The sequence below is a fragment of the Eumetopias jubatus genome, unplaced genomic scaffold, assembly GCF_037043125.1.
Source record: "Eumetopias jubatus isolate StellerSeaLion01/CBP00866 unplaced genomic scaffold, mEumJub1_p1.0 scaffold_8, whole genome shotgun sequence".
In the NCBI taxonomy this organism is placed as follows: Eukaryota; Metazoa; Chordata; class Mammalia; order Carnivora; family Otariidae; genus Eumetopias; species Eumetopias jubatus.
Genome location: NW_028274814.1, coordinates 79283559 through 79518471, shown reverse-complemented (window position 1 = coordinate 79518471; position 234913 = coordinate 79283559). Strand labels below are relative to the sequence as shown.

Below are 234913 nucleotides of genomic sequence, written 5' to 3'. Positions count from 1 at the left end.
TTTAGGAAAATTTTAGTAAGTTTACATTTGGAAACTTTGAAGAGTATTGACTATTACTCCACAATTTAACAGATGAGTAAACAAGCAGGGAATTAAAAGATTTGCCTAAATATACCAAGATTTAGTAGCACAGATGGCTACATAGCTATGAGAAGCCTTTAATTTAATTAAAGGGGAAAGTTTGATAGGTATTTAAATTCTACAACCTTCAAGCCATGTTTATGGCTATTACGATTTCTAGGGCACAAATGGTTTTCCTGAAGCAGACATGAATTATGTCTTTTAGGAATCTACACATAGAATGGTACACTGATTGTGAAGAAAATGTTTAGCGGTACAGTTATGACAAGCTTAATGCTTTTTATTCCTCTTCAATACAGGACAGACCTTATTGGTGGGGAGAGAGAACATCAAGTCTTGAATGAAATCATATATTAAGTGGTTAGCACGATAGTTGGTAGCCTGAAAACTGTCCAGGTGGGACAAGGGATGATTGGGATTAAGATACCAATAATTAAGACCAAACATTTTTTATTTAGCCTTGTCCCTAATGGTCACATTTTAAATTAGCTGAAAGAGGAGTGGAGGTGGGGCAGGTTGCGGGGAAAAAAAAATTAGCTAAAAGAAAATGTAATCTAATGAAAACCACTTTATAAAGGCTGGAAACGAACTATTGTCTTTTGGACTTAAAAGGGATGATTTTAGTTTAGTATTAGTTTTGTTCCCCCATCTCTCCATTATCAGAAATTCTGCAAAATGAACAAGCCTATTTCAAAACTGTACTCATAATTATATTTCCCACCCCACAAAATGTTCTTTGACAATGTATCCCTCCAATCATGGTGAATGGCACAAACTTCCATCCAGTTCCACAAATTCATGAGTCATTTTTGATGCCTTCTTCACTTTTCCTCCCTCCATTTATCTCATCAAGTCCTGTTCCCAGAAGTTCCTCAAATCTTCCACTTTGTTCCAACCTATCACCATGAGGTATAATCTAATCAGTCTCCCATCTATTCTCCATAGTGCACAAATTTCAAATCCCAGGAGTCTGGCTCTTCCCTTCTTCAGCCTCAGCTTGAAAGATGAAATAATGTCGCCCATGCTGTATGTGCAGGACTCTCTAATTCTTCAATGCATGGTAAAGTGCTAAATGCACAAGTTGTTCCTCATCTGAACACCCTTCTGCTCACCTAATTAACTTTTACTCCTTCAGATACGTCCCCTTTCTCAGAGAAAGATCTCTCTATCCCCGCACCATCCCTCACTCCCAATCACAGATTCTGATTCCTGCTTTCATATTTACTACTGGTCTCATTTTGCAATTACTTAGGACTATTTCATGCTAGGCACAGTAAGGGCAGGAATCCTATTTTTGCTGCCTAGTACACTGTCTGGAACATAGCATGCAATAAATACCGGCTGACATAATATATATTAATAAATACTCTACCCAATACCTTAGTTGTGATAAATCAATGTCAGTTACTTGTACAGGCAGAATTGGGAATGCAAAACTACAACTTTAGATGCATCATTCGAAACACAAGGGTGTAAGGATAAAAGCAGCATACATATTATAGGGAGGTTGGAATCCTACTATGGTTCATTAAGTCTGATACAGTAAACATACAAAAGAAACGGTAAAGAACAGACTTTCAAAGATCTGCAGAGCAGCTACCAAAAACGAATTTTAAAAAATGTTTAGCGGTGCCTGGCTGGCTCAGTGAGAAGAGCATGCGACTTTTTTTTTTTTTTAGATTTTATTTACTTGAGAGAGAGAATGAGAGAGCGAGCACATGAAGGGGTAGGGTCAGAGGGAGAACAGACTCCCTGCTGAGCAGGGAGCCCGATGCAGGACTCGATCCCGGGACTCCAGGATCATGACCTGAGCCGAAGGCAGTGGCTTAACCAACTGAGCCACCCAGGCACCCAGAGCATGCGACTCTTGATCTCAGTCATGAGTTTGAGTCCCACATTGGGTGTAGAAATTAAACAAACACATAAAAAAAAAAAAAAGATAATGTTTAGGTAGCTTGTTCTTTTGTTTCCTACAACACCAGAAGAAAATGAAGGTCCGTATGTGGGAGCATTATGAAGAAAGTGAAAACATCCCAGTTCCTTTAAACCCTCACACAAACTAAGAACACCCTTGATAGTTTTGTCAGACTTTTAAAGAAATTCACCATCCTTTAGCAGTAACTGTTAAACTTTACAAAAAACTTCCAGGAATATAAAACTGAAACTTAAACTTGGGAGACATATATTTAAGTTAGTATTTTCTAAAAGGCATAGTAGGAAAATAAAATAAAGGGCATAAATGTTACCTTTCATAAGACTCTTGACAAATCCATTCATTTTAAATACAACTCAAAGCCTACATAACTAAGTTTGCCAAGTTGGTTATTAGACCACTAAAAAGAATACACAATTACACTGTGTCCTGATATGATAAAAAAGAAATTTAGGTTGCACAACCCCCTCTCTTGGCCAAATAAACTTTATTAGTATACTGATTTAAGGCCTTAAGCCTTTGTTAATTTACAACTCTGTAAACCTGTTATTACTGGGACCATTAATGAAGATATTAACTATCTTCATTAAAGTATTCATTATCAAATTAAAGGTTTTAGCTGTTTAAAGGGCAATGCTACTAATTATCAAAGTGAATGTTCACATTCAGTGCTACCTTCATGTATATTTTTTACAAACATACTCCTATCACATAAATTGGTAGAATAGTAGACATTTCTGAGTATTTTTGATTAACTAGTGAATCTAATTTGAAATTAGTCCACCACATTTGAAAGACCTAGATTTCTACTATAAAAAAGTTCACCTTAACTGGGCAACTGAAGAATAAACTGTGGTATAATAGCTATGAAACACTTCATTTTCCCCTTTTACCCATTTATGCCTTAACACAGTTTTAAAAAGAGAAAGATTAAAAGATTCATTTAAATTTCCCAGTAAACTTTCCCTTTAAAAAGCTCCCCAAACCCTTTAGCTTTAGATATAACAAAACAAAGATGTGGTAAAAGCTAAAAATAACCTAATGGTTTTCTCTTGGAAATAAAAGTTTAAAAGCTTAGAATTTACATACCCAGGTCAGGCCATAATCTGCCCCAGAAAAGCAAAATCCTTAAGTTACACATTGCCCTATGGTTTTTTTCCCCACATCACCATTGCTTCCAACACTAAAAGAATTTAAGACAACCCTAAGACCATAAAGCTGAAACTTCTGGCTCTCTTCCCTCACTTTACAGATGAAATATCACACATCCTGTACCCCACTCCCCCAAACCAAACCAAAAAAAGAGCTGAGACCATAATAATGATAGAACTCAGAGACTAGGCAACATAAAAGATTGTGGAAAAATAAATACAAGTAGTCATTAGACATAAGCCACCTGGAGAAAAGGAAACCAGTTCTGCTTTTAAATAACTTTATTTTTTCTAATTTTGTGTTACTTTAATTTCCCATAGCACCTTGGTAATGTTGAAAACAGAAATACAAATACAAGATGTACTCATTTTAACATAATATGCATGAGCATGTGTCACACCATCTTTTTTTGGGGGGAGGGGGCGGTTTGGACAACAGGAACAAACCTAAGCAATGGACAAAATAGAAGCTGGGTAACTGGTTCTGATCCCTGACCCTGAACATTTAACAGGGGTCACTCAAAAGACATGTAAATCAGGCAAAAAAAAAAAAAAAAAATCAACATTGATGTAGATGTTTCTTTATCTGTACTAATCAGTGTTTTGTGCTACAAAACTGAAAATAAAGCCATTTTATTTTACACACAACCTGTTGACATCTGAGTTGTACTTTTAGGAACTGTCTACTCAACAATTCATAAAAAGTTGTTAGTTTTAAAAAATAAATTATTTAATAATCAGGTGATTTTGAAAGAGAGTTTACTTTCAACTTGAACACAAATTCTCTTTCAACTTCTTAAAATGTCTCATTCAGTTAATAAAAACTGAAATGTCTATGTATCTTCTTGGAAGCTCAGACTAGCTAAGTTAGGATATACCAGAAAAGCCTAAAGTTAAATTAATGGCCACAAAATTGTAAGGAAATATAAAAAATTAGGAAAAAACCTCACCATATAGTTAATAATTTATAAAAACCCTCAAAAGGAATACAATGTCCTCTTGCATTTTATCTTTTCTGTAAAAACAAACAAAATGGGTACTTTTAAAATATGGTTAATATACATGCCCAACACAAATATCAAGAGACAACCCCAGTGCTGTTCAACTGTGTCAAAGTAAAACCAGGGGACATTTAAGCCAAAAGACTAAATATTAAGGCCATAACTAATAAAGCTAAAGAAAGCGTTCAGTAACTTTTCAATACTGTTTTCTGCTCCAGCAGATGCAAATACTCCATCATTAAGCCTTTTGCAAAGCCAACCTGGTTATTTAAAAAGGAATGTGAAACAATATTCAAGCTACCTTAATTTTAGGAACCAAAAATAAATTAAAAATCACATGTAATTTGAGATCACATGCAAATGGAGCACAAAAGATGACAACAATAAATCCTGATTAAAGATCCTCTCTTGCAAAATCCAAGTGAATAAAATTTAGATGGATCACTCTTTTGAATGCCAATGTCTATATTTGTAAAAAAATGAAATCACTGAGTAGAGACAGGCCCTAGATATTATGAAAACCTCAATTATCAGGATAGAAAATGGAGACAGGTTTTGCAGTATCTCCAAATACCTTCTCTATGAAGTGCTAAGTGATGAACTTGTGTGACTCTTGTTCTCTTCATGAAGTAAGAACTATGACAGAAAACCACCATACTATACACTCACTATCACTTGTATCTACTTTGAGCCTCCAATAACCCAAGGAAATGTTAAGTCATAAGGATGAAGAGAAAAATTTGACATTTAAATTCCTCCCTCTACAGAACCAAATAAATAGCTGAACTACAATAAACGCCTAACCTGCATCAGTTACAGAGAACTGCTGGAAAAAGAAATCCACTTTCACACAACTCACAGGCATCATTTAGATACAAACCTTAAATCTGCTGTAATAAAATAAATGCTAAATACATACTGTGAATATATATAATTACACACACACACACTCCTTCTTCCCTATACATCCCACCAAACTGGGAACTATTAGCTGTAATGAGGCAAATTAAATTAAAAACACGATATATAAGAAATTAAAAAATGATGTCTTCAAATTTCTACTTTCAGTAACATTTTGGGTAAAAAAGCAAGAACACAGTTGCTTTCTTCAAAAGAAGACTCTTTTCTTGTGTTTCAATTAGAACATATAGCTTTTAGAAGTTGGGTGAACTAACAGTAAGTCACACAAGCATACAACACAATGTGACACACATTGTAAAAAAGTAATGTTTCATTTTAAGTGCAATAATTAAGTTTATAATCCTTACCAAGTGATTTTTATAAAATGTTTATTCTCTTAAATCCAATGCATTCACAGAGTGTTAACACTTTAAATGTTTATCATTTCCACCAACTGCAGCATTATCTAAGTAAACCAAAATAAGCACTTTTATCATAGATGTAGTCAATGATTATTAATACCTTTTTTTTAAAGGACCTAAACTTCCCCCAAATTTCAGCACAGGTAGTTTTATTGTATGTTTCATCTAGCAGATGATTTTTAAAAATAGTGTGTAGAAATGAATAGTTTCAAACTGTTTAAATATATTATACCATGTTATCAATCCACCAAATCAAAAGCAATTGCCAAGCTGAATAATAAGTTACAAAGAAAGGATAATCCTGGCTTGTACAGAAATGTGCAGTGTTTAGTTAGCTACTAATACAAATCTCTAAAGCTTAACTTAGAGTTGGAAGATGAGTTTCACAGTAATGTAATTTTAACCTCCATTTACATTCATTTTAATATATTACTAAGATGTTTACTCTATGTCACAATGGTGCTTTCCAGTGTTCACAATTTACAGTTTCAATTTGTACATATGTAATTCACTAACATAAGGGACAGTTATGACTATTACAAACTATCCCTAAAAAGAAAACAAAACCCCACCTTACATGGAACTCTGAAAATGGTATGACTTAACACAGATTAATGCAACATGGTTTTTAATATTTTAGCCATTTTCTCAACACCAGCATGTAAACTTGCCTACTTAATATGACAGCTACAACTTTATTCACTGAGAAAGTATGTATTAATTTTCTTCAACTATCTTTCTCACCTTAAGTAAAAAAATCTCATGACTTGCTGGTTCTGTTTCTGTGAATTCCAAACTGTTATTTTTGGGGGGGGTGGGTGGAGAAAAGGAAGGAAGATGATAAAACACATTGTAAACAGAAAAAGTCACCCCCAAATTAAGCCTTTAATTTTTTTTTTAACTTCTACACTATTTAACACTTTAAGAAATCAGTTACAATGTTTCATCTTTAACACGAATACAAATAAATTACTGTAGGGTCAGTCTGACCTACCATTCTGGGATCTAAAGTTTTAAATACATGAACAGAAGAGTAAACTACTTCAATGTTCAATCAGAGATTTAGAACAGTTATATGATTTGACTAGACTGGTCAAGGCAATTAGAAACATACAATTCTGTAGGATGTTGGTTATTTTGCTTTTGGGGGGTGGGTAGTCAACAGAGAATAATGAAGTAACAAAAAAACCTGTCTCCTATTTGGGGGGGAGGGCAGGAAATCACAAAGCAGTTTAAACCTCTGAAGTCCATTTGACCTATCCACTCAGATCTAAGACAAATTTTTGATTTTTTGAATAACCCCCTTTCTTTCCTTGAGTAGCAAACTGATTGATAGTCACATCTCTAAGTACAATCAGAGCTTAACAGTTTGTTGAATGAAATATTAAGGTCAAAAAGACAGACAATTTCAAAATGGAAAAAAAAATCTACTCAAGTATTACATTCAGTTTTCAAATCATTTTCTAACATGACAACAGATTTGGCTTCAATCACTCTTGCACACACTCACACAACAGGCACCCCAGCCACTGATCTGCTTTGCAACACAAGGCCATATAGGCAGAAATGGCATTCTCCAAGCCAAACTTTAAATAGATTAAAAAAAGTAATTTCTAATTTTACAGAAATGCTTCTTCAAAAAATATTTTCTCTCACTCCCTCATCTCCTGTACTGAAGGATGTGTAATATGTTTTTTTCTCAAGCTAAATCTGAACCCTCAAAATTGATTCTAGGCAGAAGATCTCTGCAAATTAAAATCAAAAACAAAAATAGAAAAATTATATTTTTATATATGTATACATATATATATATATATATTTATACTGATTGGAATCCTCCAGCATTTTAAAATCACTTTAGAGATGAATTTTGGGATTCTACTGCTCACAACTCCAAAATCCATAATGATTTAAGGACATACACTTTTCTCCTGTTTCCTTCCTGGCTACCCCCTCCCCTCCAGAACAGTTCAATATAGCCACGGCTCAAGTTTAATGGGAAGAGAGAGAAGTTTTTGAATAGTTTGTTTTACTTTGGTGATCTGGGTGGCACATATTGCTCTTTGCCATTACGTCGAGTCACTCCCTGAGGTATAGCCCTATGGCCAAACTGGCGTCTCTGTTCCCTGATTTTTCCAGCTGCTCCCCTGGGAATGGTATTGCCTCGGAAGCTAGAATACTCCTTACTAGCCCTTGCTTCTGGCTTCTCATGCGATTTCTCAATGGACTTCTCAGGAGCTCCATTCTCTTCATTTTTGGTGGGAGACACTACATTGGAACGAAGTTCTCGTAGTGGCTGCACAAGAACCGGAGCTGGCTCTTTAGGGGGCTTCTGGCACACTTCAGCATAACTTAGCTTTCGGGGTTCCTTTGAAGTGAAGATAAGAAAACAAATTTATGGAACATTCTCTAAGTAAAGTACAAAAAGGATAGTGTGACCCACAAGAAAATCAGGAAGCTATCTTCTAGGAGAGTGCAACAGGTATTCTCCTATACACTGCTATTAAAGTGTATTGGTACAATCTTAAAAATAAAAAATTTTGTTGAAATAATAAAAAGCCTTGGCAATTTATAAATGATACAGTATTTTCACTTGAGGAATTTATGTGAAAGATGTTCATGTCAGCATGGTTTATGGTGATGAAAAAAACTGGAAATAACCTCAATGTCTAACAAGGAAAGACAGATGAAGTTAATAATGTACTTTCAGGTTAAGTTAATAATGTACATTCGTATGATGAATGTACATCTGTTCTCTCTTCCATGGCTACAAAGAACCCTGAAATGGATTCCACAAGAATCTCAACAGAGCAGCTGGGAACCAATAATATATTAATAGAAGACTAATTAAAGGTCTTAATTACCTCATCTGGAAAAAAAAGGACAACAGGGGTGTTATGAGAATGGGATAAAGCATGTAAGAAGTACTTAGCACTGGTCTTAGCATACAGCAGGCATTCAGTAATCGGTAGCTGCTATTGTACTATTAAGTAACAAAATAAAATGCCCTTAACCTAGGAAAAAGGAACTAAACCAAAATGCAACTAGTTATATTAATGAATGAAAAGATTAAATTTTGTGTTTTTGCTCAGCTTTCCTGTATTTCCCTAATTATAAAAATGATTTCTGGAAACTGAATAAAAATGGAAGTAGCCCTCATAAGACTTGTTAAACATTACAAAAAAAAAGAAAAAAAAGAATTTCAAGGGGGCTCAAAGCCTCTTTAGCCCCAAAATACATTCATCATAACTTGAATAAAAAAGAAGCTTCGGGGCGCCTGGGTGGCTCAGTCGGTTAAGCCACTGCCTTCAGCTCAGGTCATGATCCTGGGAGTCCCAGGATCGAGTCCCACATCGGACTCCCTGTTCGGTGGAGAATCTGCTTCTCCCTCTGACCCTCCCCCCTCTCATGCTCTCTCTCTCTCAAATAAATAAATAAAAATCTTTAAAAAAAAAAAAAAAAGAAGCTTCATTTAAACTAGAAGGTGATCAGAAAAAAAGCCATTAAAAAACAAAAAACAAACAAACAAAAAATCCAAAACCCAGAATGGGGGCAACCTGGGTGGCTCAGATGGTTGAGCATCTGCCTCTGGCTCAGGTTGTGATCCCAGAGTCCTGGGATCAAGCCCCGTGTGGGCTCTCCCTCTCCCCTATTCATGCTCTCTCTCTTGCTCAAATAAATCTTAAAACAAAAACAAAAAAACCCAACAAAAACCAAAACTTCTCAGAATGAATAATTATTCTTCACTATCTCAACATGGCTAAAATTTCCCATTTCTTTGCAGTGACTTTAAACTCCTTGAGCTTCATTTGAGGCAGGCAGCCTCAGTTTGGGCTATTTCCAAATGACTCTGCTCTAGCAAAGACTTATGTGAAAAAAAAATCTCATTATTTAACCTATTATTTTTTTTCCCCCCACATACTAAATTTATCAAGTTACCTGTAGGGCCACAGCTACAGCTGTATTTATGTTATTATTACATGGTGAAGCACTATTTGTCCTTGATGGCTTTGCACTACTTGGGGAAGAAACTGGTATAGCTGTTTGGTTGAGAACATCCTTCTGAACAGAGGAATCCTCTACTAGATCCTTTTCTTGCTGAGTTGTGCTAAGGAAAAGAGAGCTTGACATTAGACTTAGCACAGCACACAGAAACAGCTGAGCGAATGATCAGAAGAGAAAGTAATCTTAATGTGGAAGACCTTCTATACTGAAACTGTACCTTAATGCAGGAAGCTCAGCTGTACATGGAGGACTGGTACTCATACTGAGTTGCTGGGCAGAGGTGCAGTCTGTCTGTTCATCCTCTGCAGGCACTGGGCAGCTAACTCTTAACTCCTCATTATCCTTAAAGTAAAAACATATTTCAAAATTAACTCATATAGACACTTGGTCTCCAAAGAAGATATCCAAATTGCCAATAAGCACTTATAAAGAGGCTCAATCATCATCAGTCATTAGGGAAATGCAAATCAAAACCACAATGAGAAATCACTTTCCACTCACCAGGGTGGCTATAATCAGTAAGTAACAAATGTTTGTGATGATAATGGAGACACTGGAACTCTCATACACTAAGTGGTAATGCAAAATGGTGCATTTTGGAAAATAGTCTGGCAGTTCCTCAAAAAGTTAAACACAGTTACTATATGACCCAGCAAGTATATACCCAAGAGAAAATATGTCTACACACAAATGTTCATAGCAGCATTATTCATAGCAGCCAAAAAACTGTGAACAACCTAAATACTCATCAACTGGTAAATGGATAAACAAACTGTGGTATATCCATATAATGTAATATTACTGGGCAATAAAAGGAATGAAGTACTGGTACACACTACCACAATGGATGAACCTTGAGAAAATCATGCTAAGTGAAATAAGCCAGTCACAAAAAGGCAAATATTATATGATTCCACTTACACGAGACACCCAGAGTACTCACATTTATATAGATAAAGTAGAACGGTGGCTGCCAGGGGCTGAGGGAAGGGGGAATGGGTAATGGGAGTCACTGTGTAATGGGTATAGCATTTTATTATTACTTTTAAAAGATTTTGTGTTTTAAGGAATCTCTACACCCAAGGTGGTTCTTTACTCACAACCCAGAGACCAAGAGTTGCATGCTCTACCAACTGAGCCAGCCAGGTCCCCTACAGCATTTTATATTTACAAGATTGAGAGTTCTGGAGATTAGATGCACAAGAATGTGAATGTATTTAACACAAATGAACTGGATACACTGAACAATGCTTAAGATGGTAAATGTTTTAGAGGGGCAGAGGGAGAGAATCTCAAGCAGACACCACGCTGAGCGTGGAGCCTATGTGGGGCTTGATTTCACCACCCTGAGATCAGGACCAAAGCTGAAATCAAGAGTCAGATGCTTAATTGACTAAACCACCCAGGCACCCCTTAAGATGGTAAAATTTATATTATGTGCAATTTACCACAATTTTTTTTTTTAGAGATTTTTATTTATTTGAGATAGAGTGAGAGAGAGAGCATAAGGGCGGGAGAGCAGCAGAGGGGAGAGGGAGAAGCAGGCTCACCACTGAGCAGGGAGTCCGATGTGGGGCTTGATCCTAGGACCCCAGGATCATAACCTGAGTTGAAAACAGATGCTTAGGGCGCCTGGGTGGCTCAGTTGGTTAAGCGACTGCCTTCGGCTCAGGTCATGATCCTGGAGTCCCGGGATTGAGTCCCGCATCGGGCTCCCTGCTCGGCAGGGAGTCTGCTTCTCCCTCTGACCCTCTCCCTTCTCATGCTCTCTCTCTCATTCTCTCTCTCAAATAAATAAATTAAAAAAAAAAAAAGAAAACAGATGCTTAACTGCCTGAGCCACCCAGGCGCCCCTTACCACAATTTTTTTTTTTTTTAAGATTTATTTGACAGAGAGAGACACAGCGAGAGAGGGAACATAAGCAGGGGGAGTGGGAGAGGGAGAAGCAGGCCTCCTCCTGAGCAGGGAGCCTGATGCGGGGCTTGATCCCAGGACCCTGGGATCATGACCTGAGCTGAAGGCAGACACTCAATGACTGAGCCACCCAGGCGCCCCACCACAATTTTAAAAAGTAAAATAAAAACAATAGCAAGGGATGCCTGGGTGGCTCAGTTAAGCATCTGCCTTCGGCTCGGGTCATGATCCCAGGGTCCTGGGACTGAGTCCTGCATTGGGATCCTTGCTCAGTGGGAGGCTGCTTCTCCCTCTGCCCCTCCCCCTGCTTGTGCTCTCTAAAATAAATAAATCTTAAAAACAAACAAACAAAAAAACCCACAAAAAAAATCTAATAGCGAGCCCTGGATATTAAAATCGATTGATAAAGTACAAATTTCAGTGGGTTTATTTATTTTTTTAAAGATTTTATTTATTTGAGAGTGAGCAAGCGAGCATGAGTTGGGGGGGTTGTGCAGAAGGGCAGTAGGAGAGGGAGCAGCAGATGCCCCACTGAGCAGGCAGCCTGATGTGGGGCTTGATCCCAAGACCCCGGGATCATGACCTGGGCCAAAGGCAGATGCTTAACCAATAAGCCACCAGGCACCTCCAAATTTCAGTCGGTTCAAAGGTAACATTTAGAAAACCTTTGTAGAAACCATAGACAAGTACAAAAATAAAAATTAGGAAAGCCAAAACAAAATCTGAGGTTCGACCTACAAGATGTAATATCAATTAAGAGTTAAAGAGAAGAAAAGAGAAGTGAAGAATGTATCAAAGAGATAATACAGGAAAATTTTCTAGCATGTAAGGACGAGTTTCCAGACTGAAAAGGTCTACCAAGTATCCGGTGCAATGAATTAAAAAGGAGTCATAGCAAGATACACCTTCATAACTTCATAGAATACCATGGATAAATAAAAGATCCTAAAGGCCTCCCGAAGGGGGGGAAAGGTCACAGGAGGATCAGAATGATAGGTTTCCGAAAAGGATCTCGGGAAGCCAGATCATTTCCTAAGCAAGATATAAAAAAGAACAAACCATAAAAGAATGACTGATAAATATGACCATACTAAAATAAGAGCCTGTTTTCACTCACAAATACTAAACTCTGAAAACAAACCACAATTAGTAATATCCATTACTGACAAAGGATTAGTATCCAAAATAAATTTAAAAATTCCATGGATCTGTAAGATAAAGAGATAACCCAATAGAAAAAAAAAAGTGCCAAATACTTGGCACTCTAGGGCACTTGGGTGGCTCAGTCGTTAGGCGTCTGCTTTCAGCTCAGGTCATGATCCCAGGGTCCTGGGATCGAGTCCCACATCGGGCTCCCCGCTCAGCGGGAAGCCTGCTTCTCCCTCTCCCACTCCCCCTGCTTGTGTTCCCTTTCTCGCTGTGTCTCTCTTTGTCAAATAAATAAATAAAATCTTAAAAAAAAAAAAATACTTGGCACTCTATAAAGAGAAACTCAAATGGCCAATAAAAACATGAAAAAGTAACTTAACCTTAACAGTAAATTTTAAAAGATGCCCTATCACTCAGCAATTCCACTATGTATATACCCTAAAAACAGGGTGTGTGTGTAGTTTGAACATTCACAGAATTGCTTATGTCAAACAGACAAAAAAAAACAGCTCAAGTGTCCATCAACAGTTGAATAATATTCTTAAAAAGAATACAACAGTGCAAAATGAACTAGTTATCAACACCAATGAATTTTACACAATATAGAATGAAAGAAATAACAGAAGAATACACATTCCATTTGTGTTGTGTTCAAAAACAGGCACACTGAACAGTATACTCTCTAGGTTAGGGGTTGACAAACCAAGGCCTGCTGGCCAAATCCAGCCTCTGAGTTTGATTGGTATGGCCTATGAGCTAAAAGTGGTTTTTACGTTTTTATAGCATGTGGCCCACAAGCCTAAAATATTTACTTTCTGGCCCTATTCTACAGAAAAAGTTTCCCAACCTGGAATGGTAAAATTATAGAAAAAGCAACAAAATTGTTACTGCAGTCAGGATGTTTCCTCTGAAGGGGAGGAATAAGAGGAATCTTAAAAAGTGAGGGGAGACACATGGCACTGCTAAGATGTTGGTGATGTTCATTGTCCACAACTGTGGGTTGGGATTACAAGGGGAAATACACTTTATTCTTCTTCTTTAAAAACGCATGTATGTGTGAATCACACCTCACCAAATGGGAGAAGTCATAAACTGTAAAACGCACCATTATTTTATGTATTACTAAGAAAAACACTACTACTTAAACTAGGTAACGTTTAATTATAGATTTTCAAAGGTGGAAAAAATGTCTATCTTAAGGCTGATGAAATAACTAAAATATTGCACAATTTTTTAAACAAGGGAAGACAAATACCTTCAAAATTCCATGGGAAAATGATTTCTAAAACAGAACTCTACAGAGATAAGCTATTATCCTATGTGAAAACAAAAACATTTTTGGAACACAAGATCTCAAGAAATTTATACTAAAAACCACTAATTCAGGAAGCTCAGGAAGATGTGACCCACCATAATAAAGGAAAGGAAAGTAAGAGTGAGGATCCAACAAAAGAAAGTAAGGAAAATTCTCAGGATGATGGTAAAGTCAAGTCCCAGCTACACAATTGTGCAGTAGGCCACTGAGAGTATAAGAAAGGAGAAATAATGGCAGTATACTATGAGGTTTGGTTATGGAAAAAAATGGTAATATCAAGATGTGACTTACAAATGATGGCATATCCGAATCTAACTGGCAGTGCTTTTTACTTTCTTTTTTTTAAGACTTTATTTATTTGAGAGAGAGAGTACAAGCAAGGAGGAGGGACAGAGGGACAAGTAGACTCCCTGTTAAGCAGGGAGCTGGACATGGGGGAGGGGTGTGTGGCTGGATCTCAGGATTCTGAGATCATGACCTGAGCTGAAGGCTTAACCAACTGAGCCACCCAGCTGCCCCTGCTTTTTACTTTTTTAGTGATACTAAATCAATAGGGCATCTTATAATGGATGGCATCCTAGATATGATGCAGTACAATATACAGGGAGAGATAAGAAAATTATGTTGGCTTAAGAGAGCTAAATCCTTAGGTTCTAAATGGAAAGGTAATAGACAACATCAAAAATTGGAAAGCCAAGAAATAAAGTATATTGGGAGCACACAACTCTTGATCTTGGGGTCCTGAGTTCAACCCCACATTGGGTGTAGAGATGAAAGAAAAGAAAAGAGAAGAGAAAAGAAAAGTAGCAGCATAACCATGCTAGTTAGAAATATAGGGTTTGGAAAACAGGAGAAAAAGCTAGTTGAAATGGTTGCACAGGGATACTATTTTTCACTATAAGCCTAGATGTACTATGTGTATATACTATAAAAATAAAAATTGAATTAAGAAAAAAAGGGAAGAAAATGAGAAAAAATGTGGGTGTAAAGATTTAGCACAGGAAGAGGTCTACACTCAAAAATATTTTAGGAGGGGCGCCTGGGTGGCTCAGTCATTAAGCATCTGCCTTCGGCTCAGGTCATGATCCCAGGGTCCTGGGATCGAGCCCTGCACGGGCTCCCTGCTCCGCGGGAAGCCTGCTTCTCCCTCTCCCACTCCCTCTGCTTGTGTTCCCTCTCTGGCTGTGTCTCTCTGTGAAATAAATAAATAAAATCTTAAAAAAAAATTTTTTTTTTAGGATGGGGTACCTATCCTAAAGGTTGATGCCCTAACTCTTTGATATCAACTCTCCATTATTTGAAAGCCTGAATTTACCAAACTAACTTAGAATTCATTTACATCATTGACTAATTACAGGCAAACAACACTTTCCACCAGCTTGCATTAATTGGTTCTACCAAACTGAGCTGGCTGACACCAAAGACATGCAAACGTGAAGAAACATTTTATTTTTTTAATTGGTTAAATTTTTATTTTATTTATTTTTAATTAACATATGATGTATTATTTGTTTCAAGGGTACAGGTCTGTGATTCATTAGTCTTACAGAACACCCAGCACTTTATTGGCCTGTGTAGCTTTATCATAAATCTTTTTATAATACTCAAAGCAAGCTGACAATCCCATGAGTAAAAACTATGACAGAAATACATATTAAGTGCAAATAAAATTGCAAATTATAACCCTGCAAACAAAGGCTAACTATGGTCCCATAAGTAAAAGATTGATGCCTCAGTGTTTACCTTTTCTTTGTAGACACCTTTAACAACATCAGACATCCTACTCTCCAAAACAAGTTCACCTGGAGTTCTTGATGAACTTCCGGGTAAAGGAGGAAAATTTGAGGCTAGTAAGTCAAACTTTGGTGTTGGAGCCTTTGCTTCAGCTGATGAAGACTGAGGTCTCTAAAAGACACAAATCATAAAACAGGTCACATGCCTATCTCATTCCCTAATCCTGTACCACAGAAGCTGAAAGCTGTAAGGAAACAAAACTCTACACTAATGCAAGAATTGTTTGTTCTCCTATAAATTCCTGGCTTCTCATCTCAGTTGAGCTCTATTTTTTTATCAATCCTTCTTACCTTTCGTCAACTTCCTCACCTGTTTCTTTTGCAAACTTTGCCACACTCCTTAAGCCTGCTAACCAAATCTCCACTATTTGCTAAGTTTGTGATACTCCCTTCCAGAACCAAAATAACCCCTATGTGACCTAATTTGCCATCAGCTTTTCTCCTTTCATATAGTCTCAAGAGAACAGTACCTTTCCTTGAAAAATCTCCTGATTTGCCTTTCTGCCCACCATCCTATACCCTCTACAAGCCTCACCTCTGTATTCATCACCACTAAAATTGCTTTGACAAGTCACCAATGCCTTCCACAATGCAAAATCTGACAGACTTTTTTCCCTAACCTCGTATAGCACCTGGCATGGTAAACATTCTTTCCTTTGGGAGCTCATTCCTCCCTTAGCTTCTGTGATACCTCTTTCTCTTGGATTTTCAGATCTCACAATCAGGTGCTTGTGTCTCTCTACCTACTCCCTTTGACAGTTTTATAATTTCTATGTGGTTACTACTCTTTTCACTTCCATACTCTCCCTGTGTGATAGCCACTATTCATGGCTTCAACTACTACCTATATGCAAACAACCTTTACAACAATCTTTTTCACTTTTGGTGACTGGCTACACACCACTGGAAATTTACCAAAACTCACTGAATTGTACACTTTCAATATTCTCAGCCCAGACCTTTACCTGAAAACCCAGACATCCATTTGTCTATCAGCCTTCTCTGCTCAGATTTTGCTTGGAAACTTCAAACAATAAGTAATCTCATTCTTCAGCTCAAAGCTACTATTTCCCAAAGTTCCATTCCTGACCACTCTAAATCACTTACAGAGTCCCCTGAATGATTTCATCTACTTTTATGATTTCAATTACTTTGTGTAAGCTGACAAATCCCAAATTTTATCTCTAGCTAATATCTTCTTCCTGCACAAAGGCACTTCCACTCTGCCTTTCCTACTGGAAAGCATGTTTGTCTCCTTTTTCTTCACCCCTTCAGTCCTCAATCCTCAATATATTTTCAACATATTAAATGGACTTCAAAACTAATCTCTTCTCTCAATTGTTCAGGGCATTTGAGGATTCATATGGACTGTTGCAATGGTATCCTTCTAAAAAAGTTGTTGCTATGTCATGATGGCTACCCATGGTACAGAAAGCTATAAATGAAAAAACAATACTATTTTAAAAGGTTCACAGTTTGCCGTAAGGACCATTCTGTGTGTTATAATGCAATATGTTTTCTTCTTTGGAAATGCTTATCTTTTCACTACTTATGTATGTAGTATTTGTATATTACATTAGATGTAGCCTACATGCTATATGTATAGTACACTTATATGTGTATACAATTCACTACTACTTATACACATAAAGTAAGTATTATACTATAATTTATGATTTATCTGTAAATTCTACGCAGGGTTTTCTTGAGACCTCTGTGGGTTCCTACATCATTCTGATTTCTCAACTCCTTTTGCTCTCAGTTAAGACATGGCAAACATTCACCATGAACTAACCACAAAAAAATAAAAACATGATTAATTTGAAGCTTAAGTCAAAATTCAAATAAAAACATGTCTAGAACTATAAAATTTTTTTAATTTATAAGCAATTTTATAAGATTAGCGGATAGAAGAGTAAGTAGTAGGTAGAAAATTGCCCGCCCCTGCCAAGTAATAAGTTTCCAACACCATCCAGAGAGCTTTTTAAGTGAATGATAAACTTTATCAAGTTGGCAAAAAGTCCTATCTTTATTGGGCTATTGATAAATAGGAACTTTTGTTCAATGTCTGTCAGAGTGTAAACTGGCACAACCCCTACAGAAAGCTGTAAGCTGGCAGCAACTTACTGAACTGTGACCCAGAAATCTCATTTCTAAGGATTCTCCTTCAGGTGTTATTACACACATAGGAAAGAAGTTACCATAGCTACAAGACTGAAAGACTGAAACTACTTAAATGTCCATTAACAACGTAATAAACTTTTCATTGAATATTTTCATTTTTTGATTTTTAAACCATGTGAATATATTAGGTATTCAAGTAATTTTTAAAAAACACAAGCAACACAGATCAAATTCCTAACTATACATGTGCTTTAAGGGTGGGCCATAGTGGTAGCAGTGGATATTTTAGGGTCAAAGCACAAGTTCTATCTACCTTTGTCTAATACTATAATCAATAAGACAAAAACCTGGAAAGACCGACCACAAGCCAATGCCATACTAAATCACAAAAGAAAAAAACAAATGAATAGATGTAATAAAGGTAAAAAATACTTACCTGGACTCTCTCATCTTCTCGTCGTCTTCGACCTCTGAAAAGAGTTCTCCTTTTAACAACAATAAAAAAGGTGGGGATGATGTGAGGGACAACTCATAAGTTTCTTCAAATATATAATACACTCTATCAAAGATGGGTGAATTTCTAGTTTAATTAACTATATTTTCTATATCTCCACTATTAAGAGATGAATATATATTCTTCTGAAGGGATCCTAAACTAATCTACCAAAAACTTCATCTACTACCACCACCACCACTAAATAAGTTGGGCCATTTTTATTAAGTAGTGTTCCTTCCACACCAGAAGTATATCAGGGTTTTTTGTTTCATTCGAGCAGAGTAGGCAATAAGGTATAACCCCATTTCCATAGTTAAGAAGTTGTAAGAAATTAAACTAGAATGCAGATAACATCTTATCTTCCTAAGCTATTCTTTCCTCAGTGACCCATAAAGAACTTCAGAGTAACTTTATGAACCTCTGACTCAGAGCTATATTCTATATGGGCACTATAAATTTCTAAATAATTATGAAAACTATTAACCCATATTATGTGAACACTGTATTCAATTAGTACAACCATACACCAATAGTTAAGTTAAAACAAAAAATAATCACTAGGTCTTCAAATATTCACATTACGAGCAAAGAGTTGTCATATACCTTATCCATATTTATTACCCTATTTCCTTACCTGCCCCTACCATAGTCCCCATTCTGTTCCATCTGTACAGCAGGAGTTTCTTTTGGAAGGTAGCTTTGCTCCTGATGCCCTGTTACTGTAGGATTATGCCGTTCAGTTGGAAAGTTCCTTGAACCAGATCTGTTTAATGGTCCATCCCCCAATGACACAGAGCCCTCTGTCGAGTGTTCTGAACCACTCGATGACCTAAAATGAGGCTTCACACTATAAGAAATATAAGATCACATACATGAGAGGATAAATCCAGACAGACAAAATCTTTCCCCTTAATGGTAAAAACTCTGTATTTAATGGGACAAGTTAAAAATTGCCTTCTAACTGTATTCTGATTTTCCACAAATTAAGTTACACATAAAAGTGTCACATTATAAAAATGTTAACCCTTCTATGTCTCAGATTTTTACATTTAAAAAAGTTGTTTGGGGGCGCCTGGGTGGCTCAGTTGTTAAGCGTCTGCCTTCGGCTCAGGTCATGATCCCAGGGTCCTGGGATTGAGCCCCGCATCAGGCTCCCTGCCCTGCGGGAAGCCTGCTTCTCCCTCTCACACTCTCCCTGCTTGTGTTCCCTCTCTGGCTGTGTCTCTCTGTCAAAAAAATAAATAAAATCTTTAAAAAAATAAAAAAATTGTTTGGAGAGATTTGGGGTAAAATCCAAAGTTCTTCAAGATAAAGCTACTTCTATTTCAACACTCAAAATACAACTAGGATTTTAGATAATTTAACACCAGTTGCAGTCTTGACATACCTGAATCAGCCAGGCTTTAAGCTTATTAATGAATTTATGCCATACATTCTCAATGGGGCAACATCACCCCTAGTGGGAGTAAAAAAGGTTCAAGGTGGGGGTGGGGCCGAGAAGGAACAAAAAAAAATCCCAACTTACTCCTTTTATGCACAGAGCACGGATATACATACATTACATAAATACATATACAGTATCTCCAGTACTAAATTTTCATAGGGAAAAACTGGGGGGGATGTCTAAAAAGGCTCTCTACGGGAATGACAATGAAAACCAGAGAAACAGTGCAATATACTAAATCCCAGCTTTTTTTTTTTTAAAGATTTTATTTATTTATTTGAGAGAGAGAATGAGAGAGAGAGAGCACGTGAGAGGGGGGAGGGTCAGAGGGAGAAGCAGACTCCCTGCTGAGCAGGGAGCCCGACGGGGGACTCGATCCCAGGACTCCAGGATCATGACCCGAGCCGAAGGCAGTCGCTTAACCAACTGAGCCACCCAGGTGCCCTAAAATCCCAGCTTTTTAAATTAATTGTTCAAAGATCCTATGTGAAAAAAAAGCTAGGAAAATATAATGCAACTAATAACCTGGCATGGCTTCATGAATTAGGTATAGAATCTAGTAAAAACAAACAAAAAACAAAGTAAGCCCAACCAACTAAGGATCTTGGTTCTATAACAGATTATACAAGAAAGTATGAGATTTATATTTGGCCCCTTATTTGTAGTTTAAAAATTCCATTTTTACAGTCTATTTTCATGGTTACAAATTTATATCAATAAACACACTGCCAATTCCTGGTTCTCTGAATTTGGATTTAAAACTTCAAAATAATTATAAAGCCCAACAATTTAACACTAATTCCAACAACATCTCCAGCTACCCTACTCTTTACAGAAAATAAAAAAAAGAGGTTACTGCCATTAAACCTTAAATAAAAAACCAGGTGAAAAAGTTGGGTTGAGTTTCATTAAGATTACATGAAATAATTACGTCACAAAGTAGTTTGTTTTTTTTTTTTGCTTGTTTGTTTTAAGATTTTTATTTATTTATTTGACAGAAAGATAGAGCCAGAGAGCTCAAGCAGGTGGTGGTGGGGGAATGGCAGAGGGAGAGGGAGAAGCAGGCACCCCATGAGCAGGGAGCCTGACGTGAGGCTCGATCCCAGGATCCCGGGCTCACGACCTGAGCTGAAGGCAGACACTTAACTGAGCCACCTAGGCGCCCCACAAAATAGATTTTTAATAGCAATGAAAATTATAGAATGTCAACACAAAGCATTTTCAAAATATTTTTATTATCCATCATATCTGAAAATGACCTCATGAGGTAGATACGCTGTTTGTTATCTGTTCAGAAACTATCATTCGCCTAAATTTTCTCATTGCATTTCAATATACCTAACAGATAAGTTACTAGGTTTAAACAGCCCTCAGATCTCATAATCTTACCCTTCACTGAGAGGGACTTACAATCTCAGTCCAGGCAAAAGAAAAAAAAAAGAGAGATAAGTGATAAAAGATGGAAAGGAAGAAGTGACAGAAAGAGAAAGTATGAAAGGTAGAAAAATGCCCAGACTTCTGAAAGTTAGTCCTAGTCTCTCTAAGTAGGTCTAGTGATCATCACTGGGCTGTTACAAGGTTCATATAGTAAACTACAAAAGTACTTCCTAAAAGTTACTTTCTCCTTGACTAATAACTTCAAATAAATAAACAAACAAATAAAAATAAAGGTCTGGAAGTGGTCACTTTTTAGACGAAAAGAAACAAGGATTAAGGTCTGTCAAAAAGCTCCCAGTTTTATCTGTAATATTTGCATTTTTTAAGAAGAAAATACTCATGTATAGTTTTTGTACCTAAAATTAAAAACCTGTACTGGTCAAACATATGAAAAAGGATTGTACATGAATGGTTTTGAGTAACAAGCAAAATTATACTAAACCTTAGCCTTGTGCCTTCAAAAGCATAGGCACACCTCCTTATAAGTAAGGATGATTGGACTGTCATTCTTGGCTTTCTTATCGTGATTTCAACCTTTTCACCAAGGAAGCACAGCAAACAAAAACAAGTGACAATAAAGGAACACCATGAACCATTTAATACATTTTTTAGTCAAGAATCTGCAAACCACCAGTACTTTTTACTTATTAAAAATTGCTTTTAGTCTACCTTATAAGAAAGATGTATATTCTACTTAACTGTTTAAAGCAAAATTCACTCTTTAAAAAAAAAGGGTGAAATCAATACATATTATACATATTTCTACAAAGCCACTATTTCTAATCAGGGAAATCTGTATTTTCTAACAAGGGAAGTTGCAAGCTGTCATTTACTCTAATTAAATTATTTTTAAGAGAAAACTTCACCAGCTATGGTTAGAGGAAAGGAAACGTTCTAATCTCAGGTCTGCTGATAATAACTAGCCATGTAACCCTAGCAAGATTTTTGTCCTCTTCGGCTTTCACTTTCTTCAGCTGTAAAATGAGTTAAAACTACACCATAATAAAGGTCTTTCCAGATTTAAACACCATTCTATGTGCTCATGGAAAGTAATCTTTTGAACAACAGGACTGGGATTAAAGGACAATGTGTGAGGCTCCCTGTAACTTCTACTCATATGTCCTGGCAATACTTGAATTGTGCAATTGTTACTTTATTACCAAACTAAGAATCATCTACAAGAGTAAAATAATCCTTTCATTTATGAAGAATCCTTCATCCTTGTAATATGAAGAGATCAGATTTGAAACTTCATAAAGCAGTAAGAATGGGTATATGTAGTAAAATGTTTGCAAAAATGATCTTCAAATGCTTTAACCAATTTTGTCAGTTAAATGAGTACAAAAAATTGTGACAACAGAGGATGGTACACAAGAATGCTTCCAGAATCCACTGAGAAGAATATTTAATACCGAGAGGCTTCTTTCTCCAGTGAAGCATGTTTCAGGTAAACCTTATAAAAAAGAATTAAGTTCCTAGAAGTCATTTTAGAAGAACATACCCCATGTGGTCTTCTTGCCAAAAAAGAACCAACTGGGAGAATGAACTATGGCAAGGGAAAATCACTGAAGAAATCATTTAAAAAGCCAAAAACCCAAACCTAGGAGACTCACAAAATAAGCAAACAAAAAACAATAAATGTGAAACAAATAAATCTAAGCCACTATATAAGCCCTTTTTTCTTTGGATACTCATACTTTCAAAAGCCATAATATATACCAAATTACTGAGATTATCAATTAATGTTTACATAAAAAGAGTAACACTTAAGAGACTTACCTTTTATATGATAGCAAATAGTTTCCAGAATTCTCAATAATTTATTTAGAACACCGTTTTTTAAGTATAGGCTTTTAAGTCAAACTGGGCTCAAATTTTGGCTCTCCCAGTTACTAGCTACATGCTTCTAGACATGATATTTAACCTTTTATGTTTCAATTTCCTCATCTTAAATAGATATAACTATCTTACAGGGTTATGAAAACTGTGATAAAATATTTAAAGCCCTTAAAACAAAGCTTTGGATATTAATGTTCAATAAATGGTAGCCATTGTCTAAACACTATAGTTCACAGAAATCATTTCAAAAGTCAATTTTCAAAAATCCTAAGTAACTCATTTTTCCAGCATTCAATACTCAAATCAGCTAACATTTTCTATCCTCAAAAAAACTCTCATTCTCTAAAATATTACCTATTTAACACACTAAATGGTATTTAAACACCAGATCTTATGTTACTATCATAAAATAATTTTCTATTATCTCTGTTATTAAAAAATCAGTATGTACAATCTTAGTTCTAAATCTTTTTTATACAAATTATCCACTATGAGGTCAAAGTGTGCTTATTAATTCTAGAGTAAATCGTTTAAGCTTTTTACTAAGCTTTATAAATAAGCATTGTGATTACCACAGTAATTCTTTAAGAACTACTGGGAACTGTGTACAATAAATTCCACTATGTTTTGTTTTTTGTTTTTGTTTTTATGTAGGCTCCATGCTGGGCATGGAGCCCAATGCCTGGGCTTGAATTCATGACCCTGAGGATCAAGACCTGAGCTGAAATCAAGAGGTTGATGCTTAACTGACTGAGCCACCCTGGCACCCCTATTCCACTATGATTGTTATCTTACCGATTTTTTTGGAATGGTCGAGGCATATTCACAGCAGCAGCATTTGTTTTATAAGATCCTGGTGCATTAAAGCCATTCACAAAACTACCATTGGGAAAGGGAGCCTAAAAGAAAATGTAATGTTTAAAAACAATTAACGAAAAGGGCAAAACCTAGTGTGAAAGCTGTAAGAAACTCCTGATGAACTAACCTAGCATCAAATTTTTTTAAAGATTTTTTATTTTTAAGTAATCTCTACACTCAACATGAGGCTTGAACTCACGACCCCGAGCTCAAGAGTCACATGCTCCACTCAGGATCCCCCTCAATTTCTTTTACAAGGCAAAAATAATTTTAAGCATTTTACTCAATTTTGTAATACTCACTTCAAATATCACTTGATTTACAGAAGGAATCATTAGGTCATTACTTAATAAAGTACATTTCTCTCTGAAAAAGTTGAACTGAAAACATTTTAAACTAATCAGGATTTACCCACTCTCTTATTTTTAATTCATTCAGCAAAATCTAAAGAATAAAATTATAGGAACCAATAGCTCAAGTCTTAGTCACATGGGGATTAGGTATCTTTATCACTACTTAAAAGCCAGAAAGAAACCAATATGAACACAAAACAAAATAAAAAAATAAACTACTCTAGCTGATTTCTTCAAATTTCAGCTTGAGTGAAAAATTTTATAATTCTGTAAGGATCTCACTTACCAGTGGTGTTTCAAAGTAAGGTGCAGGATTTGGTGACCAAGACTGAGGCACAATACTATAAACCGAGTACTGTTGGTGAGGATTATATACAGGCTGCATAAAAACTGGTGAGGCATACTGTGCTTGAGTTTGAATGGGCTGACTATACATACTAGAATCCATTAATCGATAACCATTCTTAGCAAAAAATGTATTGATGGCTTTTATCCTTGCCTAGAAGAAAGAGGAACAAATTATAATGAAGGACTGTGTATCTTCACAAATATATTTAATTTACATTTTAAACATATTTTACATGACTATGTTATTTCTGCCTACTATACAGTCAGTAGAGCAAAAGGAAATGATTGATAGCTTTAAATTATTTAAAAAACTTTTGCATGGCTAATACAACAATGAACAAAGTAAAACCACAAAAGTCAAAATAGTAAAACTAACTGCAACTTACAAATTCTAAAAAAAAGATCAAAAAATGTGTTAGAGAAATGAACAGAGTTCACAGAGAAAAGAAAGGCAAATGGCTCTTAAACATATGAAAAGATGCTAAACCTTGCTTATAAGAGAAATGCGATTAAAAATGGAATTAACATTTCTTACTTACAGAATTGGCAAAAAATCCCAAAATTTGACAGCATACTTTGTTGATAAGGTTGTGGCAAAATACACTGATGATGGGAATGTAAAACAGCACAACCCTTATAAACAAAAACTTAGCAATATGTTCCAAAAATCATATATGCATTTATCACATTCTCATCAATTCCAGTTCAAGGAATCTTTTCCAAATACACACTGAACAAAAAGAAGTTTTAAAAAAAGGATGCACATGGCTGTTCACTGACACTAACTGTAACAGGAAGGGGAAAAAACTATCCCCAACACACACACACACACACACACACACACACACACACACACACACACACACACACACACACACTGAACAGTCCATCAATGATTGAATACACTATATTACAGCCACACAATTGAGTATCACGCAGATGTAAACTGAGGAACTGCTCTAAGTACTATTATGGAGTGATTTCCAGAATACATTATTGTTTAAAAAAAAAAGGCAAAGCAAGGAGGGTAAGAATAGGTATAAGTAAGCTACTGTTTAGCTAAGTCAGGTAACGATCTAAGATACACTTGCATTCACACATAAATATGTGTATGTATTTAATATACTGTATTTTTTTTCAAAGATTTTATTTATTTATTTGACAGAGACACAGTGAGAGAGGGAACACAAGCAGGGGGAGTGGGAGCGGGAGAGGGAGCAGCAGGCTTCCCGTGGAGCAGGGAGCCCAACATGGGACTAGATCCCAGGACTCTGGGATCATGACCTGATCCGAAGGCAAACGCTTAACCGACTGAACCACCTAGGCGCCCCTCATATACTGTTTTACTTTTAAACCATACACACATTGAAAATAAAATTTAAAAAATCAATTGTAAAAGTTAAAAGCAAAATTAACCTAAATGTGCATCTGCGTTATATTAGTAATATAACAGAGAAATCCTAAGTGATTTTGAGCCATAATAAAATCAACTGTTATGAATGTTCCTTAGGAATAAACCACAAGGCAAAGTATAGCAAAAAAATTTCTTAGTTTCCAGAATTATATTCCTATTGGTATTGTTATTCTGATACTTTGCATGTGATTATGGGATACAGCAAATCAATAATTATATTGGGGTCACTGAGATCTGAGATTTTCACATGGGAGAAAGAAGACAGATGTGAGATCGAAGAAGTGAAAAGCATGTAGCCTCAGTATAAACTCATGATATATTTTTGTTAAAAACAAACAGGGGCGCCTAGGTGGCTCAGTCGTTAAGTGTCTGCCTTCGGCTCAGGTCATGATCCCAGGGTCCTGGGATCGAGCCCCACGTCGTCGGGCTTCCTGCTCTGCGGGAAGCCTGCTTCTCCCTCTCTTGCTCCCCCTGCTTGTGTTCCCTCTCCGTGTCCCTCTCTGTCAAATAAATAAAATCTTTAAAAACAAATAAACAAACAAACACACACATATTTCATAGCTCTGACCAATGAATGGCTTTTAGACAATGACCACACACAAGAACTCCTTGTGCCTAGCCAGTGGGCTGCAAAATATCATCTCCCCATAAAAGTAAAATGGGAACCCTGGAGACTTGACTGACCCCAGGCCTAAGACACAAAATGTACAAGACATTGGAACATCTTGTCACACGAGGGAGCAAGCAAACCACTGAAAATTACTAAGGCCATGAGAAAAGGCCTCATAAGTTAACTCAAAAGAGCCCACAATGCATCAATAAGGACAACAGACACATCAATATGTTTAAATACCCAACAATAAAAAATACCGAAATGGTCATTTTTGAAGGTTCCTAGGGAACCAACACATCATTTTCAAAAACTGGTAATAAAAGCTAGAACCAAGCATTTATCATGCACTCCAAATATGAGCTGTACCTCAGGGTAATAAAGATGATGGCAAGCTTCCCTTTATAGAAGTCCTTCAACTAATAAATGGAAAAAAAAGAAAGCCTGAAAATAGCACCTCTTTGCAGCCTTTAATTAATAGATTTAGTCAATGATCAGTAGCACCTAGCATAAAAGAGACAGACACAAAAACATACAGGCCTTTTGTTCTCTCTCTGCTGCTCCCAAATCAAACCAAATTTTGATCAAGCCTCTAAATCTAGCTACCAATTTGCATGAAGTACAGGAGACAGAGGATGATGCTAAACTACACTAAAAAATATAATTAGCCAATTCAAAAATGGGCAAAGGACTTGAATAGACATTTCTCCAAAGACAATATATAAGACAGGAAATTCTGCAATATGCTACATGGATAAACTCTGAAGACATTGTTAAGTGACATAAACCAGTCACAAAGAAATACTGTATGGTTTCATTTATATGAAGTAATGACAGTAGTCAAAAATCATAGACTAAAAGAATAATGGTGGTTGCCAGGGGCTAGAAGGAGGGGAGAATGGGGAAGTTATTGTTTAATAGGTACAGAATTTCAGTTTTACAAGATGAAGAAAGTTAACGTGAATGGATGGTGGTGAATGTGTTTAGTACGACGGCATTATATACTTAAAAGATGGTAAATTTTATATATATGTATTTTAACACAATAAAAAATATAGCTAGAAAATGAGAAACTCTGTAAAACAAATAACTTAGTTATTTCAACATATTTTCAAAAGAAAAAATAAATAAGTAAAGGATGAAACTACAGATATAAAGAAAAAACACAAAAAAATGAGAATCAGGAAAATGTGATATTATAGCTATGATTTTTTAAAAAATCCCTCTTTCAGAGCTACTAAAACTAGTTTATTTACAGATAAAATTAAGTTTCAAATTTGCTTCAAAATAATTGGGGGCATGGAGAAATGGGTGGGAATATGGATGAAGCAAGACCGGCCATGCTCTACAAACTGTTAAAACTGGCTGATGGGATTCTCAGTGATTGATACTATTTTCTCCACTTTTATATATGTTTGAAATTTCCTATACTAAGTTTAAGGAAAAAAAAAAAGGAAAGAAAGCAATGCTCTAAAACTAAAAGTCAGACCATTTGTTTACATATTACCTGTGGCTGCTTTTGTGCCATAATGGCAGAATTGAGTAGTTACAACAGATTTCATGATTGGCAAAATCTACAATGTTAACTTTCTGGTCCTTTAAAGAAAAAGTTTACTGACCTTTGTAAAAGAACTAAATAAAACAGCAGCTCTTTCTGCTCATGGGTCCTGTCCCTATGCTATAATAAAACCACCTATTTGCATCAAACGAACAAAAAACCCTAAAACAGGTATTAAGAGGGTTAGATTAGGAATCATCAGCCTCACTAACTTGTTAGGAATATCAAGTGAAATAATGCATTTTAAAGCATAAAAACATGACTTTAACAAATGAACGAAGGGTATGTTTTATGATCCTTATAAGCCAGGAATTCTCCTTCCCTCAAATTGTAACCAATCAAACAATAAGAAATCCATAATGGCCAATCTTGAAAAATCCTAAAAATATCAAACTGACTTTAATATGACCTAAAAAATTTTCAGCTGTTGCTTTTACTAAAGTAATGTCATACACTGTAGTCTACTTAAATTTTAATATATCCCATAAGAAACTAAAACCAAGTAACATTATTTTTTGAATGTGGTCCATTATCAAGAAAATAGTAGCCCAAAGAAAACAACTCCAAGATAACCAGGTACTGGAAACAGCAGACTAAGATTTTAATCCGGCCATTATGAATATATATGGATTAAGAGGAAACTGTGTTCTTAAGGAGCTGAACAAGAAGGGGAATCTCAGCAGAGGGGAAATATTTTTAAACCTGGAAGTTCCAGAACACAACTCGAAGATGAATAGAAATTATCCAATCCAAAGAAGAAAAAGAGATTGAAGAAAAACAAAATCTCAGTGACACCAAGCAGTAATTATGGAGTCTCAAAAGGAGGTTGGAGAAATCAGGCAGAAATTCTTTTTGAAAAACTGGTAGTTGAAAATCCCCCCAATCCAGCAGACAAACATCAATGTGCAAAGCCAAGAAGTTCAGCACATACCAAGCAGGATATAAAAAAACCCGTACCTTGAAACACAATAGTCAATCTACTGAAAACCAAACATAAAACAAAAAAATATCTTGATAGCAGGCAAAAAAGACCACATTATATAAAGAGAGTAACAATAATGCCTCACCAGAAACAAGAGAGGCCAGGAGACAACAGAATATCTTAAAAGGAAAGAAAAAATTAGAACTATCAATCTAAAATTCTGTATCCATGGAAAATACCCATCAAAAATGAGCATGAAATATAGAACAGTTTTAAGATAAGTAGAAACTAAGAAAATTCATTACTGGTAGGCACTATAAGAAACATCAAATGAAGTTCTTTAGGCTGAAGGAACTAATACGAGACAGACCTCATCTACAGGAAGAACAGCAATAAAAAAAGCTTCCCTGCTTAATTACAAGAGAAAAAAGATGAAATGGAAGCAGTTTACTTGAGCTCATATAATAAAAGCTCTATGGGACTCTTCCAGAAGCCTGTCTTTAGGCCAAAGTCTGCAAGTACTCTTGACCTTGGATATCCATTGCACAATAGTCTGAATTCTCCCAAATTATCATGGGTAATTTTAGAATCATGGCCATTATAAATAATTTGCCAATTAATTGTGCACAAAGATATTTTAATAAAATGTAGCATTATGGTTTCCTATAAGTTTTATAAGTATTTAAAATTTTTGTGAAAAATTTAGATAACTGATTCAGAAGAAAACAGTAACACAGCAGATTCTTTATATACAATAGACAAAACCTAAGAGAGAAAAGTTTAAGGTCTAAATAGGAGTTTATTATTTAAAGGCATTTAAAAAAATCAATTTAATTTCACATATTTTAAACTTTAAAATAAAAGTAACTCTCCATTAAAAGATCACTTTTCTTAGGTTAAGAACAGAATTACTAATATTTCCATTTTGTATTTGTATATACTGTACCTATAAAGCAGAAATCAATATATAGTAAATTAATTTACCCCATCAAAGAATAATAAGTAGTAAATAAGTCATGTTAACATGCTGCAAGAAGTGTTTTGTTTTGTTTTGTTTTACTTTTAATACATTATGCTTTATAGATTCAGGAAAAGAATTACAAACAGATCCTGTATTAGATAAAGTAGACTAAATTAATGCAACAAATACACAAAAATTTAAAAGGCCCAAACATACAAAAATGGTATTTCTCTTACTTAATAATAAATTTGACAAAATAGGCAAAGACTTATACACTGAAAACTAGAAGGCAATGCTCAGAAACCAAAGCCTAAATAAATGACGAGAGATACCACGTTAGAAGATTAAATATTATGAAGGTGGCAATTCTCCCAAACTAGAGTTGATGAAATCCCAATCAAAATCCCAACAAGCGTTGCTGTAAAACCAACATACTCATTTGAAAATTTATATGGAAATGTTAAGGACCTGGAATACCTAATTTTGGAAAGTCAAAAATTTGAGAACTTAGACATTACCCAATCTTACAATTTTTTATAAAGCTACAGTAATCAAGACATTAGGGAACTGATTTAAAGATAAACATACAGATCAATGGAACAGAACAGCGTCCACAAATTGACCAAAGCATATATGATCAACAAATAGTCAACAAAGTAACCAAGAGTCTTTTCAACAGGTAACATTGGAACAAATGTACATACATTTTAAAAAAGAACCCTGACTCTTCACAACACACAAAAGAAACGTGAAATAGATCATAAAATCTAAATGCGAGTATAATCTTAATGTTAAAGTATAATACTTCTAGAAGAAATCATAAAAGAAAATATTCAAGAACCTAGAAGACATTGACTTCAGATAAGACAAAAAATAATGAACCCTAAAAGAAAAGTGAGATAAAACAGACTTTATTAGGGGCACCTGGGTGGCTCAGTCAGTTAAGCGTCTGCCTTTGGCTCAGATCATGATCTCAGGGTCCTAGGATTGAGCCCCGCATCGAAGCCCTGCATCAGGTCCCCTGCTCGTGCTTGCTAAGTAAATAAATAAAATCCTAAAAACAGACTTTATTAAAATTAAACTTCTAAAATTTTTTTAAAAACTTCTGCTCTTTGGTCAATTAATTTTTGACAAAGGAGGCAAGAATATACAATGGGGAAAAGACAGTCTCTTCAATAAACAGTGTTGGAAAAATTAACTACATGCAAAACCATGAAACTGGACCACTTTTTAATTTTTTAATTTTAATTTTTTTTTAAAGATTTTATTTATTTGACAGAGTGAGACACAGGGAGAGAGGGAACACAAGCAGGAAGAGTGGGAGGGGGAGAAGCAGGCTTCCCGCGGAGCGGGGAGCCTGATGTGGGGTTCGATCCCAGGACCCTGGGATCATGACTTGAGCCGAAGGCAGACGTTTAACGACTAAGCCACCCAGGCGCCCCTGGACTGCTTTTTTATACCCTATACAAAAATAAACTCAAAATGGATTAAAGACTCAAATATTAAGACCAGAAACCATAAAACTCCTGGAAGAAAACCAAGGCAATTAGCTCTTTAACATCAGTATTAGCGGTATTTTTTTGGATGTGTCTCCTCAGGAAACACAAGCAAAAATAAACAAATGGGACTATTTCAAACTACAAAGCTTTTGCACAGTAAAGGAAACCATCAACCAAATGGAAAGGCAACCTACTGAATGGGAGAAGGTATCTGCAAATGATAAAAATGATAAGGGATTAATATCCAAATTATATAAATAACTCACACAACTCAAAACCCAAACAATCCAATTTAAAACATTGGCAGAGGACCTGAAGAGACATTTCTCCAAAGAAGACATACAGATGGCCAAAAGACACGTGAAAAGATCTCAACATCACTAACCATCAGGGAAATGCAAATCAAAATCACAATGAGGTATCTCCTCACACTTGTCACCAGGCTTTATTTAAAAAAAAAAAAAAAAAAAAAGGAAGTAACAAATGTTGGTGAGAATATGGGAAAAAGGGCACCCTCTGTGTACTGCTGGTGGGAATGCAAAATGATGCAGCCACTATGGAAAAAATATGAAGGTTTCTCGGGACACCTGGGTGGCTCAGTCAGTTAAGCAACTGCTTTCGGCTGAGGTCATGATCCCAGGGTCCTGGGATTGAGTTTCGCATCAGGCTCCCTGCTCAGTGGAGAGCCTGCTTCTCCCTCTGCCTGCGACTCCCCCTGCTTGTGCTTTCTCTGACAAATAAATAAATAAAATCTAAAAAAAGTATGAAAAAAAGTATCAAAAAATTAAAAATACATCTACCATGATCCAGCAATTCCATTTCTGGGTACTTATTCAAAGAAAACAAAAATGCTAACTTGAAAAAACACACACATCCCTATGTCCACTGTAGCCTTACTTAGAACAGCCAAGATATGAAAGCAACTTAAGTGTCCATCGATAGATGAATGGATAAAGATGATGTGGTGTACACACACACACACACACACACAGAGACACGAGTATCAGCTATAAAAAAGAACAAAATCTTGCCATTTGCCACAACGTCGATATTATGCTAAGTGAAATAAGTCAGACAGGAAAAAACAAACACTGGTTGATTTCACTTACATGCGGAATCTAAAAAACAATACAAACGAAACAGAAACAAACTCATGTAGTCAGAGAAAAATCTGGTGGTTGCCAAGGGGTGGGGAGGACTGGGTGGAAGGATGGACAAAATGGGAAAATTAAAAGGTTCAAATTTCCAGTTACAAAATAAGTGGTGGGGATGTAATGTATCCATAGAGAATATAGTTAATAATATTGTAACAACTTTGTATGGTGATGTAAGGTAGCTAGATTTATGATGGCAATCAATTCCTATGTATATAAATGTTGAATCACTATGTAGGACACCTGAAACTAATATAATATTGTACATCAGCTACATTTCCTTTAAAAACAACAATAACAAAAACCTCTAAAACTTCTGCTCTTCAAATATGCACTGTTAAGAAAATAAGACGGCAAATCACCGGCTAGGGGGAAATAGATTTGAAATACAAACATACCTGACAAAGAACTTTTACCCAGAATATATAAAGAACTCTTATAATTCAATAATAAGACCAACAGGTTTTTTTTAAATAGAAAGAAGATTCACAAAGTGACTAGATAATCGAACTAAGTACATTTCTACTATTTGGTAATAAAAAAGAATGTACTACCAAAAAATTACAAAACACACAGAGAAATAGAGAACTATGGCCCATTCACAGGAAGAACAGAATTTGATAGAAACCATCCTAAGTAAGCCCAGACATTGGAATTACTGGTCAAAGATGTTAAATCAACTATCTTAAATATGCTTAATGAGCTAATGGAAACCATGGACAAACCTAAGAGTAATCAAGAAAAAGACATATGAACAAAACAATGTAAAGGAAATCAATAGGCCTATCCTATGAGAAATATTACTGGGAGTTATTCAGGGTGAAATAAAGATAGCAGAGAGTAACTAAAAGCCTTAAGAAGAAATAAAGAACACTGATAAGGATAATTACATAGGTAAATACAAAAGAAAATATTATTATACGTTTGGTATACAATTCCTCTTTTTTCTTATCAGATTTAAAAGAGAAATTAATAAAACAGAGAAGTACAGAAGCAGAGTATTTGTATACTATTGAAACTAAGCTGGTATTATTCACATGAGGTTGTTATAAATTTAATCCTCACCAAGACAACTATACACACACACACAGTTTATATATTTAAAAACATATGGAACAGGAAAGAAGGAAATCAAAAATTGGAAATCAAAAAGGCAACAAAAGAAAAAATTGGGGGGGGGGCACTTGGGTGGCACAGTCTTTAAGTGTCTGCCTTCAGCTCAGGTCTTCATCTCAGGTCATGATCCCTGCGTTGTGCTCCCTACTCAGCAGAGAGTCTGCTTCTCCCTCTCCCTCTGCCTCCCCTCCCCCTGCTCGTGCTCTCTCTCTCTCTCTCTCAAATAATCTTAAAGAAAAAAAAAAAAGAAAAATTGAGGGGAAGAAAGAAAACCCATGAAAGACATACAGAAAATACCAAAAGTGGAAGAAGTATCTTTCCTTATCAGTAATTATTTTAATGTAAATGAATTAAACTCTCCTATTCAAAGGCAGAGACTAGCAGATTGAATTAAAAAAACAGGATCCATCTATATGCTATCTATAACAGATTCATTTTAAATTCAAAGACACTGAAAGTAACAGGATGGAAAAGGACATTCCAAGCAAATAGCAACCAAAATACATCTAAGACGGCTATACAGTTGACCCTTTCAACACAGGTTTGAACAGCATGTGTCTACTTATAGGCAGATGTTTTCAATAAATACAGTACAGTACTGTAAATGTATTTTCTTTTCCTTTATTTTTTAAAGATTTTTATTTATGTATTTTTTGAAGACTTTTTTTGAAGATTTTATTTATTTATATGACAGAGAGAAAGAAAGCACAAGCAGGGGGAACAGCAGGCAGAGGGAGAGGGAGAAGCAGACTCCCCATGGAGAAGGGAGTACGATGCAGGGCTCAATCCCAGGACCCTGGGATTAGGACCTGAGCCGAAGGCAGATACTTACCCAAATGAGCCACCCAGGCGCCCCAAGATTTTTGTTCATTTATTTTAGAGAGCGTAAATCCATGCCTGCACATGAATTGGGGGAGGGGTAGAGGGAGAAAGAGAATCTCAAGCGGACTCCTTGCTGAGCACAGAGCCTGACCTGAAGTGAAATCAAGAGGTGGATGCTTAACCAACTGAGACTCTAAGGCATCTTCCTTTATTTTAATAACACTTTCTTTTCTTTAGTTTACTTTATTCTAAGAATGCAGTATACAATACACACAATATGTAACATACATTTGTTAATCGACTGTTTCTGTTATTGGTAAGGCTTCCCATCAAGACTAGGCTATTAGGGGCGCCTGGGTGGCTCAGTTGGTTAAGCGACTGCCTTCGGCTCAGGTCATGATCCTGGAGTCCCGCAATCGAGTCCCGCCTTGGGCTCCCTGCTCAGCGGGGAGTCTGCTTCTCCCTCTGACCCTCCCCCCTCTTGCGCTCTCTTTCATTCTCTCTCTCAAATAAATAAATAAAATCTTAAAAAAAAAAAGAAAAAAAAAGAAAAAAAGAGTAGGCTATTAGTTCTAAATTTTGGGGAGTCAAAAGTTTATGTGGAGGTGCCTGAGTGGGTCAGTTGGTTAAACTGTCTGCCTTTGGCTCAGGTCACGATCCCAGGGTCCTGGGTTTGGGCCTCACCTCAGGCTCCCTGCTCAGCAGACAGCCTGCTTCTTCTCCCTCTGCTGCTCCCTGCTTGAGCTCGCTCTCTAATACATAAATAAAATCTTAAAAGGAAAAAGTTATACATGGATTTTCAACTGCCTGGGAAAGGACAGGTCAGCACTGCCACGCCTCTTGCTGTTCAAGAGTCAACTGACTTTTTATTATTAGGCAAAACAGACTTTAAGTTACAAAAGGTTACAAGAAACAAAGGACATTATACACTAATAAAAGGTTCAATCCAGCAAAAAGATAGAATATAAATATATGTATCTGCCATCAGAGTCTGAAGACACATAAAGCAAACACTGACAAGAGCTGGATGCTTAAAACAACTGAGCCACCCAGGTACCCTAGGATTCTATTTTAGATGGTAGCTCTGGTAGCAACTGGAGAATGAAAAGTGGGGGGAAAGCTGAAGGCATAACAATTAAAAGGTTACTCTAATTGTTCAAGCCTAAACAATAGCAGTAATAATTGAAACAAGTTTTAAAGGTAGATTCCATGGGATCTGAGAAAAGATAAGACCTGTAAAGATAGTGAGCAAGTGTCATCAATGATAATTCCCAGATGCCCAAACAGGTGAACATAAATGTGGTAATGCAATTAATTTTGAGATGAGGATGACAGTATTGAGAATGTTTTCCACCTTTGTTACTAAAAAATTATTCCCGGGCGCCTGGGTGGCTCAGTTGGTTGAGCGACTGCCTTCGGCTCAGGTCATGATCCTGGAGTCCCAGGATCGAGTCCCACATCGGGCTCCCTGCTCAGCAGGAAGTCTGCTTCTCCCTCTGACCCTCTTCCCTCTCGTGCTCTCTGTCTCTCATTCTCTCTCTCTCAAATAAATAAATAAATAAATAAAATCTTAAAAAAAATAAAAATAAAAAATTATTCCCGCTCCTCATTTTGAGTATCTTACAAGTTGTCAATCAGCATCTAACTAAAACTTCATGCTGTCTAAAGGTAGGCCTTTAAAAAGAATTGCTACCTTAACTAATTTTCTAGCACATTATATGAAATTTCTTTAAAATCATTACAGGTTTTATAAAATATTATCCAGACGTGTTTTAAATTCTCAAATAGACAAGCAACAAAAATTTTCTGGTTCACACTAGCTCACTTACAAACATTTTCTTACCATGATTGGCTTGCCCTGAAATGTTTTAACTTCTTCTCTTAAGTATTTAAAAGCCTGTTAACAAAGCAGAAAGGAACTTTTATTAGCATTCAAACATTTCACTAAAGTAATCGTTATTCTATCAAGAGTTTGGTATTAGCAACCATCTCCAAGCTAAACAATAAAAAATTCTGAAGTCAACTCCATTATGCAGGTGATAAGGAATAAAAAAGTAAAAACACTCCAGTTGAAGTTCACATTTACTATAGATTAATGCAGGAAAAAAAAATGCACAAAAAACAGAGCCCAAATTTCTCTACATATTTACAGTCTTCTAAGATGAAGAATTAAAAAAAAAAATCAGTGGGGTGCCTGGCTGGCTCAGTTGATGGGACTATGCAACTCTTGATCTCAGGGTCGTAACTTCGAGCTCCACACTGGGGGTAGAGTTTACTTTAAAAATTAATCAATCGGGGCTCCTGGGTGGCTCAGTCATTACGTGTCTGCCTTTGGCTCAAGTTATGATCCCAGGGTCCTGGGATCGAGCCCCACATCAGGCTCCCTGCTCAGCGGGAAGCCTGCTTCTCCCTCTCCCATTCCCCCTGCTTGTGTTCCTGCTCTCGCTATCTCTCTCTGTCAAATAAATAAATAAAATCTTAAAAAAAAAAATCAGTGAGTGGTTTTAAAATGCTGTATTTTTTGTTATGTTTCAATGGATTATTTCTCTTTAAGTTGGACATGACAACAAGAGTAAAATCATTAATGTCAAAATTCCAAGAATCAGAAAGGAAGTTATATATTTATTGTGGGCCTAGTATGTATATACTAGAAATACCAACTACTGAGTATGTGGTTTCCAATCTTTAAATTAATTCTAAAATTGTGTGTTAATTTTTTTATTGATAGGAAACAAACTTCTTAAATTGAAATTGAAAAAGCTTTAGGAAAATGATCAAAAAGGAAACCAATTAAGAAGCACAACCAAAAAGGTGAACTAGGTGCTCAATAGCTCAACAGTTTTTACAAATATTGCTGTGAGCACATATTTTCTCCTACTTCTTTTAACACCAGGACTTCAAATCAGAAGAAAAGTTTTTCTCACCTGTTGTGCATCTGTGTCTGACTGGAAAGTGATATACCAGTTGCTATTGTGTGCAAACTCACAGCTTATCACCTTGGGGCAGTTTTCATTCTTGAACAAAGCTTTAACTTCCTAAAAAAGAAAAACTTTAGTGTAAATTTCGAATATGATTTATAGATAGAATCTTATTTTAATATCAGCAAAACTGAAGCATTTCACTCTTAGTGGCAAGCTAAATTTTCCTTAACAGTAAAATCTCTCTAGACCTGCCATTATCCAAAAAAGGAAAAGTATGTCCTCCATTAACATTTTCTAGTGCTTAGTATTTATTTTCATGCATTCTCATTCAATCCAGATGCTCTGTCTACATCAGAGTCACAGATATGAACTCTGTGCAAAGATAGTTTCGCTTTTCCATAATCGAAACTGAAATTTCAGTAACTGAAACCTAAAACAAATATATGCATTTCAAAAAAGATGATTACCAAAACTCAGAACTGTGTAGAAATTTATAAAAAGAAAAGAAAGAAAACAACTAGAAGTCAACATTAAGTATCTCTAAACGGTTACAGAGAGAAAGGAAACATTTATTGTAATCCCATGCAGGGTGAGACACAGATTTAACCTGAAAACAACCCTGTTTTAAAGATTTTATCATATCCATTTTACAGCTGAGGAAATGGTAGCTCAAACTGTTTAACCTACTCACGCTATCACAAAGAACTCAAATCCAGATTTGTATGCCTCCAAACTCCATTTTGTCTAATACCTACCTGAGTTCAAGGAGAAATTCAATAATAACCATTAATTCCTAAATACTGAAGAATCTTATTAGGTTAAAGTGCCCACAAAATACCAAAATATCACAAGGTATCCATTTTTAAAAAGGCAATTACTAAGCTGATGGGACAATCAACATGGTAACAGTGAAGTCTAACCTGTATTCTAATTCCCTCAAATTTTTGCTACACTGAATTAAAAAAAATTACATCTCTACTTATGATGAAATTTGCTTGGGTCAAATACTACTCAAAATAAATAGTGTGCAACCAGCTGAGTTTTGTGACATTTGTGAAAGTGGTGAAATATCACCAAGTTCAGTTAATAAAATTCTCATCCAGTCCAGAATTACATTTCCATAATCATAGAACTATCTGTGGAACTGTTAGACTGCCACCCACTGATCTCTACCTTCAAAAATCCATATATTCTCCAGATATTTCTAATTCTCTTAAATGTATAATGAATTGATTCATTTATTTAAATCTTTTTATTTTCAGCCTTTATTATTCTTTAGGAAGAATTAAGTTCATAGATTTACTTTCCCAAGTATAAAAAAAGAAGTCTGGATCTAAAGTAATTTGTTCCACTTGACAGGCACCTTTAAAGTCACCAGCCCAAATCCCTTATGTTAATTTGAATTTCAGTGATTACTGCCTAGGCTGACTTTCTCTGGCTATCTTAGTCATCTGCACTTTACTTTTTTTTTAATGAACAGTATGTTGCTGCCTTGTTCCTTTTTATTTATTGCTTTTCGTGTGTGACCTATGTATTCAGAATATAAATTACAATAATTATAAAAATGATAATATTGGCTAATATTAGATTTGTTTTACATGCCAAGTACTGCTCTAAGTTCTTTATATACTAACTCATTTATTTTTCACAATTTTATGAGTTACTTATTACTATTACCCCATTTAACAGATGAAAAAAAAACAAAGCAAAAGAGGTTAAGTAACTTATGCAAGGTCATAGAGCTATGAAGTAAAAAGTTGGAATTTAAATCCAGGCAGCTTGGTTCTAGACTGCAGGCTCATATATTCTACACTGTTTATTAATAATGCAAATATTCTTCCCATTCTGCAATTTTCCTTTCAATTTGTTAGTTTTGACATATAGTTCATAATTTTTAAAAAGATCTATCTAGTGACAGTTTCTTTTCTAATTTCTCTGTTTCTAAGTTTAGGAAATCTTCATTCTGGAGAGTTAATACTGAATGAATCTGGGCAAAAAGATTAACTACTAATGTGCTACATTTGTTAGGTGGCAAGAGTCTAAAAATTCTTTTTTAAATGGCTAACCAATTACCATATATCAGTTACTAATTAATCCTCCCCATCTTTAACTTATTATCATTAACATGGCAACTTAGTGTGAAGTCCTGTGGTTTACTGTTTAAGAAACATGGGCTTTGGAATCAGAGAGAGCGAGTTCAAATCAGATTCGGTCATTTAAACAGCCCATGTGTCTTTAGGCAAGTTATTTAACCATACTAAGGCTCAGTTACTTATCTGTAAAACAGAGATAACAAAACCTTAGGCTTTAAATTACCATAAAGTACACAGCACAATACTTGGTAGAACCTAATTACTAAATAAATGTTATCATAGATACATTACTATATAAAAGGGTCTATTCCAGGATTATATTGTTTCATTCAAATACTATTTTATTCCTTTACCTGTACCAAACCATCTTTATGACTGCAACTCTGCTTTATATTTGCTAGAGAGTAGAATTAGTCTCGAATCTTATTTTTCTTCCTCATTCCTAAGTTTATTCTTTCAGATTAATCCTCAAGTTCCCAAAAGAGCCTATTTATATTTTAATTGCCAGTCAAATCAATAAATTGAGAACTAGTAACACTGCAATACTCAGTCTACCATTCTAAGAACATGGAATTACATCTTCCTCCTCCCTCTGTACCATTCTTCCAGTGTTTCAGAATTTACAAAATTTAACCTATTCACATAATTGATATGAGGGCACTGACTTATACTTTGTTTACCTTCAATTTAAACAGTTAAAGAACACTTAGCTTAATGAGATACCACCTCACACCAGTGAGAATGGCTAAAACAGAAAGGGGAACCCTCCTACATTGTTGGTGGGAATGCAAGCTGGTGCAGCCACTCTGGAAAACAGTATGGAGGTTCCTCAAAAAGTTGAAAATAGAGCTACCATACGACCCAGCAATTGCACTACTGGGTATTTACCCCAAAGATACAAATGTAGGGATCTGAAGGGGTACGTGAACCCTGATGTTTATACCAGCTATGTCCACAATAGCCAAACTATGGAAAGAGCCAAGATGTCCATTGACAGATGAATGGATAAAGAAGATGTGGTATATATATACAATGGAATATTATGCAGCCATCAAAAGGAATGAAATCTTGCCATTTGCAATGACGTGGATGGAACTGGAGGGTATTATGATGAGCGAAATAAGTCAATCAGAGAAAGACATGTATCATATGACCTCACTGATATGAGGAATTCTTAATCTCAGGAAACAAACTGAGGGCTGCTGGAGTGGTGGGAGGGATGAGGTGGCTGGGTGATAGACATTGGGTAGGGTATGTGCTATGGTGAGTGCTGTGAATTGTGTAAGACTGTTGAACCACAGACCTGTACCTCTGAAACAAATAATACATTATATGTTAAAAAAAAAAAAAAAAGCAGGAAGGGAAAAATGAGGGGGGTGAAATTGGAGGGGGAGACGATTGGACTATGAGACTATGGACTCTGAGAAACAAACTGAGGGCTCTAGAGGGGAGGGGGTGGGGGGATGGGTTAGCCTGGTGATGGGTGTTAAAGAGGGCACGTACTGAATGGAGCACTGGATGATATACGCCAACAATGAATCATGGAACACTACATCAAAAACTAATGATGTAATGTATGGTGATTAACATAATAAAGTAAAATAAAAAAAAAAACACTTAGCTTTAACAATGCTTAATAATTTACCTCTATAGGTGTCGTTTCAGGAATCTCTCTAAGAATCACAATACAACGCTTATGACTTGGTCTCACTTTCTCACCCTTCTCATCAACTTGTACCATAGGAGACGCTGAAATTTAAAAAAGTGTTTCATTCAAAAGTGACAAGGAGAGATATTAATATTGCCATTAAAAACTATTCATTTCTATTTCCAAATGAATAAATTAGCAGAGAAATTAAATTGTAGAACGAAAGATTACAGTTGTAACAAAATATTTTGAGATTAATCTACAAGAAACATTGTCAAGTGTTATTCTTTGAACAAATATACAGAGTACCTACTTTGTATCTTGGCACTGTGTTGGAGTTGAAAAACTTTCAAGAGTATACGTTATCTAACAAGGTAAAATTATCCTGTGTATAATTACTGAATTCTGGATTTCTGGAGATAATAAAAATCAGTGTACTTGCATTCCACTCTTGTAACTGGATGACAGTATTGCATTCTGACATGCGAAGAAATTCTTAAAATTCAAGTCTAAGCACTTAAACCAAGAATTAAACTCAAATGATTATAACTTTCCCTTGATTTTAACATATTTATTCTTCCATACTATTTACAGACACTGAGAGGCCATCTTCTAGATGCTGATTTTGAGGAAATATTTAATGAAGATAGTACCATCTAACCAAAACTTTTATTCCTAGTCCCTTCAGAGAAATAATATGCCACACCTCTCTGAACAGGTTAAGTAGTGAGAATAAAAGAAACAGGGAAGAAGAGTTGGGTTTAAGTACTAGGTTCTAGCCCTCAGTGGAGGATTCTGCTGGTGTCTTGGCTGATTTTTTTTCTGATTACAAGACTGGGTTGTTTTAAGAAACCACTGCACAAACCAGAGATTTCATAAATGTTTTTAGCCCTCTGAGAATGGAAATCTACTCTCATATAAGCCTATTATTGTACTTGGTATATTTAACTTTTAAACATTTTCAACAACACATTTCATATAAAAATGAAGAGCTGCCTTTATTCAGTCAAGTAGTTAAAAACTTGGTAAGGTTTTGCTAAGAAAGGTTAGCAAGAAATACTGATATAAGACATAAAGACCATTAAAAATGCTTAGAACCTCAAATTCTTTACTAAACTTTAGAGTAGTATTTGTCAAACTACAGACTGCAATTCTTTAACAGGTTGTGAAATCAATTTAGGGGGGAAAAAAGAGTTAATTCCAAGCATTTAGTATTAATCTGAGTAATAACATTTCAGTTGTGTGTGGGTATGTGGTGTATGTACTGGGCCATAACGTAAAATGTACTTCATACTTGGTTCAAAAGTTTGAAACAATGCTTTAGAAGATGTGATAATGATACATACAACTTTCTAATAGCCTAGAAAACAAAAAATTGCTTATACTTGAAGTAAGTGGGTGATGAACAACCAAGGTACAGAAGTGATATAGAAGCTATATACCAAGTCAGTAAAAACAAAGATAAATTATTGGAACAGAATAACAAAAAATAGGGAGTTAACAATTCCCTGCCTGATGAGCACAGCTTAATGTAGAGAATGGTGGAATCACTATGTTGTATACTTGAAAAAATACATTATATGTCAACTACAATTTAAAAAAAATAAAATAAAATGGCCAACAAAACCAAAAAATTCCCTGTATGATCAGAAATCAAAAGAATATTTAGCTTTTTGACTTAAAAAAATAGCTAAAAGGTATGATTTACATACATCTCAACACTTCAAGAATTAGATCAGGGTCTGTGGTCAGCTTTTTTATTTCTTCCATGTTGGCAACTGTCCAAATTGGGATGAACTGATCACTGTCCATTTGAGATATCAGGTAAAGATCCTTTGACAAATTTTCTCTGAAAGGAATAAACAAGAGTCCCATAAAACAAAGAATTCTTAAAAAGCACCTAAACAAGTGTCTTATTCACTTGTCACTTAAAATTATGCTACCAGAAATAACACAGTGAACTATGAAAATACGTAATACACAACAAATATACTCTTAACAACTTTCAAAAAGTTTCTGAATCCCCAAATACATCATCATGCCCAAAATTCTGAACAAGGGAACTTTATGGAATTATGTTGATATGGAAAGAGGCTTAATAAAATATTACATACAGTGTAGTTCCATCTTATAAACACTTTATCACTGATGTTAGAATATGCATATGTGGAAAATTGTAGCTTCAAGCATGAGTTTAACTGTAAAGGATTTAAAATTCCTAAATGTTAAAAAAATAAAAAAAATAAAATTCCTAAATGTTTGTGGGATGCCTGGGTGGCTCAGTCGTTAAGCGCCTGCCTTCAGCTTGGGTCATGATCCCGGGGTCCTAGGATCAAGCCCTGCATCGGGCTCCCTGCTCAGTGGGAAGCCTGCTTCTCCCTCTCCTGCCACCCTTGCTTGTGTTCCCTCTCTTGCTGTGTCTCTGTCAAATAAATAAATAAAATCTTTAAAATAAATAAATAAATAAAATTTCTAAATGTATTTTTAAAGTATGTTTGACTTTTTAAATTTAATAAATTTAAAACTAAATTTAAAACATTTAAAATTAAAAGATTCTTAAAGATACATTTCTTAAAAAGATAGAAACGCTTCTTACATATAAAATCTTATGTAACAAATTGAAGTAAAATCATACTCATGTTGTCTTATTCACATCAGATCTTTGAAGCAGTCTAGTTATAAATAGCTGGAAGTCTGCTTAAAAGCCCCTTTTTCTCAATGACCCTATTTAAAACTGAAACCACACAAGCACTCTTGATTCCCCTTCTCTTGATTAGTGTTCTAAATTTTTTTCCAGTGCTTATCACTTAGCACACTTCTAAGTTTATTATGCTTTTTAAAAAAATTATTTTTGTCTCCTCCAGCCAGAAAACAGGTTCCATGAAGAATCTTTGTTGTTCAAAATGTATTTCAAGGCCCTAGTGCCTGGCAAAGGGTAGGGCCAAAGGCCTCTCTACATTCAAGTTTTATTAAAATAAAGTAGTAATTACTTTTTAAAAATTAAAATTGCCAACAGGTTGTTTTGGGGGGAAAAAATAATAGAGAAGATACCAGCAAAGGTTAAACTCACTTTAGCATAAATGGAGGAACATAGTAATAACATATTCATCAAGATATTCTTTTTTTGCTATTTATTAGAGAGGGAGGGATAGAGGGAGAGGAAAAGACAGAATCCTAGGCAGACTCTATGCCCAGAGCAGACCCCAACATGGGCTCAATCTCACAACCCTGAGATCATGACCTGAGCTGAAATCGAGTCGGACGCTAAATTGACTAAGCCACCCAGGCACCCCTGTACATATAATATTTACACAACTAAAAAGTTGTAGCCTAAATCAACTCTGACTTGCAGCATGTCTGTTCTTATAAAACCTTAGTCAAACTTTTTTTTTTTCCCTTAAAGATTTTATTTATCTGCGGGGCACCTGGGTGGCTCAGTTGTTAAGCGTCTGCCTTCGGCTTGGGTCGTGATCCCAGGGTCCTGGGATCAAGTCCCACGTCGGGCTCCCTGCTCTGGGGGAAGTCTGCTTCTCCCTCTCCCACTCCCCCTGCTTGTGTTCCCTCTCTCACTGTCTCCTCTCTGTCAAATAAATAAATATTAAAAAAAAAGATTTTATTTATCTGGGACAGAGAGAGAGCATGAGAGAGAGAGAGAGAGAGATATCACGAGTACGGGGGAGGAGTAGAGGGAGAAGCAGACTCCCCACTGAGCAGGAAGCCTGACGTGGGACTCAATCCCAGGACCCTGGGATCATGACCTGAGCCGAAGGCAGGTGCTTAACAACTGAACCATCCAGGCGCCCCAAACCTTTTTTTTAAAGATTTTATTTATTTATTTGAGAGGGAGTGAGAGAGCGTGCATGTGTGTGATCATGCATGAGCAGGGGTAGGGTCAGAGAGAGAGGGAGAAGCAGACTCCATGCTCAGCATGGAGCCCAACATGGGACTTGATCCCATGATTCTGAGGTCATGACCTGAGCTGAAGTCAGATGCTTAACCAACTGACACACCCAGGTGCCCCAACCTTCTTTAAATTCTTAAAGAAACCGTATCTCATCAGAAGTCAAATTAATGGATATAAATCACATCTATTCACATCTATGATTTGACTATTCATGATTAATACCTTATATGTGCTAATAACAATTTCGCTGAGCCACAAGCATCAATCACATAGTTTGTTTAAACTGTATCAGAGTTCTGAGTAGGATGTGGTAGATCATGACAAACCAGTGCTCCTATTCCAACAACTAAAAAAGCGTGGCTAAATTACAAAAATCACGTTCTGGAGATGAAGGAAAGAAGCTACAAGAACAAAATGGAATTCCAGAAAGATGATCTTTCTTTCCTGAGGGGGTCCATAGATATGGGACCAGGGGGAAACCAGCAGAGTTTTAGGCAATTGCACAGGACTGGCACTGTGAATTGGAAACTAAAGGAGCTCCTAACATACAGCAGATTTTCCCCCAAATAACATTTCCTGAGTTCTAAGGAGGAAGGTGGGATACTGGGAGCCAGGCTAAAAAGGCAGAGTAACATCTCTGTGGTTTTGTTGAAGTTCCAGTGGAAGGAAGAAACTCTCATCAAACACAAGACAGGTGTCCCCCACAAGACATTTGCCAGATTTTGAAGCTTACAGGGTAAGAGACTAAAGAGCTAATCTCAAACCTCTCAAGAAAAGGACTAAATCTCCCTTGGTGTTTCAGAACTGAAGTAACAGAAAACAGACAACTTCCAAATCAAGACTGAAAAGGTCACGCCTAAGGAACAGAGATAAATCAGAGGTAGACTGAGTCTAATTAAAGTGGCTGCTCAGTCCTAACCCAGCTCAATTCCTGACTGGACTGAAGCAATCAATCTGCTTCCGCCCACCAGAAGAAAGTTTAAATCTTGTCTAGAGGGAAAGATCTTATCACTTGCAGCTCCTAGGTGCTTTTACATGTAATGTCCAGCATATAATCAAAATTTGTAAGACATTCAAAAAAGGCAGGAAATTATGAGAGAGCCGAGAGAAAAAAACTCAAATATAAGCAGACACACAAATGATCCAGTTAGTAGGCAAAGATTTTTAAATAACTATTACAAATATATTACAGAAAATGAATTGTATTGCAGGAACAAATGACTAAAGACAGACAGAAAGTCCCGCTTTTATCATTTTATCCTGTACTAGACTATAAAGGCAAAGAATAAAAAGGAGGGAAAAAAGGAGGAACTATTTAGGATAAAGAATCAATTAAACCTGAGTCAAGAATATATTATGTGTAAAGTAATAAAGACGTCTAGGGGCACCTGGTTGGCTCAGTCAGTAGAATACATGATTCCTGATTTCAGGGTCATGAGTTCAAGTCCTATGCTAGGCATGGACCTTACTTAAAAAGTAAATAAATTAAAAAAAGAAAAAAAGAGGGGCATCTGGGTGGCTCAGTTGTTAAGTGTCTGCCTTCGGGCTCAGGTCATGGTTCCGGGGTCCTGGGATCGAGCCCCGCATCGGGCTTCCTGCTCGGCAGGAGGCCTGCTTCTCCCTCTCCCACCCATCCCACTTGCGTTCCCTCTCTCGCTGTGTATCTGTCAAATAAATAAATAAAATCTTTAAAAAAAATAAAATAAAATAAAAAAGAAATAAGTCTAATAAAATCCAGGTTTCTAGCTTGAAAAATCAGTTTACTGGTCCTACCTCTCACCACGTATAAGAAAAATAGAAGGCATTACCTTTGCATGCGTATCCAAACTTCTGTTTATTTTGGAAGGGGCAGTTTTACAATAGTGAAGTTTTATGACATCTAAACTATAAATGTACCTACATAATTGTTATCTGTAAATAAGACATCTTGAGAGGCACCTGGGTGCCTCAGCTGGTTAAGTGTCTGACTCCTAGTTTTAGCTCAGGTCATAATCTGAGTTGGGAGATTGAGGCCCATGTCAGGCTTGTGCTCAGCACAGAGTTGGCTTGAGATTTCCTCCCTCCGCCTCTGTCCTTCCCCTTGCCCCACGCATGTACTCTCTCCCTAAAATAAATAAATTAAATAAAATCTTAAAAAAAAAAAAAAAAAGGGACACCTGGGTGGCTCAATCAGTTAAGCATCTGCCTTCAGCTCAGGTCATGATCCCAGGGTCCTGGGACTGAGTCCTGCATCAGGCTCCCTGCTCAGCAGGGCGTTGCTTCTCCCTCTACCTGCCACTCCCCCTGCTTGTGCACGTGCTCTCTCTCTGACAAATAAATAAAACCTTAAAAAAAAAAAAGACATCTTGAAACATTTGCCTGAAACAACTCCTTATTTAATAGAAGACACTAGTAACATAAATTCTATGCCTATAACTCCATGATCAAAGCTTACACAAGCTAGCTACTAAAAAGATATATTAAGAGATAACCACTGTTTTGAGAACCCTAAACTTGAATATGTTTATAGGAAAAGTATCCAATATCCAATCCAGTATTTCATTATCTTTCTACTAAGACTAGATCCTTTGCATATCCAATTAGAGGCTACATCTTTAAATTTAGTTCACTGAAGGAAATTAAAACCACCATTCTTCCACTCTATTTCACAGGTATTTCACATCTACTAACCAAACAATTCAAAAAATGAGAAATCTCAATAAAAAAATATGAATAACATACCTGGAGAAACAGAATTCCAATTGTTTCTTCAGACATTCTTTTAGGTCTTCTGTAGAAATTGCTGAATTGCTTTCCCCTGAAGGTAGAAAACAGAGGGAAAAAGTTAATACCAAATTACCAGAGGTAGTAAACATTACATATAGTTGTACTCAGAATACATCACAAAGTATGCACAAATTAAAATTCACAACAAAACTATTTTTAGAGTTCAACTGAATTCTAACAAAGTCTAATTTCAAACTATTCTTTCTTTAGAGTTCAGACAGTTTAAAAAAATTTTTTTTAAAGATTTTATTTATTCGTGAGAGATAGAGAGGCAGAGGGAGAAGCAGGCTCCCCACTGAGCAGGGAGCCCAATGCAGGACTCGATCCCAGAACCCTGGGATCATGACCTGAGCTGAAGGCAGACACTTAACCATCTGAGCCACCCAGGTGCCCAGTTTGAAATTACTTTATCAAGTAATGAACAAAGCACCATTAATACTAAAGGTACCTGGCTACCCTATGTAAAACACTACCCTAAAATCTTTAAAATTGTGATAACTACTGGGGTGCCTGGGTGGCTCAGTCGTTAAGTGTCTGCCTTCGGCTCAGGTCATGATCCCAGGGTTCTGGGATCAAGCCCCGCATCGGGCTCCCTGCTCTGAGGGAAGTCTGCTTCTTCCTCTCCCACTCCCCCTGCTTGTGTTCCTTCTCTCGCTGTGTCTCTCTCGCTGTGTCTCTATTTATAAAATAAAAAAAAAAATTGTGATAACTACTTATTCCTTTAATGAAAGCTCAAAGAACAAAAGTAATAGTTAATCTAAATTTGAAGGAACTAAACAAATTGGGATTATATATATCTTTATAATTGGTACTAAATCTGATGTTAGTCATACTTCTTCAACTGTTATCTCTTAATACTGTTTTCTTTTCATTCCTTGATTATAGAGCTCTTTATCTTCCTAGGAATATTTAAAACACTCAAACATCCAAAGGATCAAATCAACTCTAACAACCCTCTATGCCTTCAATTATTTAAACCCAAAACACGAGACTTTTTTTCGGAACTCAAGCCTGGAAAACCATCACCCTTTTATTAGAATCTTACACAAAACATTACAGACTCAAAGCATGAAATTTGTCCTCTTCTTAAAAAAAGCATTAGTGATTAAGTAGGCTAATTTCCTTTAAATACAGACGACAGAACGTATATAAAGATAAATAAATTTTGTGCATGATTTTAACGCTACCTTGTCTGAGTACTCAAGATTCAAAGTGATAGCAGATATTAACTTCATTAAAAATGAATGTAAGAAGCATTCTATTTCTATGTATATGCAATCATTCTAATACAAAATCCAACCACCCAAATGTGCTACCTAAAAATGAACAATAACTTCATTTAACTTTTCAATGTCATTACAGGAAACTTATTAAAATACCAAGTGGTTGCTACATTACTAAAACCAACTCTGTGTTTAAAGTACCCAGTGGTTAGGTATATTATGACCATAATAGGGAGAAGAACCTGCCACCTTAAATTATTATATGGAAATATCACCCATGCCACTTCAGAAATCAACTTACAAGCTGACAAAACTTAGAAATCTAGTCCAAATATTTATAATAAATAAGGAAATTGAGGACAAAGGTTTATGTATCTTGACTGAAAGTCACAGAACAGAACTAAGCAGCAACAGAAAAGAGTATTCCCTATTACATTTATTTTCCAAAGAGATCCTTTAAATCAGAAAAATTAAGTTAGGTGGTTGGGGTCTTTGGTCCATTTTTAGTTTCTTTTAAATCTCATCCATTTTAAATCCAAGCCAACTACTAACTGATGCTACTGAAATAAATGTGAAAAAAAATATTTCACAAGTTGAACTGTAGTAGAACCATGTTTTTAATACAGCCATTTTCTCAAAATTAATCCCTGCAACTTCACATTTATAAATGCATTTCACACTAACAAAAAAAAAGGGAAATCGACAGAACTTGCATTGATCCCAACTAAAAGACCAAGAAATTTGGGCTCTCTGAAAAATTATAATTTAGGTCTCTTTTAACTATATTGACTACTTTTTTTATATTTAATTTCATACTCTCTTTTAATAGGATCTTTAAACATTCTTTTTAAATCACAAGTTTCATGTTTGTCCACCTGAAAACAGTATTTATAAAAACATAGCATTTCATTAACATACAGTTCTTTTCAAATAAGAAAACAGATTGATCAATGCCAAAGGTTTATTAGAACAATGATAGAATGTAAGGGGAGAAACATTAGTGTACAATATGCTCGTTTTACCAATAAAAGCATAAAGTTTACCAGAAACATCATATATGTGGTAACTCAGATCTTCTGGCCCTAAAATCATTCCATCGGTTGATTCTTCAATGCCTATAGTATTTCTGGTGGTTTCACAAGATGAATACATTACTTCATATTCCTTACACATATCATCTGAAAGCTCTGTATTACCTGTATTAAAGAAAACATACTGAAAGTAAACAGGAATTCTTTAAATCCTATCTTTAGGAACTCTGGGCACTAGGTCTTCTATAATAAGATTTTAAGGAATTCTACCAATTGGAATAATGTCCACATGGTTGTAATAAGAGTTCTCTTCCTGAGGAAGGTAAGTTTACCATTATGGACAAGCTAAAATGATTATCAATAGTTTAAACTCATATAGCACTATCTATGTACTACCTATGTGCAGCTTCTTTATTCACTTGATTCTCAGAAAATCCTATGCCAAAAGTAATTATTATTGTTTTACAGATGAAAGAAACAAGCACAGAGAAGTTAGGTCATTTACCCAAAGTCAAACAGTGAGTAAACAGCACTGCCAATGATGCTAGACCCAGAGATACAGCTACTATTTGAAATTAGTGACAATCCATTCATACTAAAAGAACTGTGTACAAACTACATGTTAAACATTTATAAATGTATTTAATCAAATAATCAAAAGATATACCCCAAAGTTCTATAAATGAATTTGGCCATATGTTTAACCAAAATATGATTTGTACTGATGAAGTATTTAGGACATACCCTCAGGATGAGACCCTGATGTGGCTGCTGTTTCATGCCAAGAGCTTTCAGTTCCATGAGTTACTTGAGTGGCTTCAGTATTTCCAGGAGGAATTTCTTGCCATACTTTGGCATTAGGATTTAAACCAGTTCCTTTAGATGTTACCTGCTAAATAACCAAACGATCTATTTGTAAATTTTAAAAGTCAGTGCATTAAAATTACAAATTTAGATAACAGACTTTTATTTTAAACATGAAGAAAACCCCAAAATATTAAGTAATTTAATAACAAATATTAAATAATATTTTAAAGTTTTGGGCTCATCTTGAAAACCTTTTTAAGGAGATAGACTTGAAATGTACATGTATAAAATTTAGCTACCTATACAATAAGAAACACATTTCTATAAACAATTAACACAGAAATGCTGCTTTACCCCAATATACTTGCAAATGTCATAAAATGTATTCAAACTATTCACTGATGTTTGGCATTATTTTTTTGTGTATTTACAGCAAATTGAGTTATCTAGAATGATTTTCCAGGGAATATTTTTATTGCCATCTATGCTGTGACAGACCTTTGAGTCTGAATGATTCTATCACTGGAAATTTTTCCCAAGTCAAAAACAGCAATCTGGGGTGTCTTGCTGACTCAGTTGGTAGATAGAGCATGCAACTCTTGATCTTGGGGTCACGAGTTCAAGCCTCATGTTAGGTGTATAGATTACTTAAAAATAAAATCTTAAAAAAACCCCAACAAAACAGCAATATGCCTTATATTAGATTGTGCTTTTCCATTTGTCCTGAAAGTGTATATTCTTAATGTCCACAACATAACTAATTGACATTTAAAGTAATCTTCTGCATACATCATTTAATCACAAACATGTAGAGGTGAAAAGCAGAAACAGATCATGGTGTGGGGAGTGGAGAAGAGTATTCAAAAGGTAAAAGGAGAGGAAGAAAGCAGGGCACAAATACACTTCTTTTACCTCATTCTACCAAACAACCGGACTTGATCCTTCTCAAGTACATTAATGACCTTTCAGAAAGTTTACACCGTGTCTAGAACATTACTTTTAACTGTCCTCTCAGCCTTAGGCCTCTCCCCTGGATGGCAGGCACCAGAAGGTAGATTCAAAGGGCAAAGAAGTAATTATTCAAGTTTATGACCTGCAGATACTGGGAATTCAGCTTTCATGAAAAATAACTGGCACACACTGAATTTATCATTTAAATTTGTCAGAAATTCTGTCTACCTGGAGGGCTCATGGGGTGGTTTAAAAAAAAAAAAGCCTTTAAGGTATCACCAACACTAAAGATGGCAACCAGAGCAGGACTCTGGGTAGGCAGAACCGCAGAGCTCCCAGGCAGAATTGCTGAGAAGAGGGTTTTTGGGAGGCCTGACTGTACTTCTGCAATTAATTATGTCCACGAAATTCCCCTGCAATCTTTTAATCTAATAAACCATTATTTTACATGAGTTTTGAGTTTCCATACTGTGCAATTAATAGGACCAACATGACTTACATGTATGAACCAATGAAACATTGTTTCCTTGTTACAACTTGCCATATATTTTTTGATTGCTTCCTTTTATCAACTGAAACATAATCTGGGAAAAAGGAGAAAGCTCAAACACAGTGTCCTTTTCCTTTTTTTTTCTTTAAAGATTTTATTTATTTATTTGACAGAGAGAGACCGTGAGAGAGGCAACACAAGCAGGGAGAGTGTGAGAGGGAGAAGCAGTCTTCCCAGTGAGCAGGGAGCCCGATGTGAGGATCAATCCCAGGACCCTGGGATCATGACCTGAGCCAAAGGCAGACACTTAACGACTGAGCCACCCAGGCGCCCCCACAGTGTCCCTTTCCATGTCAAGGTTCATTCATCTCTTGGGAGCAACGGCTGAGCCTTAAAATGGTGGGGGCAGTGGGCAGTATTTTACTGTTGACGCTGTTTAGAATTGTCAGCTATAGGATAATAACAAGCATAGCCCTTTTAGTCAATTTCATTATTGTTCTAAAAATTCTCTACAGATAATATACCCCCTTTCTGCCCTTACTACGGCAATACCCTCCCAGAACCTTGCCTCTGGAGCTAAGCTGATTTTGATTTAGTAATTTAAGTATATAGCTTAATGGCAGGAAAGAACTGTGAAGAGCTTGTGACAGCCTAGCCTTCCTGTTAGTGAACAGCATTTAACTGTATATTAAGAACTTCAATAGAATAAAATGTATTTACAAACTTACCCTGCATCACTTTCCTCAATTCTGAGAATACCAGTTATGTCTCTACCCAAGGAAATGGCAATTAACAAAGACTACAGTTTTCAGAAAGAGAAATCAAATTTCTGAATCTTGATAAATTCAATGAAAGAATAAAAAAATTCATTTAGTAAGATTTGTACATGAAGAAGATAAAGCAAATGAGGCAAATACTAGAAATACCCCTCATTTATAGAACTGTTATGCAGAGTAGCATGTGGCTTTAATAAAGCAAGAGAGAATTATTTCAAGGTAGTTAATAATTATTACCTAAACATACAATGGTTGAGGCTCTACAATCACACCTGAATTCAAAACCCAGCTCTGACATTAACAATTTTTAAAAAATATTTTATTTATTAATTTGACAGAAAGAGAGAGAGAGCGAGAGAGCACAAGCAGAAGGAACAGCAGAGGGATAGGGAGAAGCAGGCTCCCCACTGAGCAGGGAGCCCGATGCGGGGCTCGATCCCAGGACCCTGGGATCATGACCTGAGCTGAAGGCAGACGTGTAACTGACTGAGCCACTCAGGTGCCCCTGATATTAACAATTGTATGATTGTGGGAAAACCTAACTCCTATCTCTCGATTTTTCACAACTATAAATTGTGGTAAGAACAAAAAAAATTTTTTTTAATTTTTATTTATTTTTTTTAAAGATTTTATTTTTTTATTAGACAGGGAGAGAGTACAAGCAGGTGGAGCAGCAGGCAGAGGGAGAGGGACAATAAGGCTCCTTGCTCAGCAGGGAGCCCTATGTGGGGTCGATCCCAGGACCCCAGGATCACGACCCGAGCCGAAGGCAGACGCTTAACTGTCTGAGCCACCCAGGCGCCCAAAAAAATTTTTTTTCAAAGATTTATGAGAGAATGCGTGCGTGCAAGAGAGAGAGAGAAAGAGAGCGAGCATGAGCGGGGGGAGGGAGAGGGAAAAGCAGCCTCTCCCCGCTGACCAGGGAGCTCACACAAGGCTTGATCCCAGGACCCCAAGATCATGACCTGAGCCGAAGGCAGATGCTCAACCGATTGAGCCACCCAGGCGCCCCAAGAACTAAATTATATTAATAACGGAAAAGCAATTAATACTCAGTATAATACTCCAAAATCCTTTTATATGTTGGTTTTGAACAGAATGTAATCAACTGTCTCAGTCTCAAAAGAATACTAATACAAACACTAATGCATTATATCAAAATAATTACAAGGTGAAATTAAAAGTTAAATGTAAACTATTATTTCATAGAAAGTTGGCTATGAAGAAACAGGTACTAATCACAAAGGATAAACTGATGACTACAGAATAACATAAAACTGCAACAAAAAAAACCCAAAACATAAAGACTAGGAAAATAAAATTCTAGAAAAAAATACATATATGCATGCAAGTAGGAAAATAAAGTACCACTTAACAATTATTAGATTAGCAAAGCACTTAAAAATAATGCCCACATCAGCATAAAATTTGCAAATTCATTGTTTTAAAAAGTTTATTTGAGAGAGAGAGGGAGAGCACAAGCAGGGGTAGGAGGGAGGAGCAGATGAAGAAACAGGCACCCCACTGAGCAGGGAGCCCAATGTGGGGCTTGATTCCAGGACCCCAGGATCATGAGTTGAGCTCAAGGTAGATGCTTAACTGACTGAACCACCCAGGCAGCCTGCAAACTCATTCTTTAACAGAGACTGTATAACATGGTGCATCTCATATTCTCACATAGTAGCATTATTTATAAGAGCCAACAAATGGAAATAACCCAAACAAATAAGGAATAAGGGAAATCATGACACTCACTAGGTAAAGTATGACATAGTCATTCAAAATTATAAAGATACATCACCATATTTTATAAAATCTAAAGGGGTACTACTATATCAAAGAAAAAATTGCTGTTTATTAAACTATGACATCAAATATTGTATTGATGTATGTATCCCAGTTTCCAGAGAAATTACAATGTGCAACAACGTGCATGGTAGGGCTGATGAAATATGAAAACATCAAAATGGAAAATGCTTTCACAAAATGAAGTGAAAAAAACCATAACCACCACAATAACAAAAGCAAGTATGTTAAGCAATTCTGTGGGTTGGGAATTAGTACTTATATTACTCTCTCCCTTTTCCAGATTATCCTGTATGTGAAATAATATACCCAACTAAAGACATACAGAAATTAAGTATGTACTATTAACCACAAATGATTACAGCTCACAGATTATTACAACTGCAAAAAAATACATAAGCATGGATATGGGCTAGAGGGGAACATGATCTGCTGCAATACTCAGATCAGGGATTTTTTTTTCTCTAATAAAGCATTCCATTGAAATATTACCTTAAATCCTGAGTCATAAAAAAATATAAAACTTAAACCTTTTTTTCAAATTACAGCATGAATATTACACTGAGTAGTACATTATCAAAGATTACTTTATGTATTTTGTGCCTGTATATATATAATATATACTGTTTTAGTTTTATACCAGTCAATATTTTATTAAATTTATATAAATGTTTATGATTTTCTTTGAACATCATTCTTTTTCACATTTCACGCCTTTCTTCTGGAATCATGTTCCTTCTTCCGCAAGGACATCATTCACATTTTTTTTAGTCAATTCTTAAGTTGTGGCTTCTCTGAAAATGCCTTTATTTTTACCTTCTACCTCTGCTGTATAAAGACTTTTTTTTTGTATAAAGAATTATGAGGCACATATTCCCTTTCAGCATATTAAAGATATCCCCACTGCCTTCTGTTTTGTACAAAAGTTGCTGATCACTCTTGTGGTCATTCTTAATCTCTTTCCTTAAATTTTGTCAACGGTGATTTGCAGTTCTCCAATCACCAGTTTAAGTGTGAAATTCTTCTTTAATCCACTTGGGATTCACTGAGCTCTGAAATCTGATGCATCAATTCTGTAAAATTCTCAGCCATTAAGCTCTTCAAACTCTGCCTTTTAATCAACTAACTGCACTATGGTTTCCTTCTGGAATGCCAACAAAATACTCATACCTTCTCATACTATGTTCCACCTCTCTTTGTATCAATCTCTCCTGTTTTCCATTTGTCTAGGAAATTACATCCCGAGCGATTTCTTAAGTTCTTTCTTCCAGTTCATCAATTCTCTCTTCATCTGTTTCTAAGATGAATTTAATTTGTCCACTAAGTTTCGAAGTTCTTTTTAAATAATTTTCATTTCTTAAAATTCTTTTTGGTTCTTTTATCAAATCTATCTGACCAGTGCTTTGTTTCTTTTCTTTTTTTTTTTTTTTTTAAGAGAGGGAGAGAGAGAATCTTAAGCAGGCTCCACACCCAACATGGAGCCTGATGTGGGGCTGAATCTCATGACTTTGAGATCATGACCTGAGCTGAAATCAAGAGTCAGATACTTAACCTACTGAGCCACCCAGGCACCCCTGTTTTTTTTTTTTAAAGATTTTATTTATTTATTTGACAGAGAGACACAGCAAGAAAGGGAACACAAGCAGGGGGAGTGGGAGAGGGAGAAGCAGGCTTCCCGCGGAGCAGAGCCCGATGCGGGGCTCAATTCCAGGACCCTGGGATCACGACCTGAGCCGAAGGCAGACGCTTAACGACTGAGCCACCCACACACCCCCGTTTTGTTTCTTGATCTCTTCAGTATCTTCCTTCAAGCATATTAAATATTCTTATTTTATAGTCTGTATTTGATAATTACAGTATCTGCAATCTTTGAGGGTTTGCTTTTGTGATCTGTTGTTTCTGCTAAACCATGCTCATGATGACTTACTGGCTTTAAGATTTTATATTGTAATCCCGTTTTCCTTGGAACTTTATTTGTGGGAATTCTGAAGACTATATTTAAAATAAGCTCTTCAGGAGAGGATTTGTTTTCCCTCTGCTAGATGACTGCATACTAAAACTACCAATCTGGTATTCCAGATTCCTTTAATTTTCAACATTTTTTTTTTTTTTGTAACAACACATAGTGTGAATTCTCACTCTACTTTGGCAAGAAGAGCATCTGTGGTTAGAATTATTAGGGAAGATCTCTGTCACACCAATCCAGACCCAAAGCAAAAACTGAGAAGTTGCCTTTTCTTTGGGAAAGTTTGCTTTTTTCCCCCGAGTTTAAATAAAAACCGTCACTTAAAGCTGCCACTCCTTCCTGCAAAATCAAAAGTTATGAATAGAACCCTCATTTCCTTACATTGTGTATTTTCAAGCAAAAGTGATCTGTGGGTGTGTATGACTTAGTGGCTCTTAATGTTATTTAAGATGCATCCATCTAGGTACAAGAGCATCTGGGAATTTGAGTTTTGACTAGTACATACACTGGAGAGGCCTGACTCACAATATGGGCATTTCTGCAAATATAGAAAGCTACTCAAAAATTGGGGGCTCCAAATATGCCAAATATTCACTATAAGAGATTAAGGTTAATATTTAAGATACAAAATGTATTATATCGTATATAATTTATAAATAATTACCCAAATATTGTGGGATTATGATGAAAAATTTACCTTTTACTGATGGGATGCACTATTTCTTTTTTTTTTTAATTTTTAATTTTTAAATTTTATTATTATTTTTTAAAGATTTTGAGAGAGAGCGTGTGCAAGCGAAGTGCACACGAATGGGGCAGGTGGAGAATCTTGAGCACAATCCATGCTGAGTGTGAGCCCAACACAGGGCTCAATCTCATGACCCTGAGATCATGACCTGAGCTGAAACCAAGAGTCAGCCACTTAACCAACTGAGCCACCCAGGCGCCCTGAGTTTTTATTTTCATTCTAGTTTAGTTAATATACAGTGTTGTATTAGTTTCAGGTGTACAATATAGTATATAGTGATTCAATAATCCTATATTCTCAGTGCTCATCATGATAAATATCTCCATCACCTATTTCACCCAACCTCCCCCACCCCCCATCTTTGTTAACTTATCAGTTTGTTCTCTATATTTATTTTCCTGTTCTCTACATTTAGATTAAATAATGAGAACAGAATTTGTGACCGTGAAGTTTCAATGTTTCGTTACATTTTTATAATCAGAAGTGTTTAAAAATATTCAAACTCCTCATTCCTAGGTGAGAGCAGAACGACAAAATCAAGGAATAAAAAATGACAGACTGTCTTATAAGTGATTTTAGATGTTGCTATATTTTGTGTCAGAAATCAGTTACTCCTTTGGAGATCACACATAATTACTCAAAGCTCAACCTCTGGTAGGCTTCCCAATTTAGTCAAACAAATTATTATAATCTCCATATAGCTAAAGATATAAAGAGTGATGTTCCTATGTATTTAATGCAATTCAAAGAAATATGCTCCAAAGAATCGGGTTAGATTTTAAACACAGTAGAGAATATAAAAACCAAATGTGTCTCAGTGCAGGTGGTGATGGGAAAGAGCCCACCTCACTTCAGGGGCGAGAAGAGACTGAGATCAGGGGCCAGTCAGGAGTGAAGGGGCTGTTGCTCAGGCAGTGCCAAGAAATTCCTGGTAAGCTCAGGTGTTATCCTACCACATAGCAAAATTAATTTGTGATATTGAGAAAGAAAGCTTGTCCTTCTTTTACTGAGAACTAAGTGCTTGGCAGGACTGTGCTGGCACAATGGCTGTTATGTGCTTTCCACCCACCTCCTGGAATGCCTGAGCTTCCTACCTTCTGAGGCACTAATGGTTTGCCCATGTGAAGTCCATACCTTAAGCATGTGAGGATAGAAAAAAATCAGCTCAATAACTGAAGGACAAGAGCCCATTTCTGCAAACTTGGGGAGTCAGCCAGGAGTCAGACAAGAGCCCCCAAATCACCACTGCCTCTACCACTGAAGTAAAGATATAGAAAATTTGTGACAGCCTGATGCCTTTCCACAATGTCTGAAGTCAGGATCAGTGCTCCCAAGTATTGCTAGTGGATGTTCCCCTTTGACCCAGCCCATTGGTATTTCTTACTCCAAGACTACCAAGCTTGCCCAAGGAAAAGGGGATACCCTATTTCATTAAGTATTTAATAATAAATCAAAATAATTAATTAGATACCTTTCAGCAGCATACTATCCATAAATCTGATGTGTCCCTTGCTAATGGTATCAAGAATAATCAAAGTGTAAAGTCTATAGCATATAGACAAGCAGTACTACTGCTGGGAATATTTGTATTTTTCACCAGACTAGTTAAGAACATACACTTTAAAAGCCACTAATGTACACAAAAACACACATATAAGGATGTATACTGCAGCACTGATTCCTTAAGTGAAAGGCTAAAAACAAATATAAATCTCTATAGGAAATGGTTAAATAAAATGTAGTATACTTTGTAACAGGAATACTATAAAAGTTAAGGGGAAAAAAAAGGATAGGCCTATATATACTAACAGTGAAAAAAATCAAGTTGCAAAACAAGCACTTTATCATTTATGTTAACAAACATAAAATCACTGTACAGATATACACATAAGTACGTAAAAACAGAAAAGGTCTAAAAGGTTACAACACCAACCTTATTAACAACAGAGCTATAAATTACTAAGATATTTACCAAAGAGGGAAAATGTACAAAGAACAAGCAGGAATAGTTAACTACTAAATATCATTTTTACCTATTGAACTACTTAATGTCATTTTGACAAGTATAAAAGAAAGCTATCAGTTCACTGCTGTAATTCATACAATTTTTCTAAGAGTTAACAATGTTTATCAATAGCCTTAAAAAGATGCATTCTTTTGGGCGCCTGGGTGGCTCAGATGGTTAAGCGTCTGCCTTCGGCTCAGGTCATGATCCCAGGACCCTGGGATCAAGTCCCACATCGGGCTCCCTGCTCCTTGGGAGCCTGCTTCTCCCTCTGCTTCTCTCTCTCTCTCTCTCTCTCTCCTCCTCTGTCTCTCATGAATAAATAAATAAAATCTTAAAAAAAAAAAAAGATGCATTCTTTTAAAAACAGAATTACCAGGGGTGCCTGGGTGGCTCAGTCAAGTGTCTGCCTTTGGCTCAGGTCCTGTTCCCTGGGATTACTGCACATCTCAGCAGGGAGTCTGCTTCTGCCTCTGCCCCTCCCCCAGCTCGTGCACACGTGCTAGCGCGCGTACTCTCTCTCTCAAATAAATAAAATCTTAAAAAAATAAATAAATAAAAATAGAATTACCGTATGATCCAGTAATTCCACTACTGGGTATCCACCCAAAGAAAAAACACTAATTTGAAAGATGTACTCCTATGTTTATTGCAGCATTACTTGCGATAGCCAAGATATGGAAGCAACCCAAGTGTCCACCCATAAACAAATGTATAAAGAAGATGTGATATATATACACAACGAAATATTACTCGGCCATAAAAAAGAGTAAGATCTTGCCATCTGTGACAACATGATGGATCTAGAGAATTGCTAAGTGAAATAAGCCAGACAGAGAAAGACAAATACCATATAATTTCACTTATATGTGGAACTGAAGAAACAAAACAATCAAACAGACAAAAAACCAGATTCTTAAATACAGAGAACTAGTAGTTACCAGAGGGGAGGTAGGTGGGAGGATAGGTGAAATAAAGGGGACTAAGAGTACATTTAATGTGATAAGCACTAAGCAATGTTAGAATCGCTACATCATATCATACACCTGAAACTAAAAGAACACTGTATGTTAATAATACTTCAATCAAAAAACAGAAAAAATAAACACTCTTTATCTAGAAATGTACTTGTGAGATCTACTCAAAAGAGATATGCAAAACTATGTAAGTACAAGGATGTTCACCACACTGATTTCATAACAGTGAAAAATTAGGAACATCTAATTGCTATCTACAGTCTAAATGTCTGTGTGCCCCCCAAATTCATCTGTTGAAATCCTAATGCCCAATGTGATGGACTTGGAAGGTAGGGCTTTGGGGAAGTGCTAAGTCAAGACCAAAGCCCTCATGAATGGATCAGTGCTTTTTTTTTTTTTAAGATTTTATTTATTCATTCAAGACACAGAGATAGAGAGAGAGCACGAGCAGGGGGAGAGGCAGGGGGAGAAGCAGGCTCCCTGCTGAACCAGGAGCCTGATGTGGGGCTCGATCCCAGGACCCTGGGACCCGAGCCAAAGGCAGACGCTTAACCATCTGAGCCACCCAGGAACCCCGGGTCAGTGCTCTTCTAAAAGAGATCCCAGACCCTAGCCCTTTCCACCATGTGAAGACATTGGCAAAAAGGCACTATGAACCAGAAAGCCCTTACCAAGTACAAATCTGCTGACTCCACGATCCTGGACTTCCCAGAATTAAATTTCTGAGTTTACAAGCTACCCAGTCTGTGCGGACTAAGGCACCGACCACAGGATTTGTTCAGTAACTATAGTCCAGCCATATAAAGAATATCTCAGAGCCTTAAAATCAGATTGTATATAAAACTGGTGAAATCTGAGTAAGTTCTGTGGATTGCACCAATATCAATCTGCTAGTTTTATACCCCATACTATAGTTATGGCAAGGTGTTACTACTGGGGGAAACTGGGCATAAAAGTACATGACACCACCCTGTGTTTTTTTGGCAACTTGTGAATCCGTAATTATTCCAAAATAAAATTTTTATAAATGGGGGAACATATTGTAGAAGCATTGAAAGCGTTCATTGAAACTTGAGAAAAAAGCAAGATGCTACCTTAATATAGAAATTTTGAATTTGTGAAATAATGCACAAGGCACAGAAGAGACTGTAGAGACAAAATCAGTGTTATGACTGGTTATCTCTGAGCATTTTTTATTTTCATTTTTGTACGTTTCTGTATTTTCATATAATTAACATCAATTGTTTTCACAATCAGTAAATATATAATGAAACATTTAAGATCCAAATTAAGAGACACATCAACTGGGAAAATCATTCCAGGCAAGTGATATAAGACTATTGCCTTCAAAGATAAGAAAAGCACAAACAAAAAGCCAATTCACAGTTAATAAACATGGAAAAACATTCAATCACACTAGTCACTGAAGAAATGCAAAAAAGATCAATTGTTTCATTTTAACCTATATGGTGAACTTTTATAAATTAGAATGCCGGCTGATGACAAAGATGCAGTAAACTGGGCAACAATACTGTCCTAAACACTTTTGAAAGCAATCTGTCAATATTGACATGTTGGTATGAAAAACTTTTAAAATGTTCACTCTTTGACCTACTGCAGTAAATTTTAACCTAAAAGCTTTATACAAGAGTGTCCTGTATCGAATTACTTCCACATAAAGAAAAATTGGAAACCAAAACATCCAACAAAAAAGTTGTGTTTTTCTATGATAAATAGTCTTTAAAATGACACAATAATGAATCTGACAAGACAGTTTAACTACAACAAAGGCTTATTTTTCTCATTTAAATTCTCAATAACCATGTTCGATTAATTTTGTTTAGGATTATAATAATGAATTCCATCAAAATCCTTATCTCTTCCACAGAACTAGAAGTAAGCCCAAGGCTACACAGTTACATAAAACACCTGTTAAAGGATGTAAACTGTCCAAGTGCACTCTGAAACTATCTGCCAAAACCACCACAAAAATATCCAAATTGTCAGTCCATAAAACAGATCAATCACCACCTCTATATATAGGCAATATATGTCATCACCAAATAAGCCAAAAGCAGTCTTCATTATTGGTCCATTTTATGCCAGTTCCTATGTGGGGAGTGATCTAAATGAAAGGAAGAGAGATATCAAGTTCCTGGCAAAATGATACCCTCTGGTCACAAAAGACAGCAGTTTTAAGGTAAAAGAACCAAGTCAGGAAAAAGTCATCATGAATATGGTGAAACTATCTCTTTGGTCACATCTAACCATTTGTTTTACTTACCTATTTACTATCAGAAACAGAAATCCCAAGCCACTTAACCCTACAAATGCTGAAAAACAAAGTGTATAAATTAATGAAAGTTATTTGCCTCATGGCAAATCAATCATCCAGGTTTAATTTTTACATCTCCAATATTGAGAGGAACACCAAATGACAAGTACTTATATTAAAAAAAAAAAAAAAAGACACAAAACAAACACCTGTCATTTCATCTAGGATAAAACTCCAGGGTTCTACTAGAAGATGCTTAGGGGTATTTCATGAAAACAAAAATGAAAATTAAACTGGGAATTTCTCACCCATTCTGACAGAGAAGAACAACAACTAACATTTATGGAACACTTAATTCACCTTCATAACAACTTCAGTTAAATACTACTATCATCCACATTTTGCAGATACGAAAAATGTTACTGGTGGAGTGTGTGCCTCTTGATCTTGGGATTGTGGAGTTCCAGCCCCACAATGGGTGTAGAGATTACTTAAAAATAAAATCTTAAAAAAAATTTAAAAAGTTACTTTACCCGAAGGTAATGTGCCCAATATTGCAAAGCTAATAAGGCAGAGGCAGGATCTGAATCTAGGCAGTTGGGAGTCTGCCAATACATTTTTACAGTGGTTCTTAACCATACACTACAGTTACCTTAGAGAAAAGTTTTAAGACAACCAGTTATTAAAAAAAAAAAAAGATAACCAGTTACATACCATTTAAGGAATATTACAAATCCCCTCACCAAGGCAAATGGTCCCTGGCTCAGTTCTGCCTAGAGTGGTTAATAATCCAGAAAAAACAGGGTATGCCACCAGATAACTAGGGTCCTCAGAGCAGAAGTCAATTCAGCTCTGCACTGATTTCTATCTCAGGGCCAAGGTATTTTTCTATCCTAGGGCCACAGCTAATTTTTAATTAAATAAAAAAGATAATATTCATGGCAGTTTATGCAATAAAATTACCCTCTATCACAAGCACTTATCTTTATCTGAATTATTTTGTCAGCAAGCTCCACAATGGCAATGACCTTATGTATGGTTTACTGCTCTCTAAGCACCCTGAACAGTGACTAGCACACAGGAGGCCAACAAATAACATTTTTTAAATGAATCAGTGGATGAACAAATGCTATATGAGTGTTTCTCAAACTTTACTGTGCGTCGGAAGAAAAAAAAAAGAATCATCTAGGGATCTTGCTAAAAAGCAGATTCTGATTCAGCAGTTCAGGGACAGAGGCTAAGAGTGTTCTAAGAAGCCCCTGGGTAACTAAGTTTGCTGCTGGTCTATGGCTCACACTGAATAGCAAGGTAACTGGACCACCCGAGGTCATTTCTCCCAAACTCTTCAAGTAGTCAAGAATCAGGATTCACTTACTCTCCACTGTGGAAGAAAATCTGAAGTTTATTCATCAATAAAGCTATTACTGCTGATCCTCTGGTATCAGAAGGAAAGACTTACATCCCCAAATTCCCACTATACCTTAGTTAGATGGCATCTGTTGACTGTTTAGAAACAAAAAAACAAAACAAAATAGGCTTCCATAGATTAATGGCTTAGCTTTTGGGGGGGAGGCATCAACGATTATCTGAAAATATAATCAGAACTACAGACTTCTCCCTAGAAAGTTCTATAGGATATTCATGAACCCTCTTATTAAAATTAAGAACTCTATATTGATATTTAGCATTCAAGTAATTTAAATAGTCCTCAACATACTGAGTCATTTTACTCCAAACTGTCATCTGATAAAGCCAATGGCTAATTATACAAATGAAATTTTAAAAAATTCCAACTTCAAATCAATATTAAATATGAAAATAATCCTTTTCAGAAATGTGTATAGTCAAGTCAGCAAACTGTTATTTTTTTTAATGATTTTATTTATTTATTTGACAGAGAGAGACACAATGAGAGAGGGAACACAAGCAGGGGGAATGGGAGAAGCTGGCTTCCCACAGAGCGGGGAGCCCAATGCGGGGCTCAATCCCAGGACCCTGGGATCATGATCTGAGCCAAAGGCAGATGCTTAATGACTGAGCCACCCAGGCGCCCCAGCAAACTCTTATTTTTAAATAAAAAGGACCAGAAAACTAAGATGAGACTTATCTAAGTGTATATGAAAGCAGCAGCTCACATGTAGTATTATGCACCAGATACTATTCAAAGCACTTTACGTTAACTATCTTAACAATCTTATGTGAGACAAATTAATATTATCCTCATATGTTATTAGTATTATCCTCAATTTATACATAAAACTGAGAAGCATATGTTAAACAACTTGCTCAAGGTCATACAAATAGAAAGGGGCTGAGCCTGCCCCCAGTTCTTAACCACTCTTTTTTTTTTTAAAGATTTTATTTATTATATTTATTTTATTTGAGAGAGAGAGAGAATGAGATAGAGAGAGAGCATGAGAGGGGGTTGGGTTAGAGGGAGAAGCAGACTCCCCGCTGAGCAGGGAGCCCGAATGCGGGACTCGATCCCAGGACTCCAGGATCATGACCCGAGCCGAACCAAAGGCAACCGCTGAAACAACTGAGCCACCCAGGCGCCCCTTAACCACTCTTTTGTGCAACCCTGTATATAAATGTATCTTATCATTATTACTCAATCACTGCCCCATTTTTTCCCTTTACCTAACTCAAAAGGCTAGAATAATCCTATATTTCTCTTACCTTGCTTAACTGCAAATTTTTGTAAATTCCAGAAATTTAATTTCTAATAGCTAATTCAACAAATATTTTAGCACCAACTTATGTGCACTGTTAGTGATATGTGGAAAAATACTGCCAATAAGCATACAGTCTCTTCTGAAAAATTAAAAGTTATACAAATCAGGACATTTTTGAGCATGAAACAAGATGGGACATCTGTTCCAGAAAATAGGTGTACACTATAACTATCTGGGACAAAATGGGACGTATGATCACACTAACCTATTTCATAGTTTGCAATATCTAATGGTATGAAGTACTGGCCACCTATGTACAACACAAACCCTGGCTTACTCCTGACTTTCTGTTTTGAAATACAAAATGCTTTTCTCGTCCCTCAATAATACATAAACCAAACAAAACTTAACTCCTCATCCTTGGAGTCTGGCTTTAAGTCTACACTTCATATTCTACCCCTAGCAATATTCATCTAAAGTACTCCTCTGAAAAAAAGAAAGAAAAACAAACAAACAAACAAACAAACTCCGCTGTCTTTGGTTTAGAGTCAGTCATTTATAAATACAGATATTTTCTGAACCAAAGTTTGGCTCAAAAGTTTGGCTCTATTACAAGAAACAGACAAGAGAAGACACATGAGTGATATTCAAAAGTTTCTTTTTCTTACATTTACCTATAGTTGCACATTAGGAAAAATTTTCTTCGTAAAAGAGGAAATCATCTATTTGCATTTTATCATTTGTATTCCTTTAAATCTTGCATATAAATGAGTCTGTATTTTAACATATTAAAATCTTCTCTCTTGTTTTATAAGTTTTATTTGCCCAATTAAAAGTATACTCTTAAGCTATAAAAAATTTAAGATAAGGTAATTACCCCGTTTGGCTTACCCAGAATCAGGGTAAATTAGTAACAAGGCTCAGATTAGAACTCAAAAAGGTACACTTCTCTCTCTCTCTTTTTTAAAGGTATATATCTCTTAAATCAGTGCTATCTCACAGCTTTTGCAATTACCAGTGCCATTATGATGTAGTTTTAATAAATTTTCCAAAATTGTTCAACAAATCAGGCACAAATTACAGTCATTTTGGAAGGCTACTATTTATATACTGGACAATTTACACAATAGAGTTGCCATGATGATCAAATGATAGTTGTCGGTTAAGCTCTTCTCTAGACTGTGTTACAAGGCTTAATACATAAACATCATAAACAGCATAAACATCAAGAACACAAACTAACTTTGTCAGAAGAAATTATTATTCCCAAATTACAGATAGGAACTTGATGTTCCAAAAAGCTGTCACTTGTCTAAAGTCATACAACTAACATTTGAACCCAGGATTCCAAAATCCTTACAGAAAATCACAGTGCATAATGCAAAAGTTTATAATGTTTTCAAGACTGGAAACCTTCCTCAAGAACTAAACATTAAAGAAAACAAAATTTAAGCAAAATACAGAATATAGAAAAAATAAAAGAAAATGCTATGAATACCATCAGAGCTAAAGAGTCATTTTCCATTTTCACTTAAGGATCTTCAAAGAGGTTAAAAATCTTTTTAATGACTTCACAATGATAGCTGTATTATAGTTTCTCAACTTCCTCTGCTTTCTGCTCCTCTGCAATATAGACTCAGACCCCATTTCAACTACAGGGTCAAAATCTTTTCTTAAGCTCCTAGGTAGTGGGCGCCTGGATGGCTCAGCCGTTAAGCGTCTGCCTTCAGCTCAGGTCATGATCTCAGGGTCCTGGGATCGAGCCCCGCATCAGGCTCCCTGCTCAGTGGGAAGCCTGCTTCTCCCTCTCTCCCACTCCCCCTGCTTGTGTTCCCTCTCTCACTGTGTCTCTCTCTGTCAAATAAATAAAATCTTAAAAAAAAAAAAAACAACTCCTAGGTAGAAAATCAAAATTACAGATTTGAAATGTTCATGACTACTATCAAGGATCATTTCCATTACCTGGGAAGTAATACGGAGCTGCCTGATAGCCCAAACCCGAATTGATACAAAATAGTTAAACATCAATATTCCTAGCTTCTGGTTTTTCAGAAAACTGTAAACCAGTTCACTGTAATTTGAAGCACCAAAAGGTACTTTTACAGCTTTATGTTCATTTCTAAGCATTTTATTCTACTTTTCACATTTCAAAGATAATTCCTACTTCATTCTCAATCCATTGTATCTGAAAATATTTCTACTTGAAAATATTCTTATTCATTTTTAAATTCTGCATCTACCTCCAATAAATATTCCAGAATCAAATTGTTCAGAAACCACTATTCACTTATTTATAATTTCTCTTGGCAATCATTTCACAATTTGTTTAGGCACTTTTTTTTTTTAAAGATTTTATTTATTTATTTGACAGAAAGGCAGCGAGAGAGGGAACACAAACAAGGGGAGAGGGAGAAGCCAGGCTTCCCGCCGAGCAGGGAGCCTGATGTGGGGCTCCATCCCATCATGACCTGAGCCGAAGGCAGAGGCTTACCGACTGAGCCACCCAGGTGTCCCAGGCACTTTCTTCTTCTAAGTCATTTTTTATTTTCTTAATTTATTTTTTAAAGATTTTATTTATTTGACAGAGAGAGCACAAGAGAGGGAGAGAGAATAAACAGGCTCCCTCCTGAGCAAGGAACCCGATGTGGGACTAGATCCTAGGATCTTGGGATCATGACCTGGGCCGAAGGCAGCCGCTTAACCAAATGAGCCACCCAGGCGTCCCTCTAAATCATTTTTTTTAAAAAATCATTTTCACTTAGTGACATCTATTAACATTTTACAAATAAATTATTTAAAGGGAAAAACCAGTACTATATTTGGGGTGAAAGGCACAATGTTATGATTATCATAATATAAATGATTTCAGATTCTAAGGCTAATCCAAAATTTGAAATGTTATTACCTAAAAAAAGCAGAAAACTTTAGAAGTCAAATAAATTATTTTAAAAATTATGTAAGAGCTGGGGGAAGAAGGGAATGGGCAGTTATTGTTTAATGCATAGTTTCAGTTTTGCAAGATGAAGAGTTCTGGATGTGGATAGTGGTGATGTTGCACAACAATGTAAAAATACTTAATAACCCTGAACTATACACTTAAAAATGTTTAAGATCATTAAGTTTTATGTTATCTGTATTTTTAAATAAGAATTTTAAAAGTTATCTAAGAATTATTAAAGCATCCTAGAGTGCATAAAAGTCATTATTACCTAAATAAGTGGTTATAAGTATTCACTTTCAGGGAAAAACTCAAATTGAGACAGAAACCCAATTAAAACATGGCCAAACAACTAAAGCAGACGTAACCGCTAAAAATATTGGGGGGGGGGAAATGATCTGAAAAACAAAAATGTTAGCAACCATAAAAATCATTAAAAAAAGGTGTAACCTGTCATTTAAGTAATTTGATAGAAGGTAGCATGATGCTGTTTTGAACTTACAGAATGTGTTTTAAGGGAATTTATGTCGGTACATGTCTGAAAATTCTGTGAATTATCCAAACATTTTTACCTCTTCTCAGAGAGCCAGACATTGTATATGTTTCCTTCAGAACAGAGTGAGAAAAAAAACCAATAAACTACTAAAATCAATATAGCCCTTTGTCGGCAAGACTAAGTTAAAAAAAAGTTACCTCTAAGTAGTTTATTTATTTATTTATTTGAGAGAGAGCATGAGAGAGAGAGAGAGCACATGAGGGGGGAGGGTCAGAGGGAGAAGCAGACTCCCCGCTGAGCAGGGAGCCCGATGTGGGACTCAATCCCAGGACTCCAGGATCATGACCTGAGCCAAAGGCAGTTGCTTAACCAACTGAGCCACCCAGGCGCCCCAAAGTTACCTCTAAGTATTACTTAAAACAGGATTCCCTGTCTGCCTGTAGATTTCTATTGCAGTATAGCTAGACAGCAGAGTTCTAATTCCAGCTTCAATATTCACTAGCTGTATAATCTTGGGCAAGTTTCTTAAATTCTGTGGCGTAGTTTATCTCTAAACTGGAGATAATAATTCTGCCTACCTCGTCTACCTCGTAGGTAGGACTGGGTAGATGTATATATATGTTCACATGCAAAAACACTTAATAGGCCTCATGCACAGGTAAGTACAATATATGTGTATATCACAATTATTATAGTATCATTATCATTACTATTATCTATCCCACTGATTCCAGTTATAAACTAAAAGCTGGGGTCTTTCCAGAAAAATGCACACAAGAAAAAGATTTTGAACACAACTGCAAAGGGCCCAGATTCCATATTAGAGAAGTCCTACCAAAGATGATTCACAATCAACTCGGTTTACAGCAAAGTGGTTCTTAACCTCTCTTGTGCCATGGACCGCTTTAGCAGTCTAACTAATCTATAGATCTCTTCTCAGAATGTTTTTTTTTTTAATTTTTTATTTAGATTTTTTTAATTTATTTGACAGAGAGAGAGACAGCAAGACAGGGGGAGTGGAAGAGGGAGAAGCAGGCTTCCGGCTGAGCAGGGAGCCTGAGGCGGGGCTTGATCCCAGGACCCCGGGATCATGACCTGAGCCAAAGGTCTTAGGTGGCTTAACAACTGAGCCACCCAGGCGCCCCTCAGAATGTTTTTAAATTTTGAAATGCACAGGATCACAAAATAAACCAATTATAGTTATCAAAATATTTTTAAATTTCTACTTTAGTAATAAATGTGCTTTTCTAATGCATTAAATAACAAGATTTTTAAACATATAACAAGGTATAATGAACATTAACAGTATTTCAAGATAACTGCAAAAACTGTAATATATGAAAATATTTCTCTTGTTGAATCCATTGCAATTTCAAGAATTTCCAATTCTCTTCAATTCTAGATTTTAATTAGAAGCTAGTCAGAATAAAGAGGCAATTTTTTTTTCCCTCAATGAAGTTCACAGACTTCATCAATTCTAACCAGAGACCCAGATTAAGAATTCTTAGCTTAGGGGAAAGTGCAAAAATAAGTTCTGGAGCCAGAGACTTGTGTTCTACACGCCAGACTTCAGTCCCCACATTATTTGCACCTGAATGACCTCAGGCATCAAACCATGAGCTTTGGTTCACTCATTTAGAATAATTTCTAAATCCTATAGGTTAGAGGCGCCTGGGTGGCTCAGTTGTTAAGCGTCTGCCTTCGGCTCAGGTCATGGTCCCAGGGTCCTGGGATCCAGCCCCACACTGGGCTCTCTGCTAGGCGGTAAGCCTGCTTCTCCCTCTCCCACTCCCCGTTTGTGTTCCCTCTCTTGCCGTGTCTCTGTCAAATAAATAAAATCTTAAAAAAATTAAATAAATCCTATAGGTTATTCCTATAGTTCTAAGGATCAAATATTAGCTAACAAAATGCCACATAACCAGTGTGTTACTTTTTTTTTTAACTGATTTTAATACCATATATTCAGCCCCAAATGTTTAGTGACATTGTTAATTTTCAGTAACTCATTATAGGAGAAAAGTTAAAAACCACATACTGATTCACAAAGAAAATGATTAGTGGAAATATTAACAGTTTAATAAAAGCCATGATTTGGCACTAGAATGACCTATATCTAAATACCAATTCCACTACTTTACTTCTAAGTTAACCTCTCCACCTCAGTTTTTCTCATCTGTAAAACACTGCAATGTTGTTTTAGAAACAAGAGAGGATCTAGCTTAAACACTCAATAAACGGAGCGATTATTAAAGTTCACATTTTAACAAAGCCAAAGGAATAAATTTGGAACTCAAAAGTATATTTTGGAATTCATGTTAATATGAATAAAACTTCACATTCTCTTGCCCAGCAAAACACATCACACTTAAAATATGAAGCACGTGCATGGCATAACGTTCCTAATACAAACTGGCACTGTTTAAAATCATATCTGATTTCTTATCCTGCCGAAAAAAACCTACAATGAGGATAAAAAACGGTAAACAGAATGGGGTCAGTCATCTCAAATCTTTTCATGATTCACTTGGCAGTGTTCCAATGAATATTTATTACCAATGTCGGACATACTCTAAGGTAGCTAGGTTTCTTTAAAACCCAATTTAAAGATCTCAAATTTATCAGCTACACATTGTCGGTTAGATTAAAAAAAAATTAAAGCAGTATTTACTTTATGCCGGAGTATTACGGAGTAAAATCCATCCCTCCCTCCTAGAGAGAGGGGGTAAAAAAAAACCTGCCATAGACTGGTCCTGGCTTCTCGATCCATTATACAACCTGTAAATTCCTTCCCTCATTGAAAAGATTCTTTTTATGGGCATAGTTAACAAGTGCCAAGTTGCGAAGTTGCAGCTTTGCTGGTTTGACGTTTTCACAATTCAAGAACAATATGATCTGGAATCTACTCAAAGCATTAGCCAGGCAGTCAGCTGATGCTCACTGCACACAAGAGAAACAAATAAGAGAAACTAAACCTCGTATTTGTGTAAGGTAGGTATCCACTACCTTTAAAACTAAAATAGGCCAGCAGCACACGTTCCAGTTAAAATAAAAGTACTTCTACTGTTAAGTAATATTAAAAAAACAAAAAACAACCCGGCTTTCCTCGGACTAGGTTTCTCTCATTCTTGGAATTTTCCTCGTATAAGGGCTTTTATCCGTCCATAAAGCCAAACCCTCATCACGGAGCCACTGCCTGAGTAACTTTTACAAAAGGTCAAAGTGGTGCCTTTCAAGGCTTCCAAAGCCTATTGGCGTCTCCTCCGTTCACAGTAATTCGCTTTCCACCCACAGAACGTTCCAGAGACTTAGGGACGGGGACCAAACAAAATTTGGTGGGGGTTGCTAAAAAGCAGCTTTCAACTTTCTCTTCAACACACTTATACAGAATTTCACCTTCCTTCCTCCGCGGCCCCACATGTTGCTTGCTTCCCAGAGGGCCCCGCGAGACCTCGCTCCTCCACCAGCCCCCCCGCCCAACGCGCCCACCTGATTACCCTTTTCTCTGCAGACTCCGCCCCCGCTCTGCTCCCCCCGCCCCCGCCCGGTCCCCCCCCCCCCGCCTGTGTGCCTCCTCTAGGATGTCCATATGGGACACTTTCCCCTTCCTCAGATTCGCACCTCACACCAGACAAGCCTGGATTCTCCACCTTCAATTCTCCCCCACTACGGCCCTCACTTCCCACAGGTTCCTAAAGTATTGTGAGAGCGCACAGTGGAGCCGCGGGCCTGCACGGCCCAGGTGCTGTGTCAGCCTATCTGCCGGTTCCGCGGCGTGTACGGCCTGGAAAGTCACATGGCGGTGGGACCGGCCGGCGCCTCCACTCCTGCTCTTCTCACAGCAGGACGACATTACCAAGTCCACTCACCTCCACGAAGAGCAACATGTCTTCCTCCGCTCAGCCCAATCGTTCTCGCCGCCGCGACTCCAACGGGCTTACAGGCCCGAGCCCCAATTGCTAGGATAAGGACACTCGCCTGGCCCCTCCACCCGGCAGTGGACCCGGCTCCTCCCCCGCCGTCAGCCGCTGCGGCCTGACCCGCCCAGTCCCACCTCCCTTGAAAGAGCAACTGCTTCCGGTTCTAGAGAACAATTGCTTCCGGGGAGAAGAGAAACCTCTCGGCGCGCTCAACTTTTGCGCTACCTTTTCCAGCGGCAGCATGGAAGGTACTATCATCGGTCCTGGGGGGAGGAGGGAACCTATCAGAGGAAAGCACCATTCTGTACTACGGGGGTGTGTAAAAATCTTATTGACGCATTTTATCCCTCGACAAACGGCGGGCTACCACTGCTATAATTACGCAGTTTTCATAGTTCAAAATCTAGATCTGATGAAAAGCCGAGCTTGTGTGAAGTGTACTGGACAGACGCCCAATCCTTCCGAAAATTTGGCGGCTCGGAGAAGAAAAGTAGAGAAGAAAAAAAGCGAGTAGCAGTTATAGTAAATATATTAATAGCAGCTGCTGTATATTGAATGCTTACTATGTGCCTGGCATTATTCTAAGTATTTTATGAGAATTAATCTTTTAAAAACCGCATGCAATACTTATTATCCTCATTTTACAGTTGAAGGAGCTCTCTAGAAGTGCGGGTTTCCCTTTAAAACGCCTTTAAAGAACTTTGCCCTGTGTTCACTTAAATCCGGGACCCACATCTAAGCTACTTAATATGGATAGCCTCATCGTTGATGTTGTCACTGTCACTTCAAATGAAGTACAATAAAAACAAAATTTTAAAAATGGTCTTTATACTTTTCTGTTAGATGATCCAAATTCCTTATTATCTTCAGCAATACCTAGTAAGCTTTATCCTTCCCTATCAGTCCCACTGCTATATCCTAGTTCAGACACTTATCTTTTGAAATAATTATGTCTTGATCTTTTCCACTGATTTTTCCCATTCTAGTATTTCAAAAATCTTTCTAAATTAAAGGTTTCATTTTCACCAAACTGTTTCTTGCTTTCAAGACCTTACCATTCTGATCCCATGTAATCTCCCTTACTTTATCTCTAATGAATCTACTCATTTTACTTGAATATCAAATTAATTTCTCCATCAAATTCCTGATATTTGTGTTCCATCCTCTCCCTAATCTGATCTACAGTAGACAACATTACTTCATCTCAGTTAAACCAGTCTCCTCACCTTTCCCCTGAAAGACAAAACTCAACACTCACCTCCAAAGCCATGGTTCAAGGTCTCTTCACTATCTGGAATGCCTTCATTTGTCAATCAACCTTCTCTCTCCATAGGGTTTTCCCAAAGACACTGCTCCCCACAGATTTCTTCTTCATGTCCCTTATTAGCACTTGAATAGTCTATCTTAAATTATTTTCTTTTTTTTTCGTTTTTTAGTTTCTTCACTGGTGCCCTATAGTATATTCTTCACATTCTAAGATAATGGTGGCCACATAGTTGTAGTATCACTTGACAAATGCTTGCCAAATTGAAAGGTAAGGAGGGAGCTTTTAAATTTTGCTTTAAAAAGCCTTCATTTCCAGTTGCTGATGAATCCCATGCTGCATAAAAAATATGAGAGAGGGAGAGAGCACAATAATGCTAAATTAGTTTATTTGACAAGCATGCAGGCTGCTTTGTGAATGCCTACTGGGATAAGCAATGTAAAAAAAAATCAAGAGAAAGTGATTTAAGGATCTCACAATCTAATATCAACAAAGTGCTTAAACAGATTAATTGATAAGTTCAAGAAATGCCGGATAATGATGGATATTTTAATCAAACTTAACATTTACCAAAATAATTCTTAATTGTGGTCCTTTCAGAAAACATTTTTAACTTCCTTGAATGGACTTAATTATGATTTGTAGAAAAGGAGGGAGTAATTTTTATGACTGGGTGTGAGGGGACGCAATTAACAATAAAAGAAAGTATTCTGGGGCTTAGAACTAAGTTTCCATAGGAATTGAGTCTGAAACGATAATGAATATCCAAATTTTAGAAAATTTCTGAGGAGGAACTGAGGAAGAATATGTCAAAGGTTTAAAACAAACAAAACCCCTAAAACACAGCCTCTGGTTTTGAGAAGTTCACCAACTAATGGACAGAGACAAATAATAGTTACATTCCAATGAGATAAGTACTATAATAGAAAGTTTACAAAGTGTTTTGGGAACATAGAGGAGGGGTTAATTTAGACAATGGGATATTAGAAGGGCGAATATTTAATTTGCTCTCTCTATATTGATTCATTTCTTAAAAGACAACTACTTTATGTTCCCCTGTCTCCCATTCTCTGAAGGACTCAAATACATAAATTGTTTAACTTCACAAGTGTACAGCAAGGACTCAACATAGGACTAAGTTTACAATAAGAACTCAACATAGGAAGTTGTATAAAGTCAAAAACCTAAAAGATATTATGTAGTTTGTGAATACATGCACCTGTAGTAAAACTGTATAAACAGAGACTAGACATAAATACATCAAATTCATGACTGTCATTGTCTCTGTAAAGGGACAGAGGAGAAGGAAGGAGTCTAGGGAGAACACCAAAAGGGACTCCAACTTTATCTCTAATGCTTTATTTTATTTAAAAATTTCTGAAGCAGGGGCGCCTGGATGGCTCAGTCAGTTAAGCCGCTGCCTTTGGCTCAGGTCATCATCTCGGGGTCCTGAGATTGAGCCCTGCATGGGGCTTCCCTGCTCAGTAGGGAGTCTGTTCCTCCCTCTCCCTCTGACCCTTCCCTCTGCTCGTGCTCATGCTCTCGCGCATGCTCTCTCTCAAATGAATAAATTTTTTAAAAAATCTTAAAAATTTCTGAAGCAAATATGACAAAATGTTAATATTTGTTCATTCTATGTAATAGGCACATGGCTATCTGTTATATTACTTTCTGTACTGTTTCATATTTTTTAATAAATAAAAATGCTACACAGCTAACAAAACTACCCTGTCCTTTAATTGCTCCAGTGTCTTAAATCCTTTCACCTCCTCTGCAATCAAAGGAGCTGCCCAGAGTACTCCTCTCAGTAACAAAGCAGCGTCCAGTTTTCCCTTCAATTTCTCCAGCCAGCTATGGAATTTCAAAACCTTCTTCAGTCACGTTCCTTAGAAAAATGAATAACTAGGCAGTACAAAGAGTGTGATCTTCATCCAAATAATAGTTTCCAAATTATTGCATGTCTAGGACAAGTTGAGGGGCAGCTGAGGACCTTGTAACACAACTAGTCAATTACAGGTTTAAAAATTCTTAAGCAAAACCTCAGGAAGAGAGAAGAATCAGGAGTTACATTTGATATACTGGATCTTGAATTCTAACACCTAGATTATAAGCTTATTTAAGCAAGGCTATATCTTCTATTTCTTTTAGCGTTCCTGTTGTCTATTTCCTACCCTCCCTCCCCCCTACCATCACAGCATATAGATAGAATGCCTGGGTTCTCTGCATATAGTAAGCACTCTAGAGATGTTTGAGTCACTGATGTCACAATGGATCTACTATGACATCACCAGGACTGCAATACCATGGTTAGCAACAAATTAGGGTAAACCACAACCTCTGGGAGCAGAAAGACCTCTTCTAGCTTGCTTGTGGACACCTTTATTAGCATTTGCCTATATTCCATAAAAAAAGAAGAAATAAAAGAAAATCACTCAACTTTTCAAAGTATTTATCAAAATGCCAAGTGGGATAGACAGCGAATCTGAATCAGAAAAAGAAGTTGAAGATTCCACCCTCATGTCCAGAAAAGCCCTTTATAAATCAGGGGTCCCTCAGCTGGAGATCCCATTTGCAGTACAGAATGTCATCTCTAGGATTGAGCAAGCACAGCTTTATCGAGCCAGAGAGGTAGGTCGTCAATGAGAAGTTTACAGATTACAACTGTTTTTTAACCTTCAATGATAAGCTACATTTTTTGAACTCATTTTATTTTCATGATTTTTGACTGTGTTTGAGGTAACTTTAATTTCAAATGACAATTTCACCTGACTCTGTGGATAACATCCTCCAATTTAGTCCCTTTTACTTTCCTATCAGAATTAAATAAGCCTTTTAAGAAATAAATCACATGTGCTATTGAGTGATTGGGATAGAAAGAAAAATAAAAATCTATAGCTAATATTGATATCTAATGTCAGTCAATAGTTTTCATTTGTTCTCAACTAAACTTTTATCAAATAGCTTTAACATGAAGAAATATAGTTTGGTTTGAATTCCAGCTCCGGAAGGGGGATTTATTGGCCAATAGAAACCTGAGGACAATGAACAGAAGCTTGAATAATACAACAATCCAATAAACTCCAAACAATTAAGGGTATACTGCGTTCTGTTCTCTCAGAATACAACAAAATCAGTCAGGTTAAAAGAAATTAATTCAAGTAAGTTTTTTCCTATGTTTAAGGAGTGCTAAATATTTGTACTTTCTCATTCTCCAAATAAACTTACTCCTGTTCCAATTCCCCACAACTAACAACAATAACCTGGTGTTTGCTTTTAACACCTTTAATGAGGTATAACTGACACATAATAAGCTGTATATGTTTTTAAGCATACAAGTTTTGATATATATAAACACCTGTGAAAACCTCATCGCAATCAACATAATGAACTTACCCATCACCCCAAAAAGTTTCCTTATGCTTAGTTACAATTCCTCCCACATGCCCTTCCCTACCCCCCACCCCAATCTCTAGGCAACTGCCAATCTGCTTTTTCTGTCTCTATAGATTATTTTGCATTTTAAAATAATTCTATATAAGTGGAATCATACAGCATCTACTTTCAAATAAATAAAATCTTTAAAAAAAGATTCTTACTCCCTCACCCTCTGCCCCCCAAAATTAAATTGGCTATGAATATTTGTATATTTATTCATGACTTATTTTATAGACGTATTTATATAAACACTTCTTTGGGATAAATACTTAGGTTGGAATGGCTGGGTCACATGGTATATAAATGTTCAATTTTTAAAAAACTACCAAACTTTTGGGGCGCCTGCGTGGCTCAGTCGTTAAGCATCTACCTTCGGCTCAGGTCATGATCCCAGGGTCCTGGGATTGAGCCCCACATCGGGCTCCCTGCTCAGCGGAAAGCCTGCTTCTCTCTCTCCCACTCCCCCTGCTTGTGTTCCCTCTCTCACTGTGTCTCTCTCTGTCAAATAAATAAAATCTTTAAAAAAAAACAAAACTACCAAACTTTTTAAATCTTTAAAAAAAAACAAAACTACCAAACTTTTAAAATGTCTGTTGGCCATCTGGATGTCTTCTTTGGAAAAATGTATATTCAGGTCTTCTGCCCATTTTTAAACTGGATTATTTTTTGGAGGGTGTTGAGTTTTATAAGTTATTTATATATTTTGGATACTAATCTTTTATCAGATGTCATTTGCAAAGATCTTCTCCCATTCTGTAGGTTGCCTTTTAGTTTTTTTGATTGTTTCCTTTGCTGTGCAGAGCTTTTTATTTTGGGGCGCCTAGGTGGCTCAGTCCTTAAGTGTCTGCCTTCGGCTCAGGTCATGATCCCGGGGTCCTGGGATCAAGCCCCGCATCGGGCTCCCTGCTCGGCGGAAAGCCTGCTTCTCCCTCTCCCACTCCCCCTGCTTGTGTTCCCTCTCTTGCTGTCTCTCTGTCAAATGAATAAATAAAGTCTTTAAAAAAAGCTTTTTATTTTGATAAAGTCCCAATACCTTATTTTTGCTTTTGTTTCCCTTAGCTCAGGAGACTTATGTCAAAGAGGTTACTACCTGTGTTCTCCTCTAGGATTTTAATGGATTCCTGTCTCACATTGAGGTCTTTCATCCATTTTTAATTTATTTTTGTATATGGTATATGAAAGGGGTCCAGTTTCATTCTTTTGCATGTTGCTGTCCAGTTTTCCCATTTATTTGAAGAGACTATCTTTTCTCTATTGGATATTCTTTCCTGCTTTGTCGAAGATTAATTGACCATATAGTTGTGGGTTCATTTCTGGGTTTTCTATTTTGTTCCATTGAACTATGTGTCTATTTTTGTGCCAATACCATTATCAGGGAAATACAAATCAAAACTACAATGAGATATCACCTCACACCTGTCAGAATGGCTAAAATTAAGAAGGAACACAGGAAATAACAGGTGTTGGCAAGGTTGCTGAGAAAGAGGAAAACTCTTACACTGTTGGTGGGAATGCAAACTGGTGCAGCCACTCTGGAAAATAGTATGGAGGTTCCTCAAAAAGTTAAAAATTGAACTATCCTATAACCCAGCAACTGCACTACTAGGTATTTATCCAAAGGATACAAAAATACTGATTTGAAGGGATACATGCACCCCTATATTTATAGCAGCATTATCAACAATAGCCAAATTGTTGGAATTTATGGAAAGAGTCCAAATGTCCATCAACTGATGAATGGATAAAGAAGATGTGTTATACACATACAATGGAATATTACTCAGCCATTAAAAAGAATGAAATCTTGCATTTGTAACAATGTGGCTGGAGCTAGAGAGTAGTGTGCTAAGGGATATAAATCAGTCAGAGAAAGGCAAATACCATTTGATTTCACTCATACGTGGAATTTAAGAAACAAAACAAATGAACATGGTTGGGAGTGGGGAAGAGAGGCAAACAAGTAACTGACTCTTAACTATAGAGAACAAACTGATGGTTACCAGAGGGGAGGTGGGTGGGAGGATGGGTTAAATAGAGAAAGGGAATAAGGAGTGCACTTGTGAGGAGCACCGGGTGTTTTGTGGAAGTGTGGAATGACAATATTGTACACCTGAAAATAATATTATACTGTATGTTAACTAACTGGAATTTAGTTAAATTAAACTTTTTAAAAAGTGGTTATACTATTTTATATTCCCACAAGCCATATATGAGATTTGCAATTGCTCCATATCTTTATCAACACTTGATGTTGTCGGTCTTTTTAATTTTAACCATTCCAAAAGGTATACAATAGTATCTCATTGTGGTTTTAATTTGCAGTTTCATAATGACTAATGATTTTGAACAACTTTCCACAAGTTTATTTGCACTCGGTATGTCTTCTTTGGAGTTCAAATATTTTGACCATATTTTAAAAGCTTATTAGTCTAGGTTCTTATTATTGAGTTTTGAGTATTTTTATGTATTTTGATTGCAACTTTTATCAGATAAGCAATTTGCAAATATTTTTTCCCATTCTATGGCTTGTCTTTTTCTACTAATTGTGTCTTTCAAAGAACAAAACTCCTTAGTCCAATTTATCAATGTTTTCTTTCTTTCAAAGCAAACTTTCACTAACCCAAGGTCACAAACATTTTCTCCTATGTATTTTTCTAGGAATTTTACATTTAGGTCTATGGTTCATTTTGTCTTAATCTTTGTATATTATATCAGATATTGATTGAGATATTGTGGGTTTTTTTTAGACAATTATTCTAAATCCATTTGTTGAAAAGACTATCCCTTCTCCATCGCATTGCATTGTACCATTATTGAAAATTAATTAACCATATATGTATGAATTTATGGACTCTCTAGTCTGTTCTCTTGATCTATTTATCTATGTTTATGCTAATACTACAATGTCTTGATTACTGAGGGTTTTTGGTCTTTTTTTTTTATTACTGAGGTTTTATGATAATTCTTGAAATCATAAACTTTTAGTTCTCCAACTTTGTTCCTTTTCAACTATGCCCAACTTCTCTCACATCTTCCTTTTTCCCTCATTTCCTCTTCTTGGGCTTCTTTCTCTGGTGTGACACACTCAAACACTCATAACCTAAAAACTGTCTATATCCACACTGCTTTCTCCCTTTGCATTTCCATATAAAACTTAGAATCAGTCTGTCAAATTCTACTGGGGGAAAAAGCCTGCTGGTATAGATCAATTTGGGGAGAATTGAGAACTTAATTTTGAGTCTTCTGACCTGTGAAAACAGCATATGTCTGTTTTTATTTAGGTCTAATTCTTTCTCAGAAATGCTAGGCCTTGCATATCTTTTATTAGATCTGTCCCTAAATATTTCATATTTTTTTACTATTATGAATAGTATTGCTTTTAATTTCCATTCTCAATTGTTCACAATATATAGAAATACAATAGATTTTTGTGTGTTCATCTTATATAATAAAATCTATTATTAGTCCTCATAGATTTTCTTCATACTTTCTTTGGGATTTTCTATATAGACAGCAATCTATCTAATCACTTCTATTCAACTTTATACTGGAGTTCCTTGACTACTCAATAAATTAAAAAGGAAGTTTATTTATTTTCCTCCCTCCCCCCAAAAATTAATTTGAAATGCACACAGATATGAAAAGGGGAATCAAACTGCCTCTTTTATCAGTTTTATTGTTATTTTCAAAGAACCAACTTTTTTTTTAAGATTTTACTTTTGGGGGCCAACTGGGTGGCTCAGTTGGTACATGTCTGCCTCTTAGGGTCCTGGGATCGAGCCTGGTATCAGGCTACCTGCTCACCGGGGGTCTGCTTCTCCCTCTGCCTCTGCCCTCAACTCATGCTCGCTCTCCCTTTCTCTTAAATAAATAAGTAAAATCTTAAAAAAAAAAAAAAATTTACTTTTTTTAAGATTTATTTATTTATTTTAGAGAGCAAGCAAGCAAGGGGAGGGGCAGAGGGAGAAAGAATCTTCAAGCAGACTCCCAGCTGAGCGCAGAGCCTGATGCAGGGCTTGATCCCACCAGGACCCTGAGATCATGACTTGAGCCAAAATCAAGAGTCAGCCGCTCAACTGACTAAGCCACCCAGGTGCCCCTAAAGATTTTATTAAGTAATCTCTACAGCTAAGATGGGGCTTGACCTCACAGCCCCCAAATCAAGAGTCACATGCTCTACTGACTGAGCCCCAAAGAACTAACTTTTGATTTCACAGATTTTCTTTAATTCTGTTTTCTATTTTACTGATTTCCACACTGACCTTTATTATTTCATTTACACTATTTACTTTGGATATAATTTACTCTTTTTTCCCTCAGTTTCTTAAGGTAGAAGCTGAGGTCATTGATTTGAGAACTTTTTTCTTTTGTAAGAAGTGGTTTTTTTCAATATATATCTCCCTTGTCAAATGAAAATGCTATGTTTTCATTTTCATTCAGTTTTATATACTTTCTCTTTTTTTAAGATTTTTATTTATTTATTAGAGAGAGAGAGAGAGAGACAGCAAGAGAGAACAGAAGCAGGGGGAGTGGGAGAGGGAGAAGCAGGCTTCCCGCAGAGCAGGGAGCCCCAGGCGGGGCTCGATCCCAGGACCCTGGGACCATGACCTGAGCGGAAGGCAGACACGTAATGACTGAGCCACCTAGGCGCCCCAGTTTTATATACTTTCTAATTTCTCTTTTGACTTTTTTCTTTGACCCATGGATTATTTATTTATTTATTTTAATATATATATATTTTTACTTGACAGAGAGAGACACAGCAAGAGAGGGAACACAAGCAGGGGGAGTGGGAAAGGGAGAAGCAGGCTTCCCGCCGAGCAGGGAGCCCGATGCGGGGCTCGATCCCAAGACCCTGGAATCATGACCTGAGACAAAAGCAGACACTTAACGACTGAGCCACCCAGGCGCCCCGACCCATGGATTATTTAGAGTGGTGTTTATTTTCCAAATATTTGGAGATTTTTTTCTATATTGGTCTATATTAATAATTGTCATGTATGCATTGAATACAATTTGTATTCTGTTCTTGAGTGGTGTACTCTATAAGTAATGATTACATCAAGTTGGTTGATAGTATTGTGCAAGTCTTCCATTTTTTTTCTCAACTTTATCAATTATCAAAAGAGGGGTATAGCAATATTTAACTATAATTGCAAATTTGTCTAGTCCTTCTGATAGTTCTGTCAGAGTTTTTTCATGTAATTTGAAGCTCTATTTTAAAGATTTTGTTTATTCATTTGAGAGAGAGAGACAGAGAGAACACACAAGCAGGGGGAGAGGCAGAGGGAGAGGGAGAAGCAGGCTCTCCACTGAGCCAGCTGGGAGCCCAATGTCAGGCTGGATCCCAGGACCTGGAGATCATGATCTGAGCCAAAGGCAGACACCCAACCATCTGAACCACCCAGGCGCCCGTGAAGCTCTGTTTTAGATGCCAAAACATAGGGAATTGCTATGCCTTCTCAATGAATTGTCCACGTTACCATTATGAAATGACCTTATTTATCTCTAGTAATATTCTTTTCTCTGTAATCTACTTTTGTTTGTTACTAATATAGCCACTCTAGCTTTCTTTTGATGAGTGTTACCAACTTTGTACTTTCTCTGTTCTTTTACTTTAAACATATTTGGGTTATTATATTTAAAGTGGGTTTCTTATAGAAAAGTATTTAATTGGGTTTCTTTTTTAATCCAAACTGACAATCTCTTCCTTTTAATAGAATGTTTAGACCATTTATTTTTAATATAATTATTGATATGGTTAAGTTTAAATTTGCCACCTTGCTATTTGTTTTCTGTTTGTTCCATGTGTTTTTTTGTTGCCTTTTTATTTTTTCTGACTTTTTTAGATTGAATGTATTATTACGATTCCATTTTATTTCTTATATCAGCTTCTATTTTTAAATTTTTTTTAAAGATTTTATTTATTTATTTGACAGAGAGAGACACAACAAGAGAGGGAACACAAGCAGGGGGAGTGGGAGAGGGAGAAGCAGGCTTCCCTCGGAGCAGGGAGCCCGATGTGGGGCTTGATCCCAGGACCCTGGGATCATGACCTGAGCCGAAGGCAGATGCTTAACCACTGAGCCACCCAGGTACCCTCTTATATCAGCTTCTTAGCTATAACACTGTTTCACCTTTTTAGTGGTTGCTTTAGGGTTTATAGTATACATATTTATCACCATTTACCTTCAAGTGGTATCCTACCACTTTTGAATAGTGTATGTGCCTTACAGCAATATTCTACCTTTTTCCCTTTCCTGGCCTTTGTGGTATTCATATCATACTTCATATAATACATATGTTATAAATATTTATTACATTTCAATTATTGTTTTTTTTTAAAGATTTTCTTTATTTATTTGAGAGAAAGAATGAGAGAGAAAGAGCACATGAGAGGGGGGAGGGTCAGAGGGAGAAGCAGACTCCCTGCCGAGCAGGGAGACTGAAGCGGGACTCGATCCCGGGACTCCAGGATCATGACCTGAGCCGAAGGCAGTCGCTTAACCAACTGAGCCACCCAGGCACCCTCAATTATTGTTTTAAATAGGGAGTTACCTATTTTTCAATTTTTTATTGTGGTAAAATATACATAACATAAAAGTTATGATTTTTAACTATTTTGAATTATACAATTCAGTGGCATTAAGTATATTTACAATGCTGTGTAAACATTAACACTATATATTTTCAGAAATTTTCATCAACCCAAACAGAAACTCTGACCCATTAAACAATAACCACTCATTTCCCCCAAACTTTGGAAACTACCCTCCTATTTTCTGTCTCTATGAATTTGCCTATTCTAGATACCTTATATAAGTGGGATCATAAAGTATTTGTTCTTTTGTGCCTGATGTATTTCACTTAACATGTCTTCAAAGCTCATTTATGTTGTAGTATGTATCAGAATTTCCTTTCTTTTGAAGGCTAAATAATATTCCATTGTATATCAATCATATTTTGTTTATCCATTCATTCATCAGTGGACATTTTGGCTACTTTCACCTCTGCTGTTGTGAGTAATGCTGCTGTAAACATAGGAGTACAATATATCTGTTCAAGTCCCTGCTTTAAATTCTTTGTATACTTAGAGGAGTAGAATTTCTGGCTCACATAGTAATTCTATTTTTAATTTTTTGAGAAACTGCCTTACTTTTTTTGTAGTGGCTACAGTATTTTACGTTCCCATCAGCAGTGCACAAGGGTTCCAATTTCTCCACATCCTCACCAACACTTGTTATTTTTTTTTTCCTTTCTGATAACAGCCATCTTAATGGGTGTGAAGTATCTCATTGTGGCTTTGATTTGCATTTCCCTAATGACTAGTGATGTTGAGCATCTTTTCATGTGTTGTTGGCCATGTATATATACTCTTTGGAGAAATGTCTATTCAAATCCTTTGCCCATTTGGGGACTGGGTTTGTTCTTGTTGGGTTCTAGGAAGTCTTTATATATTCTGGATATTAACCATTTATCAGACATATGATTTCCAAATATTTTCCTCCATTCTGTGTATTGGCTTGTTGCTGTGTTGATAGTTGTGATAGTTAATTTTGTGTGTCAACTTGAGTGGGCTACAGTGTGCCCAGACATTTAGTCAAAATTCTGAGTAAGTCTGTGAAGATGTCTCTGGATGACATTAACACTTGAATCAGACTAAGTAAAGCAGAATGTCTTCTCTAATGTGGGTGGGTCTCATCCAATCAATTAAAAACCTGAATAGAACAAAAAGGGAGCTCTACCTCCCTGTCTTCCTTGAGCTGGGACGTCAGTCTTTTCCTGCCTTCAAATTTGAACTGAAACATTAGCATTTTTTGAGTCTTGAGCCTGCTGACTTTTGGACTGGACCCATACCATAGGCTCTACTGAGTCTCCAGCTTGGCAACTGAAAATCGTGAGACTGCTTAGCCTCCATAATCATCTGAACCAATTCTTTATAATAAATCTCTATACATATATGTGTATATATATACATAAGTATAGAGATATATATGTGTGTGTATATGTGTGTATATACATATATATACACATATATATGTATTTTTTAAATATATCTTCATATATATTTATCTACCTGTGTACGTATATATCCCATTGTTTCTGTTTCTCTGGAGAAACCTGACTAATGCTACTAACACAGATTCTGGTATAGAGAGAGTGGTTCTGGAGAAACAGAATCTTAAGGATAAGTTTTCTGAATTGGGTTTAGGATTTCTAGAATTGGCTTTCTAATTTGATTAGACTTAAAGATATGAATGACTCCATTTCCAGTATTAAAGAGAGCATTGATAGTCCTTGGCATGGTCTGTCAATTAAGATATGTAAAATATCACTACTGGATACTCCTAATCAACTGCTTAAAAGAAGCAGGAATCTGGGAACTGTGTATATGATACTTTCAAACATTTTTGGCAAACTAATAAATATAATGAGACTGGTTGGTTGCCCCTAATGTCACTGGATGCAGGAATAAAAGGATGAGCTCAGGGATTTGACTTTCTAGCTCAAGCACCACATGAATGACCTGAAAGCTCCTGTGTGTGTTCTGAAGGAGACCCTTATTTCACCAGATCTGAAATGCATAGATGGAATAGACATAGTCAGCAGCTGGCAGAATCCCCACATTGATTCCTTGACCTGTGGAGTAAAGGTTATTATGGTGGGAAATGCCAAGTGTATACACTAGAACTTCCTTTACTTAAGAAAATAGTAAACCAATAGCAATACTGCATCTCTAGAGAGATTGCAGAGATAAGTCCCACCATCAAGGAAAGATGCAAGAGTATAGATTCCTATCATCTCTTCATTCAACTTGCCTATTTGGCCTGTGCAGAAGACAGATGGATCTTGGATACTAAAAGTGGATTATTGTAAAATTAACTAACCAAGTGGTAACTCCAATTGCAGCTGTATCCCAGATGTTTCATTGCTTGAGTAAATCCTCTGGTATCTGGTATGTAGCTACTGATCTGACAAATGGTTTTACTTCATACCTGTCAATAAGACCACTAGAAGCAGTTTCAATACACTTTCACTGGCCTATCAGGGACATATCTACTCTCCAGTTTGGTAGAATCCACTAGTGAAGTCATCTGGCATAGAGTTTTTCTTTACTGAAAGGTTTTTTGTTACTGATTTGTTTTCCTTTATAGTTAGAAGTCTTTTCAGATATTATATTTCTTTGTATTTCAGTCTTCATATGTTTTGTGCTTCTAGGAATCTTTCCATTTCATCTAGGCTATCCAATTGGGTGGCATGTGACATACAACTATTCATATCACCCTCTAATAATCCTGTTTATTTCTGTAGAATCAGTAGTAATGTCCCCATGTTGGTTTCTAATTTTAGTAATTTAAGTCTTCCCTCTTTTTTTTTTTAGTTAATCTAGCTAAAGGTTTGTCAGTGTTGTTTTTTTTTAGAAGAAGCAACTTTTGTTTCATTGTTTTTCTCTACTCTTTTATTATGTCTGCTCTAATGTTTACTAATTCCTTCCTTCTGCTAGCTTTGGGTTTTTAATTTTTTCTAGTTCCTTACCATGTAAAGTTAGGTTATTGACTTGAGATATTTTTTCATGTAAACTTCCTAGAAATTTTTTTCCTACAAATTTCCCTTTTAGCACTGCTTTTGATACATCCCATAAATTTTGGTAGGTTATGTTTTCATTTTCATCCATATGTATTTTCTGTTCCTTGTGATTTTCTTTGACCCACTTACTGCTTAAGAATGTGTCCATTTCCACACATGTGAATTTTCTAGTTTTTTTTTTCCTCTGTGACTGGATTCTAACTTTTTCTCATTGTGGTTGGAAAAAACTGCTTTGTATGATATATTTTTTAATATATTGAGATTTGTTTTGTGGCCTAACATATGGTCTCTCCTGGAGAATGTCCCACATGCACTTGAGAAAATTGTGTATTCTGTTGTTTGATGAAGTGTTCTGTATACATCTGTTATATCTAGATGGTTTACTGTGTTGTTTTAGTCCTTTATTTCCTAACTTATGTTCTGTCTAGTTGTTCTATTATTGAAAGTGAAGTACTGAAGGCTCCCACCATTGTAGAACTGCTTCTCCCATCAATTCTGTCAGTTTTCACTTCTTAAATTTTGACAGTCTGTTATTTAGGTGCATAAATGTTTTTAACTGTTTCTTCTTGCTGTATTGAACTTATTATTACTATCTCTTGTAATTGAACCTATTATTACTATCTCTTGTAATATTTTTTTAGATGAGGGAGGGTCAGAGGGAGAGGGAGAAAGAATCTTAAGCAGGTTCCATGCCTAGCACAGAGCTTGATCTCACGACCCTGAGATCATGACCTAAGCCAAAGTCAAGAGTCAGACGCTTAACTGACTGAACCACCAGGTGACCCTCTTGTGATCTTTTTTGATTTAAAGTCTGTTTGGTCTGATATATTTAATATAGACACTCAGATCTCTTTTTGTTATTATTTGTACGGAATATCTTTTCCCATTCTTTCATTTTCAACCCCTTTGGACCTTTGGATTTAAAGCAAGTCTCTTAGGGGCGCCTGGGTGGCTCAGTCATTAAGCGTCTGCCTTCGGCTCAGGTAATGATTCCAGGGTCCTGGGATCGAGCCCCACATTGGGTTCCCTGCTCAGTGGGGAGCCTGCTTCTCTCTCTCTCATTCTCCCTGCTTGTGTTCCCTCTCTGTGTCTCTCTGTGTCAAATAAATAAAAATATTTAAAATGAGTCTCTTATAAACAGCATATAGTTGAATCATAGCTTTTAAAAATCGATTCTGCCAATTGTTATGTTTTGATAAGATGGTTTAATCCATAAAATTTAAAGTTATTACTAATAACGAGGGACTCAATTTTTGCCATTTTGTTATTTGTTTTCTCTTTGCATTATATCTTTTCCCCACGTATTTTTTGCATTATTGTCATCTTTTGTGTTTAGATGATTTTTTTTAGTGAAATGTTTTTATTTTATTTTATTTATTTATTTTAACTAATCTCTACATGGGGCTTGAACTCACGACCACAAGACCAAGAGTCACACACTCTTGTGACTGAGCCAGACATGTGCCCCTTTAGTGAAATGTTTTGATTTCCTTCTCATTTCCTTTTGTGTATATTCTATACATATTTTCTTTGTGGTTACAAATAATATTGTAAAGTTATACACTCTTAGTTTGAATTTATACTAGCTTAACTTTAATCACATAAAAGAACTTTGCCCCATACTGTTCTGTCCCCACTCCTTTCAGTTACTGATGTCACAAATTACATCTGTACATTGTGTGCCCCCAAACAGACTAATAATTGTTTTTTATGCATTTGTATTTTATAATTTTTTAAAAGATTTTATTTATTTATTTGACAGAGACACAGTGAGGGAGGGAACACAAGCAGGGGAAGTGGGAGAGGGAGAAGCAAACTTCCCACTGAGCAGGGGGATGTGGGGCTCGATCCCAGGACCCTGGGATCACTACCCAGGCCAAAGGCAGACGCTTAACGACTGAGCCACCCAGGCGCCCCTGCATTTGTATTTTAAATAATGTAGAAAATAAGAAATGGAGTTATAAATCAAAATTACAATACTACTAGCTTTTGTAATTGCCTGTGTATTTGCCTTTATCAGAGATCTTTATTTCTCCACAGAATTTTGAATACTTTCATTTCAACATGAAGGACTCTTTTTAGCATATTTTATAGGACAGGTCTAGTGGTGATGTACTTTCTCAACTTTTGTTTGTCTGGTAATGTCTTAATTCCTTATTTTTGAAAGACAGTTTTGCCAGATATAGAATTCTTGGTTGACATTTTTTTCCTCTCAGCACTTTGAAAACATCAACCCACTGACTTCTGGTCTCCAAAGTTTCTGATGAAAATTCTACTAATAATAATCTTAATGGGAATCCTTTGTATGTGATGTGTTGTGTCTCTATTGCTATTTTCAACATTTTCTCTTTGGCTTTCAACAGTTTATTATTTGTCTCAGCATGGGTCTCTTTGAGTTTAGCCCACGTGGATTCATTGAGCTTCTTAGATTTATAGATTCATGTATTTCCTTAAGTTTGGGAAGTTTTCAGCCATTAATTCTTTACATAATCTATCTGTCGCTTTCTCTTGTCTTCTTTATGGACTCCCACAATGTGTATATTGATATCTTAATGGTGTCCCACAGATCCCTCAGGTTCTGTTCACTTTTTTCTTTCTGTTCCTCAGATTTTATCATTTCAATTGTCTTATCTTCAAGTTTGCTGATTCTTTCTTCTGCATGCTTAAAAATGCTTTTGAATCCTTCTAGTGGAGATTTCTTTTTCTTTCTTTCTTTCTTTCTTTCTTTCTTTCTTTCTTTCTTTCTTTCTTTCTTTCTTTCTCTTTCTTTCTTTCTCTTTCTTTCTTTCTTTCTTTCTTTCTTTCTTTCTTTCTTTCAAGTTTCAGATATACTTCTCAACTCCAGAATTTCCTCTTGTATCCTTTTTATGTTTTTTATCTCTTTACTGATATTTCTGTTGTGTTCATACATAATTTTCCTGACCTTGTCCATGTCTTCCTTTAACTCTTTAAGTATCTTTAAGACAGTTGTTTTATTTTATTTAAAAATTTATTTTATTTTATAATTTTATTTATTTTATTAAAGTTTTTGTCTAGGAAGACTGCAATCTGTTCTTCCTTGGTGATGGTTTTCATAATTTTTTTCCCTTTGAATAGAACATACTTTCCTATTTCTCTGTATCTCTTGTGATTTTTTTTTTGTTGTTATTGAAAATTGAACTTTTGAATCTTATAATTTGGTAAGTCTGAAAATCAGATTCTCCTTCTCCCCCACCCCCAGGATTGTTTTTTGTTTGTTTGGTTGGTTTTTGGCTTTTGTTTGGTTTTTCTTTTCTTTTCTTTTCTTCTCTTTTCCTTTCTTTTCTTTTCTGTTTTGTTTTTGTTTATCTCTATGTGCCAGGAGTCAGTCTGCATCTTTTTCTGGGCATGCATAATGACTTTCTAAATTCCTCTGAATATACAATTGCTTTTGGAGAAATTTATTTCTCACAGTTCTGGAGCTGTGAAGTCCAAGATCAGGGTGCCAGAACTGTCAAGTTCTTGTGACAGCCCTCTCCCAGGTTGCAGACTGTTGATGTTCTACTGTGTCCTCACATGGTGGAAAGAAGAGAGTTCTCTATAATCTTTTTTATAATCCCATTCATTAGGGCTCCACTCTCAAGACCTAATCACCTACCAAAGGCCCCACATCCTAGTACCTTCACATTGGGGGTTATGATTTCAATAGATGAATTTTGAGGGTATACAAACATTTAGGAAACTAGAAATAGCAAAAAATAATGTGCAAGATATTTATGTAGAAATTATAAAACTGACAAAAAATTACAAAACCTTATTGAAAGACTAATGTTGTACATATGAAGCTAATATAACACTGTGTGTCAACTATACTTAAAAAAAAACAGAAGAAAAAATAATGAAAGACTATAAATTGTGAGACAAACCATGTTCACGGGTAGGAAGACTCAAGTATGTCAATGATCCCCAAACCAAAGTAGAGATTTAAAGCAAATCCAATCAGAATCCCAGAAAGGTAACTCATGAGGCATGACAAGGTGATTCTAAAATTTAATAGAGGAGCTAAATTCCAAGAATAGCCAAGACAATGCTAAAGAAGTACAACAAGGTATGGTACTATTCTTAAGGGAGATAAAGATTTATTCTAAAGCTATTCTAGTTAAAACATTAAAACATTGGCACAGGGTTAGATAAATAAGGACATGAAACAGAGAGCTCGGAAACAGACTGTCAAGCAATGTAATAAATGACAGAGCTGGCACTGAGTATCTGAGAGGGAAGTGGATAATACTTAATATATGATGTTGGGACAACTGGTTAAGTTTATTGAAAAAATAGTTCCTTATCTCACACTTAAATGTGAGGGAGAGTATTTTTATGACTCTAGAGTAGAGAAAGACCGATGACTTCCTCTACATTAAAAAGGAGATCTTCGGGGTGCCTGGGTGGCTCAGTCGTTAAGCATCTGCCTTCGGCTCAGGTCATGAACCCAGGGTCCTGGGATGGAGCCCCTCATCGGGCTCCCTGCTCAGCGGGAAGCCTGCTTCTCCCTCTCCCACGCTGCTTGTATTCCCTCTCTCGCTGTCTCTCTCTGTCAAATAAATAAATATCTTTAAAAAAAATCTTTAAAATAAAAATAAATAAATAAAAAGAAGATCTTCTATTGATCAAAACACTATAGACAGGAAGAAACAAACCACAAACTGAGAGAAGATATTTAACACCATATAACAAATTAAAAAATAGTGTTCAGAATATATAAAGAATTCCTATGAATCAATAAGAAAAAATAACCCAACAGAAAAATTAACAAAAGACATAAAGTCATTTCATAGAATAGGAATTAGTCATTTCATAAACACTTAAAAAGATAATCAAGTTCATTGATTATCATGGAAATTCAAATGAAACCCATAATTGATACCATTTCACACCCACCAGATTGGCAAAAATATTTTAAAGTTTAATAATACTACATGTTGGGCGCCTGGGTGGCTCAGTTGGTTAGGCGACTGCCTTCGGCTCAGGTCATGGTCCTGGAGTCCCGGGATCGAGTCCCACATCGGGCTCCCTGCTCAGCGGGGAGTCTGCTTCTCCCTCTGACCCTCTTCCCTCTCGTGCTCTCTATCTCTCATTCTCTCTCTCTCAAATAAATAAATAAAATCTTTAAAAAAAAATAATACTACATGTTGGCAGGTATGTGAAGCAATAGATATATCTTGCCATAGAAGAATAAATTGGTATGATTATTTTGTAAAACCACTCTGGCATAATCTAGGAAAGTTGAAGATGCACACATTTATAACCCTACCTTTTTTTTTATAATCCTACTTTTTAAATATTAGTTGTATATCCTGATGGCACTATTGAGTAGAAATTTATTTTATTTTTATTTTTATTGATTTATTTTTTAAAGTAAGCTCTACACCCTATGTGGGGCTTGAACTCACAACCCCAAGATCAAGAGTTACATGCTCTACCCACTGAGCCAGCCAGGCACCCCTTAAAGTGAACTACATATGTAGCTTTAAATTTCCTAAAAACGGGGAGGCAAGGGAAAGATTTCAGAGTATGAGGACCCTAAGCTTACCCTGTCACATGTTTACAACTAGTTATCACTCACATCCAAGTCATTAAACTGGAGAGTGATCTGAAGACTGGCAGAACAAACTTCATAACTAAACATAGAGAAGAAGCTGCATCAGGAGAGTTTAGGAAGGACTGCCTACAAGGGGAGGGAGCTGTGTTCATGGAGAGGGGAAAGCACCAGAGAGCCCACACAGAAAAAATGAATCCCTGTAATGTCTGGCCTTGAAAATCAGAGGGGTTGAATTCCAACAGTTTGTATAACCAGGGGGACTTGGAGCCTGGAACTTTAAAAGTCAGCTGAGTCAGCACTGAGTGAGCCAGGAGGGCCAGTAATGGCTACGTCCCCACCCTTAAAGAAACAATAGCCTGAGGAGAGGCAACATAGAAACTACAGCTTGCACAACAGGAGGGAGATCTGTTTATACTGATTTTGGAGCTTGTTGGGGGGGGCTTCTCTGGGAACAAGGAGCTGGCAGGCACCATTCCTCCACCCCCCAGCATAAATACAAAGTCACCTGCAGGATGCAGCACAGCACAGATGCTTGCAACCTAGCCTGCTAGCAGTGCACCCCACCCATGAGTTCTCCTGAGGCCCACCCACTAGAAGTCCACTGGCCTGGGCAGTGGCCTCAGCACAATTTTTGTTAATGCGGCATGTGCCTTGCCCAGCTCTCTCGTGCACAGACATCACCCACCCCAACACAGATGCTGCTGTACTTGGCGGAAGCCAGTCCAGGACTAGCGGCTCAGTGCAAATTTCATAATGCTGTGCACACGCCCTGCCCAGCCACTGCCCACACAGACGCCTGTCACCCCAGGCTGCCACAACTATCCCTGTGCACTGTGCCCCAAGCAACCAACCAACTGTGGGGGATCCAGCTTAGGACTAGCCTCAGTGCAAATTTTGCTAACACCACTGCCCCACCCTCAAGGCTTTTTGCTGTCACATCCCCTCAGAGCCAGCCTGCCTGGATCTCACTAACATCACAGAGAGCAAGCACAGCCCACAACAAAGAGTCAGTGCAGTCACGTGGACTGCAAGGAAAAGTGACTCAGACACAATAGCAGGACACAAACAACACACATAGGAGACTCTGCTTAGGTGCCAGATTCTGGTGAACAGGGCACTGCACTGCAGGGCACTCCAGGAACACCTCTTCATAAAAATCACTACCTTCAAGAGCAGAAGACATAGCTGACTTTCTTAACAGAGAGAAACAGAGAGGAAACAGAGACATATGTCCCAAATGAAAGAACAAGACAAAAATCACAGCAAGTGATCTAAGTGAAAGAGAAATAAGTACTATACCTGATATAGAATTTGAAGTAATGATCATAAAGATACTCACTGGACTTTAGGAAAGGGTGAGGGACATCAGTGAGACCCTTGACAAAGAGATAAAAACATCTCAGAGAAGAAGAAATCAGTAAATGAAATTAAAAATACAATAGATGGAATAAATAGTAGGCTACAGGAAGCAGAGGAGCAAATCAGTGACCTGGATTATAGAATAATGGAAAGCAATAGAACTGAGCAGGTGAAAGACGAACAAATACTACATAGAGATAGACTTAGAGAACTCAGTGACTCCATCAAACTAATAACATTTGCATTGTAAGGACCCCATAAGGAGGAGAGAGAGAAAGGGAGACAGAAAATATATTTGAAGACATAATATCTGAAAACTTCTTGAATCTGAGGAGGGAAACAGATCCAGATTTAGGAAGCACAGAGATCCCCCCAAAAATTCAACTCAAGGAGGTCCTACCAAGACACAGTATTACAATGGCAAAAAAATGTGAAAAAGAATTTTAGAGGTTGCAAGAGGAAAGAAGACAGTTACATAAAAAGGGAAACCCCATAAGACTAACAGCTGATTTTTTCCCAGAATCTTTGCAGACCAGAAGGGAGTGGCATGATGTGTTCAAAGTCCTGGAAGGGACTACACCCAACAAGGCTATCATTCAGAATAGGAGAGAGTTTCCCAGACGAATAAACGTTAAAAGAATTCATGACCACTAGGGGCACCTGGGTGCCTCAGTCAATTAAGCAGCTGCCTTCAGCTCAGGTCATGATCCCAGGGTTCTGGGATAGAGCCCCAGGTTGGGCTCCAGGGAGCCTGCTTCTCTCTCTCCCCCTGCCGCTCCCTCTGCTTGTGTGTTCTCTCTCTCTCTCTCTCCGTGTGTCAAATAAATAAATAAAATCTAAAAAAAAAAAAAAAGCCTAACACCAGCAGATGGAATAAAGATTTTAGCAGAAATAAATGATACAGAAACTAAAAAAACCCCACAAAAACAACAACAACAAAGAACAGCTCAATGAAATCAGGAGCTGGTTCTTGAAAAAGATCAACAAAAATGATAAACCTCTAGACAGGCTCCTCTAAAAAAAAAAAAAAGGACCCCAAATCACCAGTGAAATAGGGGAAATAACAACCAACACCAGAGAAATACAAACAATTGTAAGAGAATATTATTAAAAACTATATGCCAACAAATTAAACAAGCTAGAGGAAATGGATAAATTCCTATAAACATATAACCTCCCAAAACTGAAGCAGGAAGAAATAGAAAATGTGAACAGACCAATTACCAGCAAGGAGATTGAATCAGTAATTCAAAAAACTCCCAACAAACAAAAGTCCAGGACTAGACATTTTCACAGGCAAATTCTATCAAACATTTAAAGAAAAGGTAATACCTATTCTTCTCAAATGACTCCAAAAAATAGGGAAAGGAAAACTTCCAAATTCATTCTATGAGGGAAGTATCACCCTGATACCAAAACCAGATAAGACACCATAAAAAAGGAGAACTATAGGCCAATATCTCTGATGAATATAGATGCAAAAATCCTCAACAAAATACTAGCCAACAGAATCCAAGAATATGTTAAAAAAAATCATTCATCACAATCAAGTGGGATTTATTCCCAGGATGCAAGGGTGGTCAATATTTGCAAATCAATCAATATAATATATCACATTAATAAGAGAAAGGATAAAAACCATATGATCACCTCAATAAATGCAGAAAAAGCATTTGACAAAGTACAACACCCATTCATGATAAAAGCCCTCAACAAAGTAGGGCTACAGGCGATATCTCTCACCATAATAAAGCCCATATATGAAAAACCCACAGCTAACATCATACTCAATGGTGAAAAACTGAGAGCTTTTCCCCTAAGGTCAGGAACAAGACAAGGATGTCCACTCTCACCACTTTTATTCAACATAGTATTGGAAGTCTTAGATACAGCAACCAGACAAGAAAAAGAAATGAGGCATTCATATTGGTAAGGAAGAAATTAGACTGTCACTATTTGTAGATGACATGATACTCTATATAGAAAACCTTAAAGAGGGATGCCTGGGTGGCTCAGTCAGTTGAGCATCTGCCTTTGGCTCAGGTCATGATCCCAGGGTCCTGGGATCAAGCCCTGCATCAGGCTCCCTGCTTAGCAGGGAGTCTGGCTCTCCCTCTCCCTCTGCCAGCTCCTCCCCCTGCTTGTGCTCTCTCTCTGTCAAATAAGTAAAATCTTAAAAAAAAAAAAAAAGAAAAGAAAACCTTAAAGACTCCACCAAAAAACTGCTAGAACTGATAATTTATCAGAATTCAGTAAGGTTGCAGGATACAAAATCAATGTGTGGAAATCTGTTGCATTTCTATACACAAATAATGAAGTAGCAGAAAGAGAAATTAAGACAATGATTCCATTTACAATTGCACCAAAAATAATAAGATACCTAGGAATAAACCTAACCAAAGAGGTGAAAGACCTGTACTCTGAAAACTATAAAACACTGATGAAAGAAATGGAAGATGACACAAAGAAATGGAAAGACATTCCTTGCTCATGGGTTGGAAGAACAAATACTGTTAAAATGTTTGTATTACTCAAAGCAATCCACACATTTAATGCAATCCCTGTCAAAATACCAAGGGCATTTTTCATAGAACTAGAAGGAAAAATTCTAAAATTCATATAGAACCACAAAAAACCCTGAATAGACAAAGCAATCATGGGAAGAAAAAAAAAAAAGCAAAGCTGGAGGTATCCAATTCCAGATTTCAAGTTATACTACAAAGCTGTAGTAATCAAAAGAGCATGGTACTGGCACAAAAAGACACATAGATCAATGGAACAGTATAGAAAGCTGAGAAACAAACCCACAATTATATGGTCAATTAATCTTGACAAAAGAGGCAAGAATATGTAATGGGAAGAAAGATAGTCTCTTCAACAAATGGTATTAGGAAAACTGGACAGCTACAGGCAACAGAATGATCCTGGACTACTTTCTTACACCATACACAAAAATAAACTCAAAATGGATTAAAGACCTAAATGTGAAACCTGAAACCATAAACATTTTAGAAGAGAGCACAGGCAGTAATTTCTCTGACATCAGCTGTAGCAACATTTTTCTAGATATATGGCAAAAGAAATAAAATAAAAAATAAGCCACTGGGATTACATTAAAGTAAAGAGTGTACAGTGAAGGAAACAATCAACAAAACTAGAGGACAACCTACAGAACGGGAGAAGATATTTGCAAATGACATATCCAAAAAAGGGTTTGAATAAAAAATATAGAAAGAACTGATACAACTCAATTCCCAAAAACCAAATAATCCAATTACCAAATAGGCAGAAGACATGAACAGACATTTCTCCAAAGACATCCACATGGCCACCAGACACAAGAAAAGATGATCAATCTCACCCATCATCAGGGAAATACAAATCAGAACTACAATAAGCTATCACCTCACACCTGTCAGAATGGCTAAAATCAAAAACACAGGAAATAACAAATGTTGGTGAGGTTGTGGAGAAAAGGGAATCCTCCTGCACTACTGATGGGAATGCAAACTGGTGCAGCCACTGTGGAAAACAGTATGGAGGTTCCTCAAAAAACTAAAAATAGAACTACCCTAGGATCCAGGAATTGCACTGCTGGGTATTTGCCCCCCAGTACAAAACACTAATTCAAAGGGATACAAGCACCCCTATTTTTATAGCAGCATTATTTACAATAGCCAAACTATGGAAGCAGCCCAAGTGTCCATCAGCCGATGAATGGATAAAAAGATGTGATACACACACACACACACACACACACACACACACACACACACACAGGAATGTTATTCAGCCATAAAAAATGAAAACTTGCCATTTGCAACAACATGGAGCTAGAGAGTATAATGCTAAGTGAAATAAGTCAGTCAGAGAAAGACAAATACCATATGATTTCACTCATACATGGAATTTAAGAAACAAAAAAACAAGCAAAGGAAAAAAAAGGAGAGAGAGATATGAACCAAGAAACAGACTCATAGCTATAGAGAACAAACTGATGGTTACCAGAGGGGGAGGGGGGTTGGTAAAATAGGCTATGGGGATTAAGGAGTGTACTTGTCATGATGAGCAGTGGGTGATGTATGGAATTGTTGAATCACTATATTGTACACCTGAAACTAACATAACAGTGTATGTTATTTATACTGGAATTTAAAACAAAATATTTTAAACATTTCCTAGAAACCACAATATAAAAACTAAGGAGATAAAAGTGAAATTAATAATTTATTTTATCCCAAATACTATCATTTCAACATTTAATTAATGTAAAAATTAGTAATGAGATATACATTGTTTTCATTACTAAGTCTTTGAAATCTAGCATGTATTTTGTACTTATAAGTACATCTCAAATTGCATGGTAAATTTTCATTAGAAATAGTTGGTCTATATTTAGATTTCATAAAATTTATAGTTGAAAAAGTAGATCCACATATCAAGTTCTTCCAAACCTAAAATTTTTCCAATAAATGTATAACATGTTAGTTTTTAAATTTAAATTAGTTTAATTTAATTTAAAATGTATTTCCTGTCACACTTGCCTTGTTACAGTTGCTCTGTAGCTCCATGTAGCACAGCTCTAGAAAAACTCTTGCATATATGCACCAGGAGGAATGTTCAAAAATGTTTGTATCATCATTTATAAAAGCAAAATACTGGTAACAAACCAATACAGGAATGGATAAGTAAATAAGTGTATTTGCACAATAAAAAACAGAATCAGTGAGGGGCGCCTGGGGGGCTCAGTCGTTAAGTGTCTGCCTTCGGCTCAGGTCATGGTCCCAGGATCCTGGGATCGAGCCCCGCATCGAGCCCCGCATCGGGCTCCCTGCTCAGCTGGAAGCCCGCTTCTCCCTCTCCCACTCCCCCTGCTTGTGTCCCCTCTCTTGCTCTCTCTGTCAAATAAATAAATAAAATATTTAAAAAACCCAGAATCAGTGAAAATGGATGAACTATAGATATACACTTCAACATAAACTTGAAAACACAATGTTGAGGGAAAAAAGCAAGTTACAGAAATATATAGAGAATGATTCAAAAGAACAGGCAAAACTACACTCTAGAGATATGTGCGTGTGTGTCTGCTGTAGGAGAGGCAAAACTTTATCCATTTTAGGTTTTTCAGCTAGGACTCTTGAAAAGACAGATTAACAAAAGAATAACAGTTTATTAACGAGTGTAGTACACAGCATATAGAAGAAACCTAAATCTTTGTTTAGGTTTACTCTTTGGTAACTCAAAGTGGCTTATAATGGCATCTTCAACAAAGAATAATAAATTTGTGGAGAAATGACAAGACAAAGGAAAGCAATGGCAGTGAACTATGGGAAGGTATGGGAGAAAACTAATGGAGTCAGGCTTATTTGCAGATTCCTTTGGTGTTGATAAATCTGTCTTCAATACAAAGAGTTTTATCCTGCCATTAGGCAGAAAAGAAGTAGGGTAGGGCACCTGGGTGGCTCAGTTGGTTGGGCGACTGCCTTCGGCTCAGGTCATGATCCTGGAGTCCCAGGATCGAGTCCCACATTGGGCTCCCCGCTCAGCGGCGGGTCTGCTTCTCCCTCTGACCCTCTTCCCTCTCGTGCTCTCTATCTCTCATTCTCTCTCTCTCAAATAAATGAATAAAATCTTAAAAAAAAAAAAAAGAAAAGAAGTAGGGTAGAGGGAGGTTTTCCTGCATTTGCTGTTTCTTATTTGCCTTCAGTTCAACAGTTTTTATGTCAAAGAGGTATATTTTGGGGTAACAAAGTCTGGTTTCTCTCTGCTAAAACAAATTTCTACAACCAGGGTGGTATAAAACAACAGACCTTCATTCTCTCACTGTACTAGAGATCAGATGTCTGAAATGTGGGTCACTGGGCTGAAATCAAGATGTCAGCAGGGTTGCATTCTCTATGGATTCTCCCTCAGACAGAATCCATTCCTTGCTTCTTTTAGCTTCTGGTGGCTGCCAGCATTCCCTGGCTGTGGCTGCATCACTCCAGTCCTCAAGGCCAGCAGCTTCACATCTTTCTCTGCCCCATCTTCACATTGAGCCTTCTCTGTATGTGTCTGTATGATCTCAACTTCTGCCTCCCTCTTAGAAGGACACTCGTGATTGCAATAGAGCTCCCTGAAACAATTAAAAAACAATCTCTCCACATCAAGATCATTAACTTAATCACATCTGCAGCGACTGTTTTTCCATATGAAGTAACATTTTGCACATTCCAGGGACTATGACCTGATACCTTTAGGGGAGGGTCATCACTAAGTCTATTACAGTATTAAAAGTATAGATAAAATTCAGGATAGTAGTTATCTCTGGGCATTAGGAAAGGGATACTGTTGATACCGGGGACACAGGAGCCTTTAAAAACATTGTTTCTTCAGCTGGACAATGGATACACAAATGTTCATTTGGCTTTCACCTGCATCTCAGGTTCTATCCTGCTTTAGATAAGATGCTCAAATTATGGTGATTCCTCTGCCCACTCTCTTACTTTGACTTTTTGACCCCTGTGACACATAGTAAGTACTTAATAACCAGTAATATTTATAGTGTTTACCATGTTACCTATGGTAAAATTTTATCTATAGATCATCTCATTTAATCCCTATGATAATCCAATATGAATAGGTATTATTCTTAATCCTATTTCACAGATGAGAAAAATGAGATTTTTGAGGCTTGCCTTAAAGTCATAGTTGTTATATGGTGTGTACTGGAATCAAATCCAGATAGTCTGATTTTACTTCCCATACATTTTTTTAATTGGATAATTTTTTTTAAATTAAGGTAAAATTCATGTACAATAAAATTCACCTTTTGGTGTCTTGTTCTGGGAGTTTTGACAAAGGCATACAGATGTGCAGCCACCAAAATCCATATTTAAAATCTCCTCAAAAAATTCTCCTGTGCCCTTTTGTTGTCAACCCCTCCCCTACCCCCGACAGCCATTAGTTTTCTGGCCTATAGTTTTCCCTTTCTTGAATGCCTTATAAATCGAATCACCCTATGTAGTCATTTGAATCTGTTTTAGCATAAAATATTCATTTAGCAGTTGAAGGATATTTGGGTTGTTTCCAGTTTGGAGCAATTACGAATAAAGTCACTACAAACATTCATGCGTTAATTCTTGTATAAACATAAGTTTTCATTTCTTTTGAGTGAATACCTAGCAATGGTATTGCTAGGTCATATGGAACCATACATTTACAAGAAATTGCTAAACTGTTATCTTAAGTGGCTTAACTATTATTTTGTTAGATTTATACCTACATATTTCATGTTTTTAGTGTAATTGCAAATGGTAGTTTTACTAAATTTCAATTTCCAATTTATTGCTAGCTTATAGAAATACAGTTTCGATTTTTTTTTTAAAGACTTATTTGTTTTAGAGAGAGAGAGCACCAGCAGGAGAGGCAGAGGAAGAGGGACAGAGAGAATCTCAAGCAGACTCCCTGCTGAGTACAGAGCCCAACTCAGTCAGGGCTTGATCCCACAGCCCATGAGATCACGACCTGAGAGAAAACCAAGAGTCAGATTCTCAACCAACTGCACCACCCAGGTGCCCCTACAGTTTTGGTTTTTGTATACTGATCTCCTATCCTGTGAACATGTTAATGATGGCTTTTTTGTAGATTCTTTGGGAGTTTTTACATAAACAATATTTTTGTCTGTAAATAAAAACCATTTTATTTCTCCCTTTCCAATCTTTATTCTTTTATTTACTTTTCTTTCCTTACTGCAATAGGTAGGACCTTTTATAAAAATGTTGAACATAAGTGATTAGAGCAGAATCCTTAGAGCACTTTAGATTTTCACCATTAAGTATGATGCTAACTATACATTTTTTGTAAATTCTCTTCATCGTGTGTATATATCATATTTTGTTTATCCATTCATTAATTACTGGGCCCTTGGGTTGCTTCCACATCTATGCTATTGTGAGTAATGTTGCTATGAACATAGGAGGACAAACATTTGTTCAAATCCCTGCTTTAAATTCTTTATACACCTAGAGTGGAATTGTTGGATCATATGGTAATTTAATTTTTAATTTTTTGAGGAACCACCATACTGTTTTCCACAGTAGCTGCACCATTTTATATTCCCACCAAGAGTACACAAGAGTTCCAATTTTCTACATCCTCATCAACCTTTATTATTTTCTGGTTTTTTTTAATAGTAGCCATCCTAATGGGTATGATGTGATATCTCATTGTAGTTTTGATTTGCATTTCCTTAAAGATATGATGTTAAGCTTCTTTTCATGTGCTCGTCAGCCATTTGTATATTGTTTTTGAATGTTTATTTACATCCTTTGCCCATTTTTGGGACGCCTGGGTGCACAGTTGGTTAAACATCCAACACTTGGTTTCAGCTCAGGTCGTGATTTCAGGATTGAGCCCTGTGTCAGGCTCTGGACTCAGTAGAGTCTGCTTGAGACTCTTTCTGACCATTCCCCCCTCTCTAAAATAAATTGTTAAATCCTTTGCCCATTTTCAAATTGAGTCATTATTTTTTTTAATGTTGAGTTGTAGGAGTTCCTTATGTATTATGGATATTAACCCCTTATCAGAGATATGATTTGCAAATATTTTCTTCCATTCCATAGGTTGCCTTTTCAATCTGTTGATTGTGTCCTTTGATGCACAAAAGCTTTTATATTTGATTTAGCCCAATTTATTTTTAATTTTGCTGCCTGTAGTTTTGGTGTCAAATCCAAGAAGCCATTGCCAAATCCAATATCATGAAGATTTTCCCTCTACGTTTTCTTCTGCTTTATAACTTTAGGTCTTATGCTTAGTTTTTTTACCCGCTCTGAGTTAATTTTTGTATATGCTGTAAGGTAATGGCCCAACTTCATCCTTTTGCATGGATCTCCAGTTTTCCTGACACTATTTGTTGAAAGACTGCTTTTTCCCCATTGAATGGTCTTGGCACCCTTATCAAAAATCATTTGAGGGGCATGTGGTGGCTCAGTCAGTTGAGCATCCAACTCTTGATTTTGGCTCAGGTCATGATCTTGGGGTGGTGGGATCGAGCTCTGTGTCAGGCTCTGAGCTCAGCAGGGAGTCTGCTTGGGATTCTCTCTCTCCATTTCCCTCTGCCACTCCCCCTGCTCTCTTTCTCTCTCTCTCAAATGGATAAATAAATCTTTTTAAAAAAAACATTTGACCATATATTGCAGAAGTTTATTTCTGGGCACTCTACTCTATTCCTTTGGTCTATATATGTCTTTATGTCAGTATTCTGTTTTAATTACCATTGCTTTTGTACTGGATTTAAAAATGAGAAGTGTGTGCTTTCCAATTTTATTCTTCTTTCTCAAGACTGTTTTGGGTATTCAGGGTACCTTGAGACTCCATATGAATTTTAGAATGGATTTTTCTACTTATGCAAAAAATACTATTGGAATTTTAATAGGGATTGCATTAAATCTGTAGGTCAGTCTTGGTAGTATTGATGTCTTAACAATATTAAGTCTTCCAATCCATGAACATGGAATGTCTTTCCATTTATTTGTGTTTAATTTCTTCTGAACATTTTGTAGTGAAAATTACAAGTGTACAAGTCATCCACCTCCTTGGTTAAGTTTATTCCTGGTATTTTATTCTTTTGATACTATTGTAAATGGATTTGTTTTCTTAATTTCCTTTTTCTTTCTTTTTTTTTATTTATTTGACAGAGAGAGAGACAGCAAGAGAAGGAACACAAGTAGGGGGAGTGGGAGAGGGAGAGGCAGGCTTCCCGCCGAGCAGGGAGCCCAATGCGGGGCTCAATCCCAGGACCTCAGGATCATGACCTGAGCCGAAGGCAGATGCTCAATGACTGAGCCACCCAGGTGCCCCTGTTTTCTTAATTTCCTTTTCAGATTGTTCACTTCTGGTGTATAACAACACAATTGATTTTTGGGTGTGATTTCATATCCCACAACTTTAGCTGAATTCATTTACTAGTTCTAACAGTTTTTTTCCCCTCTAGATAATTTGAATTTTATTTATTTTTTAATTTTACTTTACTTAAATTCAATTAATTAACATATAGTGTATTATTGGTTTCAGAAGTAGAGTTCAGTGATTAATCATTTGCATATAACACCCAGTGCTCATTACTTCACGTTTCTTCCTTAATGCCCATCACCCAGTTACCCCATACCCCATACCCCACCTCCCCTCCAGCAACCCTCAGTTTGTTTCCTATAGTTAAGAGCCTCTTATGGTTTGTCTCCCTCCCTGATTTCATCTTATTTTATTTTTCCCTCCCTTCCTCTGTGATTCTGTTTTGTTTCTTAAATTCCACATATGAGTGAAATCATATAATTGTCTTTCTCTGATTAACTTATTTCACTTAGCATAATACCCTCTAGTTCCATCCACATCATTGCAAATGGTAAGATTTCATTTTTTCTTTTTTTTTCAAGATTTTATTTATTTATTTGCAGAGAGAGAGAGAGCACAAGCAGGGAGAAGCAGGCTCCCCGCTGAGCAGGGAGCCCGATGCGGGACTCAATCCCAGGACCCTGGGATCATGACCTGAGCCAAAGGCAGATGCTTAATTGACTGAGCCATCCAGGTGTCCCAAGATTTCATTTCTTCTGATGACTAATATTCCATTATATATATATATATATATATATATATATCACATCTTTATCCATTCATCTGTTGATGGACATTTGACAAAATACAGCATTTTTTCTCTATTGAAACTCTCTGCAGTGTAGGGATAGAGGGAACATACCTCAATATCATAAAAGCCATATACAGGGGCACCTGGGTGGCTCAGACGGTTAGGTGTCTGCCTTCGGCTCAGGTCATGATCCTAGGGTCCGGGGATTGAGTCCCGCATCGGGCTCCCTGCTCAGTGGGAAGCCTGTTTCTCCCTCTCCCACTCCCCCTGCTTGTGTTCCTGCTCTTGCTATCTGTCAAATAAATAAATAAAACCTTAAAATAAAATAAAAGCCATATGCAAAAGCCCACAGCAAAAATCATTCTCAATGGGGAAAAACTGAGAGCTTTTCTGTTGTCAGGAACATGACAGGGATGTCCAGTCTCACCACTGCTGTTCAACATAGTACTCAGCAGTCAGACAACGAAAAGAAATAAAAGGCATCCAAATTGGCAAAGAAGTAGTCAAACTCTCAATCTTCACAGATGACATGATACTCTATGTGGAAAACCCAAAAGACTCCACCCCAAAATTGCTAGATCTCATACAGGAATTCAGCAAAGTGGCAGGATATAAAATCAATGCATAGAAATCAGTTGCATTTCTATACACTGAGACAGAAGAAAGAGAAATTAAGGAATCAATTCCATTTACGATTGCACCAAAAACCATAAGCTACCTAGGACTAAACCTAACCAAAGAGGTAAGGGATCTGTACTCTGAAAACTATAGAACATTTATGAAAGAAGTTGAGAGTGACACAAAGAAATGGAAAAACATTCTATGCTTCATGGATTGGAAGAACAAATATTGTTAAAATGTCTATGTTACCCAGAGCAACCTACACATTCAATGCACTCCCTAACAGTTTTTTCATGTGTGTAATCTTTAGGGTTTTCTACATATAAGATTATATCATCTGAAAACAGATACAATTTTATTTCCTCCTTTCCAATTTGGATGTTTTTTATTATTTCTTTTTCTTGCCTAATTGTTCTTCGCTAAAAATCAGAGTAACATGTTGACTAGAAGTAGTGAAAGTGGGTATCCTTGCCTTGTTCCTGACTTTAGAGGAAAACCTTTCAGTCTTTCACTATTGAGAATATTACCTCTGGATTTTTCTTTGGCTTTTAAAAAATATATATTTATTTATTTGAGTAGGGGGAGGGGCAGAGAGAGAGGGAGACAAGCAGACTCCCCACTGAGCAGGGAGCCCAACATGGGGCTCAATCCTAGGACCCTGAGATCATGACCCGAGCCAAAACCAAGAGTCAGGCACTTAACCGACTGAGCCACCCAGGTGCCCCTCTGGATTTTTCATATATATTTTTTATCATGTTCAGGAAGTTTCTATCTATTCCATGTTTTTTGTATGTTTTTATCACGACAAGGTGTTGAATTTTGTCAAATGCTTTTTCTGCATCAATTGAAATGATCATGTGGTGTTTTTCCTAGGATTCTGTTAATTTGGTATATTTCATTGGTTGGTTTTCATATGTTGAACGAGTCTTACATTCCGGGAAAAAATTCCACTTACCCATAATGTATGTAAGGATGTAAGACACATCCTTTTAATGTGCTGTTGAATTCTGTTTGAGAGTATTTTGTTGAGGATTTTTGTGTCAATATTCATCAGGGATATTGGTCTATAGTTTACTTTCTTCCTCTCTCTTTCTTCCTTTTCTCTCTCCCTTTCTCTCTCCCTTTCTTTCTTTCTTTCTTTCTTTCTTTCTTTCTCTTTCTTTCTTTCTTTCTCTCTCTCTCTCTCTTTCTTTCTTTCTTTCTCTCTCTCTCTCTCTTTCTTTTTTCTTTCCTTTCATTCATTTGTTCATTCTTTTTGTAGTGTCTTTATCTGGCCTTGGTATCAGGGTAATGGCCTCAAAGAATGAGTTAGGAACTGCTACTGCCTCTTTAGTTTTCTGGAAGAATTTATGAGGACTTGGTATTGTTTTTTTCCTTCACCACTGTGCTATGGGTTAGCTTGTAGTGTTATTTTTTCATCACTTGGCTTATCAAACTTTGTCTCCACTCTCCTGTGTTCCTGACTCAAATTATTTGCTGCAATTGCATCTCCCTCCCTCCCTCCCTTCCTTTCTTTTGCATCATCTCTGTTTCCAATTGCAATATTTCCAGCACCTAAATATCTGATTATTCCTTTTCCATGATTGGTTTGCAAAAATCCAAATCTTACCCTTATTGTAAGGAGTATAGAAAGAGCTGTTTGTCTGAAACCAAATTGAAAGAGTAATAAAGTTGGAAAAGGTGGAGTGGTGGTTCATTATCCTTCATATTCACCGTGCCCTTTTAAAATATTTTAACATCCCTTTCATTCCTGGGATGAAATTCATAGATAAAATATCTATACTCATACTTTAAATAATTAATATAAGTGTGAGGGTAAAGAAAGGGAAAGTAATTTCTTTTTTTTAGGAAAGTAATTTCTAATAACAAGTATTTCAATTTGTAAATTCTAGGTCAAACTTCACTAGAAGACATAATAAAGAAGTAGACAGGCTTACACCTACATGTAGAATTAAAGTAAGCGTGAAAGCTACAAATGTAGGTTGATACAAATCCATTTGTTGAAGAGACTGTCTTTTCTCATTGCATATTCTTTTTCACTGTGTCAAAGATAATTGACCATATATTTGTGGGTTTATTTCTGGGCTCTCTATACTGTCCCACTGACCCATGTGTCTATTTTTGTTCCAGCACCATACCATTTTGATTACTACAGCTTTATTTTTTTTAATATTTATTTATTTGAGGGGCGCCTGGGTGGCTCAGTCATTAGGCATCTGCCGTCAGTTCAGGTCATGATCCCAGGGTCCTGGGATCCAGTTCCACATCGGGCTCCCTGCTCGGCGGGAAGCCTGCTTCTCCCTCTCCCACTCCCCGTGCTTGTGTTCCTGCTCTCGCAATCTCTCTCTCTCTGTCATATAAGTAAATAAATAAAATATTTTAAAATTTTTTATTTATTTGAGACAGAGAGACAGCGAGAGAGCACAAGCAGGGGGAGCAGCAGAGGGAGAGGGAGAAGCGGGCTCCATGTTCAGTGGGGAGCCCAAAGCGGGGCTCAATCCCAGGACCCTGGGATCATGACCTGAGCCAAAGGCAGACACTTAACTGACTGAGCCACCCAGGTACCCCACTACAGCTTTATAGTATAACTTAAAATCTGAAATTTTACCCCCTGCTTTGTTCTTCCTTCTCAAGATTGCTTTGGTTATGTAGGGTCTTTTGTGGTTGCATACAAATTTTAGTATTATTTGTTCTGGTTCTGTGAAAAATGCTATTGGTATTTTGATAGGGATTGAATTGAATCTGTAGATTGCTTGTGTAGTATGGACATTTTAACAATATTAATTCTTCCCATACATGAACATGGAATATCTTTCCATTTATTTGTGCCATCAATTTATTTCATGAATGTTTTAAAGTTTTCAGAGTACAGGTCTTTCACCTCTTTGGTTAAGTTTATTCATAGGTGTTTTATTCTTTTTGGTACAATTGTTAAATGGGATTATTTTCTTAATCTCTCTGCTACTTCATTATTAGTCTATAGAAATGCTACCATTTTCTGGGTATTAATTTTGTATCCTGTAACTTTACTCAATTCATTTAGTACTTCTAATAGTTTTTTTTTGGTGGAGTCTTTAAGGTTTTCTATATATAGTATCATGTCATCTGCAAATACTGATGGTCTAATTTCTTCCTGACCAATATAGATGCCTCATTTCTTTTTCTTGTTTGACTGCTGTGGCTAGGACTTCCAGTACTTTGTTAAATAAAAGTGGTGAGAGTGGACATCTTTGTCTTATTCCTGATCTTAAAGGAAAAGCTCTCAGTTTTTCACTATGGAGTATAATGTTAGCTGTGGGATTTTTTTTCAAGATTTTATTTATTTATTTGAGACAGAGAATGAGAGACAGAGAGCATGAGAGGGAAGAGGGTCAGAGGGAGAAGCAGACTCCCCGCTGAGCAGGGAGCCCGATGTGGGACTCGATCCCAGGACTCCAGGATCATGACCTGAGCTGAAGGCAGTCGCCTAACCAACTGAGCCACCCAGGCGCCCCAGCTGTGGGTTTTTCATATATGGCCTTTATTATGTTGAGATATGTTCCCTCTAAACCCACTTTGTTGAGAGTTTTTATGAACAGATGTTCAATTATGTGAGCAAACTGAGAATTTATTAATATATCCCCCTTCTTATTCTTATAGGACATTAACATGCAGCTGACTGACATAATGCTCAATGTGCAGCGGATAATAAATCGCTACACTCTTGATGAGAACGTGCACTCTGGAAGAAAAATCTCCCTTACAGAATATAAGAAACGGAGAGGAAATTTCCTGGAGAAAATAGTTACTTATGCTAAGAATGCTGAAATTAGAGAAAAGACTCTTGTGTACATCCTGGCCTGGTTGGAAGAATGGAGTGAGTTTCCAGAGGTGGTTCAAAGGAAAACCATTAAGTTAATGAAAAAGCTAGAGAACAGGATCTATAAATTTTAAAGGATTAATCAGACTAAAGAAGACTAATGAGGTTATTGAGAAAACAGTTATCCACTGTTTCAGTAAGAATAAAATAAGAAAAATATAGTCCTGCTCACTTAATGCCAGCTATTCTGGGCTCCTTGCTTTTCTTCAAAGAAGCCCGCATGCCCCTACCCAGTGTCTTCGTGCTTGCTATCCCTTTGCCTGGAACATTGTCCACAAGTAGCCATGTGGCTCATTCTCTGTTTATATCTCACTTTAAAATGATGTGTTCTCTGACCATCTCCATTCCCTACTCCTGGGCACTGTCCATTACTCCTTACTCTTTATTTTTGTCTGTAACATTTCTTACCATCTAACATACTACATAACTAATTTTTGTCTGTCTCCTTTCACTAGAATGCAAGCAGTATGAAGTCAGGGAATTTGTTTTATTTAGTGCTGTATCCTCAGTATCTAGAACAATACATGACAAAGGAGACATTGGTTAAATGAAAGAACGAATAAGCTTAGAATACAAAAAGGGGATGTCATTAAGTTGCAAGAAATAACATGTAATGAGGGTTTTAAAATACTAAATAACTTATGAAAGGAGTTAATTGGGTTTAGTTCCTCAATATTAAAACACATGCTCACATTTTTAGATACCAGAGTATTTTCATGTCCAAGATTTATTGTTCAGCTTTCTATTCCAAGTCTCTTCCTTTTTCATTTCTTCATAGAGAAAAGCTTCAGAATAGCAATAAGTGTGAGATATCTACATTCCCCAATACTACAATATGGAGTAGTTAGCCAATATTATAAGCCTATATGGTTATAATTATTTTTCTGCACAAAAGTATTTTTTTACTCTCTTCAAGATGCCATTTTGTCTGAGATGACTGCAGTGGATATTGAGGACCACCACCACTGGATAGCACAAATGGAGTTTTTACCAGAAAAGTTCAAAGCTATTGAGAACAATGTCAAGATACTGAGTAGAATTAGTGTATCTTTGCTTGAAGAAAAGAAGAGACAAAAGAAAAAAATAAGTAAGGGTGCTTTAAGACATTGGAAACAGATTTGACTTTTTCTAAAAAATGGCTTTATTAAGGTACAATTTACATACCATAAAACTCATATATGTTAAGTGTACAATTCAATGACTTTTAATAAATTTAGAGTTGTGTAACTCACCACAATTCAATTTTAGAACATTTCCTTCATCCCAAAAAGATCCCTCATGCCCATTTGCAGTCAATCCTCTTTCCCACCCCAGTCCCAGACATGTACCAATCTATTTTCTGTTTCAATAGGTTTGCCTTTTTTGGATGTTTCATAAGATGGAATCATATTATATGTGTTTATTTTTTTTTATTTTTTTTTAAAGATTTTATTTATTTATTTGAGAGAGAGGAGAATGAGAGACAGAGAGCACGAGAGGGAAGAGGGTCAGAGGGAGAAGCAGACTCCCCGCTGAGCAGGGAGCCCGATGCGGGACTCGATCCCGGGACTCCAGGATCATGACCTGAGCCGAAGGCAGTCGCTCAACCAACTGAGCCACCCAGGCGCCCCAATATGTGTTTATTTTTTAAAATATCTGGTTTCTTTTATTTAACATAATGGTTTTGAGATTCAGCCATGTTATAGGATGTATTAGTAGTTTCTTTCTATTACCAATTCTATCTCACTGTTTGCATATACCGCATTTTGTTTACCTACTCACCAGTTCATGGACATTGGAATGTTTCTACATTTGACTTTTATGAATAATGCTGATATGAACACACATGTATAAGTCTTTGTGTGGACATATGTTTTCATTTCTTTTGGGTAGATACCCAGGAGTAGAATTTCTGGGTCATTTATCAATTGCTGGTAAGTTTATGCTTAACTTTTTAAGAAACTGTTAACTTATTGCCCAAGTGACCGCACTATTTTACATTCCCATCAGCAATGTATTAAGGTTCCGGTTTCTCCACATTCTCAACAACACTTGTTACAGTCTTTTTTAATATAACCTTACTAAGATGTGTGAAGTGGTATCCCACTGTGGTTTTAAATTGCATTTCCCTAAAGACTAATGATGTCGAGCATCTTTTCAGGTGCTTATTAGCCATTCTTATATTTATTTTGATGTAATGATTATTCAAATATTTACCCATTTTATTATTTGAGTTTTAAGAGTCCATTATGTATTCTGGATACAAGCCCTTTATCAGAAATGTGATTTTCAGGGTGCCTGGGTAGCTCAGTTTGTTAAGCATCTGCCTTAGGCTTGGGTCGTGATCCCAGGATCCTGGGATTGGGCCCTGCATCTGGCTCCCTGCTCAATGGGTAGCCTGTTTCTCCCTCCCCCTCTGCTTCTCCCACTGCTTGTGTTCTCACTCTCTTGCTCATTCTCCCTCTTGCTCAAATAAATAAATAAAATCTTAAAAAAAAAGATTTTATCTATTTATTTGACAGAGAGACACAGTGAGAGAAGGAACACAAGCAGAGGGAGGCACCCCAAATAGATAAAAATCTTAAAAAAAGAAAAAGAAATGTGATTTTCAAATATTTTCTCTCAATCTGTGGTTTGCCTTTTCACTTTCTTAATGGGGTCTTTGAAGCCTAATGGTGTTGGATTTTCATGAAGTCAAATCAATTTATCAATGTTTTCTTTTATGGATCATGGTTTTAGTGTTGTATTAAAAACTTGTATCAGTCAGTGTTGAACCAGAGAAGCAGAATCACTAGGAAATTATATATTATCTAACTACCCATTACAAAGTATTTTGGGGAATGTACTTTGTATTCTTTCAATCCTTTTAAATTCATTGTGATTTGCTTTATAGCTTACCATATGGTCTATCCTGGAGAATGTTCCGTGTGTGCTTGAAAAGAATATATATTTAGCTGTTGTTGGGTGGAGTGTTCTATAATTGATTTATGTTGTTGTTTTAGTCTTCTATATATATATATATATCCTTACTGATTTTCTGCTGGTTGTTCTATTATTGAGAGTGGGATATTGAACTTTCCAACTATTATTATTGAGTTGTTGATTTCTCTCTTTAATTCTTTCAATTTTTGCTTCCAATATTTTAAGTCTCTGTTATTAGGTGCATATATGTTTATAATTGTGATAGCTTCCTGATGAACTGACCTTCTTATTATAAAATGTCCCTCATTGTCTCTAGAAACATTTTTCTGTCCTAAAGTCTATTATGTTTGATATAAGTATATTATCTCCAGCTCCCCTGCAGTTACTGTTTGCAAGGTTGAATCAAAGATGTGTTGCTTATTAGTTGGATCTTGTCAGCTTTTAAATACACACACACACACACACACAAACACCTACACACACATAAATTTTGGCAATCTTTGACTTATGATTGGAGTGCTTGATTCATTGATATTTAATGTAATTATTAATATGGTTGGATTTTCACCTGCCACGTTTTATTTGTTTCTCATGTCTCATCTCTTTTGTTCCCCTGTTCTTCTTTTACTACCTTCTGGGTTAAACAAATATTTTTTAGTGACCCATTTCAATTACATTTTCCCCCTATATTTTTGGAGTAATTTCCTTAGTAGCTGCTCTAAGGGATTGCAGTATACATCATAAATTATCATAATCTATTTAAGATTAGTACTAACTTAATACCAGCAAAATATAGAATTTTTGCTTCAATAGCTCCATTCTCTTCCCCTCCTTTGTGCTTTCTCATATATATTACATTTTTATGTATCATAAGCCCAACAATATAGTTTCATAATTATTGTTTTATAGATTGTCTTTTTAATCAGTTAAGAGAGGAAAAAGAAAATTATTTTTACTTTCTTTTATTTTTACCTATATATACTGGTGTTCTTTATTTCTTTGTGTGAATTTGAGTTATCCTCTGGTATCATTTCCTTTCAGTATGAAGGACTTCTTTATATTCCTTGTAAGGTAGGTCTACTAGAAGCAAATTCTTTCCCTCTTAGCTTATCTGGGAATGTCTTTATTTCACTTTCATTTTTTTAAAGGCAGTTTTAGATTTAGAGAAAAATTGAGAAAATAATACAGAGAATTCCATGTATCTCTTCAGAGTTTCCCTTATTATTAATATATTACATTAGTATGATTCATTTGTGACAATCAACAAACCAGTATTGAAACATTATTAACTAAAGTCCATAATTTTGGACTGAAGTCATAATTCCTTGTTTTTACCTAACGTCCTTGTGTTGTTTCAGGATCCCATCCGGGTACCTGATTACACAGTTGTCATGTCTCCTTAGGCTTTCTTGACTGTGACAGTTTCTCAGACTTTGCCTTCTGTTTGATGTTCCTGACAGGCCTGAGAAGTACCAGTCAGATATATTATAAGATGCTCCCCTGTTGGAATTTGTCTGATGTTTTTCTCATGCTTACCCTAGGGTTATGGGTTCTGAGAGGAAAGATCACAGAGGTAAAGTACCATTGTCATCATATAATTTCAAGGCCACATACTATCAAATGATTGATGTTGACCTTGATTACCCGGCTAAAGTAGTGCTTGTCAGGTTTCTCCACTGTAAAGTTACTCTTTTTCCTCATTTTCCATGCTGTGCTTTTTAAAAGTAAGTCTGTATGTGAAGCCCACACTTAGGAATGGGGAGTTATGCTCCCTTTCTTTTAGGATGAATATCTACATAAATTATTTGGAGTTTTTATGCACTAGAGTTTATCTCTTCTTCCTTGTTTATTAATTTACTCAATTATTTATATCAAAATGAACTCAACAGATATTTATTTTGTACTTTGAGTTATAATCCAATTCTACTATTTTCTTGCTCCAGTTGTTCTAGTTTTGGCCATTGGGACCTCTTCACTTGGTTCCTGTGCCCCTTTAACATAACCCCCATCAATGTGGTTTTTATTTTTTTATTTTTTTGGCCCTTCCCTACTTTCTGGCACTACAAGATGCTTCAGGTTCATCTCAAATATGTCCTGCCCCAATCCTAGAATCTGCCATTTCTCCAAGGATTTCTGGTTCCTTTTAGTGGAGAATAGTATTAAAAAGCAAAGTCTGGTTGCTAGGAGAGCTCATTGCTACTGGGGTATCATTTCTGTTCAGTTCTTTCATCTGACAGAGCAAAAAAAAATGTTTGTGTATAGAACCAATGTGTATACACTTACCTATAAATCAATCAATCAAATCTAATACTTTAAACATAAGTTCATACTGATTTCTCTAACTCTAATTCATTATCACGCACATGGATCATTTTAGTTTCTTCCCCTTGCTTATCTATAAATTATAACTCAATGAGAAACTTCCTCCTACCATCTGTTTTACTTAATTGTTCAATTCCAGTATACATGCATAGTAGTATCAGAATTATTAACCCATACCCCAGTGAGGAATAACTTATCAACTAGGGTACAATACTTACATGCAGTTCCCTTTGCCTGCAGTCTTACAAACTCCATTTCCAGTTACTTAGGTCAGCACTCTGCCCTCCCCCTTCATTCCTTTCAGTGAGGTTGTGTCATACATTTCTTATACAGTTAGACTCTCTTATCACAATCAACATTCTTTCCTGGGATCCCCTGACCTCCTAAATGGGTATTTAAAAATTTTTGCATTCAGGGTGCCTGGGTGGCTGAGTCGGTTAAGCATCTGCCTTCAGCTCAGGTCATGATCCCGGGGGTCCTCAGATTGAGTCCCACATCAGGCTCCTTGCTCTGCGGGGAGCCTGCTTCTCCCTCTCCTCCCCACTTGTGCTCTCTCTCACTATCTCTGTCTCTCTCTCTCAAATAAATAAATTAAAATCTAAAAAAAAAATTAAAAAAAATTTTTGCATTCATGAAGTTTCACTCTTTGAGCTATAGAGTTCTATGGGATTTGACAAATGTATCTTTTCATGTATCCACCATTACGGCATCATATGGAATAGTTTCTCCATCCTAAAAATCCCCTGTGTTTCACCTATTAATCCTTCCCCTTTCTCCTCAAACTCCTGATAACTACTGATTTTTTTAATGTCTCCATAGTTTTGACTTTTCAAGAATGCCATATAATTGGAATCATGCAGTATGTAGCTTTTTCACACTGGCTTCTATCACTTAGCAATACACATTTAAGGTTCCTCCCTATCTTTTTGTGGCTTAACAGCTTATTTCTTTTTACTGCTGAATAATATTCCATTGTATAGATTCACCAGTTTGTTTATTTACCTACTGAAGGACACTTGATTGCTTCCAGGTTTTGGTGATTAAGAATAAAGTTGCTATATATAAACATTCTCATGGACATAAGTTTTCAAATTAATTAGGTAAATGCCTAGAAGCATGATTGCTAGATATACGGTAAGACTATATTACTTCATAAGTAACTTTGTAAAAAACTGCCAAACTCTCTTCCCAAGTAGCTGTGCCATTTTTCATTCCCACCAGCAACAAACAAGATTTCCTGTCACTCCATGTCCTTGTTAGCATTTGGCATTATCAGTTTTTTGGATTCTAGCCATTTTCATATATGCATAACAGTATCTCATAATTTGCAATTCTCTCTCTTTTTTTTTTTGTTTCAAGTTTTTAATTAAATTCTAGTTAGTTAACCCACAGTGTAATACTGGTTTCAGAAGTAGAATTTAGTGATTCACCACTAAATATAACATACAGCACCCAAGTGCTCATCACAAAAAGTGCCCTCCTTAATAATCTCCATCTCCTGTTTAGCCCATTCCCTGCCCACCCCCCCTCCAGCAACTCTGTTTGTTCTCCATAGTTAATAGTCTCTTATGGGTTTGCCTCCCTCTTTTTTTCTTCCTTTCCCTATGTTCATCTGTTTTGTTTCCTAAATTCCACATATAAGTGAAATCATATGGTACTTTTCTTTCTCTGACTGACTTATTTCGCTTAGCATAATGCACTTCGGTTCCAGCCACGTCATTGCAAATGGCAATATTTCATTCTTTTTGATGGCTGAGTAATATTCCATTGCACACACACACACACACACACACACACACACACACACACACACACATATATATATATACCACATCTTCTTTATCCATTCATCAGTTGATGGATATTTGGACTCTTTCCATAATTTGGCTATTGCTGATAATGCTGTGATAAACATCATAGTGCATGTACCCCTTCAAATGGCTATTTTTTGTATCCTTTGAGTAAGTGCCTAGTAGTGCAATTGCTGGGTTGTAGGGTAGTTCTATTTTTAACTTTTTGAGGAACTTCTATACTGTTTTCCAGAGTGGCTGCACCAGTTTGCAATTCTCTAATGACAGACAATACTGAGCATCTTTTCATATCCTTAGTTGTCATCTGTATGTCTTATTTCTTACCTTCATTTTAAAAAATAATTGTACATGTATGGTACTTTGAAAAGAGTTATTTCAGGGAATGGATGTAATAGACATTCTGTACCACATTTAGAGAAGTTGTGAAAACACATGCATTAACTATGGATATATGAGTGTTCACTTCAAGTTCCTTTGCAGGAGTGTTATTTCAGTGAATACTGAAATATATTTAGAGAACTTTAAAAACACATGTAATAAGGATGGTTACAAGAGCTGTATGTGCATACTACTTTGAGAAGAGTGTTATTTCAGGGAATGGATGTAATAGAAATTCTGTAATGCATTTAGAGAAATGTTAAAAGATACATGTAATGAGGATGGTTATGAGAATTGCATGTGCATGCTACTTTGGGAAGAGTGTTATTTCAGGGAATGGATGTCTTACCTTCATTTTTTGAAGAGTAGTTTCCCTGGATATAGAATTCTTGGTTAGCAGAATTATTCTTTCAGCACTTTGAATTTGTCATCTCTCTGTCTTCTGGCCTCTATTGTTTTTAATAAGTAGTAAGCTGTTAAATTTACTATGGTTCCCCTGTACTTTGAGTTTTGAGTCTCCTTTGATTGTGATAAGTCATTTTTTTCTTTTTGCTTTAAAGACTCTTTGTGTAGCTTTCAACAGTTTTACTATGATGTATCTAGGTATGGATCTTTTTATGTTTATCTTACTTAGAGTTCACTGAGCTTCTTGAATGTGTAGATTAATGTTTTTCATCAAGTTTGAGATGATTTGGCCATTATTATTTCCTCAATATATTTTTTAAGATTTTATTTATATATTTGAGAGAGAGAGCATGAGTGGGGTGGGAGGGTAGAGGGAGAGGGAGAAGCAAATGGCCCCCCTGAGCTGGGAATCTGACACAGGGCTCAATCCCAGGATTCTGAGATCATGGCCTGAGCTGAAGGCAGACGCTCAACTGACTGAGCCACCCAGAAGCCCCTACTCCTCAATATTTTTAATGTTCCTCTCTGTCTCCTCTTCTTCTGGGACTTCTATCACTTGTACAATGGCATATTTGATGGTGTCCCACAGGTCTCTGAGGCTTTGTTCATTTTTTTTTAAATTCTTTTTCCTCCCTGTTCTTCAGATTAGACAATCTCTACTAATCTAGTGTCAAATTTGCTGGTTATTTTCTTCTGTCATTTAAAATCTACTGTTGGGCCCTTTTGGTAAATTTTTCATTTCAGTTATTGTACTTTGCAAGTCTATATTTTCCACTTGGTTTTTCTAATTTCCGTCTCTTTATTGATAGGCTCTATTTAATGATAATTGTCATTCTATTTTTCCTTTATTTTAAAATTTGGCTTCTTTTAGTTCTTTGAACATAGTTATAATTCTTCTTTCAAAGTCTTTTTCTGATAAGTGCAACATCTCCTCCCCTCCCAATCCCTGAGACAATTTCTATTGACTGATTTTATCCCGTGTATAGGTTATACTTCTCTGTTTCTCTGCATGCTCCTTTTATGTTAAAAACTGCACATTTTATGGGCACCTGGGTGGCTCAGTCAATCAAGCACCTGACTCTTGATTTCAACTCAGGTCATGATCTCAGGGTTGTGAGATCAAGCCCCACATTGGGCTCCACGCTGGACAGGGAGCCTGCTTGAGATTCTCTCTCCCTCTCCCTCTGCCCCTCCCCCGCCTAAAAAAACCTGGACATTTTAAATAACGTATTATAGCAACTTTATTTTTTTAATTTTTTTTAGATTTTATTTATTTATTTGAGAGAGACAGCATGGGGGGGCGGGGCAGAGGGAGAAGCAGGCTCCCTGCTGAGCAGGGAGCCCAACGCGGGGCTCAATCTCAGGACCCTGAGATCACAATTGGGGCCAAAGGCAGATGCTCAACCAACTGAGCCACCCAGGTGCCCCCTATAGCAACTTTAGACTCTGATTTTCCCTATAACCTCCAGGGCTTTTTTTGGTCCCTTTTTTGGTTTGCTTTTTAGTGACTTCCCTGGACTAATTCAGTAGAGTCTGTCTCCCCAACAATGTGCAGTCACTGATATTTCTGCTCAGTTATTCTTTTATTCTTTTTTCATTTTTGTTTTTATTTTGAGGCCTGAATTCCTAGGGGTCACCTTTGGGTCAGCATAGCTTAGTGGTCAATAATTGGCCAATCATTAAGTGATCCAGATTGATTCAGTAAGTCTTCTATTCTTTGCTAATGGGTCTGTGTATGGGTTAAGGAAGTATTGTTTTAGACAATGCCCCTAAGCATGTTTTTTTCCCTGCTTTATTCCAAATCAAGTTAGCCCGTTAGGCAGTAGAGCTGTTAAACTTCACAGCCTGCCTCACTTTAGTAGAACACCCAGGCCACTGGGTGGGAGAGTTAGAGACAGAAGAATCTCCAGGCTAAAACATCACAGACTTCCACTGTTCTTACTGAAGTTTAGTAATTTTTCTTGAATAAATGCTTACCAAATTGTTGTATGCCTTTGGTCAATTTCCAAAGTCCTAAAATGGTTGGTTTTGGCAGCTTTGTCAAGCTCTATCATTGCTTTTTTGGGGGGAAAAATGTGCTTAGTTTCTCATTCAGCCATTCTAGAAATCCCTTCAAATGTTTGACTTTGTCTGCTCTTTTTTGACTCTTCTGAAGGAACCAAGATTAAGTGTGATTCAGAAAAGTGAGAAAAGAAAGGCAGAAAGCCAAGAAAGAAAATGGAAAGCACCAAGTATAATCAAAGCCAAAGGAAAGTTTATATCTAATCCCAAGCTTGTAACTGAAGGTAAATTGAGATTACAAATAAAGAATAAAGACTAGTTTGGAAGCAAAAGTTCTAAGTGATTGTGGGAAGAGTTATTCTTTTAAAAATAATACTACTTAATTTTGAGGCAAAGGTTTTTTTTTTTATGATCTTATTTTTAAGTAGTTTCTACACCCAATGTGCGGTCAAACTCACAGCTCCGAGATCAAGTCACATGCTCTACAGACTGACCCAGTCAGGTGACCAATGGGAGCCAAGGCTTTCTGATGAATCTTTATCCTATAGCTATCTATAAATTTTGGCTAAATTCCTTAGGCTTTAGCATAGATAGAGCACAACACAGAACAAGAAATGCAATCTCATTATTTTATGTTTTATGGGTTTTTTTTCCTTTAGCATCTAGAGGTACTCTATGGAAATCTTGGAAAGAAAGAGTTATAAAGCGACCGGCAACTGCTCATGCTTTAAGACCAGATCAGATAATTAGTGATGAATTTGCAACAAATACAAAGGTTTCAGAAATCCAAGATATGCTACAGGAACTCATAAACACTACGATGTTCAATAAATTGGAAAACAGTGCTATTAAATATATATCATCAACGATAATAAACCTTTCCAAAGCTTTGAGTACACTAAATGATGAACTAAAAGTTTTTAATCTCCAGAGTGCCAATATGTATATAAGTGAGACAAGTGAAAAAGAAAAAGAGCTCTCCCTGAAGATAATGCGAGAGCTCAGTGAAAAAAATGAAATGCTTCAGCAGAAACTTCAAGATGCAGAAGAAAAATATGAACAATTTATTTGGTCCAAAGGTGTTGTAGAACCCCAAGTAGGTACAGCATTACCCACATCAACCTTGAAAGTGTTGCCCGAGCTTTCTTCACAATCATCCACTAGCAAAGCTGACACAGAAAACAGTATGGATGATATTTTGGTTAAAGAATTGGAAAATATTATAGATGAGACCCAAACAAAAGAGACCAAAGGCTTGGGGATCAAGTGGGACTCAGCTATTTCATATATAGTCCCAGCTGAAATGACTCCAGGTTTAATTGAAGAGCGATATCCTTTACTTGAAAAAAAACCAAAAGAGTCTTCTGAAGATATCACTGAAGATAAGATATCACTGAAGAAAGGTGATATCTATCAGAAAGATGGGACTGACCAGTATCAATCACAGAATAAACAGCGAACTAAAGGCCCATATATGCATGAGACCTCTGGATTAAATGTGAGTGATGATAAAGGTAAAGAGAGAGACTCAGAGACCAAACTTGATTACCATTTGGAGCTACAGTCACTGGAAAAGAAGAGAAAAGAAATAAAATCCATTTCTGAAGACAAATCAAAGTCATCCACTGAATCAAGAAGTCCACATGTCCCTGCTGATTACCCTTCTACTGACACAAAAAGCCAAGGTAGCAGAAGTGGAACAAGCAGTTTATGGGAACAATTCAGGAAGCTCAAGCCTGAGTATCCACGTGACAAAAGCCAGATTTCTTCAGAGAATAAAGAGGAACCCACCACTGAGTCAATGGACAAAGAGACCAAAAGCGAGATGAGCAGCCAAGCAGAGCAATTCGGGTTAACCCAACTTGGTTATTCCTCTGAGAAAGTGAAAATAAAAGGAAAGAAACACCACGTCACTTCAGAAACCACCACAAGCAAACAGAGAAAAACTGAAGAGGACATATTAGTCCTCACCAAGAAAGTCAAGTCTCATGGACTTGTGAAGCCAAAATCTAGGGTAACAGAAGAGACTTCAGAATCTACCAGAGTTCTGGGAAGTCCAGATGGCAAAAGTGAAGAGAGTAACCTAGAAGAATTTCAAAAAGCCATAATGGCTTTCCTAAAAGAGAAAATTGATAACATAGGAAAGCCTTTGGATAAAAAGACTGTGCCAAAAGAGGAGTTATTATTAAAAATGGCAGAGGTTGAAAAATTAGGAATCATAAAGGCAAAAATAGAGGAATATTTCCAAAATGTGGCTGAAACTGTGACAAAAACCTTGAGGAAATACAAAAATATAAAAAGTGCAGGACAAGTGGGAGAGAAACCTATGAAACGAAAAAAAGAAGTCTCATTTATGCCAGGATTGCATTTTCAGAAGCCCATTAGTGCAAAGACTGAAATTAGCACATTACTGTCATCTAAGAGCATGGACCCACTAACTGACAATTTAATACAAATGATCTTGACTGAGATAGAAGGGGAAAGAGATGCTCCAGTAGCCTCAACAGTAGGGAGAGACCACAAGGAAGAGGAAAAACAAAGGCGGGAGGAACATTTGCAAGAAGGTCAAGAAAAAATATTTGGTAAGGGTCTCAAACACCAGTTGCAAGAAGGGAGTTTCTGGAAGAAGGGCTATGAGATGATAAATAAAAAACTGCTGGAGGAAGAGTCATGGCTCCAGATGAAGGAAGGAAAGCAAGGACAACAGAAGCAGAAACAGAGGCAGGAAGAGGAAATGCGGAAGGAACAGCAGAAACAGAGGATGCAAAAGCAGACTGAGCAAGATGAGGAGCAAACACAAAGAGAAGAGGAAGAAGATTATCAGAAGTTAAAACAGCAGCAGCTGGAAGCATGGAATCGAAAAATGGAAAAACAAGCACTGCCCCTGGAGAAGGAGAAGGGACAGCAGAAGAGGCATGTTCAAAAGGAAATGAGACATCAAGAGCTGGAAATAAATTGGGAGAAAGAGGAGAAGCAAAGGCCAAGGAGAAATGTAGAGGACCATGAAAGGCAGAGGCAGAAAAAAACAAAGGATCAGATGAAGATAAATGAGAAAAACTCCGAAGAACAAGAAAAGATGTTCAGCCAAACTTCAATGACATTGTCTCCCCGGTGGAAGACCATACCAAAAGTAGCATCCCAGTTACACCAAAGAAAAGAGTTCCATGGGCATCTTAAGGCATTAGACATTCTTGCTGATGGAAAGCAGCCTATACCAACCACTCCTCCCTCTACACAATCACCCTCACCTGAGGCCCTTCCAGTTTCTGGACGGAATCCCACAAAGTTCCTCACTCTAACTCCTCAGCAGGCTCAGGCACAAGGGATCACTCTAACCCCACAGCAGGCCCAGGCACTGGGGATGACTCTCAGCCCTCAGCAGGCTCAGGCACTGGGGATCACTCTCACCCCTCAACAGGCTGAGGCACAGGGGATCACACTCACCCCTCAACAGGCTCAGGCACAGGGGATCACTCTCACCCCTCAGCAGGCCCAGGCACTGGGGATCACTCTTACCCCTCAACAGGCTGAGGCACAGGGGATCACTCTCACCCCTCAGCAGGCTCAGGCACAAGGGATCACTCTCACCCCACAGCAGGCCCAGGCACTGGGGATGACTCTCACCCCTCAGCAGGCTCAAGCACTAGGGATCACTCTCACCCCTGAGCAGGCCAAGGCACTGGGGATGACTCTCAGCCCTCAGCAGGTTGAGGCACAGGGAATGACTCTCACCCCTCAGCAAGCTCAGGTACAGGGGATCACTCTCACCCCTCAGCAGGTTCAGGTACAGGGGATCACTCTCACCCCACAGCAGGCCCAGGCACAAGGGATCACTCTCACCACTGAGCAGGCGCAGGCACTGGGGATCACTCTCACCCCTGAGCAGGCCCAGGCACTGGGGATCACTCTCACTCCTCAGCAGGCTCAGGCACAAGGGATCACTCTCACCCCTCAGCAGGCTCAGGCACAGGGGATCACTCTCACCCCTGAGCTGGCCCAGGCACCTGGGATCACTCTCACCCCTCAGCAGGCCCAGGCACTGGGGATGACTCTCAGCCCTCAGCAGGCTCAGGCACAGGGGATCACTCTCACCCCTCAGCAGGCTCAGGCACTGGGGATGACTCTCAGCCCTCAGCAGGCTCAGGCACAGGGGATCACTCTCACCCCTGAGCTGGCCGAGGCACCTGGGATCACTCTCACCCCTCAGCAGGCTCAGAAACAAGGGATCACTCTCACCCCACAGCAGGCTCAGGCACAGGGGATTACTCTCACCCCTCAGCAGGCTCAGGCACTGGGGATGACTCTCAGCCCTCAGCAGGCTCAGGCACAGGGGATCACTCTCACCCCTGAGCTGGCCCAGGCACCTGGGATCACTCTCACCCCTCAGCAGGCTCAGGCACAAGGGATCACTCTCACCCCACAGCAGGCCCAGGCACTGGGGATGACTCTCACCCCTCAGCAGGCTCAGGTACAGGGGATCACTCTCACCCCACAGCAGGCTCAGGCACAAGGGATCACTCTCACCACTGAGCAGGCCCAGGCACTGGGGATCACTCTCACCCCTGAGCAGGCCCAGGCACCTGGGATCACTCTCACCCCTGAGCAGGCTCAGGCACAAGGGATCACTCTCACCCCTCAGCAGGCTCAGGCACAAGGGATCACTCTCACCCCTCAGCAGGCTCAGGCACAGGGGATCACTCTCACCCCTCAGCAGGCTCAGGCACTGGGGATGACTCTCAGCCCTCAGCAGGCTCAGGCACAGGGGATCACTCTCACCCCTGAGCTGGCCCAGGCACCTGGGATCACTCTCACCCCTCAGCAGGCTCAGGCACAAGGGATCACTCTCACCACTGAGCAGGCCCAGGCACTGGGGATCACTCTCACCCCTGAGCAGGCCCAGGCACTGGGGATCACTCTCACCCCTGAGCAGGCCCAGGCACTGGGGATCACTCTCACCCCTCAGCAGGCTCAGGCACAGGGGATCACTCTCACCCCTCAGCAGGCCGAGGCACAGGGGATCACTCTCACTCCTCAGCAGGCTCAGGCACAAGGGATCACTCTCACCCCTCAGCAGGCCCAGGCACTGGGGTTCACTCTCACCCCCGAGCTGGCCCAGGCACCTGGGATCACTCTCACCCCTCAGCAGGCTCAGGCACAAGGGATCACTCTCACCCCACAGCAGGCCCAGGCACTGGGGATGACTCTCTCCCCTCAGCAGGCTCAGGCACAAGGGATCACTCTCACCCCACAGCAGGCCCAGGCACTGGGGATGACTCTCACCCCTCAGCAGGCCCAGGCACTGGGGATCACCCTCACCCCTGAGCAGGCTCAGACACTGGGGATGACTCTCTCCCCTCAGCAGGCTCAGGCACTAGGGATCACTCTCACCACTGAGCAGGCCCAGGCACTGGGGATCACTCTCACCCCTGAGGAGGCCCAGGCACTGGGGATCACTCTCACCCCTGAGCAGGCCCAGGCACTGGGGATCACTCTCACCCCTCAGCAGGCTCAGGCACAACGGATCACTCTCACCCCTCAGCAGGCCGAGGCACAGGGGATCACTCTCACTCCTCAGCAGGCTCAGGCACAAGGGATCACTCTCACCCCTCAGCAGGCCCAGGCACTGGGGTTCACTCTCACCCCTGAGCTGGCCCAGGCACCTGGGATCACTCTCACCCCTCAGCAGGCTCAGGCACAAGGGATCACTCTCACCCCACAGCAGGCCCAGGCACTGGGGATGACTCTCTCCCCTCAGCAGGCTCAGGCACAGGGGATCACTCTCACCCCTGAGCTGGCCCAGGCACCTGGGATCACTCTCACCCCTCAGCAGGCTCAGGCACAAGGGATCACTCTCACCCCACTGCAGGTCCAGGCACCTGGGATCACTCTCACCCCACAGCAGGCCCAGGCACTGGGGATGACTCTCACCCCTCAGCAGGCCCAGGCACTGGGGATCACCCTCACCCCTGAGCAGGCTCAGACACTGGGGATGACTCTCTCCCCTGAGCAGGCTCAGGCACTAGGGATCACTCTCACCCCTGAGCAGGCCCAGGCACTGGGGATGACTCTCACCCCTCAGCAGGCTCAGGCACAGGGGATCACTCTCACCCCTCAGCAGGCTCAGGCACAAGGGATCACTCTCACCCCACAGCAGGCCCAGGCACTGGGGATCACTCTCACCCCTCAGCAGGCTCAGGCACAAGGGATCACTCTCACCCCTGAGCAGGCCGAGGCACTGGGGATCACTCTCACCCCTCAGCAGGCTAAGGCACAGGGGATCACTCTCACCCCTGAGCTGGCCCAGGCACCTGGGATCACTCTCACCCCTCAGCAGGCTCAGGCACTAGGGATCACTCTTACCCCTGAGCAGGCCCAGGCACTGGGGACGACTCTCAGCCCTCAGCAGGTCGAGGCACAGGCGATGACTCTCACCCCTCAGCAGGCTCAGGCACTGGGGATCACTCCCACCCCTCAGCAAGCTCAGGTACAGGGGATGACTCTCACCCCTCAGCAACCCCAGGCACTGGGGATCACTCTCACCCCTCAGCAGGCTCAGGCACAAGGGATCACTCTCACCCCTCAGCAGACCCAGGCACATGGCATCACTCTTACCCCTGAGCAGTTCAAAGCATTGGTGGTTACCCTCACACCTGAGAAATGCCAGAGCTTGGGTTTCACACTCACCCCTGGGAAAGTTGAGGCACAGGGGTCTCCTCTCACTGTTGCACAGGCCTGGGAATTGGGGGTTCCTATTACTCTAGAAAGTGCCTGGTTGTCAGCTGTCACTCTTACCCCTGAACAGACCCAAGCTTTAGGTGCCCCTCTCTCCTTAGAACAGGCTCAAGCATTAGGGGTTTCTTTCTTTCCAGAACACTTCTGGAAATTTGGAGTCCCTCTCACCTCAGATAAATTCCATTCTATAGAATCTCCCCTTGAACAAGTAGAAACTTTGGGAGCCCCCTTCATCCCAGGACAATCCCATCCCATGGGTATTACTCTCATGTCTGAGGAGGACCAACAATCAAGTGAACAGACCTCACCACTTGGGGCCCATCCTCCTCTAGAACATACCCTGAAAGTTGGGATCATTCCTGTTACTGATAAATCCATTATAGGTGCTCCTCACATTTCTAAACAGTTCCCCACATTGGCCCCTTCCAGTCTTAGATCATTTCAAAGATTGAAGGCTTCTGTCCTCCCTGGGAAATCCATTACATCAAGCCCTAGGCAAGCCCCAGCATCTGTTCCTATTGCTGAGAAGTCCTCTGTATTGGAGGTCTCTTCTACTCCTTTGCAGATATCAGGGTCTCCTCTTTCCCAAGACCCTGGGAAATTGCTAGGAATGAGAATTCTTTCTGACCCTGGGAAGCTCCTGGCACCACAGACTTTTCCTTCCTCTAAACAGACCCTGGTTTCTGAAGGTCAATCCACCTCTGTTCAGTTTGTAGCACCAGAGGTCCCTCTGTCCCCTGGGAAGTTTGCACTGGAGACCCTTCTTAGTTCTAGAAAGTTCTTAAGAGACTCTTGGACCCCTCAGCTACCTCTGATATCAGAGGCCCCTCTGGCCCCCAGGCAGCCTCTTATATCTGGAGTCCCACTCTCCTCTGCACAGATTCCCAGTCTCTTGGCTCCTCTTTCCCCTAGGAAGCCCTTGGTTTCTGGGACCTCTTCTATCCTGGAATCTAGACCCTTAACACTCTCTGAGCAGCCCCAGGCATTCCAGCCCCCTCCTACCTATGAGCAATCTCTCTATCTACAAGTTCCTTCTACTCTTGGGCAGCATCATGCTTCCCCACTGTGGATCCCTCCCACCCCTGGGCATCCTCCAACACTATGGACCTCCCCAACCCCTGGGAAGCCCCAGAAAGATGTGTCTTCTTCTATATCTAAGAAAAGTAAGGAAAGATTGGCAATTATTTCTTCTCTGAAGTCTAAATCAGTCCCTTTTACTGCTAAGGACTTCCAAATATCAGAGGTCTCTGACACTTCTGAAGAAATCCAGACATGCCATGATCCTATTGCCGTGGAACAATTTAGAACATTTCAGTCCTATCTCACCGATTACAGGACACCAGTATCACAAACCCCTTACATTGGTGGGAGGGCCCTTCCCCCTCTCATGAAGCCTCTTACTATGAAACTACCCAAAACGTCACAAATTTCATCTTCCGAATGGGATCAGAAAACCCAGTTCCCCCCTATAGACAAGTCCTGGATACTGACTTCAGATTCAGTTACCAAGAAACCTAAGATGATGGTGTCCCCTTCCTCTCCCCAAGAGCTCAAAGAACAGAGGTATTTTGTTGATGTGGAAGCTCAGAGAAAGAACCTGATACTCTTGAATCAGGCCACAAAATCTTCTAGACTGCCTTCACAGCTACACGCAACAGCTAGGAATCTCATAATTGAAACACTTCATATGGACACAGTTCGGCTGGGATACCTATTTCGCAAGTACATTGCTTACAGGCTGATCCAGCGAGCAAGGTAGATGTAAATATTGAATGTCCAGTTTTCTGGTTTAGTCCTGATTTCAAATATCCTCTCTTCATTGTCCTATAAGTATATACATCTCTGTCATATTAGATGTTCTAAAATATTATCTTATAGAAGGTCTGTGGTATGAAGCCTATTTAAGATACCAAAAGGAGATAAACTTTTTCAGAAATAAAAAATGTCATATAACATGATCTATTTCATCAATTTATATCTCTAGCTAAGATGTATTTTGTGGATCATGGTTGATCTCCAAAATACCAACTTTAAAAGCTTGCTTCCAATTATTCTAAACTTTTTTTTTTAAGATTTTATTTATTTATTTGAGAGAGAATGAGATAGAGAGAGAGAGCATGAGAGGGGGGAGGGTCAGAGGGAGAAGCAGACTCCCCGCTGAGCAGGGAGCCCGATGTGGAACTCGATCCCGGGACTCCAGGATCATGACCTGAGCCGAAGGCAGTCACTTAACCAACTGAGCCACCCAGGCGCCCTCCAATTATTCTAAACTTCTAAGTATTCTTTTTTTTAGCTGTTTCTTTTTTTTATTATGTTCAGTTAGTCACTGTATAGTACATAATTAGTTTTTGAAAAATTTCTAAGTATTCTAAATTTCTTTAATCTTCTTGGATTCGCCACAAGATGTATGATTCTTAAAATGGGACGACAGGTTATATACAAGGTGTTGCCATGGCAACTCCGTTGCTGAACTGACATGGAGGATATAGGTCCTGGTCTTGATTTTTAAAAATTGCAGAAATAGGGAAAGTGACAATTGTCCTGCTACCCTTAGCACTTATGTTTGAGGTTACCAACCTATTATTTGGGGGCTATCTTTTACCTAAAATTGTAAGATGCCAAACAAAAACCTATACTAGAAAAGGTTATCATTAATATTATTTATTATTATTTATAGATCATTAATTATAGGAACAACTTATATCATTTATTCAACAAACATTTATTGAATGTGGCAAGTATTGTATTAGAGTGCTCATGAAATTTACATTTTTGAGGACTGAATTAATTTGGGAACTAAGGTCTAGAACAAGGTACAAAACAGACTTATTCAAGATATAATCAAAACATTTATTTATTAATTATTCATTCTTTCAAAATTTTATTTGAATTCAAGTTAGTTCACATATAGCATAGTATTAGTTTAAAGGTAGAATTTAGTCATTCATCAGTTACATACAACACCCAGGGCTCATTATATCAAGTGCTCTCATTAATGCCCATCACCCAATTACTCCATGCTCCCCACCCACCTCCCCTCAGTTTATTCCCTATATTTAAGTATCTCTTATGGTTTGCCTCCCTCTCTGTATCTTATTTTTCCTTCCCTTCCCCTATGTTCATCTGTTTTGTTTCTTAAATTCCGCATATAAGTAAAATCTTATGGTATTTTTCTTTCTCTGACTGACTTACTTTGCTTAGCATAACACACTCTAGTTCCATCCACATAGTTGCAAATGGCTAGATTTCATTCTTTTTGATGGCTGGGTAATATTCCATGACACACACACACACACACACACACACACACACACACACACACACACACACACACACCCCACATCTTCTTTATCCATTCATCAGTTGATGGACATTTGGGCTTTTTCCGTAATTTGGCTATTGTGATAATGTGGCAATAAACATGGCATCTGACCCTTTGAATCACTATTTTTTATCCTTTGGGTAAGTGCCTAGTAGTGCAATTGCTGGGTTGTAGGGTAGTTCTATTCTTAACTTTTTGAGAAACTTCTATACTGTTTTCCAGAGTGGCTGCACCAGTTTGCAATTCCCACCAAGAGTGCAAGAGGGTTTCCCTTTCTCCGTATCCTCACCAACATCTATTGTTTCCTGAATTGTTCATTTTAGCCATTCTGACAGGTGAAGATGATATCTAATTGTAGTTTTGATTTGCATTTCCCTGATGATGAGTGACGTTGAGCATCTTGTCCTATGTCTGTTAGCCATTTGGATGTCTTCTTTGGAAAAATGTCTATTCATGTCTTCTGCCCATTTTTTAATGAGATTATTTGTTTTGGGGTTTATTATTTTTTTTAAGTGGGCTCCATGCCCAAAGTGGGGCTTAAACTCACAGTCCTGAGATTGAGAGTCACATGCTCTACCAACGAGCCAGCTAGACACCCCAGGTTCATTATTTTTAATAATATTTTGTACCTTATTTAGAAAGGCCCTCTCCACTCTGAGAAATATAAAAAAAATTCTAGGTTTCTTTTGGTACTTTTATGGTTGGTTATTAGTTTTTTTGTTTTACATTTAAGTCTCTGATTCACAACTTCCTGTTGAGAGATATGGATGTGGCTTTTTTCCACATGGCTACCCAGTTGCCCCATCACTACTTACAAAATAATCTACCTTTTCCCCTACGGTTTGAATGTACCTTCATCACAGATTCTTGTATCATTTAGGTCCATATATAGACTTTCCATTATTTTTTGTTGATTGCATAGAGATGAGTCATTTCTATTTTTTATTATTCATTGTAGTTTTATTATTATGATGCGGAATCTTTGTGATAGTCATTAGTGCTATTTGCCAGGACTTTTCAATGAAATTTAAGCAGAATTGATATATGTCATTTCTGTGTTGAGCTTTTCATTGTTAGTTTGAGACCCTCCAGAGTCTCCTTTTCCTCTGACATAACCCACATTGTTCAAGGTGATGTCTGTTAAGATAGACTGTGTCCTTGAGAGTATACAATGAAGCTCACTCCCTAATGAACCATGATGGATTTGTAGTATGAGCAACAAGTAAAATTTTGTTGTTAGCCACTGAGATTTATATTCTTCTTTCTGAGAAAGTTGTACTTTCACTGGAATCCGCATTTTCAGTAAGCACCATCACCACCCCATCACCCCTGCCCAGATGATTCAGTCCAGGTGATCAGGGTCCACATTTTGAGAAATGCTGGTATTGTAGAAATAGAGAAGATTTAGGTTTGCTTCAAAATCTGATATTTATTAATTATGTAACTTCAGAAAATTACTTACCTTTGCTCAGATTCCTTTTCCTCTCCTGTAGAACAAAGATGGCAAAACACTATCTGTTCAGAAGGCTTAAACATGGTGGTATATATTATTGTGAAGAGAGAGAGTATATTTTTATGATTGTTCCTCAAGATCCTATGCAACATCTTCCTATGAGGCCTTCTTTATTCTTCTTGTTAGTATGAATTATGCTCTTTTTGCTCCAACAGCATGTTTATATTTCTATTTAGCATTTATTTCATTCTCTTTGACATAGTTAATGTATTAGTCTCCTTTTCTGGCTTGTAAGTGCTTTGAAGGCAAGGACAATACCTTTTTCACAATTGTATTAAGTGCTTTCTATATGTCTTATACATATCAATACCAAAATTTTAATATTAAAGTATATATTAAATAGATTTATATTAATAAATATATTAAAATATAAAACTATTAAAATAATAAGCAACACTATTATAACACTAAAAAACTCTAACATTAATGAAAACTTTACAGTCATAAAGATTTTTGAAAGTTTAGTCATATAAGAAACTAGATTAAGGCCTCATTAAGCAAGCCTCCCACCCCTATCACATCCCACTCTACTTACTAAGGATGAGAACTGAAAGTAACTAGGCCCAGGTTTGCTGAGTTAGGGTCAGTCGTTATATCAATCTCTTTCTTGTTAATTTTTTTCAAGAAACAACATAATCAGACGATTACAAGCCATCCAAAACACTGGGAAAGGTTATGAGACCCAGAAACTCTTCATAATGCTGAGCAGAATTGATGACTACCAGAAAAAGATGATGCAGGTCTGGACCAACAAGCAGAAGTCTTTAGAGCAGAAACGGAATCAGTGCCTGGGGAAAATGATGTTCTTATTTAGCCAGGTAACTTGTTTTCTATTGCCCCTCCCTTGTAAGAAAAATGAAAGTGGTAAGCTTGGAAAATAACATTTACCTGGAGCTACCATTTTTATTAGTCTCCTAGGGCTGCTGTAACAAATTACCACAAACCTGATGGCTTAAGACAACACAAATATATTCTCTTGCAGTTCTGGAGGCCTGTTCATGAAATCAAGGTGTTGGCAGGGTTGTTTCCTCCTGGAAGCTCTGAAGGAGAAATTTGTTTCATGCCTCTCTCCTGGACTCTGGTAGCTGCCGACAATCCTTGGCATTCCTTGGCTTGTAGCTGCATGACTCCAGCCTTTGCCTCTGTCCTTCCCCTGGCCTTCTTCCCTATGTGTCTTATGTCTTCTCTTCTGTCTCTTATAAAGCCATGTGTCATTGGATATAGGACCCACCTGTTTAATCCAGGATGATCTCATCTTGAGATCCTTAATTACATCTATAAAGACCCTTTCCCCAAATGAGATCACATTCATAGATTCTGGGAAACATATCTTTAGAGGAGTTCACCAAGTAGGGTACCTGGCTGTCTCAGTCAGTGGAGGATGCGACTCTTGATCTTAGGGTTTTGGGTTCAAGCCCCACATTGGGTCTGGCGATCACTAAGAAATAAAATCTTAAAAAAACAAAACAAAACAAAACAAAAAACCCAGGGCGCCTGGGTGGCTCAGTCGTTAAGCGTCTGCCTTTGGCTCAGGTCATGATCCCAGGGTCCTGGGATCGAGCCCCACATCAGGCTCACTGCTCAGTAGGAAGCCTGCTTCTCCCTCTCACCCTCTCCCTGCTTGTGTTCCCTCTCTTGCTGTCTCTCTCTCTGTCAAATAAATAAATAAAAATCTTAAAAAAACAAACCATCAGAAAGCAAAATTTAATAGAATGAGTTTACAATAAAGGAGTTAAAAGTTTATTTAACTTGCTTACATAGCACCAGGCATGGAAGATCCTGTTAAACTCTGACATCCACTCATTATGTCCCAGAGCTCGTCTGAGATAACCATTAGTATGCTTTTGGGAGTGACAGTGACCTTCTAAAAACTTATAAAGCTGAGATTAGAGTTCTTTGCTATGGGATTACATGCTCCCATTACATTCTCCAGCATGGAGTTCTAGAACATTCTTGGTGTTCTAGGAATATTTTATATCTATATATCCTTTTCTTTCACTAAATTAATTTATAAAATTACTTGAAGCTTTAGAAGGTACAAAGAGATTTCTTATCGTAGCTGATCCAAATCAGACATACTCTGAATTTTCCACAATAGTTATATTTCAAATATTAAAGCTCTTTGACCAAAAAAAGGATATTTTTGAGGTTTTGGTTTGGAAAATATGGCCAATGTATGTGGAATAAAGTAAGCTGAATTGGCAGTGTCATGAACTAACAGGAATCACATATCTAGGACATTTCAGAGGATGAATAAGGGTCTGGGGTCAGGGGATCCACAATCTAGATGATGAAGTGGTTATCAAGGCATAAGAAGGGAGAGGAAAAAGCAAAAGGGAGAAGAGGGTAGAAATAAATAAATACCTTACACTGGTCAAGAGGTTGGTTCTCCTACCAGATTGTGTGGGTTCAAATCAGCTTTGCCACATATTAGCTAAGAGACCTTGGGGAAGGTCTAAATTTTTTCTGAGCTTCAGATCTCCAAATGTAAGATGAGGATAATAACAGTACCCACCTCATAAGATTGCTGTAAATACCAAATGAATTAATATATAAAAAGCATGTAACATTCAGCATGTATTCAGTAAGTGTTAGCTATCATTAGATTTGCATAGTGCTTCACAATTTATGAGGTGCTTCCATATATATTATCTTATCCAACACTCACAACAACCCTGTGTTATTATCCTTGTTTTAGAAATGAGGAGAGGGGCGCCTGGGTGGCTCAGTCGTTGGGCATCTGCCTTTGGCTCGGGTCATGATCCCAGGGTTCTGGGATCGAGCCCCGCATCGGGCTCTCTGCTCAGCGGGAAGCCTGCTTCTCTCTCTCCCACTCCTCCCCCTGCTTGTGTTCCCTCTCTCGCTGTCTCTCTCTGTTAAATAAATAAAATCTTAAAAAAAAAAGAAAAGAAAAGAAATGAGGAGAAAGGTGCAGATAAAATTAGCAACTACCGCAAAGTCACAGGAAATGAGAGGACTAGAACTACAGCTTATGCAAGACCAATGGGTTTTTCTGTTTGTTTGTTTTTTGAAGATTTATTTATTTATTTGAGAGAGAGAGAGCAAGTAGGAGAGTGTGGGGGAGAGGGGCAGAGGGAGAGGGCATCTTAAGCAGACTCTATGCTGAGTGCAGGGCCCTACCCAGGGCTTGATCCCACAACACTGAGATCATGACCTGAGCCAAAACCAAGAGTCAGATGCTTAACCGACTGTGCCACCGAGGCTCCCCAGGACCAGTGTTTTTATATAACATAGTGGCACCTCTGAAATTGTGTGTTGGAAGTGGAAGTATGATTGGAGGAAGAGAGAAAGAGGATGGAGAAAAAGGATTTGCAAGTCCATGGAAAATAAAGAGTCATAGTTTAGCTAGCGCCAGCTCAGATCTTCCTAAAGACTCTGACCTTTTTCTCCCCATGGTTTCCTTTTCTGATTTATTTATTTTTAGCTTCAAGGGATGTATAAATTGAATCTTAGTCAACCTATCCCTTTGATCATCGATAATAAGCAGATACCTGCCTCTACCAAATTTGTCCAACAGCCATTCCTAGAGCTGCTAATAGAAGATGAGAGAAAGTCTGACACATTCAAGAAATTTCGGTATGTGCTTGAAAAAGACTGATACTAAACCTTCTTTGGAGGATATGTTGCACCTAATACTGGTTTTTTCCTGCCCAAGAGTTTCCCCTTCCCCACAATTATGATATGGTGCAGTAGAGAGTCTAAAGTAGCATAGATTTTCTTAGCCAATTTAACAAGAAGCTTATTTATGTATATTTCTACTTTAACATCTAATTTTGAGTTCCTTTAAAAAAAAATGATGCTGGTCTGCTCCTTGTCTGCTCTTTTCCAGGAATGATGTAAGTCCAGTTTTCCCTTTAGTGGCTAGCTCCTCTTTGTAACATTCCCAAGACAGGGGCTCTCTTGTTCCTACAGGTGACATGACAATTATGGTCCTGGAGGGAGATAAGCTGATGACATCCCTTCCTTATAATGTGTCTTGGGTGCTTCATCTCACATGCAGGGGCTTACCCCAAAGATTCACCTAGGTATCTGTTTTTCCATGTCATTAATCGTGAATGCTAAAGACTTCAAATAAACGGTTCGACCAGGCAGAACTTTTTGAATAAAGTATTAGAATTCTTTTATCACACTTTTGAACTTATATCTAACTGAATCATAACTAGTGTCAATAGATTTTTTCCAGATGAAAGATTAATTTCATTAATCATATGAGGACATACATTTATAGATTTGTGGAACATTTATTAATATGTTATATTCTATTTGAATTTGAATTGTTTTACTTTTGCTCAATTAATAAATTAGTTCAACTTCAAAAAAATTAAATAAATTAAAAAATAAACCTGGTCTTGTAAAAAAAAAATTAAACTGATTTTCCCTACCATGAAACAAATTATTTTAACTGAATGAAGAAACTTAGAAACATTACTTTTTTCCTGTTTTAAAAAACAGAAGGTAGGAGCTTTGGGAAGGAAGGGGAAAAGAACATTTCTGGGAAAAAAAACAGTCTAGATATGGTCTATAAAGCTAAGAAGATAGTTTAAAATAGATTACTAGGTGAAGTCATGAAAATGCAGCTTTCAGGGAAGAAAAAAACCTTTTTCAGCAAATTCTGCTATTTTAATCCATCTCTCAGTCAAAGGGGGCATAGCTAATGTTCTTCAGTGCCAGAGAGGACATTATAGGACAAGACAGTGGGGAAGAGAAAAGGGGAAAATAAGATTCATACATTTTAATTGGATATGGAGTTCAGGAGAGTTTGGCACTTTCAATTAGTGTCTCTGATTCTCTAGACAAGAAGACCAAATAGGAGCTATCTGGAATGCTGATCTGTCAACTTCAAGCTACCCAATAACAGAGAAGATATCAATAAATTCACTCTGGGCCCAGCTGGGTGGGTACCCAGATATTCCTATGCTACTCCAGTTAGATGTTCAGTCTACCTTCAGAAAATCTCTTGCATCCATTAAATCACAGTAAGTAAAGGGATGGGAGCACTTTGGTAATGGGGCCTTTGGTCATATACCTTCTGTTTCCCTAACTTGACCTTACCTTACAGCACCAGGGAGTGACCAAAAGCAGGTGCTTGGTATGAAGTTAGACATTACCTTTTCCAGATGCCATATAAATAGAAGTATACAGTATGTAACCTTTCGAATCTGGTTTTTTTCACTTAGCGTAACTCCTGTGAGATTCAGCTATATATGTATCACTAATTCATTCCTTTTTATTTACTGACTGATACTATTCCATTGTATGGCTGTACCACATATTTTCATCCATTTACCGAGTGAAAGACATTTAAGTTGTTTTCAGGGTTGGGCAATTATAAATAAAACTGCTATAAAAATTCCAGGTGTTTTTTTTTTAAGATTTTATTTATTTATTTGAGAGAGAGAGCAAGCGAGGGAGAGAGCACAAGCAGGGGGAGCAGCAGGCACAGGGAGAGGGAGAAGCAGGCTCCCTGCTGAGCAGGGAGCCCAATGTGGGGCTTGATCCCAGGACTCTGAGATCATGACCTGAGCCGAAGGCAGATGCTTAACTGACTGAGCCACCCAGGCACCATATAAACAGGTTTTGGGATGAATGTAAGTTTTCACTTCTCTTCGATAAACACCCAGGAGTGAGACTGATGGGTTAGATAAGTGTTATGTTTAACTTTTATAAGAAATTGCCAAGCTATTTTCCAAAGTGACGTTTCATCTCTACATTTATTCAGCAGGGCTAGTTCTTGCCCTGCCTCTGAATGAAAACTTAGTTGGTTCTGTGACATTTCTGACAACTTCACAGTAATATGTTTATCTGGTTAGTAAAATGTCCAGAACCATGTGTAAGTAAACCTTTGTTTTGTTTTAAAGTTGAGGCTTCTAGGGCGCCTGGGTGGCTCAGTTGGTTAAGCGACTGCCTTCGGCTCAAGTCATGATCCTGGAGTCCCGGAATCGAGTCCCACATCGGGCTCCCTGCTCAGCAGGGAGTCTGCTTCTCCCTCTGACCCTCTTCCTTCTCGTGCTCTCTATCTCTCATTCTCTCTCTCTCAAATAAATAAATAAAATCTTTAAAAAAATAAATAAATAAAGTTGAGGCTTCTATCTTCCAGCTAAGACTATTAAAACTTATAGTCAGAGAAGGAGGATATGAACACCTTCTTTTTTCTGGCCTACTGCTTCTGTTCCTACTTTTCTAGCTTGCTACTATGGGACCCTTTAGGGATTAGAGCTCTGGAGAAGAGAGAGAAATGGAAAGTTCTTATTGACTATTACTGTTGTGTTTTCTAACACCATTTTTTCCTGGATGTGGCAGATTTCTAAAGCTGACTCTTTCATGAGGTACTTTGGTCAGTTCCTTGGAGATTGCCATCACTGGAGATCTCTTATCTGCAAATTTCTTGATATTGTCAAATATATTTCTATTCTGGGGCGTCTAGGTGGCTCAGTCAAGCATCCAACTCTTGATTTCAGTTCAGGTCATGATCTCAGAGTTGTGAGATCGAGCCCCACATCAGGCTCCATGCTTCTCTCTCCGTTCCCTCTCCTCCTCCCGCAGTTGCACTCACTCTCTAATATATATATATATAATTACATATATATATATATATAATTTCTATTCCAACTGGTTGTTGACATTTGTGATACCTCCAGCTTTTCTCTGCTGAGTCTGCTGAGATGTGTTTGCATATTTATACAGCCTTCCTGGACAGAATCCATGACAACCCTATGCCATCTTTCTTGGGTAGATGTATATCTATGGCCCACATCTAGTCTACAGGAAACAGTGGAGCTTACTTTGTCCCGGTAAACTCTGAGGTCGAAAGCTTATCCCAATGCAGCAGCAGCCTCTTCTTTGCTTCTACTGTTAGTGCAGCTAGCCAATCAATCACTGCGTTAGCCTTTTTTAGGGATTGAATCAGGCCCCATTCTATGGGCCTCCAAAATGCAGGGGCCTGTGGTAAATTCTTAGGGTAGAGAAAGGATAGGAGTGCTCTTAAAATCTTCTCCTTGACCATTTCATACTCTGAGAATGAGTTAAAAGATTAAGAGTCAATTACTTTGTGGGCACCTGGGTGGATCAGTCCGTTAAGCAATTGCCTTCAACTCTGGTCATGATCCCAGGGTCCTGGGATCGAGCTCCGCATTGGGCTCCCTGCTTGCAGGTAGCCTGCTTCTCCCACTCTTTCCCACTTGTACTTTCTCTCACTATCTCTCCCTCTGTCAAATAAATAAATAAAATCTTTTAAAAAAAGAGTCAATTACTTTGTAAATCCCAGTTTAGCACTCCTCTTTGAAATCTGGTATCTATTGTTAGGGTTTCCAGATTTAGCAAATAAAAATATAGGACACCCAGGTAAATCTGAATTGCAGATAAACAAAAATGATTTAGGGGCACCTGGGTGGCTCAGTCAGTTAGGCATCTAACTTCAGCTCAGGTCATGATTTCAGGGTCCTGGGACCAAGCCCCGTGTTGGGGTCCCCACTTGGCAGGGAGTCTGCTTGTCCCTCGGCCCCTCCCCCAACTCATGCACATGTGCACGTGCTCTCTCTCTCACTCAAATAAAGTATTTTTTTTTAAAAAACAGAAGTGATTTAGCATAACTATGGTCCATGCAATTTTATACTTATACTAAAAACTTATTTGTTGTTTATCTAACATTCAAATTTAACCAGGCATCCTGTATTTAATCTGGCAACCTTTCCATTGTGCTTGTCAAAACGTTTTCATGTGCTACTACATACAAAATATGTATTAGGAGTTTCCAACTTGTATAGTTAGATGCCTGAAAACTTTCAGAGTAGGAGATGGTAAAAACAGTGAAAAAATTAAGACATTATAGAAAATAGGAGACCTGAAGTCTTGGATTTTTGCTATTTTTTCACTAAAAATAGAAACAGAAAATACGCAGTCTTAAGACATCTTAAATTAGTAATAATGGGCACTATATGATCAATTACTATTTGCCATCCTCCCCTTTTTTTTCCCCACTAGAATCTCTTCAAGGTCTTCCTCCCTCAAAAAGGATTATATTTGTTTTACTTTATGGAAGTTAAAGTATAAACCAAGAGACTTTCTTTCCTTCTGGGTTTAGTTATTTCTACCATCCTTTAGATCTCAGTTATTCTGAGCTAACTCCTCCCTATATGCTCCCACAGTATCTTGTAATTAACAGTATCCTAGCACTTACCATTCTATATTGTGATTGCCTCATTACTTACCTGCCCTGATTTTAGACAATATGTTTTAGAGATTAGTTTTGTTGAACTGACTCTACTTTTGCTCTGCCTGCTTTCCTTTCAAAAATATTTACTGACTACTTAGTATGTACCAGGTACTACAACTAGGCACTGAGATACAATATGTGGGAAGGGTTTAGGAGATCATAGATGCCAGGCAGAAGGAAAAAATATATGTAAAGATCCAGGGCCAATAGCATATTGCTTCGTTTATCTCCTAAAACAAAAACAAAAACAAAACTAAAATAAACAATACCTCCCCCTATTGCTCAGTTCCCCTTCTTCCTATTTCCAACAGAGGTGACTGGAACTAAAATTTCTCTTCCGGCCTGGAATTACTGCTTGGAGCTACTGCAATCTTTGGTAATCCTGAGGTGATAACCACAGGATAATAAGACAATACACCAGGAATACAGAGAAGGAAAATAAATAAAACCCTGCCCTTGATCCACATCAAATTGCTAGAACAACCCTGAGTATACCTGCCTCTAGGCTTTTGTTAAGTGAGCAATAAACGGCCTTATTTGCAACCATTCTTAGTCAGGGATTACAGTGATTAGCAGGTGATTACAATACACCAGGGCTACCTATAGTCATGTGAGCTTGGAAAGAATGTGTAACCTGCTATTTTTTTAAAGATTTTATTTATTCACTTGAGAGAGAAAGAGACAGGGACAGAGAGGGAGAGCACGAGCAGGGGGAGCAGCAGGCAGAGGGAGAAGCAGGCTCCCTGCTAAGCAAGGAGCACAATGCAGGACTCAATCCCAGGACCCTGGGATCATGACCTGAGCCAAAGGCACACGCTTAACTGACTGAGCCACCCAGGCACCCCTGTAACCTGCTATTGTTGGATAAAGTAGTCCAGAGATGTCAATTATATCCAGTTGATTGATGGTGCTGTTGAATTTAACTATATCCTTAATAATTTTCTGCCTGCTGTATCTGTCCACTTCCTATTGAGTGTTAAAGTCTCCAACTATAACAGAGGATTCACCTGTTTCTCCTTGCAGGTCTATCAGTTTTTGCCTCCTGTAGTTTGATGATCTATCGTTAGACAAAACATTAAGGATTATTATGTCATCTTGGAGTATTGACCCCTTTATCATTATTAGATACCCTTCTTTATCCCTGATAACTTTCCCTGCTCTGAAGCCTACTCTGTCTGAAATTAATATAACTACTCCTTTCTTTTGATTAGTGTTATCATGGTATTTTTTTCCTATCCATTTATTCTACGTGTCTCTATATTTATTTATTTTTAAGATTTTATTTATTTATGAGAGAGAGAGAGAGAAAGAGCACATAGATGGAGGGTGGGGCAGAGGAGAGAATCTTTAAGTAGACTCTGCACTGAGCATGGAGCCTGCTTCGGGGCTCCATCCCACAACTCACAAGACCATGACCTGAGTCAAAAACAAAAGTCAGACACTTAAATGACTGAGCCACCCAGACACCCCTCTTTATATATAAAGTCAGTTTCTTGTAGACAACATATATTTAGGTCTTGGTTTTGGATACACTCCGATAATCACTTTTAATTGGTGTACTTAGATCATTATCGTTTAAGGTGATTATTGATATATTTGGATTAATATCTACCATATTTGTTATTGTTTTCTATTTACTGCCCTTGTTCTTTTGTCTTTCACACTTTTTCTGTATTTTGTAGTTTTAATTGAGATTTTATAATTCCATTTTCTGCAGTTCTTGGATATTTGTTTTCTTCAGCCTTTTTTTTTTCTTTGCTTTTCAGTTTTGGAAGTTTCTATTACCATATCCTCAAGCTCAGAGATTCTTTCTTAGCCATAGCCAGTCTAATAATGAGGCCATCAAAGGCATTCTTCATTTGTTAGTGTTCTTGATCTCTAGCATTTCTTTTTGTTTGTTTCTTAGAATATCCATCTCTCCACTTACATTATTTATCTATTCCTTTATGTTGTCCACTTTTTCCATCAAAGTCCTAAGCCTATTAATCATAGTCATTTTAAATTCCCAGTATGATAATTCCAACATCCCTACCATATCTGACTCTGGTTCTGATGCTTGTTCAGTCTCCTCAAACTATGTTTTCTGCCTTTTGGTATGCTTGTAATTCTTGTTAAAATCCAGACATGATGTACTAGGTGAAAGGAACTCTGGCAAATAAGCCTTTAATGGTGTGGTGTAAGGTATGGGAGAAGGGGAAACATTGTATAGTCCTATGATAAGGTCTCAAGTCTTTTGAAGAGCATATGCATCTAGTCTGTGAACTTCACCAGTGCTTCTCAATATCCCCCACTCCCACCTTTGGTGGCACAAGATGGCTAGAGGAAGCTGGAATCGGGTATTTCTCTTCTGTCACATAGAAGGCTAGAGTTGAGGTATTTACCTTCTTTCAAATAAGTCAGGCCCTAATGAAACCCCCATAGGTTAGACTTTGGTAAAACAGTTTCTCTTGAGGGCAGAACTTAAGAAGAACAGTATGGTCTGGTATTTTTCAAAATGGTTACTTTCCCCTTTCTCCTGAGAGAAACATGAGGGAATTTTTCTCCAGTCTTCACTATGAGGACCTGATCTAGAGATCCCTTTGACTGGGACCCCTGGAGTTTTGAACTCTCAGACTTGTTCATACTGAGCCTCCTGCAATTCATCAATTAAAGTGTAAGTTTTCAGGGCACTTGGGTGGCTCATTTGGTTGAGCATCTGCCTTTGGCTCAGGTCATGATCCCAGAGTCCTGGGATCGAGCCCCCATTGGGTTCCCTGCTCAGCAGGGGGCCTCCTTCTCCCTCTCTCTCCCCCCTGCTTGTGCTCTCTCTCAAATAAATAAAATTAAAAAAAAAAAAAAGTGTAAGTTTTCTACCAGGCACTGGTTCCTGCAGAAGTGTCTGCTCCTGGGTTTCTGTTCCAGGAAGCTGTGATTCTCTGTATCGCCTGTCTATCTCTCCAATCTGGGGAGCAATGGTTTGTCCTGTGGCCTCCCTTCTCTGAAGGATCTAAGAAGTTGCTAGTTTTCAGTTTGTTCAACTTTTTACATGTTGTTAGGATGGAGTAGCAACTTCTTGCATGTATTTTTCAAAAGATTTCTGTGCACTTGCTTTTTGGTTGCAAAACTGTGCTCCTATGGAACATGTTTTTTAACCTGCTTAAGTATTTCACTTGACAGTACATCTTTAAAATTTTTCTATGGTAATATAGACTTACATCATCATTTTTATTGACGGCATGATATTCATTGTATAGTTCTATCACAATTTATTGAACTGTCCTACTGATAGAAGTTTCACATTTTTCAATATTACAAACAATGCTGCAGCAAATATCCTTGCATAAGTTTGTATACTTATATGGTGATTTCCCCATGAAAATTCCATTAAAATAATATTAATTTTTTTCCAATTACAAAAGTAAGGCATGTTCATCATAGAAAATTTGAAAAATACAGAGAAGTCCATGACCAGAAATAACCATTGTCAATATTTGGTCATGTTCTAACATTAGGTTTAAGAAGACTGTCTAATAAATAATAAGCTATTGCCAAGCCCTGCTCTTCCTGGGAGACATTCTGCCTTAATAAGGTGATTTTTATAAATAGAGATTACACATCAATTTTACTAGTTTAACTTTGTGAGTTCTGGAGGCACTCTTATTTTCCATATGAATCATTTATATTCCTACAAATGTGTTTAAGCGCAATTTGTAATAAGATTAATTTTCTTGTCTTGTTTCCAGGTTTAAGAAGATTCCCAAGTGACTGTAAAATTAAACACAAGCATGTTGAAAGTAAATTTCAGTGTTGCAGTAAAATTCCTATTTTGCTCTTTCATGTATATGCATTGCTTTGCCTATTTTTTTTTAAGATTCTATTTATTTATTTGAGAGAGAGAGGGCATGAGCAGGAAGAGAGGCAGAGGGAGAGGAAGACTCCCCACTGAGCAGGGAGCCTGATACAGGACTCTATCCCAGGACCCCAAGACCAAGACCCCAGCCAAAGCCAAAAGCCAGATGCTTAACCAACTGAGTCACCCAGGCACCCCCAACTGCTTTGCCTATGCTGTGCTTTTACATTCTGCCTATTGTTCTCTAGGTTAAACATCTTCATTTCCAGACTATTAATATGAGCACTCAAGAAAGAATATTGTTTGCTCTAGATTATTAGAAACACAAAACAACAAACACTGTGGTAGGCTGTCATAAAAGGGACATAATATGGCCACTGACATGATGGCAAAGTGGCACAGTCTACCTACCAGAACCTAAACCCAAAGATGCCTCAGAAATAAGAAATGAATGGATATTAAAAAAAAGAGAGAGAGAGGGGTGCCTGGGTGGTTCAGTCAGCTAAGTGGCTGCCTTTGACTCAGGTCGTGATCCCAGGGTCCTGGGATCAAGCCCCATGTCTCTCTCCCTGCTCAGCAGAGAGCCTGCTTCTCCCTCTCCCTACCACTCTGCCTACTTGTGCTCTCTTTCTGTCAAATAAATAAATAAAATCTTTAAAAAAAAAAAGAGGGGCGCCTGGGTGGCTCAGTCGTTAAGCGTCTGCCTTCGGCTCAGGCCATGATCCCAGGGTCCTGGGATCGAGCCCCGCATTGGGCTCCCTGCTCCGCGGGAAGCCTGCTTCTCCCTCTCCCACTCCCCCTGCTTGTGTTCCTTCTCTCACTGTGTCTCTCTCTGTCAAATAAATGGATAAAATCTTTTTAAAAAAATTAAAAAAAAAAAGAGAGAGAGAAGAAAACCAGCAGAAACCCCTGCAGGGTCAGAAGGTGATTGTGATTTGGTAAAGAAGGGAAATAGTAGCCCTGTACAGAGGAAAGCCAGGCTCCAAACAGGGGGAGTGAATTTGCAGAGAAATTTTGAGTTGGGCTCTACCCCTCAACATTGCCCAGACTCAGATCACCGCCTTCCCTATCAGCCCTACCACAAGAGTGGAAAGCAGATTCATAGGGGAACAGTATTGGGATGTAGAGTAAAACAAGCACAGTAAACGCTGACTTAACCAATAAGCATCAAAGGACTTCCTCCTACCTCACCCAACCCACAGACCTTCTTTTCATCCAGAGGACTAGATGATACATTCTTAGAAAAGAAAAAGCCTAGGGTAAGATACAGGGAGGTTCGCTAAAGGGCAAAGCCTCCTGATGAGAATGAGGATGTTCAAAGTCGGAACACTGCTCACCAGGGGTGGCACAGCTAAGGCTTAGGTTTTGATTCCTCCCACTCCTTTCTCCATCCATTACCTACCAAGATGACTGATAATTGATACCCATGAGGGAAAATGACTTCACAGGGAAAAATAACTAGAAAATTAGAAAGGCAATAAACTAAATAACCTACTCTAGATGACAAGAATTAATAGAATACATGCCAAATAAATGTCCCTAAAGAGGATACTGATAATGAAGCAGACACAATTATAAAGAAACAGGTAGGATTACTGAATATTCAAAACACTGTTGAAATAAACTCATTAGATGACATAAACAGCAAAATGGACAGAGCCCAAGATCAGGTCAAGAAATGTTTCCAGAAGGGACACCTGGGTGGCTAAGTCGGTTAAGCGGCTGCCTTCAGCCCAGGTCATGATCCCAGGGTCCTGGGATTGAGTCCCACATCAGGCTCCTTGCCCAGCAGGGAACCTGCTTCTCCCTCTCTCTCCCTCTGCTTGTGCTCTCTCTGTCAAATAAATAAAATCTTAAAAAAAAAAGTTTCCAGAAGACATTGAGAAGGAATTAGAGATGAAAAATATAAAAATTAAGAAATATAGAGGCTAGACATAGAAATATCAGCATTTCTATAATAGGAGTGCTAACAGGAGAGAAAAAAGTAAATGGAGGGAAGATGATACATGAAAAAAAGTGAGGACTTCCAAAGAAAGATTGATACTGAAAGGGTATACGGGGTGATAAATAGGGTTGATATGGGAAAATGAATACTTACTGATATTTTAATGAAATTTAAGAACTCCAAAGGCAAAGAGAAAATTGTAAAACCTTTCTAAGAAGAGCAGCTCACCAATAAAGAAAATCAATCAGAATGTGTCAGACTTCTCAAGAGCAACATTAGGAACAAGAAAGCAATGAAGAAATATTTTCAAAATATTAAAAACGGAAACTTTTTAAAGATTTTATTTATTTATTTGTCCGAGAGAGAGAGAGAGAGAGAGAGAGAGAGAGAGAGAGACTGAGAGCACAAGCAGGGGGAGTGGCAGGCAGAGGGAGAAGCAGGCTCCCTGCTGAGCAAGGAGCCTGATGTAGGACTCAATCCCAGGACTCTGGGATCATGACCTGAGCCAAAGGCAGACACTTAACCAACTGAGCCACCCAGGCATCCCTAAAAACAGAAACTTTGACTCTAAAATTTTATATTCAGCTGAACTATCAATTAAATGTGAAGGTACAATAAATATATTCTCAGACCTTCAAGGTCTCAGCAGATCATCATAAAGACCCTATGAAAATATTCCTGGAGGAAGTAATCTATCAAAAATTTTAGGAAATGCTATAAAATATAAGATGAGAAAATAACTTCCTGAAGTTTATTGTCTAAAAATAAAAAAAATATTGTCTGGGTGGCTCAGTCAGTTAACTGTCAGACTCTTGTTTTCAGCTCAGGTTGTGATCTCGGGCTATGGGATTGAGCCCTGCATTGGGCTCCATGCTCAGCAGGGAGTCTGCTTGAAATTTTCTCTCTCCCTTTCTCTCTGCCCCTCCTCCGACTTGTGCTCTCTCTTCCTCTCTCTCTGGAATGGATGAATAAATCTTAAAAAAAAAAAAAAAAGCAGGGGGCTCCTGGGTGGCTCAGTCGGTTAACCTGCTGACTCTTGATTTCAGCTCAGGTCATGATCTCAGGTCCTGGGATTGAGTCCCACATAAGGCTCTACCCTCAGTGGGGAGTTGGCTTGGGGTTTTCTCTCTCCCACACCCTCTGCCCGTCTTCCTGCTGGTGCTCTCTCTCTCTCAAATAAATAAATATTTTTTTAAAAAGTCATTTTAGGGGCACCTGGGTGACTCAGTCTGTTAAGCATCCACCTTCAGCTCAGGTCATGATCCCAGGGCCCTGGGATCGAGCCCCACATTGGGCTTCCAGCTCAGTGGGAAGGCTGCTTCTCCCTCTGCCCCTCCCCCATCCATGCGCTCTCGAGCTCTCAAGCTCTCGAGCTCTCTCACTCACTCTCGAGCTCTCAATAAATAAAATCTTTTAAAAAAAAAAGGCATTTTATACACATACATACACACCCCAGATATAACAAAGTAGGGCACAGAATGCAATATCCAGAGATAGGGAAGAGTCCATGTGTTAACGTATTTATCCTACTAAGGAGGAAGATACAGATAGGTATTGATAAATTTCATAAATTAGGGGAAAAAATACAAGTAAATCCCTTAACAAGTTAGGGATAACCAATGAAAAACAAATATAAAATGCATGCCTTTCAAACCCATAGATAAAACTGATTTATCCAAGGAAATGAACAAGAAGCAAAAGAGAGAAAATTTAAACAGTTCTAACATAGAAGTAATTTAATATATTAGTTAAACACACCAAAGAAAAGATAAAATTCTCAGATTGAATTAAAAAACAAAATCTAGCAGTATAATGTCTATATGAGACACATTTAAAAGAAAGGTTGGACAAGTTAGAACAAAAAGATGGGAAAAGGCAACTATGAACCAAAAGAAAGCCAAGCAGATGTCTAATATCAGACCAAAAATAGAATTCAAGGCAAAAAGCATCATTAAGGGCAAGGAGAGACAATAGATAAAGAACATGTAATATACAGAAAATATAATGCATCTATATTAACGTAGATGCTTATTACAATATAACTTCAAAATATACAAAATAGTAACTGACCCCTGGCTCTCCCTGCAGCCCTCTAAAATGATGTTTATTTTTTTAGAGCAGGAGGAGGGGCCAAGGGAGAGGAAGAAAGAATCTTAAGCAGACTCCATGCCCAACACAGAGCCCAATGCACGGCTCAATCTCACAACCCTGAGATCATGACCTGAGCAGAAACCAAGACTTGGATGCTTAACCGAGTGAACCACCCAGGCGGACATCCTTAAAATGATGTCTATCTTAACTCCTATACCCCCCTCATCAGTTGGCCTGGAAATGAGGTGGGGGTCTTCCTCACTCCTCAATTCTACTTCTAGATCATTCTTCCCTACTCTCTAATAATACTCAACTTTAAATCTCCTGTCATAACACTGTATACCGCCCATTGCCTTCTCTGTTGTAGTCTCTTGCCTGCTCCTTGCTTACTGTCACCCTATCCAGTACTTCTGTCATAATCCCTAGCAATTTCAATATTCATTTAGTTCTTTCCAACACCAGGCCTTGCAATGTTTTGATCTGTTCTCCTTCGGTGACTTAATCCTCTAGCCATTTAGTAATACCCTTGACTTTGTCATTGTAAAAACAAAAAAAAACCCCTGCAACCATTCCATAATCCAGTTTCAAATAACTCATTCTCCAAATATCACCTCTTTACAGATCACCCCAGCTAGTACCCCAACTCTAACAATCCTTTGATCTCTACAGAGACCTTGTACTTCATTGATGCTACCACCTTCATAGTGCCCCTCACCCTTTCATGTCCTCAATTCCTTTGTAATCTACTTTAAATGATAGATAATCTGTCCCCTGCATATGCGCTCAACTCAAACTCACTTGCTCCTCTTCTTGCTCCAGAGTACTCCTTGGTTGACCACAGCCCAGCTTAAATCCAAATTTTCTCAGCCTACTCCATTCCTGTACCCTGGAAGCTGAATGTATCTTCAGAAAAACATTCAAACTTGCTGACTAGTCTTACATTAAATAATCATTAACCTCAACTGGCCCCATAATGCTGCCTGGCAAACATACTGTATTTCCCTAATCCATTTACTCTGACTTTCCTGGACAGCAATTTTATATTTTCTCCTATCTCCTCAAATTTCTGAGGTCTTCTCTTTCATCTTTTCTTGGCTGATGACTACATTCCTTTTTACAATGAGAAAATGGAAGCAATGATTATTAACTCCACATACTTCTACCACCACATCTCCCTAACTCTCATATCTACTTTCTTTCTTGTTACCTGTAGATAAAGTATCTGACTCTTATCTAATGCCAGCCCCTCCCTTGAACACTAGATCCTATCTCTTCTCTTCTATTCAAGGACATTGCTTCAGCAATTCTCCCATCTCCTTCTGTATCATCATTTTTTCCCTCTCTATAACATGATGTTGTTTTTCTCAACTTTGAAAAAAAACCCCACAAAACCAAACAATTCTCTTAGGCCCACTTCCTCCACCACTTACTGCCCCATTTCTCCCCCTTCCTTTCATGCCAAAGTTCCTTTTAAAAATTATGTAAACTAATAAATAGAGTCTTTACCAAAAAAAGGGGGGGGCGCCTGGGTGGCTCAGTCGTTAAGCGTCTGCCTTCAGCTCAGGTCATGATCCCAGGGTCCTGGGATCAGGCCCCATATCGGGCTCCCTGCTCCGCGGGAAGCCTGCTTCTCCCTCTCCCACTCCCCCTGCTTGTGTTCCCTCTCTCGCTGTCTCTCTCTCTCTGTCAAATAAAATCTTTAAAAAAAAAAAAAGTTATGTAAACTGTCTCTAATTTCTCTCCTCTCCTGAACCCACTCTAATTAGGTCTTTGTTCCTACTCCATCATCAAACTTGCTGCTGGCAAGGTCACCAACAACCTTCAGGCTGTTAAATCCAATGGTCAATTTTCAGTCCTCTTACTTGACCTATCAGCCAACATTTTAAACTACCGATCACTCTGTTTCTTTGAAATAATTGTTTCACATGGGTTCCAGGACATTATACTCTCCTGGTTTGCCTCCTAACTTTCTGGCCACCTCTACATCTTTTTTGCTGGTTCCTTTTCATCTCTCTGACCCCAAAATGTTGGAGTAATTCAGAGTTTACTTCTTGGACCTCTTGTCTTGTCTATACTCCGTTGATGGTCTCACTCAGTCTTATGGCTTTAAATACTATATATATGCTGATGATTCCAAATTTATATCTCAGCTTCGACTTTCCTCCAAACTTTGCCCCTGAATTTTCGTCCTATATACACAACTATCCACTTGATATCTTCACTCAGCTGAGCTCCTGACAGCACTAGCCCAGTCCCTGATGATACTTTTTGCCTTGAATTTGCAGCTTCAATTTATCTTATATAAAATAGCTATCTGTTTTTCATTTTGTTTTGTTTTTGGTGTTTCTGTTCATATTAGCCTGGAATACCTACTTATATCTCTTTCATAGCTTGTCCACAATCTTTTAAGTGTGTCTTATAATAGATAATATATTGCTAGACTTTAATTTTGAAATCCAGTCTGAGATCCAACCTGAGTTTCTGCCTTCTCATTGATGGAGTTAACTGATTAACATTTATTGTAATTCGTTATATTGGGACTTATTTTTGCCATCTTATAAAGATGAATAGGATGGACAACTCTCTAAGAGCTAATTAGGAAAAGAAGATTCAAATAATCAAATCATATAATGAAATTATGAGAACTAGCTACAGATACAACAGAGATAGAAAACTATCTCTGGGGTGCCTGGGTGGCTCAGTTGGTTAAGCATCTGCCTTCAGCTCAAGTCATGATCTTGAGGTCTTGGTATATGTGCTGCCGAAGCGAGCATTTGATCTTGGGGTCTTGGGATAGAGCCCCGTATTAGGCTCCCTGCTTCAGTGGGGAGTCTGCCTCTCTCTCTCCCTCTGCCCCTCCCCCTGCTCATGCTCTCTCTCTCTCAAATAAATAAATAAAATCTTTAAAAAAAGAAGAAAAGAATATGACGGTCAATTATAAGCTAATACACTAAATAACTTAGATGAAATAGATGATTTTTGGAAAACTATAAAATTTAAAAACTGGCAGAAGAAATTAAAAATATGAACAGACCAAATACCTATAAATATATTGAATAGCAATTGAAGACCTTTCCCCCAGAAAAAAAAAGCCTTAGGCTTTATGGTTTTACAGTGAGTTTTACCAAGCTTTCAAGGGACAAAATAATACCTTTATCAATTAAATTGCTCCAGAAAACAGGAAAAGGGAAAAAGCTGCCTGATGATTTTTCCAAAATCAGATAGTACAAGAAGAGAGAATCATAAACCATGTCACTGATGAAAATAGATTTTAAAAAATAAATGCAAAGAGAGCACCTGGGTGGCTCAGTCAGTCAAGCAACTGCCTTCGGCTCAGGTCATGATCCTAGAGTCCTGGGATCAAGTCCTGCATAGGGCTCCCTGCTCAGTGGGGAGTCTGCTTCTCCCTCTGACTCTACCCCCTCTTGTGCTCTCTCTTTCATTTTCTCTCTCTCTCTCTCAAATAAATAAAATCTTTAAATAAATAAAAAAATAAATGAATGAAAAGAAATATTATCCAACTGAATTCAACAGCCAAGGTATTCTTCCAGGAACACAAGAATAGCTTAACATGAGAAAACTGTCAATGTTATTGACTATATTTATAGATTAAAGGAGAAAAATCGCATAATCATTCCAAGAGTTGCAGTAGAAAGCACTTGATAAAGTTACACATTTATATTTACAATGTCTTCAGAAACACAGGAATATTAATTCTCTATACTAGCAATAATAAACCAGAAATGGCAATACCATTCACAATAGCACCAAAAATTATAAGATATTTAACAATTAATTCACAAACATGGCACAACACCTTTACCCTGAAATTTTTAAATTCTATTAAAGGACATAAAAGAAGATCTGAGAAAATTGATAAAGTACGTTCTTAGATAAGACAGCTTAGCTTAGTAAGGATGTCAGCTCTTCAAAAATTAATCTATAAGTTCAAATCTTATTTTATTTTATTTTTTTAAAGATTTTATTTATTTATTTGACAGAGTGAGAGACAGTGAGAGCAGGAACACAAGCAGGGGGAGTGGGAGAGGGAGAAGCAGGCTTCCCGCAGAGCAGGGAGCCCGATGTGGGGCTCGATCCCAGGACCCTGGGATCATGACCTGAGCCGAAGGCAGACGCTTAACGACTGAGCCACCCAGGCGCCCTCAAATCTTATTTTAAAACGTTAGCAGGAACTTTTTTAGAAACTTGAGAAACTCATTCTAAAATGTATATGGAATAGTAGCCCATGAAAAGATGAATCAATTCTGAAAAAGAAAATGAAAAAGGGCATGATAATACAACTATTAAGAGCTGGCATACTATAGAAATTTTAAAAAACAACAGCAGCAAGATAGAGACATGAGAACAAATAAACCAATAAACAGAACAAACAGAAAGCTCATAAATAGACCCATGATACACAGAACCTGACATATGAAAAAGGTGGCATCACAAAGGTGGCAAAGCCATCTTCATGAGGAAAGAACAGATTGCTTAGAAATTATGTTGATATGTGAAGAAAAATTAAGTTAGATCCCTACCTTACGCTGAATACAAAGAACGTCAGATGGCTTAAAGATATAATAAAAAAATAAAACTATCAAGCTAATGGAAGAAAATGTAGGAAAATATCTTTTTAACTTATCCCTCAATTATATCTCAATAAAGCTGAAATTAAAACAAAAACAAAATGAAACTTAAGGCCAAAACTTGATGGATTATTTGCCAGGATGGCAAAATTTAATAAGAATACCAAATCTTGGCAAAATGTGTGGGGAGACTGACCTCTTGTGCATAGGATGTGGAAGTGTAAGCTGCCTTAGCCATTCTGGGAAGCAACATGAAAATATTTATTGAAGTGTGTGTGTGCCTTGGAATCCCAAGATCCCATCTCTTGGTATATGTCCTAGAAGAAAATGTCATGTGGGTTATCATGGGAACATATACAAAAGTTCATCCAACTTTTTTCAAGATAGTAGGAGGTAAAAGCAATCCAGGCATTTTAACCAGAGGAACAGTTACATGAAAGAGGGTGGATGCAGACTATGGAAGAAATGCAGCAACTAAAAGCAACAAACTAGGTGTACATATAGTGCACAGGTAGATTTTAAACCCATAAGTTAAAAGAGAAAAAAATAGAAGGATATTTAAAGCATAAAATTATTCATACATATTAAAAACAAATACACACCTTTGTACGTATTATTCCCACACCTCTTCCCATAGCTCTTACTAAGAAGTACACACAGGAAAAAAGAAAGCAAATAAAAATTCCTACAACTGATACTAAAATGCGGGGAAAAAATCCTAGTCTCTAATTTATTTTTTTTAAAGATTTTATTTATTTATTTGAAAGAGACAGAGAGAGAGCACAGAGGGAGAGTGAGAGGGAGAAGCTGACTCCACACTGAGCAGAGAGCCTGACATGGGGCCGGATCCCAGGACCCTGAGGTCATGACCTAAGCTGAAGGCAGACACTTAACGTACTGAGCCTCCCCTACAATGCCTAATTTAAATGCAAGTTGGGAAAGATAAAGTAGAGACCATCCAGAACCCCCCAAGTGTGTCAAGGTCACAGAATCTGCTTGAAAAGAGTGGAGAATATGTAGTCTTAGTGTTCATAACATCAACAAGGGTTTGCTGGTAACATCAAAAACGGTTTGCTCCCAGAAGGAAATTACCCAGCCATTAGTGGGAACAGCTGAGAGCTGGCCTGAAATCTGGCAGACTGGCCCTGGCAACAGGAGTAAAAATATATGGGCTTGGAAAAGTCAATAGGAACAAGGGTACAGTTTTGGGAAAGTGCCACCTTCAGGAGAAACAGGCACTTTGGAAAGTAGTCATTGTTCCTTGAAGACAGCAGCCAGTGGTAAACAAAAGAAAGAAAAGAAGTAACTGGTAATAAGTACCCCACTGAAAAAACAAATAGAATCCGAAATCTGACCACAAAAAAAGCCACTTAAGAAAACTGCTTTTCACTATAGCAACAGAAGAGGGAGCCCTTGAGCTGAAAAAAAAACCAGGGAGGCCCTTGAAATCCTGTCCATTCTCCTTTGAAAGATCCATCTGTTAAAAACTAACTCAGAAAAATCCAGCATGTTCAAGGATGAATAACAATAACAACGAAAATTCAGTATCCACACAAAGTTACTATAAGAAGACGCACACAATCACGAGTTTTGACAGATGAAAGCATACCAGAAAAAATGCTGTCTCAAAGCAGAAACCAAGACTAAACTAGGAGATACATAAGTGTAGAAGGTCCTGTGGAATCCTCTCCCGATACCCTCTTCAGGACTGAAGCACGCATACTCCAAGTTGCTTGAATGTTGGTGGCTGAGTTCTTCTCTGGGAATTTCCTTTAGCCAAAAAAAATTCCTTCACCCAAGGTCAAACCCTCTTCCCAATGTCTACCTGTATCCCATGACTTGTTCATGCCAAGATATCTGAGGGCCTTGCCTCAAGGCGGGACAATTCTTTTTTTTTTTTTTAGGGTAGGAACGGCCTTTATTAATAGTTTGCAATAGGAAGCGAAAGAGGAGGGGACGCGACAGCTCTGGCTTGGGGGGGGGATGCAGCTCCAAAGACTTTTTCCATTGTTGTCCCCCAAAAGCAAGTGGGACGATTCTAAAGGGCCATCCCAATTTCAAAATTCATGGGATGAGCTGAGACTTTTGATCTTTGTTGTGATTGATCACAGTCAATGGTATCTGGAGTTGGCTCCTACTGGCCCATGAGAGCCAACTGTTAACATTTTTAAAAATTTTGCAAGCAGGGTGCACCTGGGTGGCTTAGTCAGTTAAGCATCCAACTCTTGGTTTTGGCTCAGATCATGATCTCAGAGTTGTGGGATGGAGCCCATGTCAGCCTCCATGCTCAGCGGGAAGTCTGAGATTTTCTCTCATTCTCTCCTGCTGCCCCTCCCCCTGCTTGTGCTCTCTCTCCCTTTCTCATAAATGAATAAATCTTTAAAGAATTTTTGCAAGCAGGTTGTTAAACATAGCTACTACTAGAATTTAAATTATATAAACTCAAAATTAAATAAATTCTACTCAAAACCAAGGTAACAAATACTCATCACTTCCTAATTATTTTACTACATTTATTATTATCTATGCCCTTGAGGTAACGTCTATTGTTTCTGTATGGGTGTTACTATGCATTTCTTTCCAGATCCATGTTCAGTGATGTCATGTTTGTAGCTTAAAATTGGCTAGGATGGAAGTATTTATATGCTGGAAAATGTTACAAATTAGAGCTTTTTATCCCTCTGAGAATTGGTTATTAAAAATTTAGCAGCATAACGCTAATTACAGTTCAGCATCTCCTTTTATCCAATCCTCCTTCCTTCGCATCATAAGTGTTGATCCCAAGATAATCTCTAATAAACCTCATGCACACAATTATCTGTCTCAGACTGTGTCCCAGAGAATGCAACCTAAAATGACAAAGAATAGCTAGGATCAATGTATCATATAGGACACAGAGGATGGATATAAGAAAAGCCAAGAAAAATGAAATAAAGAGATGAAAACAATCGAGGAGAAAATAATATAAAAATCAGACACCCAACATCCAACATACATACTTCTGGATGCACTGAGAAAGGCAATCAAAATAATAAAATAGAATTAATATTTACAACTATAATTCAATAACATTTCTTTTGTAAGGGTGGAGGGAAAGAAGACATGAATGTACATACTGAAAGAGCACATGATGTACTAAGAGCCAGATTAGTCAACACAGATTTATCTTAGAAAATTACACTTTAATATAAAGGAAAAAAATTACCTGTGCTTTCTGTCAAAAAGATCAAGTCTCAGTTTACATCAGAGTTCCCAGCTATTTTCAAAGCCAGAAAACAGTAAAGCAACATTTATAATATAATCAAAGGAAAAGACTTCTAAAGGCAGACAAACCATCCTGTAAGTAGCAATTTTTCAGTATGATAAACACCTGGGATTATTATACTCATGAGTCTTTCCTGAGGACAAACTGTACCCAATTAAGAGAGGACCTAGAAAACTTCACCAAAGATACTGGTGGTATGCACTGAATACACCTAGCTACACATCTAAGACTAAAACAAAAGCGGGAGTAAGAATAGCATATAAATTTTCTATGCTCTGACAGTGTAGTAATAACAAAAAAAAATGAGTGAAGTGGGGAGAGAGAAACAGGTGGAACAGCTCACTAACAGGTAAAAAGTGAGAGTTAAAGTCGGTCATTTAAAGCCAACAGACTGTAATCCAAAACATATTCAGGACAAGAATCAACATTAAGAAAAAGAGTACTGTTAACTAAAATTGAATGGTAGAGGGCACAGAAGAGAGAGAGAAGGAAGTGTTGTCAAGTTCTTTCATTATTACAATGAGTAGGAAATCAATAGTCAATGTATAAAGAAAAAGAGGACCAAGGTATTATGTGAATATTGCTATAAAGGAAATTTAGAACAAAAATATAAATTTCTGTAATCACTAAGAAAAATACACACACATACAAAGAAAAATACACACAAATAAAATAACAAAGAGCAAAGGAAACCGAACACATAGTCAGTGGAAGACCATGCATTGTTTTGGATATATAAAGATGACATAATTGAGATCAAACAGCAGTTCTATAAATATATACATATAAGTGGTCTTAAGTCACTTATTAAAAGATTTTCACACTCACTCACAAAATGAAACCCAACTCTGGACTCTACATAAGAGAGCCTAAAATAAAAGAATGAACAAGGGGTGCCTGGGTGGCTCAGTCAGTAAAGCATCTGCCTTTGGCTCAGGTCATGATCCCAGGGTTCTGGGATCAAGCCCCACCTCAGGCTCCCTGCTCAGCGGGAAGGTCTGCTTCTCCCTCTTCCTCTCCCTCTGCTCATGTGCTCTCTCACTCGCTCTCTCTCAAATAAATAAATAAAATCTTTAAAAAAAGAATGAATAAAGATGTATTGGGCAAATGCAAATTTTAAAAAGAGCAATATCAGGCAAGGTAACATTCAAGCAAAAAAGTATTAAATGAGACAAAGAAGGACACTTTATAGTACTAAAAGCTACAATTCACTATGAAGATATGAGTCATGAATATCTGTGCAATAAATAATATAGCAACAACTTTTGTAAAGTAGTAACTACAGAAGATTAGAGAAATAGAAAATGCATGACTTTCATACATCTCTCTCAGTCCAAGACAATCCAAGAAATAATAGCAACAAAAAAAGTAAGAATTAGGAAAACTAAACAATGTTGGTCTGTAAGACAGACAGTCTTATAAGACAAGTCTTATAAGACAGATAAAAGTTTATCAGTTTTACTATAAAATATTACATGATGGTATATCAGTCATCTATTGCTGCATAACAAATTACCTCCAAAATTTAGTGGCTTAAAACAACACACATATATGATCTCACAATTTCTGTGGGTCAGGAGTTCAGTACTGGCTTGACTGGATGGTTCTGGCTTAAGGTCTCTCATGAGGTCGCAGTCAAGAGGTTGGATGGGGTTGCAGTCATCTGAGGGCTTGACTGTGGCTGGAGGATCTGCTTCCAAATTGGCTCAGGCACATAGTTTTTGGCTAAAGGCCATACAGACATCTCCAAAGAGCTTCTAGATATGTGATACTCAAGGGAGTATCACAAATGATCCAAGAGAGACAGAAAGGATGAAGCCACAATGCCTTTTTATGACCTAGTCTCAAAAGTGCCACACTGTCATTTTTGCCACATTCTGTTCATTAGAAGCAAGTCCCTAAGTACTATCCATGTTCAAGGGGAGGAGCTCCACCTTTTGAAGGGAGGAATACCAAAGAATTCATCAATTATGTTTTAAAACCACCACAGATGATGTACCTACCAAAAGTATTTGGATTGTTTTTCTAACGAAATAAAAAAATTGATTTTTGGATATATAGTCTACTGTCAATACCGAGATAACAGAAGTTTCTTAAATCACAAAAATACTCTACCACAGGGCCTGTTAACTTTTTTTTTTAAGAACCTGTTAACTTTTGAGTCGTGCATTCACAGTAGTCATTCAACAGGTGTAAGAAAGGAAGAGTGGGAAGATAAAAAGTTACAGCAAGAAATACACAGAAACTATGTTTGGTCAGCATGACTCACTAATGGGAATGCTCCAACATTATCTGACTTGTTTGGAAGACAAAGACCTTTTAAGAACAGTGCAATTTAAGGATTTGGACCTGGTCCTGCTTGAGTTTAAAGGACTTTGCCTTGATCAAGAGCCTCAAGCAGAGGACAGCATAAGAGGATATATATAAAATATTAAGTCTTTTTTGTATGTATGTGGTGATCATTTCCAACTAGGATAAAAGCTACTTATGAAAGACCTTATCATTCTTTTCTATCTAGTTTACCTGTTCAATAAATGAACTACCTAATAGATACCAAGATAAAGAAACATGGTCAACCTTCATTTCAAGTACCAATTTATAATTACAAGTGTTGAACTAAAGCCCTGGCTTCCAATTCTGCTAGGTAAATAGCTACTGGAGTTCATAGTTCTAATTCTATTGACCTTCTATTAAAAAACTCAGGTTTACGGGCACCTGGATCGCTCAGTCGGTTAAGCATTTGACTCTTGATTTTGGCTCAGATCATTATCTCAGGGCCCTGGGATTGAGACCTGCATTGGGCTCCTTATTCAGCAGGTAATCTGCTTCTCTCCCTCTGCCCCTTCCTTGCTCACACACTCTCTGAAATAAATAAATCTTAAAAAAAAAAGCAAACAAACAAACTAAAGTTTACCAGATCCTGGCATTCTCTAATACTTAAAGAGCAAAATCAATCAAGCAACCCTAAAACAATTCTATACTTCTCTAATAAATCAAATGAAAAAATCTCCCAGAGAGAGGAGATTGAGCACATCTGGGACTACTTTCAGGGTAAAGATTCTGTGGATTACCATTTAGAACCAGAGCACAATTACTACAAGCTTCTTATCACATTTAAATGATTTGAATAAACAGTTTGCTTTGGAGATGAGGTCACTCCCATATGGTTATAGACTGGATGAGCTTGTTGACCTTTTCTCACTCCTTGGGAAAGCATTATACATATTTTGTTTTTTAAAGATTTATTTATGTATTTATTTGACAGAGATAACGAGAGCAGGAACACAAGCAGGGGGAGTGGGAGAGGGAGAAGCAGGCTTCCCGCGGAGCAGGGAGCCCAATATGGGGCTGGATCCCAGGACCCTGGGATCATGACCTGAGCCAAAGGCAGACGCTTAACGACTGAGCCACCCAGGAACCCCTAGTTTTTACATTTTAAAGAATGCTACAGGTAAGAAAAAGAGGAAGGAGAAGCAACAAAAACGGAATGCAGCCCACAGAGCCAAAAATATTTACTGTAAATTGGCCCTTTACATAAATAGCTTGCTGACACCTATGTTCTACTGGACTCGGCTATCATGAAAACATTTCTAGAAATAATATTTTTTCAATAAATATAATTATAAGACAAATACCATATGATTTCATTCATACGTGGAATTTAAGAAACAAAACAGATTAACATGAGAAGGAAGAAGAAAAAATAAAAGGGGTGCCTCAGTGGCTCAGTTGGTTGAGCGACCGCTTTTGCCTCAGGTCATGATCCTGGAGTCCCGGGATCGAGTCCCTTATTGGGCTCCCTGCTCAGCAGGGAGTCTGCTTCTGCCTCTGACCCTCCCACATCTCATGATCTCTCTCATTCTCTCTCTCAAATAAATGAATAAAATCTTAAAAGAAAGAAAAGAGAAGGAAACAAACCATAAGAGACTATTAACTATAGAGAACAAACTGAGGGGGGAAGTGGGTGGGGGATGACCTAAATGGGTGATAGCTATTAAGGAGAGCACTGGTTGTGATGAGCACTGGGTGTTATACATAAGTGATGAATCAATGAATTCTCCTGAAACCAATATTACACTATATGTTACTAGAATTTAAATAAAAACTTGAAACATAAAAATGTGTGTGTGTGCGTGTGTGTGTATATAATAATTAAGATGTATATACTTCAAAGCCATACTATGGGCAGTTAAAGGGGAAAAAGAATGAGGAAATTGTATTTGAGATAATTCATTCAATAAATATTTGAATATCTACACATGTGCTAAGCACTGGTGATATAATAGTGAACAATCAGATAATCCCTGCTGTCATGGATTGGAAGAAAGTAGTAAGGGAGATAAATAAGAAATTACCATATTTTTAAAAATTTTTATTTAAATTCTAGTTAATATACAGTACAATATTGGTTTCAGGAGAGAATTAAGTGATTCATCACTTACATACAATACCCAGTGCTTATCATAACAAGCGCCCTCCTTAATAATATTTTTTTTATTTATTTGAAAGAGAGACAGCAAGAGTGAGAGAGGGGACACAAGCAGGGGGAGTGGGAGAGGGAGAAGCAGACTCCCAGCTGAGCAGGGAGCCTGATGCGGGGCTCGATCCCAGAACCCTGGGATCACGACCTGAGCTGAAGGCAGACGCTTAACGACTGAGCCACCCAGGCACCCCACAAGTGCCCTCCTTAATACCCAACACCCATCTAGCCCATCCCCCACCCACCTCAGTTTGTTCTCTGTCATTAAAAGTCTCTTAGGGTTTGTTTCCTTCTCTCTCACTTCCTCCTCCCATAATCTCATCTGTCTTGTTTCTTAAATTCCACATATGAGTGAAATCATATGGTATTTGTCTCTTTTACTTTGCAATTATAGTATTTTTTGATAAATTCAATAATAATGGGTACATATACAGGGTAATGAGAGATTATAGAAGGGGTGTGAAAGGAAGATTTCCAAAGGAATGACCACCAGGATGGTGAATGAGGAAAAGGAATTAATCAAATGAAATAAGGGAAGAAAAAATTATTACAGTTTAAGAGACTTTCATGCAAAGATTCAGAGGCCATATAGAGCATTGTGTACTTGCAAATCTAAAGGTCAGGGTGCCTGGGTGGCTCAGTCGTTAAGCGTCTGCCTTCGGCTCAGATCATGATCCCAGAATCCTGGGATCAAGTCCCGCATTGGGCTCCCCGCTCTGCAGGTAGTCTGCTTCTCCCTCTGCCTGCCGCTCCCCCTGCTTGTGTTCCCTCTCTCGCTGTATCTCTCTCTCTCTCTGTCAAATGAATAAATAAAATCTTAAAAAAAAAAAGAAAAGAAAAAATCTAAAGGTCAAGTGCTGAGACCTACCTCGTAGGGAAGTGGGAGTGAAGGTAGAGAACTAAGAAATGAGGCTAGAGATGTATACAGGCATCAGGTCATATTAAGGGTTTTAAATTTTATACTGAGAATGAGAAGCTGTGGATAGATTTTAAGTTGAGGAATAAGAATAGAATTTTCATCTTAGAGCACATACTCTAGTGGTATAGAGAATGGATTGGAGGGGACAAGACAGAAAAACTAACAAATGAAGTTGGGCATGCCTAACCCATGTGAGAATGGAATGTACTGGTACCAGCTGGTACCAAGTAGAGCATACTATACCAACTACTGAGTTATTCTCTCTCAGCTCCAAATCCTCCCCCCCCGCCGCCAAATCCTTCTATAGTTAGCTTTGTGGTGCTGTCTGCAGGAGAACTTTACTAAATCTGGAATTTATTTGATATGAGATAGGGATGGTATTTCCTATTTTTCCATTTGAACAGCCAGTTGTCCCAACACTCCTTACTGAATAACTCATCAGCCAGTGATCTGAAATGTCATCTATAATCTTATATCAAATGAATCCTTAAAGGTAGAAAAGGACCTATTTTCTGTTTCATTGATTTACCCACATTAGTACCAATAATACCATATTGTGTATTACTATGACTTTTATTTATTTTATGCCCGAATCCTTTATTGATTATTTTTTCCTGATATTTAAAATTTAAATCCAATTAATTACCATACAATGTATTATTTGTTTCAGGGGTACAGGTCCGTGATTCATCAGTCTTATATAATACCCAGTGCTCATTACAACACATACCCTCCACAATGTCCATCACCTATTTACCCCATCCCTCCACCACCCTCCCCTCCAGCAACCCTGTTTGTTTCCTATGATTAAGAGTCTCTTATGGTTTGTCCCCATCTCTGGTTTTGTTTTGTTTTTAAGATTTTATTTATTTATTTGACAGAGAGAGACACAGCAAGAGAGGGAACACAAGCAGGTGGAGTGGGAGAGGGAGAAGCAGGCTTCCCGCCGAGCAGGGAGCCCGATGCGGGGCTCAATACTAGGACCCCGGGATCATGACCTGAGCCGAAGGCAGACGCTTAATGACTGAGCCACCCAGGCGCCCTTCCCTCTCTGGTTTTGTCTTGTTTCATTTTTTCCTCTCTTCCCCTATGATCCTCTGCTTTGTTTCTTAAGTTCCACATATCAGTGAGATCATATGATAATTGTCTTTCTCTGATTGACTTACTGCACTTAGCATAATACTCTCTAGTTCCATCCACATCATTGCAAATGGCAAAATTGCATTTTTTATGGCTGCATAATATTCCATTGTCTATATATACCACATCTTCTTTATCCATTCATCTGTCGATGGACATCTAGGCTCTTTCCACAGTTTGGCTATTGTGGACATTGTTGCTATAAACATTGGGGTGCACGTACCTCTCAGATCACTACATTTGTATCTTTGGGGTAAATCCCTAGCAGGGCAGTTGCTGGGTTGTAGGGTAGCTCTATTTTCAACTTTTTGAGAAACCTCCATACTGTTTTCCAGAGTGGCTGCACCAGCTTGCATTCCCACCAACAGTGTAGGAGGGTTCCCCTTTCTCCACATCATTGCCAACATCTGTTGTTTCCTGATTTGTTAATTTTAGCCATTCTGACTGGTGTGAGGTGGTATCTCATTGTGGTTTTGATTTGTATTTCCCTAATGCCAAGTGATGTTGGGCACTTTTTCATGTGTCTGTTGGCCATTTGGATGTCTTCTTTGGAGAAATATCTGTTCGTGTCTTTTGCCCATTTCTTGATTGGATTATTTGTTCTTTGTGTGTTGAGTTTGATAAGTTCTTTATAAACTTTGCATACTAGCCCTTTATCTGATAAGACATTTGCAAATATCTTTTCCCATTCTGGGGGTTGCCTTTTAGTTTTGTTGACTGTTTCCTTTGCTGTGCAAAACCTTTTTATCTTGAGGAAGTCCCAATGGTTCATTTTTACCTTTGTTTCCCTTGCATTTGGAGACCTGTCTAGCAAGAAGTTGCTGCAGCTGAGGTCGAAGAGGTTGCTGCCTGTGTTCTCCTCTGGGATTTTGATGGATTCCTGTCTCACATTGAGGTCTTTCATCCATTTTGAGTCTATTTTTGTGTATGGTGTGAGGAAATGGTCCAGTTTTATTCTTCTGCATGTGGCTGTCTAATTTTCCCAACACCATTTGTTGAAGAGACTGTCTTTTTTCCATTGGATATTCTTTCCTGATTTGTTGAAGATTAGTTGACCATAGAGTTGAGGGTCCGTTTCTGGGTTCTCTATTCTGTTCCATTGATCTCTGTGTCTTTTTTTTGCCAGTACCATACTGTCTTGATGATTACAGCTTTGTAATAGAACTAAAGTCTGGAATTGTGATGCCACCAGTTTTGGTTTTCTTTTTCAACATTCCTTTGGCTATTTGGTTCCATACAAATTTTAGGATTATTTGTTCCAGTTCTGTGAAAAAAGTTGATGGTATTTTGTTAGGGATTGCATTGTGTAGATTGCTCTAGGTAACACAGACATTTTAACAATATTTGTTCTTCCAATCCATGAGCATGGAATGCTTTTCCATTTCTTTTTGTCTTCTTCAATTTCCTTCATGAGTATTCTATAGTTTCCTGAGTACAGATCCTTTGTCTCTCTGGTTAGGTTTATTCCTAGGTATCTTATGGTTTTGGGTGCAATTGTAAATGGGATCAACTCCTTAATTTCTTTTTCTTCTGTCTCATTGTTGCTGTATAGGAATGCAACTGATTTCTGTGCATTGATTTTATATCTTGCCACTTCACTGAATTCCCATATGAGTTCTAGCAATTTTGGGGTGGAGTTTTTTCGGTTTTCCACATAGAGTATCATGTCATCTGCAAAGAGTAAGAGTTTGACTTCTTCCTTGCTGATTCAAATGCCTTTTATTTCTTTTTGTTGTCTGATTGCTGAGGCTAGGACTTCTAGTACTGTGTTAAATAGCAGTGGTGATAGTGGACATCCCTGCCGTGTTCCTGACCTTAGGGGGAAAGCTCTCAGCTTTTCCCCATTGAGAACGATATTCACTGTGGGTTTTTCATAGATGGTTTTTATGATATTGAGGTATGTAACCTCTATCCCTATACTCTGAAGTGTTTTAATCAAGAAAGGATGCTGTACTTTGTCAAATGCTTTTTCTGAATCTATTGAGAGGATCATATGGTTCTTATCCTTTCCTTTATTAATGTAGTGTATCACATTGATTGATTGCAGATGTTGAACTAACCCTGCAGCCCAGGAATAAATCCCACTTGGTCGTGGTGAATAATCCTTTTAACTTACTGTTGGTTCTTATTGTCTAGTATTTTGGTGAGAATTTTTGCATCCATGTTCATCAGGGATATTGGTCTGTAATTCTTTTTGATGGGGTCTTTGTCTGGTTTTGGAATCAAGGTAATGCTGGCCTCATAGAAAGAGTTTGGAAGTTTTCTGTCCATTTTGATTTTCTGAAACACCTTCAAAAGAGTAGGTATTAATTCTTTAAATGTTTGGTAGAATTCCCCTGGGAAGCCATCTGGCCCTGGGCTCTTGTTTGTTGGGAGATTTTTGATTACTGCTTCAATTTCCTTAGTGGTTATGGGTCTGTTCAGGTTTTCTATTTCTTTCTGGTTCAATTTTGGTAGTTTATACATCTCTAGGAACGCATCCATTTCTTCCAGATTGCCTGATTTGTTGGCATATAGTTGCTCATAATATGTTCTTATAATTGTTTGTATTTCTTCAGTGTTGGTTTTGATTGCTCCTCTTTCATTTCGATTTTATTTATTTGGGTCCTTTCTCTTTTCTTTTTGATAGGTCTAAGGGTTTATCCATCTTATTAATTCTTTCAAATAACCAGCTCCTAGTTTTGTTGATCTGTTCTACTGTTCTTTTGGTTTCTATTTCATTGATTTCTGCTCTAATCTTTATTATTTCTCTTCTCTTGCAGGGTTTAGGCTTTATTTGTTGTTCTTTCTCCAGCTCCTTTAGGTGTAGGGTTAGGTTATGTATTTGAGACCTTTCTCTTTTCTTGAGAAAGGCTTGTAGTACTATATACTTCCCTCTTAGGTCCTCCTTTGCTGCATCCCAAAGATTTTGAACAGTTCTTAAAATGTTCATAAAATGTCATAAAAATGAACAGTGTTCATTTTTATTTGTTCCCATGAATTTTTTAAATTCTTCTTTAATTTCCTGGTTGACCCATTCATTCTTTAGTAGGATGTTCTTTAGCCTCCATGTATTTGAGCTCTTTCCAACTTTCCTCTTGTGATTGAGTTCAAGTTTCAAAGCATCGTGGTCTGAAAATATGCAGGGAATGATGCCAACTTTTGGTGATGGCTGAGACCGATTTGTGACCCACGATGTGATCTATTCTGGAGAATGTTCCGTGTGCACTCAAGAAGAATGTGTATTCTGTTGCTTTGGGATCAAATGTTCTGAATGTATCTGTGAAATCCATCTGGTCCAGTGTGTCATTCAAAGCCCTTATTTTCTTGTTGATCTTCTGCTTAGATGATCTATCCATTGCAGTGAGGGGGCGGGGTGTTAAAATCCCCTACTATTATTGTATTATTATTGATGTGTTTCTTTGATTTTGTTATTAAATAGCTTATATAATTGGCTGCTGTCATGTTAGGGGCATAAATATTTATAATTATTAGATCTTCTTGTTGGAAAGACCCTTTAATTATGATATAGTGTCCTTCCTCATCTCTTATTAGTCTTTGGTTTAAAATCTAATTTGTCTGATATAAGGATTACCACCCCAGCTTTCTTTTGATGTCCATTAGTATGATAAATGGTTTTCCACCCCCTCACTTTAAATCTGGAGGTATCTTTAGGTCTAAAATGAGTATCTTGCAGACAGCATATCAATGGGTCTTCCTTTTTTATCCAATCTGATACCCTGGGTCTTTTATTTGGGGCATTTAGCCCATTTACATTCAGAGCAACCACTGAAAGATATGAGTTTAGTGCCATTGTAATTGCCTGTAAAGTGACTGTTACTGTATATTGTCTCTGTTCCTTTCTGGTCTATGTTACTTTTGGACTCTCTCTTTGCTTAAAGGACCCCTTTTAATATTTCTTGTAGGGCTGGTTTGGTAATCACAAATTCTTTTACTTTCTGTTTGTCCTGGAAGCTTTTTTTTATCACTCCTTCTATTTTGAATGATATCCTAGCTGGATAAAGTATTCCTGGCTGCATATTTTTCTCATTTAGAACCCTGAATATATCATGCCAGTCCTTTCTGGCCTGCCAGGTCTCTGTGGATAGGTCTGTTGCCAATCTAATGTTTCTACCCTTATAGCTTACAGACCTCTTGTCTTGAGCTGCTTTCAGGATTTTCTCTTTGTGTCTGAGATTTGTAAGTTTCACTATTATATGTCTGGATGTTGACCTATTTTTACTGATTTTGAGGAGGGTTCTCTGTGCCTCCTAGATTTTGATGCCTGTTTCCTTCCCCAGATTAGGGAAATTCTCCACTATAATTTGTACCTTCTGCCCCCCTCTCTCTCTCCTCTTCTTCTGGGACCCCAATTATTCTAATATTGTTTCGCTTTATGGTATCACTTATGGTATCTCTTTTTTTTTTTTTTTTAAAGATTTTATTTATTTATTTGTCAGAGAGAGAGACAGTGAGAGAGGGAACACAAGCAGAGGGAGTGGGAGAGGGAGAAGCAGGCTTCCCGCGGAGCAGGGAGCCCGATGCGGGGCTCGATCCCAGGACCCTGGGACCATGACCTGAGCCGAAGGCAGACGCTTAACGACTGAGCCACCCAGGCGCCCCTCACTTATGGTATCTCTTGAATTCTACCCTCATGATCCAGTAGTTATCTCTCTTTTTCTCAGCTTCTTTATTCTCCATCATTTGGTCTTCTATATCACTAATTCTCTCTTCTGCCTCATTTATCCTAGCAGTTAGAGCCTCCATTTTTATTGTATCTCATTAATAGCCTTTTCGATTTCGACTTGGTTAGATTTTAGTCCTTCTATTTCTCCAGAAAGGGATTCTCTAGTGTCTTCTATGCTTTTTTCAAGCCCAGCTAGTATCTTTATAATTGTTATTCTAAACTCTAGCTCTGACATCTTACTAATGTCCTTATTGATTAAGTCCCTGGCAGTCAGTACTGCCTCTTGTTCTCTTTTTTGAGGTGTTTTTCCATCTTGTCATTGTTGCAGAAAGTAGTCGCTTTTCTATTTGTAGAGTTGCATCTATTCTTTTCTTCAATCTCCTGTTGAGTTCACAGGTGTTCAGAATGATTTGATAACAATCTAGCTGAATTCCTGGGACAAGAGGAAATTAAGGTCTCCTACTCCTCTGCCATATTGGACTCCCCTCTTTCTTTGACTTTTAGAATCACTTGTCAAGTTCTTGGAAAAATACTGTTGGGATTTTGATTGGATTGCATTGAATTTATAGATAAATTTGGGAAAATAGATTTTTTTTTATGTGTGTGTGGAAAATAGATATTTTTGATATTCAGTTCTCCTATACACAATATGGTATATTTCTCTATTCATTCATATCTTTTTAAATGTTTTTCAATAAAATTTAAAATTTCTCCTCACATCTTATATATATTTTGTTAGATTTATTCCTACATACATTATTTGTAATGTTACTATAGATGGCATTTTAAATTGTTTTCTTACCGTTTGTGGCTGAAGTACAGAAAGTTATTTGATCCTGTATATTGATCTTATATCCAGCCACCTTGCTAAACTCAATTATCATTTCTTTTTTTTTAAAGATTTTATTTATTTGAGAAAGAGAAAGAGAGAGAGAGCACGAGAGGGAAGAGGGTCAGAGGGAGAAGCGGACCCCCTGCTGAGCAGGGAGCCTGATGTGGGACTCGATCCCGGGACTCCAGGATCATGACCTGAGCCAAAGGCAGTCGCTTAACCAACTGAGCCACCCAGGCGCCCTCAATTATCATTTCTAATAATTTATGATTATATACTTTGGCGGCCTCTATGAGGATAAGTATATTACTGTCAATTATTCTTCCTTTTCCATTCTTATATCTTTTTTCTTTTCCTTGACTTATTGTCCTGTCTAGGACTTCCTGTAAAATCCTGTTTAGAAGTGGTAAAGGGTGACTGGGTGGCTCAGTCTGTTAAGCGTCTGCTTTTTGCTCTGGTCATGATCCCAGGGTCCTGGGATCAAGCCCAAGAGGTTGAAAGGTCGGACTCTCTGCTCAGTGGAGAGTCTGTTTCTCCCTCTGCTGCTCCCACTCCTGCTCGTGTTCTCTCACGTGTAATCTCTCTCTCACATAAATAAAATATTAAAAAAAAAAAGAAAAAAGGGGTGCCTCAGGGGTTCAGTAGGCTAAGAGTTTGCCTTCAGCTCAGGTCATGATCCTGGGGTTCTGGGATAGAGTCCTGCATCAGGCTCACTGCTCAGTGGGGAGTCTGCTTGTCCCTCTCCCTTTGCTTGTCCCTCTCCCTTTGCTCCTCCCACTCCCGCCCCCCCCTTGTGCTTTCTCTCTCAAATAAACAAAATTTTTTTTAAAAAGGTGGTAATAGGGGCGCCTGGGTGGCTCAGTCATTAAGGGTCTGCCTTCGGCTCAGGTCATGAGCCTGCTCCACGGGAAGCCTGCTTCTCCCTCTCCCACTCCCCCTGTGTGTTCCCTCTCTCACTGTGTCTCTCTCTGTCAAATAAACAAAAATAAAATCTTTTAAAAAAATTAAAAAGTGGTAATAGTAGACATTCTTATTTTGTTCCTGGTGTTTATAGAGAATTCGTCTAATGTTTTAATGTTGAGAATAATGTTCACTTTAAGTTTTTTATAGATATCCTTTAACAAATTAGGAAAGTTTCCTTTTTAGTTTGCTAAAAGCTTTTATCATGAATGGGTACTGAGGGGAGGCGGTCCAAGATGGTACCATAAGAAGAGGAACTCACCTCTTCTCACAGACACACCAGATCTATAGTTACATTTGGATAATTTCCCCCAGAAAAAGATTTAAAAACTAGATGAACTGCTATGAAAAGGACCACATTGAGATGGGTAGGAGAGACAGAGACACATTCTTGTAAAACACCCCAACCCCAGTGCAGCAACACACAACAAAGGGACCTCACCAGACAGGCACTTCTCCTGGGGGTGCAAAGGGTTGGTGCCCTATATTGGTCACTCAGGGGCCTGAGATCTGCACTGGAGAGACAAACCCCTAGAACATCTGGCTTGGAAAACCAATGGAGCTGATGTCCAGGGTCCCAAAGTGCTCCAGGAAACTAAGATTTCCCACTGGAGGGCTTGCCTGCAGTTTCACTCAACCCAAGACCATGTGAAAAAACAGCAGTTGCAAAAGTACCTAGCACAACCCACAAGCAGGAGGGCTATCATAGGCATGGAAGTCCTGCTTGAGGAGTGAGGGGTTCAAGCCCAACACTGGATACCCTCCACCCTGGGGATCTGTACCAGGAAGACAAGCCCCCATAATGTCTGGCTTTGAAATTCAGCAGAGCTTAACTATGGGAGGGTTAGAGAGGTATAGGAAAATGAGACTCCATTCCTAAAAGGCCCACACACAAATTCACTCTGTCTGTGACCCAGCATAGAGGCAGCAGTTTGAAAAGTACCTGGGCCAGGGATGCCTGGGTGGCTCAGTTGGTTAAGCGGCTGACTTCAGCTTAGGTCATGATCCCAGAGTCCTGGGATTGAGTTCTGTGTTGGGCTCCCTGCTCAGTGGGGAGCCTGCTTCTCCCTCTGCCTGCCATTCTGCCTACTTGTGCTCTCTCTTTAACTCTCTCTCTCTGACAAATAAATAAAATCTTAAAAAAAAAAAAAGTACCTGTGCTATATATGAAGGAGATTTACTGGCTAATTTTAGGTCCTGGGCAAGAGGGACAGGAATCTGTAGGAAATTTCTCTAGGAACCGAAATGCTGGCAGGTGCCATTTTTCTTGCTCTCCTTCAGCCTAGCTGGCCTGACACTGGTGGGTGCCAGTTCTGACAGTCTTCATCTACCTTGCTAGCAAGGCTGGCTCTGAACCGGCATTCCCCTGCAGACCCACACTGCCCAACCCACCTACCCCATTAGGCACCCTCCGTAGGGACCAGTGCACCTCCAAAATGACTGCTGCCTGGGGGCAGGGGAGCCAGCCCCACTTACCAGCACACCTGCAACAGTCCTAAAGGGCCTTGCAGCCAACCACACCAAGTGCTAACCCTACCCACCAGCATGCTGGCAATAGTTACAACTGAGCCTCTTAGAGAGCCTTGCTGGGAGCCAGCCCTGACCACCAGCATGCCTACAATAGTTGCAGCTAGGCATTGTAGCCAGCCAGGCCAAAAGTCAGTTCCACCCACCAGCAAGCCCACAGCAGTTATAGCCCAGTCACAGTGCAGCCCACACAGAGGACAAACCTGGAGTGCCTGGTTCTGGTGATCAGAAAGGACTGCACTTCCAAACCTCACAGGATGCCTTCTACAGAAGGCCACTACCTTCAAGACCAGGAGATGTAGCTAACCACAGATAGTCACACAAAATGAGGAGACCAAGGAATATGTTACAAACAAAAGAACAAGACATAGCCCCAGAAAAAGAACTAAACGAGATACAGATAAGCCAACTACCTGATAATGAGTTTGAAGTAATGATCATAAAAATGTTCATTGAACTTGGGGGAGAGTGGATAAACTCAGTAAGAACTTCAACAAACAGATAGAAAAATGTAAAAAAGAAATCACAGCTGAAGAATACAATGACTAAAATGAAAAATACATAAGGGAAGTAGATTAGAGGATGCAGAAGAGCAAATTAGCAATCTGGAACACAGGGTACTGAAAATCATCCATGCTGACTAGCAAAAAGAAAAAATTTAAATGATAATAGGTTAAGGGACCTCTAGGGCAATATTAAACACACTGACATTTGCCTTATAGGGGGTCTCAGAAGGATGAAAGAGAGAGAGAAAGAGGTACAAAACCTATTTGAAGAAATAATAGCTAAAAATTTCCCTAACTTGGGAAAGAAACAAACATCTAGGTCCAGGACACACAGAGAACCCCAAACAAGATGAACCCAAAGAGGTCCACACAAAGAAAGACACATACTAATTAAAATGTCAAAACTTAAAGGCAGAATCTTAAATGCAAGAGAACAGCAACTAGTTACATACAGGGGAACACCCAAAAGACTGCTGATTATTCAGCTGAAACTTTGCAGTCCAGAAGAGAGTGGCATGATATATTCAAAGTGCTGAAAGAAAAAACACCTACAACCAAGGATACTCTACCTAGCAAGGTTATCATTCAGAATTGGAGAGGAAAAGAGTTTCTCCGACAAACAAAAGTTAAAGAAGTTCATCACCACTAAACCAGCCTTACAGGAAATACAGGAACTTCTTTAAGTGGAAAAGAAAAGGTCATACCTAGAAGTAGAAAATTATGAAAGAAAAAATTTCACTGGTAAAAATAAACATATAGTAAAAGTAGTAGATCAATCACTTATAAAGCTACTATAAAGGTTAAAAGACAAAAGTAGTAAAATTAACTATATTCAGAGTAATTAGTTAAGGGATACACAAAATAAAAAAGGGTTGGAAGAATAAATGTTAAAATGTCTATACTACCCAAAGAAATCTACACATTTAATGCAATCCCTATCAAAATAGAACAGCATTTTAAACAGAACTAGAACAGACAATCCTAAAATTTGTATAGAATCACAAAAGACTCTGAATAGCCAAAGCAGTCTTTTTTTTTTCAAGATTTTATTTATTTATTTGAGAGAGAGAAAGCACATGAGAGGGGGGAAGGTCAGAGGGAGAAGCAGACTCCCTGCTGAGCAGGGAGCCCGATGCGGGACTCAATCCTGGGACTCCAGGATCATGACCTGAGCTGAAGGCAGTCGCTTAACCAACTGAGCCACCCAGGCGCCCAAGCCAAAGCAGTCTTGAGAAAGAAAAAACAAAATCAGATGTATCACAATTCCAGACTTCAAGTTATATTACAAAGCTGTAGTAGTCAAAATAAGATGGTGCTGGCACAAAAATAGAAACATGTATCAATGGAACAGGATAGAAAACCCAGAAATAAACCCACAATTATATGGTCAATTAATCTTTGACAAAGGAGGAAAGAATACACAATGAAAAAAAGACAAGTCTCTTCAAAAAGTGGTGTTGGATGGGACACTTGGGTGCCTCAGTCGGTTGGGTGTCCGACTCTTGGTTTCTACTCAGATCATGATCTCAGGGTTCTGGGATCAGGCCCTGCGCCCAGCTCCATGCTGAGCACAGAGTCTGCTTATCCATCTCTCTCCCCCTCTGCTCCTCCCCCAACTCATGTGCTCTCTCCCTCTTTCTCTCAAATAAATAGATGAAAAATCTTTAAAAAAAAAAAAAAGTGGTGTTGGGAAAACTGGACAGCTACATGCAAAAGAATGGAACTGGACCACCTTCTTACACCATACACAAAAATAAACTCAAAATGGATTAAAGACCTAAATGTGAGGCCTGAAACCATAAAAATCCTTGAAGGCAATAATTTCTCTGACATTTGCCATAGCAACATTTTTCTATATATGTCTCCTGAGGCAAAGGAAATAAAAGCAAAAATAAACTATTAGGACTACATCAAAATAAAAAGCTTTTGCATAGGGCGCCTGGGTGGCTCGGATGGTTAGGCGTCTGCCTTCGGCTCGGGTCATAGTCCCGGGGTCCTGGGATCGGGTCCCGCATCGGGCTCCCTGCTCCTTGGGAGCCTGCTTCTCCCTCTACCTCTCTCTCTGTCTGTCTGTCTCTCATGAATAAATAAATCAAATCTTTAAAAAAAAAATTAAAAAAAAAAAGCTTTTGCATAGCAAAGGAACAATCAACAAAACTAAAAGGCAAGTTATTAAATGGGAGAAGATATTTGCAAATGACATTATCTGATAAAGGGTTAGTATCCAAAATACATAAAGAACTTATAAAACTCAACACCCAAAAAAACAAATAATCCAATCAAAAAATGGGCAGAAGACATGAACAGACATTTCCCCAAAAAGACATCCAGATGGACAACAGACATGAAAAGATGCTCATCATCACTGATCACCAGAGAAATGCAAATCAAAATTACAATGAGCTATCACCTCATACCTGTCAGAATGGCTAAAATCAAAAATACAAGAAACAAGTGGTGGCAAAGATGTGGAGAAAAAGGAACCCTTGTTGCACTGGTGGTGGGAATGCAGACTGGTGCAGCTACTGTGGAAAAGAGGATGGAGGTTCCTCAAAAAATTAAAAACAGAACTACCCTAGGGGTGTCTGAGTGGCTCAGTCGGTTGAGCCATCCAACTCTTGGTTTTGGCTCAGGTCATAATCTCATGGTTGTGGGATTGAGCCCCAAGTCGGGGTCTGCACTCAGTGCAGAGTCTCCTTCAGATTCTTACTCCCTCCCCCTCTCTTTGCCCCTCCCTGCTCATGTACACTCTCTCTCTCTAAAATGAATAAATAGGGCGCCTGGGGCACCTGGGTGGCTCAGTTGGTTAAGCGACTGCCTTCGGCTCAGGTCATGATCCTGGAGTCCCTGGATCGAGTCCCACATCGGGCTCCCTCCTCGGCAGGGAGTCTGTTTCTCCCTCTGACCCTCTTCCCTCTCGTGCTCTCTATCTCTCATTCTCTCTCTCTCAAATAAATAAATAAAATCTTAAAAAATAAATAAATAAATAAATAAATAAATAGGGCGCCTGGGTGGCTCAGTTGGTTAAGTGACTGCCTTCGGCTCAGGTCATGATCCTGAAGTCCTGGGATCGAGTCCCACATTGGGCTCTGCTTCTTCCTCTGACCCTCTTCCCTCTCGTGCTCTCTATCTCTCATTCTCTCTCTCTCAAATAAATAAAGTCTTTAAAAAAATAAATAAAATAAAATGAATAAATAAAATCTTGGGCACCTGGGTGGCTCAGATGGTTAAGCATCTGCCTTCGGCTCAGGTCGTGATCCCAGGATCCTGGGACTGAGTCCCACCTCGGGCTCCCTGCTCCTTGGGAGTCTGCTTCTCCCTCTGCCCCTCTCTCTCTCTGTCTCTCTGTCTCTCTGTCTCTCATGAACAAATAAATACAATCTTAAAAAAAAATAAAATGAATAAATAAAATCTTAAAAAGAAAATAGAACTACTCTATGATCCATTAATCACACTACTGGGTATTTTTAAAAAGATTTTATTTATTTATTTATTTGACAGAGATAGCACAAGCAGGGGGAGTAGCAGGCAGAGGGAGAGGGGGAGGAAGAGGGAGAAGTAGGCTCCCCAGTGAGCAGGGAGCCTGATGTGGGGCTTGATCCCAGGACCCTGAGATCATGACCTGAGCTGAAGGCAGACGTTTAACCAACTGAGCCACCCAGTCATCCCACACTACTGGGTATTGACCCAAAGAATACAAAAACACTAATTCAAAGGGACACATGCACTGCTATGTTTATTGCAGCAATATTTACAATAGCCAAACTATGGAAGCATTCGAAGTGTCCATCAAAAGATGAATGGAGGGGTGCCTGGGTCGCTCAGTTGGTTGAGCACCTGCCTTTGGCTCAGGTCATGATCCCAGGGTCCTGGGATTGAGCCCTATGTTGGGCTTCCCATTCAGCAGGAAGCCTGCTTCTCCCTCTCCCTCTGCCTGCTGCTCCCCCTGCTTATACTCTCTCTCTCTCTGTCAAATAAATAAATAAAATCTTTTTTTAAAAAATAGGTGAGGGCGTCTGGGTGGCTCAGCTGGTTAAGCGACTGCCTTCGGCTCAGGTCATGATCCTGGAGTCCTGGGATCGAGTCCCACATCAGGCTCCCTGCTCGGCTGGGAGTCCGCTTCTCCCTCTGACCCTCTTCCCTCTCGTGCTCTCTCTCTCTCTCATTCTCTCTCTCTCAAATAAATAAATAAAAAAAAAATAGGTGAATGGAGGGGCACCTGGGTGGCTCAGTTGGTTAAGTGGCTGCCTTCGGCTCAGGTCATAGTCCCAGGGTCCTGGGATCGAGCCCCGCATCGGGCTCCCTGTTCGGCGGGGAGCCTGCTTCTCCCTCTCCCTCTGCCTGCCTCTCTGCCTACTTGTTCTCTCTCTCTGCCAAATAAATAAATAAAACCTTTAAAAAAAATAGGTGAATGGATAAAGGAGATGTGCTATATATATATATATATATATATATATATATATATACACACACACTGGAATATTATTCAGCCATAAAAAGGAATGAAATTTCGCCATTTGCAATGACATGGATGGAGCTAGAGAGTATAATGCTAAGTGAGATGTCAGTCAGGAAAAGACAAATACCATATGATTTCAATCATATGTGGAATTTAAGAAAAAAAAACAAGTGAGCAAAGGAAAAAAGAGGCAGAGAGAGACAAATCAAGAAACAGCCCCTTAACTATAGACAACAAACAGATGGTTACCAGAGGGAATGAGAGTGGGGGGGATGGGTGAAATAGGTCATGGGGATTAGAGTATAACTATCATGATAAGCATTGAGTAATGTATAGAATTGTTGATTCACTAAATTGTACACCTTAAACTAATATAACACTGTATGTTAACTATACTCAAATAAAAATTTAAAAATACTGGAAAAGAACTGGTAAGAAAAAAAGATATGGGGGGATGGAATGGATAACAATGGAAGACCCATCTACATATGCTTCCTAAAAGAGACTCACTTCAGACCTAAAGACACATATAGGGCGCCTGGGTGGCTCAGTTGGTTGAGCGACTGCCTTCGGCTCAGGTCATGATCCTGGAGTCCCAGGATCGAGTCCCACATCGGACTCCCTGCTCGGCGGGGATTCTGCTTCTCCCTCTGACCCTCCCCCCTCTCGTGCTCTCTCTCTCTTTGTCTGTCTCAAATAAATAAATAAAATCTTAAAAAAAAAATAAAGACACATACAGACTGAAAGTGAAGAAATAGAAAAAGATATTCCATGCAAATGCAAAAAACACTCAGTTATTTGAGCATCCAGCTCTTGATCTAAGCTCAGGTCTTGATCTCAGGGTTGTGAGTTCAAACCCTATGTTGGAGCCCTGTGTGGAAGCTACTTAAAAATCAATCAATCAGTCAAAGATGATAAAAAGAGACAAAGAAGGCATTGCATATGATAAAAGGATCAATCCAACAAAGAATATAACAATTATAAATATATACCCAACATAGGAGCACCTAAATATCTAAAGCAAATATTAACAGACATAAGGGGAGAAATGACTTAATACAATAATAGTAGGGGATTTTAATACCCCCACTTATATCAATGGATAGATAATCCAGACAGGAAATCAATAAGGAAACAGTGGCTTTAAGTGACATGTTAGACCAGATGGACTTAACAGATATATACTTGCCATCCAAAAAACATCAGAATATACATTTTTTTTCAAGTGCACATGGCACATTCTACAGGAAAGATCACATATTAGGCCACAAGACAAATTTCAGTAAATTTAGAAAGACTGAAATCACATCAAGCATTTTTTCCTACTATAGTGGTATGAAACTGGAAATCAATTAAAAGAAGAAAAACTGGAAAAAACACAAATATGTGGTGGCTAAACAACATGTTCATATCAACCAATGGGTTAATGAAGAAATCAGAAAGAAATTAAAAACTACCTTGAAACAAATGAAACTGTAAAGACAACAGTCCAAAATGTTTGGGACACTACAAAAAAAGAAAACGAAAGAAAGAAAAAGAAAGTTATAAGCCAATATCCCTGATGAACATGGATGCAAAAATACTCAACAAAATATTAGGAAACCAAATTCAACAATACATTAAAATTAAATACATTTACCACAATCAAATGGGATTTATTCCAGGAATGCAATGATGGCTTACTCTCTGCAAATCAATCAAACAACATTAACACACTGATGGATACCAATCATATGATTATGTCATTCCTAAATGCAGGAGAAGCATTTGACAAAATTCACCATCCATTCATGATAAAAATTCTCAACAAAGTGGGTTTAGAGGGAACATATGTTAACATAATAAAAGCCATATATGACAAACCCACGGATAACATTATCCTCAACAATAAAAAAAAATCTTTTCTTTTAAGATCAGGAACAAGACAAGGATGCCCCTCTTGCCACTTTTATTCAACATAGTACTGGGAGTCCTAGCCACAGCAATCAGATAAGAAAAAGAAATAAAAGGCATCCAGATTGATAAGGAAGAAGTAAAATTCACTGTGCAGATGACATGATACTCTACAGAAGAAATCCTAATGATACCAGCAAAAAACTATTAGAATAATTAATATACAGAAATAAGTTGCATTTTTATACGCTAATAAAAAAGTATCAGAAAGAGAAAAAATAATCCCATTTATAATTGCATCAAAAAGAATAAAATACCTAGGCATAAATTTAACCAAAGAGACTTCCAGCTCTATTACAAAGCTGTCATCATCAAGACAGTATGGTACTGGCACAAAAACAGACACATAGATCAATGGAACAGAATCGAGAGCCCAGAAATGGACCCTCAACTCTATGGTCAACTTATCTTTGACAAAGCAGGAAAGAATGTCCAGTGGAAAAAAGACAGTCTCTTCAACAAATGGTGTTGGGAAAATTGGACAGCCACATGCAGAAGAATGAAACTGGACCATTTCCTTACACCACACACAAAAATAGACTCCAAATCGTTGAAAGACCTAAACGTGAGACAGGAGTCCATCCAAATCCTAAAGGAGAACACAGGTAGCAACCTCTTCGACCTCAGCCGCAGCAACTTCTTCCTAGAAACATCACCAAAGGCACAGGAAGCCAGGGCAAAAATGAACTATTGGGATTTCATCAAGATAAAAAGCTTTTGCACAGCAAAAGAAACAGTCCACAAAACCAAAAGACAACCGACAGAATGGGAGAAGATATTTGCAAATGACATATATCAGATAAAGGGTTAGTATCCAAAATCTATAAAGAACTTATCAAACTCAACACCCAAAGAACAAATAATCCAATCAAGAAATGGGCAGAAGACATGAACAGACATTTTTCCAAAGAAGACATCCAAATGGCCAACAGGCACATGAAAAAGTGCTCAACATCACTCAGCATCAGGGAAATCCAAATCAAAACCTCAATGAGATACCACCTCACACCCGTCAGAATGGCTAAAATTAACAAGTCAGGGAGCGACAGATGTTGGCGGGGATGTGGAGAAAGGGGAACCCTCCTACACTGTTGGTGGGAATGCAAGCTGGTGCAACCCCTCTGGAAAACAGTATGGAGGTTCCTCAAACAGTTGAAATTAGAGCTACCATTCAATCCAGCAATTGCACTACTGGGTATTTACCCCAAAGATACAAATGTAGGGATCCGAAGGGGTACGTGCACCCCAATGTTTATAGCAGCAATGTCCACAATAGCCAAACTGTGGAAAGAGCCAAGCTGTCCATCGACAGATGAATGGATAAAGAAGATGTGGTATATATACACAATGGAATATTATGCAGCCATCAAAAGGAATGAGATCTTGCCATTTGCAACGACGTGGATGGAACTGGAGGGTATTATGCTGAGTGAAATAAGTCAATCAGAGAAAGACATGTATCATATGACCTCACTGATATGAGGAATTCTTAATCTCAGGAAACAAACTGAGGGTTGCTGGAGTGGTCAGGGGTGGGAGGGATGGGGTGGCTGGGTGATGGACATTGGGGAAGATATGTGCTACGGTGAACACTGTGAATTGTGTAAGACTTTTGAATCACAGATCTGTACTTCTGAAACAAATAACGCAACATATTTTAAGAAAAAAGGAAAAGAAGAAGATAGCAGAAGAGGAAGAATGAAGGGGAGTAAGTCAGAGGGGGAGACGAACCAGGAGAGATGATGGACTCTGAAAAACAAACTGAGGTTTCTGGAGGGGAGGAGGGTGGGGGGATGGGTTAGCCTGGTGATGGGTATTGAGGAGGGCACATTCTGCATGGAGCACTGGGTGTTATGAACAAACAATGAATCATGGAACAGTACACCAAAACAAAGTATGTAATATATGGTGATTAACATAACAATAAAAAATTAAAAAAAAAATTTAACCAAAGAAGTGAAAAGACCTACACTCTGAAAACAATAATTGATGCATTGATGAAAGAAACTGAGGATGACACAAATAAATGGAAAGATATACCATGCTCAGGGATTAGAAAAATTAATATTGTTAAAATGTCCATACTTCCCAAAGTGATCTACAGATTCAGTGTAATCCCTATGAACATACCAATAGCATTTTTCACAGAACTAGAACAAATAACAGTAAAATTTGTATGAAACTACAGAAGACCCTGAATAGCCAAAGCAAATGTGAGAAAGAAAAACATGCAGGAAACACATGCCAACTTGTCAAACTATACTACAAAGCTATAGTAATCAAAACAGTATGGTGTTGGCGCAAAAATAGATACATATATCAATGGAACTGAAAAGAGAACCCAGAAATAAACCCATGCTTATATGTTCAATTAATTCAATTATCTATGACAAAGGAGGCAAGCACATACAATAGAGAAAACACAGTTTCAATAAATGGTGTTTGGAAAACCTGACAGCTACATGCAAAAGAATGAAACTTGATCACTTTTCTCACACCATATACAAAGATAAACACAAAATGGATGAAACACCTAAATGTAAGACCTGAAACCATAAAACTCCTAAAAGAAAACACAGGCAGTAAACTCATGGACATTGGTTTTAGCAATAGTTTTTTGGATCTGCCTCCTCACACATGGCAACAAAAGCAAAAATAAACAATTGGGACTACATTAAACTAAAACTCTTTTGCACAGCAAAGGAATCCATCAAGCAAATGAAAAGGCAACCTACTGAATGAGAGACGATATCGGCAAATGATATTTCTGATAAGGGGTTGATATCCAAAATATATAAAGAACTCCTAAAATTCAACACCAAGAAAAACCAGACAATCCAATTTAAAAATGGGCAGAGGGCCTGAATAAACACTTTTCCAAAGAAGACATACAGATGGCCAAAAGGTACATGAAAAGATGTTCAACATTATTAATCATCAGGGAGATGCAAATCAAAACTACAATGAGATACCACCTCATACCTGTCAGAATGGCTATTATCAAAATACAAAAAATAGCAAATGCTGGCAAGGATATGGAGAAAAGGGAACCCTTGTGCACTATTGGTGGGAATGTAAATTGGGAGCAGCCACTATGGAAAAGTGTGGAGATTCCTCAAATATTAAAAATAGAACTACTGGGGTGCCTGGGTGGCTCAGTCAGTTAAGCATCCAACTCTTAATTTCAGCTCAGGTCATGATCTCAGGGTTATGAGATCAAGTCCTGTGTGGGGCTCCACGCTGGGTACGGAGCCTTCTTAAAACTCTCTCTCCCTCTCTCTCTGCCCCTACCCCCCTCTCCCTCTCAAAAAAATAAAAATAAAAACAAATGGAACTACTATATAATCCAGCAATTACACTTCTGGGTATTCACCTGAAGAAAATGAAAACACCAATCCAAAAAGATATATTCACTCCTATGTTCACTGCAGCATTATTATTATTTTTTAAAGATTTTATTTATTTATTTGACAAAGAGAGACAGCGAGAGAGGGAACACAAGTAAGGGGAGTGTGAGAGGGAGAAGCAGGCTTCCCGCGGAGCAGGGAGCCCGATGTGGGTCTCAATCCCAGGACCCTGGGATCATGACCTGAGCCAAAGGCAGACGCTTAATGACGCCACCCAGGCGCCCCACTGCAGCATTATTTATAATAGCCAAGATATCGAAGCAATCTAAATGTCCACAGATATATAAATGGATAAAGAAGATATGGTGTATACACACACACACGAATATTACTCAACCATAAAAAAGGAATGAAATCTTGCCATTTGTGACAACATGGATAGATCTAAAGGGTAGTATGCTAAGTGAATAAGTCAGAGAAAGACAAATACCATATGATTTCACATATATGTAGGGAAAAAACCCAGAAATACTCATAAATACAGAGAAGAAACGGGTGGTTGTCGGAGGGGAGGGGCAATGGGGACATGGGTGAAATAGGTAAAAGGGATTAAGAGGTACAAACTTGCAGTTATAAAATAAATAAGTCACAGGATATAAAGTATAGCATAGGGAATATAGTCAATAATATTGTAGTAACTTTGGTGATAGATGGTAATTACACTTACTGTGGTAAGCATTTGTAATGCATGTAAGAGTTGAATCACTATGTTTGTATACCTGAAACTAATATAACATTGTATGTCAACTACACTTCAATTAGAAATAAACTGAAAAATATTACAAAGAAATAAAAAGTTAAATTTAAAAAAATGAATGGGTACTGAATTCAAATGCTTGTTCTACCTCTATCGAGATGATCATAGCTTTTTCCCTATTACTCTGTTAATGTGATAATTTACATTGAAAGTTTGTTTTGTTTTGAATGTTAAAGCACCCTTGCATTCCTGGAATAAACTCAACTAGACCCTGTGTATTATCTATTTAATACACTGTTGGATTCAGTTTACTAATAATTTACTTAGAATTTTTCTGTCTGTGATAGTGAGATTGGCCTGTAATTTTCTTTCTCTCCCTATCTGGTTTTGGTATCAAGGCTATCATAGTTTTATGTAAAGAGTTGGTAAATATTTCTACTTTTCCTATGTTCTAGAAAAGTTTACATAAGATTTAACTAAGCTAGTCTTTGAAAATAAATACATAAATACATAAATAAATTATAGGTAAGAAGTTAGTCTTTGAAACTATGGAAAAACACCTAAATAAAGCTATCTAAAGAAAGAAGAAGATAGCAGGAGGGGAAGAATGAAGGGGAGTAAGTCGGAGGGGGAGACGAACCATGAGAGACGATGGACTCTGAGAAACAAACTGAGGGTTCTAGAGGGGAGGGGGGTGGGGGGATGGGTTAGCCTGGTGATGGGTATTAAAGAGGGCACATTCTGCGTGGAGCACTGGGTGTTATGCACAAACAATGAATCATGGAACACTGCATCAAAAACTAATGATGGGGCGCCTGGGTGGCTCAGTCGTTAAGCGTCTGCCTTCAGCTCAGGTCATGATCCCAGGGTCCTGGGATCGAGCCCCACATCGGGCTCCCTGTTCTGCGGGAAGCCTGCTTCTCCCTCTCCCACTCCCCCTGCTTGTGTTCCTGCTCTCGCTGTCTCTCTCTCTGTCAAATAAATAAATAAAATCTTAAAAAAAAACAAAACCTAATGATGTATGGTGATTAACATAACAATAAAAAGCACCTGACTTAGATAAGCTTTATTTTTTTTATTTTTTATTTTTATTGTTATGTTAATCACCATACATCATTAGTTTTTGATGCAGTGTTCCATGATTCATTGTTTGTGCATAATACCCAGTGCTCCACGCAGAATGTGCCCTCTTTAATACCCATCACCAGGCTAACCCATCCCCCCACCCCCCTCCCCTCTAGAACCCTCAGTTTGTTTCTCAGAGTCCATCATCTCTCATGGTTCGTCTCCCCCTCCGACTTACTCCCCTTCATTCTTCCCCTCCTGCTATCTTCTTCTTCTTTTTTTTTAACATATATTGCATTATTTGTTTCAGAAGTACAGATCTCTGATTCAACAGTCTTGCACAATTCACAGCACTCACCATAGCACATACCCTCCCCAATGTCTATCACCCAGCCACCCCCTCCCTCCCACCCCCCACCACCCCAGCAACCCTCAGTTTGTTTCCTGAGATTAAGAATTCCTCATATCAGTGAGGTCATATGATACATGTCTTTCTCTGATTAAGTCAGGTGTTTTAATCACTGACTGAATTTATTTAATGGTGCTTTCAGCAGCAAATACCAGAATATCCATGTAACAACGGCTTAAACAATAAAGATATTTAATTATTTCTTCTAACTAGAACTCTCTCTAGAAAAAAGTGTTAACAACTGAGTGTTTTTCTTACTCTTGAGGGTGTTGCATATGAGTGATACTATAACAGAAAGTGTAAAACGTTTGTATATCCAACTGAGCAGGCTCAAATTTGTACATGAACCAAAGGAGAGTAAGGAATGAACTTTTGAAAATCAAACAATAAAATATTTGATAGGTGTTATAGTCTAAGTTAAACATAAATACATAAATGGGAATATATTTTATGTATAGAATCAGAGGAAGAATTCTGTATATTTTTGTGTCTGAGATAGATTTCCAATGCACTATACAATTAAATTTTGGTACATGTGAAAAAACAGAATTAGTGACTTTGAGTTCTAATCCTAGCTGGCTTTCCTTATGACTAAAGTATTAAGGTCCAAATCCTGTACTTTTGTATTCTCAGGGGCTCACACAGTACATAAACAATTTATAGAAAGTCTGTTCTTCATTAGAATAGGAATACTGATACACACATAATAAAGTTAGTATGATCAGTCTGATTGATTCAGAGTATTTTGTGTTTTGGCAGATAGTCTTAAAATAGGAATTGGTAATTTTTCTGCAATATCCCAAACGTACATTAAGATAATTGTACACATAACTGAGAATCTGTTGTTTGCTAATAGTGATGTCCAGATCTTCTCAATAAATAGCTAGAACATTTTAAAAAGTTTTTTCTGCCTTTAAGAATGAAGTTAATTGTGAAAGGGCAGGTATGTTGGGGAGCAGGGAGGCGGAACCAGAAGCAAATATCTCTTAAATTAAGCAGTACCACTATCTCTTTCACAGGATAAAGGTGGGAGAAGGTAAAGAGGGCCAGAATCTGGTAATTTAAGGTGACAGGCACTAATAAAAAGTGTCTTTGAATTTAAAAGCTACAGCAAGAGAGAACATAATTAAATTACACAAGGACAAAGAAGGGTAGAGAAAGTCTAAAGGGTGTTCTCAGGTCAGCCTTCCACTACAGCTGAGTACTGTTCTCACAGAGTTCCCTAGAGAGTCTTCTACCATCAAGTGACATTTGAGGTATTAAACATGTGAGATAGGATTGGACACCTTGAGCATATGATCCTTAAGGGGTTGACAGTGCATACTTCCTGCTGAACTAGTTTCTTATCCTAGAGTCTGATCCCTGAGCTCAGATGTTCTCCTGTTTTCCAGTACTCTACCAACTTCTATCATTTTGTTACTAAAAGAAAGAGGAAGAACCAACAGATCAGCTTCTGCTGTGGGGTATGCAAGTTACCTCCAGAAAATTAAGTCTATAGGAGGAAGGACTGGGTGAAATGGAAAAGGAATCTAATATTTACTCAGTGTATTATATGCTAAGCAGAGTACTAGGTGTCATTTAATTTAATCTTCATGACAACACTGTCACCCAAGTATTATTATTGCCAAGGTAGAAGCTGAGATTTAGAGAAGCTAAGAAACTTGCCCCTTGACTCATATTAAGATGTCAGAGATGAAATGCAAATGAATTTTGACTCCAAAGCCTATGCTCCAGCAGGAGAGCAAGGAATTACTCCTAGCTAAGTGTTAATGCATGGGTGTTTCCCTCCCTCTTAATAATGCATCATCTCCCTGGTTCTGTAACATTTCTACAACAGAGCAACTTTTTACTGAAACAATTTAACATCCTGCAAACTAAGAATTTGACAAAAACCCAAAGGTTTATGAAGTTCAGGAATTTTAGTATACACGTATTTAAAATCCTAAAAGATTGAAAGGAAGTATACTAATCTGCCAACAATAAGTTTTTTAAAAAGGAAAATCACTTCCTCCTTCATTTATTGGAAATTGCTTGGAAGGAGAAGTCAGGAAATCCCCTTCCTTGATTTGTGGTATTCATGGTTGTTATTCCCAAAGAACAGAATTTATTCTGTTTTATCCTCTGAAAATTTCAATATTTTTTTCATTCTTCATTAATAGAACATAGTTTTGGTTGCTTTAAAGATTTCTTCATGTCAAGAGTTTATTTTACTCCCTCTTCTACATTCTGAGAAAATGAAGCTATAAGCAAACAAAGGATGCCTAATTACTTCTTATACATTAAAAAATGTATATTCCAGGGGCACCTGGCTGGCTTAGTCTGCAAAGCATGTGACTCCTGAGCTTGGGGTTTTGAGTTTAAGCCCCACGTTGGGTATAGAGATTACTTAAAAAAAATGTATATTCCCTACAATGATAAGTTACTATCCTAGGAATTACTTATGGGAAAATACCTTTAATACACATATACATTTCTCGTTTGAGTAATAGTTGGGAAGAATGCAAATTGTTCACAGGTATAGGATTCAGCCTTTTTCCATAATACCCAAGAATAACTTCAGAATACTTTTTACAAAAGTAAAATAAATTATTTTCATTACTGAACGATTGTTGTTGACATATAGTTCAATGGAATAGAATAGAATGTCCAAAAATAGATCAACACAGGGCGCCTGGCTGACTCAGTCAGTACAGCATGCAACACTTGGTCTCAGGGTTGTGAGTTCAAGCCCCACATTGGGTGTAGAGGCTCCTTAAAAAAATTTAAAAAGAGGGTGCCTGGGTGGCTCAGTCATTAAGCGTCTGCATTCAGCTCAGTTCATGATCCCAGGGTCCTGGGATCAAGTCCCACATCAGGCTCCCTGCTCAGAGGGAAGCCTGCTTCTCCCTCTCCCACTCCCCCTTCTTGTGTTCCCTCTCTCGCAGTGTCTGTCTCTATCAAATAAATAAATAAAAATCTAAAAAAAAAATTAAAAATTAAAAAAGAAATAAAATAAAATAGACCAACAAAAATATATTCATTTAATATACAAATGAATTACAAAAGTAATTTAATGGGGGACAGATAGCCTTTTCAATAAATGGTGCTAGAACAACTCGGTATCCATATGGAAAAAAGCCTTGACCCTTACCTCACACCATATGCCAAAATATTAACTTGAAATGGATCAGAGACCTATAGGTAAAAGCTAAAACTATAAAACTTCTAAAACTATAAAACATAAGTGAAAATCTTTACAACATTGGGTAAGACAAAGATTTCTTAGAATGCAAAAAGCACAAGCCATAAAAGAAAAAATTGATAAAGTGTACTTCATCAAAACTTAAAACTATTTTTTGAAACATACTATTAAGAAAAATTAAGAATCACCATACATGATCTCAGGGTCCTGGGATCAAGCCCTACATCGGGCTCCCTCCTCAGTGGGGAATCTTCTCCCTCTGCCTCCTCCCCCCTACTCATGCTCCCTCTCTCTACCTCTCTCTCTCAAATAAAATAAAACCTTAAAAAAAAAAAAGAAACAGATCATATACTAGGAGAAAATACTTTCAAAGCATGTATCTAATAAAAAATTATATCCAGAATATGTAAACAATATTTACAACTCAATAATGACAAATAATCCACTTAATAAATAGGCAAAAGACTTTATCAGATACCCCACCAAAAAAAGATATGAAAGGCAAATAAGCACATGAAAAGATGTGCAGCTTCCTTAGTTATTAGGGAAATGCAAATTAACCACAATGAGATATCACAGCACCCATTAGAATGGCTAATGCTTAAAAGACCAACAATACTAAGTACAGTGGAGAATGGGGAGCAACTAGAACTCTTATATATCGCTGGTAGGAATATTTTGTACACTCACTTTGTAAAACTCTGGCAATTTTTTAAAGTTAAATGCATGTTACAGTGTAATCCCACTCCTAAATATTTACCCCAGAGAAATGAAAACAGATGTCCATATTAAGACTGGTTATGTAAATGTTCACAGCAGCTTTGTTAATAATAGTCCCAAACTATTATTATTAAAACTGCTCAAATGTCCATCAACTGGTAAATTGATAAATTATGATATGTCCACATAATGGAATGTACTACTTACAACCGAAAAGGAATGAACTATTGTTACATAAAACAACCTGGATAATCTCAAAAGCATTATACTAAGTGAAAGAAGCCACAGCCAGACACAAAAGACTACAAACATTTATATGAAATTCTAGTGAAGTCAAAATTGTGATGACAAAAAGCAGATCAGTGGTTGTCTGGGGCAGGAGTGAGAGATTAGGGGAGTAGATTGATGCAAAAGGAGCACAAGTGAAAATTTGGGGGTGACAGAAATATTGTATATCTGAATTGTCCTGATGGTTACACTGCTGTACACATTTGTCAAAAACATATGAAACTGTATACTTAAAAACTGATGAATCTTATAGTATGTAAAGCATGCCTCAATAAAGCTTATTTTTTTATGAAGCTTATTTTTTTAAAATGGTCCTTTTCCTTTGTGAGAATCAGAGATTCAGAATAGACATATTTCTGATCATGTGACATTATTAAAGATTCAATAATATCCTTTCCTTACAGTTTTTAAGATAAAGAAGGGAACGCCATTTTTTGAACTAGATTTTTTTTGAGGCAAAAGTATCTGATAAATGCATTACATATATGTTATATATATATAATATAATACATAGTAAATATGCAATTCTAAAAGAATTTAGATAAGAACCACAAAGCTTCTCAAATTAAATTTTCATCCCTCTATTACGATTTAAAAAAATAGGGGCACCTGGGTGGCTCAGTCGGTTAAGCGTCCAACTCTTGGTTTCAGCTCAGATCTTGATCTCAGGGTCATGAATTCAAGCCCTGTGTTGGGCTCCACACTGGGCATAGAACCTACTTTAAAAAAAATTTTTTTTAAATACACAGAGTTTAATTTTTTCATTTTCATACAGTTATCAAAATGATTCCTTATGGGCCTACCCAAAAAGGCAAATTTACCTAATAGTTTAATATAAATATATAACGCTTTCAAGTTAAACTATGGTGTATTTTTGTGGTCACAAACTCTTTCTTACCTTGCTTTTTAGATGTTTTCCCCTGATTTTTCTCTATACCTAACTTAAAATAATAGTCATGGTTGGAAGATAATCTATAATATAATAAAACCCCTGTTGTTTTTTGCTCTATATATTCTCCTAAGGCAATCTCATCCTTTCCAGCGTCCTTTGTTACCATTTTTATGCTGATGATTTTGACATATAGCTCAGAGGCAAATCCAAAGTTTTCTGAGGACTGAAGCTTAAACAATTAGGGAGACCTTCTTAAAAAAATTAATATAGCTTGGGTCACCTGGGTAGCTCAGTTGTTAAGCATCTGCCTTCCACTCAGGTCATGATCGATTCCGGCATTGAGCCCTATATGGAGCCCCACATCTGGCTCCCTGCTCAGCGGGAAGCCTGCTTCTCCCTCTCCCACTCCCCCTGCTTGTGTTCCCTCTCTCGCTGTCAAATAAATAAATAAAATCTTTGAAGAAAAAAAGAAAATTAATATAGCTCTTCAAATACAGAATTTTTAGGGTCTGTCTCAGGACCTTTTTAAGATTTTATTTATTTATTTGATAGAGCGTGACAGAGCATAAGCAGGGGGAGCTGCAGAGGGAGAGGGACAAGCAGACTCCCTGCTTCAATGTGGGGCTCGATTCCAGGATGCTGGCATCAAAACCTGACCTGAAAGTAGATGCTTAATCCACTGAACCACCCAGATGCCCCCAAAATTAATGTTTTTTTTAAAGATTTTATTTATTTATTTGTCAGAGGGAGCAAGCACAAGCAGGGGAATGGCAGGCAGAGGGAGAAGCAGGCTCCTTGCTGAGCAGGGAGCCCGATTCGGGACTCGATTCCAAGACCCTGGGGTCATCACCTGAGTCAAAGGCAGACACTTAACTGACTGAGCCACTCAGGCATCCCTTGTCTCAGGGCCTTGAAAAGGACATTCACAAGATAGGCCTGAAGTTTAACTTCATCAGCTTCACAGCAAATTACCTCTGCTATAGCTATATATTAAACCCAGATATTTCTTTTTTTTTTAAGATGTACTTATTTATTTGAGAGCGAGCATGTGCGCACATGCACGCATGAGTGGGGGGAGGGGCAGAAGGAGAGGGGGAGAGAGAGAATCTCAAGCAGACTCCTCACTGAGCATGGAGCCTGATGCAGGGCTCGATCTCACAACACTGAGATCATGACCTGAGCCAAAATCAAGAGTTGGACACTCAACCAACTGAGCCACCCAGGTGGGCCTCCCAACCGCCCGCCCCAGCCGCCAGATATTTCTTTTAGTGACTGTAGAACTATCCTCCATCTGCCCACTGGATATCTCTACTTTTAAGTCCCCCTTAAAACTAATAGGCCCACAGTTGAACTTGGTGTCTCTCCTTCCTACTCCCACCACTATCCCCAGGAAGTTGCTAGTTTTCCTACATTCTCCAGATTAGGAAATAGCATCATCCAGTTGCAGAAGTTACCTCCATATCAAAACAAACCATGAAGTCTTGACAATTCATCTTCCAAAGACTTTCACCTCTCTCTAGTTCATCTACTTCTCTCCAACTCCAGTACTACTCTAGTTCAGGCCATCAACTTCTCTCACCCAATTATTCCAATTATTCCAACAGCCACCTAATGGGTTGCCTGGTCTCCAGTTTTACCACCTTCCAAACTATTCATATTGCAACCAAAGTTATCTCTGTAGAATACACACTTGATCACATCATTCCCTAACTCAAGTACTTTACTGTACAAACTTCAAGATGCATAAGACATTACTTGGCAGTATTGTTAAAAGATACAGATTTGGGGACTTTACCCCAGTGATTTTGATTCAATAGGTCTGGGGTAGAATATGGGAATGGTCATTTTTAACAAGATTCCTATATGATTCTGATGTAGGTAATCCATATTTTAAGGTACAATGTTTAACGGTTCCCCAGTTGTCCTACAGTAGAATTCAAACTCCTTAATATGCCTTCCAATGTCTTGTAAAATTTGGCCCCCGCTTACCTTTCTAGCTTCATCAGTGACTACCACCTCTTATACCCTTGGCTTAAAGTATACTGAACTCCCCACTTTTTAAAGTAAGCATAGCCCTACCATGCATTTTTTCCCCCTTTGATCCTACCCTATCCATCTATCTCTTCCAGCTAACCAACCACACAAATACACTCTTCTTCCTTGCTAATTCCTATTTACTATTCAGGTTAGACATGAATTCCTCTAGAAGATTTCTGATTTCCAAGTCTGAGTTAAGTACCCCTTCTAAGATCTACCATAGTCTCCTGTATTTTCCTCTATCATAGTACTTATCTAAAGCATTCTACTAACTTACTTATTTGTCCCACTAAATCACTATCTTGTTCTCCAGTGAATACCCCAGTGCTTGGCACTGTACCTGGCATATATTAATTGAATAACAAAATGAACGACTTTTACTTAGAAGTATGAATTAAGGTAAGGGAAAGATAATGAAAAACTGTATTTATGCAGCATAAAATATGTATATCAATGAACAAGTACCAGGAGAGACTATAGAAAAATAACCACACAGTAAATGAACAAGGAGGAAAATGAACAAAGGATTTGAGAAAGTAATTCAAACAAAGAAATCCAAATGGCCAATAAACATCAAAAAAAGATATTTATTCTCATTTTCAATTAAACAAATGCAAATTAAAACGGTATTTTCATTCCATACCTATCAAACTTATGAATATTTAAGTCTGATAATACCAACTTTTGGCAAAGATGTAGAGAAATGAGATCTCACACTGTAGATAAAAGGGTAAACTGGAGGTATGTACATAGAAACTCCAGCATACAAATATAAGAATGTCTTTTTAACACTGTTTATAATAGTGAAAAAATGGAAATAATCTAAATATCCATCAGCAGTGGCAGATGTGTCAACAGAACACTTCAAAGCATGAACTAGAGTCACACATATGAATATGGATAGTCTCCCACAATAAAGAATAAAGCATTACAAGATCTATCTGAGGAAAACCTCAAAACTCTGATAATCGAAATCAAAGAACTAAAATGGAAAAATACTGCATGTTCACAGATAAGAAGAGTCACTATTGTCAAGATGTCAGTTCTTTCCAAACTGATCTATAGATTCAATGCAATCCCAATAAAAATCCCAGCAAGTTATTTTGTGGATATATATAAACTGATTCTAAAGTTTATATGGAGAAGCAAAAGACCACAAATAGCCAACACAATATTGAAAAAGCTGAACAAATTTGGAGAATAGACACTAACTTCAAGACTTACTATAGAGCTACAGTAATCAAGACAGTGTCGTATTGATGAAAAACAGACAGATTGATCAATGGAACTGAATAGAGAGCCCAGAAATAGACTCACATAAATATGGTTAACTGAACTTTGACAAAGGAGAAAAGGCACTACAATGGGCAAAGATAGTCTTTTCAACCAATGGTGCTGGAACAACTGAACATTCACAATGAAAATACTCTAGACACAGACATTATACACTTCACAAAAATTAACTGAAAATGGATCATAAACCTAAGTGTAAAATGTAAAACTATAAAACTCCAAGAAGATAACATAGGAGAAAACCTAGATGACCTTGGGAATGGCAATGATGTTTTAGACACAACACCAAAAGCACTATCCATGAAAGAAATATGGATAATCTGAACTTCAATAAAATTAAAAACTTCTGCTATGTGAAAGACAATGTCAAGAAAATGAGAAGATTACAGACTGGGAGAAGGTATTTGCAAAAGACACAGCCAATAAAGGAGTATTATCCAAAATATTAAAAAAACTCTTAAAACTCCACGATAAGAAAACAATCTAATTACAAAATGGCCCAAAGACCTGAACAGGCCTCTCACCAAAGATACACAAATGCTGAATAAGCATATGACAAGATGTTCCACATCATATGTCAGAAGGGAAATGGAAATTAAAACAATGAGATACCACTACATCCTTATTAGAATGGACAAAATCTGGGACAATGACAATACCAAATGCTGATGAGGATGTGGAGCAATAGGAACTCTCATTCTTTGCTGGTGGGACTAAAAAATGGTACAGCCATTTTTAAAAGTAGTTTGGCAGTTTCTTACAAAATTTTGAACCTATGGGGGGCACCTGGGTGGCTCAGTCGGTTAAGCGACTGCCTTCGGCTCAGATCATGATCCTGGAGTCCTGGGATCGAGTCCCACATCGGGCTCCCTGCTCAGCAGGAAGTCTGCTTCTCCCTCTGACCCTCTTCCCTCTCCTGCTCTCTACCTCTCATTCTCTCTCTCTCTCTAATAAATAAATAAAATCTTAAAAAAAAAAACAAAAAAACCCACAAAATTTTGAACCTATGAAAAGACATGAAGGAAATTTAAATGCATATTACTGAGTACAAGAAGCCAATCTGAAAAGGCTACATATTATATGATCCCAAGTACATGATATTCTTAGAAAAAGGCAAAACTATGGACACAGCAAAAAGATCAGTGGTTGGGTTAAGCAACTGACTCTTGATTTCGGCTCAGGTCATGATCGCAGGGCTGTGCATGGGACTGAGCCCCACATCAGGCTCTGCACTCAGCAGGAAGTCTGCTCAAGATTCTCTCTTTCCCTCTCCTTTTGTCCCCCGCCCCCTGCCCAACCTCTCTCTCTCAAATAAATAAATCTTTAAAAAAAGAAAAACAAAGATCAGTGGTTGCCAGGGTTGAAGTGGAAGGAGGAATGAATAGGTGGAGCACAGAGGATTTTTAGGGCAGTGAAAATACTCTGAATGATGCTATAGTGATGGATATATGCCACTGTACATTGGTATAAACTAAAAATAAGCAACACCAAAAGTGAACCCTAGTGTAAACTATGGACTTTTGATGATCATGACATGTTAACTTAAGTTCATCCTTGGTAAAAAATGAAAAAAAAAAATACCATTCTATTCACCTGAAAGTAACGTAACATTATGTGTCAACTATACTCAAATTTTAAAAAAATGTTTTTTGGGTTTTTTTTTGAAGATTGTATTTATTTATTTATTTTTTTTTTTTAAAGATTTTATTTATTTGACAGAGAGAGACACAGCGAGAGAGGGAACACAAGCAGAGGGAGTGGGCGAGGGAGAAGCAGGCTTCCCATGGAGCAGGGAGCCCGATGCGGGGCTCGATCCCAGGACCCTGGAACCATGACCTGAGCCGAAGGCAGACGTTTAACGACTGAGCCACCCAGGTGCCCTGAAGATTTTATTTATTTATTTGACAGAGAGAGACACAGCGAGAGAGGGAACACAAGCAGGGGGAGTGGGAGAGGGAGAGGCAGGCTCCCCGCTGAACAGGGAGCCCGATGTGGGGCTCAATCCCAGAACCCTGGGATCATGACCTGAGCCGAAGGCAGACACTTAACAACTTAGCCATCCAGGCACCCCCCAAAAAATGTTTTTAATGTACCATTCTGGTGGGGGATTTTAATAGGGCAGGCTGTACCTATATGGGGGCAAGGAGTATATGAGAAATTTCTGTACCATCCTCTTAATTTTGCTCTGAACTAAAAACTGCTCTTAAAAAAAAATCTTATAAGGGCTTTAACACAATTGGAGAAGGGGAAGCATTTTAAAGATTTATTTATTTTAGAGAGACAGAGCATGCATGCAAGAATAAACCAGGGGAGGGGCAGAGGGAAAGCAGCTCAAACAGACTCCTTGCTGAGCGCAGAGCGGTTGAGATCATTATTATGAGCCAAAATCAAGAGTAGGACACTTAACCAACTGAGACACCCAGGTGCCCCAGGGGAAGCATTTTAAATCAATAGCTTTCTAAGAATATCCATTCTTTTTTTTTCTTTTGGATAATTTATTAAAGATTTTATTTATTTATTCATGAGAGACAGAAAGAGAGGCAGAGGGAGAAGCAGGCTCCCAAGGAGCAGGGAGCCTGATGCGGAACTCGATCCCAGGATCCTGGGATCATGACCTGAGCCGAAGGCAGACGCTTAACCATCTGAGCCACCCAGGCGCCCTAAGAATATCCATTCTTGCTACCATTTTTTTTAGTTAAGAACTTCCTTAACTTCATAGTGCGGTGTTACCCACTGGACAAAGCAGTTCAAGCTAAAATGATTCAACCTTACCCTCTGAGATGTGACAGTTAGAGGCTCAAGATGTAAACGTCAGAATGGGCACATTTCTCTGAGGCTAAGTTATTTCTCAACTATCCTACTTATTTCTCAAAGATACATGCTAATGGAATGTTACATTTTCTTTTCTTTTTTAAAAAGATTTATTTTAGAGAGAGCGTGAAAGAGTGAGTGGGGGGAGGGGCAGAGGAAGAGAATCTTCAAGCAGACACCTCCCACCACCCAAGAGATCATGACCTGAGCTGAAAACAAGAGTCAGATACTTAACTGACTGAGCCACCCAAGTACCCAGGAATGTTACATTTTCTAAATAAAACACCAAAAAAGCTGAAGAAAAAAAAGTGAATTAGTGCCAATGTTGAGAAATCAGGAGTAAAGAAATATAGGACCCAACACAGGAGAAAAGCAAAGTAATGGTGTAACCATCACTTGATGATCCCAATCTGCTTTTTCCAATAAATTTTATGTAATTAAGTTTGATATGTGATCTACTATTAAGCTACCATTTCTCACCCAGTGCAAATACCATTAAAATAAAACAACTTTCGCACCAAAAACTAATGATGTAATATATGGTGATTAACATAACAATAAAAAAATTAAAAAAAAAATAAAACAACTTTCAGCTTTAGCACTCCTGACTACAATAGTGCTATTTTTTTTTTTAACTTTCTGTATAGTTACAGGGATTGTAACATTGTGTGATTCTACATTGTTATCTACAAATTCTGGAGAAAAATTCAAATTATTTCATGTTTTAAAATTTTATTTTGATGGGCGCCTGGGTGGCTCAGATGGCTAAGCGTCTGCCTTTGGCTCAGGTCATGATTCCAGGGTTCTGGGATCAAGTTCCGCATCGGGCTCCCTGCTCCTTGGGAGCCTGCTTCTCCCTCTGCCTCTCTCTCCCCCCCGCTCTCTCTGTCTCTCATGAATAAATAAATAAAATCTTTAAAAAAAATTTTTATTTTGATGATACAATTTTCCCCTACCAGCTATTCATGGTGAAGTTAATTCTCCATAAATCCAAGGAGATAGCATTAATAAATCAAAATAATTAAGAAGCTTTGTTTCTGAGGCACCTGGCTGGCTCAGTCAGTAGAGCATGGGACTCTTGATCTCAGGGTTGTGAGTTCCAGCTCCATATTGGGTGTGGAGACTACTTAAACAAACAAATAAATAAAAGATGCTTTGTTTTTAATAAAGACATAATAAAAGACATAAATTTATTACTCTTTAGTAATATATTCCTAGACAGAGCTTCAAATTTATTAAGTGGAATGTCTTTAAACATATTTGACTTAAATCTTTAACATGAGATTCATGCTTTCTAATACCAATTTAAAATTTTCCAAACCTTTTATAGTACACTTAATTTTTTATTTTCTGAATGTTAGTTGATCTTGACTGCAATGCAATTGAAAATAATGAAAATTCTTCAAGAACATCAATCATTAAAGCAAGGTCTTGCAAGAAATTAATGTTAGCTAATCTCTTTGCTAAACCAGAATAAAAAGAATGAGAAAAATGCAATATAGTGAAGGATATGCCTAATACACAGTGGTGGCAGTTTGTAAACCACATGCTATCCATCTTACCTCAGTATTTGACCAGTTTTAATAATTTCAAGTTCTTTATAGTTTCTAACTCAATTTTAATTGTATTGGATTGGTGATAAAAAGACTAAATTTTATCCAGGATATTTTTAAATGACTGACTTATTTTATTTCAGATATTGAATTGTAATTGATGACTTAGTGCCAAATGATGACTTCAGGAGAATTTTCTAACAAATTTATAGCTTGACTCCAGACTTCCTTCCCACTATTGTACAAATACCATTAGAACAAAATATAATTAAGTTCTCTTTCAAACATTCATTATCAAAGCCACAATCATCTGAAGTAGACAATAACATATCAGAAATACACTCCTTTGTGACTGACACCAAGTCTTTTAAAGCAGCAAATATTAGCAGTACAAAACCTGATTCAATTGTGTACTGCAGATAATTCACTAGGTACATTTCTTCAGAAGTGTAGATGCCTAGTCAATTATAACACTTATTTGAAATTCTCTTCTACAATATTGCTAAATATCTTCATATAATTTCTTTTGCAATATGTCCTGTTGTTCTTGTTGCACTGTATTTGGGTATGTAAACAATTACTTATATCTACTCCATTTTTTCCTCTTAATTTTATTGCCTTACTCACTATCAGATAAAGGCCTATTATGTTTTGCTAAACTGTAAAGACTATTAAAAACTGCTATGATAGGGGCGCCTGGGTGGCTCAGTCGGTTAAGTGGCTGCCTTTGGCTCAGGTCATGATCTCAGGGTTCTGGGATCGAGCCCCACGTCGGTTTCCCTGCTCAGCAGAGAGCCTGCTTCTCCCTCTCCCACTCCCCCTGCTTGTGTTCCCTCTCTTGCTGTGTATGTCAAATAAATAAATAAAATCTTAAAAAAAACTTCTATGATAGTATCAATATCTTTATTACTTAGTTTTACACTAGAAATTGAGCCAGTTGATTCTAACAAATCTTGGATTTTAGTACAGTCATTAGAAAAATGCTATTCTCTCTCTTTTTTTCTTCTTTATTTTTTTTTTGCAGGAATATCTGTCTAGTTTTATTAGTACCATTGGGATTACTAAATATGCCCTCTATTTGCTGGATCATGGACATACTTTTCTGCTGTCACTACTAGGTGCTGAACTATCAAACCATCCGTACATCCTAGTTCACCTTCTTTTATTTCAAACCATTTGTACTGTTCCAAAAACAAACACTTGTTTTTCATTCCAACAATCTGGAAGCACAAGGTTATCTATTTCTTCCTTTGATGAACATGACGGTTTCTTCAATGATTGGGTCACTCAACAATTTTGAAATTTTCCATTAGCTTAGGTATCCCACAGTTTTCACTTCTATCATTTTCTGTGTCTATTTTAAACTTCTTCAGATTAAAAAATGTATATATTCTTCAGATTTAAAAAAATAAGTCACTCTGTTACCTTGGCATTTTAGGGATCAGAATCTGAAAAATAATTTTGTTATGTTAGTAAAATTCAGAATACAACTTGGGAATTAATACCAAATTTTTGTTAATAATTTTAATGTGCCTGGGACACCTGGGTGGCTCAGTCAGTTAAGCGTCTGCCTTTAGCTCAGGTCATGATCCCAGGGTCCTGGGTTTGAGCACTGCATCGGGCTCCCTGCTCAGCGGAGAGCCTGCTTCTCCCTCCCCCTCTGGCACTCCCCCTTCTTGTACTCTCTCTCTCTGCGTCAAATAAGTGAATAAAATCTTTAAAAAATAATAATTTTAATATACCTTTGGAAAAAGCATAAATTTCACTTTTTAAGTAGAAAAAATATTTACTACATTGTAATTAGCTAAACCAGTATTTTTTTACTCTGCTTATTATTGGAGAGTTGGGTAAAAATAAGTCATAGATGATTTGCTTGGCTTTTGGTTTTAAATATTTTAATGCGAATTTCTAAGAATATGCTAATATTTAGTTTCATCTTAAAGATTTAGAATGTGCTATTTTACTTTCATTATTTTGAAATAAGAGGTATATAGAAATAGGTATATAATAGGAATAATAGGTATGCAGCAGTGTTTTAATATATTACATATAATATACCTTATATTGCAATAGCTAAGATATGGAAATGTTATATATATTAGCAAACACATAAATATATATGTGTGTGTGTATATATATATATATATATATATACACACACACAGTCAACATTTTGAATACAATTCAAAATTTCTATGTCTCTTTTATATCAACTACATTTTTCCCCCAAGAATATCTATGCCCAGGGGCGCCTGGGTAGCTCAGTCATTAAGCATCTGCCTTCAGCTCAGGTCATGATCCCAGCATCCTGGGATTAAGCCCCACATCAGGCTCCTTGCTCAGCAGGAAGCCTGCTTCTCCCTCTCCCACTCACCCTGCTTGTGTTCCTGCTCTCACTCTCTCTCTGTCAAATAAATAAATAAAATCTTAAAAAAAAAAAAGAATGTCTATGCCCAATGTGGGGCTCGAACTCAAAACCTTAAGATCCAGTCGCATACTCTATCAACTGAGCCAGCCAGGCACCCCTCAACTACATTTTTTTAACCTTTGACTCCCTTCACCCATTTCTCTTACTTCTCACCTCTAGAAACCACCAATTTCTTTTCTGTATCTATGAGCTTGTTTTATGTTGTTGTTTTTAAGATTCTGTATAAGAAATCATACTGTATTTGTCATTCTCTGACTTATTTCACTTAGTATAATGAGCTCAAGATTCACCTATGCTGTCTCAAACGGCAAGATTTTATTCTTTTTAATGGCTAAATAATATTCCATTATATAAAATAAATTGTATTTCATATATTCATGATTTCTTTATCCATTAATCCATTGGTGGACACTTAGGTTGTTTCCACATCTTAGCTATTGCAAATAATGCTGCAATGAACATAGAGATCTTTCTGAGTTAGTGTTCTTGTCTTCTTTGGGTACATATGCAGAAGTGGAATTACTGGATCATATGGAGTTCTATTTTTATATATTGTGAAGAACATCATACTGTTTGCCATAGTAGCTGCACCAATTTACATTCCCATCATCAGTGCACAATGGTTCCCTTTTCTCCACATCCTTGTAAACTCTTGTTATTTCCTGTATTTTTGATAATAGCCATTCTAACAGGTGTGAAATGACATCTCATTGTGGTTTTGATTTGCATTTCCTATGATTAATGACATTATCTTTTCAAGCATGTCCTTTTGGAAAAATGTTTATTCAGATCTTCTGCCTATTTTTTATACATTTTTCAAAGATTTTATTTATTTGAGAGAGAGACAAAGAGAGTGGGGTGGGCAGAGGGAGAGGGAGAGAGAGAATCTCAAGCAGACCCCTTCACTGAGCAGGTCTGATGTGGGGCTGGTTCTCAGGATCCCAGGATCATGACCTGAGCCCAAATCAAGAGTTGAACATTTAACCGACTGAGCCACTCAGGTGCCCCCTTCTGCCTATTTTTAAATTGGATTGTTTGCTTGTTTGCTATTTTGTTCTATGAGTTCTTTATTTGGATATTAGCTCTTATCAGATACTTAATTGGCAAATATTTTCTCCCATTCAGTAGGTTGACTTTCCATTTTGTTGATGGTTTCCTATGCTTTGCAGAAGATTTTAGTATGATGTAGTTCCACTTATTTATTCTTGCTTTTGTTGCTTTTGCTTTTGGTATCATATTCAAAAAAATATTGCCAAGGGGCACCTGGGTGGCTCAGTCAGTTAAGCATCTGCCTTCAGGTCAGGTCATGATTCCAGGGTCCTGGGACTGAGCCCCATTTTGGGCTCCCTGCTCGGTGGGGAGCCTGCTTCTCCCTCCCCCACACTCTCTCTCTCAAATAAATCTTGAAAAAAATTATAGGGCGCCTGGGTGGCTCAGTTGGTTAAGCGACTGCCTTCGGCTCAGGTCATGATCCTGGAGTCCCGGGATCGAGTCCCGCATCGGGCTCCCTGCTCAGCGGGGAGTCTGCTTCTCCCTCTGACCCTCTTCCCTCTCGTGCTCTCTATCTCTCATTCTCTCTCTCTCAAATAAATAAATAAATAAATAAAAAAGAAAAAAGAAAAAAAAAGAAAAAAATTATAAAAATAGGAAGATCTGAATATCATCCCCCTCCCCCCATCTTGTGCTCTTTCACATGTACTCTCCCTCAAATAAATAAATGAAATCTTAAAAAAATATGTTGCCAAGATCTATGTCAGAGAGCTTACTGCCTATGTTTTTTTCTATGAGTTTTATGGTTTCAAATCTTACATTCAAGTCTTTAATCCATTTTGAGTTAATTTTTGTGTATGGTGTAAAGTAGTGGTAGAGTTTTATTCATTCATTCACATGTGGCTGTCCAATTTTCCCAACACCATTCTTTGAAGAGACTATCCTTTGCTCATTATGTATTTTTTACTCCTTTTTTAATATTTTATTTATTTTTTGAGAGAGAGGGAGGGAGAGAGGGAGGGAGAGAGCACAAGCAAGGCCAGGGGCAGAGGGAGAAGCAGACTCCCCACTGAGCGGGGAGCCTGATTTGAGGCATGATCCCAGGATGCCGGGATCACGACCTGAGCCGAAAGCAGATGCCCAGGTGCCCTTTGACTCCTTTGTTGTACATTGATTGGCTATATATGCTTGGGTTTATTCCTGGGCTCTCTATTCTGTTCCATTGATTTATGTGTCTGTTTTTATACCCTTACCATACTATTTTAAATATAATATAGTAAATGTTATATAGTTTAAAATCAGGATGCATACTTCCAGCTTTGTTCTTTCTCAAGATTGCTTCGGCTACTTGAGGTTTTTTGTAGTCCCATACAAATTTTAGGATTATTTGTTCTATTTCTTTGAGAAATGCCATTGAAATTTTGATAGGGATTGCACTGAAACCGTAGATTGCTTTGGGTAGTAAGACCATTTTAATAATATTGATTCTTCCAATCTATAAGCACAGAACATCTTTCCATTTGTGTCCTCTTCAATTTCTTTCATTACTGTCTTACAGTTTTTTTTTTAAAGATTTTATTTATTTATTTGAGAGAGAGAATGAGATAGAGAGAGCACGAGAGGGAAGAGGGTCAGAGGGAGAAGCAGACCCCCTGCTGAGCAGGGAGCCCGATGCGGGACCCGATCCCGGGACTCCAGGATCATGACCTGAGCCGAAGGCAGTCGCTTAACCAACTGAGCCACCCAGGCGCCCACTGTCTTACAGTTTTCAATATACAGATCTTTTACCTCCTTGGTTAAATTTATTCGTAGGTATTTTGTTCCTTTTGATGAAATTGTAAATGGGATTCTTTTATTTTTCTGATAGTTTGTTATTAGTGTTGAGAACAGATTTTTGTGTATTGATTTTGTATTCTACAACTTTCTTGAATTCATTTATTAGTTCTCATGGTTTTTTTGATGGAGTCTTTGGCAGGATTTTAAACTAAAATACTTACTTTGCTTTTTGGACTATATCTGTACCTTGTGTGACCTGCTATTTCTTGAAAATCCATCAGTTTTGATTCACTTTTTCGAACAATATCTCACAAAATCAGACTATGAACCAGACTATGAACAAATGCTTGATTACAATTTGATTCAGCAAAAAGGATGCTTACATCACTGTCAAAGAAGTGTATGTAGTTCAGACATGGATGTTGGCTGATACTTTCACTTAAGTTAAACAGTAAGACAAAAGTAAAATAGTGGGGATGCCTGGGTGGCTCAGTCAGTTAAGCGGCTGCCTTGGGCTCGTGTCGTGATCCTGGGGACCTGGGATCGAGTCCCGCATTGAGTCCCGCATCACCTTGCTCGGCGGGGAGCCTGCTTCTCCCTCTGCCTGCCTCTCCCCCTGCTTGTGCTGTGTGTGTGTGTGTCTCTCTCTTTGACAAAAAAAAGTAAAACAGCGAAGAGGTGTGTCCAAACTTCACTCATTTATCAATGACATTAGCAATTTCTTTGCTGAATTGGATAACAGTTCCTGAATCCTGAACGAATACTTCAATTTTTTCTGCCGTTCACAATGTCAAGGCCAGGAATGTGATACACTAACTTTAATTCTGCATTATCAACATTTTCTCTACCAGCCTACCGACTGCTTTGTAAATAAAGCTTTGCTGGAACATGGCCACATCCATTTTAAATGTAACAGTTGAGTAGTTGTGACAAAGACCATATGTACTAGAAAGCCTATTTGTTTACAGAAAAAGTTGCAGATACTTGGGCCTGGAAAACCAACAAAACAATAAACCAAACCCTTATTTGCAGCATTTGCCAACCTCCACAGTGTAAATATCCCTATTGCAGCCAATTTCAAACTACAAATAATGACCCCTCTGACCAGAGTTGGGAAGAGATGCATATATTCCCATCATACAGATAAAATACACAACCTCAGGGGCAGAGGTCTTAGTGAAACTAAGTTTTAAAAAAGTGATGAGGGGCTCCCGGGTGGCTCAGTTGTTAAGCGTCTGCCTTCAGCTCAGGTTGTGATTCCAGGGGACTGGGATCAAGCCCCACATCGGGCTCCCTGCTCAGTGGGAAGCCTGCTTCTCCCTCTCCCACACCCCCTGCTTGTGTTCCCTCTCTCGCTATGTCTCTGTCAAATAAATAAAATCTTTTGAAAAAAAAAAGTGATGAGTCTTGAGTAATTTATTATCTGATTTTAACATATTTAATTGTAAAGTTTATAATTTTGATTTTTAACAGTGGTTACGTTTAACAACTGGCTCATAAAATCCCCCCAATTTAGCAATCAGCCTTGCAAACTGGTAAAAGTCAGCTGTGAGGTACTTCTAGCTCTATTTTCAAAAGGACACTAAGGGAGAATTTTGGAGTAATTTGCCTAGTTGGTAAGTGGCTGGGTCAAGATTCAAATGTAGGTCTAAAACTCTGACCCAGGTTAGGCTTCTTAGCCTTCTTGGTGGAGCATAAGGGCCATTATTGGCTTATTTTTTAAAAATTGAGTGTGTTTGTGACATCTATTGAGGAAACTAAGCCTGCAAGGGAATGCATTTTCTGGAGTACCATCCTATATTCATACTCTCTTACATTCCTATGCTTCCTGCCAGTTTGCTAGTCTTGATGCTTGGTACCTATTCAGAAATCAGTTTAGGCTGGGTATTTGAAGGAAGAAGGGAACGGATTGGTCTATCCATCTGCTGTTGGAAATTTCTCTATTAAATATTTTCCTTGGGGCGCCTAGGGTGGCTCAGTCGTTAAGCGTCTGCCTTTGGCTCAGGTCATGATCCGAGGGTCCTGAAATCGAGCCCCGCGTCGGGCTCCCTGCTCAGCCGGAAGCCTGCTTCTCCCTCTCCCATCCCCCCAGCTTGTGTTCCCTCTCTTGCTGTCTCTCTCTCTGTCAAATAAATAATTAAAATATATTTTTTTTTCCTTAATTGCTTCAGGAAGGCATTAGTACCAGAAGTATAGTATAGGCATTTAGTACCAGAAGCCCCCTGGAGTACTTACCAAGCTACATGAATTCCAAAAACCTTCAGAAAACTTATCTGAAACCATACTACATTTGCGGTGCAGGAAAAGTAAGGACACTATCAGAGGGTACTCATGCTGCCTCACGGAACTGGGGCAAGAATTTGGGGACAGGGCGGCCAACTGGTAGGCCTCTTGACTTAATCTTTCACACAGCTCCAATTCTAGGTGTAGGAATAATAACGGTTAGAGCTGTTGTAGAACTAGATCTGCCCTGTCCAACCACTTCGTTTTTACAAGAAAACACAGCCCTAGTGAGGTGAAGCGACCTGATGAACGTCAAGCAGTACAGTCAGGATTCATTTGTAGCTCTTTCCACTACACCACACGGCCTCCTCTAAAACACCCTCTCTGCACAAACTTACCCCGAAAGCACCAGGAACCTGGCTGGGGACTGACCCACAGTTGAACCGAGGTCAAACAGCCCAGTCGTTCCTAAGTCAAACTGCGGAAACTCTGGGTCAGAGTTAAGGCCAAAGTAAAGAAGAACAAAGCTCAAGGTCTCATTAAATGAGCATGGCTCCCGCACAAAGAAGCGAGGAGCATCAGAGGCAGCCCTTGGAAAAGCAGCCACGCCTCTCACGACGCCAAACGCTGCGCGCGGCGGAGCAACACGAACAGCCGAGAACGCAGGGCACGCCCCCGGCGGCGCGCACGCCCGCCCAGAGGCCGCGCGGGAGGCCGGCGTGCGCGTCCCCGCAGCGGGGGGCGGGGCGGGGCGGGGCGGGGCTCTGAGCCTGACCGGGGCGGGGCCGCAGGAGCTGTAGGTGTTGCAGCTGGGTCGGGACAGGTGCGCGAGGCAGAGCGCCTAGGACCCGTGGCAGGGCTGGTAGCAGCACAGACGAAACACCGATTTTATCCAGGTAAGCGCCTTCTCTCTCCACATCCTCCACAGCTGGAGAGTGCGCGAGACCCCGGCTTCCCTCCACAGTCTCTTTCTCCAGCGACTTCTGGGGCAGGGGGAGCACAAGGAGGGTGAACCCCTCCCCCTCCCCCCCCGAGAGAGAGAGTAGAGGAACCTCTGATCCTCTGCTCTTTCCTCACTTCTGGGTACTGCGCTGGGCTTGGGAGTAATTATGCAGGGCCGAACCTTTGCTGCCTGAGGGCGGGAGCTGATAGGGACCACCTCTTCCATCGGAAACACTCCTTTCTAACTATATACATTTTTGGTGCGGTGGAGGAACGCGGCAGTTCATAAAAATTCAAAATAATCTCCTAGGGAAATATTCTGATATTCAACTTCTCTTTTCCCATCTTCATTTAAAGCTATTCCCTCCCTCTTCGATTCCCCCCCCTTCCGTTCTGCCAACTGAACTCTAAGACACTACAGCCCTTTGAGGCATGTTGATATAGCAGTCCTTGCAGCTGGGTGTGTCATCTTCGAATCGCTATAGTGTATATATCACTGGCACCTGTCACCAGCATACGTAGGTGTTAATATAAGGTAACTGTACACCCGTGGCTACACCTACTAATTTTGAAGTTGTAGGTGCTAGGTGCCAACCATCTGGCGTCCTTCCTTGTGCTTACAACAAGGAGTTTAGCTGATCCTGGTAAGAGATATTTGAACTACTATTGTCTTTCACCTAATTCCAGCTTTCCAAAGTCTGCCTAATCCAGTTGGTTCTACTGACTTGGCTTGTCGAGTTAGTCGAAGGTACTTAGGGAGTTATCAGCCTTAAGACAATACCTTTAGGGGAGTGGCCTTTGCGTTAAGTATTCTTTCTTTTGCTGTTGATTGAAGTGGTTAAACAGAATACTTTTTGTCCGCATGGTTACTAATACTATTCACAATGATAAATATTTTAGGAATCATGAAATAACACTTTCTTCTGAGGTCTGATGTAGACACAAAAGATGACCCTCAACAAGCATTTTTTAAGTTTCTGTGGAGTTATAGACTGGATGAAGGATGATTGTGTCTTAGGTAGACCTTCAAAAAGTTACAGATTTAGCAGGAAAGAAGGTTAAGAAAAAAAAAGGTTTGCATGCACGTATATTTCCTTGTTTTGCATTGACAGAACAGTACATAACATGGTATTAGGTAATTAGGAACTTATTTCATTTTCTGGACAAAACATTTATTGAGTGCCTCTTGTTTTGTCAGTCCTATTGTGGATTCAAAGTTCCGAACATCCCTACTCTAAAAAAGCTTATTTAAAATCAAGTGGGTTAGGCAGAATCAGCAGCTACAACTTACAGGTTTGGTGAGATCAGTGTGTACTAGACATCAGCCCAGAGAGCTGTGGAAGCATGGAAAATGCAGTTTAAAAAAATGTCCCTCTTTGGGATGCCTGGGTGGTTCAGTCAGTTGAGACAGACTCTGCTGTCTTGATTTCAGGGTCCAGTTTGGGCCCCACATTGGGCATGGAGCCTACTTTAAAAAAAAAAAAGAGAGACTTTTCTTCTGCTTTTCCTTAAAAACAAAACAAAATAAACAATAACGAAAAACTTTGAGTAATAGTGAATTATTTTCTTCATATATTTGTATCTCCCATATTCCTTATGGGGTGTTTTGCCAATGGTACGGTCTTTTTGAAGATAGGATAAGGACCTGTCCCTAATTCTGTGTCAGTTCAGTAAATAGTTGGTGGAGCCATTTTTCACTGTTCTGTATTGGGCCTCAAAGTTGTTATCATGTAGTCCCTGAACTGTAGAGCTTCTGGGAATAGAATAGGGTATTGGCAATATTAGGAAAACAATGCCATTTTGTAAAATTGCTTCTTTGTGCAACTTTGTTTAACTTGGTACATTCAAGTTTTGTCCCGGACTCTGGTTAAAGGTGGGCAAACTTTCAACTTTATAATAATTCTAAGAAGAGAAAGCTTTAGAAGTGAAAACAGTTCTTTAACAGCACATCTTGATGACAGAGGACACTTTTTCTTGCTAAGGTGCCTTCAAAATGTCTCTTTTTTTTTTTTGAAGGGGGGACAGGATGGATAAATGAGTGAAGGAGGAAGGGGTCAGAAGTATTTGAAGATTCTTTGCATTTTTGATGATCTGAAGTCTATGGTAGTCTTTTTTTTAATTTTTAAAAGATTTTATTTATTTATTTGACAGAGAGAGACACAGCGAGAGAGGGAGCACAAGCAGGGGAAGTGGGAGAGGGAGAAGCAGGCTTCCCGCAGAGCAGGGAGCCTGATGCGGCACGCGTCCCGGGACGCTGGGATCATGACCTGAGCCGAAGGCAGACTCTTAACGGCTGAGCCACCCAGGCGCCCCTGAAGTCTGTAGTAGTCTTAAGCACTCTTCATGTAACTGCAGGTTTTTATTAATTGCCTACTGTGTGCCAGTGATCTAGTATACAGAGGATGAACATGACACAGTCCCTTCTATGTGATTGTTTTTCATTTTTCTTGTTTGTTTGTTTGTTTATGCATAGGCTCCATGCACAGCATGGAGCCCATTGCCAGTCTTGAATTCATGACCCTGAGATCAAGACCTGAGCTGAGACCAAGATTTGGACACTCAACCGACTAAGCCACCCAGACACCTGTTTTCATTTTTTAAATGGAGATTCTGAGTTAATAAAACAGATGGTGGTTGTCTCATTCGGTAATTTGAGCCATGGTACTTGATGAACACATTTCTTTGACATTACTTACCTCTTTTCTTTTTGTTTACACCTTAGGAAAGTGATCTTCACTGGGAATTTTTGGAAAGGCAGTCAGTATTTGCATGTATTTTGGGTATCTAAAATGATTATGTTGTTTCCTTAAAAAGTTTTCAAGTACAATTTTAATGATTGTTCTTCTTAGGGTTTCAAGTTTGTGACTTTCCGCTGATATTTTTTGACAATCATCTGTAATTAACTTAGGGCTTCTGTACCAGAAAGGTTAATCAAAGACATATACACCCAGACACAAAAGAAGGTTGAGAGTATAGGAGATCATTAGACATCTCTGCCATAAAAGGCCATCTAACCACAAATTGAGAGAATTTGTCACTGTTTGTGTTGATAATAAAACTAGTTTTCAGGCATTCTTAATTCCATACTCTCAGAAATAGGTGACTTTTATTTGGATTGGAATTGTACTCTTTCTGCAGATAGGAAAATTTGTGACTTGTCAGGAATTTCCATAAGAAAAGACTTGTTTTTTCTTAAGGTTACTATGGTCTTTCACTGGGTGTTTTGTGATAGGAAGTTACAGTACTTTATTTTGGATTGTGTATAGTAATCTCCAGGTGATGTTAAATTACTTAAAACAGATTCTCAAGGTTCTTTAGTAACAAATGAGTGGTTGTAAATTGAGTAGTTTCTTACTTAATGATGGTGGACTTGAGATTCTATGGTAAATGGTACTCTTCCTAGGAACATACTGCTATGTTTATTGTGTGGCTGAATGCAAAGTCCTTGAGACTCAGTCAAGTTATTGTGCAAATGCAGATCTTTTTTTATAAAAGGACAAGATTTGACCCAACAAGCAATCCGTTATTTAGCACGTCAAATGATTTCTTTATACTTGAAAATGTTTCTAGAAACTTCACATGTGCAATCATGAGAAGTTAATAAGGTACCATGATATATTACATTCATTTTATTTGCTTTTAAAGAATTTCTTCGTAATGCTACAATGAAACTAAGAACTTCCATCTTTAAGGGGAAAAAGATGCAACTTTTTGTACTTTTTTTTTAAAGATTTTATTTTTAAGTAATCTTTCCACTGAACATGGGGCTCAAACTCACGACCCTGAGACTAAGAGTCACATGCTTTACCAACTGAGCCAGCCAGGTGCCCCCCACCCTTTTATAAAGATTTACTTTTTGTATTTCTGATGACAAGCATGGGGCTATTTTTTCTCTTATTTGTCCTATAACAGAGCTTACTATATGGAAAACTTTACAATCCCTCAAACATGTTTTTTCTTGCCAATTTTTGGTTCATTACCCATAGATTAGTAATCCTGATATATTTTTACTTGGTTTTAGATTTCCACAATCTTTTTTTTCCCCATAAACTGAAATTTAAGCAAATGGCCCAGGACTTCTTTTCCTAATAGTCAGTTTCACTGAACAGGTAATTTTCAGATTTGGCTTCCACCTCCAGCATTAGATAGGAAACCTGTCTGCCCTTGCATTGTACCCAGTGATTTCCCTATAATGGCCCTGTCACTGCCCTCCTCCTAACCACTTGGCAACATTTGACCAAGTGAGCATCTTTTTTGGTTCTTTCTTTTATTTGGCTTTCTTGGCATGACTTTACCTGGTTGTCCATCTTCTGATCTAACACTTCCTCTGATGCCTCTTCACTGACTCACAGTCTTTTTGCCCCTCAAGTGTGGATGTTTGCCATGGTCCAGCATCCTGTTCTTATTATACTCTCCCTGTGCAGTCTGATCTATTTCCATGGCTTCAACTAACATCTCCATGTGAGTGATTTGCAGATTATTTTTAAACCTCTTTTCATATTATATATATAATTCTTGTTTTATTTTCACATATACAAACATGCATACCCATTTAGAAGATAAGAATTACATATGCTTATTATGAAAACTTGAGGAAAAATAAATTATAAAGAAGGCAAAATATTCCATAATCTGTTCCAGAGAGAACTATTTGGTATATTTCCTTTCAGTCTTTTTTTTTTCCCCCTTTGATACACACACACACACACGCACACACACACACAGGTAATTGGGCTCATCCTGTTACAGTAGATATAGTTTTGTATATGCTTTTTCTCTTTACATTATGTCATAATTTTCCATGGTATCAAAATTATTTGAAAACAATTATAATGGGTGTTCAATATCCTATTGTACTGATACTACATAATTTAACTCTATACCTTGGTATTATGATTGTTACATTATTAACAAGTGAAAAACTTGAGAATAAATTTATGCATAAATCTTTGTACAAATCACTCACTATTGGGGCACCTGGGTGGCTCAGTTGTTAAGCGTCTGCTTTTGGCTCAGGTCGTGATCCCAGGGTCCTGGGATCGAGCCCCTCATCGGGCTCCCTGCTGGGTGGGAAGCCTGCTTCTCCCTCTCCCACTCCCCCTGCTTGTGTTCCCCCTCTCACTGTGTGTCTCTCTCTGTCAAATAAATAAATAAAATCTTAAAAAAAAAAAATCACTCACTATTTCCTTAGGTTAGATTCCCAGAAGCTGAATTATCAGGTCATAGGGAATAAAAATTAAAAAACACTAAACCTGCTGTCAAATTGCTTTTCATAAAGATTAGACTGATTAAATTAACATTCTCACCTGCAGTGATTGTGAGTGCCCATCTTATTTTTTAATATTGGATCTTATTTTTTAATCTTTATTAATTTGTTAAGCAAAAGTGATTTAATTTGTATTTTATTATTAGTGAGAGCAAACATTTTTCATATGTTCATTTCCATTTCAGTTTCTTCTGTGCATTGTTGTCTTTTGGTTAATCCATTCCATTTTTGGGTCTTAAAATTTTAATTGTTGCTTTTTGTTTGGGGTTCTTTCATTTATTTGGGGCCTTGGGGGAGGGAGTACAGATTTTTATTAGGCCAAATCTAATGAGTGGAGTGATGAAGTAGAAAGTGTACACAAGTTGAAATTGTGGCATTTTAAATTCCTGTTGGTGTGAGAAGCCAGAGCTTGTGATTGTTGGAGCAGCGCTGGCAAATGGAAAGGGTGTTGACCTGAAAGTCAGGATTCCCAACCTCGTGTTGGGAACCAACCACTGAGGTGATCTTGGGCAAGTCATTCATCCTCTCTGTAAAATGGATGGGTTGGGTTATTGATCCCAAAGACCATACAACCTCTGCTGAAAGGATGCTTTACAAGCCACCGCTCTCTAGACATTGTGAAATTATTTTTTGTCCCATCCCTAACCCTTCACCCAGTTTAGTTATATAGAGCCCAGGGAGAAAGACTGCATTCAGTGAAGGCAATTTTCATAGGGGGAGCAAGGCTTAATGGAACCTAGAGGCACTTTAATGTGTTTATGCCCTCAGAACAATGGAAGTTGGAAAGACTGGCATTTTTGAGTCACTCCCATAGATTGACACTTGGCAGCCTAGTTACATAAATCATAAAAGCCCTGCTGATCTATGTCACAAAGCCCCATCATCTCTAATGGATGTACAACAAATCTCATTTTATGACAAGAGGTTTAAGTTGCCAAGCCAGGTTACTTAACAACTTCCACTATTCCATACAGGAGCTATACTTAGTGGGGGTTTTTCTTTGTCATTTGTATAAGCTCTTCATTTTAAATTTTTTTAAAGATTTTATTTATTTATTTGAGAGAGAGGGTGAGAGCGAGAGAGAGAGCATGAGCAGGAATGGGAGGGGCAGAAGAAGAGGGAGAAACAGACTACCTGCGGAGCAGGGAGCCTGGCACAGGGCTCGATCCCATGACTTGAGCTGAAGGCAGACATTTAACCGAGCCACCCAGGTGCCCAGCTCTTCATTTTAAGAATATTAATTATTTGCCCTGTGGTCAAATGTTTTAACTAGTTATTTGCCTTTTAATTTTATATATGGTAAATTATTTATCTATAGATCTTTTTCTTTGGGATTTCTTTTGTTGCTTTTATGTTGTGAAGCCTTTTGCCATCTGAAGATGGGTTAAGTATCCACTTTGATTGCCTACTAATTTTTATGATTTTTACTTTTTATAATACATTTTTTAATTTGTCTTGAATTTACTTAAGAGTACCAAAGCAGGCATATCTTCTGAGCTCAAGATCCATATTTCCAACCACTTGGCAGACTATGTAGATATCCCTGTGTACCAGACACGTTTCCACCTCGTTCCCTAAGGAGAAAGCTTGAAGTTGTCTTGAATGCTTCATTCCTTCTCTTTTCTTTTTTTTTTTAAGACTGTATTTTTTTGAGAGAGAGAGAAAAAGAGGGTGTGTGTGCACGAACAGGGGGGAGTAGCAGGGGGAGTAGGAGAGGGAGAAGCAGACTCCCTGCTGAGCAGGGAGCCCGATGAGGGACTCGATCCCAGGACCCTGAGATCATGACCTGAGCTGAAGGCAGATCTTAAGTGACTGAGCCACCCAGGCGCCCCAGTCCTCTTTCCCCACATTTAATCAATCACCATGTTTGGTTGATTCTACCCCAACAGTGATAATGGCTCTTTGTCATTGTTCTAATTCATACCCCCCTTTTTTGCTAAAGTCCTCAGAATTGGTTTCAGTTTTTCCCTTTTAGTCCAGAGTTGTCATAAAAATAATAGAACACCGGTTTTCAAAGTATGGTTCCCTTGATTACCTGTTTTAGAATCTCCTGGGGTGTTGGTTAAAAAAGGTAGGTTTCCAGGTCCCACTAGACTTACACATCAATATATTTGGGAGAATGGGGCCTGGGAATCTGCAGTATTAACAAGTACCTCAGGAGATTCATTTACACACTTAAGGGGAAGCAAAGTCCAAGTAAATTAAATCTAAATTTCTCTGGATGCCATTCAGGACCCCCACTTCCACACCCTGACAGCCTATTTTTCCAGGCTTATCTCCCACATCACCATCCACCCACCTGGCATTGTAGCCACACGGTGAGTCACAGTTTCCTGGACCCACCCTGTCCCTTCCTGCCTCTGTGCCTTTGCTCATGCAGTTCCCACAGCCTCAGGCTCCTCTCCCTCCTCCCACTCCTGCTTAAATCCTTTTCCTTACGAGTTCAAATAAAATGCTCCTTTTAAAAAAATAAAGCCTTGGGGCACCGGGGTAGCTCAGTCGTTGGGCCTCTGCCTTCAGCTCAGGTCATGATCCCAGGGTCCTGGGATTGAGCCCCTCATTGGGCTCCCTGCTCAGCTGGAAGCCTGCTTCTCCCTCTCCCCCTGCTTGTGTTCCCTCTCTGGCAATATCTCTCTCTGTCAAATAAATAAATAAAATCTTTAAAAAAATAAAATAAAAAATAAAGCCTTTTCTAATTTCTTCTATTTTAATCAGTGGCTCCCTCCCCAGTCTTCACTTAGCACTTTATTTTTATTTCATTTCTTTACCTCAATACTGTCACTATTTATGAATCATTGCTTCCTTAAATTAAAGATTATAAGTCTTCTAAGTTTGAGAATTCTGCCTTTCCTATTTGGTAGCCATTATACGTATAATAGGCAACTAAATATCATAAAGTATATGAAATATATCTCTTCTTGTAAGCACTATTACATAAAAATGTTTGGATTTGCCTCACACCTAGAATAAAATTAAGATCTTTTACCACTGCTTATAAATCCTTATTTAATCTGGCTGCTGCTCAGCTCTGTCATCATCTCATACTTTTCATTCACTCCCTAGCCATATTATTCCTGCCTCAGGGCCTTTGCATTTGCTATTTCTTCCATCCTGAAAACTCCCACATCTCTTTACCTGACTGGCTGCCTGTGTCCTCTGCATTATTCAGGTTTCAGCTCAAATGTCATTCTTCCAAAGAGGCCTTCCCCAGACCGCTGTCTAAAGCATCTGCGCCTTTTTCTACCACCACTCCAGTTACTCTTTTTGTATTTCCTTCACTGCACTAATCACAGTATTTAATTGTCCTGTTTCCCCGGTAGAATGGAAGCTTCATGAGAGCAGAGACCTTGTCTGTCACTTTTAACATTATACCTTTAACAAATAGAGCACTGCTTGACACATGGTAAGTCCTCAAGTATTTGTTGAATGCATGAATAAGCCTTTGAAGATAGACTTGTCATTTTAACAAGTCTTGTTTTGGTTTGCAATCCAAAGGTTTTGTTGTTGTTGTTGTTGTTGTTTATTAGACAACAGCTGAGGTAGTTCTGTCAGTGTTCAAAACAGGTAGCAGCCTCTGAGGATTTCTGAAGGAACAGGACAAAGCGAGGCTGGGATCACCAGGATTTAGTTCTTTTTTTTTTTTTTTTAATATTTTATTTATTTATTTATTTGAGAGAGAACACAGCAGGGAGAGCAGGAGGCAGAGGGAGAAGCAGGCTTGCCAAGCACAGAGCCCGATGCAGGGCTCCATCCCAGGACCATGGGACCATGACCTGAGCCGAAGGCAGACACTTAACTGCTGAGCCACCCAGGTGCCCCTCCAGGATTCAGTTCTGTCTGAGTGCAGATTTTCCAAGGTGTTCCCAGGACAAGGCCACTATTTTACTACCACTGTCAGCATCTATTTCCAGGGTTGTTACTGCTGCCCAGTACTAGTCCTTTAGCTCTCACTGCATTTTTAAAAAACAAGCAAAATTGGAATCCAACTGACTAGACAACTTACAGCAAAACCAGAATCCAACCAACTAGAATCCTCAAGCAACAAAAAGTTTTCTTTTGCTTTTCTTTTCTAGAAGAAAAACAAGAAAGCTACCTAGAATCCTCAAGGAAAGATGAAATTATTTTCATTATACTTACTACATGCCTATCGATTTGGAAGATTTTTAACAGCAGCTTCAGACAAGGGGTTTCTTGTTAACATCTAGTTGAACCAGACAATTGAAATCATCAGTTCTAATTTCTTCCAATTTCTCTTCATTGGGTAGACTTCTTCTTTTTTTTTTTTTAATATTTATTTATTTAAGAAAGACAGCACAAGTTGGGCGGAGGGAGAAGCAGAGAGAGAGGGAAAAGCTGACTCCCTGCTGAACACAGAGCCTGACTCGGGGCTCGATCCCAGGACCCTGAGATCATGACCTGAGCTGAAGGCAGACACTTAATTGACTGAGCCACCCAGGCACCCTGGGTAGACTTATTCTTTAATTCTATTTTTTCTTGAAACTGCCTTGAAATTTTATTAAAAATTACAATAGTTTTATGGCATCTTATAGTTTTCAAAGTACTTTTTTTTAAAAGATTTTATTTATTTATTTGAGAGAGATAGAGAATGAGAGAGAGTGAAAGCACATGATGGGGGGGAGGGTCAGAGGGAGAAGCAGACTCCCTGCCGAGCAGGGAGCCCAATGCGGGACTCGCTCCTGGGACTCCAGGATCATGACCTGAGCCGAAGGCAGTCGCTTAACCAACTGAGCCACCCAGGCGCCCTCAAAGTACTTTACTTTTATTCTCTCATTTAATCTTCATAACCATCCCAGGGCGCCTGCGTGGCTCAGTGGGTTAAGTGTTCAACTCTTGATTTCGGCTCAGGTCATGTTCTCAAGGTTGTGAGACTGAGCCCTTCATCATCTGGCCCTGCACTGGGCGTGGAGTCTGCTTAAGATTCTCTCTCTCCCTCTCTAAAAAATAAAACAAAACAACAAAAAACTGGTAATCCTCACAGCCATCCCTTGTGAATATGTTTCTGAGTTGAAGAAACAGAGATCCAAAGAAGTTGATTGACTTTCCCATGCCAACTAAAAGATCACTACTCGATAAATACCTCTCAAAAACTTTTTTTTTAAAGATTTTATTTATTTATTTGAGAGAGAGAATGAGATAGAGAAAGAGCACATGAGAGGGGAGAAGGGTCAGAGGGAGAAGCAGACTCCCCGCCGAGCAGGGAGCCCGACGTGGGCCTCGATCCCAGGACTCCAGGATCATGACCTGAGCTGAAGGCAGTCGCTTAACCGACTGAGCCACCCAGGCGCCCTCTCAAAAACTTTTTAAAACAGCATCATCATTTGATGTAATTTTTAGAAGGTAAATATTAAAGTGTATTTAAAACACTAACAATAGTAACACAAGCTGTGGCAACTGAGAACTAACATAATACTGTTTTTTATTCATATGACAGATTTTTATTGAGCCTCTACACTGTACCAGGCACTGATATTTGATTCATCTGATGTTAAAGCATGGAATGGTGCAAAGGTTGAAGGAGAAACAGACTATTCAGAGTAAACCTATGCTTTCTGTAATAGTCTTAGTCGACTATAAATTTCCACATTCTTTTTCCTATTAACTATGCCTTTCTCTACTTTTCACTTTAAATTTGAAGTTACTGACATAATTATCTGTTTTTCTACTTACTGATAAAGATTTTCCTTACTATGTGTGAATAATACTGAAAAAAACTCAATCCACTGGATTATGTTTGCCCTTACTATAAGTTAATTATCAACTGGGCAGGGAGAGGAGGAAGAAGAACCAAGCAAATAAATAACAAATTAGATTTGAGAGGTAGAATCAAACTTGGTGTATATTGGGTAATTTTTAATTTAAAGAAGAAAAAAAAGGGGCGCCTGGGTGGCTCAGTCATTAAGCGTCTACCTTCGGCTCAGGTCATGATCCCAGGGTCCTGGCATCAAGCCCCACATCGGGCTCCCTGCTCGGCGGGAAGCCTGCTTCTCCCTCTCCCACTCTCCCCGCTTGTGTTCCCTCTCTCGCTGTGTCTCTCTCTGTCAAATAAATAAATAAAATCTTTTTTTAAAAAATTAGAAAAAAAAGATTAGGAAGGTTCTTGGGTGGTTCTTTGTGACCTAAAAATTTTAGACCAAAGTCAGTTTTTAAAGGCTGTAATTGGAGGTTACTCTTTTACCTGTCTAGATAAGATATGTGAAGGTTACCACAATTATGTAAAAAGCTAATTTGGGTTTCAAAAGTGCAAGAAGATAAGATATTCAAACTGATGAATAATGTAATAGAAGCCATGTAGGACGTTAATAGTTATAGATCATTTTCTATGTAGAGTTTCACAGAGATATTGAGAACACCTAAAATGTGGCCCTTACACAGTGAAAGAGAGAGATTTGAGAGAGATTTAGGCTTTTGGGTGCAGAGAAATGGTATCAGGGTTTTAAGAAGATCTGGTGTTCCTGGTGGTCATTGCCAGTTTCTCTGAGATGACATTAAAGATCCTCTTTTCTTATTGCTGATTTAACAAAAATAAGTTGACCCTGAAATACAGTGTACACTAGAATGGCATTTCTGGTTGATTCTCTGTGCTAGAGATCATTTTATTTTCATCCCAGCCTTCTAAAAAATGAGTATGTTAACATTTATTTGACCTTTCTGGGCCTCAGTTTCTTCATCTGTAAAGTGGGACAATAATATTCCAAGTGTGTTACTGTGAGGAACTTAAGAAACATATATGGGGGCGCCTGGGTGGCTTAGTCATTAAGCGTCTGCCTTCGGCTCAGGTCATGATCCCGGGGTCCTGGGATCGAGCCCCATGTTGGGCTCCCTGCTCTGCGGGAAGCCTGCTTCTCCCTCTCCCACTCCCTCTGCTTCTGTTCCCTCTCTTGCTGTGTCTCTGTCAAATAAATAAATAAAATTAAAAAAAATATATATGCAAAACAATTAAAATAGTATCTGACACGTGGTAAGTGTTCAGTAAATGTTTGCTTATTTTTTTTAAGATTTTTTTTTTTTAATTTGTCAGAGAGAGAGAGAGAACACAAGCAGGGGGAGTGGCAGGCAGAGGGAGAAGCTGGCTCCCCACTGAGCAAGGAGCCTGATGCAGGACTCTATCCTAGGACCCGGGATCATGACCTAAGCTGAAGGCAGCCAGGTGTCCCAATGTTCGCTATTTTTATTACCACTACCACTGTCACTTTATTAAGCACTTATTTTAGCACTGAGCTAAAGGAACATTTTTAGAGATGATGGGACTAAGGCTTAGAGTAATTTTCCTAGTGTTATCTAATAAGTAAGTGGTAGACTGAAGATGTCGACTTGAGCAGAAAGGAACCCGGGACAGAGTGGGCTTAGATGTGGAACAGGCTGGGGCATTTGAACTAGCCTGTCTAGTTTCAAGACACTTAGGATGAGACTGGCCCAGACCACCCCCGGATACCAGGAACATGTGTTTTGCAGTAAGTCATTAGAGCATGGCCATGGGCATTTGTCAGACTAACTAGTTTTTTGATCTTGAGCAAATTATTTAACCTTTCTGAGCCTCAGTTTCTTTCTCTGTGAGATGAGAATAATATTTGTTTCACGGTATCATAAGGACTAAGGGAGTAAAATCAAATGGAATGAATTACCTTGCATATAACCAGTGCCCAATAACCGATCCCCAGGCTTATGCTAAGGTGGCCTAGATTTTTTACCTGATTCTGACACAGTCCATCTAGATGGTGGGTGATTAGGGCCAGTGTCTTCCTCCCTGCTGAGGCCCAATAACTCTGGGGTTAAACCAACTCTAAACTCCCAAAGCTGTTTTTATGTTGGAATCGTAGGGGACTCTTTTAAGAAAAATTAGAAGTGTTTGGACTCCACATGAGAGATACAGATTCCAGAGATGATCCAGATATTCAGACCACCCTCCTCAATCCCTCCGTCACCACCCCCTCCACCCACCCCCCACCCCTGCGCAACTGAGAAGCATTAGATTGGCTAGTTAAGGGTAGCAGGTGAAGCACAACCCCAGACAGTGATCTTAATGCTTGGATTGTCGGTGTCAGTCAGGCTTCTCACAGGACTGTGCTCTGGTGGGAATATTAATGAACAGTCAAGGGGTGGGTCCCCTACAGAAGGGAACTCTACAGAAGCGATCTCATCTGTATAGTCAAGCAACATTTCTGTTTGGAAAGAATATTAATGAGGTCTGGATAGGAATCAGACACCAGGAAAGGACAGCTGCTGTGAGAGGCGATTTGAATTGTACAAGGAGTTACACATGATATTAAGAAAGTCCTTGGGCAACTTTAAAAAGTAATTAAGTTGTAGATATAATAAACAACTTATAAATGTTTAAAAAGTAAATGTAGTTTCAAAAAATAAATGTATTGAGGGGCCAGCACACATTTGAAAATATGTTCAACCTTCCCCATGATTAAAGGAATGAAAACTAAACAATTATGTACCATTTTTCACACATCTAGCAGATTGGAAAAAATAAAAAGGATTAATCGTGCTCAGTATTCACAAGGATGTGGAAAATAGTCTTTCTCATGTAGCTAGTGGGTCAAATATAAATTGATGCAAAAAATGAATATAAATCGATGCAACTTTTTTGGAGGAAAATTTGGGAGTATATTTTAAAATTTTTAATGCATAGGCCTTTTAAACTAGAAATGCTGCTTCCAGGAATTTACACCATAGATGCACACACCTCCAAGTAGGCAATAGTAGAAAGATGTTCATTGCAATCTTGTTCTTAATTATGAAGAACCTCCAGCAACCTATATATTCATTGACAGGGCCAGGTTAAATAAGTTATAGACTATTGCAGAGTGAAATAGTATTTGATACTGAAAGGCTGAGGTAGATCTATATGTCTTCCTCCATCTACATGTCCTTTCCTTTCTTTCTTTCTTTTTTTTTTTAAGATTTTATTTATTTATTTGACAGAGAGAGAAAGAGAGAGCACAAGCAGAGGGAGAAGCAGACTCCCCGCTGAGCAGGGAGCCCAATGCGGGACTCGATCCCAGGACCCTGGGATCATGACCTGAGCCTAAGGCAGACGCTTAACTGACTGAGCCACCCAGGCGCCCCTATGTGTCCTTTCCTATATGTCCTCCTCTTGTGTGTGGGAAGATGTCCAACAGGAAGTAAATAATTGCTGAATAGCACATTAACATAAAATCACTGTAATTTTTTTTAAAGATTTTATTTATTTGAGAGCGAGAGGGTGAGTGAGACAGAGAACATATAAGCAGGGGAAGTGGCAGGCAGAGGGACAAGCAGACTGCCCACTGAGCAGGGAGCCCGATGTGGGACTCGATCCCCGGACCCTGGGACCATCACCTGAGCTGAAGGCAGACACTTAACCAACTGAGCCACCCAGTGCCCCTGTAATTTTTTTTAAATGTATGTGTTTATATGTTGATGTTAACACCTCTGTGCCTCACAGTTTCCTCATTTGTAAAATAGGCATCACTATAGTATCTCATGAGTTGTTGTGAGAATAAAATAATATAAGTAGGATGCTTAGGACAGTGACTGACCTATTGTGCTGTGCATTTGCTATTATTATCACGTATAGGCAATATGCGAAAGTTTATACTCCAAAGTGTGACAGAGGTTATCTTTGGCAAGTCAAATGGTCTTGGGGGAAGGAGTATACAAGAGCAGGCAGAGACTTTGGTTTCTTATATTGTATGTGTCCATGTAGTTGTTTATGATAAGCAGGCCCATCGCTTGACCAGTCACTCTTGACAAGGAAGCTAAACAACGAACAAATGGGCAGCCCCAGTTTGGAGTGCTTGTTGAGAACTGAAGGAGAGGTTTCCCCAAAGGAAGGAAGGAGGCTGAAAGAGGGTGGTGGTGTGGGGAGATGTGAGGGATGCTTGGGAGTTCCACCTTGGCTGCTGAAACACTTTTTGGAAACCACTGACTTAATCAAAGATCGAAAATTTTTAAATTGCTCAAGAACCTTATGAAGGTGCCCCCACATTTATATCTGGACTTTTCCTTTTTGCAATTTAGTTACATTTATACTAAAAAAGTGATTCATGCTTAATTTGACTTTTGGGCAAAAGCTATAAAAACTAATTGCTCACGTGTCTAAAACAAACATTTAAGAGGGATAGGTAATTTTCCTAATAATTGTGAAATAAAAATTTTGATGTTTTAAAGAGACTACTAATTTCTTTTTTTTTTTTTTAAAGATTTTATTTATTTATTCATGAGAGACAGAGACAGAGAGAGAGCGAGGGGCAGAGGGAGAAGCAGGCTCCCAAGGAGCAGGGAGCCCGATGCGGGACCCGATCCCAGGAGTCTGGGATCATGACCTGAGCCGAAGGCAGACGCTTAACCATCTGAGCCACCCAGGCGCCCTACTAATTTCTTTTCAACTAGTATTACTACCTCCATTATATAATACTAGAGTAAATTTTGCACTAAAAAAAGTCAAATGGCTGAAGACTGTGTTAAGTTTATGAATAATTTTAATCAAAGCCTTATGACATAGGCCTTGTTAAGACAATATGACATATAAACTAGCTAAACCCAAATATGTAATCTGTTAACTAAACCTTTAGAATAATGTTTATTCAGTGTCTTAGACACAGGGGCATCCAAAAAGACCGACAAGATTTGGTTCTGACCTCAAGCAATGTGCCAGGCACTGTTTTGCATTTATTATCTCCTTTTATTTTTAGAACCACCCTGTAGCTTAGGTGTGTCATCCTCATTTTACACAGAAGGAAAGTGTAGCACAGAGAGGTGGCCTTGCATCTGGTTAGCCCTGGACTCAGCACTGGAATCAGCTGGTATCCCCGTGGCACTGCTCTGCCTCCAAATAAGCAAGATATGAAGATAAGTGATGTGAGCCCTGGGTGGGGGCACACTAAGAATTCTCAGGTTCCTCAGTGATCATCGCTCATCTAGTCTAGTGACTTTCAAACTATAATTTTTAAAATAACAGTTTTATTGAAATACTCATATACCATACGATTTACCTATTTAAAGTGTGCAGTTCAGTGGTATATGCGCAGAGTTGTGCAGCCACCACCACAGTCAATTTTACGATGCTTTCATCACCTCCCAGAAAAACCCCATACCCTCTAGCAGTCAGTCCGGTCCCCTTCAACCCACCTGCCAGGGCTAAGCAACCATGATCAACTTTCTGCTTCCATAGGTATGCCCATTCTAGACATTTCATATAAATGGAATCATACAATATGTGATCTTGGTGACTGGTTTCTTTTACTTGGCATAAGTTTTTCAAGGTTCATCCATGTTGTAGCATATATTGCTACTTCAGTCCTTTTCATGGCCAAATAGTGTACCTTTATATGGATCGCCCACATTTTGTTTATCTGCTTATCAGCTGAGGAACATTTGGAATGTTTCCACTTTGGGGCTGTTGTGAATAATGGTATTATACACAGTCTTGTACAACTTTTTGTGTGAACATGTGTTCTTTTTTCACTTCTCTCTGTGTGTACCCCTCTAGGAGTGGAATGGCAGGATCATATGATAATGGTGTGTTTAACCCTCTAAGCTGCCAACTATTTCCCAAAGCAACTGCATTATTTTACATTCTCGTCAGCAGTGTATATGAGTTTCAGTTTCTCTACATCCTTGCCAACAGTTGTCAAACTATAATTTTTTTAACCACATCCCACAGTAAGAAATATTTTACATTCTTACCCAGTTTATACACACACAAATAACTGAAACAAAAGCTTTATAAAAGAATACTTAAACTCTGTGTGATGCAGCCTGACATTTTGTGTTTCATTCTATTCTTTTTCTTTAGCACAAACATCTTGGTTCTGACCCGTTAAAACTGATTTCACAACTCACTAATTGTGACCTGCAGTTAGAAAAATACTAGGCTATTTTAACCCCTTCATTTTACACAAGGGGAAATTGAGGCCCTGAGAGATGACTTCTTAGCAGATGATACTGCTAATTAGTTGCAGATTAAAGATTAGAGCCCAAGTCTGTTGGCTTCCTGCTTTAACTTTTGACATCTCAAATTTAGTTGCCCTCATATGCGGTAGGTAAAAATAAATTGGAATTTCTGCTCAGATACCGTTTAAAAATTCTGTATACTTTTCTCAAGCAGCACTTCAAATTCAGCAACAAATCAAGCTGGAGAAAAAAAGAACAAAAAGAACACAGTTTTATTATCATGAGTCATAAGTCTACAGAGTAATTTTGTGCTTGCTGGGCAGACAAGCTTTTTTTGTGTTTGTTTTGTTTTTTGTTTTGTTTTTTTAATGAAGATTTTATTTATTTGTGAGAGAGAGGGAGGAAGGGAGAGTGGAGGGAGGGTCAGAGGAATCTTTAAGCAGACTCCTCATTGAGCACAGAGCCTGACGCAGGGCTCCATCTCACAACCCTGAGATCATGGCCTGAGCTGAAATCAGGAGTCAGATGCTCAACCCACTGAGCCAGCCAGGCGCCCCTTGAATGGCAATATTTGAAAGTAAGCAATATAAAAATCTTTTATGCTTCTGTTTTTCTATTTTTCTTGGAATACATATGGGTCTTAAACCCTTTTATTTCAGTGTTTTCCAACATGTGATGGGGTAAACTCTGACACTAGAATCACTTTAAGGCTCTTGTTAAAATGTGGTCTTCCCAGGCCCTACTCCAGACCTAATGAGTCAGAATTGTGGGATGGGAGATGGGACCTGGAAATCAGCATTTAAAACAAACTTCCCTGGAGAATGGAAAATCAAGACAATGTTTCCAACCTGGTGATGGATGACACAGCTGAAACAGGTGGCTTACATATACAAGTGTATCTATGTCATTGCAAATCAAGGGCAAAATTAACTCCATTGTAGTAGGTCACTGTCAGAAACTTGCTCTGGTGCTCAATGACGTGGTGGGCATTGTGGAGATAATCAATAGTAGGGATGTCAAAGTTCAGGTCATGGGTAAAGGGTCAGCCATTTCCATCAATAAAACAGGGTTGCCACGTTTACCTGAGCAAGAATTCCCTGGGTTGAGACAGCCAGAGCCAAATCTGAGATGAAGGTCCTCATTCCTACAGAAGGTGGTGACTTTAATGAATTCCCAGTCCCTGAGAAGTTCAAGACCCTTTGAAATGGGCAGAAGTTGGTCACCACATTGACAAAAATTGCTGGATAAGCAAAGTGCCACTGGGTTCTTTCCTTCGTACCATAGGATAAATCTGTATCAAGACGGTTCTTTTTTAGATTTCCTCTACCTTTCTGCTCTTAAACTGCTTCTCTGCTTTGAGAAGCACAGCTATCTGCCCTCACTAAAATATACCTCAGGCTGAAAGTTAGGGTGGGACAGCAAGTCAGCTGATCTTCCCCTGGAAGGTGCAGCTTTTCCCTATCAGCTCCACCACACCACCAGTCCATTCTTAAGGACCTGTACACCAGACTGGTGTGTTTTAGCTTTCAGCCTTTGGGGGTTATCTGACCAAAAAACAGTGTTTGGGGAAGAATCAGGCAGTCCCCAGGAATCAGCAGATCAGAATATTCACATGAGTTCATCTTTTTCTAGCAATGAGCATGAAGGTAGCAGAGGCTGGTGTGATTCTAGCTGGTTCTTCTAACCAGACTCTTTTCACTGTTGACAAGTGAGGCAGGGGTTGCACTGGACCAAAGGCTGAAGCTTGGCCAGCTAGCATTCCAAGGAAAATTGTTTCCTTCTAAGCATTCCTTTTATTTTGCATTCCATCTTCGGTCTGCCTGAACCTGAGAGAGGAGGTTCTCCTGTATCAGCTGCTGTGGCAGTGCCCTGCACCCAGGCCAGTTAAAGGAGTCTTGGACCTTTTCTTTCCCTGGGGTCCCTGCCCAGCACCTTCCTACAGAGATGACTTAAACAAGGGAAAAAAAGAAAAAGAAAATATACCGTTTCAAGGAATCTGGAATTCCTTCCTCCTTCCATGCCTATCCTCCATCTTCACCACCTCCTTTGCCCTGTCATGCTCAACTGCTTTTGGTTTCTATCCAGGCACCTGAACAGAGGACTAAAATCTCCATTGCAACCTGGTTTTATGTCTTATATAAGAATCTTGCACAGCAGGGCGCCTGGGTGGCTCAGTCGGTTAAGTGTCTGTCTGTTCGGCTCAGGTCATGATCACAGGGTCCTGGGATCCAGCCCCATGTCAGGCTCCTTGCTCAGCAGGGAGCCTGCTTCTCCCTCTCCCACTGCCTGCCGCTCCCCCTGCTTGTGTTCTCTCTGTCAAATAAATAAATAAAATCTTAAAAAAAAAAAAAAAAGAATCTTGCACAGCATTGCTAATATAAGTTACAGTTTTTCTCTCTAGGACACTTACCAAAATATACAACATTTTTGGTGGGAAGAGAGATTGTCCTGTGACTTCTATCCATTTCCTGAGGCCTGTGGAAATAAACATTTATGTACTTAAAGTTACACAGAAAATAGAATAAAATTAATATCAAACTTGAAAAAAATAAAACAAGCTTCCTAGGTGATTCTTATTTTACTCAAGGTTGTGACCTACTAAATTAAGGGTTTCTTTCTTTCTTTTTTTTTTTAAGATTTTATTTATTTATTTGACAGAGAGAGACACAGCGAGAGAAGGAACGCAAGCAGGGGGAGTGGGAGAGGGAGAAGCAGGCTTCCCGCTGAGCAGGGAGCCAGATGCGGGGCTCAATCCCAGGACCCTGGGATCATGACCTGAACGTAAGGCAGACGCTTAACAACTGAGCCACCCGGTGCCCCTAAATTAAGGATTTCAAAAGCCAAATAGTTATTTGTAAGAAATAGCATTTTTATTTATTTTTTATATATTTTTGAAGATTTTATTTATTTATTTGACAGAGAGAGACAGCAAGAGCAGGAACACAAGCAGGGGCAGTGGGTGAGGGAGAAGCAGGCTTCCTGCTGAGCAGGGAGCACGATGTGGGGCTCGATCCCAGGATGCTGGGATCATGACCTGAGCTGAAGGCAGATGCTTAACGACTGAGCCACCCAGATGCCCCAGAAATAGCATTTTTAAGAAACACCCTAATTATGGCAATAAAGGGAGTTAACTAAAACAATCTGTATTGATAGGGCTCAGTATTATTCTACCTGAGTTTGGTGCTAGAAACCATTTTTTGATGACTATATCCACTGATTTCCTATAATTTGGAATAATTTGTCTTGGAATAAATAAACACAGCTGCTGTTTCATTTTTCCCCCCAAAGTACTAATCTATAAAAATAGTTGAATCCAACAAATGATTTCAAATTTCAAATGGTATTCCTCCCTTTATTTTACAAATACTTGAGTACTCACCATGTGCCAGGCACTGTTCTGAGAGTAAAATATAGTGTGATAAAAAAAAAATACAATGTAATCAGTGTCAGGGATAGGTCTGTACTTTGGGGACTTAAGAGGAACCTCCTAGGCTTGGGTGGTCAGGAAAGATATTTGGAAGGAAGTGTCATTTGAGCTGGGACTGGTAGCATAAGGCCAGGGAGGGTCTAAAACATTTTTAGACGGAGTGGGGAATATGTATAAAGAAAGGCAAGGGATCAAGAGAGATAAGTTGAGCCTGCCTAAAGATGTGAGAAAAGGTCTATACAAAGTCCACATATGAAAGAAAGGGTGCATGTAAAATAATGCTTATTAATTAATAATAGTAATAAACATTTTGAGCATTTATTAGGTGCTAGGTAGTGTTGTTCATACTTGACATATAAGAACGTGTTTTAATGCTCAAAACAAAGCTGTGAAGTAGGTTCTTTTATCCCCAGTTTGCAGATGAGGAAACTGTGACAAAGTACAAAAACTTGCCCAAGATCACACAGCTAGTAAGTGGTGTGAGATTTCAACAGCTAGATTCTACTCAATTGCCTATACTCTTAGTTTCTCTGCCTTTTTCTCTCCTCTGTATGTCACTGTGTTAGACATTTTATGTAGAACATTTGATGAGCTAAGTTGGGTGGTGGGATACTCTGAAAGGTGACTAAATTGCCAGTGGTCAACACAATTAGAAAGAGGCAGAGTAAGAGCCTGTAAGTCCTCTTTTTAACTTCAGAACTTGTGCGTGTTTTGTTATATCATACTATACTTCATGTTGTATGATGTTATTCAATAAAAGCAAAAATGTATATGCCAGCTCATCTTGGGAGAAAAATTATTTGTGGTGAAATAAACTTAATTCGAGGAGTAGAAATAAGAGGATGACACATGTGATTTGGACTGTGTTATGTTGTTGATTTATGGGACATATGAAGCTATTCAGCATGCAGTAGAAATCCTAGGGCTGGAAGTCAAGAGACTTTCGGAATCGTCTGGTGTAAGTGACCTTTGATGACTTGAGAGTGGCTGAGCTCACCCAGAGAGAGGAGAGAAACTGACCCTTTGGTAATGCCTAGGAACAGAGGTGAGTGGAGGAAGAGTGAAATTGAAATTGATTTGAAAGATAGGAAAGGAAGCAGGAGAGTTCCAGTTAAGAAAATACAATGTCAGAAATGAGAGACTAATCAACAATTAATATGGCAACAGAGAATGATAAAAACTGAGACATAGTCCATGGTTTTGATAGCAAGAGATCTTTAGGAGAGTAACATCTGTAGGATGGTAGAAGTAGAAGCCAGACCCAAGTGGTCAGAGGGATGAATGGAAGATGAGGAAATGGAAACAATGAGCATCTGGAGACTGAGGTTTGGCTGTGAAGGTAGGAGATAGATTGAGGGGGGAAAAGGCTTATGAGAAAAAAGGATTATATAATCTGTATGTACAAATTTCAGATGTGTATACACAAACACACACGTCAGAAAGGTGAGCATGAGAGCGCCTGGGTGGCTTAGTAGGTTAAGCATCTTACTCTTGATATGGCTCGGGGAAGATCTCAGGGTTGTGAGATGGAGCCCTACCCTGTCGGGCTCACACGCTGGGTGTGTAGCCTTCTTAAGATTCTCTCTCTCTCCCTCTCCCTCTCCCCTCCCACCCCTAAAAAAATGTGAGCATGTATTTAGGTGGAGAGGGCAAAGTCAGAGGCAGGGGTGAAATGGAAGTTTTGGAAAGACAGAAGGGAAAGGTTGGAAACTCAGATAGACTGTCGTGACAGTTATTTTCCCCCAGACATAGGTGAAGGGAGGGAAAGGTGATATCTAAGTGTGCTTTCTTTTCTTCTTTTCTCTCTGGAGTGGTGAAGTGTGAATCACTAAGGGTGAATTTTGTATGCGCCCAGTGAAAGTGGCTCTGATTCTTTGGTGAGCAGTTTCCAGAAGTAAAATTGCTTCTCAGAATTACACAACCTCCTTTTCATTACTTGGGCTCTGCATCATAGTGTTTTTTAAGAACAAAATATCCTTAAAAGGAGATTTTTTAAAAAGAGACAAAATGTTACTAAAGTGATTTTTGTCTTGATGCAAATATCTACATCCTTGTTGACCCCTGGGAATTTGATCATTGTTACAATTTTCTTATTGTCCTGGATACATGTTTCTACAGAGACCTGGCTAAAACTCTTCCAAGAACAGTAGCAATGATAATTCTAACAGACTCGTTAGACTTGCCTAACACAGTATTGCTGAATAATAGAGCGGTGAGGCTTTTATGTACAGTATTTGAAGTTATTTACTGGTCCCATTCTTTTTTTCATATCCCTTGATTTTATCTCAAAGTTTGAATAAGCTAAAATTGCTAATTCACAGTTCTGAAAAATGATATGTACTTTCTCAAAAACTAGACTTAAGACTACATAATAAGCATTCATTTTGTTGTACTGATAGTGTTTTGGATAAAATTTAAGGCTTCATGCAATTTCATTCAAAACATGCATAAAGTTCCTTCTATTTAGAAAGCAATATACTAGATGCCAAGAGGGCAAGAGGCAAAGTAGACCTGTCCCCTAATCTCAAGAATCTTTCTACTGAGTAGAATTTACAAAATTATGGTAAAATAAAGGGCGTGACCTATACTGATTGGGAACAGGACTAGGGCAGTTCAGGAAAGGGTTCTTTGAGGAGGTAGTCTTTCCTGGAGTCTTGAAAGATGAATAGATTGAAGAAGGGATCAGGGGTGCCTGGGTGGCTCAGTCATTAAGGGTCTGCCTTCAGCTCAGGTCATGATCCCAGGGTCCTGGGATCGAGCCCCTCATCGGGCTCCCCGCTCTGCGGGAAGCCTGCTTCTCCCTCTTGCACTCCCCCTGCTTGTGTTCCCTCTCTTGCTGTGTCTCTCTCTCTGTCAAATAAATAAACAAAATCTTTAAAAAAATTAAAAAAGAAGAAGGGATCACATTCGAGGTGGAGTGAAAAAATGTATGGTATGTCAAAGGAGCAGAAACTGGTAATAGCATAATTTTGGAGATTCTTTTTTCGTGTCAAAATTCTATGACATTAGGCTTCTCCCTATCAGAGAAGGAAGTTACAAATAAAAGGAATGCTAGAATGAATCTTGTGGTGCTAGATTATGTGTGTGTGTGTATAGATACCAAGACACAGAGAGATATAGAGATGAAAATAGAAATATATATGTGTGCTATATATATGGGTTAATGCACATACATATATTCCTGGTTCTGTCCCCCAAAGAGCCTAGAAGCAGTGACATCTCAGTAGTAATGAGCACATGTAGTGCCCAGATTTGGTTTCTCCAATAAAAGGAATCAGGACTCCTTGGAGAAGTGGTTGATCTCAGGACTGGGGCCGGGCAAATACAAAACGAGTTTGGAACATCTTATAGTGCTAAAAAGTAAAACTGTGCTTAAAAAAAAAATGGTGGCACGTTGAATGGACACTAGAGCCAAGCTGAAGGAGCTCCAAGTGACCAAAGCTGGGAATAATTTGAGCAAAAAAATAAAATTAGCCAGGGAATAAAATAATCCAAGAATTATTATAACCCAGGGAATAAAATAAATATCCATGAGTCTATCCTAATATAAATAAATGATTGAATAAATAAACAAGAGGGAAGGGACAATTCTTCCTTATAGAACTCCAATTAATAAATGCAGAAGAAATGAAGACAGTAGAAAGTCACCATTAGAACATCATAATTGCTGAAAGCAAGATCAGCCCATGAATGCTAAAATTAATGAATAAAAGTTTAAGAAGGAGTAGGATTAAAGTATCTCCCCGCAAATAGTTATGAATTCTAAAGGGAAGCATAGTTAACTTTACAGTGGTGAAACCTGGCAGACACCACTGTAACCAAATGATCCAGTAACAAGACATCAACATCACATGCCTTCTGATAGGATACACTGAGGAAGAAGGCACGTCAGCTCTGTAGTATTCTTCCCAAAATTCTATAACTTCAATCTAATCTGAGAAAGCATCATGTTTTAAAAAGGAAAAACCTTTTTTTTTTTTTTTTTTTTTGAGGATTGCGCGATGTCCCAGGCTCATCTGGTATTTGCCCCGCCCCAGCTCTGGAATCAACTACTTCTTCAAGGATACCAGGTTTTTTTTTTTTTTTTTTTTTAAAGATTTTATTTATTTATTTGACAGAGACACAGCGAGAGAGGGAACACAAGCAGGGGGAGTGAGTGAGGGAGAAGCAGGCTTCCGGCAGAGCAGGGAGCCCGATGCAGGGCTCCATCCCTGGGATCATGACCTGAGCCAAAGGCAGATGCTTAACGACTGAGCCACCCAGGCGCCCCAAGCCCAGGTTTTTTTTTATCAGAGGAACCAAGAAACCCGAATTGAGGGTCATTCTACATAATACCTAACCAGTACTCTTCAAAAGTATCCTGCTCATGAAAGACAAGGAAAAACAGAGGAGCTGTTGTAGAGATTGGAAGAGACTTAAGAAGACATGACCATTAAATGTAGTGTCGGAGGGGGCGCCTGGGTGGCTCAGTCGTTAAGTGTCTGTCTTTGGCTCAGGTCATGATCCCAGGGTCCTGGGATTGAGCCCCGCATCGGGCTCCCTGCTCCGCGGGAAGCCTGCTTCTCCCTCTCCCACTCCTCCAGCTTGTGTTCCCTCTCGCTGTCTCCGTCTGTCAAATAAATAAATGAAAAATCTTTAAAAAAAAAAAATAAATGTACTGTAGGATCCTGGAACAGAAAGAAGACTTTAGTGGAAATTCTTAATTTTGATAGTTGTGCTGTGATAATATAAGATAAAGCTATGTGAAAGTTACATGGGAACTTTTGTACCATGTTTGCAACTCGTGTAAATCTAAAAATTATAGGTAAGTTAAAACTATTAACTTTCAAAAGCTTTTTCAAGTATGTGAATTTAGTCACTGTTTTTGTAAAAAACAAAAAACCACACCCTTAGAAATAAATGTAGGGGTGCCTGGATGGCTCAGTTAAGTATCTGACTCTTGACTCAGGTCTTGATCTCAGGGTCATGAGTTCAAACCCCACTTTGGGCTCCATGCTGGGCATGGAGCCTACTTAAAAAGAAAGAAATGTAGTTTATATCCTAAAAAAACATTATGTGGGAACATATTTCATGTTGCCTTTGTTTAAAATTTCCCTTTGCACCTTGAAGTTCTTTAGGTTGTTTTTTTCCATTTAATTTAGTTGCTCTCTGACAGATCACAAAGATTTCTTGATTTAAAAAAAAAAGGAAAGTAAAAAAAAAATTTAAAACTGTACAATCTGTTTCTTTCTTTTTTTTTAAGAAAAGATTTTATTTACTTATTTAACTGACAGAGTGTGCTCAAGAAGGGAGGGGCAGGCAGAGGGAGAGGGAGAAGCAGGCTTCCCGCCGAGCAAGGAGCCCGATGCGGGGCGATGTGGGGCCGATGCGGGGCGATGTGGGGCCGATGCGGGGCCGATGCGGGGGGCTCGATCCCACAAGCATGGGATCATGACCTGAGCCGAAGGCAGTCGCTTAACCAACTGAGCCACCCAGGCGCCCCTACAATCTGTTTCTTAAAATAACATTTTCTTTTAACAAGTGAGTTTGTACTTTGTTCTCTCATTTTTTTGAGGCTATGTTCAGGCAACTATGCCTCTTGCACAAGTAACTATCTCCTGGGGGTGGGGGAGGCAGAGAGTGAGAGGGAGAGAGAAAGATATGATGAGATTAGATTAGATTTATAAGAACAGGATTGTATTAGTGGCAGCTCATTTGCTTTCTTCCAAGCATGGTTTCTACAAGAAAATTTGCTTAGTTAGGTTAAGTCTATAAATGAATTTATTAAAGTAGGTTTCCTGGAGCAGCTACAGGCCTCACCCTCAGCAGTAGCTCAAGGAAGCAGATACCCGGGGCCAAATTTCCCAGTGAGTCATTGCCCAACCCTTAAACTTTAAAGGACCTTTGTTTAAAAGATTTTTATCTCTAGGCTACCACTCCCCCATAGGACATTTAGCTCTACCTCAAGCTACCAGATGAGATAAAAGAACTTTGAACTGGGAAGTAGAACTCTGGCTCTCATATGAACTAGTTGGTGAGTTGGGGAAAATTATTGGACCTTTATGTGGCTCAGTTCTCTTACTGTAAAAGGGGGTACTTGGTTACTTGATTTCCAAGGTTCCCTCTTGATGTTAAACTCTGTCCTTTGCATCTAAAACTGAAGGCATCTTCCTTCTTAGGAAACAGTTACCTTTTATCCCGTTATTATTTGTTATACCACTGTCCTTGCAGTCTCTGAGGCTAAAAATCTTAGAGTTATTTTTGTTATATCCATTTCCTTTCACTCCTGCACACAACTGACAACCAATCCAGCAATTCTTCCATCACAGTTGAAGTGGCAGTAGAATGCATTTGACCGAAGAGGTTGGGTTTTAGAGTCTGAACACTGACTTCTGCCTGGGCCATATATTAGCTATGTGACCTCTGGCAAATTACTCAGCCTCAATGGACCAGTTCTTTGGGGCTTTTTTTTGGGGGGGGGTTGTTTGTTTTAATGGAAATAACACTAACTCCAGGGTTGTTGTAAGGATTAAATGAGTTAGCAAATGATAGCGCTTTTTATTATTTGTACATAGTAATGCAGTGGATTGGATCTTAAAGTCAAATGGGCCTCTGGAAAAAAAAATAATTAAAAGATACTGGAGCCCAAACTGAATACCTCCTTCTAGATGGGTCTTTCCAGTACATGCCTTTCTCATTCTTTTTTCTTTTCTTTTTCTTTTTCTTTTTTTTTTTTTTTTTTTTTTTGAGAAAATGAGGGTAGAGAGGGACAGAGGGGAGGGATAGAGAGAATCCTTAAACAGGCTGCACACCCAGCACAGAACCCAGTGCAGGGCTGGATCTCACAACCCTGAGATCATGACCTGAGCTGAAATCAAGAGTTGGACACTTAACTGACTGAGCCACCCAGGCACTCTCCTCCCCCCTTTTTTTCCCCTCTCACTCTTAACAAGATTTCTAGACTTAAGGAAATTGTCCTAAAGTCTGAGAATGGGATTCCCATCTTAGGGAGTGTGGGTAAATAGGGAGAGCTATCACACTTTTAAATCAAGCCCGTGAAAGTAAAAATATTAAAAATGGAGAGTATTTCAAGTAGGCCCAAGATAACTCTAAGTTTCACTGAAAGAACAAATGATTATTTCTGATGTTGACCATTCTGAGAAGATCATTGCTACTACACTCTTACTGAGAGATAATTTGTATGGGTTTGCAGCTAGGTGTTCAAAAATTTTGCTACCCAATTTTCTACCATGGCTAAAGGTGATGGTTTTAATCATTATTCATTACTTGTAATGGAAAGAAAATTGACTTTGGAAATCAAAGAGATTATGGATTTGAATCCCAGCTCTGCTACTTTATATAACTAAGAGATCGTCGTAAAGTTATTTAATATCTTTGAATTTTAGTTTTTCATCTATATAAGACAATAAAACTAATTTTGTAAAGTGGTTCTGAGAATTAAGTGAGATATGTACTTCATGTAAGTAGGTGTTGTAAAATGTTTCTTTCCAAGAGTCTTTTAACCTTAGCCTTGAATTTTTATTTTTATTTTTTTCGTAAAGATTTTATTTATTTATTAGAGAGAGAGAAAGCACAAGCAGGGGGAGTGGCAGCAGAGGGAGAATCAGGCTCCCCGCTGAGCAAGGAGCCCGATGCAGGACTTGATCCCAGGACCCTGGGATCATGACCTGAGCCGAAGGCAGATGCTTAACCAACTGAGCCACCCAGGCATCCCGTAGCCTTGAATCTTTAGCTTCCTATAGTGTATCACTAGGATTTTTCTTGTAGATGTCTATATTTCAACACGTGTAAAGCAAAACTCATCATTCTCCCATTCTTCCTGTATTTACTGTTTCTGTTAAGACATCAACAATCTTCTAATTATTCAAGTTTGATGATGCCAGAGTTGATTCCTTCTCTATCCCTAAGTCCATTTTATTCTAAGAACTGTCAATTCTCTTTTCCCACCTTACCATTCCCCCCTATCCTAATGTAAACCTTGATTACCTCTCACTTCGACAGTTTTAGGATCTTTTTGACAAGTAAATTAGACTCCAGTCTTTTCCCTTCTTACCAAGTTATACACTGCTGCAGAATCAGCTTTAAAACATGCTTTCCATTATGTTACTTGCTTTTTCAGAAACTTGCCATGTTCCACCATAGAGACTATGGGTGATCCACTATAAAACTCTTATCTTACAGATGTGGGTGTTGGGCTCAGGGAACTTACATTTTTGATTTGCCAAGAAGGTCACACCTCTGCTAGGGAGTGGCATGTTAAGACTAGTACTTATCTTTGCTCACTCACAAGACTAGTTCTTTCTGCTATTGGAATATGGCCCAGACTCCTTAACATGGTTTTCAAGGTTTTTCCCATCCTGGCCCCATTATTTCCCTACCTTATCTTCAACTACTCATGTACCTACGGTCAACTCCATCTAAGTATACTGTGCTATTTCAGCTCCCTAAGAGTGTAAAGCTATTCTCTCTACCTGAGATGCACTTTCCTCCTCTTGCCCTCAGTTGATGAAATTCTGCCCATCCATAAGTCTTAAGTCAATCTGATGTCTCTTCCCTTCCCTCCCATCAAGCCAGAAAATCAGATCCCCTACTCCTAGACCTTGCATTACCTCTAACCACATTCTGCTTTGTGCTATAATTATTTGTGTCCATGTCAGCAAGCCAACAGGTTTTTTTTAATAAAGATTTTATTTATTTATTCATGAGAGACGGAGAGAGAGGCAGAGGCAGAGGGAGAAGCAGGCTCCCCACAGAGCAGGGAGCCCGATGTGGGACTCGATCCCAGGACCCTGGGATTATGACCTGAGCCGAAGGCAGACACTTAACCGACTGAGCCACCCAGGCGTCCCAAGCCAACAGATTTTTTATAAAGATTTCTATTATTTGAGAGAGAGAAAGAACATGTACGGGGGAAGGGCAGAGAAAGAGGGAGAAGCAGACTCCCTGCTGAGCAGGGAACCCGCTCCAAGTCAATATATTTTACACTCTATTTGGGCAGGGCCCTCTCCCTAAACCTTATAGAAAGTAGCTAGTTACTCAGTAACCTGATACCGGAGTCTATCAAAAATCATATACTGGGGCTCCTAGGTGGCTAAGTCAGTTGGGCGGCTGCCTTCGGCTCGGGTCATGATCCCAGGGTCCTGGGATCGAGCCCCACATCGGGCTCCCTGCTCGGCGGGAAGCCTGCTTCTCCCTCTCCCACTCCCCCTGCTTGTGTTCCCTCTCTTGCTGTGTCTCTCTCTGTCAAATAAATAAATAAAATATTGGAAGAAAAAAATCATATACTGATCCTTACCTTTATCTGTTTCATAGGGTGCTAATCACATTGTTAAGAAATTAGTAGTATTGCTTCTGTAAAGAGAAGTGTGGTCAGGGTGTGAGCTACTTCATTCCTTGAATATAAAGCATGCTTATCCTAGCCTTATATACCAAGATAGATATTCTAACTTTTCTTGGATTTCTGGCCAAGATTAATCAACACCGTGGAATTAGATTTGGGAATTAATTTTTTTTAACCATACTCAGTCCCTCAAATAATGAATAATTTTTCCTTTTTATAAATAAATTTGAGAACATATCTTCTATATTTTTTTCTTTGATCCAGAATTGATTGCTGTAGGAGGACTGACAGCATTTATACCCACAATTACATTGGAAGCACAATTGTACCAAACAGTCTTAAAGTGTTGTTCAGTATTTCCTAAACTTGGCCCAAAGGCCATTATTGTGGTTTTACATGACTAAGTTTAGCTGAATTGTTTGTTGTTTCTTTGTCTTCTTCTCATTAGAATAAGGGCTGACAATGTTAGGTGGGTCAGATACAAACTGGAAAGCAGATAGACAAATATACGTTATTTGATACATTCAAGTTTACTTCAAAGAACATATGTAGAGGAACACCTGGGTGGCTGGTTGGTTGAGCATCTGACTCTTTATTTTGGCTCAGGTCATGATCTCAGGCTCATGAGATCGAGCCCCACATTGGGCTTTGCACACAGCATGGAGTCTGCTTGAGATTCTCTCTCTTCCTCTGCCTCTGCCCCACCCCCTGCTTGCACGCTCTTTCTCAAAATAAGTAAATAAAATCTTAAAAAAAAACAAACATGTAGAATTAAGATTATTTTATCCAGGAAAAGAGATATTATTAAAAAAACCCAACATTTATTACTTATTCTGTGTCAGGGTCTTTTTCTTCTTTTTCTTATTTATTCCTCATAAGGATATTATGAAGTACTATTGTTATGGATGAGAAACCTAAGTTTTAGGGATGCATCTGTCTCTAATGCCAGACCTCCTTACCATGAGAGGCTTCTATGTTACCTTCCAACATGGGGATTAACAAGTAAACAAAAACAATAAAATTAGCACTGTTTTCAGACAATGCTTTAGTTGGAAGAACGAGTACTACAGGTGGAAAAGTAGTGTGGTCTTTTAGGGTTGCTTATCACTTACTTTGAATAAGAGGACTTTTAGTGTGAAATGGTGGCCCAAGCTGCTTAGGTAAGCACACCGTGTGTTCCATTGTTGTCAAGGTTGTTAGAAGCAGTACCTGATGAACCCTGCATTCTGCCAGGTCAGTTATGCTTTGTGGTTGTCAAGAGACCTGCAAGTAGTATTTTTCACTCTTCAAATAAGGAAACTATTGGCTCATTTCTAGTCTTACCTCTTCTGGACAAAGGTTGGAACTTCTTTGGTAATTACTAAGGCAAAAACTCCTTTGGTAATTTCTGGTACAAAAAACAAACAATCCAGATTAATGGATAGGGACTAGATGATTTCGGGGGCATGGCTTTATGTATTCTTTGACTTTAAGGGATTTTAGAAAGGAATTTCAGAATAGAGGTTTTGTCCTCTGAATTTAAAGTACATTATACCAGGGCGCCTGGGTGGCTCATTCAGTTAAGTGTGTGCCCTCGGCTCAGGTTATGATCCCAGAGTCCTAGGATTGAGCCCCGTGTTGAGCTCCCTGCTCAGCGGAGACCCTGCTCCTCCCTCTCCCTCTGTCGCTCCCCCTGCTTGTGCTCTCTCTCTGTCTCTCTCTCTCTCTGTCTCTGTCAAATAAATAAATAAATAAATCAAAAAATAATAAAGTGCATTATACTTCCCCCAGTTAAGATTGTTAAAATGTAAAAATAATAAGAATTCTAACAAAAGCCAATTCTAATATATTATACTTAAAATGTTCTTAATACTAGTATAAGTATTTTGTATAGTATAGTATAATGTACTTTGATTTAAAATATATTCTCTTCTTAAATCCATATCAAAACACCTATAATGGAAGGTATTATTCTCATTTTTCAGCTGAAGAAAGTAAAACTGAAAAGATTATATAGTTCAAGGTAACAGAAGTTATGGGGCACCTGGGTGGCTCAGTCATTAAGCGTCTGCCTTCGGCTCAGGTCATGATTCCAGGGTCCTGGGATCAAGCCCCACATCGGGCTCCCTGCTCAGCAGGAAGCTTGCTTCTCCCTCTCCCACTCCCCCT

At 38.2% G+C, this 234913-nt stretch overlaps 2 protein-coding genes across 6 annotated transcripts; one reads left to right on the top strand and one right to left on the bottom strand.

Annotated features, from left to right (window-relative positions):
• Positions 1–3440: 3440 nt before the first annotated feature.
• LARP4 (La ribonucleoprotein 4) lies at positions 3441–73122 on the bottom strand. Of its 3 annotated transcripts, none has more exons than XM_028125572.2 (16): positions 72983–73122; positions 50951–51098; positions 50219–50371; positions 47908–47983; positions 42995–43131; positions 41280–41383; positions 37545–37655; positions 36464–36517; positions 24503–24715; positions 23801–23904; positions 18920–19132; positions 18226–18274; positions 15616–15777; positions 9711–9835; positions 9428–9596; positions 3441–7856 (listed from the first exon to the last, which is right to left on the bottom strand). In XM_028125572.2, the coding sequence occupies exons 1-16, from the start codon at positions 72998–73000 to the stop codon at positions 7518–7520; spliced, it is 2175 nt and encodes a 724-aa protein (XP_027981373.1). In that variant the 5' UTR covers positions 73001–73122; the 3' UTR covers positions 3441–7517. The 3 variants fall into 3 exon arrangements, with proteins under 3 accessions (XP_027981373.1, XP_027981374.1, XP_027981377.1); XM_028125573.2 differs by having other exon boundaries at positions 50951–51095; XM_028125576.2 differs by lacking the exons at positions 3441–7856; positions 9428–9596; positions 9711–9835; positions 15616–15777; positions 18226–18274 and having other exon boundaries at positions 18916–19132.
• Positions 73123–76754: 3632 nt separating this feature from the next.
• On the top strand, positions 76755–142699 carry FAM186A (family with sequence similarity 186 member A). Of its 3 annotated transcripts, none has more exons than XM_088025591.1 (12): positions 76755–76925; positions 109118–109334; positions 110254–110424; positions 119815–122465; positions 123948–124199; positions 125028–125345; positions 125958–126292; positions 126377–127642; positions 131348–131540; positions 134168–134319; positions 135537–135719; positions 142678–142699. In XM_088025591.1, the coding sequence occupies exons 1-12, from the start codon at positions 76755–76757 to the stop codon at positions 142697–142699; spliced, it is 5931 nt and encodes a 1976-aa protein (XP_087881717.1). The 3 variants fall into 3 exon arrangements, with proteins under 3 accessions (XP_087881717.1, XP_087881716.1, XP_087881715.1); XM_088025590.1 differs by having other exon boundaries at positions 119815–122789; positions 123294–124343; positions 124956–125381; positions 125778–127048; positions 127193–127642; XM_088025589.1 differs by having other exon boundaries at positions 119815–124523; positions 124704–125381; positions 125778–127048; positions 127193–127642.
• The last annotated feature ends 92214 nt before the right edge of the window (positions 142700–234913 follow it).

What these genes read in the sequence shown, in the direction of transcription:
- FAM186A (XM_088025589.1), top strand. Translation starts at nt 76,755, where the DNA reads ATGCCAAGTGGGATAGACAGCGAATCTGAATCAGAAAAAGAAGTTGAA. An exon ending in TCACTCTCACCCCTGAGCAG is followed by an intron (nt 125,382 to 125,777) that starts GCCGAGGCACTG and finishes ACCCCTGAGCAG; the next exon opens with TTCAAAGCATTGGTGGTTAC. An exon ending in TCTTCTTCTATATCTAAGAA is followed by an intron (nt 127,049 to 127,192) that starts AAGTAAGGAAAG and finishes GGAACAATTTAG; the next exon opens with AACATTTCAGTCCTATCTCA.
- LARP4 (XM_028125572.2), bottom strand. An exon ending in GGGGACTATGGTAGGGGCAG is followed by an intron (nt 18,275 to 18,919) that starts GTAAGGAAATAG and finishes TGTTGTTAAAAG; the next exon opens with GAGAACTCTTTTCAGAGGTC. An exon ending in GCTGAGCTTCCTGCATTAAG is followed by an intron (nt 9,597 to 9,710) that starts GTACAGTTTCAG and finishes TCTTTTCCTTAG; the next exon opens with CACAACTCAGCAAGAAAAGG.